Genomic DNA, 288358 nt, shown 5'->3' with positions numbered 1-288358 from the left:
AAAAAGGCAATTTATTCAACATATTCAGTACAACATCCAGAAAGAAAATGTTAGTGGGTATATGCATAGGCAGGAACGCTAAAACATTAACAGTGGCTATATTTAGAAGGAATATAAGAAATTTTAACTTTTCATCTTTATATTTTTCTTTGTATTCCAATTTTTTCATATCTTTCAGGTAGTAATTTTTTTTAGAGCAATGCAAACGAAGATATTTCAGGATATGAAAGAACAATGCCTGCTTAAAGGAAGTGGAAGGAGTTAGTGGGAACTAGTCTTTCAGATTGTCCTGGGCGCTAAATTTAGCACTAGAACTCTAGCAGCTAAGAGAAAAAGCGAAAAACATGTTGGCTGTATAAATTTCATGGTATTTCATTTAGTGTTTTATGAGAGAGCCTCTTAAGTGGTCTTCTGCATTTCTAATTGTTTACTCTTGTGAACCTCAGAGTGTGTGACCCTAAATAGATGTTCCACGCGTATCCCAATTCGGTGTGTTACCAAGCATATTGAACCTGATTGAACTTGTATGCCCTTGTGCCAGGCTGGGGACCAAGTGCAAAATCACCTCTTCCTTGCAACAGAACTCTGATTTGTACCTTCTGCTCACCCCTCGCCTGGAATCCCATCCCATACAAATGAATCTGGTTCTTAAGTCTAGTTCAAGCACAGACACTAGAGTCTCCCCCAGTCCAAGCCAGTCTTCCCCTTTTGAGACACCTATTGCACCACCAGTCCTCAGGGCACACACACATTCCCTCATCTTCTCATAAGAGTTCACTACATCTCTACTATTTAGACCAGACACAGCCTGGGAACATGGGCCCATTTTCTCTTATGTATAGAACCCTCTACAGCATTTTAGAATTTGAGGGGGACACCTGACAGGTAGGAGGACCAATGCATCCTGGTTTGCCTGGATCTTTCCAGGTTTTAGCATGGAAGGTCCCACTTAGTCCTGGCAAGATGGGTAGACCCTTTCTGGGTACTCACTAGTTATTATTTGATTGGTTGGATTGCTTTGTATGGTACAATCCCTACTGGGCACATTCCCATTTTTAGTTATATACTGACAAAATAATAACCCCGATATTAACAAGGGTCTCTCTGCTGTTGTGTTTATATAATCATCAGACAAACTCTAAAAGTAGGAAAAGGCAGGGGTTATTAGTCCAGTTGAGAAAAGTGAGGCTGAGAAGAGTTTTATAAATTTTTCCAGGTAGTTAGTGAATGTCAAAACTATGAATTAGGTCTTTTGATTCCTAATTGCAGTTCCCTGGAATTTGAAAATACCCACTGTAGAGCTTTAACTCATGTTTACCATCATTTAAAATAATTGCACAAGGCTTTTGTGAAGAAAAACAAATTGCAATTTGAGATCTAAAGAGCTTGTATAAATGGAACATGGAATATCATATTGCTTTTTTTAAACTCAGTACTTTATCTGAACATCTTCCTAAATAGGGACGTATTTATTCATCGACTATATCATATTTAATGGCTGTGTGGTGTTCTATTCTATAGCTGTACCATAATCTGTTGAATTAATCTCCTAATTTTAAATATTTAGGAATTTTTTTTCTCTCTCTTTTTGGCCACCCCACAGCATATGGAATTCCCAGGCCAGGGATCAGATTCAAGCCACAGTTACAATCTAAGCCGCAGCAGTGGCAACACCAGATCCTTAACCCACTGTGCCAGGCTGGGGATGGAACCTACATCCCAGTGATCCCAAGACATTGCCGATCCCGTTGAGCCACAGCGAGAACTCCCATCATATTTCTAAATGGAACAATTCATTATTACAAAGATAATTTCCCCCAACTTAGTTAATAAATTGAATGTAGTTTTAACAAAAATTCCAACAAGATTTTTCTTCGAACATGATAAAATTTTTTTTTTTTTTGTCTTTTCTAGGGCTGCACCCTTGGCATATGGAGGTTCCCAGGCTAGGGGTCTAATCGGAGCTATAGCCACTGGCCTGTACCACAGCCACAGCAACACCAGATCCTTAACCCACTGAGCGAGGCCAGGGATCGAACCCACAACCTCATGATTTCTAGTCAGGTTCGTTAACTGCTGAGCCACAACAGGAACTCCATGACAAAATTATTCTTAAGTTCATCTGCTAGAATACCCACTGAAGAAAAAGTTCAAAAAAATTTTGAAAAGAAATAATTGTGAAGGAGGATAATTATACTTCTAGATTTTAAAATTTATTAAACCACAGTGCTTTAAGCAGTGAGGTGTTCAAACAGAATTGATTGATCAATGGAATGAAATAAAAAGTCCAGAAAGAGAACTCAAAGCATATTAGAAATTTGGTATATGGTGCTGGTTTGGGTCAGTGGGAAAGGATTGTTTATTTAGTAAATGATGCTGGGCAAATAGGCTGATTTGGAATGCAAATAAAATTAGGGCTCTATCTCTTCCAAAATGTCAACATAAATTAACTTTTAACATAAAATAATAAAGCTACAAAAGAATCAGAAGAAGAACCATTGAATGTATATGTGATCTTTGGGAGAAAAGAACCTTACTAAATATAACATGAAAGGCAGACATCATAAGAGTGAGAATAGATTAAATTTGACTACATGGAAAATAAATGTTTAATGGTATAATAGAAATGATAATGTGGGAAAAACCTTTGTTCAGTATATGACAGTTTGAAAGGATTCTTACAAATCACTAAGCAAAAGACAAATATATTAATAGAAAAAGGACAAAGTCCACAATTTGCCACAAAAGTACAAATTAGTAAAAGTTCTATCTCCTGGGAGTTCCTGTTGTGGATCAGCGGTAATGAACCCAACTAGTATCCATGAGGATGCGGGTTTGATCCCTGGCCCTGGTTAAGCAAGGATCCAGCATTGCCATGAGCTGTGGCGGAGCCCACAGCTACAACTCCAATTCGACCCCTAGCCTGGGAACCTCCATATGCCGCGGGTGCAGCCCTAAAAAGACAAAAAGACAAAAAAAAAAAAAAAAGAAAAAGAAAAAAGAAAAAAAACCGAAAGGGCTGAGAGAGTTCCCATCGTGGCTCAGGGGAAACAACATGTAGGTGCAGATTGCAGTGAGGCTCAGATTTGGCATTGCTGTGGCTGTGTTGTAGGCTGGTGGCTACTGCTCCGATTAGATGCCAAGCCTGGGAACCTCCGTATGCCGTGAGTGTGGTCCTAAAAAGAAAAAAAAAAAAAAAAAAAAAAAAGAGAGAGAGAGAGAAAAGAAAGGGATGAGGAACAAAGAAGTTCATACTCCTTAATCCAATAATTTCACTTTTAGAAATGTTCTTAACCCTGAATGTGAGCAAATATTTATACAGAGATTACTCATCATAACAGTGTGTATAACAGAAAAAACAAAAACCTGATAACTAACACACAAAAATCATCTAAATGCCTAACAATAGGAGCTAGATAAATAATGACAGGCCCATTAGATGGACCCACAGCAGCATAGTGAAATCAGCATGAATTCAGCCTACCTGGATTCAAATCTCAGTTCGGCCACTTGCTGTCTGACTTTGCCCAAGTTACTTAACCTTTCTGAGTTTCAATTTCCTTGTTAGTAAAATGAGGCTAACAATAGTACCTACATCAGAGTTTGGTTATAAGGATTTTTAAATCCGAGCCCATGCAGGAAACAGATGAGACACTCAAATTAGACAATTTCGGTAGTTTAATAAAGGCAGTCTTTAAAGAGGTGTGGACGGGGGTAGTGAAACCACGAAAGATAGTGCAGTACTCTGGGCTGGTAATAACAGGATGTCATAGGAACAGTTGGGCAGGTATTGGAGCCGAGAGAGAGAGAGAGAGAGAGAGAGAGAGAGAGAGAGAGAGAGATTGATTGAGAGATTGAGAGAGAGAGAGATTGATTGAGAGATTGAGATTGAGATTGAGAGAGAGAGAGAGAGAGAGAGAGAGAGAGAGAGAGAGAGAGTGTGTTCCAGGAGGAGCTGTGCTCTTTGTTGAAAGCCCAGTGACCTCTTATACCTTATCGTCTCTCTCCAGCCTTCTTCTGAGACATCTGTGATTAGTCTGCCACTGCTGCAATAATGGTGCATTTAAACAACCCCCAATCTCCCTGGCTCCAGAGTGCAGACATTTGTTTTTCTCACTCCCAGGTTGACTCAGGCACCTCTGCGTTAGGCTTTGTGTTGGTTGGGTTCAGGTCAGCTTCTTTTGGGATCATCAGCAGAGAGGCCAAACCAAACAGGCATGTCCTTTTCAGGCCTCTGCTTAACCCTGAATCTGCACACATTCCATTGGCCAAAGTATGTCCCATGACTGAGACTAAAGTAAGTAGAGAGATTTATATTCCGTATACTTTACTAGTAGGCAGACTCCCTTGACAAATCCTAACACAGAGAGAAATGATGAGAGTAGAGTTGGAAATGGTAATCCAATGATAACTTGTCATTGGTCAAATTCAAGGGAAATGAGAGGGCACAGAAGCCCAGTCACATAGGCTGTATGGGTAGGACCTTGGGGGCACAGAGCGGGGTGGAAGAGGGTAGAGGTGTCTGGAAAAGCAGACAAAGATACCTGCGTTAATATCTTTAATGAGTTTAGGATGGTGACTGGCATGTAAAAAATACTATATAAGTGTTTGTTAAATGAAATAAAATATGGCTCCATTGAGAATGATGTTTTTTTTTCTTTTTTTTTTTTTTAAGGCCACACCTGGGCATATGGAAGTTCCCAGGCTGAGGGTTGAATTGGAGCTGCGGCTGCTAGCTTAGGTCACAGCCATGGCAATGCCGGATCCAAGTCGCATCTGTGACCTTCTTGCAGCAATGCTGGATCTTTAACACATGGAGCGAGGCCAGGGATGGAACCTGCATCATCATGGACAGTATATCGGGTTCTTAACCCGTTGAGCTACAACAGGAACTCCAAGAATGATGTTTTCAAGAATATTTAATTAAATATTTTAAATGTTTATAATTAATTGTTAAGTTAAAAAGGTTATAGAGCAGGTGTACATTATAATATCATTTAAAAAATAACAGTATACCTAGACGAAAGACTGGGTGGAAACTTAGCAAAATAATAATGTCATTTCTGGGAAGTAGAATCATGGGAAATATTTTCTTTTCTGTGCTCCATGTTCAGAAATAGATTGTCACGTACAATCCCATAGGTTGTGCACTGCACAACTCCAGGTGGCCCACGTGTCCCTCTGCACACCTTCAGTTTATATAACCTCCTTTATTGCCCACAGCTTCTAAAACACACATGTGTTACTCCTGTGTAATCAAATAAATGCAGTAAAAATTGCAACCTTGCTTTTTCTCCCTAAAACTTCAAAGGCAACAGAAATTACCTAGTTTGACATTTTTACTAGAGTGGCAAAGAAATTATCCCGGTAGTTATCCTTCGGTATCCTGGGGGGGTTGGTTTCAAGGACCCCCCACGGATACCAAAAGTCATGGGTGCTCAAGTCTCTTCTATGAAATGGTGTAGTATTTGCATATAACTTTCACAGTGTTCCCTTTAAATCATATTTAGATTACTTATAATACCTAGCCCAATGTAAATGCTATGTAAATAGTTGCCAGTGTGCTGCAAGTTCAAATTTTGCTTTTTTTATCCCCGAATATTTTCGATCTGTTCATTGGTTGAATTTGCAGATGAGGAATCCGCAGATAAAGTCCCAGAGGACAGACTTTACTCTAAGAAGACTGTTAAAAGGCACACTCACCAACGCGTGAGGCAGTTGGGGTTATATAGTCACTGTTGCAGAACTGAAAGGTATTGCTTCATTCATGTAGTGTAAATAAAGGAAACACGTTTGGCCTGAGTGAGTTACTAAAATTTTAAAAAGCCTGTAATGTATTTTGTTCACCAGTGAAATCCAGGACTGCTGGATCAGAAACAATGGCTATAAGAATGGACTATTCCTATTAAGTCCACAGTGAGAAGATTTAAAGTCAAAGGAAGCCTTCTCCCCACCCTCATGCCCAGGATGAAATGAGCCTGGTTCTTAAGGGATTCAGACCAGCCTTGCACTTCTTGTCTTTGTATTGTGTGTTATATAAGTGTCTTTACAACTTGGGCCACTGTATTCTATCACTTGAAGCCTAAAATTATACATATTCTCTTTGACACCCTCCTCCTTTCCCTAGATAAACATTCCTTCTTCTGTGTGCCCACAACCTCTTACATGGACCTCTGTTCTGGAATTTAATATGTAGTCCAGCAGTCATGGACATGACTTGTTTTGAGATCATCCAAAGAATTTGTGGATTTTCTTTCATTTTTGTAATCCTGCCTGGTACCTAACACAGAAGCATGTGTTTAGTAGGTGTCAAGACTTCATATATTCACTCACTGTTCTAGGAGGCCTGGTAAGGGCTCTCTCTTGAGAGTGTGGGAAAGTAGTGGACAGCCCCTGTCCTTGCCTGGGTGAGGCTGTCGGGAAAGCCTGAGTCAGAAATACCCTAGCGAACTTTCAGTCCTGAGCCCCTGACAGTACACTCCTGAAAACTGGGAGATGGAAGTCACTCTAGATGCAGAATGGGGCAATTCTGAAAAGTATGTCTCTTTTTCCATCTGGGTTCTTAGGATTCTTTTTAGATATTGTTTTTATAAAAATATTTTTTGGAGATTAAAATGGTCTTTTCATTTTTTAAAGTTTTATTGAAATGTAGTTGATGTACAAGATTATGATAATTCCTGAAAAATTTTTTTAGATTGAAGTATAGTTGATTTACAATGTTGTGTTAGTATATATGTAAAGAATGGGCGTGTGTGTATGTATATGTATATACGCACACACACACCCACACACACACATATTCTTTTTCAGATTCTTTTCCATGATGATTTATTACAAGATATTAAATATAGTTCCCTGTGCTATACAGAAGGTCCTTGTTTATTTTATATATAGTAGTGTATATATATTAATCCCAAACCCCTTATTTATCCTTCTCCCTCCCTTTCCTCCTTGGTAACCATACGTTTGTTTTCTATGTCTGTGACTCTGTTTCAGTTTTATAAATAAGTTCATTTGGAGGACGAAGTTTCGATCTGTGGCCTCACTCAGTGGGTTAAGGATCCAGCGTTGCTGTGAACTGTGGTGTAAGTCACAGATGCAGCTCTGATCCGGCGTTGCTATGGCTGTAGTGTAGGCTAGCGGTTACAGCTCTGATTGGACCCCTAGCCTGGGAACTTCTATATGCTGCTGTGCAGCCCTAAAAAGACAAAAAAAAAAAATTTTCATTTCTATCATTTTTTTTAGCTTCCACATATAAGTGATATCGAAATGTTGGTTTCATCACAAAGCTAGGTTGGAGGATGTGGCATGGTTGTGAAGTCAAGTTTGCTAATGCTCTCCTATTTTGAACAGACGAAAGGCTGGGACAGAGGCTGGGGGAAGAGACCAGAACACACCTGCACTCCACAGAGCAGGTTCCCAAGTCAGAATGAATTCAGAGAGCCAGGCCTGCCAGGGGAGCCTGTGCAAAGACATGCACTTCTTCCCTGGAGAGCTGGTACTTCGCATTCTTTATCATCTTTCTCGCTTTCATCTCCTGGTGGGGATCATTGAGAGGTCACAGTATTTAAACATTTCCCCCAACCTTGGTTTGGCTTTTGCTTTCTTCCAATATGAAGAATGTACCCTCCAACCAGCTGAGGAATGTGAATGGCAGAGCATGGACTGTTTCTCGTTTGATACCATCGTATTTTGATACTTTTTCCACAAAGTCTCGACGTGATGGCTGGAATGATCGTTAGGAAAGTATGCAGCATTCTTTTTTTTTTTTTTTTTTTTTTTGTCCCTAGGGCCACATCTGTGGCATATGGAAGTTACCAGCCTAGGGGTTGAATTGGAGCAGCAGCTGCCAGCCATAGCCATAGCCACAGCAATACCAGGTCCCAGCCACATCTGCAACCTTCACTGCAGCTCGCAGCAATGCTGGATCCTTAACCCACTGGAGCGAGGCCAGGGATTGAACCCCTGTCCTCATGGATACTAGTTGGGTTCTTAATATGCTGAGTCACAACGGGAACTCCCCCAGAAATATGCAGCATTCTGAATTTGAAAATTTGGGTCCCAGGTTGCAGTAAAAGTAACCATCCAGAGTGCTATTTCCAGAGGTCAAATATTCCAATGGGCAAATTGGATAAAGTCATTTGGAAGGCATTAATGGAAAAGAACAGGTTTGTATGTTAGACCACCCAAACTTCATTTGCCTTTTAGGAGCCACTTTTAATGCCTTGCCTCAAAGGAGGGTATGCCATAGGAATGTTAAACCTTGTGGCATGTCTCTTCAGGGAGCGGGCTTTATCTGGCACCCCTAAGTCATGGCATATAGGAAGCTCCTATTTTTTTCTCCCCCTGCCCTACACATGGCTGTGTAAGATTGTAAGACTGTGGTGGAAAAGAGGGAATTTTCAAGGTTTAATTCATAAGGAGCAAAGCGCAGGTGGCCCCAGAGCAGGGACCCTTCCAGCCCCACCCCATCATGATACACTTTACCAGTTTGGACAGAAACGGGAAGTAGGCGAGGGCAACACAGAGCCCCATGAATTGTGACCAGGCTGCCATTTCTGGGTTCTGTAGAGTAAGTTGACCTGATCAAGCTCTATCCAGCTGGTTTGACACTCAGCCTCTTCTCTCAGCCTCTTCAGCCTGATGCTGCCCTGGGCCCCCAAGGTCCACCTATCCCAGGCCCCACTCCACAGCCAGTCTATGTCACTAATCCTGGCCAGTTGTCAAGTGAATGAATCTCCTGGGTTCTTAGGAGACTGGGCAAGAAAGTGGATGACTCAGTGTGGGCCATCCCCATTATTAGAGAAACAGTTCAAAGCAAATGTTGGTGACAATGAGTTAGTAATGTCAGTTTTACCAGAGACTATTTTCTGGATGGTGCAGCAGTAAATAGCATTTTTTAACCTTTTAAGACTAATTTTTGTGTCATGGGAAAAAGGGGAAGTTAGAGTAAATAGCCTGATACTCACATGATTTATTTCTCAGTTTAGACTTGTGTGTTTCATTCACTTCTGGGACGTTTTCTTCTCGTCTGTCTGCCTTTGGGGCTCGGCATCGAAGGAGGAGTGAGTCACTGTTTGGCCACATCTTTTCTGGGTTTAATCCCTTAATGTAAAGGAGAATTAGGCAAGAGGATTAAGAGAGATTAAACAAGATTCATTATTGAATTATTAAAAATTAAGCTCCAGCTTAAAACTGCCTAGAGGAGATGCAGACAATAATGTCGGGGACCCAAAAACTCCTTATTCAAGCACAAGGGAGGTTACCCATTTGTTTCTTGATAAAAATCAACAAGTAACTCAAAAGATATCATAATATCTTATAATATCTTAATATTATATAACTATAATTATAGTATTATGCTCAAAAGGTATCATCATATCTCTCCATTCATGAAGAGATCCTACCAACCCACCTCTGGGTGGGGATAGACCTGGAAAAATAACCCTAGTCCTGAGATGAGTTAACCTACATCTCGCTTCATCTGGCAGAGGACCAGGTCTTCTTACCCAGGGAGCAGTTGGAGTTTCCAACTAATTTACCATCAAACACTTGGAGGGTTTGTAAACCTACTCCAGGGCAGGGCTTGAGTGGCATATTGAAAATGAACAAGGTTCCCCTTCGTCCTTTTTAATCACAGATTTGGCCTCTAAGCTTAGTTTCTCAATCTCTTCAGGGCCTTCAAGTCTTTATGTGGGAAAACCAAGAGTAAAGATCCAGGGAAAAATTCAGGAAAAAGAAAATTAAGTTTTCCTCAAAGAACTTCTCAAAAAGAGAGAAAATTTTAGGCTATAGAAATATGTATAAAACATTTATGATAAAATGGTCATGGGCTGCGTATTCAGCTTTATTCTTCCCAAGATATTTCTTAAAACCACAAACAACATAAGGAACATTTCTGTAGAGCCCCTTCAGTCTCAGAAGATTGCACTTCCAGACTTCAGAGGCAGACCAAGTCTCTCAAAAGACAAAATGTGTGTGTTTGCCTTCAGAACTGTTGTGATTTTCAAGAGGATTGACTGCGTTCACTTTGTGGGCTTCTGGCCACTATGTTTACTCTAGAGCCAGAGTGTGTAACTCTCTATAAGGACCATGGATGGACAGCTAGGGGTGTGTGAGCCCTGTGAACTTGTAGCAACATTTTCATTATACACATACTGACTGGGGAAATGTGGAGAATCCAAAACTCTCCTTAGAATCTCAGAAAAGTCCACACCCTCATGTGGAAGAGCGTTCCAAGGCTGCTGCACGGATGGAACATCTGCATGCTTTCTGGTTCAGCTGCAGCCCCATACCTGAAAGATAGGTGATATTATTATACACACCTGACACATGAGGAAACAGGCTGACAAAGTTTAAATAACCTGTCCAACATCACACAGATGGTAAGTAGTAAAGCCAGATTATAAACTTAGATCTGTCTGACTTCAGCAACCGAGCCCCTCTCATTAGCAGACAATGCTTTGTCTACATTTAGCAGGTTTAAAAGAATAAGATCTGGGGAGTTTCTGTTGTGGCTTAGCGGGTTGAGAACCTGACATAGTGTCCGTGAGAATGCAGGTTGGATCCCTGGCCTTACTCAGTGGGTTAAGCATCTGGTGTTGCCGTGAGCTGTGCTGTAGGTTGCAGATGCGGCTTGGATCCCGCGTTGCTGTGGCTGTGGTATAGGCCAGCAGCTGCAGCTCCGATTTGCCCTCTAGCCGGGGAACTTCCATATGCTGCAGGTGTGACCTTAAAAAGAAAAAAAAAAAAAAAAAGAAAGAATAAGATCTGGACTGACAAGTGACCCAGTTTTGTCCAAACGCTTTTGGGAATGAGAGCTTCCAACCTCACCAGGGGTCAGCTCCATCGTTGGACTTAATGAGTGTTTTTCAAATATTAAATCCCAATTTACCTTAGGACTGGATGCTGGCAAGGTGCTTTCAAATACTGTGAAATGCAGAATGTCTTCAGGTATCCATGTCCAGGACTGGAGCCTGAAATTCTGCAGCTTGAAAACCTTTGCTTCCCACCCTCTTCAAAGTGGGGCACATGTGGGAAGGTGGCCTTTGTTGGAAAACCCAAGCCTGCACATCAGGAAAAAAATCTATCAGGTGGAATGATGGACAAGGCAATAGTCCAAAAACATCAGAAGAAAGTGTGCTTTAAAAATGAGAATGACCTGACAGTTTCCATACACAGCAAAATCTTTATTAGCCGACATTGGAGGTCTTTTTCCCTCTAGCTTCTTTGTAAGAATGATCCTTTTTGTATCTCCTTTACACTTTAGAGAACAAGAAATCTGGAAGATAGGGGAAAGTGCTTCCTTAGAGTATTGGTGGTTTCTTGTGAGTTCAAGTTCTCTCCTCCTTCTCAAAAGGTCTTCAGTGATAGATGACCTCAGCGCCTTAAAAACTGAAAGCATTGGAGTTTTCTCAGCAGGTTAAGGATCTGATGAGGATCCAGCATTGCTACTGCAGTGGCTTGGGTCACTGCTGTGGGACTGATCCCTGGCCTGCAAACTTCTACATGCCATTGGTGTGGAAAAAAAAAATTAAAAGCATGTAAGAGTAATATTAGTAAATTTGAAAATTATTACTTGAGTAAACTATTTTGGGGTTGCCAGTCTGCACAGATAGTCTCAAAGTGTCCATGCCTCCCAGGACTCATGCCTCAGAATCTAGTCTGGCCCTCTGGAGTGTGGTGGATGTGATGCTGTGCCAGTTCTGGGGCAGTTCAAGTGCCTTAGAAAGGTCTCGAAACTTCCACTTTTGCACTTAGGGAAGCTCTTTGCTGCCATGTGTGAATCCAGTTGCTCTCATGCTGGAGAGGCCATGTAGAGAGAGGCCCCAGGATAATGTGGAAAGAGAGGCTCAACTGCTCAAGTATCCCATGTGACTCCAGCCTTCCAGCCATCCCTGCGAAGGTACCAGAACATGTATCTGAGCGACCTTGGATGTCTGAGAAGTCGAGCTTCCAGGTGCCTGTGGTCCCAGCTGATGTCACTCAGAGCAGAAGAACCACCTAGCTGAGCCTAGCCAACCTACAGATTCATGAGAGATAATAAAGTGGTTGTTACTTTAAGCCCTTAAGTTGTGGGATGGTTTGTTACATAGTAATAGATGACCAAACACTTTCTGCTTTTGTATACCAAAACTGATTATTTTTATGGGTAAACAAAGTTGATAAAAATGCATGTTATAGCAAAGTGATTAACAGCATTCACTTATCTTAAAGAACCCCCATCAGAAATAAACCTTATTAAAGCAGTATTCGAACCACGAGATAGCACCTTATACTCACTAGGATGACTACAATCAAAAAGACAGATAATAGGAGTTCCCTTCGTGGCTCAGCGGTAACGAACTTGCCTAGTGTCCATGAGGACTTGGGTTTGATCCCTGGCCTCTCTCAGTAGGTCAGGGATCCGGCATTGCCATGAGCTTCTGTGTAAGCTGGCAGCTACAGCTCCGATTCGACCCCTAGCCCAGGAACTTCCATATACTATGGCTGTGGCCTTAAAAAAAAAAAAAAAAAAAAAGTCAGTATCAAGTGCTGGCAGGGATGTGGAGAAATTGGAGCCCTTATACACTGCTGATGAGAATGTAAAATGGTACAGCTGCTTTGGAAAACTTTCTGGCAGTTCCTCAAAGTGTTAATTGCAGAGCTGGCGTATGACCTAGCAACTCCACTACTAAATATATACCCAAGAGAAATGAAAACATATGTCCCCACAAAAACTTGTATAAGAACATTCATCTACATTATTCATAATCGCTGAAAAGTAGAAACAACTTAAATGTCCATCAGCTGATGTATGGCTAAATAACATGTGGTATTATCTATACAATGGAGTTGTATATAAAAAGGAATAAAGCACTGGTACATGCTACAGCATGAATGTATCTTGAAAATGTAAAGTGAAATAAGCCAGTCATGGAGATTACATACTATATGATTCTGTTTATATGAAATGTCCACGCAAATCTAGAGAGCAGAGAGCAGATTAGTGGTTTTCTAGCAATGGAGAGTCACTGGTAATGGGTACAGAACTTCTTTTTGGTATAATGAAAATATTCTAAAACTGAGTGGGTTGATGATTTCAACCTCTGTGACTAAAAACATTTAATTGCACATTTTGAATTGTATGGTTATATGAACTGTATCTCAATAAAGTTGTTCCCCCCGCCAAAAAACGGCAATGTCCTATAAGACTGATGTAAAAAAACCTTCTTTTATTACTCAATGAATTTATTACATTTATAGTTATACAATGATCATCATAATCCAGTTTTATATGATTTCCATCCCACACCCCCAGCACATCTCCCCACCCTACAAACTGTCTCCTTTGGCAACCTTAAGTTTTTCAAAGTCTGTGAGTCAGTATCTGTTCTGCAAAGAAGTTCATTGTGTTCTTTTTTCAGATTCCACATGTCAGTGAAAGCATTTGATGTTGGTGTCTCACTGTATGACTGACTTCACTTAACATAATTTCTAGGTCCATCCATGTTGCTAAAAATGCCAGTATTTCATTCCTTTTAATGGCTGAGTGATATTCCATTGTGTCTATGTACCACATCTTCTTGATCCACTCCTCTGTCGATGGACATTTAGGTTGTTTCCATGCCTTGGCTATTGCAGAGAGTGCTGCAATAAACAATGGAGTACATGTGTCTTTTCGACTCATGGTTTTCTCTGGATAGATGCCCAGGAGTGGGAATGCTGGATCAAATGGTCATTCTATTTTTAGTTTTCTGAGGAATCGCCATACTGTTTTCCACAGTGGTTGCACCAGTCTATTTTGTTTTGACTGCTTTGGGCATCAGACTCTTGCATATCATCAGATAAAGGATAAAACATCCCAGATAGCTAACAGCACTTGAATGGGCTTTTACATGGGAGAATTTATAGAAACTACATATGAAATGAGAACTGAATGTCAGTTTATCATTCAGTTAATATAGTGTAATATTACTGTTAATATTCTTAGCTTCCTCTTATCAGTATGGTGCAAGTCAGTACAGAGATTTGGTCTGATGCCTTATATTCTCTGATGGTGAGGTTTGTTAAGTCACCTCTTGGGCCCCACTCAGTTTTAATTATGATGTGATATTAGTTTGTCAGCATGAAGAAAGGGAAGAGGGCAGTGTTACTCCCTCCTCAATTTCCCCAAAAACAAAACAGTGTTCATAACTATATTTGCAAGAACTGTCAAAATCTCTGAATTCATTACTTACATAGTCAGAAAACAGAAGTTCCTGTTCAACTATCCTGCAGCAGCATAATAGTACATTTTTCATTGTCTACTGGTTACTGAATGTTTGACTTTTATCAATGTTTTTGAAAAAAATGTGTATGCTCTATTTATTGAGAGGTGCTGTTCCATACATATCCATGAAATTAAGCTTGTTAATTATGCATTTGTCTTCTATAGTCTTATAATGTTTTACCTACTTCATTTAGGATGATGATAACAAGTATTTACTTCTTGATAAACTAAAATATGTCAAATCCCAGGCCAGGTTCCGAGGATTCAATCCTGCTCGTTACACAGTTCCTGCCCTCATGGAGCTCACATTAGATAACAGCTGTCTCAATAAATGAGAATATAAGACCTACAATGCCAATTTGTATTTATCATGAATGTGTGTGTGTGTGTGTGTATGTAGTTTTGTTTTGCTTGTTTGTTTTTTAGGGTCGTACCGATGGCACATGGAAGTTCACAGGCTAGGGGTCGAATCGGAGCTGCAGCTGGAGCCTACACCACAGCCACAGCAGTGCCTGATCCTAAACCCACTGAGCAACGCCAGGCATCAAACCCACGTCCTCATGCATACTAGTCGGGTTCATTATCACTGAGCCACAACAGAAACTCCTTAATTTATATGTTTTTTAATTTAAAGCTCTGTTTTTTATCTATTATTTTTTGATAAAGCAACATTAAAATCTATGGCCATGAAGTCATCCAATTCTCCTTTAGATCTATTAATTTTTGCTTAATATACCTTTGGAGCTCCTTTGTTAGGTGCACTGGTTTGGGATTGTTACAACATCCCGATGAATTCTCTCTTTTATCTTCTACAATGTCTAATCTGCTGTTCACTAGTGAAACGTTCATTTTCATCTCTAGAGGTTCAATTTGGGTCTTTTTAATGTGTCTGTGTCTACTTAACATGCTCAATTTTTATCTTCTTGAACTTAAAGAATATAGTTATACAATAACTTTTAATGTTCTTATCTACTAATTCTGTCATCTGTGCTATTACTGGATGTGTTTCTATTGATACATTTTTCTCATTGTGGGACATAGTTTCTGGCTTCTTTGCATGTGTGGTCAATTTTGATTGGCTGCCAGACATTGTGTATTTTACCTTGTTAAATGCTGGATGCTTTGTATGCCTGCAAGTATTCTTGAGCTTTGTTCTGAGACATAGTTAAATTACTTGGAAGCAGTTTAATCCTTTTAAGCCTTTTAAAATTCTATTTATTTTTTTTTTTAATTTTATTGGAGTGTAGGTGACTTACAATGTTGTGTTAGTTTCAGGTGTACAGCAAAGTGAATCAGCCGTATATATGCATATGTATCCATTCCTTTTCAGACTCTTTCTCCATATAGGCTAACACAAAGTATTGAATAGATTTCCCCAAGATATATAGTAGGTCCTTGTTACTGATCGATTTTGTATATAGTGTATATATGCCAATCCCACTCTCAGTCCATCCCTCACCACAACGTTTCCCCTTTGGTAACCATAAATTTGGTTTTGAAATCTTGGGGTCTGTTTTTGTTTTGTGAATAAGTTCTTTTGTATCATTTGATTCCACATATTAGTGATTGCATATGATATTTGTTTTACTCTGTCTGACTTAACTTCACTTAGTATGATAAGGTCTAGGTCCATCCATGGTGCTGCAAACAGCATTATTTTGTTCTTTTTTATGGCTGGGTAATATTCCATTAAATATAGGGCTTTTTTATTTTTTAGCTTTGTTAGATGGGACCAGAGTAGTCTTTAGTTTAGGGCTGATTTTTCCCCATGAATGAGGCAGTACCTTTCTGATTACTCAATGCCCCACGAATTACAAGGTTTTCCACTTAATCAGATGAGATCCCAGTTCTTCCTAGTTCTGTGTCATCTCCCTGCTTGCTACTGCTGTTCATTTGGCTCATTCCTTCTGTGGCTTTGGGTAGGTTCCTCACATTCACGGACAGAGGAGCACCCAGCCGAGAGCTCAGGGGGGATCCTGTGCAGATCTCTGGGACTGCCCTTCTTTGTGTGCAGTTTTGCTTCTCCACTACTGTGCTGAAAGTAGTGGAAAACTGAAAACAGTTTTGGCTTCCTCAGACCCCTGGATTTATCTCTTCAACTTGGAGACCCTGGGTCTCTCTGCGCTCCACCTGGAAACTCTGTGCTCTGGCCTGGAAACTCTCCAGGCACGAAACTAGAGTCGAGCTTACCTAACATGTTTCCCCTCTCAGTGTTTACTCTCTGTGCTGTGTGATGTCCAAACTCTGCAAAACCTTTGGTTCAAATATTATGTCCAGTTTCTTAGTTGTTTTGGGTAAAGAGGGTAAATCTTATACCATCTTGGCCCGAAACTGAGGTCTACTTAATTTCTATTAATGCTTTTTTGCCTTAATGTCTATTTTTGTCTGGTATTGCCACACCAGCTTTCCTTCCACAAATATTTGCCTGGTGTTTATACTTCCATGTTTTTACTTTGAACCTTCTATCATCATGTCTCAGGTTTGTCTCTTTAAAAAAAAAATCATGATTGGACTTTACCTCCTAGGCTGAGAAAATTTTGTCTTTCTTTTTTTAGGGCCATACCTGAGGTATATGGAGGTTCCCAGGCTAGGGGTTCAATTGGAGCTATAGCTGCTGGCCTGTGCCACAGCCACAGTAATGCAGGATCCGAGCTGCGACCTATACCACAGCTCACGGCAACACCAGGCCCTTAATCCACTGAGCAAGGCCAGGGATCAAACCTGCATCCTCATGGATCCTAGTTGGGTTCATTAACGGCTGAGCCATGGAGGGAACTCCAGAAATTTTTGTCTTCTAACAGCTGGGTTTAATCATTTAAATTTATTGGAGTTAACAATTTGGATTTATTTCTGTTCCCTTTTTTGTGCTTTCCCTTTATTATGCTTTTTCTTTTTTCTTTTCTTGCTTTCTATTGTATTAACAAAGTTTTTCTGATGCTCCCCCTTTTCATTCCTACAGGATAGGAAGTTACGAATTCTATTTTTTTCTTTTAGGAGTTACACTCAGAATTTTAATATGCATTCTTGACATAATAAAGGACAAAGCTAATTGGTATCACTCTCCTAAAAAAATACAAAGTCTTATAATGATTTAATTCCTCTCTTTCTCTCCCAGTTCCTCATTGCTGTTGCCTCAGATGTATTTCCGTCCTGTTTTTAAACATCCCCACACAAATTAGTAATTTTAATAGTCAGTGTTTATTAGGGTTTATATTACCCATTTGCTTTCCATTGCTTCTTGCATCACAGTTTTTCAACTACCAACTTACTGAAGAATGTCCTTCAGGAATACTTTCCCTGAGGGTTAGGGAAGTATGAAAGCTCTGAGTCTTTTGTTTGTCTGAAAATGTCTTTATTTTATTCTGTGCTCAGAGTAGAAACATGATTTTGCTGAATATAGAATTCCAGGTTGACAATTACTTTCCCTTAATACATTGAAGATATTGTTTCGTTTTCTTCTGGCATTTGTTATTTGATGAGAAGTCTCTTCTCAGTAATTACTGTTCTTTTGTAGACAGTCTGTCTTTCCAATTTGGCTGAATTTATCTCTTCTTTGTCTGTATTGTTCTGCAGGTGTGATGATGTGTCTAGGTGTGGATTTGTATTATTTATTCTGGTCAAGACAAAATGTACTACTTCAACTAGAAAGATTCATTGTGTTCAACACTGTCCTGCACCAGCTGGATCCTTCTTCAGGACCGAAGGACCTAATCCCCCAGATGCTAGGAGCTGGGGGTGCTTTCCAAAGACAATGCTCAGATGTCAGCCTTCTCTGGGAATTGCCCTCAGCTGAACAGTGCTACTTTGCCCATGAAGTCACACCCCTACCTAAAGGCAGCCTGCATCCAGTGATTGGTTGATGCAGGGGTGCAAAGAGCCAGCCCTCTTGTCTCAGCCTGGGACAATTCTAAAGGTCCTTCTTAGTGTTGAGGTCCCTTTGGTAGGATAATCAACTCATCCTGGTTCACCAAGGATTCAAGTCTCTGAAACCCCTTGTTCTTGCATCCTGGGCAAACTGGGACAGTTGGTCACCCTTCCCATGAAGTTAGCTGAAGCCTTTGTTGAGGCTGCTTCACTGTTCACCTTCTCCCTCTACCCAGCCCTGCTTCCATCATTTCTACTGGTATTAGTCTAAGAACTTTCCCTAAGAAGCCTCTTGCACACTAATCTGTGTCTCAGTCTACTTCCAGGGAACCCAACCTGCAACACTAATGTCCTTCTAAATTTATTTATAGAAAATTCTTAGCTATTTCTTTTTAAATAGTGCCTTTTCACATCCTCTGTTCTTTTTTTTTTCAGGGACATCCACTAAATGCATGTTGCATCTCTTCATTCTTTCAATCACTCTTTAAAAAAAATTTCTATCTTTCCATCTCACTCTTTGAATTTGCTGACTTCACCTTCACACAGATCTCATTTGCTATTTAACCCATCTGTTGACTCTTACACCTTTATAACTTCCTTCATTTGGCTTTGAAGACCTATACTCATCTGGTGTTCTTCCTGTATTTCTGGTTGTTTTGTTTCAGTCTTGTTTGCTGGTTCCTCTTCAGTGTCCATCCTCCTAAATGATGAAGTCATGGGACTCAGTTTTTTTGTTTTTTTGTTTTTTTTTTTGCTTTTGCTTTTTTAGGGCCACACTCGTGGCATATGGAGGTTCCCAGGCTAGGAGTCGAATCTGAGCTACAGTTGCCAGCCACAGCCACAGCCACACCAGATCTGACCTGCATCTGCAACCTATACCACAGCTCATGGCAATGCTGGATCCTTAACTCACTGAGTGAGGCCAGGGATTGAACCCACGTCCTCACGGATGCTAGTCAGATTCGCTTCCGCTGTGCCACGACGGGAACTCCAGGGCTCAGTTCTTGAACCTTTTCTTTTTTTCACAGTTTAAATCACTTTCCAGATGAAGTCATTAGTCTTACGACTTCAAATACCATAGATATGGTGATAACTTCCAAACGTATCTCTCTCCAGCTCAGACATCTCCCCTAGACTCCTAGCCCGTATACATCTTATACCCCAGAAATGCTGGATTATGTGCTTTGAAAATTAAATGAGAAAGCACATATGAAAGTATTCCTTGGCACTTAGCAGGCTCACAACAAACAGATGTTGTGAATTGGACACATCTCTACATGGCATCAAAGTCAATTTCTTTTAAAAATGCAAATTAAATTCCCTAATGCATTTGTTTTCAAAGGCTTATACATATTATTGGCCTGCCAGTCTGTGAGTCTGTATTTCCATTTCTCAGACGAAACAGTGTAAGCTCTAGGAAGCCAACAGTGATTCACACTCTAGACTCAGAGTCCTACCCTACCAGAGGACCTTCTGCTCTGCATGGCTTCTCTCGGTACACGTGATGACATTCACGACTGGCCTTGGTGTATGGGAATAAACCTCCAGGGGCCTTGGGGAAATGGAGTTTTTCCCCTTCCCTCCCTCCATGTTACGTATCACAGATAGGCTCATTTAGTTCCATTCTAACTCCCTTGTAACACACCTCACTGAATACTTTAGATAAAAAAGAAAGACTACATATTTCCTAGACTCCTTGATAGCAAGAGTTCTGAGTCCACCAAGGAAACACACCTGGGAATTTGGAAGGTAGAATTAAGGTGGAGACCACACTTCTGCTATTTTCTGTTATTTCTGCTGGCATGTATGCAAATAGAGATGGGTTGGGTTCTTCTGGGACAGCAGTGGCAGGAGTCCCAATGTCTGGTTCTTAGCTTTGTGGGTGGCAGAGGTAACAGCTCCCTTTGTGGGCCACTTCTACCGTCTTGTTCTAAGGGTCATTCTTGGAAGCTCAACCTAGGGTTCTTCCTGTTTACCCTTCAAACAATTTTGTAAGCACACAATTCCCTTATTAAAAGGTTGTTGAAGGCTAAAGTGGTTTCTGCTATTTGCAATGGACCCTGATTGATAGACCCTACAAGTGCCTCTTCCTCTCACATCTACATTCCCTCAAGGATATAGGTGGAAAATGTATTCCCTTTTGCTGTTGTTACTGTTGCCTTTTTAGGGCTGTTCCCAGGCTAGGTGTCAAATCAGAGCTGTAGCTGCCAGCCTACACCGAAGCTCAGAGCAGCTCAGAGCAACACCGGATCCTTAACCCACTGAGAGTGGTCAGGGATCAAACTCTTGCCCTCATGGATACTAGTCAGGTTCGTTAACTCCTATTCCATTTTTTTGAGCCTTGATTCCTATAGGCTTACAAACACGGAAATATATAGTCTATTGTAGGATATTCTCGACCAATTATAAGTCAGAACAATAAAGATTTCTCCTGGTAAAAGATTTCAAATATGTGAAGAAAAAGGAAGGAAGAAAGGAAAGAAGGAAGAAAGAAAGAGAAAGGAAAGGAAGGAGGGAAGGAAGGAAGGAAAGAAAAAAAAGGAGAGAAAAAAGAAAGAAGGAAAGTATACCGGTATATAAGGCAGCTTCAGAATGTTGACACTGAGCAGGGAGAACTAGATGCTGAACCAGGAGATAAATTCTGCCATCTTCACATTTTTACCCCACAGCTTCCCTTGATGATAATGAATTTGGTTTTAGGGCAGAGGGTGACCATCAGGAAAATCAAGTGTCTGGAGAAGTCACCCATCTCAATCACCTCCTGGCCTGGGTCTGCATTCATGATGCAAATTTTCCAAAATGCTCTGTTTAGCAAATAGAGAGTCGGCTGTGGGATCTAAAAAAAACACCCTGATACTATGTTTGTCCTCATCCCAAGTTTTCTTTCAGTAGGAGATTTTTTTAAATTTAAAAGTAAAATGTAGTTATTTTTATTTAAGGCAGTTCCCCATCTTGAACACATTTACATTTTTCTTCCCCCATTTACAGCCTATTTCCTGAAAAATGTTGAGAAGATTTAAGTGTCTAATATTTTCCAAGGCCATCTCATGATTCATCAGTTTATTGTTTGTTAAAATATCAGCCTCAAGAAACTGGCTTAAATGGGAATGTTCATCTGGATTTTCTCTTCTGATTTACTTCATGGATGACATGAGAATGAATTAAAAGATTAAAAAGCCACCCTTGCGCTGAGTCCCTTGAGTAACAAAGAGGCCCTGTAAGAACCAAGTGGGGCTTACAAGGGGCACCCCTCGTCCTATGATACAGAATCATGTGTTAATAGAATTTGTAACTGAGAGGGGCCTTAGACCTGTCACCTTCTTTCACAGAAGAAGAAGCCAGGCCCTAGAGAAATGAAATGACTAACTGAAGATCACACCCTCAGCCAGTGGCAGAGCTAGGACCAGAGTTGTGGTCTCCTGGGATTCGCCCTCCAGTGCTCTCTCTCGTGTATATTCAAGTGTATCATTTTTGCTCATGCTGCCTCTTCCTGCTCTGCCACACTCAAAGTTGGTGAGAGCAATTTCAAAGAAAAGTTTCTAGTGTTCTGGTTGTGGTTCAGTGGTAATGAACCCGACTAGTATCCATGAGGACACAGGTTTGATCCTTGGCCTCACTCAGAGGTTTAAGGATCCAGTGTTGCTGTGGTTGTGGTGTAGGCCGGCAGCTAGAGCTCTGATTCGACCCCTAGCCTGGAACTTCCATGTGCCGCAGGTGCGGCCCTAAAAAGAAAAACAACAACAACAACAACAAAAACAAAAACCCCCACAAAGTTTCCACTTTAGTTGGAGTCAGACACTTTTCTGAGTATCCCTACTTATGAGAAGTCAGAGGTCATTTAAATATCTGAGAATTTCCTTCTTACCTAGCGCTCCATAAAAGTTAGGATCCCTACCCCCATGGTGCAGAGCAGGAAGATAGTTTAAAGAGGAGTTGACTTGTCCCAGACCCCACAGCTAAGGCTCAGACTCAGGCCTCCTAACACCTGAGCCAACGTCCTTCCCAGCATGTTATAATAGATAGCCTGGAACCGTCCTGGGTTTTTTTGTTTGTTTGTTTTTTCTTTTGCTGCACCCACGTATATGGAAGTCCCAGGGCTGAGGATTGAATCTGAGCCATAGCTGTGACCAGGCCAGATCCTGATACACTGTACCACAGTGGGAACTCCATGTGCTTTTGTTTTGAAAAGTAGATAGTAAGCAAAATTTGGTCTAATTAAAGGGCGTCCAGGGGGGATTCATGAAATACAAAGAGGATATCAGTGGAAGGAGCTGTCTTTTACAAGGTGAGCCAATGGCAGTTACCTTTCCCAAATAAATATTAAATAGCAATTCCTGTGTAATTTTCCAATCATTTAACTTCGAGATTTCTGACTATAGAGTATGTGTGGATCTGCATTTCCTTTTATGATGACCTGAATCAAGGGTGACCTAGCAGAAAGCTGCTAAAGGTCAATGATCATGAGCTATTACCTTTCTTCCTGTATAATTATTTACTTAATGAAAGTAATATAAGCACATGACAGATCTTTGGAAAAATTAGGCAAAATATATATACCCATAATTCCACTGTCCATCATGTTATTATTATTCTTTTGCATATTTCCTTTTTGTCTTTTTTTCTAGAAGTGTTTTTCCATAGTTTTGAGTGGGCTTCCTCTCATTTCCATAGCGCACTTACAACCTTGTATTCTGCTCTCCCCTGCGGCATTAGATCATTAATATTTTTCGTGTAATACGTTGGCTTCATAAGTATCCTGTTTAATGGCTACAAAACATTCCATCCCATGAGAGTCCCATAAAGGGTCTCTGATCCTTTGCAAGGTCCATGAATATTCCAGGGAATTCCGGGGAATGTGGAACATTATTCCACATTCAAAGTTGGCGATAGCATCTGTTTAGTTTGTTTCGCTTGATTAGTTACTTAAAACATTTCTCCTTTAAAGACAAACGTGAGGGGACCTCAAGGTATGTGTTGAGTAAGCCGCACAGACAGGATTAGAGGGGATCACATACCGGTCCCTCAGTCGTACCTGCCTCATGACAACACCAGGGGCACTAATACCTAAGGAAACTATTGGACAGCCATAGTCTTTATTCTTTATTGCATTATTTAGTCGGTATGAGTAATGATTTTAGGCCAACAACTAAAGGAATAAGGAATACTGTTATTAAAATATAGAAATTTAATGAGAAGCATTAAAATTATAATTCTCTAATGATGCATGCTGTAACATTGATGAACCTTGAAAACATACTAAATGAAAGAAGTACAAAAGGCTACATATTGTGTGATTTCATTTATATGTCATATCCAGAATAGGCAATTTCATAGAGACAGAAAGCAGATGAGTGGTTGCCAGGGGTTGGGAGATGGGGCAATAGGGAAAGACTGCTTAATGGTTGTGGGGTTTCCCTTTTTTTTTTTTCCTGGCTGTGTTTGAAGCATGTGGAAAGCCAGGGATTGAATCTGTGCCACAGCAGCGACCTGCAGTGACCATGCTGGATCCTTAACCCACTGCACCACAAGGGAAGTCCATATGCGGTTTCCTTTTGGGGTGATGAAAATGTTCTGGAACTAGATAGTAGTGATGTGGTGATGGTTTCACGACATTGTGAATGTGCTTAATGTCACGAATGGTAAATGTTATGCTGTGTGTATTTTACCACAATAAAAATTATAATTCTGAAATTTTTTCTTGAGATAGTCTTTTTTTTTTTTTTTTTTGGTCTTTTTAGCGCAGCACCTGAGGCATATGGAGGTTCCCAGGCTAAGGGTCCAATCGGAGCTTCAGCCGCTGGCCTACACCACAGCCATAGGAACACCAGGTCCAAGTCCTGTCCGTGACCTACACTGCAGCTCACGGCAAGGTCGGATCCCTGACCCACTGAGTGAGGCCAGGGATCGAACCTGCAACCTCATGTCGGATTTCCTCGTCGAATTCGTTTCCTCTGTGCCACAATGGGAACTCCCTTGAGATGGTCTTTAATAGGTATGTAAATAGGATTTGTTTCATGGTTCTAATAACATTAGTTCACACTCAAAATATGTCTGATACTTTAAAATTGTTTTTAAACTGGAGACGAGCAGTCCATTTACTGGGAGTAATGACTATCCATACCCAAATGCCAGTCCCAGATGCACTTAATTGGAGAAGTATTTGAGAATGACAGTCTGAACTCTCTCTCATCTCTTCATATGGAAACAAAAGGTAAAAATTATAAAAATGGAACCACTGATATTTTAAGTTAAAATGCGAGAATTCCAAACATTAGGCAATGAAAACAATGTTTGCCCCTTTTTATCCCATACCATGTAGTTTCTTTCAATCTATCTTAAATATATTTAGTCCCTAAACTAAACATAATAAATGAGGATTTCCCACTGTGGCTCTGTGGAAATGAATCTGACTAGTATCCATGAGGACACAGGTTCCATCCCTGGCCTCACTCAGTGAGTTAAAGGATCCAGCGTTGTGGTGAGCTGTGGTGTAGGTTGTAAAAAAATAAAATATTTTACAAAAAATTAAAACAAGTATCGGGGTTCCCATCATGGCACAGTGGAAACAAATCCAACTAGGAACCATGAGGTTGCAGGTTCGATCCCTGGCCTTGTTCAGTGGGTTAAGGATCCAGCGTTGCCATGAGCTGTGCTGTAGTTTGCAGACGAGTCTAGACCTGGCGTTGCTGTGGCTCTGGTGTAGGCCAGCAGCTGCAGCTCTGATTGGACCCCTAGCCTGGGAACCTCCGTATGCCTCGGGTTCAGCCCTAAAAAGACAAAAGACCAAAAAAAAAAAAAAAAATTGAAACAAGTATCAATGAGTTAATATTTCCAATACAATATTTTAAATATTTTTAATTGCTTAAAACAACCTGACGCATATTAAGCATAATATATATTTATTAAATAAAAATAATGAAAAAAATATAAAATGATTTTTAGAATTCTTTGAATTTTATGAGATTATATATGAGTTGACAAGGGAGACTTGCATAGTAAAAAAATCTATGTATCTGTGTGTACCTATGCAGAGAAAGGCAGATTTATGTAATGATTCTTTTATTGTTGGCTCTTTGAGTTATTGCCAATCTTTTGACTTTTTTTAAAAAAATTGAATTATAGGAGATCCCCTGTGGTGCAGCAGCTTAAGGATCCAGCATTGTCACTGCAGCAGCTCGGGTCACTGCTGTGGCTTGGGTTTGATCCCTGGCCTGGGAACTTTCACATACCCTGAGCTTGACCAAAAAAATTGAATTATAATTGACATACAGTATTATTTTCAGGTGTACAACATAGTGATTCAGTATTTTTATGCATTATGAAACATTACCGCAATAAGGCTAGGAACCATTTGTCACCACGCAGAGTTATTACAATATTATTGACTGTATCATACCCTATGCTATACATTATATCATCAGGACATATATTTAGAGGTTTATACTTCTTAATTGTCTTCACCTTTTTCACCTGTTCCCCAACTCCCTCCTCTGTCTTGCTTTTATAAGGATTACTATTATGGATATTTTTTCAAACATAAAGATGTTTCTATAGTTTGTTATTTTCTTGAGGTATACTCACAGAATTAGGGTTATTGGTCTAAATGTTAGAATAACATGTATTGCTTTTGCTGTATCATCATTGTTAATCTTATCTGTGTGGCACTTGGCATAAGAGAAAATACAATGGCCAACTCAGGCAACCTCTTATACTAACCTTATCTTTTTTGATCCTCATAATGACTCTGCAGGCTAAGGAGTATTAGTGCTTCTGTTTTCTAGATGAGTAAACTGAGACTTGAAGTGTGGAATCATTATGATCTGATATCTAAGAGAACATATTGAGGTTCAGTTGCCAAGAACCAAACAGGAAAGACTGTCTTGTGTGGTAACTTTCCTTCTCTTAGAAAAGGGGAATGGTCAACTTATTATTGTCATCTATAGGGAGATGGAGAGGGATTATATCATGGAACTGACAATATTTCTGTTAAAGACTGGAAAACAGAAAATGGGTTGGAGAGGGATTCAAGGGTCATCAGTAGGGTTTCAGGGTATATTAGTTTCCTAGGGCTCAACAAATGATCACAAACTGGGTGGCTAAAACAATAGAAATTTATTCTCTCACAGTTTTGGAGGCTGGAAATCTGAAATCAAAGTGTCAGCAGGGCCGTGCTCCTGCTGAAGTCCCTAGGAAAGGTGTCCTTCTTTGCCTCTTCTAGTTTCTGATGGTTGCTGGCAATCTTTGGAATTCTTTGGCTTGTAGATACATTGCTCTAATTTTTTTTTTTGGGGGGGGCCATGTCATGCAGAAGTTTCCAGGCCAGGGTTTGAACCCAATCCACAGCAGTGACACTTCCAAACCCTTAACCACCAGGACATGAGAGAACGCCTCATCATTCTAATCTTGGCATCTGTCATCACATGGCCTTCTCCAGGTATTTGTGTCTGTGTCCAAATTTCCTCTTCTTATAAAGACACCAGTCATGTTGGACTTAGGGCCCACCTTAATCCAGCATGGTATCATCTTATATTGTGAACATCTTCAAAGACTCAATTTCCAAATAAAGTCATGTTCACAGGTTCTCGGTGAACATGAATTTTTGGGATGGACACTACTCAACCCAGTACAGTTAGGCAGGAGGATGCTGATAGTTCTGCCCTTCCCTACTTCCCACTTTGTGCCATGCAGTGGTTACCAGAAGTATTTGCCCCTAAACAGCTAAAAGGGAGACCCTTGGACACAAGAGTCAAGACAGCATCGTGCGAAGCTGCTGATACCCAGAAACAGCCTCCCCACAGTCAGAAGGCCAGATAAAAGCCCATCCCTGTCTTTCTTTCCAACAGTTGCTAGAATTAAATTTCAATAACAGCTCTCATATTCAAGGTAATAGAGAATCTCAAAGGAAAAGATGTGCACAGAACTAAGAATGACTAACATATCATAAAAGAGAAGCACAAAATGCAACACAGGACTAACAGCAAAAAACAGTTAATAGAACTCACAGAAGGTGAGCATAATTAAAATCTTCACAGGAATAAGAAAGAAAATTGAATCCTTGAGACAAAAAGGATGTTATGGGAAAGAACCAAGTAGAGATCTTGGAAATGGAAAATATCCAGAAGAAGGGGAAACAGCAGAATGGGCTGAAAAATGAGGGATTCTCCTAGAATGTGGTATAAGAAAGGCAGAATGTATGAAGAAATATTTATAAATATGGAAAACAGAACCACAGTCTCCCAACCTATTCATACACATTCCAGAAGAAAATAAAAGACAGAAATAATAAAAGAAGAAAAATTCAAAATACAATAAAAGAAAAATATCCAAAGCTGAATAAATACACAAATCTTCAAGTTGGGAAATAAGATAATTGTGAGATGACTACACATAAATAAATAAATAAATTTTAAAAAAGAAGAAAGGACTACATCTAGATGTACAGAATGAAATTTTAGAACAATAGGCAATAAATAGTTCTTAAAATCATGCAAAGATTTTTAAAAAATTTTAATTAATTTAACTTAATTTTTTGGCCCTGCCCATGGGCCTGGTATCAACTCCATGCCACAGCAGTGACAATGCAGGATCCTTAACCCACTGAGCCACCAGGGAACGCCCCAAAGATTTTCAAAAACATCTTTACAAAATCTTATATCAGAATTCTTGAGAACATGTTGGATACAAGAGGACAATAAAATTTGTCTTCAAATTTTTGAGAGAAAAATACACCCTCACACCATACAGAAAAATAAATTCAAAATGACTTAAAGACTTAAATGTAAGACAAGATACCTTCAGACTCCTAGAAGAGAATATAGGCAAAACATTCTCTAACATCAACCTTACAACCTTTTCTTAGGTCAGTCTCCTAAGGCAACAGAAATAAAAGCAAAAATAAACCAATGGGACCTAATCAAACTGACAAGGCTTTGCATAGCAAAGGAAACCATAAAACCCCCCAAAAGACAACATATGGAATGGGAGAAAATAGTTTCAAATGACACAGCTACAAAGGCTTAATCTCTAAAATATACAAACAACTTATACAACTCAACAGCAAAAAAACCCAACAACCCAATTGAAAAATGGGCAAAAGTCCTGAATAGACATTTCTCTAAAGAAGATATACAGATGGCCAACAAGCACATGAAAAAATGCTCAACATCACTGATTATTAGAGAAATACAAATCAAAACTACAATGAGGTAACACCTCACACCAGTTAGAATGGCCATCATTGATAAGTCCACAAGTAACAAATGCTGGAAGGGGTGTGGAGAAAAGGGAACCCTCCTACCCTCTTGGTGGGAATGTAAATTGGTACAACCATTATGGAAAACAGTATGGAGGTACCTCAGAAAACTAAATATACAACTACCGTATGACCCAGAAATACCACTCTTGAGCATATATCTGGACAAAACTTTCCTTGAAAAAGACACATGCACCCCTGTGTTCACTGCAACACTGTTCACAATAGCCAAGCCATGGAAGCACCCTAAATGTCCATCTACAGATGAATGTATTAAGAAGATGTGGAATATATACACTACTCAGCCACAAAAAAGAAGAAAATAATGCCATTTGCAGCAACATGGATGGAAGTAGAAACTCTCATGCTAAGTGAAGGAGGTCAGAAAGAGAAAGACAAACACCATATGATATGACTTATATCTGGAATCTAACATACCACACAAATCAACCTTTCCATAGAAAAGAAACTCATGGGGAGTTCCCGTCGTGGCACAGTGGTTAACGAATCCGACTAGGAACCATGAGGTTGCGGGTTCGGTCCCTGCCCTTGCTCAGTGGGTTAAGGATCCGGTGTTGCCGTGAGCTGTGGTGTAGGTCACAGACGCGGCTCGGATCCCGCATTGCTGTGGCTCTGGCATAGGCCGGGGACTACAGCTCCGATTCGACCCCTAGCCTGGGAACCTCCATATGCCGTGGAATTGCCGTGGCCCAAGAAATAGCAAAAAAAAGACCAAAAAAAAAGAAAAGAAACTCATGGACTTGGAGAACAGACTTGTGGTTTCCAAGGTGTGGGGAGAGTGAGATGGACTGGGAATCTGGGGGTAATAGATGCAAACTATTGCCTTTGGAATGGATAAGCAATGAGCTTCTGCTGTATAGCACTGGGGACTATATCTAGTCACTTATGATGGAGCATGATGGAGGATAATGTGAGAAAAAGAATGTATATAAGTATGTGTGACTAGGTCACTTTGCTTGTACAGTAGAAAATTGACAGAACACTGTAAACCAACTATAGTGGAAAAAATAAAAATCTTTTTAAAAAAAGTTTAAAAAAATTTTTGAGAGAAAAATGGTTACAAATCTAAAATTCTATACTCAGCTATTATTCAAGTCTGAATGCAAAATAAATGCACCTGTAGATATTTAAGGATGAAGAACATTTACCACCCACAATAAATTAATAGAAAAGTACTTACCTAGAAAAAAGAAAAAATAGTAATCCTAGAGAGATACATGAAGCAGCATCTTACTAAAGAAATAAGTGAAACTAATTGTAAAATCCGTATAGCGTAACCACTGGAAGAAAAAGCAGATACAAGTTCTAGATTTTAAGAAGGATAAAATGGGACAGAGAAAATTCAATCAATCTTACCAAAGACAAAAAGAAACAGCAAAAATCTGGGATAAGTAGAAAAGGCAAAGTAAAATGGGAGTTCAGATATGTCAGTATCACTTTGAATGTGATTGGGTTCAGTTCATTGATGAAAAGAGAATCTTAAATAGGATTTTTAAAAATATAGGTATTACAAGAGACACATCTAAAAATCATCTGAGAAGACTGAAAATAAAATGATGGAAGAAGTGCTATTCAAATAAAATGAATAAAAAGAAACAGTATATGACTATATTTAAAGTAAAAAGAAAAAAAAATTCAAGGAAGACCTGGAAAATGGATCCAGCCAATAGTAGTGAGCACCCTGGAAACCTAAATAGTGGCCTCTAAACATCATTTCCCGCTAAAAGGAATTGGGGTTCACTTGGGCTGATTCCAGGTCTGGGGCAAGAAAACCTGGAACAAGTTGTCATATTGGAGACAAGAAAGCTGAAGGCCAAAATGTCGAAAAGTGTTTTTGGCTAAAGGCCAAAGTGTCAAAACCACTAAGGAATCAACTTGAAGAGGCTCCTACTGGCTAAAGATGTGACAGTTTTGCATTAACAAAAACAATAACTGTGGGAGTTCCTGTTGTGGCCCAGCAGTTAATGAATCCGACTAGGAACCATGAGGTTGCAGGTTTGATCCCTGGCCTAGCTCAGTGGGTTAAGGATCTGACCTTGCCATGAGCGGTAGTGTAGGTGCAGACTTGGCTTGGATCTGGTGTTGCTGTGGCTGTGGTGTTGGCTGGCAGCTATAGCTCTGATTAGACCCCTAGCCTGAGAACCTCCAGGTGCCATGGGTGTGGCCCTAAAAAAACAAAAACAAAAACAAAAACAATAACTGTGTTGGATTAGAACACTTCAAGTATATGATATGGAATAATTTTTTAAAAAATACTTATTAGCTACTTTCTACAAGGAAAACATTAAACAACACCATGGGAACATAATCAGTAAAGTCCAAATTGTAGGAAATTCTACAGAACAAATGACTCAGTCCTTTCAACAAATAATTCCAAGGAAAAAGAAAGTTGTGTGTGGCGTAGAGGAGTGGGGAGAGCTATAGATTAAAGGACAGCTAAAAGACATATCACCCAATTGCATATATGGGCCTTAACTGGATTTTGATACAAACAAATGCACTATTAAAATATTGATAAGACATGTAGAGAGATTTCAGCACTGACTGGATATTTAAGGATATATTGTGGTAGTGATAAAAAAAGAGTTCTTATATTTCAGAGATTCATGCTGAAATATTTATAGATGAAATGTAATGTCAGGGATTTATTTCAAAATGCTAATTGCTGCGAATTGATCATTTTTGGCTATGCGTTAGTACGGGGAGTTTATTTCATTTTTCTCTGCATTTTCATAAATTTTTTAAAAGTTAAAAAAAAAACCCTAAGCCTAAGAAGTTTTATGAGTAAGTACTAGTAAATTTTCCAAAAAGAGATAATTTCTATGTAATATACATTATTCTAGTTCGGAAATGTATCCAGTTCTTTTTGTGTATCCAGCAAAGCATTGATGCCAAAACTAAGCAAAATTAACCTCATTTGGAACATAGATGCAAAAATCCCATTTAAATTTCAGTAAAGCAAATACAACAGTATACCAAGGGAATATATTATGAAAAAGGGAGGTTAATTACAGAAGCCCAAGAATCTAATTTTAGCTTAGAAATTTATATAAGTCACTACATTTACAGATTAAGGCATCTGATTATATCAATAAAAGCTGAAAAATAACTGGTAAAATTTAACATATATTATTGATTTAAAAAAAACCCCTGCAAACCTCTAAGCAGCGAAAGGAAAGTTCTTATCTTAATAAAGAGACTTACCAAAAACCTACAGTAATTATAATAAATGGGGTAATTGTAGAGGAAATCCTATTAAATCAGAAAACAAGGATGTCTGCTTTCATGTTACTATCCCACATTAAATTGGGAGATCAAGTCAGTGCAATAAAACAAGAAAAATGAATTTAAAGAACCTATAAATGAGGATGTTCACCTACAAATAACATAAAACCTAATATGAAAAACTCATAAATAAGTAAATTTTATTATGTCATGTAATAAGAAATCCTGAGGTAGGAAGTCTCCAGAGATGGTTAATTCAGTAGTTTGCTGACTTCATCAAGGACCCAGGTTCTTTCTATATATATATATATATATATATATATATATATATATATATATTTTTTTTTTTTTTTTTTTTTTTTTGTCTTTTTGCCTTTTCTAGGGCCGCTCCCGTGGCATATGGAGGTTCCCAGGCTAGGGGTCCAATCGGAGCTGTAGCTGCCGGCCTACACCAGAGCCACAGCAACGCCGGCTCCAAGTTGCTTCTTCGACCCACGCTATGGCTTGCGGCAACGCCGGATCGTCAACCCACTGAGCAAGGCCAGGGATCCAACCCGCAACCTCATCGTTCCTAATCGGATTCGTTAACCACTGTGCCATGACGGGAACTCTGGTTCTTTCTATTTTTAACTCTACCATGCCTTGAAGATCAGATCTGCAGATCTCCCAAGCTTGCCTTTTCCAAGGCAACAGGATAGCTCCCGTATTACCAAGCATCCTATGTAAACCTGGGATGTCGTCAGGACACCTGTTCCCGTTTGTCTCTTTTCAAGACGAGGGAAGTATTTCCCTGAAGCACTCCAGGATAGTTTGTCACATCTCATTGGCCAAAACCAGGTTATATGCCCATCCCAGAATTATGGAATAAGCTTCCAGTTTGCCCGTGATGGATGTTTAGTGGGAGAAAGAAAGTCTTTGTGGTTAAGGCCACTGAGACTTTGGTGTATTTGTAACCTCAGCATACCAAGCCTCTCCTGACTTGTTTAACAAAACTTTAATCAACATCTTTTTTCTCCTCTTTGAACAATAGGTCCAGTCACTCCCTTTCTTGCTATGCTACCCCCACTCCTTCCTTCTCTCTGGAGTTAAAACACTTTTATTAATTTCTTTTAAATACTTCCAATATTTCTCTCTGCAGATACAAATTCTTGCACAAAAGACAGAAATTATACATTACTATTCTGCACCTTCCTTTTGTTGCTTAAAATAGCTCCTCGAGCTCTTTCCATATCAGTACATAAAAAGCTTCCTAATTTTTTTAAAGCTATATTGTGTGTGAACAGAGCACAGTTTATTTAACCAGTTCCTTATGGATGGACTTTGGGTTGTTTCTGATCTTTTTCTATTGTAGACAATGATGCAGTGATTAATTACCTTGTTCATACATCATTTTGTCAGCATGGAGGGAAACATAAAATCTCCAAAAGTGAAAATGTCAGGCCAAAGGGTAAATTTATTGTAAATTTGGGAAATGTAACCAATTGCCTTCTATTATGATTGTACATTTTTCACTCCCACTAACAACAATTAAGATTACCTGATTCCTTGAGTTTCCACTGCTGTGCAGTGGGTTAAGGGTTCCAGTGTTGCTGGAGCTGTAGAGTAGGTCACTGCTGTGGCTCAGATTTGATTCCTGGCCTGGAAACCTTCATATGCTGTGGGTGGGCCCTCCCAAAAAAAGAAAAAAAAAAAAAAAAAAAAGATTACCTGCTTCCCCCATGGCTTGGCTAACAGAAACTGCTTCTCAATTTTTGGGTTTTTCCTTATTTAATAGTGATCTCAGTTTTGTTTAAATTTGCTTTTTTCTTATGACTTGAAGAAAATTTACTTTCTTTTTATATGTGTAAGGGCCATTTCTGTCTGTTTTTCTATGAACTTTCAGTTCATGTATTTTGCTTATTTTTCTTTAGAAAGACTGATCATTATTGGTCTTTTTTGTTTTGATTTATTGTAATTCTTATATTTGGATAATTAGCACTTTGTCCAGGATGCAGGTGGCAAATATATTTTCCCAGTTTTTTATTTGTCTTTCAACATTGCTTATTATATATTTTTCTATGTACTTAAAAAAATTTTATGTAGGAGTTCCTGCTGTGGCACAGTGGGTTAAGGGATCTGGGATTGCCACAGCTGCAGCGTAGGTTGCACCTGTGGCTTAGATTCAATCTCTGGTTCAGGAACATACATATGCTATGGGTGGGACCATAAAAAAAAATTTTATGTGGTAAAAATTACTATTTTGTGTGTGCTTTCTACACCGAGTCACAATTAGCTCATAAAGAAGGTACTCGTATCCGTCTGATAGTTTTATTAGTTTCATTTTTTAATATCAAGATTTTAAAGATATTTGCCTTTTCGCTAGTACATGATGAGAGGAATAGCTTCAAATTTATTTTTTCCAGGTGATTACTTAGTTGTCTAAACAATTATTTGAAAATTTTTTCCTGCCACTCTGATTTGAGTTGCCACTTTTTTTATATGCTAAATTTTTATATGTATTTGGTTTTATCTTTGCATTTAAAATCTCCTCCTTTGCCTCTCATGCACAATTATACTCTTTTAATTATTGTAACCTGTTAGTAGTATGTTTTGTTTTGTTTTGTTTTTTTCCTTTTTAGGGCCACACCCGAGGCATGTGGAGGTTCCTAGGCTAGGGATCAAATTGGAGCTACAGCTGCCAGCTGCAGCCGCAGCCACAGCAACGCCAAATCCAAGCCGTGTCTGTGACCTCCACCACAGGTCACAGCAACGCCGGACCCTTAACTCACTGAGCGAGTCCAGGGATCTGAACCTGTATCCTCAGGGATGCTAGACAGATTTGTTTCTGCTGAGCTGCCACAGGAACTCCTATTAGTGTGTTTTAATATCCATTTGGGATAGCTCCATCAGATTGTTCTTCATTTTTCAAGTTTTTCTGGTTACTCTTGCTTATTTATTTTTTTGAATGAACTTAGAAACAACTTATCTATTTCTTGGAAGAACTCTATTGGTAATTTTATTAAGATCAGGTTAAATTTATAAGTTGGCTCCGAGAGAATAGACGTTTTGTCATATTGAATTTTTCCACCAAAGAATATGGTATGTATTTCCATTGTTCTGTTCTACTTTTGTGTCCCACAGTAGTGTTTTGAAATTTTCCTCGTAAGGATGTATATTTCTTGTTAAGTGTATTTGTTATTGCTGGTTTTTTATATGTTTGCATTTGAAGGCCACACATGCAGCATATGGAAGTTCCCAGGCTAGGGGTTGAATTGGAGCTACAGCTGCCAGCCTAGGCCACGGCCATGGCCACAGCAACCCAGGATCTGAGCCTCATTTCAGCTGTCCTGTACCACAGCTCATGGCAATGCCAGGTCCTTAACCCACTGAGCAAGGCAAGGGATTAAACCCACCTCCTCATGGTTACTAGTCAGGTTCATTACCCGCTGAGTCACAGTGGGAATGCCTCTTGTTGTTTTTGTCATTGCAGATGTGTTTTTCTTTTCCATTGTATTTTATTTTTAAAAAATTTTAACTGATTTACAATGTTGTATTCCATTGTATTTTTAAAACTGTTTTTTGTTTGTTTCCTGCTTTTTAGGGCCACGTGTGCAGCCTATGGAAGTTCCCAGGTAAGGGGTTGAATCAGAGCTACAGCTGCTAGCCTATGCCACAGCCACAGCAACACCAGATCCTTAACCCAGTGAGCAAGGCCAGGGTTTGAACCCACATCCTCAGGGATACCCAGTGGGTTCATAGCTCACTGAGCCACAATAGGAATTCCTGCTATTGTTTTACATGAGAATAATATTCCTTGCTATATATTATTTTTATACCCTGCAATTTCCTGGATTCTCTTATTACTTGTAGTAGTTTTTCAGTTGATTTTTTAAAATATAAAATCATATAATTTGAAAATAGTGACAGTTTTACCATATCTTACAAGTCTTATACATTCTCTTGTCTAATTGTATTTCTTTATATCTTTAGGGCAATAATAAATAGCAGAAGTGATAGTGGGTATCTTAGTCTTATTTCTTATCTTAGCATGGATTCTTCCATTATTCTCCATTAAGATTGTTTCTGGAAGGAGTTCCTGTCGTGGCGCAGTGGTTAACGAACCCGACTAGGAACCATGAGGTTGCGGGTTCGGTCCCTGCCCTTGCTCAGTGGGTTAATGATCCGGCGTTGCCGTGAGCTGTGGTGTAGGTTGCAGATGCGGCTCCCGTGTTGCTGTGGCTCTGGTGTAGACCAATGGCTACAGCTCCGATTCGACCCCTAGCTAGGGAACCTCCATATGCCGCGGGAGCGGCCCAAAGAAATAGCAAAAAGACAAAAAAAAAAAAAAAATTGTTTCTGGATTAATAAATCATGTTAATCATGTTAAATAAATCATCTATTTATATTTTGTGGGGTGTTTCTTAAAATCAAGAGTAGATCTTTACTTTTTCCCAAATCCTTATTAGCATCAGTTAATTTTTCTTTTCAGCTGTATTAATACAGAAAGATCCCTGATATTAAACCATCTTTTCATTCACCGAATAAATATAGCTTGATGATTATTTTAAATGCACCCCTTGATTTTGCTTGTTAATATTTTACTTGATGTTTTATATTGATATTTATAAGCAAGATTATAATATCTGTAATTTTCTTTCTTTGTGCAGTCTTTGTCAGGTTTTGGTTATCAGCGTTTTATTTGCTCTGAAACCATTTACAAACAAATGATCAACTGGAGGTTTCTCAGAAAACATAGGCCATGTGAATTTAAGCCACAGACCTACATGAAGCCTAGCTGCAGTTCTGTATTTTCAGAGGATATTTTAATTTTCCTGCCCATCTAACATCAAGATTAAAGCTGGTAAGTTTTCTTACCCTGCTTTTCCATGGGCTGGATTTTTCTAGCTATTTTTTGGTATTTTAGCTTTGTGCATGGGTCTCCTATCCATTGTCCTCACTTTGGAAAGACTTTCATGCTCTAGACATTGGGCAGGTGCCAAAATAGAAGCTTGAGGTCATAAAAGATGATTTGAAGGCATTGGGCATTTGGATTTCTCCTTCCATTCATTTGGCCTATTAACTTTTTGTAACTTCCTTGCTAACTTATTCTTAAAACTGTAAACAAATCCATTTTATCCAGAATTTTTATTTGTCTTGCATAAGGAAGCTGTTAAGGCTATCTGGTCTACTATACTGCTAGAAACAGATATTAGGCCTTGCCTTATCAAATATCAAGATATTTTATAATACTAGAGCAATTAAAATTGTATAGTTTTGGCATAGAAATAAATAGATTAACGAGGCAAAATGGAGACTATAGAAATAAATCTGTTTCTACATAAGAAATCAGTATATGTCCAGGTGTTAAAAATTAAATTCCAGATGTTCCTGCCGGGGTGTAGTGGGTTAAAGAACTGGCATCTCTGTGGAGTGTGGATTTGATCCCTAGCCCAGGAAATTCCATATGCTTCAGGTACAGCCAGAAAAATAAAAAAAAATTAAATTCCAGCTAGATTAAAGGGCCAAACTTAAAAAAAAAAACCCAAAGTTGTGGAAGTGTTAGTTTAAAATACTGACAAATATACATAACTACTGAGAAGGAAAGATCCTCTAAATCAAACACACACAGATGCATACAGGAAAATATAGGAAAATACTTATAACTCATGGGGTAGGGAAAAACTCTCTAAAGCAAGACATACTTATATTTCCACAAAAAGCTTTATAGCAAAAATTGATAAATTTGATTACCTCAAAGTAAAACCTTATCCTAATAAAACACATCAAAACCAAAGTGAAAGAAAAAGCAAGAAGCTGGAAGAAAAGATTTTCATCATATATGTAGTAACAAAAGAGTTCTATCACAAACATGTTAGACAGTAAACAAGAAAAAAAGCATTCAATAGAAAATTTGTCAATGGCTATTAAGAAGCAAAATAAAAAGTCAATGAAGATATTAAAAGATATATCCCTTTTATAGTTAATCAGGGATATGCAAGATGCTATTTCTTTTCTTTTTTTTTTTTTTTTTTTTGGTCTTTTTGCCATTTCTTGGGCTGCACCCCCAGCATATGAAAGTTCCCAGGCTAGGGGTCGAATCGGAGCTATTGCTGCCAGCCTAGGCCAGAGCCACAGCAACACAGGATCCGAGCCGCATCTGCAACCTACACCACAGCTTACGGCAATGCTGGATCCTTAACCCACTGAGCAAGGCCAGGGATTGAACCCGCAACCTCATGGTTCCTAGTCGGATTCGTTAACCACTAAGCCACGATGGGAATTCCAAGACACTATGTCTTAACTATGATGCAGACAAGAATTTCATACTGGTTATATCAAGTGCAGACAAATATGTAGAAAGTCGATATCCTAATTTAAGTTATTGGGAATTTAGATTGATATCATCTTTTTAGAGGATACTTTAGTGATATCAAAATTCTAAAAAATGCATTCCCTTTATGTAATAATGTGTGTGTGTGTGTGTATATATATATATATATATATATATGTAAGAATGTATATACATGTTTGTGTATATATATATATGTAATTGACTATAACTCAGCCATAAAAAAGAATGGAATAATGCCATTTGCAGCAACATGAATATACCTAAAGATTATCATAGTAAATGAAGTAAGTCAGAAAAAGAAAGACAAATACCATATGATATCACTTATATGTGGAATTTAAAATAAGACAGAAATGAACTTATCTATGAAACAGAAACATACACACAGATATAGAGAACACACTTGTGGGGTTGCCAAGGGGGAAAAGGAGTGGGAGTTTGAGATTAATATAACATTGTAAATCAACTATCCTTCAATAAACTAAATTTTAAAAAATTCCAGACCACAAAATAAATTTTAAGTTTTCTCCATTTCATCTTGACCCCAAAGTACATAAATTTTACATAGAGCATGGGAATGGTAAATGGAAAGAAAAAAATACAAACTTGGACGTAAACTTGTTTCTCCTTAAAACGACAAAGTTATGATTTGCCACATTTTCTATACAGCTTTGGAAGAGAATTCATCCTCCATCTATTCCTGAGAATTATTATATTCAGGAGAAAGAGGGAAGAGTGTGTCTTTCTAAATAAAATTTTATTCAAGGTTGACAGCCATCAATAGTCTAGAAAATAATAATGGGGCAGTAATCACTTGTTCTTGCAAAATACTTTTCAATGGAAGAACCTCGAAGAACATTTGGAAATGGTGACCTTTCATCCCAGCCCATTTAGCTGGGGAGAACAGGCACACATGTGACAGTGTTACAGACAGCCAAAGGACTGCAAAAGAAAGCTAAACAATTTGTCAAAGGTCAACTTTTACAGATTCATAGGAACAGTTTGACAATTGTTTAATCACACAGTGACTTAATGTGTTTTTCTTCCAAGAGTAGGGAACAATGTCTTATATCTTTGGAATAAGCATCTTCTTTAAGATATGATTTGTTTGGACTTCCCTGGTGGCTCGGGGGTTGTCTGGAATTATCACTGCTGTGGCTCTGGTTACTGCTGTGGTGAGGGTTCGATCCCTGGCCTGGGAACTTCTGCATGCTGCAGGCATGGCCAAAAATATAATAATTTGTTTCACTTTCTCAGATTATGAAAGTAGTGTGTGATCACAGTGGAAAATTTGGATCATGTAAGATAATAGCAGTAGATATAAGATATATAAATGTCAAAGTTCCTGTCATGGCTCAGCAGAAATGAATCCAACTAGTAACCATGAGGACGCAGGTTTGATCCCTGGCCTTGCTCAGCGGGTTAAGGATCCAGCATTTCCGTTAGCTGTGGTGTAGGTCACAGACGCTGTTCAGATCCCATGTTGCTGCGGCTGTGGTGTAGGCCGGCAGTTACAGCTCCAATTTGACCCCTAGCCTGGGAACCTCCTTATGCCATAGGTGTGGGCCTAAAAAGACAAAAAAAAAAAAAAAAAAAAAAAAAAAGCCTTATTTCTCCTTTGCCTGAAATGGAGCAAAATTAAGCAGATGAAATTAAACCCACTGAAGATGTCTTTTCTATGGGCTTTTCTGGGTCATGGAGTAAACTTCCTTCCTTCAATCTGTCATCTAATAATGGCCTTCTCTCCTTTTTTCCTTGCTAACCTTTCTATTTCTTAAATAATGACTTCATTTGTAAGGATAAAAACTTTATGTAGTGGAAACAATATCAACTTGTGAAATTGGAGCATAAGATCAATGGGTGTGATTTTAAAGAGAGCAATTGTAATATCAATGAGGATGAGAACTCTTACGAGTTAGAGATAAATATTTTCAAGTTTTAACAAATAGCTGTTCAGAATTTGTCATGTACTCTGTCAGGCACTCACTGCTGGTGACGCCAAGATTAAAAAGCTGATGTGCCCTTACAAAGGTGGACTAGAGAAGAAGTGAATTCAACTGTAAGGAACAAAAATGGCTTAAACATAGAAAGATTTATTCTTTTCCAGAAAAGAAGTCTAGAGGAGATAATCCAGGGATGGAATAGAGACTTCACCAAGTCACTGGATATTGGGCTCCTTTGAGCTTTCTGTTCCATCACCTTCAGCTGGTGGCTTCCATCCTGAAGGCCACTGCATGATTGAGATGGCTTTCTTAGAGCTAGCCGTCCCCTCTTCTCCTCAGGCAGCAGGAAGATGGAAGGAGGTAAGGACAAAAGGTCTACCCTTCCATCTGAATATGTTCTCCTTTCACAATCTTCCTCTAAGTTCCAGAAAACTTTGCTTCTTCTATCTCATTGATCAGAATTTCATCACATGACCATACTTGGCAAAGGAGGCTGCAGAGGTAATTTCTACGCAGGCTTATTGTCACCCTCTATGCCTAAAAAGAGGGACAAATGAGTATTGGGTGGCAATTTCCATTTTCTGCTATAGGAAGTTAAAATCTACTTGGGGAAGCAAGAACCTGAAGTCTTAAAGAGGCAATTAATAGTATATTGGGGAGGGGCAAGTGATGGGTTGCTAAAATTTGGAGGAGGCAGTGTAGGTGTCAAGGCACTCCAGGAAAGTGTCTTGGAAGAACTAGGATTTGAAGTCCTTTTTGAGGATGAGAAGGACTCAGGAGACACAAAAGACTGGGGAAGATATCTCAGCAGGAAAGCAATGACCTCAGCAGAAGCCTAGAAGCTGGACAATGCAGATCAGCTCTCGGGGCAGAAGCAACAGAGACCAAATGTTAAGCTGCAGAGTAATGGAGTCTTTGGCTGGAAGGGAAGGAAAACAGACTGATTTTTTTTTGTAATTGTCTAAGGCACTAAGACCACTTGGCCAGGATAAAATGTGAATACTGAACTTCCTTGTTACTGGAATTGACACTCCTGTATTTATACACAACTCACGCCAGTAGAAATGATCGCACTGTTTACTCCAGTAAGTTTCACTCATTTTGGGATTGTCCAAGATAGCACAAAGAGTGTAGCCAGTGACTATATGACAACACTAATCAAAATAAAGACGTGGGATGCCTGAGCCGACAGCCCAAGGCTATAATTCATTAAATGGAGGAAGAAAAAGCCTACAGATAGAGAGTTCTGGGCCCCTCTCCTAAATATTAATTGTTTATTTCATGATTCTTCTCCACTCTAAACAGACCTTAAACTGCCCCTTCTTAATATGCTCCCATAAAGGATTATAAACTAGAAAGGAGGTTGGTTTAAACAAAGTAATCAGAAAGTAAGCAACCTTCTTCTCTTTCTCTCTGGCTGGAAACTTGTTTTGTCTGTTAAGGAACTTTTCTCTTCAGCACACAGACCTCAAGGTCAAACAGAGGTCACTCTTCTGCTTTTTGAGGTATGGGTGCTTTCACGTTATTTGCTCATTTTTATTGCTGAGAATAACCATCCATTTGCCCACATAACCAGGGCCTCCTCAACACAAAGACTTGAGAGTGGGCACTGGCAGGGGGTTAATCCCATTCAACACAAAGCAAACAAGTTCAAATCTCATTAAATGTCGGACTTTGCTGCAAGAATACAAATATTTCCAATTTAGAAAAGGAAGATAGAAATGTGACACAGAAGTATTCTAATCATTTAGTAGAATAAATCGTACCAACATGATCCTAAAACTGTCAACTGGGTGGAAAAAAAGAATAAAACTCCATTAATAATACAACAGTAATGCTTACTTTTTCACATGAGGAAAATTCCATTATAACAAACAGCCCGAGGCTTTCAAATTGCTTTTGTTCTAGATCAGTGGAATATTGTTATAAAGAATATATTACTAGCAATGATAGTTTGGGTCTGAAGATGAAACCTAGCTGATTTTTTATAGTGAACTAACAGAGATGGCAGTGCCATGTGTGAATAACCTCCTTTGTGCAAATTTTTAAAAGGTAGACTTTTCATGTGGGCACACGGCTTGGTGAGGAGAATGCAGGTTGGCATTCAACTCCATTTGCCTCCTCAGTCAGAGCACCTTCTGCAGATGCTCTGGTTGCACAAGATTGTTCTTTTAAGACCTATGTTAAGTTGATTCTCTGAAATTACTTTCCTTGAGTCTATGGGATGAACCTTCTGTATGCCTCCTTTTTAGCTATAAGGTCCTCTGTGATAGAATTTCTCATTCAAAGATGTGGACCAATGTTTTTTCCTTTGGTAAATTCATCCTACAAGGATCTTGCGAGGCCCCTGTATCCCTAACAATGCCATGATCATGGTGCCTCGGGCAAGATACAGGCCAAGGTTGGCCAGAGGCCTTGACCTTACAGGCAGGATCCTCAACTGCCCTGTGATCGCCAAGGGAGCAGTCTTAGCTTGGGCTCCCTTAAGAGCAGATCTTAAGACAAAGATTTGGATATGAATAGTTAACTTTGGAGGTAGTCCCAGGAGGCACAGTGGGTTGAGGAAATGAGACAAGGAAAAGACAACTGGCAATAGAGCTGGCTATGGTTGTGGGTAGCTGGGGTCCCATCCCACTGCAGACCCTGTGAGGGACTTGTGAAACACACCTCAGAATTGTCCCACCAGGAGTTATTGTCATTGCTCAGGGGTTAGCGAACCCAACTAGCATTCATGAGAACGCGGGTTCGATCCCTGGCCTTGCTCAGTAGGTTAAGGATCTGGCATTGCCCTGAGCTGTGGGATAGGTCAAAGACGTGGCTCAGATCCTGCATTGCTGTGGCTCTGGCATAGGCCGGCAGCTGCAGTTCTGATTGGATCCCTAGCCTGGGCATATGCCACATGTGCGGCCCTGAAGACAAAAAAAAAAAAAAAAAAAAAGAATTGTCCCACCTGAAAAAACATTTTAAAGGAATTGTCCCACCGAGGGCAAGGAAGCTGAGGTATTTCTTCACTAACTCTGGCCCTCGTTGATTGAAAACTGCCCCTAGGAGGAGGACTGACATGATACTGGGGCAAGAGAAGACTCACAAGAAGCAGATGCTTGGGATACGAAGCCATTGGTGGGCACAGGAAATTCCACCAGAGCAGGAGGTGGCCTGCTGAGTGGCTGAGGGTTGTGGATGGGATGCTGATGACATCTTCCTCCAAAGCAAATTCTCCTCATGAGATCCTAATACAGCCCTAGTGATCTGCGCCCTCTACCTCCTTAGCTGTGTTAGGTCAGAAGAGACCTGAGAGCCACTTGTGTGCTGACTGGCCCCTTAGACCTCACTCATGCTCTTAGGATACATTTTGCTCCCTTTTTTATTTCTAGATCAGTGCCTTCTGATCTTCTGCATGTAATTGAACATATAGGAAAGATCCTATCTGTACAGTGTATTGATTTACTCAGGGTTTGCTTTGGGGGAGGGAAACAATGAAGGGGCTGCTTCTAGATGGAGTTGCCAGTGAAAGTAAAGAGTTTCCAGCAACCCTAAGGGTCACGGGAGTTCCTATCTCAGCACTTGGCCTGTCCCTGCACACCAGTGTTGGGTAGGGAAGTTCATGGCATTGTTGGGGACAGATAGAGGGGGTCTCAAGATCCCTTTAGGTGGGGTTCCCGTCATGGCTTAGCGGTTAATGATCCTAACCAGGGTCCATGAGGATGCAGGTTTGATCCCTGGCCTCCCTCAGTGGGTAAAGGATCCAGTGTTGCCATGATCTGTGGTGTAGGTCGAAGACACGGCTTTCATCTGGCGTTGCTGTGGCTGCGGCTGTAGCCAACAGCTGTAGCTCTGATTGGACCCCTAGCCTGGGAACCTCCGTATGCTGCAGGTACGGCCCCAAAAAAGCAAAAAAAAAAAAAAATCCTTGTAGGTGAATCTAAAGCTTCCAAAGCCAGAGGAAAAAACATTGTCCTCCTGCTCACCCAGTCCTGCTGATACTCCTTTATACCAATGGTTCTAACTTTTCTGTGGTCAGTGACCTCTTTGAGAATCAAATGAGAACCATGGACTTCCTTCCTAGAATAATGTGTAAATACACACATGTAGATGTGTAATTTGCATACAGTTTTAGGGGATGCATGTAACTCCCCAAGCTCATCCAAGGACAATATAATACTTGAGCAATGGTATTGCTTGGATGTGTCCATTTTCTTCCATTTCTACAGCCCAAATGCTTCCATTGGGTTGCCCAGCTTCCTGACGCTGTCTTTGATATGATACAGTGACGTGATGAAGAGCCGGATATCCAGGGATTGTCTTAGCTGTGCTGCACATTAGCTGTGTGCCTTTAGGCAGGTGCCTTAACTGCTCTGTGCATCAGGTTCCTCACCTGCATAATGAGGGTCATATAGTACCTCCCTTAGAGGGGGTGTTGTGAGGGGCAGAGAGTTAGTAAATGTAAGACATTTAGGAACTGTCTGGCACATAGCAAGTGCTGTGTAAGTGTGAGCTATGTTATTGTTGCTGTTATTTGGATGGAGGCCATTGCTTTGGAAGGCAGAGTGACTTAATGGAAAGAGTCTAGATTTGATGTTAGTCAGCAATGGGTGTAAACCTTTCTTTGCTCACTTACCAACTGTGTCATCTTGGGTAAGTAAGGCTGTTTTTTTTTTTTTTTTTTCCCACTCTCTTTGTCTAGATATCCTTATCAAGGAACTGTAATTCACCGGTCCTCAACGAACATTTTGTAATGTCCTTTTACTATGCCAAAATGAAATTCATAGGTAATATGATCATTCTACATGCAAAATTTAAAAATAATTATTGTAATGCCCACATAAATGAAAAACAAAAGAGTTATTTATCATAAAACCATATATAAAATGCATAGGTCTAATTAGAATAGAAAACATAATGAAGCGGTCAGATGCTTGCACCTGTTTGTGGAATCACCATGAAGGGGGTAATTTCAGCGACAGACTGATACCCCTGTATGGCTGTGTTGGTGACTTAAATGCCATGATCAGTATTGTTGAGGGACAGATTTTTTTTTTTTTTAAATCTTGGTAAAGCTCCAAACAAAATAAAGTTAGACTCTTCTCTCAGTTGAAATAGTAGTTTACATTCCTGGAAAAAAATAGTGTAAACCCATGATAATACACTTTGTGATTATGTGAAAAACAGAAGTAGGTGCTCGGCTTGATCTTTAGAACAGGCTTTTCACCCGCATGAATGGGCTTTTGATTTTTTTTTTTTGTCACTGCTGTGGTTCCGGTCACTGCTATGGCACAGGTTTAATCCCTGGCCTGGGGATTTCTGCATGTTGTGGGCGTGGCCAAAAAAAGAAGAAATAGAGGTGATGTTAGGGATTTATATGTTTGTGTGGATGTGTGTTATATGTTTCTCAAATCCAGATAGTCTATGAGCACAGAAAAAGGTACTCAGCCTCACTAGAAAATAAGGTAGTGAAATATTTATAATAAAAACAAGATACTATTTCTTATTCATCAGACTGACAAAAATGTAAAACTCCAACAATACCAAATGTTGGACAAAAAGTAGAGAAAGTGATACAGGGGAGCAATTTTATTTTATTGATTAAGATTGGAAATACTCCTATGCCTATGTCCCAGGAAGTCGACTCTAGGGTTTAAACTTTGGAGAAGCACTATTTGTCTTTTTTGTTGTTGTTGTTGCTATTTCTTGGGCCGCTCCCGCGGCATATGGAGGTTCCCAGGCTAGGGGTTGAATCGGAGCTGTAGCCACCGGCCCACGCCAGAGCCACAGCAACGCGGGATCCGAGCCGCGTCTGCAACCTACACCACAGCTCACGGCAACGCCGGATCGTTAACCCACTGAGCAAGGGCAGGGACCGAACCCGCAACCTCATGGTTCCTAGTCGGATTCGTTAACCACTGCGCCACGACGGGAACTCCAGAAGCACTATTTGGATGCACCAGAAGATATATACGCTTGTGACAGCATTGCTTTTAAGAGTGAAAAACTAAATCAACTGGAAACATTTGAATGTCATTAATAGAAGATCAGATTCATATATCATTGTCTATTCATACAAGGGAATATTATACAGCAATTACAATGATGAATCACAGCTTTGTGTCTACACAATGATAAATCTTAAAAAATAATGCAGAGAAGCTAATTGCAGGGTATGTAGAGTGTTACACCATTTAAGTAGCGTAAAAACCTGCAAAAACAGTACCATATTTTGTTTATAGATACATGAATATGTAATAAAAGCATAAAACATGTACAAGGATGATTGATGCTTCACAATCTTGGTTATTTCTGAAGAAGGAGAAAGAATGAGATTGGAGAGAGGACACAGAAAACTCTCAGTTGTATCTGCAATGCTTTTGTCCTCCAAAAAATATCTGAAGGAAATGTGGCAAACTGTTAAGATTTAACTTGCTATAGAGAGAGCTGGATATACTAAGTGTTCTTTATATCTTTAATGTATTTCTATGAGAAATATTCCATAATAAAAATAATTTTTAAAGTGATGCATCTCTAAGGGGTATTCGTATGCTTGATTTAGCAAATTCTTTCTGACCTTCAAAGCACCAGATGCTGAGACAGAGAACTCAACAATGGACAATATATAATCCCAGTCTTTGATGGTGGTTCTCAAACCTTGTTATGCGTCAGAATCATCTGAAAGGCTTGTTAAAACATAGACTTCTGGGCCCACCCCTAGCATTTTTGATTCAGTGGATCTAGGATGGGACTTGTGAATTTACATTTCTGACAAGTTCCCAGGTGGTGCTGACATTGCTGGCTTAGGGACCACACTTCTTTTTTTTCTCTTTTCTTTTCCTTCTTTCCTTCCTTCTTTCCTTCTTTCCTTCTTTCCTTCTTTCCTTCTTTCCTTCTTTCCTTCTTTCTTTCTTTCCTCCCTTCCTTCCTTCCTTCCTTCCTTCCTTCCTTCCTTCCTTCCTTCCTTCCTTCCTTCCTTCCTTCCTTCTTTCTTTCTTTCTTTCTTTCTTTCTTTCTTTCTTTCTTTCTTTCTTTCTTTCTTTCTTTCTTTCTTTCTTTCTTTCTTTCCATTTAGGGCTGCACCCGTGGCATATGGAGGTTCCCAGGCTAGGGGTCAAATTGGAGCTGTAGCTGCTGGCCCACACCACAGCCACAGCAACACTGGATCCAAGCCGCGTCTGTGACCTGCATCACAGCTCATGGCAATGCCGGATCCTTAACCCGCTGAGCGAGGCCAGGGATCAAACCTATGTCCTCATGGATGCTGGTTGGGTTTGTTAACCGCTGAGCCATGATGGGAACTCCAGGGACCACACTTCTGATGTTGTTTAAAGGATTTTATTCCTGCTGTAAGAACTCCAGGAACTGATGGGAGAAATATTTTCTGGATGGCATGCTCAGCCAAGTCTCTAAAAACATACTTCTGCTATTCACCCTGGGCCACAAGAAACACATCATCTTCCTGGGTTCTTTTATTATTATTATTATTATTATAGTTGATTTACAATGTTGTGCCAATTTCCGCTGCACAGCAGAGCGACCCAGTCATACATATACACACATTCTTTTTCTCCTATCATCCCCCATCATGTTCTATCCCAAGAGATTGGATGGACACAGTTCCCCATGCTGTGCAGTACGTTTCTTGGCTTCTCAAGAAATGTCACTCTATCCTCTTACCCCTTCTTACTTGTGGTTGTGTATATTTCAATTTATTCCATTAAAATTTTAGCTCGTCTAATCCTATTTGGTGCACACCCTATTGTTATTCTTGGATGTTGGAATTATGGGTAATTTTAAAATCTTTTTGCTTGTTTGCATCATTTAATGTTTTCATAATGAACAATTCCATTATGAACAAGTGTTAATTATATAATAAAGATAGTCCTGTAAAATAAATACATATCAAGTTGTGTTAGGCTGGGTGATGAGGGCGGAGGTGCCAAGAAGTAATACGGATATGTACTTGCCTTTAAGAGGTATATGATCTCATTCATATATACACTGGAAAAATATTTAGTAATAGACAAGGTATTCAGGAAACAGTGTTCACTGAGAACTAAATGTACAGTTGGCAAGTACTTTGGAAGGAAAAAATGATGAGGCTGCATGGTCCTGGGAGGAGCATTTGGGCCCAGCCTTGGATGATAAACCTGCCAGAGCCTAAGCAGAGAGCAAGGGAGGATGCTAGGGTCTCTGCAAAGCCCCGGGGTACATACAGGTGCTCAGTGAATGCTGTGAAGAATTGAACAATTATTGGATGTATATAGAAACTTCACTTGGGCACAAGTACACATGTAGCATCATAGTGGCTCATACCTAAGACATATAAATTAAAACCAAAATTAATTGCATTTGGGTTTATGACAAGTCAAATATGGGAGAAAATGTCATTTTCTCCTTTTATGTGATCTCTACATTGATGACTACATCCCAAAAGTGTATCTGTGCATTTATAAAGAAATTATCTTTGGGTGTGTTCTCCTCTTTTGCCTTTAATTAAGATTGGGGAATTTTGGCATTCCCACTGAGGCTCAGTGGTAATGACTAGTATCCATAAGGATTCAGGTTTGATCCCTAGCCCTACTCAGTGGGTTAAGTATCTGGTGTTGCTGTGAGCTGTGGTGTAGATTTCAGATGTGGCTTGGATCCTACATTGCTGTGACTGTGGTTGTGGCCAGCAGCTGCCAATTCAACACCAAGCCTGGGAACTTGCATATACCACACATGAGGGTCTAAAAAAAAAAAAAAAAAAAAAGTGAAGAAAGAAAAGCAAAAGATTGGGTAATTTTTTTTTTCTGGATTATCAGTCTTCTGGTTTCTCTTTAAAACCATACTGACCAAAAATAAATAAATAAATAAAATGAAAAAGGAATTCCCACTGTGACACAGCAGGTTAAGTATCTGGTATTGTCTCTGTGGCAGCACAGGTTTGATCCCCAGCTAGCACAGTGGGTTAAGGATCTGACTTTGTTGCAGCTCTGGTGTAGGTCACAGCTGTGGCTTGGATTCAGTTGCTGGCCCAGGAACTTCCACATGCTGTGGATGCAGCCAAAAACCAAAACCAAAACCAAACCATACTTATCCTAAGAAAGTATCTCTTCATTTCTTTATGTTTGGACTATTAATATTTTTCTCTATGTTAAAAAGCCTGGAGCCATCTACTTCTTGACAGGATAAAACAACAGGGATCAAATTTATCCTTCTGCCTTAAACAAGCAAATAAGCAGATTAAAATATATGGAAAAAATGAGGGGTTACAAGGAGGGGATGGATGGAGGAATTACAAAGGTGCATGAGGAAACTTTTGAGGGTGACAAATATATTCATTACCTTGATTGTGCTTTCACGGGGATAGACATATTTCAAAACTTAGATTGTATACTTCAAATATGAATAGTTTGGGAGTTCCTGTTGTGGTGCAGTAGAAACGAATTCGACTAGAATCCATGAGGATGCAGGCTTGATCCCTGGCCTTGCTTAGTGGGTTAAGGATCCGGCATTGACATGAACTGTGGTGTAGGTCACAGACTCAGCTTGGATCTGGCGTTGCTGTGGCTGTGGCGTAGGCCAGCAACTGCTGCTCCCATTCAACCCCTAGCCGGGGAACCTCCATATGGGGCTGGTGCAGCCCTAAAAAGAAAAAAAAAAGGTAGTTTATTGAATGTGAATAATAGCTCAATAAACCTGTTTTTAAAGTCCTGGAGAGAGGAAAAAGTAGCCTGGAAACACAGGTACCATTAAAAAAAAGGACTCCTGTGGTATTAGTTGGGTAAACTCCTTTTCTTTTAGCAGATTTTTAAAAATTACTGTTAAGCAGAGGTGAATATACAGTAAAAAAAAATACTCCCGTGCTATTTATTTGGATAGTTATTCTTATTTCTCAGATTTATTATTACTGTAGAGCACTGGGATACTAATGAAGTTAAAGCTTTTGGGTCCTCACTTACAGAGCTCTTTCCAATGTTCTGTAGCTAATTTTCTACATGTAATTGTGTTTCCCTTTTTTTTTTTCTTTTTTTTTTTTGTCTTTTTAGGGCTGCACCTGCGGCATATGGAGGTTCCCAGGCTAGGGGTCTAATCGGAGCTGTGGCCATCGGCCTACACCACAGCCACAGCAACTCAGGATCCGAGCCACGTCTGTGATCTACACCACAGCTCAGGGCAACGCCAGATCCTTAACCCACTGATCGAGGCCAGGGATGGAATCTGAAACCTCATGGTTCCTAGTCGGATTTGTTTCTGCTGCACCACGATGGGAACTCCTGTGTTTCCTTTTTTAAAAAGAGGCCCCAAACTGTATAAGGTTCAGGCTTCACGAAACCTGGATGCATTCCCTGCCTTCCACTGCATTCACGGGATGCAAAAGTTCTCGGAGCCAGGGATCAAACCTGCGCCGAAGCAGCAGTCTGAGCCACAGCCTTGACAATGCCTGATCCTTAACCTGATGAGCCAACTGGGAACTCCCAACTTTTTTTTTTTCTTTTAGAAAGATTGTATTAAAGGTCTTTAAAGAGTTAACATCCAAACTTCAGATCCAGCTGCCAAGGAGACCCTGTTTTGCTGTGGGGGCTGGCTGGCACGGCAGGCAGCTCTGACTTCACTCTCTTTTGTTCGGGGTTGAGGATGGGAATGCTGGGCAGTGTCTCATCTATGGGTTCCACAGTGCTCAGGGGGTCAGGCAGGGGATTCACCCACGGCAGCATGATCTTCACTTTGATGGCCAGCACACCCTGTCTGAGCAGCATAAGGCATGGCAGTATCTGCGTAGGAGTTAACATGGTCCACACGGTGGATCATCAGGCCATCCACAAACTTCATGGACTTAACCCTCTGTCCTCGGACTTCTCAGGCTCCACGACCTAGCAGCCCATGGCCCCACATTCTAGGAGGAGCCACAGCACACCGGAGCAGTCCTTCGGCACAGCAAGCCCTCCCAGGAGCCTATAACACAGAGGTTCTGCCTATGTGATGGCACACAGAGCTCTGCCTTTTCAGCATAAAGCTCTACAGTGCCCCCAGGGGAGCCAAACCTCTTCTGAAGCACAGTGGTCAATTCCTGGATCCACCAGCACTTCTCATCAAGAACATTCTGGGTCCTGGAGACCAAGATAATGACTTCTGTCCCGGTTGGTGTAAGGCAGACTTCAACTCCAGAGTTTCATTTTTGGCTGGTACCCAGGTGAGACACTTGTTCAGTTCAGCTTTGAGGATGCCATCAACACCATCTTGGAAATTGGCACTGCCGTGTGGCTGCCTGGTTTCACCTTAAGGAATGACCCCAATGCTGCTGTAAAATGACCTAAGGAGTAAGATGTAAGCAAAATTTTCCCATTGCTCCTACGGACAGAACACAAACACCCCATGAACTTTAGGACTATGGTTGCCACGCTCAGACTTTAGAGCACCATTCTCTCCTTGAATAAGCCCTGTGGACTTGGTAAAAGCAGCCGAGGAGCTGTGAATAATATTTCAGACTTCCTCGCTTCCTTTCTCATCAACTGCTCTATCTGGAGAGACCTGAGTGTGAAGGAGAAAAATGACCCAATATGTACACTTCATCTTCAGCAGCTCGTGAATGTCCATTTCCTGCCTCCTTCCAAGGCAATCCAGAATTGAGCAGGCAATGTAGGAGAAGAGAGCTTTGCCTCGGGTGCTCTGTGTGACTCAGCATTGGGGAATTTCAGTTCTAACACCTCCAGAGAGTGTGTTTTGAAATGGTCGTGGAAATAGGATTGTTTACTACATTTGGGCCACATTTCACACTGTTCCTGGGTACAGTGTCCTTGCTCTTCCCCTGTGTCCACCAGATCCCACCAGTCCCTCAGTACAAGCTCAGCGCCTTCCTCCTGCAGTTCCCTTCCCAGATCCAGTGAGTGCAGAGTGAAATCTTCCTCCCCCAGTTCGAGCACCTAAGATATGACAATTCTTGAAGGTGTTAGGAGTTTAGACTCTAACTGCTATAACCATGTGATCTTGGGTAAGTGATAACTTTTCTGAGCAGAGAGCCCCCCCGATAGTAATTTATTTTCTACACTAATATGGGTTAATTTTGTAATTAAAATGTTTTATGATGGCAGGAACAATTCCTATTGATGTCATGGAGTTGGCATGAAGCTTAACTAAGAATATACATAAATATCCTTCCTAAACTATAAAATGCTGTACAAATATAAGGTACCAGCGGAGGAGATATTCCAAATATTTAATGACTGGTAGGCACTGGCCTTGACCAATCAAAACAGTCTTCAATCAAGGCACTGGAGCCAGATCTGGTAGGCTCCTGGCTGGGCCAGACATTAACTCTTTAGTTGCTAAATTAAAGGAAAGTTTGGGGTTTCCTGTAAGGAGAAGCTAAGGTAATGGGGGTCTAGTGGAAAGAGACTCAGGGGGCTAGGGCCACAGCTATCAAAAAATATTTTGGAGTTCCCTCTTTGGCACAGTGGGTTAGGGATTCAGTCCCTGGCCAGGGAACTTCCATATGCCACGGGTGTGGCCAAAAATTTTTTTTAACTTGCATATCAGTATAATACATTATAGCTTAAAATAGAAGCAATACTCTTTTATTCATTTGCCAAAAAGCTATAGAGTTCAACATGAACCTTTATGTATATATGCAGTGTTAATTTTTTCAAGACATATGCCTGGAGTTCCCATTGTGGCTCAGCAGAAAGGAATCTGACTGATATCCATGAGGAGGCAGAGTGATCCTTGGCCTCGCTCAATGGGTTAAGGAGCAGTGTTGCCGTGAGTTGTAGTGTAGTTTGCAGATGTGGCTAGGATCTGGTGTTGGCCAGCAGCTACAGCTCTGATTCAACCCCTAACCTGGGAACTTCCATATGCTGCAGGTGCGGCCCTAAAAAGAAAAAAAAAAAAAAAAAAGCCCAAATCTTTTTTATAGTCCAATAGGTTGTAATGACATTATAGAACTCAGGTAAACCTGAAAAACCTACTAATAACTATTAATTTTTGAGGTCTATTGGTTTTACTCTAAAAAAATCCAATATCCAAATATCTTGATTAATTCAAAATTAATTAAAAAACCAGGAAAATCTTAAATAATAAGGGAAGAAGGCAATCAACCAACAACAACCCTGACACGAAGACTTTGAAACAGCTCTTGTAACCACTGAGGGACATAAATAAATGGAGAGACATCCGGGAATCATAGTTAGAAGATTGAATTTAGTTGAACATGTCAAATTTCTCCAAAAAAATCTATAAAGCTAATGCAGTTCAGACCAAAATTCCAATAAGATTTCTGCTGATAGAGACAAGCTGATTTTCCATATGCAAAAGTATGCCACGAAAAGCTAAAGACAAAAAAATCTTGACTTCAATTGCATATTTTATACAAAATTTAACTCAAAGTGGATCATAGATGTAAAACTAGAAAACTTCTAGAAGAAAATATAGTAGAAATGCTCTTAGACTTATCAAAAGTACAACCCATAAAAAAATTGATAAATTGAGCTTTATTAAAATGAAAAACTTTTGCTTTGTGTTATTGAAAAGCACATGAAAGGATGGTCAGTATAATCAGCCACTAGGAAAATGCAAATTAAAACCACGATGAGATACTACACAGCTATTTGGATGAAAGTAAAACAAGTGAACCAACAAAAAAACACAAGAGCCTGACAGCATCAAGTAATGGCAAGGTGTGGAGGAAGTGGAATTGCTGGTGGGAATATAAAATGGTACTCAGGAAAACAATTTGCCTATTTCTTATACAGTTAAACACATATTTACTATACGATATAGTATGATCCCCCTCCTATTTACTTTAGAGAAATCAATTTTATATTCACCCCCAAAACCTGCACATGAATATTTATATCCGCTTTATTTGTAATCATTACTTAACAATGGAGACAACTAAAAATCCTTCAGTAGGTGAGTAGATAAACTGGGTACTTTCATATGCTTTAGCATTAAAATACTATTTATCAGTAAATATTATTGCTAGTAGAGTATGAATACTATTGAGGAATAAAAAGGAATGAACTATTATTACTACAGGCAGCAACATGAATGAGTCTCAGAGACATTATGTGGAGTCAAATAATCCAGTCTCAAAAGGTAATATACCTTCACCCAAAGCCATACAAATAAAACTAAAAATAAACAAATAAGACCTAAACAAACTTACAAGCTTTTGCACAGCAAAGGAAACCTTAAAAAAAAAAAAAAAAAAAAAAAGACAGCCTAAGGAATGAGAAAAATAATTGCAAATGATGCAACCGACAACCGACAAGGGATTAATATCCAGAATATACAAACAACTCATACAACTCAACAACAACAACAACAAACAAACAACCCAATTGAAAAATGGGCAGAAGACCTAAGGAGACATTTCTCCAAAGATATACGAATGGGCCAGTAGGCACATGGAAGGATGCTCAACATCGCTAATTATTAGAGAAATGCAAATCAAAACTACAATGAGGTACTACCTCACACCAGTCAGAATGGCCATCATTACTAAGTCTACAAATAAAAATGCTAGAGAGGAGTTCCCATTGTGGCTCAGCGGAAATGAACCCGACTAGTATCCATAAGAATGTGGGTTCAATCCCTGGCCTCACTCAGTGGGTTGGGGATCTGGCATTGTCTCAAGCTGTGGTGTGGGTTGCAGACTTGGCTTGAATCTGTCACTGCTGTGACTGTGATGTAGGTTGGCAGCTAGCCTGGGAACTTCCACATGCCAAACCTTTGGCCCTAAAAAAAAAAATTCTGGAGAGAGTGTGAAGAAAAGGGAACCCTCCTCCACTGTTGGTGGGAATGTAAGTTGGTACAACCACTATGGAGAACAGTATGGAGATACCTTAGAAAACTAAAAATAGAACTGCCATATGATCCAGCAATCCCATTCCTAGGCATATATCTGGACAAAACTTTCATTCAAAAAGACACAAGCATCCCTATGTTCATTGTAGCGCTATTCACAATAGCCAAGACATGGAAAAAACCTAAATGCCCATCAGCAGATGAATGGATTAAGAAGTGTGGTACATGTATACAATGGAATGCTACTCAGCCATAAAAAGAATGAGATAATGCCATTCACAGCAACATGGATGCAACTAGAGATTCTCATACTAAATGAAGTTAGTCAGAAAGAGGACAAATACCACATGATATCAGATCTAAAATATGGCACAAATGAACCTATGTACAAAACAGAAACAGACTCACAGACATAGAGAACAGACTTATGGTTGCCAAGGGGAGGGGGGAGGGAGTGGGATGGACTGTGAGTTTGGGGTTAGTAGATGCAAACTATTGCATTTAGAAAGGATAAGCCATGAAGTCCTACTGTATAGCACAGGGAACGATATGCAATCTCCTGGGATAGCCCATGTTGGAAAATAATTTTAAAAAGAAGGTATAGGGGTTCCCGTCGTGGCTCAGTGGTTAATGAATCCGACTAGGAACCATGAGGTTGCAGGTTCGATCCCTGGTCTTGCTCAGTGGGTCAAGGATCCGGCATTGCCATGAGCTGTGGTGTAGGTCACAGACTTGGCTGGAATTCTTCGTTGTTGTGGCTGTGGTGTAGGCCGGTGGCTACAGCTCCAATTAGACCCCTAGCCTGGGAACCTCCATATGCCATGGGAGCGGCCCTAGAAAAGGCAAAAAAAAAAAAAAAGGCCAAAAAAAAAAAAAAAGAAGGTGCATATATATATGTGTAGCATCACTTTGCTATACAGCAGAAATTGGCACAACATTGTAAATCAACTATATTTTAATAAAAAATGAAAAATTTTAGAAAGATTGTATACTTTATGTTTCCATTTCTATGACATTCAGGAAAAAGGCCAAATGAAGGAATAATGGAGAACAGGCAAGAGGCTGCCAGAAATTAGGGATGGGGGTGGGCGGTGGGGGGGAGTGTGGCTCTGAAGAGGTAGCATGGGGGATTTTTTAGGGTGTGGGTTATAGAATTGTCTGTATCCTGATTGTCATGATGTTTACCCATAAGACTGTATACAGACACACACACATACATACGTCAATTTTACTACATATTGATTAAAAAAAAAGAAAGCCTGTACCTGGGTAGGAGCTCTGAATCCTCCTGAAAGATACAGTTTGCCAAAATTCTGTGTTCTTCACTTCAGTTTCAAAGTAGAAAACAAAATATTATTGTCAAGTAAATAGATTGTAAAGGAGTTCCCATCATGGCTCAGCAGTTAGCGAACCTCACCGCATCCATGAGCACACGGGTTTCATCCCTGGCCTTGCTTAGTAGATTAAGGATCTGGCGTTGCTGTGAGCTGTGGTAGGTCACAGGGACGGCTCAGATCCTGTGTTGCTATGGCTATGGTGTAGGCCGGTGGCTGCAGCTCCCATTGGACCCCTAGCCTGGGAAGCTCCATATGCCTCAGGTGCAGCCCTAAAAAGACGCGCACACACACACACACACACACGCACACACACACACACATACGTAAAAATATAACCAAAAAAACCAAACCAAAACCATACCTCTTATATGCAGCCTCAGTAACACAATATCCAGAATTGGATTCACTGGGTAATTATCCTTCACAAGCATAGAATCAGGCTTCAGATTATTAGAGCAACAGGTTGAACTGAAAAAACTAGGCAGAGGTGCTTGCCGATGTGAAATTGTTACCATTCAGAGGTTTACTGCGTTGTTTTTCTTCAACTTAATTTCATTTTCTATTTCAGGCCAGATCTATTGATAAGCTCTCTGGGGCTATTTTTATGAAGAAAAAGAAAAGAAAAGAAAAGAAATGAAATGTGTGTGTGTAAGAGTTCACAGTGGGTTACAAATGATCTGTGTTTTCTTTTTGCATCTTAGTATTTTTAAGAAAGCTCTCTACTGAGCGTATGTTTATAAACCAATAACCTAAGTCAGTTATAAGAACTTAAGTCAATTGCTTAACTAGAGGATCTTCCACAGAGAAAAAAGTATGGACTGTGTTTTATCTTGTGTAGGCAAGAATGGGCTTAGTTACTCTAGGTATGATATCTAGTAAATGGGTGCTTCTAAAAGGATTTCAAACAGAGGTCCCTTAAAAGATTGGGTAAACAATTTGGCAGTTCCTCAAAAAGTTAAACATAGAATTACCATATGACCCAGCCATTCCGCTCCTAGGTGTATACTTACAAGAACTGAAAATCGGTATTCAAATAAGTACACGTACACTCACGTTCATAACAGCATTATTTGCAGTTGTCAAAAGCTGGAAACAACCACGTGTCCATCAACTGATGAATGGATAAAGAAAATGTTATATATCTACACAAGGGGATAGTATTCAGCCGTAAAAAGGGATGAAGCGCTGACACAAGCTACAGCAAGGATGAACCTTGAAAATGTTATACTAAGGGAAAGTTGCCAGACAGAAAAGGTCACATATTGTGTGATTCCGTTTATGTGAAATATCCAGAACAGGTAAACCTAATGACAGAAGGCAGACAAATGGTGGGGAAGGGCTGGGGAGGAAGGAAGGGGGAATGATGGTGTCATGGATATGGTGTTTCCCTTTGGGGGAAATAAAAATGTTTTGGAACTCAATAGGTGTGATTATACAACATTGTGAAAGTATAACATACCACTGAATTATGCACTTTAAAATGATTAATTTTGTGTTCTGTGACTTTTACTCAATTTTAAAATATGATGAACTGTGTCCCTGCAATCTTCTTCCAATATGCAGCACAATCTTTGTTTTTCAAGAAAATCATAAGGGATACATTTAGTTTTGCCCATATCTGAATAGTTAAGAACTCTTGAGTGGCATGTGAATTAATCAGCGATATGTATTTTTTCTGAAAGTGATCTGAATATTCTAAAAATATTCAGAGGAATTGAGTAGTCGGAATGGTTACAAATCAGCATAATGAACTCACTTTGTACAAGCTTTTCAATGCTCTTCATGTGTAAAAAGTATCTACAAATATTTAATTATAGCAAAATCATCTGTTGGAATAACATTCTATTTAGCTGCTATTGCCCCAGTGGTCTTTGCAATTCTTGGGATGCTGTGCCTGACAAAGGCACTTCATTGTTGTGATGAGGGTCAGAGAAGTGAGAGTGAGGGCGAGTGGGGTATTACCTACAATATTTGACTCTGGGGCCTGGAATATTTCTAAAAATTTTGAAAACCTCAGGTTTCTCTTTTCACCTAGCAATCGCTCTTCTTTCAAACATCCAATTTTCTTGAAAAATTCTAAGACCATCTCATTTTTCCTTCAAAAGTCTGTAAGACCCTGTGGATGATGCATATACCAAATGACTCGCCTTTAAAAAATCATCACAAAGTCCTTTACCGAAATTCATTATTTGAATTTTCCATTTTATTTGTTTCTAACCACGACTCTGAACATTTCAGGCAAAATTTCTGAGCTGGATAGTCCCTGCCCATTCCAGACTCACTCTTACCTTTTCCTACTGTACCCTAGGCCCTGGCAGGCTGACCTCCATTGATTTCATTAAGAGGCTCCAGACCCTCTGGCTTCCTGAAGGGTTCAGCCAATGGGAGGCACATGCAGGAGGTCAGAGGGCAGGGGCAGAGAGAAACTGGGGTATCTATTCATCCACAGCACTCTCTGCAGCCTGTGGGTTGACCACAGCTGCATTTTGTGTTGTGTTCTTACAGAAGGTTATCACTTGTGCTCTGCGACCCCCTCCTACAGCAATAGTCACAGCCATGGCTTCAACGACAGCTTTCCCTCCATTCCAGATGTTTTTCTTTTCTGCCATTTCTGACTTACGGGTGGTAAAGGCACCACACTGTTTTTCGTACTGTGTTTTGCTAGACCATCCCTGGCTGGTTTCCCCTTGCTCTGCGCAAAGGACTAACTACATAGTTTGTAGGGTCTAGTGCAAAATGAAAATGCAGCACTCTTTGTTTGAAGATCACGATGGATTTCAAGATGGTGTCTGCAAGGCATTAAATAGTGTGGGACCCTTCTAAGTGTGAGGTCCTGTGTAACCACACACGCTCCACATCCAGAAAGCCCGCCCTGCCTCCATACTATTGTAAACAGCACTTACCTTAAAGCTCCTCCGTTACCTGTTGAGCATGCCACTCGTTTCCTGCCAGGATCCTTTCTCATACAAGGTCTTATGGATTCGCACTCCCATTAAAAAAAAAAAAAAAAAAAAAGTTGTGACTCCATTAGGGGTTCTGGAAAAGTAGCCATTATCTATACTTAGATTTTTAACACTGTGCAATCTAAAATTTTTTGATCGATTTGCATCTGCAGTCACTTACTCTCTGTCTTCCTTGTCCTTACAGAGAATAAAGCTATTCATTTGGCTTTGGGAGGCAGTGAGGGCCAGCACAGCCCTTGAACACTACCAATCCTGTGCTGGTACCCTAGCTAAGATGTGTGACTCCCAAAGATGCCTTTTGGGCAGGCATGGCAATTTTTAGCAATGATTTCAACCAATGGGTTGCTTTTTTTTTTTTTTTTTTTTTTTTAAGTATTGGATACAGAATCTACTATATACCCTAGCTTTTCTGCTTCTTTTTCTCTCGGAAATAAGACTTCAACTGAGAACTTTCTCATAGCCTGGAACCTATTTTCTCTGGCTAGAAACTTCCCAGAGATAGCGATCTCTTAGTATTACTTAACAAACACCAGTTAGGCCTCTTGTCTTGAGTAAGGCCTTCTCTCTCAACACCGTCCTTAACAGCCTCGGGGGTTGAGGTGACAAGAAACAAATTAGGTTATCTTGTTGGTTTCAAAATGGGAGTCCCATAAGCCCTTCTGTGCCAGGACTTTTGGCTTTCATTGCTTTGGTTGTTACAGATTCAGGGATGACAAAGAAGATGAGTTTGAGAAATACTCTATAACCATAGCATTTCACTGCTTGAACTTGCCACAGACTTAGGTGCCCTTGACGGCTGAGCCTTCTTCAGCAAGTGCATTTAGTTACGTCCATCACTCATTTCTAAAAGCACTGATTTCTTCTGTCCTCAGGGTCCTTTGATTTGGTCATGTTGCCTCTCAAGAGCCTTGGACAGAGCAGGAAGCAGAGGTGGGATTTTCTTTCCACGCTTTTCTCTCTCTATTTCTCCCTGCCTCCAGTTTTCCCAACTTTCAAGAAGCTCTCCTAAACAGATACATTTAATAGAAAGTATTATACAGAAGGGTTCACTTCTTTGAAGAGTTACCAAATATATTGTCTCATCTTTTCTCTGAAATGCAAATTTTCTCTCAAAGAGGACAAACTTTCATTTCAAAAGGGGGTCATCTGAAAAAAATAATTCCATCTATTTAAATCCAGAGCACAGAAAAATTACTCCTAGAATAAATAATACAGGAATACTCACTGAGCCTAAAACACTTCGTTAGGTTGTGAATTGGCTACATTTCCATTTCTATTCAGTTGTGATCTGTTCTTGGAGAGGCAAATAACCAGCGTGGCCTCTGACAGAACCCTTCTCTTGTGAAAGCCAACAGTCTTGCTTAGATTTCTAGTTTGGATGGCTGGAAGGGGCCAAGGGTCTTGTACTCAAACTAAAATGAGGAAACTCAGTAGCTGTTCTGAACTGGGTAACAGGGCTGGTAAGCACAGAGTTGAGAATTTTGCCCAGTGCATCAGATTCCTAAGCCATGCAATTTTATTTATTTATTTATTTATTTATTTATTTATTTATTTATTTATTTATTTATTTTGGCTGGGGGGGCCCAGCAGGTTCCAGGCTAGGGGTTGAATTGGAGCTGTAGCCATCAGCTTACACTACAGCTCACAACAACGCCGGATCCTCAACCCACTGGGCGGGGCTAGGGATCGAAGCTGCATCCTCATGGATACTAGTTGGAGTTTGTTAACCACTGAGCCACGACGGGAACTCCTAAGCCATGCAATTTTGAAGTGGTTCTGAGGAGATACATTTTTTTTCAGGGAAAATCAGCCACCAGTTTTACTTTGCGTCTTCCTCCATCCCCAGCCCTGCCATTTTCCTTCCTGGGCATTGTCTTCTACGTGGTTGAGAGGGCCCTCAGCAAGTACCTGTCCACCTTGCTCTCTGCAGTATTCATCTCTGCCTTCTCCCTGGATGACCTGCTGGACACAGGTGGTGTTGCTCTGAACGTCTCACAGTAACAAAACTGCCATTTCCACATATCTACTGTAAGTCAGAACTATATTTCAACATTTAAAAAATTTTCATAATTATTATTATTTTTCTTGATTTTCTTTCTTTTTTTTTTCTTTTTATGGCCACACCCGAGGCATATGGAAGTTCCTGGGCTAGGGGCTGAATCAGAGCTGCAGCTGCTGGCCTATGCCAGCCACAACAATGCCTGATCTGAGCCACATCTGCCACCTACACTGCAGCTCACAGCAACGCTGGATCCTTAACCCACTGAGTAAGGCCAGGGATCAAACCTGCATCCTCCCAGACACTAAGTCGGGTCCTTAACCCGCTGAGCCACAACGGGAACTCCAATTTTCATAATTACTGATAACATTTAATACTAATTGAGTAATCCTGGTCATTTTAAATTTCAGGGCTTTTATACATATATTGCTTTTAAAATTATTTCAGACTTATTTGAAACATTTCAGCAGTAGTAGGGAGAAAAGTATAATGGACAGATTCAGCAATTATCCATGCTTTGCTAATCTTGTTTTATTTATCTTTTATTAGGAGAGGGCTGGAGTGTTTGAAAATAAATCCTAAACATACTTTCACCCAAAACTCCTCATTATGCATCTCTAAATAGATAAGAATTTAAGGAAAAAACATAACCATAACACCATTATCACATCTAACGAAATTAATAATTTCTTAACATCAAGTTCACATTTTATTTTCCTGATTGTCTCAACAATGTCTTTTTAACTGGTTTATTCAAATCAGAGCCACGCAATATCTAAACATTGTGCTTGGTTTACTATGCATTTTAAAAGCCATTATTTACATACATTTGAGTTTTACTTCATTTAACCAGTGAAGAAGGTATGGTTCCAGTTTGCAGGTGGGTGAACTGGGACCCAGAGAGGTTAAGAAACCTCCCCAAGTTCTCATTGCTGGTAGCAGGCAGATCCAGAGTTTGAATTAAGGTCTGCCTAAATCCAAAGACTCCATTTTACTTCTTCCCCTTCAGGCCACCGGAATTTTTCCCGTGTTGCAGAGGCAAAGGGCCTAGTGGTTAAGAGAGAGGGTTTGGGCTCAGGTTAGCCTGGATGCAAACTGGAGCAAGTTACATAATCTCTCTGAGCTTCCACTTCTGTCTGCATCTGTAAAATAAGGTTAAGGATGAGGGTTTGGGGCTGATGAAATAGGAGAATGCATGTCTAGTACTTAGCATGTCTAGTACTTAGGCATATAGAAAGCACTCAGTAAAGCTTAGCTATTACTAGTGTAGAGGAGGAGAAAGGATCACAGCATATGTGTTTGTTTTTGTCAATGGCCCAGGAATGGTGGTTCATCATTGTTACTACAACCTGTTTCAGGTTGAGGCTGAAGGGGAGGAGTAGGGTGGTGATTCTGCCTGGATTGGAGAAGGAAGCCCTGAACATAAAGACTTAAATAGGCATCCGAAGAGTTCTCCTGAGCCCTCAGCTGAAAAATAGTTGAATACGTCTTCTGACCCTGCTTATCTCCACTGAGGGAAAACCAGTGGGTAGGAGACATGGTGGGAGGGAGATTATTCAAATTTGGAACCATGTAAATGCAGGAAACCTATTCCAAAAAAAAAAAAAAAGAACTGCATTAAAAAAAAAAAAAACAAAACCAAAAAAACCCACCCTCTTTTACCACGGGGTTAGTGCTGAGAATGGGAAAACTAGGATCTAATGACAATAATAATGATAAAATAATAATAATAAATAATAGTAATAATCCCTTCACATTTTTTTACAGCCCTAGGAGGACTTTGATCATATAAGGCAGGTTTTGCGCTGGGAAGGGACTGTTTTAGCCTGACTCTGATTTCAAACATTCAAGGTAATATTTTAACTTTAGCTATCCTCCCTCTGACACTCATTCTAAGAGTCCAGACTAGTGCTCCCAGACTTGGGGTGGTCTTCAAGAGAATGCATTGTTGAGGGTTGAATCCATCAACTACCTAAGGTCTCTGTATGTATTGTCTGTGCGTTATGGACGCTTCCCAGTTTATTAGACCATAGGTCATTTTTGATGCTTAAATCAGTTAAGACTCTGGGGCCCTTATTAGAGTCCTCGGGAAGGGAGGGGGCACATAACACTGCTCCCTGATAATCAAGAACTTGTTCTAAGGTCTTTACATATATAAACTCATTTAAATCTCCCAGTAACACTACACTGCAGGTACCATTGTTCTGATTTTACAGACAAAGAAACTGACCCAGTGAGGAAGTAACTTGCCTAAGGTCAGAGCCTGCAAGACTAACCATTAGGTTTACTACCTCTCTGTTGGCAGTGAGCCAAGCATATAGGGGTCCTTGGAAGGTGACACAGGCATCCTTGGCTGTGAAGCAACAACTCTTTAGGCCCCAAATCCTTCCTTCTCTTTTGGGGGCAGGAAAGACCAAGGTGTCAGTTTCCTCATTGACCCTGGGCGGGTTACTCCTTTCAAGCCTCGGCTTCCTTATCTGCCCCAGGGAGGAGTTTTAGGTTAAAAGACCTCTCCTGGCATTACAAGTTGTGGGTGTGTGCTGGGGGGCGGGGGTGGGGGGGTTGAGGGGCTGAGGTTTCTGGGCGGCACTGCGCTGCTTTTCCCAGGTCTCTAGAGGAAACACGACGTGTTGAGGTTTTGACCTAGTCACTGCCTCCCAGCAGGTCAGGCGCCCAGGCAGTGATGGCGCTCAAGCTTGGCTCTTCTTCCTCGGCTTGGAAAAGGGCTGCCCCTGCAGCCAGCTCCAGCCACGGCCCGGCTTCCCGGAGTTCGAGGGTGGGTCTTTCTGCACTGAGGGAGTTAGAGATGAGATTGTATTCTTAGGAAGGCTTCTTGGAGGGAGTGATAGTGGAGACGTGTCCTGAAGGTCTAGCAGGAGTTGGTAAGAAGAGATGGAGGGGGAGGGATACCCCCACCCCCCGCCCCCAGCCACAGAACAAAGAAGCACTACCCGGCTTACAGTATAGGAGGAGGAGGAGGAGCTGTGAGAGTGGAGAGGTCTGTAAGGGCGAAATCGCGCGGGGGCTTCAGAGCTTTATTCTAAGAGCAATTGGGAGGGGTTTGAAGGAGTGTCGTCCAGAGTTTTAGAAAGACTCTTCTAGCTGCTCGGGAAGAATGGGTCGGAGGGGGATAGAAGGCTATCACAAAAAGCGTTCGGGATGGAAGATGACCAAGGGCTGAGGAAAGAGGGGATGAGGGGGGTGACCGAGCATCTGAGCCTTTCTCAAACCCCACGACAGTGTGCGCTGCCCCTCTACTTTCTTGCTTATGTGGGAGGGCCACATAAAGGGCAGGGCACCAGCCAAAGGCTCAAAGAGCGAAACAGTGCAGAGCCCCCTCCTCTTTCGGGGGCTCTCTGATCCAGGTGCCCCAGAACTGGTAGTGTTATGCGGGAGAACTTACCACGGCTGAAGATGGAGAACCGTTACCCCTCAAGATACACAAAAACCTCGGCCGCTTTTGGCAGCAGCCTCCTCCGCCCATGACCTCATGCTTTAAGCTCCCATATAGCCTTCCCCCGCCCTGTCCACACCCGGCGCCCGAGCGGGGGGTGGGGTGGACGTTGGCGAAGGTCTTGGTAGCGGGAGCACCTTATTTATCCTGCGCGAAGAATTGGGGGAAGGGGCGCAACGATCTCCCCATACTGAAAAAATTGTGGTTTAACTTTCCTTTAAGCAAAACACTCGCTGTCTGGTGGGCTCTTCACGAGGTAGATGCCCCGCGCCCGGCCCGAGGTGGTCTGTTTAGCCGAACCATTTTTGGTTCATGTTCCTTTGGACCAGAAAAGCCGCCTAGAAGTGCTGGCGTCCGGAGCTGGACGAAGGGGGCCGCGCCTTCGAGGGACCTGGGAGCTGTCCCGCTCTCGCCCCCCTGGCGCTGCCGAGGCTTGAACCCTTGGCTCGCCTTTCAGCCCGCGCCCTGCCCCCTGCTCGCAGCTGCTCTCGGTTTGGGTGCAGCGGTTTCCCCCGCAGAGGAGGAGGAGGAGACAGCGCGAGGAGCGACTCCCGGCTCGGGTTTCCGCACCAATGCCGAGCAGCCCCGGGCGGCCCCCGGCGGCCGGCCCTCCTCCCCGGCACCACGTTCCACAGTCATGGCGCATGAGGAGGGGCGAACGCGCGCCGCGGCGGCACCCGCGCCCCCTCCCCTCCGCCGCCGGGCCCCGGCCCCTCTCCTAGGCAACCTCCCTCCCCCGCCTGCTGCGCCGCGGAGATGGAGACCCCTCCCCAGAGGGCTGCAGTTCCAGCGCTGTTTGCAGCACCTCCTCCCCGCCCCCAACGGGGCGGAGGGATGGAGCCGCGCGCTTCGCGAACCTCCAGCCCCTTCTCGGGAGCCTCAGCCCCTCTCCCCGACCTAGCGAGGCCGGGCTGCAGTAGAGGGTAGGCGCAGACCATCTCCCCTCAGCCCACCCAGACCTTGGCATCTTTGCAACCCCTTGAAAAATAAACAGAAAACCCAAACCCCAGTCATTAGATTGCAAAGCGCATTACAATAACCCGGACGGCTACGCAGGAAACAATCCTGCACTGGTCCGAGTCTAAGGCAGCCCCTTCCCGGCCACGCCGCCTGCTCCTGGGCCTCGATTTTCTGGCTTCGCCGGAGAGTCTGCCACACCCCGGGACTGACAGGTCCAGCGCGGGGCTGCAACTCTGTTCGCGTCCCCCGCCCCATTCTCGTCCAGAGTCTCGCCAGTCTACAAAAGGTGCAACCTCACGCACATGCAGAGCACACAAATAAGGTCGGCAGCGCACTGCCGGGGAGGCTGCGAACAATGCTCCGGCGGCCCGCGCCCGCCGGAGCGCGGCGCCCCGGGGGACAGGGGGCGCGGGCGGGGGCCGCGGCAGTGGACCAGCCGGCCCGGGCGCTGGACACCTTACTTCCTGCTTCCCCGCCCGCGGCCAGACCCAGCTCTGCGGAGGGATATCTCTCCCCTCCTCTGTCCCTCTCTTTCTCTTCCCCCGCCCTCCCCCCTTTTTTTGCTTCTGCTCTTCCCCCCCCCCCGCCTTTCTCCTTTTGCAAGAAAATAATTTGACAGTCGATTTGCTGACAGGGGAGGAATTTGCATCCTGGATTAAAAAAAAAAAAAAGGCCGAGAGGAGCTTGGGAACGGTTGCTAGGGGTGGGTAATGGGTGAAAAAAGGGGGGCGCCAGGGAGCGGATAAGGAGGGTTAAAGGAGGGGGCGAGGGTGGGGAGCAATGCAAAAGGTAAGGCCAGGTTACCGCGACTCGGCCCCGAGTGGGCTGCGGCCGGGGGAGGGGCGAGAGATACATATGTATTTCTGTCTCCCTAGCACACCCCCTTCCCTCTAAGCGATGGCTGAGAGGCGGTGCATGCAGATGGGGAGTAAGTTTCCTGAAGGGGAGGGTGGATGCACGCGCGCAGCCCCGCGCTGCAAATTTCCACCGGGAGGGAGAGTGACTGGATGCGGAGAGTTTGGAGTTGCTTGCGGCGGAGGGCAGGAAGGGGAGCAGGGCCGGGAAACGGGGCTGGCGGGCGCTATATCTGGGAGTAAGTTTCCAGGATCAGGAGAGCCTGCACGCTTGCTCGCTAGTAAGTTTCTGGCCGGGGAGGGCGCCTGGGGAGGAGAAGAGGGAGGGGTGCCTGTATATAGAAGGGGGGGGAGGGGGGAGCAGATTTCCTGCGGGGAGGCTGAATGCTTATGGAGAGTAGATTTCCTGAAGGGAGGGTGGAGGCGTAGACGGACCGAGTAAGTTTCTTGCTAGGGTGGTGGCGGAGGTGGTGGGCTGGTGCTTTGGTAACCCAGAGCTTCCTACCCGGGGTGGGGGAGCACGCTGTTGGGGTGGGGGGGCGAAGGGCCAGGTTCTCTGCTGGGGAGAGGGGCTTGCATCTGGGGAGTATGTTTCCTGGCGGAGCGATATTTGTTTACAGGCTGAGGGCAGTACAGTAAGTGAGTAGCGCTTCGAGAAGGCGGCTCTGACATAAATTAATATTGAAATTACTCCGTCAGGTCTGCTCGTCCCCCATCTCATCCCCCAAGCGGAGACCGGTCTTCTTGTCGGATTGCCCATGCACTTGTTGCAGAAACAGCCAAGGTAGGCAAGAAGCTTATTAAGTTTCATTAAAAAAAATTAGTTGGGGGATGCTCCGTGAGAAGACGGGGGAGGGGAAGCGAAAAGTGGGCGGGGGGGGAACAGAGAGAAAAGTCTCCCTCCACTTTACTTTCAGTACGTTAGCAGGGCCTTCTCTCTGCTTCCCTTCTTCCCTCTTCCCTCTCTGCGATGCACAGCATCCCAGCAAAGGGGGAGGGGTGAGGTGGGCGCTGTAATTGGCAGCCCTGGCTTAAAGGGTGGTGGTAGTAGGGCTTGCAGTTGAAGGTTGTGACGTTATAAAGCCTTCATTCTTCCAGGCAAGAAACCGCAGGACCCTAGGAATGGGTCTTTTGGGGTTTTTGACATGATGCATATGTGTGTGGTTACGCTCCTGTGGGCTCTTTGGGGGCTGGGTACTCCCCAGAAGTTAAAGTGGCCACCGGGATGGGAGAAATGTATAAGAGAGTAAACCTGCCCCTTCACTCCTCAACTTCAGTCCAGGAGACTGGGAAGTTACTGCCGGTGGTCTGAAGAAATAGATATTTAAAACAACACAAAACCACCCATTCACTGGCAGAGGCCGAGAGCACCTGGCGGATAGCCTCTGGCCAGCACTGGGCTGGAGCATGTGCGCCTGCCGTCCTTAGGTTAGAAGAAAATGACTTCTGGTTCCTCCGTGTGCCTCCTTCAACTGGCCTGTTAGAGCCAGCTTTGTGGAAACTCTTTCCTACGCTAGATGCACCTTTGGCAAGTGAACGTGTTGGTGTTGGAAGCGGGTTGCTAGCAGCGTGGCCCGGGCTGTCTTGCAAAGCACATGGAAGTGATGCTTAAGAAGGAAGGATCCAGGGATGTCTGAAGAGTTATTTAAAACAACAACAAAAAATACTGGCTGTTGGCACTTTTTAGCAGGCCAAGGAACAGAGCTTTAAGGAAGGAGTTTTTAAGTTGTCCCAATTGGTATCCTTTTGCATCATTTACTGTTTCAAGAAAGTCGTCTGGTGATGGAAAATGTGGGAATAACAAGCAGGAGTATTTAGTGCTGAACTAGTTAACCAGCCTTTTTTGCTTCTCTGTGCCTCTTTTCCTGGTCCTCAGCCTGCTGGTTTCTGCAGAGTTCTTCTGAGTTGTAGGTCTTGGTTGTCAGGTACCTTTATTATGCTGGAAATTTTATTTCCTTATTTTCTTCTAATTGAACTATAATTGATTTACAGCATTGTATCAGTTTCAGGCATACAGCATAGTGATTTGATATTTTTATGCATTATGAAAGGACCCCCCCACCATAAGTATGCTAGGAATTTTGACTTGGCCAGGATAATTTTAGTACCAGGGATTCAAACCCAGGCGTGTTCAGTAGGGTCAGGGAGTAAACACTAGGCAGTGTGTTAACTAAAGTTGGTTATGCTTTCTGCAGTTCTATAGACAGGCTCAATACTGGCAGGGGAAAAAAGCGGGTTTTAAAAAATGATCTTTTTACATGTTACTGATGAACAGTATTTTTTTTTCTTTCCTTCCTGTCATCAGATTTCCAGGTTGAAAATTTGATATTTGGCAGCTTGAGAGTTGAGTTAGTTGGGAATTAAACATTATTGCCACTTATCAAATGTTCTTAACTAGGCATTAGTTAAACAAATTAGCTATTATTTTTCCCCTGCCGAAAATCAGTCTGGTTGATGTATAAGCTGGGAAGGTAAACAAAATCTCTCTGTGTTTATCCCAGGGTAGTGGAGTTGTTTACATGTGTACCCTCGAAGCCAAGAGCAGTCGCTCAGTTGTTTTTTTTTTTTTTTAAATATATTTATGAGATGTATTTTATTGTCTTGCTTTGGCCATTAATCAAGTCCCAGTAGCTTTTTTTTTTCCCTCTTCTGCAGAGAATGTTCTTGTGGTAATAAAGGTTTGAAGGCCCATGAATCATAATTCGTTCTTTTAAAAATATTGTCAGGATTTGATTTATAGGAATTGATACTGGGAGTGACACACCTCTTTGGGCTCCGCCCTTGTAGGCATGTCCATTTTCGCCAAAGAATTGTTCAAGAAGCCGGCTTGACACCTTAAAAAAAGAGCGTTTCCCTTCTGCTTTATGGGCATTGAGAAGATTAATTTTGCAGGTTCCATAGTAAGCCTGGGTCTTTTCACAGCTTGGTAAGCGGGCTTCCACATAGCAGGCATGTGTTAATATCACATAGCATTTATGTGAGCTTACTGTGAAAACAGTTGTTCTATGAACTGTGCGGAAAGTACTCAATTTTGCCTCCTTTAACCCACTCGGGCCTGTGGTTTTTGTTGAGGTGGGCGCTTTAATTGTAAAAGAGGAGATGGACTGTAAGTGTTCTCTGCTTGCTTATGTAATAAAATGTTTGATCCCAAAAACAAAGCTTATTTAAAATATTCTTTTTCTCCTGCTCTGATGGGTGGGTTGGTCATAATTCAAATGCATCGGGCTTTTTTGGAAAGTATGAGGCTTCTCCATAAAGTTGATTAATCAGAAAACGTTAAAATTGTCTCGTGTTCAGCCATAGGCTCCGTTTACAGGATTTGTAAAGTGACAAAGAACTTTTAGGTGGTTTGAGTCTCAAGGCAGGGGGACAACATCACTGGATGGGAAAGTGGCGAGGGTACCAGGGGCTAGCCCCTTCTGCACTTCAGATTTTTTAATCTTAAAAAAAAAAATGCACATTTGATCTGTGAGTTCCATGTGTGCCTCTGAAATTCTGTGACTCGGTCTTGCGGAGAGAGGTCTCAAGAGATCCCCACAGTCTGTCTCTTCCTGGGCCAACGGCCAAATTGCCTCATGGACTTGGGCGAGTTGATTAACTTCTCTTTTTGTCTTCTCATGGAGAGAGTGGATTTGTACCGTGGTTTTCCACAAAGGATTTTTGAGTGGCCCTGTAATCTTGACTGTCAAACGCAAAGAAATACTTAGGAAAATCTGCCGCCGTCTTGGGGGGAGAAAAACGTGGTTGAGTCCCAATTATACGTGCTAATAGAGAGTGGGGCACATAATCCCTGGCTCCAAAAATAATTTCAGTTCATCTTGGAAGTTTCCCCTCCAGCCAGCTGGTTCACCTGCCTAATTATGCCTGGTCAAGTCTAAGGTTAATTGAGCTGTTATTCCCAGGCAGCAGGAGGAGGGAGTCTCAGGAGGAGTGGGAGACCAGAAAGCCTGGTGTGGCTTTTTTCCTCTTTCTGTGGAGAATTCACACGTGGGTAATTGGGATTTGGTTGTATATTTGTGATAAGGTTCATAATATGATACTGTATTACAGTCACTTCTGGGGTATCATGTATTTCACCATGGGCACTTCTTTGTGGGGGGGGGGAATACTCTTGGTGTTTTTATTAACTTGGAACAATGACATGAAAAGTAGGGATCCAGACAAGTGGTTTAGACCCCAGGCAGTACAGATGGGTGCTGACTGGCCTGCTCTAAAAGCAGTTGAATTCAGCTCAGTTTTATTTCCAGCCTCACAAAATTGTGTGATTTAGGGAGGAGAATCAGCTGGAATCTTGTGGATTAATAACATTTCTGAATTTGGGAGTTCCCATTGTGGCTCAGCAGAAATGAACCTGGCTAGTATCCATGAAGATGCGGGTTTGATCCCTGGCTTTGCTCAGTAGGTTAAGGATCCAGTGTTACTGTGAACTGTGGTATAGGCTGCAGGCTCAGCTTGGATCTGGCGTTGCTGTGGCTGTGATGTAGGCCGGCAGCTGTAGCTCTGATTTGATCCCTAGCCTGGGATCTCCCATAGGCCGAGAGAAAATAAGAAAGCAAAAAAAAAAAAAAAAAAATTTCTGAATTTGCACGTTGGAGGGGATCCAGTGAAATCAAGGGGAAACTAAGACAGTTGTTTTCTTTCATGGGGAGGGGGAGAGACAAGCAGCTGCCAGATGTTGGCACTTTTTTTTTGGTCTTTTTGTCCTTTTAGGGCTGCACCAGTGGCACATGGAGGTTCCCAGGCTAGGGGTCTCATCAGAGCTGTAGCCACTGGCTTACACCAGAGCCACAGCAACGCCAGATCCAAGCCTCGTCTGTGACCTACACCACAGCTCATGGCAAAACCGGATCCTCAGTCCACTGAGTGAGGCCAGGGATCAAACCCACAACCTCATGGTTCCTAGTCGGACTCGTTTCCGATGCACCATGACGGGAACTCCATGGTACTTTTTTTAAAATCAAGAATACTGTGGCATCTTAAGGAATAATGTACTTCTGGTAACATGATTTTGACCCCATGACTCTCTTAACAGACAAAGAAAATACACAACAAAAAGCCTCTGTGATGTTTTCTAAAGATTTTTAAATTCTCAGGGCAACTGCTTGTAGGGTCTTCTGGATCATTTGGGTTTTTTGAAGAAACATGATTTTTTTCCTCATAGGAGACAACAAGCTGGGGATGGCTGGGATATGCTGAGATACTGGGCTGTTGGTTCAGCAGCATTAAAAGAATTTTTTTTTTTTTTTTTTTTTTTTGGGTAGAGCAGAAGGGGAAAAAGAACCCATGTGCCTAAATGGCAATGATAACTCGGGGCTCCATAGGAGGTTGACAGTTATTTTCACGGATCTGGTTTATTCATGTGTACATTTGGCAGCTACTTATTGAGCACCTACTAATTGCTAAGCACTGTGTTGACGATCTAGGTATACACTGATAATAAAAAGATGTAGTCATCGTTCTCTGCCCATCCCCACTCCACCACTGAGCCTCCAGTCCAGAGAGGAGGCAGACATGTCAAGAAATATATATTGCAAAACGGGATAAATGCTCTGATGAAACCACAGGGAGCAGTGACCCGGCCTTAACTTAGTCAAAGGAGCCTAGAGAGGCCTCTCTGAGGATTGGGAGTAGAAGACAGAGATGGAGGAGAGTCTGTGGGGAAGGCCTTTGGCCTTGGGTTGGGGGGACCAAAAAGAGGCACAGGTGGATGAGGGGGGAGTGGGAGAGGGCAGCATGAAAGGATCATGCAGGACTTGGGGCCTTGGAAAAGTTTGGGTGTCATTGGAAGGTAGTGGGAAGCCATTGACAGTTTGCAGTGGGAAGTGACACCCCCTAACTGGTGTTTAAAAGGAACGGGCAAGAGTGGAACTGGAGAGGGCAGTAAAAAGGTGTTTGGAGCAGGCCAGGTGAGGAGGTGACAGGAGGTGAATGGAGGGGGGCAGGTGGGTGTGAGATGCACATAAGAGGTGGCAGGGCTTGCTGATGGATTTGGTGCAGGGTGGGAAGGAGGACTCTAATTACTGACGTTTGGCTGGAGCAGTTGGGCAGACGTGGGTAGTGCCCTTTGCTGAGATGGGGGGAGTGGGAAAGTCTCCGGGAGCAGAGTCGCCATTTTAGTTTGGACACTACGAAGTTTGATGCCTCTTAGAGTCAGGATGGAGATGTCCAGCTTGCAGTTTGATAGTGTCCAGAGATCAAAATGTGTGACCCATCAGCCTAAGCTGTAGTATTGAAACCCAGGAGACTGGATGGGTGCACTAAGGAGTCTGCAGAGAGAAGAAAAGGCTGTGTGTGTGTGTGTGTGTGTGTGTGTGTTAGAATGGAGGCGTGTTAAATGTTTCACGAGGTTAAAGCCAAAAGAGTCACCAGTGGAGTTGGCAAAATGGAAGCCATTGCCGATCTTCAAAGCACAGTTTGAGTGGAGCAGTGGATTGGCCGGGAGCAAGATTGGAGGGGGATTGGAAGTGAAGAACGGTGAACAGCGGTGTATGGACAACTTTTTGGCAAAGTTTGACTGTGACGGGGGTGGGGTGCAGAGAAATGGAGGGGAGCTAGAATGACACGTGTGTAAAGAGAAGGGTTTTTGAGGGGCTGCTGCTGGTGTATTTGTGTGATGATGGGAAAGATCAACGAAGAGGGAGTGTTTTGTCAAGAGCAATGGGTTGAGTCAGCTGAGAAAAGCCCTTGAGAAGGTCTGTGGGGAAGATCTGGCCTTGGCCGGGAGAGTGGATCCCTGGCCGGGAACTCACGCATGTCCATCCGAAAAGAAAAAAAAAAATTATCAAGAAACAGGAAAGGGCAGGTGAGGGAGGGAAAGGTAGGGAGCTGTGCTGCAGCAGCCATGTGCTCTGTCTGTCCACAAAGAGGCCACCCTGTCCTTGGGTAGGGGTTTGGGCTCAGGACTTTACACTAGCCAGAGATGGCAAGGGTTAAGACTGCATCAGAAAATTGTACTGCATTTTTCTGAACATTTGACTGCATTACTGAGCAGTACAAAGGAAAGACAGGATTCTTTTGCTTGGGGAAAGGAGTCTTCGGTTAAAGTGATATGGGCCTCACAGTGTCAGATTTATTTGAAAACTACGATTGGGAAAAGACATCTGTGATTTCCAGCTCTGTGCAGAAGTTGGTGGGCATTGTGTCATAGGTTTTGAGCAGGAAAAAATAAAAGGCGAAAGGACTGCTGCTTCTTCAGGCAGCCTTTCACACAAAAATGTGCCGTAGACTGGCCTGTCCACCCCTGGTGGCCCCGAGGATGGGGTCTGTATGGCAGGTGCCGGGGTGAAGAGAGAGTCTGAAGACCTGGGTTGGGGTCCAGCTCTGTCGTCAGGCTCTGGACAAGTCAGCCTCCGAGTCTGTCTCCGCATCTGTAAGAAAGAAGGTGATACCATCTGTCGCCTCTTCTCTGAGAGTTGTGAGGATGGAATCAGATAATGTAAGCAACGTGCTATGTAAACTGTAAGCGGCGTCGCACACAGGCAGCCGCGAGGTGCAGTGATCTTCAGCCGGATCCTCTTTTCAGATGTGAAACATGACAACCAATGAAAACCTTCCCTCCATTCCCCAAAGCTTCTACGAAAAAGCCGGTTCACCGTGCCCACTCTCACATTTGTTCCCTCCTGGTAGCCACTTTCTGTTTGAGGTTTTCAAGTCCTCTGTGATTTCTTTTAGTGAAACTGCTCTTACTGCCGGAAGGCTGGCATCAGAAAGGCTGGCTGTGAAATGCCAGTCTGTATAGGTTCACGCTCTGATTCCATATATAAAATCTGAGACCTGCCCACCCCAAGGGCCAAATAAACTTGACTTGTGAACTGTGTGCCGTGGGAAGCTTGAACCCACCCAAGAACCCCAACTGTGGTCCAGGGGCGTTAGCAGTGATTCACTTGCCTTCTGAGTTTGTTTTGCAAATGAGGACTGTTCTATAAAGCTGAGTCTACCTAAAAACAGTCCTTAGCCCTTAGTTTTACCGTGTGCGCTGGAGAGTCCTTTCTAGTTTTAAAAAGCATCCAGTGCTTTGTACCAGTCACACTTCTGGCCTCTACCTAGAAGGGTGAGGCGTTATTTATTTCTTTTAAAATGTCTTTTTATTATATAAAAAAAAAAAGCACACAGAGGCAGACAGACTAGTGTAATGAACTCCATTATACCCATCACCTAGATTCAGCAGTTAGTGAGATTTTGCACATCGATGGCTAAAGGGACTTCTTCCTGTATTTGTATAATAAACACAAGTTGCCAGTTTTGAGAGATCAGTGGGACCGATATCAGTTTGGTTTCATAGAGGGGGAAAATAATCAACGAAAAATCAGAGAGGGAGGAAATGGATGACGTCATTGTAATAACTAGTGTTTACCTAGCATTTTATAGGTCCACAGCCTCTTGGGCATGTCTTATTTTAACTGTCTTGCAACAACTATAGGAGGAAGATATTATTTTCACTTTATGGCTAAGGAAAGTGAGGCTCAAGAAGTAAAATTGAAAAAATATAAATAACTGATTAACCTAGAGTCACATGTCCAGCCAGCATTCGGAGCCCTAGTTTAATGCCAGAATTTGAATGGTCTCCAAATGTTGTGCATTCTCCTGCAGATAACGCTGTATAGTCTTAAATGGGAGATGTAGTACCGAATACTTGCAAAGGATCATGGAAACCAAGAAGATGATCTGGGAATCTGGGGCTTAGAATTCCAGTGACCTTAGTTGGAAATACTCAAATGATTTAAGCATGTTTTGGGCATTACACTTTTCAAAAAAACTTGAATTGTCTGGCTCATTCTGGTGCACGCGGCTTTAAGGATGCCTCGTAATTAAACCAAAAACTTGACTTTAACAGATTTAGTGGCTATTCTCCACCAGCCTCCTACCCTACCCTGTCCCTTCTGTGGACCCCTCCGTGATCCTTTCTAGAGTGTGTGGCCTTAGTCTCCAGGCTCTGGCTCTGAACACACTGGGCTCTGACCAGCTTGCTCTCCTAAGAGCCCTGAGAAGCTTCCTGAGGGCCCCTAGGGTTCTTTGTCTGCTCTGAGAGCCTCTCCTCATCTTTGCAAAACTGCCTCCCATCCACCTTCTTTGAAAGATTTTTTTAAAAGGAAAAGGGGGAAAAAATGGAGTCCGATGCCCAAGGAGTTGTAATAGGATTGTTGAGTTCCCTCTGTTGTCATTACAGTGGAAGATACCAAACTCCCTTAAAATTCAACCGAAGGCTGCCTGTAATGAGCTGACTCTCAAGTGCTGGGACTTGTTCACTTCTCTCTTTTAATTGGGTGAACACATGTGAGCTAAGGGGTTTTCGTGGGGAGCCACGGAAGGTAAGGACATTCAGTGGCCTCTTTCCTTTTGAAGAGCTCGAGCTTCGTTAGAGACCAGCGTAGAATTCAAGCGGTTTCACGGTGCAGATGCTCATGCCTGAGGTCTTCCCTGTGGGCTCTGTGTGTCTGGTCGTGGGCCAGACTGTGGGGGTCGGGTGGGGTCCTGCAGCCCTTGGCTTGGAGGGCTGCTGTCATCCTGACCACTGGGCTCTTTCACTCCTAGACTGCCCTGGAGAGGGCAGAACTGGGTCATCCCTCAATTTTGCACCCCCAGCACCTAGCACAGAGCCCGGCGCTGGTTAGTACAGTAGACGTGCTTACTGACATAAGAATCAGCGGCTTTGTTGTTCGGGTTTTGCTTCTCATTCTCTCCCCACTGGTTCTTGTTGGAGGCAGAAATTCAGGCCTCTCGGCCACCAGGGTCAGCTCTTGCAGCCGCTGATGGAGACCAGACTAGAGCAATGTTTCCTTCCCCCTCGCCTTTCTGGCCTGGCAGCCTTTAGCTGGGGTTGGTTGAACTGAGCTCTCAAATGCAAATGTGGCCCCATCCCCCATCTCTTTTAATAAGTGACATTTTGTTAAATCAGTTATTCAAGGCCTTATCTATATTTCTGTCTGTGCTGGCTTAGTCAAAATAGGAAAGAGTGAATATTAGATTTCTCCCCCCCCCTCCCCTTTGAGCAACTCTACGTAAGATTTCTGATAGGGGAGGGTGATGTGTCCTTGAAGAAGTAAATGCTGCCTGCAGAAAAAATGTGGAGGGCTTTGACTTGTAGCGAATGCTGTTTTTCAGCAGCTGTGATTTTTCCATTTTTCTTTTTCTTTCTGTTTTGATTAGTGGAACTCATTGTGCTCCGGGGTTGGGATTGCGTTGGGGGAGGGCGCGGAGGGAACAGCATTTACCAGGAGAGCTGGAGTTGGGGAGGAGGAAGGAGAGAAGGGATTTATTGAAAATATATGTCTACTTCTGCTATGATAAAGCAGCAGGCATGTAAAAATGCAACCGGGAAATCATTATTGTGGTAATATAGGCAGAGCTCGGCTTTCTCATTAACGGAGCTTAGCGCTTAGCCCACGTGGAGGAGGGGGCTGCCGGGCTGCTTTGAGAGTTGGGGTATTCAATAATAGCAGAAACTCAGGGGATTGGCCCCATCCCCCCTCTCCCCCTCCAGCTGCCTTCTCCTTTCTTTCTCCAGTTTGTAACCTTTTCAAAGCTGCTTGTTGGATTTCGTGGTCTCCTTCCTCACCCCTGCCACCCCAAAATGCTGCGGGAATGGTTTCATTTTTCAAGTTAGAGGAAATTCAAATACATTTTCTCTTGGGAACTCGAGATTTCTGGCAACACATTGCAAGATTATACTCCTCGCAACCCAGGGTGCACCACCCAGAGCCAATTTGGGGGACCCTGGCGTTTGCCTGTGCACATAGGGTACCCAGTGAGAGTTCCACATGGCTTTAGGAGCAGCCACTGCGTATAGAGAGCTTACTGTGTGCCTGGCCTCGTGCAGGTGTATTAGTCATTTCATCCCCACAACAGCGGTAGAAGGCAGATGTGATGCCTACTTTACACTTGAGGAAACTGTGGCTCCTGCCATTTCAGCAACTCTTTTAAAGACATTCAGTTGCTGTGTTGCCCAACTGGTCTCCAGACCCAGGACAAACTCCAAAAACTGACTCCTGATAATTAGGCTGTGCTGTCTTTAAAAATTGGCTAGTCACCTTCCTTGTATAGGCCTCTGGAGTCTTGGAACCTGGGGAGAGTAGAACCCCCACAAGACCTGCCGATGACAGTTAAGGGTAGAGTGCTCAGGGCCTTCATGAAAACCCTTCCTGAGCTGCTGGACAGAGCTGTCATTCTAAGGAAGGTCAAGGTTAGAGGCTCACGTCTTTGTTAGAAGAGGTGACTGCCTTGCCCCCCATCCCTGCCAGGCTCTGGTCCTTTTGCCGACAACTTACTTGTTTTTAGCAAGCATTTATCCCGAAGTGCTGGGATTGTACCAGTGGCTGGAAACACGAGGACAAGTAAGAGAAGGCACACAGTCTAGTAGAGGACTGACTGTTATGAGAACATAGCAATACGATATTCAGTCCTTTCTGCCTAGAAAATACAAAACCCTAGAAAAAGTAAGTGATACATGCGTGGGTGGGTTGTATGGGTTGGGGGGTGCTTACAGGTAGACAAGGGGGAGGGCACAGCCAATAGCCTGGTGAGTATAGGAAGCCACCCCCAGTCTGGCCTTACTGAGCACCACTGCAACTTCAAGGCCTACCTGTCTAATTTCATTTTCCATCGCCCTCAGTTGAATGCTCTAGAACGATGCTGTCCAGCATGGTAGCCATGAGCTGTTCATGGGTAGTTAAATTTAAATTAATTTAGAAGTAGGAGTTCCTGTTATGGTTTAGCGGGCTCTCCGACTGAGTGGCTCATCCATTGTTGTCCCTGTGAGGATGTGGGTTTGATCCCTGGCCTCGCTCAGTGGGTTAAGGATCTGGCATTGCCACAAGCTGCCGTGTAGGTCGCAGATGCGGCTTGGATCTGGCGTTGCTGTAGCTGTGGTGTTGGCTGTAGCTGCAGCTCTGATTCAACCCCTAGCTCAGGAACTTCCATATGCCTAAGGTGTGGTCATAAAAAGAAAAAAAGTAAAAGGAAAAAAAAAACACAGGAAAAAAAGTAAATAGAATGAAAAACTCAGTTTCCCAATTGCACTAGCCGTATATCAAGTGCTTAATAGCCACATGTGGCTAGCGGCTGGCATATTGGAGAGTGTATGTGTAGAACATTTCCATTAGTGCAGAAAGTTCTATCAGCGCTACTCATGAACTTTATTCTGAGGTTTCTTCTGCATGGAATGTTCCCTCCATAGCCTGTCCCACTTCCTCCAGAGGCCTTCCCTACACACCCAGGTTCCACTGTCCTTCTGGATTGCATTGCTTCATTTTTGTGTTTGTCTCCACAACAGACTTTCAGCTTCTTTAAGGTGTGAACTGGCTCTTGTTCATCTGTGTCATGTCTTGTTTATCACTGTGTCCTCAGCAACTAGCTGGGCCCCGGCCCTTTGGAAGTTCTCAGTAACAGTTGCAGGCTGGACAAGTAGGCAAGGGATTGGGCAGCGGGGATCCGATTCCACGTTATGGAGCTTGATCTTGACCTGGAGGCAGTGGGGGAGTCACTGAAGGGGTTCGGGTTGAGGAGGGATTTTGAGGGAATGGGGTCAAGTAAGGGTTGTGTCATTAGAAAGATTATTCTGAGGTTATGGAATATGGAGGACAGGCTGGAGAGGCTGAGCCTTCTGGCCGGGAGATCAGTTAGCAAAGTGTTGGAAACACAGGGGCAAGAGGGCTAAGGGTCTGGACTTCGTAGGCGTGGCAGGGATGTTGAAAGAGCTACATCACAGTCTTGCCCAGTCAGGGCCTCCTACCATTGCTCTCTCCGTTTTTAGATGGTCTTTTCCATTTCTAAGGGAAACTACAAAAAGAATTCCCTTTCACTTCTGGGCCCCTCAACCCCTTTCCCCTTGAGACCCTGGGCCGTGTACTCTGAAACCCTCCCAGGTCCACTCTCTGCTTTGTTGGTGGCTGCCCTCTCCCCGCATCACCCTCCCTCCCTATGCTCACCTGTTGGATTCTCTCCTGGGAACCTCTGGCTCTCTGGTGTCCCATGTCTCAACCTTTATGATCAGATCTGAGCAGAAGCGTGGAGCACAGAGGCTGCGGTTTCAGCCTTCTGTCTTTGTAACCCATGCCAGCTTCTTTTCCAAGGACACTTTTAGGGGCTTAAATTTAAGAAGCCTGTAGAGGGTTTTGAAAAGGAGTCTGGGATGCAACTGAGATCAATCCAGTCTGTTTGGGATAGTGAAGAAGAGAAGCATAAGAGGAATCTTTTCTTTAGGAAAGTGAGGCTGTGTACTCCAACCATGGTGAGCAATGACTATGGTGTCATTGGAACCTCCTCATCGGGGTTAGGATGGATGCATTTCAGAGCATAACAGCTACCTAATAAGTGGATGCATGTCGCCGTTGAATCATTACCTCATTTAATCCTCAGAGTGATTCCATGAAGAAGGCAATATTGTCCCCATTACACAGGTAAGGAAGTGGAGGCACCAAGGGATGAAGTGCTTGGGCCCAAATATGCTCTCAGCTCTGCTTTATGTGATGTAGGGGAATGGAACCATTGGTGGCCAGACCTTTGACCAGAGCCGGAGTGGCTTTCATGACCTTGGAAAAGTCACTTCACCTTCTTAAACCTCCATTTCCTAGGGGTAGTCACATCTACTTGGATGGGTCCTTGGGAAGATTAATGGCAGAATGTACATGAAAATCAGCATCTCGTCAGCAGAGGGTAACACGTATTCGTGGAATGGTTGTCCATAGTCTTGTTGAGCAGACTCTTGGCCCATCCCCTTTCCGTGGTCAGAATGTCATGGCTCAGATTTACAAATGTTCTCCTGCTTTTACAGTCTGGAGAAGACATGATTCAAAGCTTCATTGGCGCTAAGACTTTTTCACTGAAATTGTGTTAAGTGGCAAGTGAAAGCAGTTCATAAAACTTTCTTTTGGAGCAGGAGACTACAAATAGTACATGGTGACCATAGGGAATTCAGAAGATATTGACAGATCTAAGGAAGAAAATAAAAATTGTCTTTAATTCCTTCCTGTTAATATTTTAATAATTTCCATCCACCATGTTTTTGAGGCAGTGTGCTCTGGTGATTAAGAGTATAAATTCTAGAGTCAGGCAGCCAGGATCCTTCACTCGCTGGAAATAATAACAACAACTTGTAGGGCTGGGGGAGAGGAAGTGAGATGATACACATAAAACATTTGGGGCTGTGCCTGGCAAATAGTAAATTCTCAAGAAAGATTAGCTATGATATTGTGCTTTAAAAATCGTATTGGGGTTATTTTACATACACTAATAGCTTGCTCATGAAATATTCTTGGGGAACATTTCTTTCTGAAATCGCTGTTTAGTGTCTTCTTATCTAGATTCTATGTTTAATAAATACTTAATGGAGCACCTACTGTGCACCAGGCACTGGGTCCCCTAATTTATTTAACTAGTCCTTAGAGATTGAGCTTGTTTATCGTTTTTGATTATTATAAGTGATGCTTTGATGGACATCCTTGTAGTAAATAGATCTTTGATCTTTGATCACATCTCAGATTATTCTTTATAATTTAGGATAAATTCCTGGAAAGGAGAATTACTATGTTAAAGAGAGTGGGCGTGTTCTTAAGGTTCATGATAGCATTTCCTAATTGTTCTTCACACAGTTTTAAAATTAATTTTCATTTGAACTACCAGCATATGGGAGTACCTACCTCACTCCATCACCCTAATATTGTATTTCAAAAAATGGTCATTCTTGTATAGCATGGATTAGTCTAAACAATATCCGTTACTTCTCCAGGGCTTAGTTTTTTCCTTGCTGCAAAGTGGAGGACAAATGTTTCTTGCTTGATGACTGTTATTTGTTAATTTAGCAAGCTCTTTGGATTTCTGTTGTGGAAAGACCATGCAGATGACCTGAATTACTCTGAGAAGCGATTCTTTCTTCTGAGTTAGTATTTCCTCCTGCTTATCGAGAAAGGAGGCTTTAGGAGTGCTTCCTTTCACCTAAGCTGGCATGAATGAGCAGTCATTCCATGCCCAGGGGCACAGGGTGTGTCAGGTAGCTGGTCTGTAATCAGCAAACAGCATTCTTAGAATAAGTATTGCTAATAATTGATTGCAGAAATACAGAGTCTCAGTCCAATTTTCAAGAATTTATTCTTATTGAAACTTTATGAGAAAATGAAGGCTACTCTCACCTCCTGCAAGTATAGGAAAACACTGTCTAGTGTTATATGAAACCAAATATTGAGAAAAAGAGTTGTCCCACTGAAAATATCAAGTATAAAAAAATGAAAACCAGTCCTCATTCCATGGTCTAGATAGAACCTGTGTTTTATTTATTTATTTATTTTTGCTTTTTAGGGTCACTCCTGTGGCATATGGAGGTTCCCAGGCTAGGAGTCAAATCAGAGCTACAGCTGCTGGCTTTCGCCACAGCCACAACAATGCCAGATCTGAGCCACGTCTGCAACCTACACCACAGCTCACGGCAATACTGGATCCTCAACCCACTTAGAACCCGAAACTTCATGATTCCTAGTTGGATTTGTTTCCTCTGTGCCACGATGGGAACTCCAGAACCTCTGTTTTAAAAAGTGGAGTTTCAGAGTTTCCGTTGTGGCACAGTGGTTAGCGAATCCGACTAGGAACCATGAGGTTGTGGGTTCGATCCCTGCCCTTGCTCAGTGGGTTAACGATCCGGCGTTGCCGTGAGCTGTGGTGTAGGTTGCAGACGCGGCTCGGATCCTGCGTTGCTGTGGCTCTGGCGTAGGCTGGCGGCTACAGCTCCGATTGGACCCCTAGCCTGGGAATCTCCATATGCCGCGGGAGTGGCCCAAAGAAATGGCAAAAAGACAAAAAAAAAGTGGAGTTCTCTCTAGTATTTTTTCAATATATATCTTTGCATAGTTGGATGCTTTGTGTGATTTAGTGGTTTTCTTTTTTTTTTTGTCTTATTACAGCTGTGCCTGTGACATATGGAAGTTTCTGGGCTGGAGCTACAGCTGCCAGCCTATGCCACAGCCTTGGCAACACTGGATCCTAACTGCTTCTGTGACCTACGCAACAGCTTGTGCCAATGCTGCAAGGCCAGGGATCCAACGTGCATCCTCATGGATACTAGTCAGGTTCTTAACCTGCTGAGCCACAATGAGAACTACCCTAAATTAATACTTTAACCATTTCCTGGACAGTTCAAGTTCCTTGAAACACTTAAATTCCTATACCTTCTTTGACCTGCCTTTTGAGGTCTTGTCGTGGTTTAACTCTTCTAAGAATTTTTTTTTTCTTTTTAGGGCTGTGTCTGAGGCACATGGTGGGTCCCAGGCTAGGGGTCTAATCGGAGCTACAGTTGCTGACCTACACCACAGCCACAGCAACACCAGATCTGAGTCATGTCTGCGACCTATACCACAGTGCATGGCAATGCTAGATCCGCAACCAACTGAGCGAGGCCAGGGATCGAACCCGCAACCTCATGCTGCATAGTTGGATTCGTTTCCTTTGCACCACTATGGGAACTCCATCTCCTAAGAATTTTATCTCATAAAATTATCATAAAATTTAATTAAAATATAAAATAACATAAAATATGAAATTATTATAAGAATTTAATCCTATAGGATATTGTTTTAAAAAGTCAATAATAATTTAGATCCACATATTTACTCTTTTTGGTGTTTTTCATTTCTCCCTGTATAACCATGTACATGCTTCCCTCCTGGATTAATTTCCTTTTGTCTGAATAACTCCCCGTGTGTGTGTGTGTGTGTGTGTGTGTGTGTGGAGAGTGTCTGCTGGTGTCGCAATTGTCTCAGTTTTTGTTTGTCTGAAACACCTTTATATTTGGAGGACATTTTTACTGGGTATAGAATTCTAGCTTGTCCTTTTTTTTTTTTTTTTTTAATAGTCCTTTAAAGGTTAATTCCGGAGTTCCCATCGTGGCGCAGTGGTTAATGAATCCAACTAGGAACCATGAGGTTGCAGGTTCGATCCCTGCCCTTGCTCAGTGGGTTAACGATCCGGCGTTGCCGTGAGCTGTGGTGTAGGTCACAGACGCGGCTCGGATCCCGCATTGCTGTGGCTCTGGCGTAGGCTGGCGGCTACAGCTCTGATTAGACCCCTAGCCTGGGAAACTCCATATGCCGCGGGAGCGGCCCAAGAAATGGCAAAAAGACAAAAAAAAAAAAAAAAAAAAGGTTAATTCCTATAATTCCATTGTCTTCTGGCTTCATTTCTGCTAAAATGCCATCCTTTGGTTTTATTGTGATTCCTTTGAAGTTAACATTTTTCCTCCTTTGACTTTGTGTTTTTAGCAGTTTTACTATGATGTGCATAAGTATGGTTCTCTTTGTATGTAACCCCATGGAGTGTGGAGAGGTTCTGGAATTCATGGCTTGCTGGGGTTTTTTGGTCAGTTTTAGAAAATTCTTTGGCAGTTGTCTTCAAATATTGCTTTGTCCCATTATTTCCCACAGCTCCTTAGTTTCCTGCACATGTGTTAGACCCTTTCCTGGTATCCTACATGTCTATGAAGCTTATTTTTGTATTTCCTGTATTTTTTTCCCTACTGACCTATCTTCCAGTTCACCCATTATCTCTACTACTGTTTCTTATTTGTACTTAGCTGTTCACTTCTTAATTTCTTTGTATTTGGGTTTTTTTGGGGGGGGGCTGTACCCATAGCATGTGGAAGTTCTCCAGGTCAGGGATTGAACCTGTGCCACAGCAGCAACCTGAGCCACTGTAGTGACAGTGCTGGATCCTTAACCTGCTGTAACACAAGAGAACTCCTTTCTTTGTTGTTATTTGTAAATATTTTACTTATTATAAAATATTTTTGATTGTTTTTAAATGATTGTATTTTTTTCTTGGTTTGGTCCTTTTCCTGAAAAGCTTGATCATTTTTGTTTGAATGCTGGGCGTTTTACATGGAAAATGTCGAGGCTCAGGGTATTGTTACCACCTTGATTCATTGAAGGCTGGTATTTCTGATTTACCCTTACTTGTAGCGTGGGTATTTATTAGGGTCCTTCATAGGCTCTGATCTCCAAATTTTGTCTTTCTTCTTCTGTGAAACTACTAATGTCTGCGCTTACCTTTTAAGTCTTTTGATAGCTTCTTTCTGCTAGATTCCTAGAGTTGAGCCTTGTACACACATGGGTTAGGTGTCAGCAAATGCCTTGAGGGAAAATTGCTGCAGATTATTGGACTCACTTATGTGTGGTTCCTTTTCTCTGGGATCTTGTCCTCTCAGATCCTGGATATTGTCATAATCTTGAACTCCAGTTTTTGTCTTTTCAGTTCAGAGAAGAAGCTGCTGCAAGTTTTAATTTGCTGCCTTCTTTTTTACCTTCTACCAAATCAGCAGATTCCTGAGGGGAAACATTAGCTCTTGAGTTTCCCTTTCCTCTAAGAGCTTGGCCTCTCAAGTCCTAGCTGCCTTGGTGTACTCCTGTACCTGCAGTAGTTATTATTTTGTATTTTATTTACCTTTTATGGTTGTTCTATACAGGAGGATTAGTAGTTAGGTCATAATAGCCAAACATGAACTCTAATTTTTGTATCCCTTATTATTTGACATTATAAGTATTTTCCAAGTCTTTATTTTTAGTTTAATTTAATTTAATTTAGTTTAATTTAATTTTTAGGGCCGCTTCCATGGCATATGGAGGTTCCCAGGCTAGGGGTTGAATTGGAGCTGTAGCTGCTGCCACAGCAATGCCAGATCCAAGCTGCATCTGCAGCCTACACCACAGCTCACAGCAATGCTGATCCTTAACCCAGAGGCCAGGGATCGAACCTGTGTCTTCATGATTGCTAGTCAGATTTGTTTCCACTGAGCCTCATGGATGGTAATTAGATTCGTTTCCATTAGCCACAATGGGAATTCCAAATTAATTTTTTTTACTTTTTTTTAATTATTCAAATGAATTTATCACATCTGTAGTTGTATAATGATCATAACAATCTGATTTCACAGGATTTCTATCCCACAGCCCAAGCATATCCCCCCACCCCCCAAACTGTCTCCTCTGGAGACCATAAGTTTTTCAGTGTCTGTGAGTCAGCATCTGTTCTGCAAAGAAGTTCAGTCTGTCCTTTTTTCAGATTCCACATGTCAGTGAAAGCATTTGATGTTGGTGTCTCATTGTATGGCTGACTTCACTTAGCATGATAGTTTCTAGGTCCATCCATGTTGCTAAGAATGTGGTATTTCGTTCTTTTTAATGGCTGAGTGATATTCCATTGTGTCTATGTACCACATCTTCTTGATCCACTCCTCTGTTGATGGACATTTAGGTTGTTTCCATGTTTTGGCTATTGTAAATAGTGCTGCAATGAACATCAGAGTACATGTGTCTTTTCGAGTCATGATTTTCTCTGGATAGATGCCCAGGAGTGGGATTGCTGGATCAAAATGGTAGTTCTATTTTTAGTTTTCTGAGGAATCTCCATACTGCTTTCCACAGTGGTTGCACCCAAATTAATTTTAATTAATTTTTCTTCTTTTTATGGCCACTGGGGCACATGGAAGTTCCTGGGCTAGGGGTCAAATCAGAGCTACAGCTAGGACTTAAACCACAGCCACAGCAACACTGATCTGAGCTGCATCTGTGACCTATGCCACAGCTTGCAGTAACACTGGATTCTTAACCCACTGAGCAAGGCCAGGGATCAAACCTACATCAAACCTGATGCTGTGTCAGGTCTTAACCCTCTGAACCACAATGGGAATTCCTGTATTTTCCAAGTCTTTAAAATAAAATAAAAAAAAAAACTTCAGTGGATGATTTCTAGTATCTGAGCAAAAGCCCTTCTTATGGCTTTTATAATCTACTCAACCATTCTGTTGTCATATACTTAGGTTCTGTTCTCTAATATTCTCAGATAAATAATGCTGCAATAAATATCTTGTGTCAAAGTGCTTTATTAATATTGTGAGAGTATAGATAGGAATTATCAGAGTTGAACATATTTATCAGTAGTGATTGTTTTCATGCATATGTGGTGTACAAAAATAAAACTATAGACTTTCTCTCTCAGATATTTCAGAAAGAAGCTTTCCTTTTAAAAAAGAGGTGGTTTTTTTTTTCCGTTTTAAAAAATACTCATATAATGCTTAGCATGTATGTGCCGGTCATTTGTTTACATGCTTTATAGTACTAACTTTAATTTTCCTAATAGCCCTAGGACACAGGTACTAATAATGATGAGGAATCTGGGGCAAGAGAGGGTTGGTAACTTACCCAAGGTCACACAGGAAACTTGTCCAAGGTCGTACACTTTTCAGCAGTATTGCTGAGCCATGCATTGTGGCTCTAGAGCTTGTGCTTTTAGCTGTCACACTAAGCCACGTTGAGCTAATTGTTCTAATTTATTACTGCCTTTCTACCAGTTTTAGCTTATTCTGGGCCTTCCCTAGCTTTTTCTTAATTGAGCATTTATTTATTTTTTTTCCTCTGCAGAGTGGTTGCTGGGGGATGATTGTGAATGTGGGGACAGTTTCGGGGAGGAGGTGTCATGGACGGAAGTTGCTCTCGGCACTGGGGCTGTGTGGGGACAGCTCATGAGGTAGATTGGCCAGGTCAGGTTGCCTGGTGGCTTGTAGTGAATCTGTTGGGGACCTGGTGTGGATTTAATGACAAGGGAATTTCTGCTTCCCCCTGACTGGCTGGTGTTAGCTGGGCCTTTGCAAGAGAGTAAGAGTAAAGGACTCTTTCTCTTCCCTCCTCTCCTCCCTGTCCACTTAACATCAGGCTAGAGAGTAAAGAGGCATAAAGAAACGACTGGCCCACTGACTGGAGTATCAGGGCAGCCACAGGGCAGCAGGGATTGAAAAGTGTCAGCATCAGTGCTCTGGATGGAGTGGATGAGGTTAAGGAACCTCAGGAGCAGTTGCAGTCCTGTTCCTCTGTCTTTCTGCCTCTCTTTAGAGCTTTTTGTACATTCTCCTGTATATCTCCTTGCCTCTCTGTTATTGTATTTTCCTTGTACCCATTCCCCTCTTTCATCTTCCTACCCTCCCTCCCTTTGGGTCTAATACTGATTTGAGGGAGAGGGAGGTGTGGGGCTTGTTGGTTTTCTTAGAGTTGTTTGAGATTTTGGTTTGTTTTGTTTTATCTTATCTTTTATTTTATTTTATTTCATTTCATTTTATTTTATTTTATTTTTTGTCACCGCACCTGTGGCATTTGGAAGTTCCTGGGCTAGGGATGGAATTGGAGCTGCAGCTGCAGACGTACACCGCAGCTACAGCAACACCGTATCTGAACCTCATCTTCGACGTATACCACAGCTTGCAGCAACATTGGATCCTTAACCCACTGAGCAAGACCTGGGATCGAATTCGCATCCTCACGGACACTGTGTTGGGTTCTTAATCCTCAGAGCCACAACCGGAATTCCAGAGTTTGAGTTTGTAACTTGCAATGATGGGTCAGAGAGGGCTTTGTGCGAGAGATGGTCCTGAACCATATGTACTAAAGGTATCAAAAGGAGATCACCAGGAAGAATGACAGAGTGGCAGAGAATTGAAGGGAGATCTGGCCCTCCCCTGCTCACAACCTTTCAGTGGCCCCCATCTCCGTCTGAAGGCCAGAGTCCTTGAGGTGGATTAGTGACACCCTGTCCCCTCCCCTGCCTCGCTTTTGTGACATTATCTTCTACTGTTCTCTGCCTGCTCACTCGCTCCAGCCACAGCGGGCCTCTGAAGTATTCGTTGGACACACCTGCTGTATTTTTGCCTCAGGGCCTTTGCACTGGCTGTTCTCTCTGCTGGGATGGCTCTTCTGTAACCTAAATACCCATCTGCTTTGCTCACTGTTTCCTCCTTCAGGACTTAACTCTCTCTGTTTTTGTTTTTTTGTTTTTTCCTTTTTAGGGCTGCACCCGTGGCACATGGGATTTCCCAGGCCAGGGGTTGAATCGGAGCTACAGCTGCCGGCCTGCACCACAGCCACAGCCACAGCAACACGGGATCCAAGCTGTGTCTGTGACCTACACCACAGCTCTCAGCAACGCTGGATCCTTAACCCACTGAGCGAGGCCAGGGATCGAACCTGCATTCTCATGGATACTAGTCGGGTTTGTTACCCCTAAACCACAACGGGAACTCCTGATGTCTATCTTTCATGAGGCTTTCCTCACTGCTGCATCTAACACCACACCCGGAATCCTCAACCCCTTTACACCTTCTGCCTGAATTCCCCATCTCCTTTCTGTGCTCGACTTTCTTTTTTCCCAAACTCTCTCACCTTCTACATGCCATACAGTTTACTTGCTTGTTATCTTTATTGCCTGTCTCTTCCTTCCTAGAATATGGGCCCAGGGAGCCAGGGATGTTTGTGTGTATGTTCCCGGCGGCATCTAAGCACCCAGGATGGCGCCAGGCACCTAGTAGGCCCTCAGTGGGTGTACATTGAGTGCTGGGTGCTGGGGTCGGGGGCCTCTGTAGGGCCCCCAGTTCAGGAGACTTCCATTTCATCACATCTTAGGATCTGGAAAAATCTCTGCCTGTAGGAATTTTTTTTAATTAAGATTTTTATCATTGTCATCCCCTTCCCCCTTCCAGTTCATTTAAAACTGTTATGAAACAAAACTCATTATGCTTCAAAATCTGACAGAGCTCAGGCCCCGGGGAAAGTGAGAGGCGGTGGCGGCAGCTTCCTCCATTCCGCTCTCTCCTTGGTTTTCTCGTGTGGTTTATTCACTTAGGACGACTTGAGGCCTGTAGAGTGGAGGGGAGCAGGGGTCCCAGACCTCCCAGGGCGTGGCTGAGGGAGGGTCTGTGGTCACCCGGAAAGGAGAACCCTGCCTTCCTGCAGGGAAGGGCCCTCTTCTGTCACCGCTACCCGCTACCCGAGGTGGGAAGAAGAAGAAGACAGGCTGGAGAGGAGAGAGGAGGGGGAGGTGACGTGTGTTTTGTACGGCTCAGTTGGAGGAATAATGTCACAAGGAGGACTTAGGAGTGTGGTCCTCCTCGAGTGTGGCTGTTAGCTTTTCACTTTAGGGGACGAGTGGCTGTCACTCACTTGCTCAGCAGTCGTCACGGCAGGTCTGCTTGGTGCAGATGAGCTAGAAGGGTCTGTGGGCCTGGGCTGGAGTCAGATCTCCCATCACTGCTCAGCTGGCTGCAGGAGGGACGCTACTGGGGGACCTTGGGTGAACCCAGTGGCTCAGAGCCAGTGTGTTGAGCTCCTTCTGGATCTGTGGGTCCCTGGGAAGTGGGAAGGCCCGCTGGCAATAATTAGTGTGTGTGGAAGGCAGGGAGGAGGAGGCAGCGTCGATGAGGAAGTGGCTTCGACTCCTCCCAGCATTCTTTTCTAAACGTTTCTCTAAATGAATCCATCCTCAGTCTTTTTAGAATCAGGGCAGGCCCGTCCTCTGACTTCAGCAGGCCAATGGGGTTTGTTCTGGGCCTCAGAGCTTCAACTCTAAAAATTTTTTCTTAATTTAAAAATTATCTCTATTTTTTAAATTAAAAAAAAATTTTTTTTGGCCATGACATGCTGCAGTTTGAAGTGGGACCTCAGTTCCCAGACCAGGGATTGAACCTCGGCTGCAGTGGTGAAAGTGCCGAGCCCTAACCACTAGACCACCAAGGAACTCCCTCTGAATGTCCTTTTGACTTTTGGTTTTCCCATATGAACAAAGGAAGGGAGCTTAGAGACTAATACTCTTGCATCCCAATAGGGATAGGCCAGTATAATGAAATTGTTGATAGGCTGTCAGTATGCAGTGATGCAAGGTGTGGAGATCTGATAAGGGATGCTTGCGGACAGCCTTTCCAGACCCGGGTTTCACCCTCGGCCACCCTCTCCGCCCCAATCTTAGCATCTCATCTGCTAATAAAGTAGCAACAGCAACTGATTTGAGTTTCACCTCCTTTCATTTCCTCTCTCCTGTCTTCTGGTTCTGGGGCCATAATGAGCTTCAAAAAGCTACCAGCCGAACCATCAGCCTCTGAATAATCAAGCATACCGAACTAAAAATACTCAGTTGCATTATGATGCATGTGTACTGATAAATTAAGGGGGAAATAATTGATTCTGCAGTTGTTTACTGATGTGTTGTCCCAACCAGAAGTTACATAGGAAATCAATGATTTCACCGTAGGTTGGTTCTGGGTCTGGAGCTTGCCTGTTTATCTTTAGAATTTAAGGCTTGGGAGGCCAAAATCCTGCTTTGAGCTCCATTTGGGGGATTATGACAGCATCTTGACTGATTTTCCAGACTTGACACTGTAGCTCTGCTGGGTATACAACGTGTGAGCAGTCCCCAGGAATGAAACTAATCAGGGCATACCTCCTACTGAGGGTGTCAGGAGGCCCTCCCTCCCCTCTTGCCTTTTTTTTTTAATAATATAAAATAACACATTTCCCATTTGCCAGGCATTTTGTGTGCCCTGGGTCAGTGAGGTCTTTACTCTCTTTTTTTTTTTTTTTTTTTTGACTGCACCCGCTGCATGGAAAAAATTCTAGGGCCAGGGATCAAATCTGTATCATAGCGGCAACCTGAGCCACTGCAGTGACAATGCTGGACCCTTAATCCACTGAAGCACAAGGGAACTCCCAGGTCTTCATTCTTTTTTTTCCCCTCTCTTTCTTTTTAGAGCGGTACCTACAGCATATGGAAGTTCCCAGGCTAGGGGTCAAATCAGAGGTGCACCTGCTGGCCTACGTCACAGCCACAGCAATGCCAGATCTGAGCTGCGCCTTCGACCTGCACCGCAGCTCACGGCAATGCCAGATTCTTAACCCACTGAACAGGGACAAAGATAGAACCCACATCTTCATGGGTACTACTTGGGTTCACTATTGCTGAGCCACAATGGGAACTCCTTCCTTCTTATATTAGCTTGACTTAGGCTTATTTAAAATAATGAATTCAATAAATGGTTGAATCCCCACCATATACAGAATACCAGGCTAAGCATTAGACCAAGGATTGGCAAACTTTTTATAAAAGGCCGGAGAGTTCATATTTCAGCTGTGTGCTATGTCTCTGTCCTAAATACTCAGCTCTACCACTGCAGCATAAAATCAGCAAGAGACAACAGGTAAATGGAGGCATGGCTGTGCTCCTATCAAACTGTGTTTACAAAACCACGTGATGAGCTTTAGCAGCAGGCCACAGTTGCTGACCCCCAGCCTGACCCATCTGACCTCTTTGTTAGAGACGCAGCTATGAACAAACCAGACATGATCCTGCCCCTCACAGAGCTTTCATTCCTGCTAGGAATAGTTCTTTGCTGCTGTTGGCAGCATTGCTATGGAACCACACCTGTTATATAGGGCTGACAAGTAGCTTTTGGGGGGTATCGGAAACCTAAGTAACTTTACTGAAGAAAGATTCCACTGAACACTCAGTTCTATTTATATTCTTCTCCCTCCCCCCACCCTTGTCTGGGGGTACGGTGTGTACTTAATTTGGCTTGTAGATGCTATTTTCGAGTTGCTCTTTTTTCCCATCTAGCCGAATTTCACGTGCATATTTCCATGCATTGGCTTGGATTGTATAATTTTAGTGGCTACATAGTATTTCTTGCTGAGTTAAGGCATGTCATGTGCCAGGGTATAGTAGGCACCTGTTAAATGTTTGTTTCCAGTTGCAGTCAAAGCCCTTTCAGAGTTGAAAAGGAGCTGAATTCTGCAGAAGCTCCACTTGTGGGAACTTTTGACTTGGGAGACTCTGGGAGAGCCGGGCCTGGGGGATGTCCACATGCTAGCCTTCTGGGCGATGCACAACCTCTTGCAGCCAGGGACCTCCCAGGTAAGTGGATTGTTGGTACAGACATTTCAGTTACAGATTGCAGGGTGATCTCTGGCTCCCCAAGTGCAGGGAAAGCGTTTGTGGGCTGTGGAGCAAAACTTGGAGCTTTGTGGGCACAAATGGGGAGGAAAAGCAGCCCATGACCAGAAGGCAGAAAGCCCTGGGGAAGGGTTGGCAGCAGGTGTGTGGAAAGTCGATTTGACTCTGACTCTGGGGTTTGTCCCTTATGTGCTGTGACCCGAGACTTCCTTAGCCTCTCTGAGCCTCAGTTTTCTTTGCTGTAGGATGGAGCGGTCGTATTCCGCGGGGACGTTGGGAGGATCAGAAGAATGATCTAGTGAGCACATGATACAGGGCTAGATCAGAATAAGCCGCTGCATATATGATAATTGTTATTTGATGTGAAGTATGTGGCCTGTGCTAGGTCCACACGTCACAACAGTAGATGTTGTTTTCCTATTATTGTTACCGAAGAGGCACTACTGACGTGGGTCGAGACTAGACTTGGCTCTGTCCTCTGGGGACCTTTCCCTCACTTTGGTCCAAGTTCAGAGGTACCACCTCATCACCTCTACCCCACTGGATAACTCAGTTGGGGAGGTCAGACCCCAACTCAGGAGCCCAGGCTTTTAACAAAATCACATCACATTCCCCCAAATGAACGAGATAGACTCACTTACTCAGCTATTCATGCATGCATTCATTCATTCATTCAACACACACACCGTCCCTATTTTGTGACTGTGTGCAGTGCTGAAGAAAATGGGCATGGCCAGGGGCATTAGTCAAAGAATCCCCCAAACATTTAATTATAGGCTGTGATTAGAGCTGGGAAAGAAAAGTGCAGGGCATTTAGGTTGGGAGAGGCTCTCTCTCTCTTTTTATGGGGCACTTAGTTTCATAAGTAATCAGGGAATACACATCTTAATGAGATCCCATTTTATCCCCGTCTGATGGTCAAACATTAAGAAGCTGTGTCGTTGCGAGCATTGGAGAGAATGTGGAATACCATGGCCTCTTATGTGTTGCTGACGGAGGTGTGAAGGGCTGCAGCCCCTTTGGAAAACAATTTGGTATTCATTTCAAAAGATTGTACTGGTGCCTACTGCAGGACCTGGCGATTCTGCTTCTGGGTGTAAGAGAGTCATGAGAAACTCATTCACGTGGGCACCAGATGAAGGGTACTAAGAATGTTCCTTGTGACACTGTTGGTAATAGCAAAAAACTGGAAACCCAAATGCTGTCAGCTGGAGGATGGGTCAGAACATCGTAGTCATGTGATGGGCTGTGATATGGCAGCAACACGAATGCGTGACATCTCCATTCAGTGATATAAGTAAATCTTAGTTATCCCAGGTAGAACTTTTTAACAGGAAGATCATACAGTATGATATCTTTGGAAAAAGTCAACAAAAATTTAAAAATACGTTATTCAGGGATGCAGATATGTATACTAATGCCACAAAGGTTGGGTGGTGGGTTCATGGTTTCCTCCTATGGGAGAGACTCTCTTGAATGTGTTTTTCAACGAGATCCCCCAGTGCAGTGATAGAGATGGGAGCTAGCTCTCATTTTGAAAGCACAGTAGACTGTTTTAGGTTTTGCTTTGGAAACTTTTTAAAACCCCCAGATTACAAAATGTTACCCATCAAAGTAGTGACACTAGGTGCATGTGTGTGCATTTAATTAATTAATTTTTTATCACCACGAATGCATGTTTTTTGATGACCACAAACGCAGATCGGATATGGGAAACTGTGGCTGTATCTGATAATCTATCGTTTCCTGCCCATGCAAGGTGGTGGCTGGGAGATCTCAGCTCTGAAGGGCTGTGTTTGCAGCCAGGTGTGAGATTCCTTGTCGCAGGGCTGCTTTGACCATGAAGGGCCAGATGTGGCTGGGTGATGAAGCCTTCTTGGTTTGGTTCCAGGGTTTGCAGGCAGCGCTAGTTGAGAGATGAGTAAGAAGGGAGTGCTTTCTGCTTGTAGATTTGGGCTTGTATGTGCATATTGAAACTCTTCCTCACTTTCCCTCTTCTTTTTAAAAAATTTTTTATAGTTGATTTCCAGTGTTCTGTCAATTTCTGCAAAGTGACCCAATTACACACACACACACACACAACTTTTCTCATATTATCTTTCATCATGTTCCATCACAAGTGATTAGATATAGTTCCCCATGCTATACAGCAGGAGCTCATTGCTTATCTGCTCCAAATGAAGTAGTTTGCATCTCCTAGCCCCAAACTCCCAGTCCATCCCACTGCCTCCCCTTCCCCTTTGGCAACCACAAGTCTGTCCTTCATATCCCTGAGTTTGTTTCTTTCTACGGCATATGGAGGTCCCCAGGCTGGGGTCAAATTGGAGCTATGGCTGTGGGCCTTCATCACAGCCACAGCAATGCCAGATCCGAGCCGCATCTGCAACCTGCATCACAGCCCACGGCAATGCCAGATCCTTAACCCACTGAGTGAGGCCAGGGATGGAATCTGCAACCTCATGGTTCCTAGTTGGATTAATTTCCACTGCACCAGGATGGGAACTCCCCGCTGTTTGTTTCTTTCCTGTAGACAGTTTCATTTGTGCCATGTATTAGATTCCACATATAAGTGGTATCATATGGTATTTGTCTTTCTCTTTCTGACTGACTTCACTTGGTATGATAATCTCTAGTTCCATCTGTGTTGCTGCAAATGACATTAGTAGTATTCCATTGTATATATGTACCACATCTTCTTAATCCATTCATCTGTGGAATGACATTTAAATTGTTTCCATGTCTTGGCTATTGTGAATACTGCTGCAGTGAACATAGGGGTGCTTGTGTCTTTTTGAATGAAAGTTTTGTCTGGATATATGCCCAGGAGTGGGATTGCTGGATCAAATGGTAGTTCTATATTTAGTTTTCTGAGGTACCTCCATACTGTTTTCCATAGTGGTTGTACCAATTTACATTCCCATCAATAGTGTGGGAGGGTCGCCTTTTCTCTACATCCTCTCCAGCATTTATTTGTAGACTTATTAACCATAGTCATTCTGACTTGTGTGAGGTGGTACCTCATTGTAGTTCTGATTTGCATTTCTTTAGTAATTAGTGATGTTGAGCATTTTTTTCATGCTCCTCTTGGTTATCCGTATGTCTTCTTTGGAGAAATATCTGTTTAGGTTCTTCTGCTCATTTTTCAATTGGGTTGTTTGTTTTTTTGCTGGTGGGTTGTATGAGTTGTTTGTATATTTTGGAGATTAAGCCCTTGTCAGTTGCATGGTTTACAATTATTTTTTTCCCATTCCTTAGGTTGTCTTTTTTTTTTTTTATGGTTTCCTTTGCTATGCAAAAGCTTGTATGTTTGATTAGGTCCCATTGGTTTATTCTTGTTTTTATTTCCATTGCCTTGGGAGACTGACCTAAGAAATCATTTGTATAGTTGATGTCAGAAAATATTTTGCCTGTGTTCTCTTATAGGAGTTTTATGGTGTCTTGTCTTATGTTTAAGTCTTTAAGCCATTTAGAGTTGATTTTTCTGCATGGTGTGAGGGTGTGTTCTAGTTTCATTGATTTACATGCAGCTGTCCAGTTTTCACCACTTGCTGAACAGACTGTCTTTTGCCGATTTTACATTCTTGCCTCCTTTGTCGAAGATTAATTGACCATAGGTGTCTGGGTTTATTTCTGGGTTCTTTTTTCTGTTTCATTGGTCTGTATTTGTTTTTGTACCAGTACCACACTGTCTTGATTAGCTTTGTAATATTGTCTCAAGTCAGTAATACCTGGGAGAGTTATGCCTCCTGCTTGGTTATTGTTCCTCCGGATTGCTCTGGCAATTCTGATTCTTTTGTGGTTCCATGTAAATTTTTAGGTTGTTTGTTCTAGTTCTGTGAAAATGTCATGGGTAATTTGATAGGGATGGCATTAAACCTGTAGATTGCTTTGGGTAGTGTGGCCATTTTAACGATACTAATTCTTCCAGTAGCATGGAATATCTTTCTATTTCCTGGAATCTTCTTTAATTTCCTTGATTAATGTTTTATAGTTTTCAGCGTATAAGTCTTTCACCTCCTTGGTCAGGTTTATTGCTAAGTATTTAATTTTTTGGAGTATAATTTTTATGACATTGTATTTTTATATTCCTTTTCTAACATTTCATTTTTAGTATACAGAAATGCAGCTGATTTCTGAATGTTAATCTTGTATCCTGCTACTTTGCTGAATTCGTTGATCAGTTTGAGTAAGAAACCCTGTAGAGTCCTCAGGGTTTCTTATATATAGTATCATGTCATCTGCGTATAGACACAATTTTACCTCTTCTCTTTCAATTTTGATGCCTTTTTATTTCTTTTGTTTATCTGATTGCTTTGGCTAGGACTTCCAACGCTATGTTGAATAGAAGTGGTGAGAGTGGGCATCCTTGTCTTGTTCCAGATTTTAGTGGGAAGGCTTTCAGTTTTTCTCTGTTGGGTATTATATTGGCTGTGGGTCACTTTTCCTCTGCTTGTTGATGGGCCTTAAGACATCCTAATCTCATTTGGGGAAGGACAGAGTAGGAGGTGGAGGGAATGTCTTTGTGTGAAAGCACCAGCATTCTGAAAGGAGTTGGGGATGGATTGGAGGAGACCAAACTGAGTTCCTTTGGGATGAATTATACATCTGTTGGGAAGGTTTAAAAAGATGCTCTTAACCAGCTGCTTGACCTGAGGTGCCACAGAAGCCACCAGAGGAGCAGAATGGTTGCCAAATGGACATGGCATCCCAGGCAGCTGTAATTGAAAGAGGAAAACTTGCGGAGTCCAGAGGAGGGGATGCAACAAAGAGGGATTGGAGAGTCAGATCACACGCCATGATTACTTGAGAGAGCAGGGAGTGTTCTGTTAGTCACAAGCTTGAACACTGAACATACAGAAAATAGAGCAGAGCTGTCCTTTATGGTTCCAGAAGGTAAAGTTAGAATTGAAAGGTGGAAACTATCAGAGGAGGTATTTGGTTGTAGTGTACGTCAGTGTCTTTCATACTGCAACTTGCATTCAGTTGCAGTGAAGTGGGTGTGCAGTCAGTTTAGTTATAAACCAACAATTTCTAAAAAATGGGATGGAATAGGGAAAAAAAACAACTCTTGAGGGGATCAGATGCGTATGGGCCAGAGTTGTTTCTTGAAAATATTTGTCCAGTATGTATATGTAGATATTTATACTGATTCATGGTATAATATCTTACTAGGGGTAAGGTGGAGATTTGAAGGCCATCGTTATGAACTACCATTTAATATTAATACTTACCGTTTATTAAGCACTTACGCTGTGTGAGGCACTTTGCAAAGTACTTTATATACATTGTCTCATTTAAGTTTTACAGTGACCCTTTAAGAGGATATTATTGTTCCCATCTCAGAGATGAGGAAGTTCAAGTTCACAGAGGCTAAGTGACTTTCCCAGTGTCAAGGAGCATATGAGAGTCTGAGCCTGTAATTGAACCCATAATTAGGTCTCTTAAAAGTCTGTGCGTATAATTATGACCACCCTCCTGTGCAAGAAGAACCATTGGAGCTTCCCTCAAATGCCCAGACTGCCTGGAGGTCCAAAAAGTAAGAATGTTTGGAGCAGAGGCTAGGTGGCCACCTGTCAATTCTAACCCTTAGGTTTCTTTGATTATCAGTTGGAATGTGATTGGATTAATTAATAGACTTAGATTTGTTAGGTGGCATTGTCTTTTTTTTTTTTTTTTTTTTTTTGTCTTTTTGCTGTTTCTTTGGGCCGCTCCATATGGAGGTTCCCAGTCTAGGGGTCTAATTGGAGCTGTAGCCTCCAGCCTACGCCAGAGCCACAGCAGCGCGGGATCCAAGCCGGGTCTGCAACCTACACCACAGCTCACGGCAACGCCGGATCGTTAACCCACTGAGCGAGGCCAGGGACGGAACCCGCAACCTCATGGTTCCTAGTCGGATTCGTTAACCACTGCGCCACGACAGGAACTCCGGCATTGTCTTTTAATAAGTTTTCTCACTTTTCTGTAATGAATGTACATTTATTTTATGATTTTAAAAAGTTATTAAAGATGAAATGTTCTTGGTTTTGTGGAGTCAACACAAATCAATTTTGTGATTTTAAAAAGTCATGGAAGAGAAAATTCTGCAGTGCAACAGAAAACTTTTAAGATTTCTTGCTGGCAATTTTGTGAAGACAGCTGGGAGCTTACCACTCCTCCTCTGGTGTGGGCAGGGAAAGCTGTGTGTGGACCACAGGAGGCCACTGGTGGACAGGTTCTCCATGAACTGCAGCTTCTCATCAGTTGTCTGGACCAGGTATCCTCCCTGCACAGAGCAGGATGACACAGGGACCACGGCTTGAGGGAGCCCCTTTTCCTTCCCAGCTGCAAAATGAAGCTTCCATCGATTCTTTTAAAAAGCTGGAAAGGATCTTAGAAGTCATCTCCACTAACACCTTTGTTCTAGAGAAGAGAAAACTAAGTCTTAAGGAGGGGATGTGACTTTGCTTTGCCCTTGACTCATCTCCATTTTATGGGGATCAAAACCAGACAAGCTCTTGGGTGGATTAGATTATGTTGTTTCCTCAAGAGAAAGGGGATCATAAAAGTTGGTTGAGCTTATGGTGGAATAAAGAACAAAGAAGTGGCAAACCTTCTAATTTCATAGAGGAGTTCCATTAATTCAGTGAATTGGCTGTCTGAAGTGTGTAGATCCCAGCACCTTACCACAGGTGAGAGGAGTGTGCTTTAGTTGGAAGAAACTCAATCTGGGTGTCGAGGGACCCAAGTTCTGCTCCCAGCATTAAAACTCACTGTGTAATCTTGGGTGAATCACTTACTAACCATTGGAGGACAGATTAATTCTTGTTCCTCACATATTGCTTAGTCAGCACTTGGCAAGAGTACTCACCCCCAGCAGAGGATGTCCTTAGGCTTATTTCCCTCCAGAACTGATGGCCTAATCTTTACAGAGGAGTTGCCATTAGCCACGTTCTATGGAACTTTAGGCCACACATACAAGAAAGTCTCCAGATTGGTGGGAAGTTCCCAGCTATCAGGAAACTTAGAGTATGGTTGCTGCCTGAGCATGAGGTGTGATCTCAGCTCTTGGACCAACTCCTCAAATTCAGGGATTGTCTTTTCTGCATCCTCACAGTGTATGGTAAGGTGCTGGGATCTACACACTTCAGACAGCCAATTCACTGAATTAATGGTATGTACATATGTGTTGTGTGAGTAGTTTGTTGGTCACGTGGAAGTGAGGTCCAGGTCTACATTCAGTATGTATGATTGTTGCTCTGTTGATGGACCACCCATGTGAAGCTTAAACACGGGCTGTCTCATTTCAGAATCAAGCCATGTAGAGGAGCTCTGTGGTTTGTGATGGGGTTGATTTGAAGTGGGTCACTCTGTGCCTAAGTGGATGACCCACGAAAGGGTTACTCAGGAGAAGGGGTGTGGAGAGGCAGAAGTTTCTTCTAGGCTTCCAAGTTAGCCAAGGGGATGGGCACAGTAAGAGTCACTAGGATTGTGGCAGATTGATCAGTTTCTAGAGTCCTCTCAGATGGATCATAAAAGAGCTGATAAATTTCTCTTGGGTGGCCCATCCTGGATATGAGACTGTCACTTGTTCCCTTGGCCTGGGATGTGATACACACGTTATTGAACATATTACTATGCCTGATGGGCTCAGCTAGGAGGGAGGGAAGGCAAATGAAATTGTTGATGGGGTTTGTTTTACACTCCGTTATCAAAGCTAATAATAGGACACTTTAAGGCTTTATGACTTGATTACTGACACCAGCACTTGAAAGAGCTGGCTTAGGGCTTCAGTTAAAGGTTACCGGAGAGTAATTAAATGGTAGTTGTGAAATGCAGGGGTGGTTTCTGTTTACCAATGGCTTTTAGGAGCCCTGCCAATTAGTGAACCCCCATGGTGAATTTTTTTGAATTGAAAATGCATTGGTTAGTTTAGGTGCTCTGCTCTTGACCCCAGACAACCCTCGGTTTTTTCTCTGCCTGTGGTTAATGCCGATAATCTATTGCCTGGGAGCCCTCAGTATCATCTAGTCCTTTGCCACTCAAAGCCTAGCCCTGGACCAGTGGTATCTGGCATCACTTGAGAGCTTCTTAAAAATAAATGCAGAACCTGTGGTTGCAGAATCAGGATCTGCATTAAGATCCCCAGGTGATTTGGGTGCTCTTTATGTTTGAGAAGCACTGGGCTAGTATAGATACCCCCTGAGGTTAGAGATTTGTGGCAATGTGGTTTTTATTGTGTAGCGCAATAAACTACCTAAACCCTAGTGCAGCGCTATGATTCCCAGTCTGTGTCTTTAATTAGAGCCTGGACTTGTGTGTGTGTGTGTGTGTGTGTGTGTGTGTGTGTCCATTGTCACTTGTGGCATCAGCATAGGGTTGTGGTTTACAGTCCCCCCACAGCTCACCAAGTTCTTGGCACAGCTAGTCATTTCTTTGAATGCAAGTCTGGCATCCTAGAATGTGGGGGTTGTGACCAAAACACCACTATCTTCCTGTTACTCCCCTGCACAGGAGCCCACAACAGCTCCCATTGCCTGCTGTGTCATGTCCAAACTTCTCACTGGGGCTCCCAGGCTTATCTGCCTGCTTTTCTATACCATTAACCACCTGGGATCGAGCCTCCCCCAGCCTGGCTTTGGTCCCTTGCTTGAAGTGTCTTTCCCATCACCTTTCTGCTGGTCAGTGATCTCTGGTCTCTGCCTTCCTGATTTGCTGTGCTGTACTATTGAGTCCCTGGTTCTGGGGCTGCTTATTGAGGCCTTGTTACTTGTGGGCAGGTCTTAACCTCCCACTCAGGTAACACACTTTTGTTATTTTTTTCTTCCAGTTGTATTGAGATGTAATTGACATACAGCAGTGTGTAAGTTCAAAGTGTACGGCATAATGATTTTACTTACCTACATCATGAAATGATTACTGCAGTAAGTTGAGTGAACTTCCACCATCTCATATAGATAACAAGAGAAAAGAAAAAGAAAAATTTTTCTTGTGAAGAGAACTCTTAGGATTCCTGATTTTCAAAGGCAAGAAGACCCTTGTATGCCAGGGACCCCAGGCATCTGACAGGTGCCTGGGGAGTGAACACCTGTGAATTCCTTGATGCCAGCCATCAGGAGGCTGAGGATTTTGGGTGAGTGGGATGAGGTGGGCTGCTGACTTCAAAGATGGGGTAGGGGCCGGTGAGGGCTTGGAAAAGATGCCCAGAGGAGATTGGAAGGGACTCCACTGAGGGGAGGTGGAGGGAATTGGGCTGTTCACTGCTGGTCCTTCCCTGATGGTGCTAGAAATGGAGGAGGAGAGCCGGCGTATTTCTGGTTTATTGCAAACCTGCCCGTTCTCATTTTATGTGAATCTGGTGGTGAGAGAAGAGGAGTGCGGTGGAGGGGGGGGGTAACAGAAATCAGGAACCAGGCCGTTTGGGCGTTGTCCTGGTAGGGTTTGGGGTAGAGCCTATATTTACTGCTTATAGTGATGCTGGTAGGATCTTTTTCTATGTTTAGAAATAGTTTATGTAATATGAGAGTATGTGTTCTTTTTTTTAAAAAAAAAAAAAAACCCTGAAACTAGAATAGAATAAAATTTAAACAGACCAATTACCATACAAGAAATTGAGAAACTTAACAAAGAGCTGTTCCTTAAAATAGTCATAGGACCAGACAATTTCACAAGTAAATTTTTTCAAATATTGAAGGTGCAGGTGATTCTAATCCTATTTAAATTGAAGGAAAGAATGCTTAAGTAAGGAATAAGGAATGCTTAAATTCTTTTTATGAAGCTATTATAACAAAATGTGACAAAAATGTATGGGCACACAAAACTACAAAGTGGTCTTAGTTTTGAATATCGATGGGAAATCCTAATAACATAATAAGCATATAGAATCCGGCAGTCTATTGAAAGAACTCCATGGGCATGTGGGTTTTCAGAACAGGAATGCAAGGATAGGTTAATTTTAGGATTTCTATTAATAAATTCACCATATTAAAGGATCCAAGGAGAAAATAATACGCTGAAAGGTTTATGAAAAATTAAGCAGCCGTTTCTAATAAAAACTCATAATATAGAAATAATTAGATACCTCCTCATCGTGAGAAAATATATCTTTATCAAGCTGGTAGCCAAATTTTGCTTAGTACTGAAATGGTGAATACTAGATGCATTCCAATTAAAATCATGATTAAGTACCATAATTATATAATTGTTTTGGAGGGATAAGATGGTATATATAGATAAGAGAAAGAAGTAAGAGGTATAAAAACTAAAAGGGCGGAGGCAAAACTAAAAAAACAATAAGAGAATTAGTAAGGTAGTTGAGTGTATGATAGATGCACAAAAAACGCCATAGCTCTCCCACATAAACAGTGGAAGAAAAAAGCTAGGAAACAATGGAAGAAAAAAAAATACATTTATGTAAGCAACAGAAGTGGTAAAATATCTAGTTATAATGTTAACAAAAATTATATGTAATTTTAATGCTATGAAGGGGCATAAAAGGCTTAAACAGGAAGATAATATAACCCCGGCCAGAAAGAGTCAGCATTATAAAAATCCCATACATTTAATATGTGATCACAATGCAGTTACAAATAGGATTATTTTGGTAGTAGAAAACTGATTTGAAGTTTATATGAGAAAATTAGCATACATGAAAAAATGTAAAAAAGAAAAAGAGAAGAGGATCTAGCCTCACAGATTATTAACTATTTTAAAAGCTACAGTGATTGGGATAATTTGGTGCTAAATAGATTGAACAAGTGATGAAACAGAATAGAGGACCCTGAAATAAATAGGAGTGGTGTGTGTGTGTGTGATTTGTGATAAAGGCAGTATTTCAAATTTATAGTGAAAGTAACTTCATAGCAGATTACTGCCCCAGAAGAAGTATGTTAGGTAGGATCCCTACTTTGTGTCTTAGAGCAACATAAGTCTATCAAAGATAGATCAAAGATTGAAGTGAAGAACGAAAGTATAAAAGTGCTAGAAGAATTTTTCTACAGTCTTGGAGTAGAGAGACATTTCTAAGTTTGACGCAAATCTCAGAAGACATGAAGTAAAAGATTGATAAATTTGATGACGTAGAAATGGTAACTTCTGCAAGAAAAGAAAAACAGCATCAACAAAGTCAAATGATATGTGATACTCTGAGGAAAAAATATTTGCAACACGTGATAAAATTTTCTTAATATACAAAGAGCTCTGACAAATAAATAAAGAATGATCATTAACTTAATTGAAGAATGGGCAAAAGATAAGGACAAATTCACAGGAAGAGAAGGGTAAAAGAATCTTGAAAAGATGGCAACTCTCTTAAAGAGCATGCAACTTAGACCACAGTCAGATGGCATTTGTAACCGAGCTGACTAGAAAAGATCAAGACTTTTGATAATATATTAGTTGGTGAGGGTGTGAAAAAAAGATACTTTTGTACATTGCTGATGAGAGTAAATGGACACAGCTGCTTTGGCAGGCAATTTGTGATATTTATCTAAATTATGAACACCCTGTCTTAGGATCCAGCGGTTCTCCTGTAGGTCTCGCTCTCGAGAACCATTCGAGCGAGTACATGCACCATGTTCATTGAATATTGTAATAGTGGAAAATTGGAGACAGCAATGTCAATTATCCATCAATAGGATAAATAAATAGGAAAACAGACTGTTCAGACCATTAGTGGGTCAATAAATCAACTTAGTGGGTTGTGACACAGTGTGAAACAAAGACTAGAAAATAACAGTGCCTTGCACAGAGTGAGTAAATATTTGGTGAGATTTTTGTGTCAGTTTTGCATATTCACGGTGCGAACTGGATCACACTATGAAGTATGTTTCTTACTATGGGACTCCATCAGAAATGTTGGAAAAACACTGCTAGAGTAGTTGAAAGGAATATATTGGGTTGATGCCTTATGGAAAGATCTCAGAAATGTAATGTCGAGTAAAAAAAGCATGTTGCTGCACAGTGTGATGCCATTTTTGAAAAAGTATATTTTTGGTGGAATCATGTATTCCTACAAAACAGGCCTGAAAGATGCATCAGCCCCTGCCTTTCCCTTTGTTGTTTTGCATTTTTCTAATGCATCTTCTTTTACCCATCAGTTTAAGTGCCTTTCCTTAAGCTTTAATTTGAGTGTCTTATAAATTTGTCTCAGTTTGTTAACTGCTTTTCAGCTGTTATTTAAGATTGCACATGACAGTCCTTAAACAGTGGGTCAGAGGCTCATTTACTTTGTATGACTTTTCTAACTTTTCCAGCTTATTCTTTTGAAATTAATTGGGCCCAGGGTTTTGTCATCTCAGATATTTTTCTAAGAGCCAGCTTTGGCTTTCGTCCCTTTCCCTGACAGTGGCGCGTATTCATACTTGTTAATTCTGTTTTCACTTTTCCTTTTTCTCATCCTTTTTTTTTTTTTTTTTTCCTCCACAAATTTCCATCAACATAAGCAGTGCTTCTCACACAATCACCTGGGGCCTGGAGCCCCTGTTCAATGCAGATCCTGATCTGGCAGCCTGGGAGTGAGGCCCCAGACTTGGGGTTTTGAAGCAGCTCCAGGCAGGGCTGACCCCTGAGGAACAGGAAAACAGAGGCAGTGGCACCTGCTTCTCCTCCGACCTGAGGGCCCCATGTATCCAAGTGTCCAGTACCAAGCGAACCCACCCACTGTGTTAAAGATGGTGTTTCTAAGTATGCCAGAAAATTTGTTCTGTTCTCCCTTAAAGCGTGAAGTTGGGGTGCCCCGACTCACCCAGTCACTCTCTCTGGCTTCACGAGTGACCAACCACACTTTCCAGGTGACCTGAGAGGACAGAAGAGAGTTAATGGCTGCAGAAGTTCTCAGGGCGTGTTTGGTTGGTTGAGCTGATGGCCATGGTGCGGCACAGCTGTCTAGACTCTGCTGTTGAGCTGCCTTTTCAGGTACCTTTGGATCAGTTGTGCTGGAGCCTTTTGGTGGGCATGGGCCTTTGTGGGAATGTGATGGAGCTATGGGCTTCCTCCCGAGAAATCCGCCACCCCCGATCATGCACACTGACACCCCCAGGTTTTCTTTCACTTGTATGGGATTCGAGCAGCCAGAAGCCTGGTTATAAACCAGAGGACCCCACATGTAAACGGTGCTCTTGAAGGGAAGACTCCCCAGGTGAGGAACACGAGCCACAGCGCCCGTGTTCCCTGTGGCAGTGAGGCCTGCTTGGCTGGATGCTGCTTCCCCTTGTGGTCCCTTGAGCTGAGTGGGGCAGACCCACCCAGACTCAGCCTGTGTGGTCTCGCTGAGGGCAGCCCCTCGCGTTACTTCCTGCCGCTCGGCCTTGCTCTCCCCTCAGAGAGTCCCCTCTGGCCTGAGGAAGCGGAGGCTCCGATCCCTTCCGGCCAGGATTCTGGGCTCAGACACTGTTCTGGCTTTGACATGGCAGGGCCTCCCGCCTTGTTCCTGTGTCCCGTTTCCTTCTCTGAGTCTCAGTTCTTGTAAGAGGCTTCTGTGTTGGTTCCCGTTCTGCTAATATGCCTGATATCCAGGTCCTGTGCTGGGACCAAGACCCTGTCCTGGGCTTCGCTAGAGATGGCAAAGTGATGGCAGTGTCAGTCTGAACCCCGGCTCAGCCACTTACTGGCCGGGTGGCTCTGGGTATATTATGTACATGACTGGCCTCAGTTTCCTTGTGTGCGGGAGGAGCTATAGAATGCACTTTTATAGAGGGCTTGGAAGAATAACTGTGTGTGGTGTCTGGTGCTAGTATGTGTTGCTAACTAGGAACTAGTATAACTAGTACCAGCTGGGGCCTTGGTGATATTCACAGTTGTCCTGACGCATGCGTTGCTGAGGCTCATCTGCCCTGGCCTCCCATCCCCTCTCCCCCTATGACAGGGCCTTGCCAACTTGTTGGGACAGTTAAAAACTTCATCTTCTGGGAGTTCCCGCTATGGTGCAGCAGGTTAAGGATCTGATGTTTGATCCCTGGTCGGGTGCAGAGGGTTGAGGATCTGGCGTTGCCACACCTGTGGCATAGGTCACAGCTGTGGCTTGGATTTGATCCCCGGGTGCGGCCATAAAAAAACAAACAAACAAAATAAACCTTCATCTTGTTCTGTGCCCTTCCCCAAAGTTACTGTAAGCCCAATCTCTAGCTGAACTTCTCTACCGTCTCCTTAGACAGAAGGCCTGCCCAGCAGATCACAGGTCCTCTGTGTGTGCATGGAATTGGGCTAGCTTGGCCATGCCCTGCTGATCCCAAGAAGGAAATGACAGATCAATTTTGCTTAAAAAAATACAGCTGCAGAAATCAGCTGTGAAATAAATTGATAGATGAACAGCCTGACTACTTTGGGAAATAATTCTTTTGTAGCTCCCATCCGCTGGTCATGGCGCTTCGCCGTGGTGGTATACCTGTGCTTCTGTCCTCAGTGCTGGGATGGAGTCCTGAGGTCCTGGCGGTTGAGGGAGGGATAGAACACACATGTGGACATTGAATTGCATTATAGTCCCTGTGGTTAATGTGGTAGTGGACGGAGGGAAGACTTTGGGAGCCCAGAGGAAGGAGCCAGGAAACCCTGTTTCCAAAAAAGTGAGGGTTGGGAAGGCTTTACTGAGTAGGTGACATTTGTCCTGGTACTTGGAGGTTGATATCTCAATAATCTTGTCTCTTAATTTTTCCAGATACATTTTATAGTCACATAAAGGGCTCTTGAAAAATGAGTCTTGAAAAACTACCAAGCAGGGCTCATCCCAGGCATATATGTCTGGTTCAGTACAAAGAGACTCATATTAATAGAAATAAACCGTAAAAATCAGAACACCCAGTATTTAGCAAGTGCCTTGGATATAATCGATGCTCAACAAATACTTGATGAATGAATTAATTTGGTCTCAGTAGATGCAGAAATACTGAAAATAATTACATGTGCATTATAAAGCGTCATAAAACTAAAAATAGGTGTGTGAGAGGATTTACTTCTAAATATGATAAAGAGCCTGCCAGGATATAATCATGTACCAAGCTTTTCATGGGGGCTGCAGGTGCCGAGTGGAGAAAGTCTCTAAATGTGCTCTGAAAAAACAGGAACTAAACCAAAATGTCCCTTATCGCTACTCTTATTTAACATAGTTTAACAGATGCTTGTCATAACAATATAGGAACAAAAAGAAACCAGAGGGATTGGTATAGGGAAGGAAGAGATAAAAATATCGCTGTTTGCAAATGACACAATTTCTATTCAAAGAAAATTACAAAATCCTACATGGCTAGTTCTGATCAGAAGTTACAGTATTGAAAGGTCAGTATCCCCAGGTTTTTGCCTAGATTCCCTGTCCTGGCATTTAAAATTCTAATGAAATACTTTGTAAAGCATGAAAAGCAATAATAATAAACAGGAAAAATTGGCGGACAAACAAACTAAAGGATGTTTTGAAAATCTTTTAGCAGCAGGCTTCTCTGAGCAAAATAGGCAGATAAGCAGTAGACGTTAAAACTGTACAGGGAGTTCCCTGGTGGCCCCCCAGGTTGAGGATCAGGCATTGTCACTGCTGTGGCTTGGGTTGATGCGGTGGCTCGGGTTTGACCCCTGGTCCGGGAAGTTCTCTGTGTCGAGGGTATGGCCAAAGAAATAAAACAAAACTGTACAGTCTCGGGATAAGACGGGAAACTCAGAGATGGGTACAACAAAATAGATCTAAATAAATAGAAGTCCTTTCTATGTGGCACATTTGGAAAGGCAGACAATAGTGAAAGAAATTATTTTAAGGTCAATGGTTCTAGATAACATCATGGAGAAAATGAACTCAGATAACGTGTCTCATATCATAGTTTTAAATTCTAGATGTATTTAAAACTTAGTTTTAAAAACTCTTTAAAACACAGAGAAAGCAGATGGAGTATTTATCCTCGCTACGGGGAGCAAATGCGTCTGTGAAAATTCCATAAAAACGATCATTGACGAAATGGGGTGTGTTCAGCTATGAAGGAATACATTCTATAAAGTAAAAATAATAACCATACATCCAGTCATTTCATTATGGACTGTGTGGCCTGGGGATAGGGTGGGGATTTCACGGTGGCCTGTTTACAGCTGGGGTGACTCAGTAAAGTGGATTTTTTTTTTTCCAAAAAAATAAAACAACAAACCTCATCCTAATTCCCTTGTGCTAAAGGGGAAGGTGTAGGGGTACAGAAACAATTGTGATAAACTTTTAGCAGCATGATGGATAGGAACATCTTGTTGAAAGGATGCATGAAACTGATCAGGATCTTGAAGGCAGATATTCAGACTGTCTTGGTAAAATAACCAAGACGTAGGAACAGATCATTTCCTGTGAGGCCCAGATAATAAAATAAGATGTGGAAGATGTTCTACTTCCTAATAAACACAAAAGATATGTAAATTAGGACAGCTCCGAGGTCATCCTCCAGTTCACATAATATGTCACATAATAGTAGTGACAAATTGATCGAAGTTGTAAAAACCCACTGTTGAGGCCCTTGGGAAAGAAAACAGGGTACCACCATCATGAATGAAAAGGGGAGCATGGCGACTTTGGACTACAAGAGCTGTGACACTGTTTATACCTTTTGACCAGTATGTTTACTTCTGGGAATGCGTCCCAAAGAAGTAATTCCAAAGGGGCAGAAAACTGACTTGTCCGAAGATGGAAAAACATTGGGAATCATCCAAATGTAGGTAATTCAGGAATGGTTCCGTAAACTCTGTGACAGCAGTGCAGTGGAACACTCATCCACGTGGAGACGGAAGAATCCGAAACCGCACGGGATTGCTCACCTGTGGTCGTGGCAAGCAGGTGAAGATCTATGCACACACATTGAAAAGAATTTGGAAAAGGGCAGAGTTTTATTTGATGTGTCTTCAATCAGGTCCCCCCCCCCCATTGTTAATATGTAATGCAGGTCTTTAAAAGAAGAAAGGACGGGGGGAAATTCTGGTACTAAAAAGGGGAAACGTGGGCAGCCTATGGTGGAGAGACGGCTCTGGGCAGGGCGTCCACGTGGGCTGGATTTGAGTCACTGCGTTGCCATGTGGTTTGGGGCAAGTCACACATCTTCCCTTGTCTCCAGCTTCCCTTGTCTCCACCCTTAGAGAAGGTAATGGTGACGCCCGCAAATGAGATCCTGGGAATTCTTGTTTTTGCCTTCTGAGTACACTTTTTTTTTTTTTTTTTTTTTTTTTAATGGCCACCCCTGTAGCATATGGAAGTTCCCAGGCTTTGGTGTCTGTACCAGGGATCGAACCTGCGCCTCCACAGCGACCTGAGCCACTGTAGTCAGAGTCTTAACCCACTGTATCACAGCGGGAATTCCCTCCACACTCTTTCATTAAACAGCTTTGCAGAGTGCTGGAGACCCTGGCTGCTGTCCTTTGTTCTGTCCCCCTCTCTGCAGAAATGTCTAGTTCTGAGCAGATCCCCTCCCCGCAGCAGAGAGCGGGAAGCAGAGAGGCACATCCCAGAACTAGGCAGGCACCAGAGGTGTTGTTGCAAATAGCCCTGAGAAAGTACTGCAGCCCCCAGGAAACATTAAACAAAGACACAGGGGCCCCTTCTGTTTCAGAACAGGTGATGAGGAAAAGACAGAGCCTTCAAAGAGAATGTTCTGGTGAGCACATTCAGATTTACCACGCTGTTGAGCTTATTTTTAGAAGCCTCACCATGGACAAGGCAAGAAGGGAAGGAGGCTGGTCACTTATCTGGTGTGTTTGGGACACTTTAGAGCCTAACGAATAAATTCTAGTGTCTCTGCTTGGGAGCTGGGTGACCTTGAACGTTGTGACCCCAAGCCCCAGTCTCTTCATTGTGAAAAATGAGAATAACCTCTCCCAAATTTGTTGTGAGGATGACTTAGGATATCGTGCCTAAGTGTCCTCTGTGCTTTCAGCTACTATTTGTCAAGGTTTTCCCTGGATGCGTGCCTGAAATGGCACGATGCTGGCCCCCACAGGGAACACACAGCTGTCTGAGTTATGGCCCCGGCCTTTGGGGAGCTTGCATAGCCCGGGGCAGCGGGAGGCGATTACATGAACTCCCACAGAAGTATGTCATGAGAAGGCAGCAAGGTCAGGGATGGCTTTTTTAGGAGGAGAGAGATTGGGCTGGGGTGAGGGATTAGGTAAGAGGCAGAGTGTAGGGCTGCCCAAGAGAGGTGGTATTTGGTGGGGGAAGGTTCCAGAAGGCCTGGATTTAACAGCCCTGTAGGATAGACTAAACACATGCATGGCTGTTATCTCGTGGGGGCCTTAAAGCAACCAGTGAGGTAAGGCCACTGTGACGTTTGCAGGGACAAAGGGATCCTTTCTGGGCTGGCTGGACCAGGACAGAATCTTCTCGCCCACTGATCTGAGCTCCTGAATCTGAACCACGCACCCTCTCAAGAAGAGCAGTCTTGGAGTTCCCCTTGTGGCTCAGTGGGTTGAGAACCCAAATAGTGTCTGTGAGGATGCAGGTTCAATCCTGGCCTCACTCAGTGGGTTAAGGATTGGCATTGCAGTGAGCTGTGGCGTAGGTCGCAGGTGCAGCTCAGATCTGGTGATGCTGTGGCTGTGGTGTAGGCTGGCAGCTGCAGCTCCAAATTGCCCCCTAGCCTGGGAACCTCCATATGCTGCAAGTGCAGCCCTAAAAACCAAAAAAAAAAAAAAAAAAAAAGGAACAAAAAAAGCAGTCCTGGGCACTTCTCCTTGGAGCAAGGAGAGGGGCCAAGGAGAGGATACAGGGGGCAGGAGATTTTGGAGGTAGAGGAGAAGGCGAAGGTTGTCTGACCGATTTTCTGGAGGCAGTGATGAGGATTTTCTGGAGTCAGTCATTGGAGGGTCAGTCCAGCTTTCCAGCTGTGACCAAATAAATCCACCCTCTGAGCCTCAGTAGCTCCCTTTGTAAAATGGGTCCATCAGCTCTCCTCCTGGGGATGAGGGAGGACTAACTCATTTAGAGTTATGTGCAGAAAGTATTTGGCACTATGCAGTAGCTGCCATTTTATTATTATTATTATTGTGTGTGTGTATGTGTGTGATCATGAAGAATTGGCACCTCTTGGAAATGACTGTTTCTGTGTCATGACTTTGCTGCTGCATGGGTCAAAGTGACACTTTTTTTTAATTAAAATTTTTTAAAATTGTAGTTGATTTACAATGTTCTGTCAATTTCACTGTACATATGTCCATGCATATACACATATATATATATATATATATATATATATATATATACACATACACATATTCTTTTTCTCGTGTTATTTTCTGTCATGTTCTATCATGAGCAATTGTATAGAGTTCCCTGTGCTGTACAGCAGGACCTCTTTGCTTATCTATTCTAAACGTAATATTTGCATCTGCTAACCCCAGACTGGTCAGGAGCACTGGTCAGTTCTTTTCACGTGGGCAGGTAGATGCTTCTCCCTCTCTGCATGCCTCTTTGCCTCTGTCTGTTTTCAGGTTAAAGGAGCTAACCTCTAGGAAGCACCTTCTATGTGTCGGGTATTTTGTTCTGTAGTTTTACATACTATTTAAATACTATCTCATTTAAATCCTCCCAATAACTCTTTGGGGGTGGGTACGTATGCTTCTTTTTCAGATAAAGAAATGGAAGCTTAGGAATCCAAACTCTGTCTCAGTCTCTGAGCAAACATATAACGGGCACTCTGTGCCAGACCTAGTGTCTTCGGGTGCCCGTGAGCCACATGCCCGGCCCCTTCCAGTCAGTGAGCTGGAACAAAGCAGAGTGGGGGTGGGGACAATGACATTTTTTATGGCTGCCTTTCCCCCTTCTTATTCTAAGGCTTTGAGTCGAGGTACTTAACCGCTTAGGGCTCACTCTTCTCTGGTTACTTGGCAGTGATAACAGCTATTAATTGGAGGGTTATTGTAAAATTCAGTAAGATAATAGCCCAAGCCCTAGAGCACAGCTGCAAGTGGTGGCTGCCGTCAGCCCTGTCTGTAGCCCCAGACTCTCTCCAGCCGCCTGGGAAAGGGGCCTATTTGCCGGCTTTAGCCTGGGGAATGGGTCTGTTAGCCTGGACTAAATATGTGAATGCTTTAGGGACCCTCCCAAGCTCCATGTTTGTATCCTCAGGCAAGAGGAGTTCCCTGAGCCTTGCAGGTATGAATTTAACTCCACTCTGGGTGAATCCAAAGCAAACTCAGTGTGAGTTTCCTAGTAAGAGAAAGCAGGCCGTCCCTAGGGTCTTGACTTCTTGGGGCCTTTGATGCTGTGGTTGCTCAGCTAGGACAGGAAGGAGGAATTGGCAGGGAGAGCAGTTGGAGGGTAGGATCAAGAGGAGGGAGGATCGGGAAATGAGGCTGGGTGGGGCCCCTGGCCGAGTACAGGCTTGTGGATCAGCCAGAGGCCTCCGGGGCTGGGTGCAGGGGGGCCGGAGGTCAGGTGTTTGGAGAGCTGGGCTTCTCGGCATTAGGCTTGGCTGTGGATTTCGGGACAGCTGGATTGGGGTGGAGGGTGGAGAGGACAGGGGCCTCCGGCTAGAGGGCTAGAAACCCATACTGCAGCTACAGGAGGGAGAGGAGGGGGCTGCTGCTCCAGTCATGGGGCAGGATGGGGCAAAGTGGGCGTGGGGTAGATAGCCAGTTGATGATTCCCTGGCTGGTGAGCAGAAGTCTGGGTCCATGATGGAGAGGAACCCAGAAGAAGCAAAGTGAAAGGGAAGGACTCTGCTGATGGGGGACGTGTTGAGCCTGAGGACCCGTGAGAACGGCAGGTGGAGGCGTCTGGTCAGAACAGTGTCCTGGCTGAAGGCAAGCGCTATCTGCAAACAGATCTGGTCCTTGACGCCATGGGTGTGGATGGGACTTGCATGCAGCATGCGGGCCGATGGACGGTGAGGTCCCGGAGGACACTGACAGGTATAGGACCAGAGGCCGAAGACTTGAAGGGCCTGGTATCACCTTCTAGGGCTGACGATGGACCACAAGTAGGGTGACTTAAAACCCCAGAAATGTATTCCATGGAGCGCTGGAGGCTAGAAGTTCAAAATCAAGGTGTCAGCAGGGTTGGTTCCCACCAGAGGTTCTGAGGGAGAATCTGTTCCACGCCGCCCTCCTAGCTCATGGCAACCCTTGACATTCCTTGACTTATAAGCACCTCACTCCAGCCCCTGTGTCTGTCATCACGTGGCCCCGGGTGCGTCTGTGTCTCTGCTTTCTCGCCTTATAAGGGCACCAGTCATTGGATTAGGGTGGGTTTAAGATGACTCTGATCTCAACAATTATGTCTGCAGAGACCTTGCTTCCTAACCAGATCACATTCTGAGGTTCCCGGTGGTCATGAATTTGGGGAGGGGGACCCTATTCAACACAGTAATAGGTCTCATCTCCCCCCACCCAGCTGCTTTTTTGGTTCCTACCTCCCCCACCATGACCTCCTTAGGGGAAGATGTCCAGAACCGACCCTGGCTAAGGTGCATTGTCTCCGTCATGTGAGCTCCCCCTGTGAGCACCCCAACACTCCTTTTGTTGCCCATGCCCTCCGCCACCTTGAGCTCCTTGAGACAGGGGACCGGATCTTACTCGTCCTCCCTCCTCACTGCAAGGTAAGTTGGCGTTGGAGAGCCCAGTTCCAGAGCACCAGAAAAGTGGATTTGAATCCTGTCTCTCCACTTAATAAACCATGGGACCCCACTCCAACCCCTCAGCCTCTGTTTCTCCCTCTGTAAGATGGAGCTCTTCAATGAGAATTTAATACATTAAGTGAGAAGAAGCATGAAAAGCAGCTGGTGGGGGGCTCAGGGTCTCCTTGGTGGGGGCCGCCATGGTTTTTTGTTCACCTTTGTGTAGCTGGCCCTTGGCCCAGTGTCTGACATGGCAGGTGCACTAGAAATAGTTGTTGAATAAGTGATCACGTAGAGGAGACTTCACTTGATGAGAAGGGACACTGCTGTGTTGATGGATGTGACCCTTCCTTAGAACCACCCCCCTTCTCCTGCCCCCGGTCCCCAAAAACTGGGTAATTACAGTTTGAGTTTCAGCTAAATGCTGACGAGGGGCGGTGAGCAGGGATCACAGTTTGAGTCAGGCTCACAGCCCCATACCCGACGTTTCTCTTTCATGTGGATGGAACAAACTTTGGCTTTTTACATTAGTAGTACCTGTGGTGGCTGCAATAGATGAGTCACCATTTACTGTAAGGCTTTCAGATGCCCGGCAGACACATGCCAGTCTGGAGTGACAGGGCCTTCTGTGATCAGGCACCCCAGCCATGAATGTCTGGAAAAGAAGATAAAATAATTCTTGTGATCCTAAGTAGCAGGAAGGTCTTGAGTGAGGAGCCATAGTCTTAGCTTTCTCCTTCCCACATTTCCTACTGGAGTTTTATTTGGATCTGAGGGCATATCTTGAAGTCAATGAAATAAGTCTGTGCAAATTTGTGTCTGCTTGGTTCTAAGCTCGAGGTTTACGCTTCTGTCTGGTTTTGGTTTTACGTGGAATGTTAATGCTTTTTTAAAGAGACCTACTCCTGTTTCTTGATTATTGGCCATTAAGAGCAGTGCTTCAGAGCCTGAGACCTTTTTTTTTTTTTTTTTTTTTTTTTTTTTCTTCTCTCTTTTAAGTGGAATTGTCTTTGGCTCCTCTTTGCCTGCAGGTGATGGTTTTCTTTTCCTTTCAAGAAATGAACCTGTGAAATTCCATCTGGTCTCCAGTGTAGACAGGGTTGGGGCATTTCAGTCTGAGGATGAACTTAGTTGTGAAGAGCTGAAAAGACTCACAGGCGCAGCGAGTTCCCTCTTGCAGGTGTGGCTGGGTGGGGCAGGGTGTGGAGAGTGGTGCGTGGCTGGAGAGGCACCCTCGGAGTGCCCTGTACGTGCCTGGCTCCGTGCTGGGAACCAGCTTTCCTGCAGGCGGGTTATGTGGCGGGGCCTGGGGCTCTCATGGAATTTCAAATCTGATGATACAGATTAAAAACCTTCCTGTACATGTCTGTGTGCAGATCTGGGTCATGGGGCCTTGGGTAAGTTATGTAACTTCTCAGCCTCAGTTTCCTCCTCTGCGAAATGGGCATACCAACACTTTTCTCAATCAGTGCCTTTAAGGATTCAATGAGGTGTTAAGGCACTGAGTACAGGCCTGGCACATAGTAGGGCTCAAAAAATGGTTGTTGTGGCGTTCCCATGGTGGTTCAGGGAGTGGATTAAGAATCCAACCTGTATCCATGAGGATGTGGGTTTGATCGCTGGCCTCACTCAGCGGGTTCAGGATTCGGTGTTGCCGCAAGCTGTGGCATAGGTCAAGGATGCAGCTCGGATCTGGCATTGCTATGGCTGTGGTGTGGGCCGGCAGCTGCAGCGTAGGCCGGCAGCTGCAGCTCTGACTTGACCTCTAGCCCAGGAACTTACACAGACTGTGGGTGCAGCCATTTTAAAAAACAGTCATTGTAATTACAAGAAATACTGTGAATCTCTTATTTTGAGAGTGTGGATGGTGGAAGGAGCCTTTTAGGGAGAAAAAGGGAGTTAAGGCTTTCCTTCTAGGTAATCATCAGTGGTCAGCTCCCCGGTTTGGGGTGGTGATTAATTCAGTGTCTTAGGTTGGCCTCTGTGTTCATTTGACCGGTTTCTGTCTCCACCTTGGATTTGCTGTTGGCCGGTATTGTATTGTTGCCCTTTCCCCAGGGCCTGTCCCTCTTGGGCTTCTCCTGTGATTGGCCAGACCATGCTTTCCCCATGTACTTGGAGGATGGCCATGAGCCCCTGCAGTGTAGCTCCCACCCTCCTGCCTTGCTCTGGCCAGTCAGGCAGAGGAGGTGGTCCCTGGTCCCGAGGCCTCAGTCAGACCCCGAGGTCCCCCAGAGATTTTTCTGCCTCCTCCAGGAGCAATCTCTGGGATGAGCCAAGGTGGATGCGGACGGTGGTGACAGATTGCTTGCAGTCGGAGCTTCTGGGCATTCAGGATACTGGCGGCCTTAGCTGTGGCGAAGGACCCCAGGTTAAAGGGAACATCCTTGGCTTCTGCCTCCTTCCTCATTGTTGGTGTCTCCTGAGTTCCTCCTTTCTCCCATTCTCAGCTTCTGGAGATGAAGGTTGTTTGGCAAGAGCGGAGCATGCTTGCTCTTTGAATGTGCCAGTCCCACCGCCGTGTGGTTGCCTCTTTCAGCCCATTGTCTGCTGCCCTCCGCTAGGGTATGGTCCTTGCGGGGGTGAGGGGGTTTTGTGCTTGTGTGTGGTGGCGTCCCCATGCCATCCCCCAGTAAGCCAGCGCTGGGAGAGGGAGTGCATGAATGAAGGGCCAGCTGAAAGCCCCTGCAATGAAAAAAAACTCAGACAGGGTGAGATTCCTGTCCCCACCGCTACAGGAAGAGGCTGGCTGTAATTTGCTTTTCTTTCTTCTGTGTGTGTCTTTCGTGTGCTGCGTTGTATAGCCATCATTTGAGTTGAAATACGTTGATCCCTCCTTTGCTTAGTCATCCCTGGTGTGGTGATAATGTAGCATCTCCAGGGTGGCCGGCCGGGATGAGGGGGACAGTCCGTGCCTGGGATCAGGCATATTCTTCTCTGTGCAGAAGATGCAGGCCCTGTGAGCTCTGTTTCGTCGCGTAGCAGGATCCCGTAGGAGGAGGGAAATTCACTCATGTCAGGTGGACCAGAGAGGTTGCATGACCTCTCATACATCCTCCTCAGGATCCTAATGTCATTCTGAGTTCAAAGATAATGTTCCTTCTGCACCATCACCCTGACTCCTGGAACACTAGAAGGCTCGAATACCGGAATTCCAATCCACCCCGGGTCCTGTGGGACCTGCCTGGAGAACTGAAAGTGTGATAAACGGTGGTCACCAAGGGCGGCTTTCTCCTTGCACTGCCACACTCTGGAGGATCCGCCCAGGAGGGACGGCAGTTGGAATTAGGACACAGAAGCTGGCCGCTGTTTCTGTTGCCTTCAGGTCTCCCCAGCATGTTTGGAACCCCATAGCTCTGGTCTCAGCAAGCCCTGGCACTCTTCTCTCCCCCCATGCCCCCTTCAACTCCATCGTCAATTTCTGGGTACCTCAAATCGTTATCAGGCCTGGCACTGTCTACAGCAATGCACATGACTTTTCTAAAACCTTCAGGCTGGAAGAAGTCTCTCCCCAGCGTGTTTAGTATAATTACAGCAGGATTGCGTTTGCTGGGCACGCAGCACTGGGACCCTTAGAGGGTGGGGGTCCTTTTCTGGTTAAGCGTTGACGGGTGGGCATCGGCTTCCATTCCACAGTGCCTGTCCTCTTTTTTGTGCCTCTCCCCTTTTTTTCATGCAGGCAGGGATCCGAGGAGACTCAGGGTCCCCGCTTGGTAATGGGAAAGGTAAGACCTGGCTGTCAGGGGAGCTCTGGGGGTGGAATCTAGTCGCGGTGGGGCCTGTACTTTCTCTTTGATCGTTTTAGGTTTACTAGGCCCTCTCGTCTGTAATGGAAACCATAACATAAGCTGATTACTAAAATTTGACTATTGGTTTAATGAGAAACCTGTGAGAGGGACCCACTTCCTCTTGATTGTTGTTTTATTTTTAAAAAAATTCTGTACATGCTGTTTCATTTCTCTTCCTCCGGACTTTTCTTTTAGAAAAGTCACAAACAACGTACTATAAAAACCAAAACCATTTAGAAAATAAAACTAGCCCCTGGGGAATACACAGCGCTTTTCCTCCAAAGCATCTTCCTTGCCACCGTCTGGTTGAGTCTCTCCATGTGGCTGATGGGGGAGCAGGTAGTAGTTGACAGGCAGAAACTCGGGCCTCCAGAGGGGATGAGAGTGGGTTGAAATCTACACTGGGTAGGACCAGAATCAGGTCTGTACTGCTTAGGTTCCAGGCCAGCGCTTCTGCTTCTCCCCAGAGCACCAATGTTAGATGTGGGATGTTCTCCTTGGCCGTGCACATCCTCAGCCCTTCCTCCTTGTGGTTTCCCTGGCTTATTGAGCATGAGCCCTCACTGAAGAGCTGTTAGGATCATGCATTTATGTGGTATCAGGACCACATAATGAATGAATGCTTATCCATCCATCCATCCATCCATCCAAAAATTTCTTGACCTGCTCTGCACAAGGCAATGTGCCAGGCCTGGAAGGTTGGAGGATTGAGCATCAAAACCCCACTTCAGAAGAGTCTTCTCTTTGCAGTTGGGGCACAGAACCATAACACAACTGGACTATCAGACAGAACAGAGTAAGTACTGTGACAAGCATCAGGTCAAATGGAGCCGTGGAGAGGGGTTAATTTTTGCTGAGAGATGCACTGATGGCATTGGAGTAGATTTTTGAAGGACAAATAGACCTCAGGTGCCAGGCAGACAATGAAAAGACACTTGGAGAAGTAAGGCCCAAGGTCATGATGGTACGGCCACACTCTCATATCCTTAATACCAGGCTGCACAAACGCTGAGGTGGTCCCATCCTGGGTTTAAGTGGTACTTGCCCAGTATCGGTTTTGCAGAATTGCTTGGACCATCTTCACTTGAAAGTTAGGGTTGGAGGTGGAAGACTGGCTTTAGGGGAGGGCTGGTCTTTATGGAGTGTTTTACTCATGTATATCCAGTTGACACCCATCATCTCACGAGGGGGACAGAACTAGCAAAAGCATTGGAGCTGGGACTTGAACTCAGAACGCTCTGACTTGAGGATCCCAGCTCTTCCCATACCACTGCGCTATCACCATCTCCTGGGAGGTCACTGATGCTGACAGTCATTCCCAAACAGTGGTATTCAGGTTGCAAGTAGAGCGGATGGGTGGGAATGCTTGGGACTGCTTACTTTGTCGTCTTCACACATGTCATGCAAACTTCCCGTGGCCCGTGGGAGGAATATTGCCATTTCGGTCATGCTTTCTGGAGGATGCTCCGCGATGCCTCTCTTTTGTAATTAATGCTGCTCTTCAACTGGGTTTTCAGGCCACTGCCATTTACGTTACTTTCTGAAGAGCAGATACCTTCTGGTCTATGATCTGCCCAACCTGGCAGGTCACATTCTGTGCCTGAAAGCGTTGTTAATGCCTTTCTAATGGAGACAAGCTTTTGAGCTGGCAGCATTGGACCGATATCCTTCTGTTTGGCAGGGTGAGGTTTTTGGTGGACAAGCAGTGCTGTCCCCTGACATCTAGGAGAGAAACAGCAGAGTGAGTGGGGTGAGGAGCAGTAAGTAAGTAGGAGGTGGACTTGCTGGGGCAGAGGCAGGAGACTGGGCACTGCACCCACTCGGACCCATTTTCCCAAGGGATGTCTCAAGATTGGGGGGGGGGCGTCCTGTAAGGTGGGTGATCGTCATCAGGGGGTAAGGTGGGTGTTTGAATCTTAGTAAATATTTGGCAGTTATGAAAAAATATTGTAATTCTAGAGTCTGACTTGATGGTGCCTCTCTCGTGACCTCTCTCACAAGGGGTTTGTGCAGCCAGTATGTCAGGGAGGTGCCTGAGGCTGTCGGTTTTGTCCCAGAAGGGAGGTGCTGTCCCCACAAGGTCCCCATCCTGTTACACAGCTAACTTGCCACCACTCTCCTCCGATGACTCCCTCTGCCTCCTCCTTCTCTTTCCTTCCCACCGTCTCCATTTCAGGGTAGTTTTAGTTTGCGAGCTTCCGGGGCTGCAGATCAGTGAATCTTAGAATCCATTTCTCCAAGCACGTCCTGCCTTCTATCTCTGTTCTCTCTATTGGGGTCTGGGATTCTGCTGATAAAAAAAAAAAAAAAGTTTGAAAACCAGATGGCTAGGACATTGCTGCAGTGCCTGTTGCCTGAGGGGGTCTGAGAGTGGGGGCCACACCTCCTGCTGTGTGTATCTGGGCAGGCAGGGGCGGGGACTAGTGTGCTCATTGTTCTGACTCTGCTTCTGGAGTCTAGGTCCTTCTGGTTCTTCCGGGACTCATGATTCTCCTGCTTTCATCCCGGTGTGCAGAGGAAAACAACTTGAGTGTGCATGAATACATTCCAAGTTATACATACTTTCCCCTATATTCATTTCACAGACTAGGAAGCTTAGAGGAATTGAGTACGTTACTTGAGGCCACACCACTGATAAATGAAATGGCCTAGATTTGAATCCAGATCTGATTCCTAGAGTTCATAATTTTTACTACAGTATGCATCAGCCACGCTTTTCCCTACCACCAAAACTATGTATTATTCTGTATCATCTCTCCCTCTTCGGGAGGTGGGCTGGGTACATTTAGCCCTAAGTAAAGGAGTGAATGTATATTATCTCAGTTTGATTCACCTTGGATGTACTGCTTTTGGATGGTCAGGCATTCTGGCTGAGGTGCAAGAGTTGAGGGGGAGGCAGGCCTGAGGTCCTCGATTCCATCAAGGTGTGAGAGGCTTGTCTCCCAGTTCCTGAAGCTGGATTGTAAAGCCACCATCTGAGAGTCTCCAAGCACTGAGGCCGCCCGTTGCCCTCCTCTTTCTCTAAATCATTCTTCGATGCTCTCTGGTCTTCTGCTGGATTTCTCATGGAGTCCTTAGAGTATGGCTCAGTGGATGAGGAACTGGGAACAGCCTGCATGAAAGGTTCCAGGCTTGAAGGGGGGCAGGGCTTGAGGAGGACTGGACTTGAGTGTGTGTGTGAGACCGCTGACCAGCTCTGGATTGCTGGTCCACTGGCTGCAGAGATTGGAGTCCCAGGTTGGTGAAAGAGCACAGCCAGTCCCTGGTTCCAGGGAGCACATATCATTTAGTGGTGTCTTCACTATGGAGCTGAGTTAATGCTTTTTGTTAAGGCCATGCTTCTCCTCAAGTTGTGAATGTTAATTTTACTGTCTTTTTCCAGGATGCCCCATCCCTCCCCTTGAGGGACTGGGTACAGGCGTACTCTAAGGGCTTAGATGCACTCATGAAAACTCTGGAAGGAAACCTTGAAAAGAAACCCAAGGGCTAGGTTGCTGGAAGAAAGATCCATCTAAGCTTGTTGGCCTCCAGGTTCATCCAGAAAACCAGGGAGTTTTTCCCCTTCCTCTGGCTCCATCCCATTTAAGTAGGGGAATAGAAATCAGGGACTCAAGTTTGCTGAGTCTTGGGGGGTGGAATCCCGCCCTGTGTTGCCTGGACAGGACCAGAGGGTGACCAGCAGCAGAGCCATCCTGGAGCTCAACCCTCTCTCTCCCTCCTGCTGCCAAACATTTACTGAGACCTGACTACTCCAGAGATGGAGCTTAGGAGCTACAGCGGCTCCAGGACTAGCCAACTCATTTCACCCCGATCAGCCACACCTTGGGTTGCCTGGGTGTTGGGGCTGCAGTGGTGAGTCCCGACCTTGCTCAGCATACTGCCCTCAGCACTCAGGGTCTCGGGAATGGTGGAGCTGCATTGAGATGGGCCTTCGAGATCCCTTTGTCCTGCCACCCCTGACTTTCTAGAGGGACGGCTAAGAGGAGAAGCAGCTGCCACAAGGCCCCACAGCCCCATGAGGACACCAGGTCACAGAACCTCTCTTTGCAAAGGGGTCTTCCTCCCCCGAGATGCCGGCCCCATGTGCCCTGCCCTGTTCTCCTTGGAACAAGGGCTGGTGTTTCGGATGGGGGCTTTCTGACTTCATCTCAGATAATGCAGTTGGGTACAGTTTGCCTGGCGGTTGCCTAAATTTAAACGAAGTAGGCTGGGGTGGGTGGTAGTGAAGAAGATTGGCTTGGTGCTTTCATTAAAGCACAATGTGTTGGGGGAAGGTTCGATTTTTATTTTTACTTCACTGAATGAGGGATGAGCACAGAGCTGAGAGGCTTTTCTCCCCCCCGCCCCTTTTCTTTTCTTTCTTTCTTTTTAAAATTATTAAATGTCTGTAGCCTCAAATCGGGACTGGTAGTTTATCTCACTTTCAGCCTGAGTATAAATTCAAGTTGGTTGAACTGGAATATTATTAGCTTGCATTTCATGATGATCAGGTACAGCTCTTGGACAAACTTCTGAAACATCTATGGATTTTCATAGATTTCGTTTCATTCCCGATTCTGGGCACTCGGTGGTTGCATGATCCCAGATGTAGTTTCTGAACTTGACTTTCCTCTTGGTAAAATGTCGGCCTCAGTACCTATGTTTTCCAATTGCTGTGCATCTGAGTGCGTGTCTTGGAAGGTGCTGGTGTGCTGTGTGGCCCATGAAGGGTTCGCATGCATTCTTACTGCTCATCCATCCTCCTCTGTGCCTTCCATGCCTGGCCCCCAACCAAGGTGGGAATGTTCAGGGGATGAGGTTGAGAGGCTGGCCTCCTGAAGCAGGGGGAGGGGATGGTGTGGAGGCAGGTGCTGGACTGTGTGTGTGTGGGGGGGGAGTTGGAGTTTGGGGGGAACCTGCCTTGTCTTCGAGGGTGTGTTCAGCAGCGTCTGAGTATCTGGACCTTTACCCTGTATCATATCCCTGGGGGTTGCCTCACTGAATCTTTGCAGTTAGTCTCGTCAGCCTTTGGAAAATCCGTATTTAAAAATATGGTCTAGGAGTTCCCACTGTGGTGCAGTGAGTCAGGGATCCAGCATTGTTGCTGCAGTGGCTGCTGTGGTACAAGTTTGATCCCTGGCCTGGGAACTTCCCTATGCCAAGGATACACCCAAATACATATATATACATATACGTATATTTGTATTTTATATACATACATATGTATATATGTATTTATCTTATATACATATACACACACATACATACATGGTTCACTTATTGTTCCTCTGGTTATAAAAACAACATGTTACAGAAAAGCAGGAACAGATGGAAAATCCTAGAGAAGAAAACAAAAATCATCCATAATCCTACCCTTCTGGGAGAAACCAGTGTGTGAGGATTTTGATGTCTGTGCCTCTAGGTTTTTTCTGTGCCTGTATGCATAGGGTGTGTTTCGTGCTAGTTCATTTTGACTAAACTGGACTCATATTGCACGTATGGTTATGTAACATGCTCTTAAAACAATATTCTGTGAGCGTTTCCTAGTTGTAAACTGTTCTTTTAAAACATGGCTTTGGGTGGTGGCATGGCATTCCGTTATGTGGCTCTTCCATAACTTATTCAACCAGCCCCCCTGTTGTTCATCATTTAAATTGCTTTCTGTTTCTTTTGCTCCTTCACCTCATGCTGCAGTGAATTGGAGAATGCAGATTTTAATAGCTGGGATCCCTGTTTTAGGAAAGCAAGCCTCTGGCAAAGCACGCTGCACAAAGAAGCCGTTTCATTCGTTTCAAGTTTGTTTGTTTGTTTTCACGCCTCACGTGCTGCCTAGATCTTTGGGCTTTGTCAGCAAATTCACCCTCCAGGTCAGCACAGTACCTCTCCTGCATTTCCACCTGGTCCTCCGCATCCTGCTCACCCTTCAACCACTTCTCCTCTGGTTCCCAGGGGCAGCGGGAACAATGAGAGAACAATCATTGCCCCAGAAGATCCTAATTCAAGCCCTGGCTATATTATTTGCCAGCAGAATGCCCTGGAACAATGTGGACGCTTTTTAACCCTCTGTTTCTGTATGTGCAAAACGAGGGTGATAATATCTTTCTGACCAGAGCACGAGGGTGAAATACAGTCATGGCCCCAGATGTGCTTTGTAACTTGAAGTATCCTAAACGTGTTGGTGGTTAGTAGCCATCACTTGGTCCATGGCCCTTGACCTTGAGGAATAACCCCAGGGCCTGGTCCAGGGGTGCTGCTGCTGGCTCACACCAGCTCTTGAGAGTTGATTGTGAACATTTCTTTCTGACTCCATGTCAGCTTGTCAGCTGTGATTGGCCATACTGAGAGTATTTACACCACAGAAATTGACACATGCTACAATCAAGGCTTTTTTTTTCCTCTTTTTTTTGGAGGGCTGATTGCTAAGCATTTACCATCACTTCACAGCCTCGGTGTTCACTGTGATTATTTGCCATTTGACAGGCATCCTTTTGAATTTGTAGTTTTTTCATATATTATTGTCTCATTTTCCCCAGCTGGACTCTTGAGGGCAGGAATTATATATCTTAAGACTTTAATGAGAGGGCCTAAAAGCAGCATTTGCACAAATAAGCTCATGAGTTAAAGTACTTGCAGAAATTTTACACAAAGACTTAATAATCTGTGGGATCCATAGCAGCGATGCAGACCCATGGCCCAGTCCTCTTTTAATGACCCTTTGCAGATGGGTCTTACATACACAGAATTTTAGTTATTTAGCCTAAGAATTGCCCAGGGTATAATAAAGAGGCTTTATTTCCCTGTGTTTCCATCAGCGATGTTAATAATAATGGTTAGCAAGTAATAGCGACCGTTTATTGATTGTTTGCTGTGGGCCAGGTAAATCCTAAATGCTTTGACAGTCATTTTCTTGTTTAATCCTCACTCTAGTCATTTAAGGAATACATTAATATGATCCTTTGTAACTTAGAGACGTGAAGTAACTTGGTTATAATTGAGGAAGATCCTTCTTTCAATATCCAAGCCCTGTCACGTGCCAAGTGTGGCCTGGCTGCCTGGATGAACACAGCCAACCCCCTGCCCTCATGCAGCAGTCCTTCCGGCGAGCAAGACCGATCATAAATAAACATGCAAACATATACCACAACATCAGTTGTTGCAGAGGGCTATGAAGAAGGCCGGTCAGGGCACAGAGAATAGACTTGTGGTTGCCGAGGGGGAGGGGGGAAAGAGTGGGATGGACTGGGATTAGTAGACATAAACCATGACTTTTTTTGAAGGGATAAGCAACGAGGTCCTACTGTACAGCACAAGGAACTACATCCAGTCTCTTGGGACAGGCCATCGTGGAAGGTAATATGAGAAAAGGAATGTGTGTGTGTGTGTGTGTGTGTGTGTGTGTGTTTGGGTCACTGTGCTGTATAGCAGAAATCAGCACAACACTGTAAATCAACGGTAACAAATAAATAAGAGTAAAACATTTTTTAAAAACTTGGTCAGGGGAAGGAGGTCAAGGCGGATGGGGCAGGGCTGGGGGAGGTCTGTCTCACTGCCCTTGAAACACCGCCCACCGTGTAGCTAGCCCAGCACCCTGTAGCTCCACATCACACTGGTGTTGGTTGGCTGGTTGGGACAAAGGCTTACTCTGTGGGGAAGGTACAGGAAGGCACACGGAGAGCTCAGGGTAAGCACAAAAGCAAATCGGGTACCCGCGCACGCACACTGGACCCTCCAGGGTACTGACCTTTGTTCTCAGGGCTCCCAGGACGTGCTGGGTAGGGGGGATGGAAGGCTGAGCCGTGAATGCAGGGGGAGGAGAGCCTGGGGACTGGGGCTGGTGGTGGGAGGGTGGGAGAGGATATGCAGATTTAGAATCAAAGGCCCACAGGGGTAGCAGCCTCTTAGAGGCCAGCGTTCTCATGGGTACACACCGCCCCAGGAAGGCGCAGTGGGCAGGAGGGCTCCCCCGAGGCCAAGCCTGAGTTTACCAAGGGGAGAAACCTGGTGTTGCCTTCTCAGTCCCCTGCCTTGTGCAACATCACTGTCTCCCAGATTTGATTTGATTTTTTAAAATTCCTGCCTAGGAAATAATAGCAGATGGATGTAGGCAGCTAGTTTAGGGACCTGCTGAAGGGCGACCCCTAACCCCAGGCATTCAAGAGCCTGAGCGGGTTAGGAGGACTGGCTGCTCTGCCTTCCAAAACCTGCTTATAGAAAATTGGCCCTCCTGGTGTGTAAGAGACAAAAAGTATTTTAGGCTGCCTTTCCCACCGCACCCCCCCCCATGCTTTATGGACCAGCCAGTGCCCTGTGTGGCTGAGCCAACCCTTATTCACTGTCTGCTCCATGTTCACATGATACAAGATATTGAAAATCCAAGCCCTGGGAGATGGAGACCTGGGACCCAGGACCCGCTCTGCTATTGGGAAGTCAGCTGTGTGCGACAGGCCTTGGTCCGATTTCCTCTGTCACAGGAGAGGTCTGGCCAAAGGGTTTGATGTCTTCTTGGGAATGGGGCGGTGGCTGGTACTCTGACCTTTTTTTCTAAGCTGGAGCTTAGACCGGGGTCCCACTTCCAATGCATTTAAATCTTCCAAGTTCCTTTTCCAGGGCTCCCTGGTGAGCAGGAGTCGGGGGAGGATTTCAGAGCTGGCTTGGGCCCCTCCCGGGCATTTCTTTGTCTTTGGGTGCCCAGTGTTTTCCCCCCGTGGTTCCGAAGTCTAAGCCACCTGGTATTCATTCACTGGTGGTTAGGTGGCCAATGCCCGCCCAGAACGTTCCCCACGAAGACAAACTCGCCCACAGGCGCTTTCCTCGCCGTGGATGTGCTGCTGGCGGGCGGGCGGGGGTGAGAAGTCGGGTGTACTTTCCTGATGGTCGGGTGGTTGGGATTTCGTGTCTCAGAACTGTACAGTCCTCATGCTGGTCCCGCTGGTGGCCTCCCACCGAAACTTTACAGTGACACCAGGGCAAACACAGACGCTTCAAAACTGAAATGTGACGAGGTGAGGCAGCAACAGGAAGTGGGGAAGTGAGCAGAACAAAGCTGGCGACGTGTGCTCAGAACGCTGTTGACCTTTTTTTCCTCCCTCTCTCTTAAAATTCATATAGTTTTCTTAAATGGTTGAAGTAGATGGTCTCATTTGTTTTCAAAGATTCGGCCTCTTGAGAGGCCCAAGGAGAGAGCTCGGGGCGGGGGTAAAACAAGTTTAGGGACCAGGCAAAGCGCCCTCCTCCGTGTTTGGCAAAAGGTATGCAAATTCATGTCAGGTTGGGGTTTGATCCTTTCGCTCCACTTTTCTTTACTAAGGGCTGGGGAAAGTTATTCAAATTGCTCCTCTTTTAGAGCTGCCTTTGGAGGACTCTGCACGTACAAGAGACGGTGGGGGAAAGTGGAATTCTGCCCCCACGCTTTTTCTTTTTCTGCCTCTCCCTCAGTTTCTTATTTTCTGCCAAAGACTGAAAAAAGAGAGAAAGCAGATTGAATAATTCATTTCCGGGGTATCGGGAGGGCCCCGTCGTCTGTTGACTTTAACTAGACCCTGTCACTCCCCAGGTTGCCTCCCACCAGAGAGGGCACACTTCACACATGCGGGAACAAATGGCTGGCTGGCCAGATGGAGAGAGGGAGTGTTAGCTTAGACAAATAGCTTTTCATTTGAGGAGCAGATACCGTCCTGAGGATTGAAGCTACCGGTAGGCGTTCCCTCTTTGGCTGTTGGAGCCCAATTAGCTGAGGTTGGATTAGCTACATAGGGGCTTTGAGTGAGGTGCAGCCAAAAGTAACGGGGCCGAGTGAGTGACAAGAGCTGTGTGTTTGTAGAAGCCTCACCTGCCTTTCTGCTGTTTACTCTCCCACCAAGCCTAGGAAGTTGGAGGGAAGGTAACTATAGGTGCCCAAGGATGGCTTAGATAACATTAATAATGAAATAATGAAACAAGAATGCTAAGCCAGCACTCAATGGGCACATTTTTGGATCCTAGGTTGTAGGTATCATCTTATTTAATGCTGAGGGAACTCCATGGTGCAAATGGGACTGGAGTCTGGAATGGTAAACTCAGTAATTATCTGTAATGATCAAGCAGATGTGCAGTCCTGAAGTTCACTTGGTGACACAGCTTGTGTCCCCTATGTCACCCTCATTGTTCCCTGGCATGGGTTTCTGAGATGGCTGGGTTTAGGGTGTGGTCTGTGGCCTGGCCATAGAATGTCTCTTTGGGGGAAGATTGCTGGTCCAGGGGACGTCCTGACCCTGAGTCCACACTTTGCTGACGGAGAGGCAGCCTTGGCATGGACACAGGTGCACCTCGCTACCCTCTATAGCCTTGCGGATTTATGCGTCATCAGTAGTCCATTGGAAATCCACTTTGGTGAAGGTTATTCCAAAGAAAAATTATTATTTTCTTTTTAAGTCACCCCTCTCCCCAGTTCTGTTTAATGTCTATGGCATTTTGGCTTTGTCACTCTAAGAATTAGTAAGGTCAGCTCTGAGCGTTTGAGTTCAAGTCTTGGTGGAAGGGTTGTATGGTGCAGGTTCTTTTCGTATGATTTGGGCACCTCCCCTCTTTCCTGGGACTTCATTTTTGTTTTGTTTTTCAATCTTGTCAGAGTAGAGGAATGGAGGACTTAGTGAGCTGGAGCGTCACCTAATTCAGAGAACTTGTACACAATGAGTGTAATGAATAGAGCATGGGGCTGAAACAGTTGAAGGAAAATTATTTTAATTGAAGAGTGATTCAGTTGTACATGTATATATTCTTTTTCATATTCTTTTCATATATATGTATTCTTTTCATATATCTATGTATATGTATTCTTTTCATATATATATGTATATGTATTCTTTTTCATATTCTTTTCCATTATGGTTTATTACAGGATGTTAAATATAGTTCCTTGGGCTCTCTTGTTGTTTATCTATTTTATATACAGTAGTTTGTATCTGCTAATCCACTTTTCCCTTCCCTAGCCCCTTTCCCCTTCAGTAACCATAATTTGTTTCCTGTGTCTGTGAGTCTGTTTCTGTTTTGTAAATAAGTTCATTTGTATTTTTTTTTTTTGAGATTCCACCTAATAAGTGATATCCTACAGTATTTGTCTTTCTCTTTCTGACTTACTTCACTTAGAATAGTAACCTCTAGGTCCACCCATGTTGCTGCTAATGGCGTTATTTCATTCGTTTTGTGGCTGAGTGGTATTCCATTGTACTTATGTACACATCTTCTTTATCCATTCATCTTGAAACAGCTTTTTAAAACCCTGAACAGGATTGCCTCCAGCAGAAGTTTGGCATTCATTGGCTAGTTTTGGGAGTCCTAAACAACTTGCTAGCTGGAGTTCCCATCGTGGCTCAGCGGTAATGAACCTGACTAGTATCCATGAGGATGTAGGTTTGATTCCTGGCCTCGCTCAGTAGGTTAAGGATCTAGTGTTGCTGTGAGTTGTGGTGTAAGTCGCAGACTTGACTCGGATCTGGAGTTGCTGTGGCTGTGGTGTAGGCTGGCAGCTATAGCTCTGATTCGACCCCTCGCCTGGGAACCTCTATATGCCTTGGTTGTGGCCCTAAAAAGCCAAAAGCCAAAAACAACAACAACAAAAAAACCCAACTTGCTAGCGTATCCCCACCATCTGACAAGCCCAGGCCTATGGTATCTCCTACTCTGGTGATGCCACCAAGCTTGTAGAGGCGTGCTAGGCTGGGTGGTGATAGCTGGTATTTTTCAAGTGGATGAGACTTGGGGGAGGAAGGTAGAGCTTGCAGGCAGTCTGGTTTTCAGTTTTTCATGAATCAGACAGGCAGAAAGGTTGGTTTGCATGGTTGGAAGAAGCATGGCTGTGGTCAGTGGAGGCCATGTAGGTGAGCCCTGCTCATGTCTCTCCCGTTCTTCTGCCACTGGGGGCTGGGCACCATCTAACTGAGAGAAGAATATCAACAAATGAAAAATCATTCTAAACTTCCAGCCTGGTTTCATCTTAATGTTTCCGATCCTATTCTAATACTACCTTAATAACATTAACTTAAAAAAAAAAAGACAACTCCATGATGAAATCAAAGCTGAATCTTTCAACAACATTTATTTGAGTTCAGCTCGTGTTCTGTTATCTCCCAGTTGGTTTTAATACCCTAAGAGCCAGGCAGCTCCCCGGATGGAGTCTTGCAAATTAAATGTAGCATCTCAGTCTGTTGATTGTAAAATTCTTGTGGGAAATATGGCCTGGAATGTGAACATGGGAACTTGGCTTTTTTTTTTTTTTTTTAATTAAAAAGTGGTTCTCTATCTTTGATTATTTGTTTAAGTTCTGTAAGGAGTTCAGTGTTCAGCACTGGGGAGGGATTGCCTCCCCCGCTCGCCTGTGAAGAGGGAGAATGAATTTGAACAGTTCAGAATTAATCGTGTTTGTGGTTTAGAAACCCACCTTTTCTGTCATTAACCACCAGCGAATGCCAGCCTGAAACATGTTCTTGTGCCAGAGTAAACCGCAAGGTTGTGGAAAAACGTAAAGGAAATGGGGGGGGAAGTTCGTAGTAAAAGGTGAAGGCTGGTTGGCGGGGGCGGGGGGGGGTATACATGGGAGGGGGCTGCAGAATTGAGGGAGGAGAAAGGAAAGCAGGCTGGTGGGATACTTGGCCTTAGGGCAGACTTGAACTTGGCTGGTGACTGAAGGTTTACAGTATGTGAATTAAATATTGGTGTTTGGCCGTCTGCATTTCCTTCGATTTGCATTTTAAAACTTTACGCAGGAGTTCCCATTGTGGCGCAGCAGAAACGAATCCAACTAGGAACCATGAGGTTGCAGGTTCTATCCCTGGCCTTGCTCAGTGGGTTAAGGATCCGGCATTGCCGTGGGCTGTGGTGTAGGTTGCAGACTCTGCTCAGATCTGCCATTGCTGTGGCTCTGGAGTAGGCCGGTGACTACAGCTCCAGTTCGACCCCTAGCCTGGAAACTTCCATATGCTGCAGGTGCGGCTCTAAAACAAACAAACAAAAAAACCCAAAAAAAACTTTACAGAAAAAGCAGCACAAAGGACACAGATTATGGTTGTTGGAGCGGATCGGGTTTATCTCTACCAGCCCACCTCTGTCAAGTTGAACTCGTCGCAGACATGGAGAACAGACTTGTGGTTGCCAAGGAAGAGGGCTGAGAGGGAGAGGGATGGACTGGGTATGTGGGGCAGTAGATACAAACTATTACACTAGAATGGATAGACAGGAGGTCCTACTGTATAGCCCAGGGAACCATATCCAGTCTCCTGGGATAAACCATAATGGAAAGGAATGTATTTTTAAAAAAGAACGTGGGAGCTCCCATCGTGGCGCAGTGGGAACAAATCTGACTAGGAACCATGAGGTTTCAGGTTCAATCCCTGGCCTCGCTCAGTGGCTTAAGGATCCGGCATTGCCGTGGGCTGTGGTGTAGGTTGTAGATGTGGCTCAGATCTGGCATTGCTGTGGCTCTGGTGTAGGCCGGTGGCTTCAGCTCCGATTTGACCCCTAGCCTGGGAACCTCCATATGCCTCAGGTTCAGCCCTAAAAATACAAAAAAAAAATAAAATAAAAAAATAAAAAAGAATGTATATATGTATATAACTAAGTCACTTTGCTGTACAACAGAAATTAGCACATTGTAAATCAGCTGTCCTTTTTAAAATAAATAAAACATAATTAAAAGGAAAAAAGTTAGACTGGATTCATCTAGGACTCTGGTTATCAGCTGGGGATGATATTGCCCCCAGGGGACATCTGGCAATATCTGGAGACTTTTTGGTGTGGCATCTGTTTGGTGGGGGGGTGTTACCAGAAGCTACTGATGGAGGCCTGGGAGCTGCTAAACATCCTACGATGCACAGGACAGCCTCTGCACAAAGAAGGATCAGCCCAAAGTGTTAGTGGTGCCGAGGTTGAGAAGTCTTAATCTCGGGGCTTATTTGGTGTTCATTCATCCTTCAACAGAGCTGTGTCTTGGCTCCGGGCTGTGAGAAGTACATACTTCTACTGAAGTGGAACTGCCAGGTCCGGAAAGCTCACTGCTCCAAAAGTCTGAAAAGGACCCAAGAATTGGCATCTTGGCCCAGCTGTGTAATGATTTTGCAGCTTGGAGTTATTTTCCCCCCACACTTTTCTTCCAACAATTCTCCATCTTATCTTCCTGTTGCATGAACCTGTTCCCCAACGTTAATTCTCTGACAGTGCGTTTTGCCTCACCCCATACACATTGCCATAATTTGAATTTTCTTGCTTTTCTGTCTATACCACCCATCTTAAAGCTGTATCGGATGGGTCCTTTGTCCTCTTTGGGGGAATCTGCCTTTCTCTACCATAAACAGGTTAATGAATCTCCAAATTGCTGTCCTGCTTAAGATGTGTCCTGAGTGCCATCCTCCCCCATATAGTGAATTAAAAATATCAACTAGTTAATAAACTATAGACTTATACTGCCAGTCAGCTGTAAAACACATACCTCTTTCAAGCCCCTTCTTGACAAGTTTCAGGTAAGAATGATAGCATATTAAATTATTAGGCAGTTTTATGACTGTTCAGGGAAGATTTATCCTTCGATGAATAAATATTGCCGGAGCCCAATTTAGAACTTGACAAATGCTGATTTATGGCTTAAAATATATGTAAGGGTTATTTTATGATGAAGTGGTAGTGTGGTGGGATAGGGTTAAAGTGATGGCTGTGGCGCCTTTGAGTAATATGCCATTAAAACACTGCCGCAGGCAGAGCTCCTGGGAGGATTCTCCGTGGCTTCTGGGGGTTCCTGCCACTCCCAGTAAGTGTCAGGGTCCGATCCACATTGTAATGCACAGTCCCAGCTGATCACACTTTGAAGCACTATTGAAAGTGTGGGTGCCCCCCCCCCACATTCCTAGCAGTTGATGCTGCAGTGCATCTTCTGAAGGATTCCACTTACCTGCAAATGGAACTTCAGGGTAGCGGGGGTCAACAACTGTACGTCTTTCAGATACAGAAGGTAGTGATGAAGATGAATGCTTTCAAAACCTAATTGAGGAGGGAAGCCAGTTTCAAATTCTGGTTGTGGTGATCATCCTACTTTTTAATTTATTTGTTTTTGCTTTTTAGGGCTGCACTCATGGCATATGAAAGTTCTCAGGCTAGGGAGTGAATCGGAGCTACAACTGCCGGCCTACACCACAGCCACAGCAATGTGGGATCCAAGCTGCGTCTATAACTCACAGCAACACTGGATCCCTGACGCACTGATCGAGGCCAGGGATTGGACCCGCATCCTCATGAATACTAGTTGGATTCGTTTCTGCTGCGCCACAGTGGGAACTTCCCTACTTTTTTTTTTTTTTTTTTTGGTCTTTTGTCTTTTTTTTGTTGTTGTTGTTGTTGTTGCTATTTCTTAGGCCGCTCCCGCGGCATATGGAGGTTCCCAGGCTAGGGGTTGAATTGGAGCTGTAGCCACCGGCCTACGCCAGAGCCACAGCAACGCAGGATCCGAGCCGTGTCTGCAACCTACACCACAGCTCACGGCAACGCCGGATCGTTAACCCACTGAGCAAGGGCAGGGACCGAACCCACAACCTCATGGTTCCTAGTCGGATTCGTTAACCACTGCGCCACGACGGGAACTCCTACTTTTTTTTTTTAATTTTATTTTATTGAAGTGTAGTTGAGTTACAGTGTTGTGTTGATTTCACTGTATAGCAGAGCTGTTCAGTTATATATTCAGTGTATATTCATTCTTTCTCATATTCTTTTTCCTTATGATTTATCACAGGATATTGAATATAGTTCCCTGCACTATACAGTAGGACTTTGTTGTTGATCAGATCATTATCCTACTTTTGAATCAAAAAACCCTGGGACATGTGAACTGACAAATATGGATGCATAGAAAGATAGAGACTTTAGCCTTGAAACTGACCTGTAGTACGTACATCGTAATGGTAGAGCTTGACCAGTTGCTCACAATCTTTCCCCATTTATTTGTTTATTGGACAGTGTGTCCATAGGGATAAAAGCTGGAGGTTACAAAGAGTCTAAAGTGGTTTTATATTGAGAGTTCCCACTGTGGTGCAGTGGCTTAAACGAGCCAGTGTTGCTACAGCTGTGGCATAGGTCACAGCTGCATGAATTGGATCCTTGGCCGGGGAACTTCCATGGGCCAAATAAATAAATAAATAAATAAAGTGGTGTATAGTAATCCTTCCTCTCCTTCCTGCCCCTGCCTCCCAGTTCCCCTCTGTAGCAGTAACTACTGTTGTTAGCTTTGGGGTTATCCTTCTCAAAGAAAAATCTATGCATAGAAATGCATATATGAGTACGTAGTATTTTTGAACAACGACTGGAATACTATTCATGTATTCTGTGCCTTCCTTGTCTAACAGTATGCATGGTAAACCATTCCATATCATGACATACAGAATGCCCTTGCTGGTTTTTGTTTTTGTTGTTGCTTTTTAACAGCTGCATAGCATTCCATTTAATGGATGAACCCTAAGTTGTTAAAGCAATCCCCTGACAATGGATACTGAGACTGTTCCCCGTCCTTTGTCTTATAAATCACACTGCAGTAAGTATCCTTGTACACACACCATTTTGCATGTGTAGGCGTATGTCTGCAGGATAAATTCTTAGAAGTGGAATTGCTGGTAAAAACACATACACGTCAGTGATATTGGTAGACATTGCAAGTATCCTTTCAAGGAGGTTGTAGTGATTTACACCCTCAATGAATGAGACATCCTCGCCAACACAGTGAGTTATCAAACTTTTTGATCTTTGCCAGTCTGATAGATGAAAATTGGTATCTCAGCTCATTTTAATTTGCATTTCTTTTATGAGTGCGGTTGAGCCTTTTTTCACAAGGTTAAGATCCATTCGTATTTCCTTTTTCTTGCAAACCATATCATTTGCCCATTTTTCTATCAGGTTGGTCTTTCACAAGTCTTGTAGCTTCAGTAGCTCTTGACCCATTTCTGGATTTGGCACAGCTCACTCCTGGGGGCTGAGGCACACCGTGCATTCAGATGAGGCTTTGGAGATGGATGATGAAATAGGTCCATTTTATTGGGTGTGGCCATTGCTGCCTCTGAGGTGCTGGAGTCCCTGAGCCTAGTGGTTTCTGGTTTCAACCCTGCTCTACTCCTTCCGAGCTGGCAGTGGTCTGACTTAGGCAGACAGTGAGTGCCTGCTGGTGTGTGGAACACGTGAGGATGGATTGGTTTGGGTGAGACGTGCATGAGATTAGAGTAGCTGAGATTGGGAGGAGGAACAGGGCAAGGGGATCCTGGACACTGAGTATTTGCATTTAGCAGGTTCACAGGAATGAAGAACAGCAGCCTCACTAAAAAAAATTTCAAATACACGGTGTCTGAGAAATTGGGAAAAATAGGGTACATTTTTTCAACCTTCGGTTACCTTTTCAGTTGACGTTTATCGAACATAAAAAGTATTGTTCTTAACTAAGAGTGATCCCCGCCCCCACCCCACCCCAGCCCAGGGCACTTGTCAATGTCTGGAGACATTTTGGTTGTTACAGTCACAGGGGAGGGGCAGGAGGAAGCCACTGGCATCTGGTGGTTAGAGCCCAGAGTGCTGCTGACATCGTACAATGCACGGGATGGTCCCACTACCAGGAGTTTTCAGCCTGAAATGCCAATAGCATCCATACACGAAAAGCCGTTATGTAGAGCAATGGGGTCAATTGTTTATCTGAAGAAGAGGAAGTACTCTGGAGCCACTGTTTCCTTCAGTTTCAGTCATTTTGGACACTCTGTGGTGTCACAATTGGACTCACTGATTTATTACATTTAGATGAACTTCATCTGAAAAGGTATGGAGATTGAAGGAAAACATAGAGAATTTTATTTGAAAATGTAACATTCACATTGTCGAAAAAGAAGCCTAGCCTATGTTGGCAGAGTTTGAGGGACACCCTGTGGGCCTCCGGTGGGAGCGAGGACCTGTCACTGTCCTTGCCTCTCCTATTGCGTTCGCTCTTTTACCCTGTGCACAGTCTGGATACAGAAAGGGTAGGGTTTTTCTTTTTCTTTTCTTTTTTCTTTTTTGGCTGCCTGGTTGGGTATGGAGGTCCCGGGCCAGGGATCAGATCTGAGCCACAGCTGCCGCAGCATCGGATCCTTTGATCCCACTGTGCCGGGCTGGGGATCGAACCTGCACCCTGATGCCGCAGAGACACCTCTGATCCTGTTGTACCACAGCGGGAACTCCATGGTTGGATTTCCTTAACCTGAGACTCCTGAAAGGAGAGAATCATCAGTGCCCCGCAGGGTGCCGCTTTCTGGGTATCCAAGGCTCTGAACACAGTGGGCAGCTGGTGCTGGGACCCGCTGAGCTCTGAGTCTCCAGCATCCCTGTCTCCTGAGCCAGCAGGATACCTGCTGGGGGTTTCCTGGAATCCCAGAGGTGCAGAGGGACCAGCAGTAATACCTTTGGATTTCCCCCCTCCTTTTGTGCTTTCAGAGAGGGAGGTGGCTGAGAGCGCAGGGTGGGAGCCAGACTAGCTGAAACCTTTATTCCTCACCTATGCACAACTTTTTTTTTTTTTTTTTTTTTTTTTTCATTTTTGGTTGCCCTGCAGCATATGGAACTCCCAGGCCAGGGATCAGAGCTGAGCTGCAGTCGCGATCTAGGTCAAAGCTGCAGCAACACCAGATCCTTAACCGCTGTGCCGGGCCAGGAATCAAACCCTCGTCCCAGTGCTTCCAGGACACTGCTGATCCTATTGTACCACAGTGGAAGTCCCATCAACTATGCATAACTTTGAACAGGCCTCGGTCACTTCCTCTGTAAGAGGGGAGTAATATTAGCATGGTTAAGAAGGTGAACTCAGTGTATGGAAAGCACTTAGCACAGTGCCTGTAAGTGCTAGCTGTTATTGTTGTTATTATTATTATTGGTTTCAGTCTTTGGAAGTTCCAACCTTCGCGCCCCTCCTCTGCAGTTCTGTGGAAACCATTTACCACAACGACCCAGCATCCTGGATTTCAGGGGAACCGGGGGTGGCTTCCCTGAGCTCCCGTGTACACCAATGCCCCTTCTTGAGTCTGGGGTGAGCTCTGCTTCCTGTAGGAGGCACCAGCCCGGTGCTCTCAGTCCCCAGCTCTGCCCAGCCCGCCCAACCTCCTCCATCCCCTGAGCTCTGAGCTCTCTGAGATGTGTCTCCTGAGTTCATCTCCCTGTTCCCACCACATTGTTTGGTGTGGCTGCCTTGGAGGCTGAGAGGACAGTCATACCTGGGCCGTGGGCTCTCTTCCCAGGTAGGACATGGCTTCCGTCAGGCCTGGGTGGGCAGGCTCCCTGCCCTTGGCCTTCAAGGTGCATTTCAGCGTGGCCTCCACCACCATCACCAGAGAGGGTTATTTATAACATGGGGACACCTTTGGCCGGAACCTGTAAACAGTCTGCCCAGAAGTTGCTGGGCCCAGCCAACTTTTAATTTTGTTTTCTTTTCATTCATCTGGGGGGTTTGTATTCAGAGAGTTTTCATGTAGGGATCAGTTAATGGCTGGTGATCATAGGGGCCTTGGGCCTGGGTGGGTGGTTTAACCTGAGTGCTTTAGTCATTAAATTGTTTTAAGATATCACTAAACATACCTACAGGAGCCTTATGGAGAGCAGTGAGGGAAAGGCACAGATAAACCCTGTCCCCAAGGAACTTCCATCCGATGGGTGACAAAGCCCCTAACATCAGATGCTTGCGATCTTTTGTGGGAGATAGAGCCTCAGCTCTCATGGAACCTCCAGTCTGATGGAGGAGGCATAGGATGAATTCACAGTCTGATGAGTGAAATTGTTCATATTTTTGAGGAACTCTTCTGATGTGGGAGAGAGAAACCCTGCTAATCCAGTCCCAAGGAGGAGACCTGAGTCTTGCTTTCAAGACTTTTAGTCTTAAGATGTGAGACCCAGACAGAACCTTCCTGGGAAATGGATGGGATGGAGCCATCCATAACCCTATAACTTTCTCTCTCAGGCCATGAGAGAAGTAGGGGAGAGAGGGGAGCCTGGCAGCCCAGGAAGAAGCGGATTCAGCAGCGCCTTTTGATTTGGCTGCAGCAGCTGCCTCCGCTGGCCGAGCCCCACCCTCAAACCCTGTGTGGGGGCTGTGCTATCTTTAGTGGTCACCCTTTGTAATCTTTAGAGGACGTTGCTGACGTGGCTGCTTCCTGGGCTGGACCTTTCTCCCTAGAGAGCCGTACCTTCTGCAGGGTGAGAACTTGGTTTGGGGCAGGGGAGGCAGTGGGGAGGGGCTGGGGACTTCTACAACCGACCCGCTGTTCTTTGCCTTCTCCAGAGTCAGATGGCGAGATTTTAGATCCTTTGAGCAATCTGTCTTAGGGCCAAAAAATCAGAATATTGTAGAAAGAAATGTCATTAGACGTCATCACATCTCATGCTCCCCTCCCTTGCCTCTCTAACCTGCCACTGTCTTCCTCACTCATGCCACACTAGACTGCTCGTTATTCCTTGAATGCCCTAGGACAGTGCCACCTCAGGGCCTTTGCACCTGCTGATCCTTTGGCCTGGAATATCTTACCCCAGATGTCTGTATGGCTCACACCTTCACTTCTTTCAGAGAGTCCTTCCTTAGCTGGCCTTTCTAGATAAAAATGCTCTCCTTCTCTGCCCTTCTCTATCCTTCTTATCCTGCTTTATGTTTTCTCCAGAGCAGTCGTCCTCATCGTACATGGGATACATTCATTTATTTACTTACTCTTCCTCATTTCTTTCTTTTAGAATGTAAACACCAAAACATGGTCTGTTTTGTTTGCTGCTGTGTCTTCAGCAACCAGAAGGTGCCTGGCACATAGGGAGCACTCAGTATCTGTTCAAGGAAAGAAAAGAAGAAGAAGGGAGGGAGGAAGGATGAAACATGAATTGAAATCCAGGCACTTGGTGTTAAGGATGGTTCAATTGAGTTAGTCTGTGGTTTAGAAAAAGGACCAAAGAGAAAAAGGACAACACGCGATGGGGTGGCAGAGCTCCGTCATTTGCCAGTGGACCTTTCTCTTTGGTGTGGTGAGCCGGCAGCTTTTCCTGTCAGCCTCTGAGCTCCAGCCACTGTGCGTGGTCTTTGTATCTGTCACTGGGGAAAAAAAAAACAAAAACAAAAACCAACCCCCCCCCCAAAAAAAACCTAGGTTAAACTTGGCTCGTCCCAGAAAAAAAAAAAAAAAGAGTGCTTTATAAATGCCACATCCCTGGATGTGGAGAGGCTCTGAATCCTGCATTGGAGTTCTCCGGCCCTTCTCCAAATGACAGAAAGGTGAGGGCACTGGTGGAAGAAAGCTGCACCTTCCTCCCTAGCGTGTATAAAGCTTACGTTTATCTAGGAGTTTCTGTCATGGGCCAGCGGAAATGAATCTGACTGATAACCATGAGGATGCGGGTTCGATCCCTGGCCTCACTCAGTGGGTTATGGATCTGGCGTTGCGTGAGCTGTGGTATACGTCGCAGATGTGGCTTGGGTCCCGTGTTGCTGTGGCTGTGGGCGTAGGCTGGCAACTGCAGCTCTGATGGGACCCCTAGCCTGGGAACTTCCACATGCCAAAGGTGCGGCATAAGAAAGTTTATCTGTACAACCAGACTCCCTCTTCCAAGGGACAGAGACAAGAACTGAAAGATTTGAGTTGAGGATCCAAGAGAAAATTGGGTGTGTTGGGGGGGAGGCAAGTATACCCAGCATATGAATTTTGCTGGGACTCGAAATTGGGAGGTCGGAAGGGGAAGCAGCAAGCTCCCGGGTCTGGTCCTGCCCCTTTTTGTGGGTGGCTTTGGTGGGTTACTTCCCCTCTCACAGCCCAGCTTCCTCATCTGTAAAATGAGAATTGGACGGACCCTGGACAGGGGGCCTGGGGTCAAGGCTTCTGGGGATTCACGTGGATGTTATCCCCGAGGTCCCTTCTAGTTACTGACGTCAGTATCAATGGCTGCATGTAAATTCACTGCTCTCTTTGGACTGAACATTAGGTTTTTGGTGAAACCATGGCTTCCTTGATATGCTGGAATAAAGGTGATCATTTTTTAAAAAGAGAACAAATGTTTAAAAATTTTCTCAGTGCCAGTTACTTTAGTAAGTGTGGGTTTTTTGTTGTTTTTTTTTTTTTCTTTTTTCTTTTTTCTTCTTCTTGGCCTTAACCTGTAAGCGATTACAAGATCAAACAAGTTTCAGTTTGAGTCCCCCCCCCCATCTCCCCGGCTTTTACAGTCTGAGCCTGTGTTGACTTATCACATTTACTTTCAACTAGTCTGGCTGTTCCGGGGAGGCCTTATCAGCCAACTGTTCAGGCCTCAGGGTAGGAAGACGTGGTTTCGGGCAGTTTGGAAGCTGGGTTTTCAGCGTCGGTCTGGCTCCTCTCCCCCACTTAGCTGCAGATACGCCCCCAGCCCCTCTCCCCTGCCCAACAGCCAGGACTCAGTGAGCTGTTTGTTATGCACCAGTTTGCTCAGGAAGATTGTCTAACTTTTAAATCCTTCCCAGACCCTTAGCTCTTGCCCAGGACCAGCTGCTTAATTTGCTGGGCCCAGGGCAAAATGAAAATGAGGGCCCGCCTGTTTAAAAATGTTAAGAATTTCAAGACAGGGACAGTAGAGCATGAAACCAAGTGCAGGGCCCTGGGAACCTGAGAAGCCAACTCTGCTCTCCCATCTTTTATTACCAGGACCATGGAGATTTAGAAAACACATTTTGAGAGTCATTATAAATTCCCTCAGAGGGAATTTGAGTTGTTCCTGTCCTGGCCTGTGTGATTCAGGGCTGCTGTCCTGAGCCACTGTGGGTTTGGAAAATCATGCCAGCCCCGGTAGGGAGGATTTGGACCGTGTCTGTGGGTGCTGATGGGACACACAGGGAAGGTTGGTTTACAGATAGTCACATTGCTCAAGCAGCCCCAAAGCTACGAGGGCCGGCCTGGGGTGTGGGGCTCCTTTCTGCAGGAACATCATTTATTTGTCTTTTAAAAAGTCTTGATGGATAAACAAAATGTGGTTTATCTATACAATGGAATAGTATTCAGCCATCAAAAGGAGTGAAATGCTGTTATGCTACAACCTGGATAGACTTTGAAAACATTATGTAAAGTGAAAGAAGCCAGACACAAAAGGCCACATACTGCCTGGTTCTGTTTATATGAAATGTCCAGAATGGGCACGTGCATAAGATTGAAAGTGGTTGCCAGGGGGAGGGGGCAGGAGGAATGACTGCTGATGGGTATTGGTTTCTTGGGGGAGGGGAGGGGGATGAAAATATTCTGCAATGAGGTGGTAGTGATGGTAATACAACCTTGTAAATATGCTAAAAATTGGACAGTTTACAGGGTACATTTTATGGGTTGTGAACTGTAGCTCAGTTTTAAAAAATCAGTAGGAAAAAAAAAGGTCCTTTGAGAGGTCAGCATTTAACTCTCTACCTCTCTGCCCTTGGTGGATGTGGCTGGTTCATTGCCATTGCGGGAGCGGTGCTCTCTCCTTCCACAAACCCCAGCCCTCTTCTTTCTGCCCCCCCCCCTCGGTCACAGATAATCTCTCGAGCGTCCCTCCTGCAAAGCCGTTTTCCAGGGAAGATCTTTGGGAAGTATTCATGCTAAGTGGATCTGTGACTGCTAAGACTCAGCCTCTCCCAAGGCATTTGCATATTAGCTTCTAAAGGGAGAAAGCTTTTAGGTGAGAGGAACGAATGTTTAATTTTAGAATTCCAAGTAAGAGCAGGCGGGTGTGGAAGGTTATTATTTTTCACTGGTGGAGTGCTCTCTGTGGCTCTGAAGCTTGGCGGTGGCAGATCCCCTTGCCAGCCACAATCTGGCTGACCCCAGGGCAGGACCAGGTGGGTGGTGAGTGGCGGGCTGAGAGAGAACATCCCTTCAGGATGAGCATCTTTGTCCCAGACCCACCCAGCTTCCTCTGACATTTTCCAAAGAAGTGGGCATTTTGACTTTGGCGGCTGCTGGGAGGAAACACCCTTCTGGTCAGGTTTCATTTCTGCTCTGTGGATGTACTTGGTTCTTGAATCAGGTGGGACCAGTTTGAGACAAACCCCTTGCCTGGCCCTCTTCTGCTCTTGTCCCTGTCAATTCAGGGCTGCCTGTCCTTGCCCCGTGCTCCTCCACCCCCACAGCCCTCTTCCCATCTCTGCTGCCTTCCCCCACCTTCCCCACTGTCACAGCCCCATCCTTCAAGACCTGTTGTGGTCTGAGCTTTACCTCTTTGAGACTCCCCTTTAGTCAGTGTGAAGCCCTCTTCCTTTGTATTTTCTGCCCTTGGATCCTGAGACCTTTATCTTCATCATCTTTGGATCTTCAGTGCCTGACACGGTGCTTGCACCCAGTAAGCACTTAATAAATGCTGAACCAAGGCTGCGTATGGCCCTGTGAGGAAGTGGGGAACAATGAAATCTTCAAGGGGGATGCTGAGGAAATGGTGAGTCTTAGGAATGACTTGATTAGAGAAAAGAAAACAGCATTTGTGACGTGAAGGGCTGGAGTCTGAAAGCCTGCTGGCTGGAGATGGAGATACCTCAGCTTCACGTCGCATGGAATGATGAGCACAGGGCATCTCAGGAGCCATCCCTTGGAGTCGTTACTTCCGTGGAGGGTCCTTTCCTAAAAGCTCTCTTGGATTTCAGGCTTCCGTCCTTAGCCAGAAGGACCTGCGTGAACAAATACTCATTGTGTTTCCTGTGTGCTGGGCACTGAGCTGGATTTTGTGACTTGGTTGGAGCACTGTTGTGAGGCGATTTGGAGGAGCACAGAGTCTTTGCGTTTGCACTGCCCGGGCTGGGAGAATTGCTTTTCCCTGAGCTGCTCGGGTTTTCTCCAGATTCCTAGGAATGTTATAGTCTCATGGGAAAAATGCATTGATGCTTATGTCTTAAACACCGCCTTTCACAGCCTGCCTCTGAGGGGAGGAAGGGAGTAAGTAAGACAGGGCTGCCCTTCCTCTCTGTGCATCTGCTGGATGGAATCGGGTCTGTCGGGGTTCCAGCATGAGACGGCTGGCAGGTGCAGGGGGTGTACTAGAGAGACTTTAGTGAGGGGGAGTATTTAGAGAAGCGTGGTTAGGGTTAGGGAAGCCAGAGGAGAGTGAGCCACCCCTGGGCTTGGCAATAATAGGAAGCTGTTAACCTCTCCTTGGCCAGAAGGAGGGAGCGCCAGAGTTGGGGAGCTGGGCCCCCAACAACAGCCATGATGCTGAAGGGACACAACCCCTGCCAAAATGGTGAAGCAGGAGGGAGAGGGCAAGAGGCAAGAGATGCTTTCCCTTTGACCCAATCCAGCTGGAGCTCAGCTGATGCAGTAGGTAATCCATAAGGGCAGAGGACCGAGCATGTGCCTGCATACATGTGGTTGAGAATACCCATTGCCCCCTGACTGTCTGGTCATTCCAGTGCCCAGCTGGTTCTTAGATTTCTTGGGTCATTGAGGATGCGACCAGTCATCCAGTGTCCCCTTCCTTCCAGCATCATGACTAATAAAGAAGAGAGTATCCTGTCTGAATCAGCAGGATGAGCACTGGGTAGTTTTGGTTGTAGCAAGAAAAACATTTCATTGACAGCAGGCACTGAGCATCCTAAGCATTTTCCAGGCATCCTTTCATTCCATCTTTACAATAACCCCAGCTGGTAGGTAGCATTATTGTCCTCATCCTCACTCTGAGACTGAGAGTTAGTAAGTTGCCCCATCGCACAGCTAAGGAGAAGCAGATTCTGACTCCTACATGCATCCACCTACCCCACTGCCTCCTGGCCTCTGTCCTTCCAGGCGGGGCCCGACCTACCCCGTGGTCAGTGCCGCGCCGGTAGTGGTTCCACTGCCTGGATTGATCTTCCCACTTCCTCTCCACTTGACCCAGTTGAACCCATTTTCGAGACCCAACTCAGATCTCACTTCCTCCACGAGCCCCCACACCTCCCCGTCTCAGGCTGTGGCAGGGAACTGTCCACCGTCCCCTCGGGGTGTGTTACCAGCTGTGTGGAGTGCCTGCCTCTTCCCAATCTCCAAGACTCCAGCTGTCTTTGGTACAGATCTTAGGTCCTGAGTTTTCTTGGAACTCCCTGCTGGCTCAAAAGGTTTAATTGAGGAGATGTCAGTCACTCCTGCTAGAGGTCTTGGGTTGAGGGAACCAATAGCTGTGGTTGGTCTGGTGCCCGTGGATCAACAACACGGGGGAGACTCTGTTACCACGTCAAAGCCCAAGGGGACCTCAGAGGGAGCTACTGTGGAGCCCTTGGGGGCTGCAGCCCTGGGAGAGGAGCCATGTGATAGGAGCTGGAGGATTTGAGGGTTGGTTTCCTGCTTGGTTAGTAAATGCCCACTGAGAGCCAACAGGGAGGGTTTTTGGTTTTTGTAATTTTTTGGCTTTGCCTTCGGCACGTGGAAGTTCCTAGACGGGGGATCCAACCCATGCCCACAGCAGTGACCCGAGCTGCTGCAGTGACAATGCCAGATCCTTAACCCACTGAGCCTCTGGAGAACTCCAAGGGAGGCTTTCGTTTTTTAAAATTTTTTAGGGTTTTTTGTTTTGTTTGCTTTTTATGGCACCATGGCACCAATCTGAGCCTCGTCTGTAACCTACACCATAGGTCACAGCAATGCCAGATCCTTAACCACACTGAGTGAGGCCAGGGATCGAACCCGCGTCCTCATGGATAATAGTTGGATTTGTAACCCACTGAGCCTCAATGGGAACTCCGGTTTTTTGTTTTTTTTTTTAAAGGAAGGAAACACAGTAAATCAGCTATAATAAAAAATAAGAATGGGAGTTCCCGTCGTGGCGCAGTGGTTAACGAATCCGACTAGGAACCATGAGGTTGCGGGTTCAGTCCCTGCCTTTGCTCAGTGGGTTAACGATCCGGCGTTGCCGTGAGCTGTGGTGTAGGTTGCAGACGCGGCTCGGATCCCGCGTTGCTGTGGCTCTGGCGTAGGCCGGTGGCTACAGCTCCGATTGGACCCCTAGCCTGGGAACCTCCATATGCCGAGGGAGCGGCCCAAGAGATAGCAACAACAACAAAAGACAACAAAAGACAAAAAGACCAAAAAAAAAAAAAAAAAAAAGAATGAATGAATGAATAAACAAATGGGAGTTCCCATCGTGGTTCAGGAGAGATGACAGACACGTAGTCCTCCCTAAAAGAGCATGGTGCTGTGGCAGAGCTGCATGTCCCCCAGGACAGATGCATGTGCCATCAGCCAGGTGGTGGGAGTGGACATGTGAGGAGCCAGAATTGTCAAAGGCTTCCTTCTCACGGGAGAGGAGGTGGTACTAGCCCAGTGACCTCCACGAGGCTTTCCCGAAAGGCCTCACATGGGCCACAGAGGCATCTTGATGGAGCATGGCCAGTCTGTGCTTTGTCAGTTCTGAAGTCCCACGGTTCTTTTGAAATGTCTCTGGAGAGTCCCGGAAGTCTGGATAATTGGCAGATGTCGTCCTTGACCTTTGGGGCTTACATCAAGGTGGGGGCTTAAGCGCCATGTCCCCCATCCCTTCAAGCATCACCCAGGGCCACTTAGGAAAACTTGATGTTGCAGGGGGAGGACCTCAGCCTGCCTCAGTGTGCAATGGTTCTTAATCTCATTTCTTTTTGGCCTATTCCTATTTTTCCACCCCCTCCTATTGGCCTAGACCCAACTAGATACTGGAAGGGCAGAGAGAATCGTGGGGAAGCAGTTGAGTTGGAAGGATGAGCAGCAGATGAAAGGTTAAAACCTTTCGCTTGGGCTTCTCCTTGCTGGCACTTGTGAGTTTTGCCAGGTGTCTTTGGGTTTTTGTTTTGGCTGAGCCGTGGATGTGCCAGGAGAGGCTCCAGACATCTCGGCTGCCTTTTCCTGCTCTGAACACATCATACACTCTCCGAGCTCCAGGCCTTTGAGCTTGTGGTTCTTCCTGCCCGGTGAATGTTCTCACTCCTCTGCCCTGCCTTTTTAGACATTAGGGAGCACTGGGGACTGTGGAGAATTCCACAGTTTCCACTCCATTGTGAGAATTTCTGGGCTCCTGATCTTCATGTGGTGGGTTTGAGGGTTACGTGGAGTAGGTGAGGCTGTTTGCTTTGGCGAAGACTCAGGAAGGAAACAAGAAGGGGTGGGTGACACAGCCTGGGTAGAAATTTAGAGCCAGGGACCAGAGGAGACCCTCAGGAGAGGACAGCTGTTCCATGTGGCTGAAACTCAGGGAACAGGGGGAGATGAAGGAGGTCAGGCGGGTCCCAGAAGGGACTTGACCGCTATGCTAGGGCATCTTTTCTTCAGAACCACCAGGGCCTGAGTGTGGTTCAGGGTCAGTGGTAGTGGTAGACTTGGCCCTGGGCAGGATGCAGAAGCCAGGGCCTGACTGGGAAGAGATCTTTCATTTTACAAAAACGGAGCTGTTGCTACACATCAGCCTGGATCCTGCCATGGGGCCTTGGCTTCTTGATACTGTGTAGGTGTCAGAGATCAGATAATGCTTTGGTTCAAGTTTGAAACTTTCATTATTCCTTTATTACATAAATAAAACATAATAAAGATAAGCAGAGAGGAAAGGGAAGTGAAATTAACGTCACCCAGAATCTCACCACCTAGATGTCATTTACGTCGAAAACTTGGGTATGGAGGCTTCCTTGATAATTTGATGTATTTACAAAGCAGAAGGAAACCATGGCTGCATTTTGTATCCTACTTTATTTTATCATGTTTGTCTGTATATGTTATTTTCGTCTCACTTAAGACAACACATGCTTTAAAAAAGACTGAAATTTTGCCATTTGCAGCAACCCAGATGGACTCGGGAGGGCATCATGCTTAGTGAAATAAGTCAGACTGAGAAAGACACTGGTTCTCAGCTGGGAAAGATATCGCCCCCAGGGGACATTTAGCAATATCTGGAAACTTTTTGGTGTGGCAGCTGTTTGGTGGGGGGGTGCTACCAGAAGCTACTGATGGAGGCCTGGGAGCTGCTAAACATCCTACGATGCACAGGACAGCCTCTGCACAAAGAATGATCAGCCCAAAGTGTCAGTGATGCTTTTACGAGTGGAATCTTAAAAAAAAAATACAACAAACTAGTGATTATAACATAAAAGAAGAACACTGACAGATACAGAGAACAAACGTGATAACGGGGGAGGGGGGTAGAACAAGGGTGGACAGTGAGAAGTACACACCACTGGGTGTAAGATAGGCTCCGGGATATATTGTACGATGCGGGGAATATAGCCAGTATTTCATAATAACTGGAAATGGAGTTTAACCTTTAAAAATTGTGAATAACTTTACTGTATACCTGTAACTTATAGAATATTGGACAGCAACTATGGTTCAACCTTTTTTTAAAGTTTCCAGTGCATTCTTTTTTTTCTCCAATACGATATGTGTACTTTAAAAAAAAATTATTATAGTTGATTTATAATGGTCTGTCAATTTCTGCTGTATAGCACAGTGACCCAGTCTAGTATATTCTTGACGAGGGAGAAATTTAGACAAGATAATGTGTGTGGAAGAACAAACTGTGGATATTGGGATGCTGTGACTTGTACAAATATTAGCTGTCTCTCGTTGGTCAGAAAAAAGGCCAGGGGTGGGTTTGGAGGGACCGGGAAGTCATCTGTGGTCAGGAGCGGTCTTATGGAGTCTGAGGGCAAAGGGGACGATGGAGAAGTTTGGAGGCCTGAGTTTGTTTGGCTCTGCCCTATGGAGGTTGGTGAAGGGCAGGCTATGTAGCAGTGAGTGAGGCTGCGGGCACAGGCCAGATTTTGTTCTGTCTTACCTCCTGGGTGGAGATCGAGGTGGAGAGGGTGGCCAGTATGTAAATGAGTATGAGATTGTCAGAAAAAGCTGTAAGAGTAATTGGTAGATACTTATAAAAATACCCTTCCTTAGAGCAGCACTCCTGGGTTCCCTTACCCTGCAGCTCTTTGCCCAGACACCCCTTTCCATTAAAGTCTTGCTTTGTCAGGGAAAAAAAAAAAATACCCTTGCTTGACAAAACAAAACCTTGGCCATTCTGTGTTAGTCCCCCAAATTTAAAACAAAAAAACCCCAAGGGGTTATTTCTGTGAATACTGAAGTTCTGAACAAGACTGCAGAACTGGAAGGGAAGTTGTAAATGTCAGATTTGGTTCTTGTTTTGTGTCTGGCTATGTAGTCTTAGACTGCACCTTAATTTCTTTGATCTCCATTTTCTTTTCTGCAGTAGACCAATGATTCTCAGCCCTGGATGCATGTTAAAATCACCAGGAAGGGAGTTCTCTGATGGCTTAGCAGGTGGAGGATCCTCATTCTCACTGTTGTGGCTCTGGTTGCTGCTGTGTGGTGTAGGTTCGATCCCTGGCCCAGGAATTCCCTCATACTGCCTGTGTAGCAAAAAAGGGAAAAAAAAAAAAAAAAAAAAGAAAAAGAAAATACAACCCCCGCCCCCCAGAGAGAACCGGAAATAAACGATGCAGCTTTCATTTAAAAAACAAACAACAACAACAACAACAAAAAAACAGGAAACTTGAGGGAAAAAACAACCAATGCCAGAGCCCCACCACAGTCCAGATGTACCCAAATCTCTAGGGATGGGGCCTAGAAGTTTTTAAATGAAGCCAATGTGGAGAATCCCTGGATTAGGATCACCTGAATTGCACATTTTATGTTATGAGTCTATTATATTACACAGTTTTGTTCCTTTCAAATACTGTGCGCAAAATGTCAACTTCTTACATATCAAGAAGTCTTACTTTTTGTTAAAAACAAAACAAAACAAAAACCAACTCCCCATAGTTCTCATTAGGCCAATGATATAAAGTCCACATCCTTTGTCCAGTAAGTCAGAATCGTAAACGTAGTAAAACATCTAATAATTAATTTTTGACCCAGGAGTTGAAAGCATGGACTTTAATTTCTCATTCCCACATTTTAAAAGAGGTACTAAATTGGCACAATATTCTAAGTCAACTATAATTAAAAAAAAAAAAAGGTAATATTAGAGTCCGAAGGCCACCTTCATTCTTAAAGAAGACCCTGAAAAGTCCAGAGAGAAGACATGACTGGAAGTGTTTTTTGCTAGAAATATTGTGTATGCCGTAAGTTACAAACTAGGAGGTCCAGTGGGGGGAGTCTTTATCGGATCTAAATTCTGCATGGAGTAGGAGGTGTTTAAAGAGACTGGGTGCTGTTTTATCTTCACCATTGAAGTTTTTGGTTTTGTCTCTTCCTAAATGAGTCATTTTTTTTAAAAAAAAGAACCTAACTTGGGGAGGTGGGGAAACCACTGCCAAAGGTGCCGAGGGAAGGGGCGGGTGCTAAGGCTGCCAATCAGGGGAACTGAGTTTACCATTGGCGGTTCACCTGGAGGGGTGGAACCAGGGACCCCTGAGCGAGGGTGGATCAGGACTAATGGGACCATCTGGTGGGGGGGAGGGGAGAGGGGAGCAAAATGGTATTGATGTTGTTTATTAATTAATTTAAAGTATTTTGTGGAGCACACTCACCAGACAAACGGCCTAGTGTGAAGGCTAAGTCCACAGGGGCTGGGAGATTGAGAACAAAGGGGAGGGAACTTTGCAGTGTCACTCCATTTGGGGAAATGGGACATAAGCCAGAGAGGTTAGGTGGGTCCATATTTCCATGCCTCTACAAGCAGGGGAACCGACATTACAGTGCCCCATACCACTGAGAACAGTACAACTGCAAATGCTGGTCCCAGATAGGAGTGCAGCGGAGAAAACATGGCAGCCTGGAGACCCCATTGTGGGGCCAGGGCTGTGGATGAGACATGCACTGGGGTCGGGAGCCCTGTGGGACCTCCCCATATTACTTCCTCTTTCTGTACTAAGTTCTAATCGCTGAAAAATGATCTCACACACCTGAGTCCCCCAGGCCCCCAGAGTGCTGTTCAGAGTGTCCGCTGCCCTTGATGCCTGGGGAGGAAGGGGAGGGTCAGGGAGTGGGGAGGTGTGGACAGGTCCCATGTGGAAACCATAAAACCAGGGCAACTGCACGGGATGGGGCCCCCATTTGGGGCGAGGACAGGAGCACAGGGCAGAGGCTCCCTGACATGGGGAGGAGCTGTGTGTGTTTGGGACGTCGGCCAGGCACGCTCCTTTTATTCCACACAGACACACACCCCACCTTCCCCAGAAGTGTTCATTTTCATCTTTTCTGAGTGGTGTCAGCCTCCTGCCGTTGTGCCTGCATGTTTTCTAAGTTTGTCACAAACTTCCTGTTTGTATCTGGTCTGAGGCTCAAAGTTTTGTGTGTTTTGAAAGTGTCATCCACAAGGGCCCAGTGCTTCTCTCTTCCTGGCAATGGGGGGGCCCTTTTGTCCGCCTCCCTTTTGCAGACTCCGCCCACCCTCCTTTGCAGACCTTCTCCCTGGGAAGGGCTCAGTAGCTTCTGCACTTGTTCTCTTAGTGAGGGTTGTTTGCGGTGAGTTCTGAAGGCTGGAAGGAGGGAGGGGGCCACACTTATTGGGCTCCTTATGTAATGCCAGACCATGCGCTAGATGTTTTCCTGCAGTTCTGGTTTTATTTAAGCCTCGCATTAGCTCATGCAGAAGCAGGCTCAGAGAGCCGAAGTGACCAGCCTGTGTTTGGACCGTCAATGGGGGGACTATCCCAGGCTTGACTCCAGAGCTCCCACTATTGCCACTGTGTCATGAGGCCCACCCTGGTGCCTTTAGTTCTGCTGCTTTGGAGACGTCTTGATTTCTTCTTGGGCATCTAGCAGACAGTGTCACCTCCACCTCCACAATCCTCCCAGGCCTTGGTTATCCAGGCGCTGCCCATTCTATCTGCATAGGGTGTGATTTGATGGCCCTTGAGTGCCTTGCTGACTTTCACCTTTCCCAGCCACCCTTCTCCTAGAATCCCAGAATTGTTGTATGGTCCCCGGCTGGCAGTCAAAGTGGGTTAGGGCCAACTCCCAATGCCCCAGAAATGGTGTGTCCTTTTTCCTACTTCTGCCATTCTGCTGTCACCATGAACTCCTCTCAGCCAGATTTGGATTTCTCACCCTTCAATCTCTTCCCTCGAAGAGGGAGGAGGATAGGGTATCTGTGTATATGAAAGCAGGTGAAGGGTTGCTAAGGACATATTCCAAGACCTTGAGTGTGGAGGAGGTGGGGAGCTATATCTAGCCACCCCCTTTCTTGTTAGGGTGGCTCTTACAGGGTGTCAGACTCTGGGTGCTCCTGCAAAGGAAGAATAGGTGTTTCCAGAACTTCAAGAAGGCCCCACGTCCCTTCCCTTACCTCTTCCAGTTCTCTTTTGTGTTTTCTGAAAAACTTTAGGAGTACATCATCTGTACTTCATCAGAATCATTCTGTAGGAGTTCCCATCATGGCGCAGTGGAAATGAATCCAACTAGGAACCATGAGGTTGTGGGTTCAATCCCTGGCCTTGCTTAGTGGGTTAAGGATCTGGCATTGCTGTGACCTGTGGTATGGGTTGCAGACGTGGCTCGGATCCCCACGTTGCTGTGGCTGTGGTGTAGGCTAGCAGCTGTAGCTCTGATTGGACCCCTAGCCTGGGAACCTCCATATGCCACGGGTGCGGCCCTAAAAAAAGCCAAAAAAAAAAAAGTATCGTTCTGTAGATCACATAACATTCGCTATTATTATAGACTTGTGTTGAGCAGTAGGCAATTTCAAGAGTTCACCTTGTGTGTTATTTACCTTCAAGGGGTGTGGCATCTACATGGAAACTTGGCAAATGGAACATTTTCCAAGAGAAGCTAAATGCAGTGAGTTCTGAAGAGTGGGGATTGCCCAGCTAGCTGGGGTGAGAGCAAGCCACTTAGAGGGGTGGAGCTGTGGGAGTGGAGGGGGATGTCCCACACTGGGGCCTTGAGGGGAGCATGGAAAGGGGAGGAGCATCCTGGATGAGGTGGAGCAGAGCATGTGTGTGGAAAACAAAACTAAAGAAGGGGATGTACCTCATTCTTGAAGGATTTGAAGGGATGGCTGCAGAGTTTGGAATTTTCCTAAACTGGGGAACCACTGAAGCCAATTGCATAGTAAAGGGGTAGGTAAACACAGTGCTGTAAGCCATTATAAATACACTGCACATTTCAATAAGGGGAGAAAAACAAGATCGTAAAAGAGGAGAGAAGTAGAAGATATAAAAATGACTCCAGTGGAACTTTTAGAGCTGAAAAGTGCAACATTCAAAATAACATACTGGATAAGATGAAAGCAAATTAGACACCAACTTGAAGAAATGGCAGTAGAAACTATCCAAAAGGAATCAGAGATACTTAAAGAAAAACATAGCATCAACAACTTGTGGGACAATATTAAACGGTCTAATATATGTGTAATTGGAATCCCAATGGGAGAGGAAGGGAAGAGGGGGAAATGTTTGAACAAATAAGGAACAAAAATCTTCATAATTCCATGAAGACTGTAAATCAGTGGTTGGAAGGCGATGACTCATAGGCCAACTATGGCCTGGTGCCTATTTTTGTAAATAAAGTTTTGCTGAAACAAACAAAAAAATCCAGAAGAGTGCAGGTAGAAGTTTCCTCCAGATGAGTGCACTATAACTGGGGAATGCTGGGAGGTGCGTTAGAAGGCGTTTATCACATTGAATTTTAGGGATGAAATGTTGAGGCCTTGGACTAGGGTGGTGACATGAATACGGACAAGAAGAAAGAGAGATGGAAGGTTTCAAACCCCAGCTCTGCCACTTGCTGCCTGGTGCCCTTGAGCAGGCTACCTCATCCCTTAAACCTCAGTTTCATCATCCGTCAATAGAAGCTCAGAACACTTCATGGGACTAGTATATACAGGTTTTAACTTGGGTCCCCCACAGCACCCAAGTGTCATAGGCAGGATTCGTGGTTGACAGGGAGGAATTAGGGGAGTGGAGAATGAAGACCTAAAGGGACCCCAAAAGGTTGAATCTGGGGACCTGGGAGAATGATGCATCCCTGACAGAACTGGATGGAGCTGTTCGGGGTCCTGGAATTCTTCACTTAGAGGAAGACCCTTCTAAATCCAGGCTGAAGAAGGCCTGTCCCAGAAACCCATCGTCACGTGCACTGTGTCTGTCTGAGTCCACGTGGCCTCAGTGATGCAGGCCTGCAGCCAGCTCTCTCTCCGAGCAAGGTGAATGGGACACCTGAGGTGCAGAATTTAAGGCGGTACTCGGTTGCAGGGCTGACACTGTAGGATGCTCCCCACTGTCCCCACCTCCATCAGTCCTCTGGTGGTCTGCCTTCCTCACGAGGAGACAACCTACCTTCACTGAGTCACTGACAAGGTTGCATCACTCAGCAGCAAGCCACTCAGGTTCTCACCTCCCCCTCATGCAGTTATGCCCATCTGGGCTCATCCCAACTTGATTTCCTTCCACTTGGAGAAGGACACGTCCCTCCCCCTCCTCCTGAGCAGAGAGAACCTCCTTGCTGCACTTGGCTGCCCCATCTCCTGCAGCTCCTGGGGCCTCACCCCTTCCGGTTGTTCTGCTGCAGTCCTTCCTCAAACCTTTACCCCCTCTTGCTCTCATTCCCTTTTCTCCTTCCCTCAAAAGACGTCTGGAAGGATCTGCCCTTGGGTTTTGCTTCTGTGCTGAGGCACCCGCTCGGGCTGGCTTCTGCCTTGGTAGTTGGGTTAGCTGCGTGTGGCTCTTGCCTTCTGCGGGAACTGCCCTCTCTCAGGTCACCTGTGGCCTCCATGTTACCACACCCAACGGACACTTTGGTCCTTATCTTTCTGGACCCTTAGCTATTTTTGACACTGTGGACAACTTCCTCCTTCTTGCAACTCTCCTTTCTCTTGGCTTCTTTCATTCTGCAACTAAATCTCACAACCAGTGTTACTTGAGCATTTACTGTGTGCTGGACTCTGGGGCATACCATAATACCATGTCCCTGCTTTCAGGGAGTTTCTAGTCTAGTGTGAGGGAAGAGGGTAAAAATATGAACAAATGTTAGGTGGTGAGAAGCACTACAAAGGAAAATACAACAGGGAGAGGGGATAGAAAGGGTGCTGGGGTTGTCAGGTTGAGAGGGTTACATTATCACAGAAAACTGAAGGAAATAAAGGATGCCTGCGGGATGAGTGTTCTGGGCAGAGGGAAGAGCAAGTGCAAAGGCCCTGAAGCAGGAGCCTGCTTGGGATGTTTGAGGAAGCTGTTGTGGCTGTAGGAAATTGAAGGAGGCACCGGGCCATGTGGGCCTTGTAGGACGTTTCAAGGACTTTGCCTTTTACTTTGGGAGAGATGAGACGCTATAGGACTGTTTTGAGCAGAAAAGCAACTTTTAGGCTGCTGTGGGGAGCATGGTGTGTTAGTCTGCTAGGGCTGCCATGACAAAGTACCACAAACTGGTTGGCTTAAACAATAGAAGTTTATCGTCTCACAATTTTAGAGGCCAGAAGTCCAAGGTCAAGGTGTCCGAAAGACCACGCTCCCTCTGAAGACACTAGGGATGGATCTGATCCAGATCTCCCTCCTAGCCAGTGTGCCTTGGCTGGTGGCAGCGTAATTCCAGTCTTCACATGATGCGCACCTGCTGGGTGTCTGTGTCCATATCTCACCTTTGTATAAGGACACCAGTCCTAATGGATTAGGGACCCACTCTACGCAAAGTATGACGTATGACTTCATCTCAATAGCTAATTACATCAGCCACAACCCTATTTCCAAATAAGGTCATATTCTGAGGTACTGGAGGTTAGGATTCAACACAGGAATGGTGGGGAGACGCAGTTCAACCCATGACACAATTCAACTCATGTAATACATGGATTTTAGAAAGGCAGGGGTGGAAGTAGGGGGACCAGTTAGGAGGTTATCTCAATATTCTAATGGGAGAGCCTGCTTGGACCAAAGTGGTAGAAATGAAGCTGGTAAGAGATGGTGAGAGTCTGGATGTGTTTTAAAGACACAGCTGACAGGAGTTCCCTTTATGGCTCAGCAGTTAATGAACCCAGTGAACCCGACTAGGATCCATGAAGATGTGGGTTCGATCCCTGGCCTTGCTCAGTGGATTAAGGATCCGACATTCTCTGAGCTATGGTGTAGGTCACAGATGCTGCTTGAATCCCACGTTGCTGTGGTTGTGGTATAGGCCAGTGGCTACAGCTCCGATTTTTCCCCTAGCTTGGGAACTTCCATGTGCCACAGGTGTGGCCCTAAAAGAGCAGGGGGAAAAAAGAAAAGATGTAGCCAACATCATTTGCTTGATGGGTTGGATGTGGGGTGTGAGGGAAAGAGGGGAGCACAGGGATTCCTGTGTTTGGGGCCTGAGTAAAGGAATAGAATTGAGGGTCCTTCTCCCCTAAATCCTCTCCACCCTCAGGGACCTTGCAGGGCCCTCCTCCTGGGCAGGTCCATCCATTGCCCTGGGCCGCTTCTCTGGTCCCCCCGTGATTGATAGGATCTGTTCCCATGTTGAAGCCAGATATCCTGAATGTGCTTTCTGCGTCACCTCTGCAGGCCCTGGGCTCTGGAGGATGCTAAAGGAGGAAGACACGGAAGCAGAATGACCCTGAGAGATTAAGCCTCTTAATCTCGAAACAGGTAGCTTCTCTGACATTCTGGGTGTTTGAATACTTTATGATGGAGTCCTCAGATTGTTCCTTTGATCTCTGTGGTGTGGGAAATGCCCCATGAAGGGGAGGGTGGCTGCTCTGGGCCTGAACACCCAGGCATGTCTGGGAAACTTTCCCTGGGAAATGCCTGGAGATTCATGTACTGGAATTCAGCATCACGTGGAATGGGGTGGAGAATTTGACTCTTGTTGGTGTGCTCGGGGTTTTTTTTCTTGACAAGTTCCATACTTTTTGTGTCTCTTATGTGAGGCTCACAGTTGTTTGTTTCTGTTTCTTTTTTATTGTGCCTGATTTTTTTTTAGCATGTATAATTTTTAATTGAAGTATAGTTGATTTGTTGTGCCAGTTTCTGCTGTACAGCAAAATAACTCAGTCATATATATATATATTGTATATTAAATATTATCAATTAAATATTATATATATATACACACACACACACATTCTTTTTTTATATTCTTTTCCATCATGCTCTATTCCAGGAGACTGAATACAGTTCCCTGTGCTATCCAGTAGGACCTTGTTGATCCGTTGTAAATATATAGTTTGCATCTACTGACCTCAAGCTCCCCGTCCATCCCACTCCCTCCCCCTCCACCCTTGGCAACCACAAGTCTGTTCTCTATGTCTGTGAGTTAGTTTCTGTTTTGTTGATAGGTTCATTTGTGCCATATTTTAGATTCCACATGTAAGTGATATCATGGTATTCGTCCTTCGCTTTCTGACATACTTCGCTTAGTATGATAATCTCTCATCACATCCAAGTTGTTGCAAATGGCGTTATTTCATTCTTTATGACTGAGTAGTGTTCCATTGTGTTATATGTACCATACCTTCTTAATCCATTCATCTGTCACTGGACATTTAGGTTGTTCTATGTCTTGGCTATTGTGAATAGCCCACTGCAGTGAACATAGAGGTGCGTGTATCTTTTTGAATTATAATTTTGTCTGGGTATATGCCTAGAAATAGGATTTCTGGATAATATGGTAACCCTATCCTTAGTTTTCTGAGGAACCTCCATACTGTTTTCCATAGTGGTTGTGGGAATTTTATTGTGCCTGATTTCGATTTCATATTTAAGCCACTGCACCCTGGGGTTCCAGTAGGAAACAGATGGTTCATTCAAATGGAGTAGTCCAAGAGTCCCTGCTGAAGTAACTTTACAGCGGTATCAGCAGGGTTAAGAGAAACCAGCTTGGGGTGTTGAAGGATCCCACGGTTAGTAATGTCAGGGAGTGCTTCCCGTGCCTAGGTCTGGAAGGAAGAGGGAGGGCTCGGTTACCAGAACTGGGAAGAGAAGCTGTAGAGAAAGGCTATCTCTGGTCGAAGGGGGCAGTCCACCTACTGCAGCACGGCTGGGAAAGAGCCAGGAGAATAGACTTCCTCTTCAAGGTCGCCATCAGTTCTCCCATCTCCTGATGGTGCCTCCCACCAGGCATACTCAGCCAGAAGCCAGAAGGCAGGGAGCATGTTGATACCCTCCAGAGAGTGGAACCTCTAAGGCTGCAGAGCTGATGGAGACAGGTCAGGGGTGGAGATAGAGGTGCGAATGGAAAATACCCAATAGGCCAAGAGATGCAGACTGCTTGGGTTATACAAAAAGGGATATTTCAGGAATTCCTGTTGTGGCGCGGTGGAAATGAATCCACCTAGGATCCATGAGGATGTGGGTTTGTTCCTGGGCCTTGCTCAGTGGGTTAAAGATCCAGCATTGCTGTGAGCTGTGGTATAGGTCGCGGATGCTCCTCAGATCCTGCGTTGCTCTGGCTGTGGTGTAAGCTGGCAGCTGTAGCTCTGATTCGACCCCTAGCCTGGGAACTTCAATGTGGCACGGTGCAGCCCAAATAAATAAATAACAGAATTAAAAGGGACATTTCTACTTTAGAACCAAAAGAGAGGTTTTGTTATTTGTTTGATTGAATGAAACATTGCATTATTGGTCAGTCCCTATACTGGGGAGTGTGTGTCCTTTCCCCAGAGCACCAGGGTCCTGGAGGGAGGATGGAAGAAGCAGAGCTCTGGGTACCATTGGGAGAGGAGGGGAATGGATGCTGGGAGAGTGACAGCTGACATCCACCATATCATCTATAGAAACCTTACTAATTCAGACTCCTTGGGGATAAGAGTGAGAGAAAACCCACTCTTAACTAGTAAAAGTCTGAATTTGAAAGTGCTTTGACACAGCCTAGTTTCAGGCAGAACCTTCTTCCCAAACAGTTCCTGTTGGAAGGCTTGCAATTAGCCTCTGCTTTTCAGTACATCTTAAAACATAGAACGTTCTAGGAGGTTGACTATGCCTTCTACAATGCTCTTTCATTTCGGATTATGCTTCTTCAACCTTTTTATAGCCAGAGTAAAACACTGCACTCAAATTCTGGGTTCGTGGAGATTAAATTACAGTAATGAAGTTCCTCATTTGTAACCTCATCTATAAAATGGGCATAAGAACAGCACCCACTTTATAGGTTCCGTGTAAGGATTAACTGAGATAATCCCAGTAAAGTGCCTGTGGCCCAGGGGCTGGCCCAGGAAATGTTACCTTTAGTAGCTTTATATAACTCCAAATATTGTCACGTTTATGTGCATGTTTAAGCTAGGAATTTAACCCTCTTCCTAACAATATATGTCACTGATGAGCTCAGTTAGACCCAAGGTAAATAAAAGGTATTAAAATATTTAGTGTTTATGGGGTTTTTTGAAAAAAAAAACTGGAGTGTGTTTTAAAATTTTTTTTAATGATTTTTATTTTTTCCGTTATAGTTGATTTACAGTGTTCTGTTGGAATGGTTTTTTTTTTAATTTATTTTGAGGAAAACCTAAATAAAGAAAAATTTAAGTAGCACACAGCTAAATTAGGTAGGTATAATCCCTAGTCAACAGGGAATCTTAACTTTACAATAATATATTGATGTATTCTCTTTTTTGTTGTTTTTTTGTTTGTTTGTTTTTTAGGGCTGCACCTGCAGCATATGGAGGTTGCCAGGCTAGGGGTCGAATTGGAGCTACAGCTGCCGGCCTACACCACAGACACAGCAATGCCAGATCTGAGCCGTGTCTGTGACCTACACCATAGCTCATGGCAATCCTTAACCGGATCTTTAACCCACTGAGCAAGGAACAGGGGTCAAACCTTCAACTTCATGGTTCCTAGTCAGATTTATTTCTGCTGTGCCACGGTGGGGACTGCTATATTGATGTATTCTTGGTTGATAAAGTCTTGTAAATAGTCGAAGGCCTGTTGTGATGGATTTCAGCTGATTTTCTTGCCATTGCTTAGCTCAGTTTGGAGGCTCTGGAGGGGCGGATGACCTCCTCTGCTTCGCCTTCCCAAACCAGCCACACAGTCAGGCTTTTCTGGGTGGATGGATTTAGGATCACCTGGATTGGGTGCAGTAGTGACAAGCTCGTCTTGGGCATTTATTTCAGTGGAATTGTAGCTGATAAAATGTTGCATATCCTTCTCTAAAGCCTTAGGTGCCAAAAGGCTGAGCTCTCAGAATCCCAGGAGACTGAAGTGTCTTGGTTTGGGGTTCCCAGATTAGTGGTGCAAAGAGCACAGGTTGGCACAGCAACCTGAAGCTCTGTCACCTGATTTTGAAACTGGGAGGTGGAGTTCCCATTGTGGTTCAGCAGTAACGAACCCAACTAGTATCTGTGAGGATGCAGGTTTGATCCCTGGCCTCGCATGGTGGGTTAAGGATCCAGCGTTGCCACGAGCTGTGCTGTAGGTGGCAGACGCAGCTCGGATCTGGGCATAGGCTGGCAGCTGCAGCTCTGCTTCGACCCCCAGCCTGGGAACCTCCATATGCTGCAGGTGTGGCCCTAAATAGACAAAAATTAATTAAGTAATTAAATAAAACTGGGAGGCGATAACTTCGAGAATAATTGGGTGGATAGGGTGCAGCGAGGGGCCTGTGGCTGGAGGAAGATGTTCCAGAGTGACCAGGAACTTACAGACCTCTACTGTATAGACCATAACATTTTGTATCTCCTTGTCCCCTGAATATTGACTGAAATTAGACTTCAGTTTTCTGTAGGTTGTTTGTTGCCCCCAAGGCTGTCTGGTCACCATTGTGATAAGAAATGAGGGCTAGTGATAACTGGACAACTGACCCTAAAGTCCCTGATACAGAGGGTGCTGTAGACAAGTGGTGCTCAAATGTAGATCACCTGGACCAAAAAAACTACCCCCCAAAATTTGGAGAATAGGCTTAGTGCTACCATTTTTTTTTTTTTTTTACTTTGCCAAGAAAGGATGTTTTTAAAAACCTAACATTGGTCACTACAATTTTTATAACATGATGGACCATCTTCATGCTGAAATAGTAGAAAGAAGATAAGCAGGGCATAAAATCTTTACCTTGAAAACACTCAGCTTTAGGATTAATTTATTGCACTCTTATTTTTCTGACATCACCTGTGAAACCTACATTAAGAGAGTGGATGTGTCCTTGAATCTATGCTTAACAGGTGGTGAGGAGATGTGGCGTTATCTACTTAATGTACACCTGTAAGGGGGGAAAATCATACTTAAAATTTTTTTTTATTAAAGTGTGGTTGATTTACAGTGTTGTGTCAATTTCTGCTGTACAACAAAGTGACCCAGTCATTCATACATACATACATATATTTTTTTCTCATGTTATCTTCCATCATGTTTTATCACAAGGGGTTGGATATAGTTTCTAGTGCTGTACAGTAGGACCTCATTGCTTATCTATTCTAAATGGCACTAACCCCAAGCTCCCAGTCCATCCCACAAATCATACTTTTTTGAAGCGTCTCATGGAGCCTAGGAATTCTCTCAGGTCATGTCTTGATTTGATTTAAAGTAACAGGGGAAATTCACGTAAACCAAAGTCTTGATAAACCCAATTCATGTTATAAAAGAAGGAACTGTTTACTCTCAAGTCCTTAAGAATTGTTAGTTTTCCATGGGTAGGAAGAAAATGTTGCAATAACTAAATAGATATGAAAAGGCATGACAATATTTCTCCCTTCTCCACGCTTTAACCCTAAAAATGGTAAATTGTTCAACTTAATTTGGTTTTCAATTGTGTGGTAGTGTCCCTGTGTGTGTGTGGGCACCCACACATATACATAAGAAAATTTAGTTTGGTCTGAAAAGCCCCAGAAAGGAAAGAGTACTTTTGAGAAAAGCAGCATGTACATCAGTCAGTTGCTGGCAAGTGTTAGTACTTGTAGCTGCAACTGCATCTTGAAGCTGCCAAAAGAGTATGACTTTGTTAGATGCCTTTTGAAGTCATTACCAAAAAAACCCCCAAACATACACCCCAGCATCCAAAACAGCAATAAAATGTTTCTCATTCTGCTTCGCTTCACTTGCCTGCTTGGCTTTAGCACAAACATACTTTGCCCTCCAACCAGGGATTAGGCTTCTCTATGAGGCCATGACGGGTGTGAAAGCAACTTCTCTGCCCTTGTTGAGGGGGGAATGGACTGCTTGCTCTGCTCGGGTGTAATTCTAAGTGGAATCATGGCATCCTAGCACTAAAAAGTGTTTTGAGGTCCCTGTCCTCCTGCCAGGCGCTCCTAGCCTCATCACTTTGACTGGTGAAAGGTCACCTAATCCTAACATCTCCTCCATCTCTAATGTTTCATGGATCCTCTGTGAACATGGACATGAACTAAGGTGTGTCTTCCTCAAGAAAAATGCAGACCATTCTATGGCCCACTCACATCTGCAGTCACTGCCCTGTTCACAGGCTTCATTCTTGGGCATAGTGACACTGTTGGAGTTTGTTTGTTTGTTTGTTTTGTTTTTTAAATGCGCCTGGGGCATATGGAAGTTCCCAGGCCAGGGACTGAATCCAAGACGCAACTGCAACCTTTGCTGCAGCAAAGCCGATCCTTTAACCCACTGGGCCACAGAGGGAACTCTTTAAGTCCTGTTTGAATTCTCACATATGCTCCTCGCATGTTCTAGTAGACACTCCATCTTAATCCATTCAGGCTCCGTACCACTTATTTCTCCCAAGGTGACTCTCTCTGCAGCAGACTGAGCTCTGTATCGCTGCAGCTCACCATTCTTTGGGTCAGACATTACCACCACCCTCCTGTTTTGGCTCAGGCTGCCACAACAAAATGCCATAACTGGGTGGCTTAAACAATAGAAGTTTATATCACACAGTTCTGGAAGTTGAGGAGTTTAAGATCAAGGTGCCGGGCAAGGTGGGTTTCATTCTGAGACCTCTTCTTTTGGCTGCTAGGCAGCCTCTCTTGTATGCTTACACGACTTCTTTAGAGAGAGAGGAAGCGCAGGTGTCTCTTCTTATTCTAAGAAAAGGACATGAAGCCCATCATGGGGGCTCTACTCCAATGACTCCTTTTTACCTAATTGACTCCCAAAGGACTCACCTCCTAATACTATCAGATTGGAGGCTAGAGCTTCAACATATGAATTTGGGGGGTGAGGACAAACATTCAGCCCATAGCAGTGCTAAATCTTTCTTTTATAAAAATTATTATTTTTTAATAGTTATGTCACCAATACAGTTTTTTTTCTAGTGTACAGCATGGTGACCCAGTTACACATACATGTACACATTCTATTTTCGCATATTATCATGCTCCGTCATAAGTGACTAGACATAGTTCCCAGCAGGATCTCATTGCTAATCCATTCCAAAGGCAATAGTTTATATCTTTTAACCCCAAGTTCCCCAACCACCCTACTCCCCTTCCTCCCCTTCCCCCTCGGCAACCACAAGTCTATTTTGCAAGTCCATGATTTCCTTTTCTGTGGAAAGGTTCATTTGTGCCTTATATTAGATTCCAGATATAAGTGATATCATATGGTGTTTGTCTTTCTCTTTCTGACTTACTTCACTCAGGATGAGAGTCTCTAGTTCCATCCATGTTGCTGCAAATGGCATTATTTCGTTCTTTTTTATGGTCGAGTAGTATTCCACTGTGTATATATACCACGTCTTCCTAATCCAGTCATCTATCCATGGACATTTGGGTTGTTTTCATGTCTTGGCTGTTGTGAATAGAGCTGCAATGAACATGGGGGTGCATGTGTCTTTTTAAAGGAAAGTTTTGTCTGAATATATGCCCAAGAATGGGATTGCTGGGTCGTATGGTAGTTCTATGTATAGATTTCTGAGGTATCTCCATACTGATATCCATAGTGGTTGTACCAGCTTACATTCCCACCAGCAGTGCAGGAGGGTTCCCTTTTCTTCACACCCCTTCCAGCATTTTTTATTTGTGGACTTATTAATGATGGCCATTCTGACTGGTGGCTAAATCTTTCTTTATGGCCACTGGCAAGTACTTGTAAGGCCTTTGGTCCAGGAGCCCTTCAGCAAGCAAAGAAAGCCTTAGAGTTACACAGTTTTATTGTGGTTAGAAGAGGTGCACTGCTCTGCAGCCGGAGCCAGTGTTCTGTGGGCTAGAAAGTTGGGAGACCTTTACCTCAGAACTAGAGGTGACCTGGGATAGACCAGGTGATCTCCTTTTCTCTTCGGATCTTAGGTTTCTTAGTTCCATATGTCAGTGGTTAAGTCGGTTCCCAAACTCGATCAGCCTCATTGAAATTTAGAGGGTTCAGCATCCGGGATTCCCTCACTACCTGCTCTAGCCTCCTTGATGGGCCTCTAGAAAGGATTGCTCTTGGAACCGATGCCTGGAAAAGGGGGTTATTTCTTAGCACTTCAACATCTTGGGCATTTACTCCCTTTTCATGGTGGGAAAAGGCAGTAAATGACAATAAAACGATTCCCTGTTCCATTAGAGATCAATCACTTACAGTGTCATTTTAAATGTATACAAACACGGTAATGTCCACAGACACAGCTGCGTGCGCGCACGCACACACACACACACAGAGGAATTATGATAATTATTATTAATTAATCATAATAATTAATTATTCTTTTTAAGAATAAAATAATCATTAACTATAGATCGCCAGGTGAAATATTTTTAAATATAAAAAAGCCTTTGAAAATTCCTTTAAACTTTCAAAGAACCGATTATTCCTGTGTTATATAAAGTGTTCCAGGATTTACAAAAAAGATGGAAAACTTCCAGATCCTCCTTTCAAGCAAACACGATTCTGATAACAAATCTGGCAAGTCCCCAAAGGGAAGCTCTATACCAATCTCGCTTAAGAATGTAAAAATATTAGATAAAATTCTAATGAGTAGATTTCAACAATAGAGTCTGTGAATGTTCCACCATACCCAAGGGGGTTATATTCCTGGAATGTAGGAATGGCTTCATGTACATATATTTCAATTTGATTCACATAAATTGTTTAAGTAAAAAATACATAATAATCTCATTAATTTCAGAAGTGCCTTCAATTAGTTCTTCTGCTTTTCACAGACCACGTAAAAAGGAATATATAAAATAACCATTCCTTAATCTGATAAGGAAAATTGAGTTCCTACATCAACTGGCTTTATACTTTACTGGGTCCCCCATCAATGATAAGGCATCATTCGATATGATTGAGATCAAAACAAAAAGCTAGTGCAAAAAGTTATAAAAATAGTTAACTTTTAGAGAATAAATACTGTAAAGAAAAGAATAAAATAATCATTAACTACAGATTGCTTAGTTGTAAACCCAGAAGAGTTAAAGAGATTAGCTAAAAACCTTATTTCTAAATGGTGAGATCAAAGTTAAGGATTTGGATACTTCTGGAATTAGTTCATGAGCCCTAATGCCATTCCTCTCAAAGTCCCATCAGGATTTTAAAAAATTTCACCAGATGGTTCTCAGTCTATTTGGAAAAATAAGTAGATGAGAACCTCAAGGGGAATTATGAAAATGGTTTTCGGGGAAGGGAGTCAGATCTATTGGATATTAAAATATATAGCACTACCAGATATTAAAATGCATTATGAAGCCTTTGTAATTAAAACACTGTGATGCTGGCATAAGAGAAGGAAGTAGATAAGTGAACTAGGATAGTTTAGAAATAGACTCTTGCAGAAGTAATTTAATAAATCGTAGAGAAGTCATTGCAAATCAATGGGGAAGGGAGAATTATTCAATAAATAATTTTGATGCCTAGTTAGTAATTTGGAGAAAATCATTTTGACTTCATCAAAATGAATTACAGATGGATTAAACAATTAAATGCAAAACGTAGATGCATAGGAAACCAATAGAATTGACTATTGCTTAGAAACAAAAGAAAAACATTGGAAAAGGAAAAGAATAGTCAGTCCATCAAGCTACAGGATATTCAAAGACTTCTTCATGTAAAAAAACCAATGGGGAAACAATAGCCTGGGAAAAGATTTGCAGTAATGTGACAGAATTAATATCTTTATTATGTAAAATGCTCCACAAATTAAAAAGAAAGGTACAAAAAACCTTGGTAGAGCACTTGAATAACTAACTACAACCCTAAACAAGTATATGGAAAATGTTCAATTTTGTAATATGTAGTTAAAATAGCAGTAAAGTATTTTTTAATATATTAGCCAAAAAAAAAAAAAAAAAAAAAGTAAAACAAACCAAACCCATTTTCAAGATAATCCCCAATTTTGGTGTTACTACAATATTATCAAGCAGTTTTACAGTGTATTAAAAGAGCCGTATTGTTCATTCACACATTTAATCCAGTAATACCGCTTCTGTGGACCATCTTCCCACATCCGCCCCCATTAAGGAAATGATACAAAATATTTAATATGCTGCTTAGACAATGATGCTCCCTAATGCGTTATTTACAAAGCAGACACACACACACATACAATTAATGTCCAACTGTGGGGTAGCTGTAAAATAAAATAGTTCTCTCAGCATAATACTCTATTATAATGAATAATTATTTCGAAGATATGTAGCATTGTGACAGAATATTTACAATACAATTTTGGGTGCAGAAATTGCAGTATAAACTATGGCATAGTCTTACTGTGGAATCTATCTGTATTAGCTGTGCTGTTAAAATGAATGAGCCATAGCTGCTGTGAGAGCACAGAAAGATCTCAGGAATATAACGTTAAGTGAAAAAACAAGTTGCAGAATATCTGCGATGTGATTCCAATTACATAAGGCTCAGATGCATGCAAAACCAGTTATACGGTGTTTAGACAGCCACACACATGAGGCACGGCCTATAATACCAAGTGAACATAGACAAAGAATCAGGATAGTGATGGGAGGAGGGGATGGGATGAGGGAGCAGTTTATAGGGGCTGTCTAGGGGATTGGGAAAGTTCTCTTTCTCAGGCTGAGCTAAGACCACATCTGTATTTTTGCTTTTTTTTTTTTTTGGCCACACCTGAAACATATGGAAGTTCCGGACCAAGGATCAAATCTGAGCTGCAGCTGTGACCTACACCACAGCTGTGGCAATGCTGGATCCTTGATGTGCCTGCACCACACTGGGAACTCCTATTTTTGCTATTTCTTATACCCTTAACATAACCTACAGGTATTTTTAATGTATTTGATATTAACTAAAGGAATATTAAAATCAGTATTCACTGACTATAATTAGGTACAGAATGTATATCCCTAATAAAGATGGTACTGAGTATATAGGTAACAGTGACTCTGTTCAAGGTATGAAATTACGAGCGGTTCCTCCTTTCATTTTCTGTCATTTCCAAATTTTCAGTTGTGTCCTTATATTACTTTTTAAAAAAAGGAATAAGGGAAAAATGAAGATAATTGCAATTATAGGATGACGTGAGCTTCTGGTGGAGGGTGTGCCATTGCTCAGAGGGTGATGGACTTCGGCGTTGAGGAAGAAGGGGAGATGGATTTATATCATAAAAAGAGTGTCTTTGGGAAATAAGTCAGTCCATCAGTAGTCATTGAGTAGCCTTCCTGTGCGAGAAACCATTGGCTTGGCCTGCCTTCCAAAAAAACTTTTGGACACCGAGTTTTAATAAATTGCTGAAATAGATGAATTAGACTGGTGTTTCTTAGGTTCCTTCAAAACATTTTCTTTAGCTATACTGTTTTGTCTGGTTATAAAAAATAATACAGGAGTTCCCGTCGTAGCTCAGTGGTTAACAAATCCGATTGGGAACCATGAAGCTGCGGGTTCAATCCCTGGCCTTGCTCAAGTGTGTGAGGGATCTGGCATTGCCATGAGCTGTGGTGTAGGTTGCGGGCGCGGCTCGGATCCCGCGTTGCTGTGGCTCTGGCCTAGGCCGGCGGCTACAGCTCCGATTCGACCCCTAGCCTGGGAACCTCCATATGCCGCGGGAGCGGCCCTAGAAATGGCCAAAAAAAAAAAATAATAATAATAATAATAATACAATTGACTTGAAATAGTCTTACAAAAAATGTTAAAGAATGTGAAGTTGATCAGACACTAAAACTAAATCTCATTTAAAATGAAACATAGGGAATGGAGAAGCCTGTTAAAAGACACCACAGAGATGCAGTCAGGAAGTTCTTAGGACCTACGACCCATATGTTTCTCAGTAAATAAAATAGCGTGGGAAAGGATTGGTGGGGGCCAGGGGGGTACTAGTTAATACATTTTAAAAGACTCAAAAGACATATCAACCAGATGCAAATGTAAATCTTGTTTGGATCCTGTTTTACGTAAATCAACTGTAAAAAGGCATTTATGTGATAATTGAGGAAATTGGGATGCTGGATGTTTGATACTAAGAAATTATTAATTTTTAGGTATGATTGTTATTACGGTTATATTTTAAACCAATACCTGCTAAAGTGTTTATGTACAAATAAAGTATCAGGTATTTGCTTTAAGATAATACAGTGGAGAGTTAAGAGTATATTAACTATGAAAAGCCCTATGTCTCATATATATATGTGACATATCCAGGATTTATATTAAAATAATCCAGGGCTGGGGGCAGACAGGAGTATGGATGGAATAAAGTCAGCATGTATGATCATAGAAGTTGGGCAGTAGATATATTCTAGCTACTCTGCGTATGTTTATTATTTTTCATAATAAAACTAGTGAATATATTCATAGTTGAAAATATATAAAGTACAGAAGAGTATGAAGAAGGAAATGAAAGTCACCATAATCCCATTCCCCTGGTGAGAACAACATTTTGATAAAATTCCTTCCGCTCCTTTTCCGTATGTACTTCCAACATAAGTTTTTATACATATGCACTTTTTTTTTTTTCTTTTGTCTTTTTGCCATTTCTTGGGCCACTCCTGCGGCATATGGAGGTTCCCAGGCTAGGGGTCGAATCGGAGCCGTAGCCGCTGGCCTACACCAGAGCCACAGCAACGTGGGATCCAAGCTGCGCCCGGGACCTACACCACAGCTCACGGCAACGCCGGATCCTCAACTCACTGAGCAAGGCCAGGGATCGAACCTGCAACCTCATGGTTCCTAGTCGGATTCTTTAACCACTGAGCCACGATGGGAATTCCCATATACACTTCTAAACAATTATGAAAGTATACTTTCTATATTTTTTTAATATTGTGGGCACTGTTGTGCTTTGGTACATTTAGATCTTCATAATTTGATTATGATTGTATATTATTCTAATATGTGACTACATAAACACATACCACAGTTTATTTATCTGATAAGTGCCTCACACATGGGTATGTAAGTTGTTTCTTTTTTCCCTAGTCAAACAATTCTGCATACTTTTTTATTTCTTTTGACAAATATCTAGAAGGTCAAAGGGCTTCAGAGGTTTTTTTTTTCCCTATCTTGCCAAACTCCTTGCTGAAAATGTGATACCGTCATTCTCGTCGTGGCACAGCAGAAATGAATCCGACTAGGAACCATGAGGTTTCGGGTTTGATCCCTGGCCTTTCTCAGTGGGTTAAGGATCTGGCATTGCCATGAGCTGTGGTGTAGGCCAGCAGCTGTAGCTCCCATTAGACTCCCAGCCTGGGAGCCTCCATATGCTGCAGGTGCGGCCTTAAAAAGAAAAAAAAAATTTTTTTCAAACTACCCCCATGTCATCATAATCTCCAGCCACACTGGGTGCTGTATTTGCAATATTTTAAATGTTTGCCAGTCTGATATAACGATAAGTATTATCTTATTTTAATTTATATTTGGTTGTTAATGATTTTGAAAGTCTTTTCATAAGTGTGAGTATTTATTTAGTGGCTAGGTGTTTATATCTTTTCCCCATTATTGTATTTATCCCCCACTTACTGATTCATAAGTGCTGTTTACATATTAAAGGATACTACTATTTCAAGTGCTGCATAGATTACAGTGTTTCCTAGTTTGTTGTCATTTTAAGTTTGGGTCATTGTTGAATAGTCCTTTGTCTGGAATTGTTTTAGTAAATTGTTAAAGGTTATAAATCTTGATTTTTTTTTTCTTTGAGTCTAATTTTGTACATTTTTACTTTTATAACCTTATTCAGTATTTTACTAGGAGATTTCATTATGTAACATTGCCCTCTTGAGTTTGCTTTTTATTTTAATATCTTTGTTGGTTATCAAATAAGATATGTTCGTGGTGGGAAGAATACATTTTTGAGAATTTACCTTATATACCATATAGTTCATCATATAAAATTTGATAGTTTACTTTTCAGTAATTTTTCTATATGTGTGTGTTAGAGCAACACTTGCTAAAGAAACAAGTAAAACCCCCAATTATAACTTAACACAGTAGAGGCTTATTTCTTAATCCATCATAGGTGTTCCTGATTGATGGTTAGCCCTGCAGTGAGCAATTCAGGGGCCCAGGCTCCTTCCATCTCATGGCTCTCTCATACCGAAGGGCTTTGGGGGTCTCCATCAGATGGCGGAAGAAAGCAGGGAGAAGGCAGCCCACTTTCTAACCACCTCAGCCTAGAAATGCCTCACATCACTTCTGACTATATTCCATTGGTGGGAATAGTCACCTGGTGCATCCTAGATACAAAGGATGCTGGGAAATGAAGTTCCTGGCTGGGCAGCTGCTTTTCCAGTGAAAATCACACATTCTGGAAAGAGAAACGTGAATATTCATTGACTCTTTAGCTGAATCTGTGGCCACTTATTGCATTTATGGTGCAATAGATATTACATTTATAATGCATATAAGTTTATATATCATACATATAAATATATATTGTACACATAAAATATATTTTTTCTTTATAAAATGGAATTATCCTATTGAGTTGTGAATTTTAGTATCATTTTGTGAGCATTTCCCTGTGTCTTTAAATCTTTTTCAAAAACATGAGTTTTAGTGTCTACATATTATTCCTTGTATTGATATATTCATTTTACCATTTTTCTATTATGGTACAGTTAGGTTTTTCTAGATTTTTATCATTATGAATAGTGCTGCTATATCTGTCCTTGTGCATAAATCTTTGAGTATTCCTCTGATCATTTATTTCCTCAGGGAAAATCCTGGCTTAGTGTTATGACTGGTGAAACATATTACCAGCTGGCCCTTCAGAAATGTGGACTAATTTGCACTCTGATCAGTGGTGTTTGCAGATTCTTATTTCAGAGCCCTTGACTGTCCTGGGCACTATAGTTGTTTCAGTTTTTGCCAGTTTGTGGAAAATGGTATTGCATTGTTTTAATTTGAAAGCTTTGCGTAGTAATGGGTTGGAACATTTTTTTGTGAGGCCATCAGTAATCTTTTTGGTATGTGTGTGAATTGCCTCTTTGCGTCCCTTCTCATTTTTATTTTGCAGTGTTCCATCCTTTTTCAATCATTTATAAGAGATTTTTATGCAGTATGTGTATTAACTTGTCATATGTTACAAATATTTTTATCTAACTTCTCCTTGCCTTGATTTTGCTTCATAACCTATTTTTTTTTAGATTAAACGCTACAGTTGGAACCCTGATGTGTCTGCCTGGTTAGCAGTACTCCTGAGATTAAAACCATTTTAAAAAGCAATGCAGAAACTTTTTTTTTTTTCTGACCCATCGTATGGTTTAAATGTTCTTAATGTGATTTTTAGTTATCTGGAAGCAAGGGGGTTTAAAGTAGTTGTCAAGAAAAGGGACTTGACAAGAAGGATTTGGGGTATGGTCTAAGTCACCCATGGAGATGGTGAGATGTATTTTTTTATGTTCCCAGGATACTTAGGGAGGCAGGGAAGCTGGCAAGGAGACGGGTATCTGATGACTCTGTGGTTTTAGCTAAGTGAGTAGCAGCAGAGTCTGGCTCTCTGGCTGTTTTTCATGTTAGATCTTAATTTTCTTTTTTTGGCCGCACTCACAGCATACAGAATTTCCCGGGCCAGGCATTAAACCCATGTCACAGCAGTGACCTGAGCCACAGCAGTGACAATGCCAGATCCTTAACCCACTGAGCCACCAGGTGACTCCCATGTTAAGTCTTATTAAAAACACATGTAGGGAAGTTCCCGTTGTGGCTCAGTGGGTTAAGAAGTGCAGCGGGTTCTCCCCGAGGAACCGGATTCAATCCGTGGCCTTGCTCAGTGGGTTAAGGATCTGGCACTGCCACAAACTATAGCGTAGGTTGCAGATGCAGCCAGGATCCTGTGTTGCTGTGGCTGCGATGTAGGCTGGCAACTGCAGCTCCTATTGGACCCCTGGCCTGGGAACTTCCATGTGCCACAGATATGGCCCTAAAAAGACAAAGCGAAAACAAAAAAAACACAACCCAAACACAAGTCTGGAGTGTCAGGGACCCAAACTAGGAGTCAGGGAGGGCTGAGTTGTAGCCCCAGCTCTGCCACTCACTGACTGTGACCCTGAGCAAGTCTCTTGTCCGATCAGTGTCTCAGTTTACTCCTCTGCAAAATGCAAGGGGTTGTGGTAGGTGGTGTTTAGAGCACGTGAATTCCAGAGAAGTGCAGCGGGTTCTCCACGACGCCTCTTTTACATATGCCACCTGCTCTGACCTGTGGCAGGTGGGTGGGCGGGGAGTGGGGAGAAGGTTAGTCTCTTTGGTCTCCTGAGTGATTTATGAAAGAAATCAATCCGTTATATATCTCTTCCAGATATAATGTGATCTGAATGTGATATTCACCTAATAAGATTAGATGACTCTAATATGGTTTTCCTCTAAAACACAAATACTGCGCCACTTTTAATTGTAGTAGCCAAATCAAATTACTCATCCCAAATTAGATTTCCAGCAAACTTAATTTGAACATGAGCTCAGTACTACAGACCCTGAGTAATTTTTTTAAGATGTAAAATCAATCAGTGGGATACCCGTACCGTTCCTCTGGGCTCCTCAGTGGTTACCATAAAAGAGAATAAGCAAACATCTGGAGGAAACCTGCAGAAATAGAGCTGAGACAGAAACTCTAATTCTTCAGCTTATTATTCAGAATGTTTCCCCCTTCCATCGCTAGGACGCTGGGTGGTCTCAGAGGACAAGCAAATAAAGGCAGGCCCACTAATCACTGAAGACTCATGACTGCCTTTCTTCTTCTTGTTCCTTGAATCACCTCCCCCTCAGGAGGACCCTGGGTAGGAAGTGGCTCCCTGGGTATTTTCTGGAGCCATAAGGATTTGGTGAGGGACTAGAGAGGTCTATAGCATTGATTAGCCATATTTTCTCTCATTTTATGTCAGGTGACAGATTACCTGAAAAACAACCCAAACGGTTTAAGCAAAAACAGAAAATGCAGGAGTTCCCTGGTGGCTCAGCAGGTTAAGGATCTGGTGTTGTCACTGCTGTGGCTCTGGTTATAGTGGTGGCTAGAGTTCCATCGCTGGCTGGGGAACTTATGCTGCATGCTGCTGGTATGTCTTAAAAAAAGGAAAATGCGTGGACTTAGGCGATGAAGCAATCCAGGAGTAGATCCTGGCATCAGGTGAGGCTTTATCAAGGGCTCAAATGAGGTGCCTAAGACCCAGTGTTTCTTAGACCTCTCCTTCTGGCCCCAAGATGGCAGCCTGAGCTCCTGTTTCTTTGTTCTTATCCAATGGGAGAAAAAGATGGCTTCTTCGATGGGTCAGCTGAAGGCTTGTGATTGAATCTGGTGGCCCCTGGTTGGCTGCACTTAGATCCTATGCTTTCCTGAAGCAGTTCTATGTGGAGGGGATGGGATGGATTGACTCTCTTGGGGATTCCGGGCACTGTTGGGAAAGTAGATAGGGCAGCGAGGCTGGGGAGGCACCTCTAAACTCCTGGCCTTACATTTTCCACTTGAGTAAATGACCCTGAGAAGTAGTAGGAAGTGATGTTCACGGTGCCATCGACTCACTCAAGGCCTGTCAGTGGTGGAGCTGGGACCAGGTTCCGTGTTCCGACTTCCATTTTTCTTCACAGTATCCTGCCTTCTTTCTGCCAATGCCTCCCACAGGCTCCTCCTTTTCACTCTCAACACCAGCACCCAGTTCTTCATTAAATAGACAGTCAGTCAATAGTCGTTAACTTCTTATTGACGGACCAGTGTATCATCAGACCACACGTGGCTTTTCTGCTCATATTTTGTGAATATCATTACAGCAAAATCCAATGTGGTCGATTCCCAGGTATTATTTTGTAGATTGTCCTTAAGAATTCAGTTTTCCCTTTCCCTGAATTACGAAGTTCTTCTCACAGAAGGATGGGGTTTGGGTCACTTGAGGGTGGACATAGAGAGGGGGCTAAGGACGCAAGTTGTGTGTGTGTGTGTGTGTGTGTGTGTGTGCAGGAGCATCCAGATGGATCTGCATTACGAAATTAAGTATGTTTCTAGACAACAGACTTGTGGTTTGCAAAGGAATGGGGCAGGGGGTGGGATGGACTGGGAGTCTGGGATTGGTAGATGCAAACAGTTACAATGGATGAGCAATGAGACTCTGCTAAATAGTACAGGGAACTATATCTAGTCTCTTGGGATAGACCATGATGGAAGATAATGTAAGAAAGGGAATGTATATATGTGTATGAGTGGGTCACTTTGCTGTACAGTAGAAATTGGCACAACATTGTGAATCAGCTATACTTTAATAAAGAAAAGAAGAAACAAAGTTAAGTTTTTTGAAAAGGCATGTTTCAAGTCCCTGCCTCCTTAGGGTGGATGGCTGAAATTCGAACTTAGGCCTGACCGTCCACTTCAATGTAAGGTACACTTTTGAAAGTCACCATTGGCAAGGTCCCCACCTGCTCAAACCGGACTTATGAGTACATGTGCCATTTTGAAACATCTTGAGTAATGACTATATACTTGCTTTTCATTGTTGCCGGGCAGGGGGCGGTGGCAGGGAGGGGGCGGTAATCACAAGGGCCTGTGGTCTTCTCCCTGCCTGGAAAACCCTCCCCTATCAGTATTTCATCTCAGATTTTAGTTCCACTTCTGCTAGGAGGCTCTAGACGTTCTCCAGCTCTGCTTCTCTGTGTGCTGGAGGGCTGCATCCCACAGTTAGCACTTCACCCTGTTTCCTGTGGCGTGCTGATTGTTTCTTATCGTGTGAGTTTAAGCTCCTGGATAATTTGCTTAACTCTTTGGTCAGTGCTTGGCCTTTCTTTCTTCCCTTTCTTTTCCTTCTTCCTCCTTCCCTCCCTCTCCACCCTCCCTCTTTCTTTCTCTTTCTTTCTCTTCCTTCCTTCTTTCATCTCTCTCTCTTTCCTCCCTCTCCCTCCCTCTTTCCTTCTTTTCTTTCCTTCCTTCCTTCCTTCTTTCTTTCTTTCTTTCTTTCTTTCTTTCTTTCTTTCTTTCTTTCTTTCTTTCTTTCTTTCTTTCTTTCTTTCTTTCTTTCTTTTCTTTCTTTCTTTCCTTCTTCCTTCCTTCCTTCCTTCCTTCCTTCCTTTTTGTCTTTCTTTCTTTCTCTCTCTCCCTCCCTCTCTTCCTCCCTCCTCCATAGCACTTATCTGAGGCTAAAGTGAGGTGGTTTGGAATTTGGTTCAGTCACTGGAGGGGGTAGGTCCCTGACCCCATCACCCTCATCACATTTACAGTAGTTTTGCAGTTGTCCGGTTACTTGTCTCTATTCTTTCAGTACAGTGCTTGGCATCTATTAAGGGCAGTGTGATTAAGTGTTGACTAATTGAATGACTCTCACCTTCTCTTTACCAGCCCCACCCTGCCCCCCTCCCTGCCCCTGCCCCTGCCTCCCACCACTGAACCATAACTTCTTTGTGTTCTCCACTGTCCCTAGCAGTGTCTCCTGCACAGCAAAGGCTCACTAAGTCCTTGTTGAATGAATGGATTTTTGCCCTCGCAGGAGCTGCCATGGGAAAAGGCAGATGGAAATGAAGCTCTGAGAGGGCAGAGTGGGAGGGAGGGAGACTGGCCAGGGATGGGCTCAAGAGCTGGGTGTGCCAACCCTCCTGCTGCTTCTGATTTCCTAGTATGGATTGGGCACTCCCCTAAGGGAAGTCCTCTCGGGCGGGTGAGCTGGATGCCTGAGAAATGGTTGAGGAAAGGATAGTGGCTGTGATTCTAGGCTTTGTTTTAACAACAACAAAAGGTTTTCTCTGCTGCTTGAACCCCTTCAGACATCTACATGGTTGAGATGAGATCACTAAAGGCAAAGGAGGGGCACCCGGTTGCCTCCCTGTGTTGATCCTGGGGGTGCCAGTGGGCAGGGACAGATCTGCGAAGGAGGAAGGGCGAGCACCACGGGGTCAGAACCCCTTAGCATCCCCGAGTGGCACCAGCCCATCCCTTCGATGCCACTTGCAGCTCCTTAGATGCCACTTGCTCCCATCCCTGCCCTGGCTGGCTCTCTCGATTTCCTTGCCCTCTGCCAAGTCCTTGATTTGGCCTTCTTTCTCCTCTCCTTTTGCCACCTCCCCTAGTTCTGCCCCAGTTCTTCCAAACTGAGCCCTGAGCCTTGCCTGCATCTCTACATTGAGAGACCTTTCAAACCGTTTGCCGAAGAGCTGGGGGTGGACCAGATTTCCTGGAGCTGGATGCAGTCATGGACGCTGCCTTTCCTTCTCTCTGGCTCCACTTGGCCCCACTTGGCCCCCCGGGATCAAGCGAGCGGTGAAAGCTTCTGTGGCTTAGAGTTAGAACCCTCTGGCTGAGGGAGTGTGCCCTCTTTGGGGGAGGCTCTGCCTGCACATGGGGCGTTCTGCACAGGGGGTAGGGCAGGGAGGCAGCAGGGCTGTGGGGTGGGCACCAAGGCCCACCCACCTGGACCCAGCCTCAGCCCTCAGTCCCTCGCCTGCGGGCGCACCATGGGCCTGGCTCTTGGGGAGGCCTGAGTGCAGCTGGCCCTCTTCCCCAAGCCTCCTTGCCAACACGTAACCTCTCTGTTCTCAGAACTCTTACTGCGCAGATAAGTGCGGCTCCCGTAATTGTGGCTGCTTTCCTCTGTCGTTATCGTGTGGTAGCCCTTCTGTGAAGGCAGACTTCTTCTTCTTCCTCCTTCTTTCTTCTTTCTTCTTCTTTTTAATTTTTTGCAGGCAGACTTCTTATCTTAGGCTTCCTTTCCTTCCACCTCACAGCACCTGGTCTTCTGCTGGGCCCACAGCTGGCCCTCACTTGGCACGTGTTGTTGTTGATGGAGCCTCGTGCAAGTCAGTGGGTCACTTCCCTTTGAGCCCCTGTGTGGAGAACGTGTCTGCGGGCAGCAGGGAGGAGGAGGGCAGGATGGAGGCTGCTGCTGAGCTGGGCCCAAAATCTTTTTTTTTTAACTGCGAAATGAGTTTTTAGGTGCAGAATGCTTCACTTGATGTTTTTGATTTTGCTTTACATTTTCTGGAAGATGCGAATGTCATTTACAAATAATCACAAGATTAAATAATTCTGAGACTGCTCTGGAGAGGCAGGAAAGAAGCTCCTGGGCAAGGGGTGGAATCTGAGCTGCAGTTGCAACCTATGCCACAGATGCGGCAATGCCAGATCCTCAACCCAATGCGCTGGGCCCAGGATCGAACCCATGCCTTGGCAGTGACTCGGGTCACTGCAGAGACAATACCAGCTCCTTAACCCACTGCAGTGCAGTGAGAACTTAAGTTTTCCTTTGTTGGGTCACTCCTTTTTAGGAAGAGTTCTGAGGGAGGGGCTGCTGGGTCCTGGACTCTATAGACCTAATCCTGTGATTTCTCTCTCGTGTAGCTGATCCTTGAGTGGGGATTCTCTGTGCCCATCTTCGGGGGTGGGCGTTCTGCCCTGTCACCAGTCCTAACCTGCTGCTTCGGTCCCCAGTAACCAGCTGCCTGCTTCTGCTGTGTGTCTGCCCACGAGTGTGCACAAGTGTGTTTGTTTTCAACTATAAATAGCTTTTTCGAAATGTATAGGAAAAATGCACGCTCTTTATAAAACATTTGGAAGTTCAAACTGTTTTTACTCCTACTCCTTAGAAACAACCACAATGAACATTTTCATGTGTATCTTCCTAGATTTTTTTTCTGTGCCCTCGTAGATGTACTCACACACATACACACATAATATATTTACAAAAGGGATCATTTTATATAAAATTAAGGAGCCTACCCTCTTTTGCTTAACAATTTGTTACAGACATTTTTTCTATGTCAGTGCAGATTGGCTTGTCATTCACTCAGCAAATACTACCAGTGCTTTAGCGCTGTTCTGGGTGCTGGGGTATATGGAGGTATAGCATTGAAAAAAAGAGATCAAATTCCTTGCCCTCATGGAACCTAAGGTCTAGTTGGGGTGACTGGCAATAAATCAATGAGATATGTAGTAGGAGCTTGGGGCAGGGCCCACCAGAGCACCCACATGATAGGAAATCCAGAGGTAAGCATTCAGGTGTGGTCCCAGGTCGGTCATTAACCATAAGAATGACCACTGTTTATGCAAATTATACAGTTCCCAAAGCAGCCTTATTTATTTATTTATTTATTTATTTATTTATTTATTTATTTATTTATTTGCTTTTGAGGGCTAAACCTGCAGCGTGTGGAGGTTCCCAGGCTAGGGGTCGAATCAGTGCTTCAGCTGCCGGCCTACACCACAGCCACAGCAGGCAGCAGATCAGAGCCTCATCTTCGACCCATACCACTGCTCATGGCAATGCCGGATCCTTAACCCACTGAGTGAGGCTAGGGATCAAACCTGCATCCTCCTGGATACTAGTCAGGTTCGTTTCCGCTGAGCCACAGAGGGAACTCCCCAAAGCAGCTTTTTATTTGCTGTCCTGGCCCTGCTGCTTATTAGCTGCACAATTTGGAGCAAATAACCCACCCTCTCTGGGCCTCGGTTTCCTCCTTTATGAAATAATAGGGCTCTTGTACACTTTGAATGAGTTCATCCAAGCGCATATAGAACAGTGCTGGTAATAGCTCTTACCAAAGAGTTCTACTGTCATCATCACATTGTCATCGTCATCACCTTTCCTTATTACTTACAATAGTCTTTCGCGGATGATGTTGTACCCAGTTTAGAGATGCAGATGCTGAGGCTGCAGGAGGTTGGCAGCCCGAGTTAACAGTTCAAGGCTATCGTGTGGGTGGTGGGGTCTCTGACTCCAGGCCCAGCTCGTCCATGAAAGCACCTGCCTTCCTGCAGGTGGGAGAGGCTGCTCCTGCTTCAGGCGGTGCCCGAGAGATGTGGCTGCAAACTCCCTTCAGTAGCTTCCCCCAGGAGAGAACCAGCTCTCAGTGGGAGGTTGGGGGCCGGAGTGGTGTGGTTGCTTGAGGTGGAAAGAAGGAAGGGTATGGAGCTTCAGCAGGGAAGAACTGAGACTCAGTATTGGCATCTGCACCTCTGTCCATTTGGGGTCAGCGAGTCTTCTTCTCCCTCCCCTCCAGTCGCCATAGACACCAGCTTGTATTGATTCCTCTTAAGGACTCAGAGCAGAACATGATAATCAGGGTCTTTTCTAGTTTTAAGTTCCTGACTTTGAGGAGTTCCCGTTATGGCTTAGTGGGTTAAGAACCCAACATAGTCTCCATGAGGAAGAATTCATGGGTTTGAATGGAGTTGGGGGACTAGAATCTAGGGTCATTCTCCTCTGAGGTCAGCAACCCCGCCCCCGCCCCCCACAGGAACAACCCAGAGTAAATGCAGCATTAGGTTTACCTCGAGTCTAGTTTGTGAAATGGAACACAGAGCCTGTGTTACTGTGGAAACCACAATATAAATGGCGGCTACATGTAGTTAAAATAGCATGGTTAGTTTTATGCTGCAGGTACATTATGAGTTCAGAAGGCTTTTGTGGGCTGGCCTGGGAATCTAACCATCATTTAAAATATAGCTTCTGTGGCTCATGCTGTCGAGAATCTGAAAAAATTACTTTTAAACAGACCTTTAGAGTAAGTGGTTTGTAACAGAGACATTGGCAGGAGATAATTTACATTATATTTTCTTACCGTCTCATGGGATGTCTTGTATCCCGGGACTCCAGATGGAGTGTGAGCTCTTGGGAAGTTCTGTGGCAGATGGATGGAGTCGTGGCTCAACAGTAGCACATTCAGAAACAGCGTCAGGGTGTCGGTATGAGTTGGTGCCTGGGGGAGCTGCCAGGTGCTGTAGCAGAGTAGAGAATCCGCCAGGAGCAAGGTAACTGGCGTGGGGGGCATACCTGGGTAGCGCCTCCCAAGAGGGGCTTAGATGGGATGTTATAAGACTAGGATAGCACTCCCACTTTAAACCAAGTCATGTGAGTAACATGAAGAAATTGGGCCTGGAAAAGAGAAGAATTGGGAGGAATTTAATAACTCTGTTTCATTATTTAAAGCACCATCATGTAGTCTCCAGAAAGAAACAGATGAAGACATTTTAGTAATTTAAGGAAGGAATTTTTTTTTTTTTTTGGTCTTTTGTCCTTTTTAGGGCTGCACCCGTGGCATATGGAGGTTCCCAGGCTAGGGGTCTACTTGGAGCTCTAGCTGCCAGCCTACACCAGAGCCACAGCAATGCCAGGTCCGAGCCATGTCTGTGACCTACACCACGGCTCATGGCAACGCTGGATCCTTAACCCACTGAGTGGGGCCAGGGATCAAACCCACAACCTCATGGTTCTTAGTTGGATTTGTTTCCACTATGCCATGACAGAAACTCCTAAGGAAGGAATTTAACAGCCAAAACTATTGAAGGTAGGGAGAGTGCTTTGAGAGGTAGTGAGTTCCCCATCATTAGAGGTATGTAAGGAGAAGCTGGCTGGTGGCTTGTGGAGGATACTATAGCAGGGATTTAAGCTCTGGATGAGTGATTAGACTAGACTTTGAAGGTCTTTGCTAGCCTAGAACTTCTATGATTCTAGAGCATAGATGGAAAACTGATTTTCTGAACCTCCCATTCAGAGTGATTAATAGTGGCTGCCCTGGAGCAAAGAAGAGAAGGCTTTGGAGCTGGCTTAGTCTGGGCTAAGCAAGTAGGAGCTCCTTGATCGATTAGCAATGTCTGCCATGTTGCAGGATGCCCAGCATTAGCTATGTCCTTTCAATGGTGTGTGTCTAGTGGTGAACTTGGACTCAGGTCAAGCAGAAGCAGGATGATAAGCCATCCTGGTTTGCTCAGGATCAAGAGGGTTCTCCTGCCCTGGACTTTGACTCCAAGACAATCCCAGAAAAACCAAGATGAATCGGTCATCCTCAGCAGAAGGGATGGTCATCCACAACTGTGCATATTGGGTTCCATTTCTACCCGTGGTGTGCCAGGAGCATCTTCATCTTCCCAGAGTATGAGCATGGAGCTCTGCCCTCAGTAGGAGCCCAGAAGACACATGCAGAATAAATGAATTGGATGCAGTTCCTGGGAAACGGTTGCAGTATTCTTGCAATTAATTAATTTGTTTAATTAATTAAAATGACTTCACTAATTATATGTACAGGAGATTGCACATTTCATTAGGCTGAGCAGATGGCTCCACTAATAATTACCAAAGCCTGGGGTTGCGAGAAAGGCGGGGGGCGGGGGGGAGGGTTGTTGGTATATGAATTGATATTGAACATTTAAATGCCATTCTTCCTACAAATAAAGTTGAAAGGCTTATCTCCATTGTGTCCAAACGGATTGAGGAACAGATCTTTCGTTTTCTTCTGGCAGCACCAACAGCTTGTGGTAACTTGCTCTTTGTGACGGGTGATCATTTCCTTCATGCAACACCTGGCCGTAAAAGGGGTGTGGGGCCCATGGCTTTGGAAAGAGGGAGCCATGTCAGGTCAGACCTGGGGCCTCTGTGTCATTCAGACAGCTAGCTAACTCTGAAGCGTGGTGGTAAGCCAGGTCTCGCAGAAAAATAGCAGGCACCTCATCTCCAAAGGGAACGTGCCGTCTTCTGCTACATCATTCAAACCTTGACCACCCTTGCCCCATCCCATCCCTGGGGCCTTAGAGTACATAGATGTGCTGTAGAATGAAAACCCTGACCAGCTGCACATAGAGACCAGGTCCTACCTGTACTTAAGTGATTCTGCATCGCATAGGTGAGTGAATGTGTTTCTGGAGTGTTCTCACTACGTTGATAAGGATGACAGTTATTGGCAATTTACAAGTATGGAGCATCCCCTCTGGGCCAGAAATTCCCCACAGTCTTTGTAATCCTTGAAGCCACCCTGCAGGGCAGGTGTTGACTTACAGATGAGAAAATGAGGCTTGGAGAAGTAAAATGACCAGGGTCACATAAAGCTGAGTTCAGACCTACAACTTTCCGTCTGTAAAGCTTCTTGTTCGCTCCACCCCCTGCTCTGCTGGTAAATGATTTGGGGTCATGAAAGTCCCATACCCAAATCTGGAAGGATGTGAGGGGAAGCCACCAGACTGGGCTCACTCCTTCACACAGGCGGGGCCCTCGGCACCTGAGAACCAGGGGGGGCCCTGGAGCAACTGGTTCTGAACATTTTCCCAGCACCCACAGTCAAAGGCTCAGTGCATAAAGGTTATTGTTTAAAAAACATTCATCTGACTGAGTTATGGAGGAATAAGGTACTGGTCAGAGAAAGTTCCAGAAAGAAATTGATCATTTCAGGAGATTCTGCAGAATGTTAACCTAACGTGATCTGATAAGAGAGTTTTCTTTTTTGCTCATTTTCATGGTTGGGGACAGGGTGACCCTTCTGAAGCAGCATATGTGGTATGTGAAGAAGACACAAAGCTAAGAAGGGCGGGGGGTGGGGGCAGTACCACTTGTAAAGGAACCGCTAGATCAGCCCATGTGCTGATGAATAGATGTTGAGCATGGCAGCAAGATTCTGGTTTGGGCAAATCGAGTGTTGCAATGGAAGAACATGCTCAACCTTCTAGGATGGTCCTGGTGAGCCCCCAATCCCTCACTGAGCCCCAGGGAACTCTTGGGGTTCCTGTCCATCCCTGAAGCTTTCACTCCACACTCCTTATGAACTAGAGCAGGAATGGGATGGTGAGTCTAAGTCACCACAGATTGTGAGTCATTCTTGAAATGAGGGAGCCCTGAAAATGTGACTAATTCCTGTAGCACGTACAGGTAAGAAATGGCTGTTTGGTTGTGACTGGCAACTGCTGTGTAATTTCTGATTTTGACTTGCTTGCTGTTGTTTTCGGGGATGGGATCAGACCTGGCCCTGGGGTGGATGCTGTGTGGAAGGATGCAGTGCCATTTGGACCCCATTCCTGCCTTTCAGCGCTTCACCACCTGAAGGAGGCCGAGGCATGTCTATAGTTGCAGAAAACATGTCGGCGTGAATGTACGTTACGTGGATAATCAAAAGATGAAAATCTTAAGCTTAATCAAGATTAAAATATGTTTATCCTAATCACATATCCAGTTAAGTGCTGGAAGGAGGCTCTAGGGCCCAGCCAGGTAACATCCAGATCACAGTTTACGTTAGGCAGAGCACTGGGCTAAATGCAAAAATGGTGTTCCTATTTACACATGTCCTCTCAGGAGTAGTTCCTTATTCAAAGCCTTCTGTCTTGGTTCATGTGTCTGCCCGGCTGATCTGGCTGAGTCTGGATACCTGCTATGAAGTTCAAGATTTATCCAGTATAAATGCACTTGAGGTGTATATCCTTATGTACTTTTATTAGCTCATAACAGTTACTCAAGAAATAAAGAAACATAATAGTGCGATTTACTCATTGTTCCTACAGCTTTGGGTAAAATTTGTAGCTACGCTGAAAGTTTCCAGAAATCAGAAGAGGTTGCTGCATGAGGACCAGTGATTGGACATTCAGACCTGACCTTTCAAAAATGGGGGTTGGGCATCTGACCCTGCTGTGATATTATGGGCTGGGAGTGGAGGGTGTGACTAGGATAAGGGGGAAATGGAGAGGGTCTGGAGGCTGGTGCAGAAGCTAGATGGAGAGAATAAGCAGGCAGGGGCCCAGCAAATGGAAGGAGAGGAATCGGGGTAGGAGAAGACAGTAGGCATGCTTTCAGCTATAAGTAGCAGAAAAGCAAACGAGTAGTGGCCTGAGTAATAGATCCTCTAGTAAAACAAAAAGTTGGGCTGAAGACAGTGGTTGTCTGGTGTTGATCTGGCCATTCAGCAGTACTGTTCAGGATAGGAGCTTTTTTCAGTCTCTCTGCTTTGCCTTCCTTAGTGGTTTGGCTTCTTGTCTTGTTAGTTCTGGGCATATAATGCAGTCACTCCTAGCTGCAAGGGAGGCTGGTGAAGGGATGGGAAGCTTTTCCAGCCTTGGTAGTGGAGGTGGGCAAGAGGGGCTGGGAATGGCTAGAGGACTGTCCAGCCGACTGTTGGGCATAGACCAGTTGGGGGGGAGTGGGGATAAAAATATGTTGCGTCACCACCACAAAAAACCAGATGCTCCTGGGAGTTTCCTACATGTGGGCTGTGAGTGGAGTTCGGGGGCATGTGTGTTATGGTGCAGAGAGGCATCTTTTAGGTGCCATTCTAGCAGCGTGGCTGATTACTACCGAGGTCTGTGTGTGACGCTGCTGACCAAATTCAGGGAACACCACCTGAAATCCTGCTCGGCAGGAATGGTTCCTTAGGAAGGGAGGAGGCCAGGTAGCAGCATCGTGGATCTACTTTTGCACCAGTTTCCAGCCAATGATTCTCCGAAGCAAGACAGCTGCTTTTCAGAAGTTAATAGTGGGGAGTTCCCGTCGTGGCTCAGTGGTTAACGAATCCAACTAGGAACCATGAGGTTGCGGGTTCGATCCCCGGCCTTGCTCAGTGGGTTAAGGATCCGGCGTTGCCATGAGCTGTGATGTAGGTTGTAGATGCAGCTTGGATCCTGTGTTGCTGTGGCTGTGGCATAGGCCGGCAGCTACAGCTCCAAATAGACCCCTAGCCTGGGAGCCTCCATATGCTGTGGGAGCAGCCCTAGAAAAGGCAAAAAGAAAAAAAAAAAAGTTAAGAGTGGAGCTTGTTAATTTCTGTGTCCATTCCATTTTAATGAACAGATGCATTTAATTTAGGATGCTGAGCTTCTGGTGGTAGCTTAGAGTCAGATACCTTCTCAGTGCCATTTTGAATTTCACACCTCTGTGCATGTGTGTGCACGTGTGCATGTGTGTGTGCCTGGGTGCACCCTCTGTTCACACCCCTGTGGCCCAGGTCAGTTTTTCTTCTCATTGCCTCACAAAATCCCAGTCTTGTCAGAACACTGGTTCCCCTGCCCCCATTGTCTTCCCTCTTTCCCGTACCTGTGTCATACGGTGACCCTCCTTCCCCCACGGTGCACAGTGGAGGCCGGGTCTCTAATACATGGTCATTTTGTTATCATTTTGGGACCTGCTGCTCACCCGTAACAGCGAGCCAGATGCCTTTGACCAAAAAAATGGAAGCCGATGGAGTTCCCGTTGTCCACAGCGGAATGAATTAACTAGCATCCATGAGGATTCTCAGGTTTGATTCCTGGCCTCACTTATTGGGTCAGGGATCCTACGTTGCTGTGGCTGTGGTGAAGGCCAGCAGCTGCAACTCTGATTCAACTTCTAGCCTAGGAACTTCCATATGCCACAGGTGCAGCCCTAAAAAACAAAATAAAACAAAAAAATGGAAGCTGCTTATTTAAATGCATCTCCCTGATCTCCCTCTAATACTCTGGAACAGGGCCTGTCAACCTTTAGTGTCACATGAATCACCTGGGGACCTTGTTAAAATGCAGACGCTGATTCAGGAGGGCTGGGGTGGGCAGGGCCTGAGGCTCTGTACTTTATAACTGCCAGGGATGGTGATGCTGTTGGTCCCACTAGCAGGGATCTCAGCCCTCAACCCTGGGGAGCTGTTAATAAATGCCATTGTTGGGACCCAACCCCAGATCAGTTATATCAGAATCTTGGGTTGGCAGGGTCTGGGCATCAGTCTGTTTGAAGAGCCCCTGGGGTGATTTTAACAGGCAGTGGGTTGAGAACCAGTGATCTGGGGCTTTCCCACCGCCGTGCCTTTGCACATGTGGTCCCTCCTACGTACACCTTTCCCGTCTCCAGCTGTGAGGTTTCTGTGGGTCCCTCTAGGTTCAGCTGTCTCCGAGAAGCGGCTCTGGAGCCCTACAGAGATGTCACCCTCCCTCTCCCCTGCACCCTCACATCCCCCGTATGCCTGTTCTTGCATGTTCTGCCTCCCAATTAGGCGGGCTGGGCACGGCAGCCTCTCCCCAGTAGATGAGGCCGTCCTTGAGGGTGGGAACCATGCCTCTTCATTCTACAAGTGAGGACTCAGTAAATGAATCAAATTATTCCTGAGCCCGGAGTCTGCACCCAGGAGACGACCCAGAGACCTGCTGCAGCTGATTTCTTGGGCATCTCCTTGAGGAGCAGGAGTAGAACCTGAACTTGAACCCAGCTTCTCCAAGAGGAAGAGGCTCAGTGGGAAGAGGTGCTCCGAATGTGGGGGAAAGTCAAAGACATTACGGTTCTTGCTCCTCTGTCCTTGGGACTCTCGGCGATGTGCCCAGTCCCCTTCTCTGACCAGCTGCCCTCCCCCACCCCCACTGGGCTTGGGCAGCACCCCTGGGGAAAGCGAGGACAGCGCCCTCCCTGGATCCTGAGTGCTCACACTTCCTGAGCAGTAGCTGGAGTCTCCCTGGTATCCCCCTCCCTCTTGTCTGGTCCCCTTTCCAGATGCTCACTCCCCCACCCCCCAGGACCCTGTTGCCCCCAGCTGCCTTCCGCAAACAAAGAAGAGCATCATGGATCTTTCTTCTTTTGGCACTTGCGAGAGCCCATCCTCCACCATACCCCCAGTGCCCCCGCACTGCCTGGATGCAGCTTAATAAATACGAGCTGCACCAGCATTGAGCACCAGCTCCAAGATGGGCCTTCACTAGGCTGCGTGTGTGCGAGTGGCAGAGCTGGAGTTTGACTCCAGGCTGCGCAGAGACCAACCAGCCTGGGGTGCTGTGAATTTGCCCTGAGGTCCGAGGGTATCTGTTTCCTCAGGTCACACTTCTCAGCTAGGTATGTGGGCAAGGGTCTGATAGGATGACCTTCATTTGTCCTGCTCAGTTATGTGCAGGTGTAGTGGGGACCTCAAAAGGGCAAAGGAGGCGCAGAGCTTGAGGGGGGCGTGATCCCTCCTCTGGGATCATCTTTCTAAGCGCATCTCCAGTGGGTAGAATAAGGCAGCCTGCAGAAGACACGCTTCCAGCAAAGGGTGGGGAGGAATGGAAATGGGCACTTAAGGCTCCACCCTTTCCTGGACCTCAGAGGCTATGGAAAGAGGAGCAGGGAGCTGCTCTGAGGAGCCTCTCAAGACCCAGGGATGGGGCGTGATGGTCAGGGATGGTGGCAGGTTAGCGGGACATCACGGAGAGAATCGGGAAGCAGGTGCCTCCCTGGGTCCTGCTTCTTGCTTCCTCATCAGCCTCCATCTCCTGTGTTTTTGCATTCATTCCTTTGTTTATTCCTCATTCATTCATTTAAACGTTTGTTGCATCCTGACTCTTCACCTCTGGGGATATTACTGGGAACTTCCATTTGCTGCCTGTGTGGCCACAGAAAGAAAAAAGAAAGAAGACGACCTCGTGGAGGGAGGCTTGCCAGTGAATAACCCAGTGGAGAGGGAGCCAGAGTTTGGAAGAGGTGATGGTTGAGTTGGAGTTGGACCAGATGCTGAGCGGGTGGCCAGGAAGGTGGGGAGGAGAGAGAATCCTAGAGTTCCTGCATGTGACAATGCCTCGAGGTCGTGCTCGATGGTGTTTGATAAATGGCATTCCCTATGCCCGTCCCTGTTGACTATTTCATCCAGACCTGTGTGGAAGCACAGGCCTGGCTCTCCCTGGAGACACATATCCTGGGTTCAGATCTGCTCAACTCTTAGTGCCTTCATTTCCCCATCTATAAAATAGGCAAAATTATACATCCACAGTAGAGCCGTGGTGAGAACTGAGTTAATACCCGTAAAGCACCCAGCCGTGCCTGGCACACTGTAAGTGTTAAGTGTTATTATTGTTCCCAGTGCCCCTGACTTAGCAGGGAACCACCCTACCTCAAGCTCCTATAGAATCAAGACGTGCCTACCCACTGCCAGCCCCCAGCCCTTGGAGCAGGGCTTCTGAGTCTGGGCTCCCGCTGCCAGGTGAGCCAAGAGTTCTGGCTCCTGGCGTCCCCTTCCTCCCCTGCCCAAGCCTGTCCTCTCTGCTTTTAATCCTCCCACCCGACCCTGTAAATACTTGTTTTGTGTAGAAATCACAGCAGTTGTCGTTTCTGTGGCACGTGTGCCTTGTAGCCTAATAACACATCAGCAAGGTCAGTCCTGACACTGACATGTTAGATTTACATCACTGTGAAGGTTGGGACTCCAGTGGTGGAAGCATCTCACCAACTTCCATCAGACCAGAACCCGGTGCCATTCCTGTCCCTGTCAGTACATCATTCAGACACACATAGGGCATCTTGCTGATGTTCTGCTACCATGGCCAGATCCGTCACTCACAGCTTTGAAATATCAGAGGGAACACCCCCTCCCATTTTCCCTTTTGGGTTCCAGTGCCCCTGGGCCTGTGGCGTGTGGTGGCCCTTTCCTGGGTGGGGCCTTAGAGCTTAATCCCTTTTCCCATTAGGGAGTTGAGGCCATAGGCAGAGCCGTAATCTTCTTCACTGGTCCCCCTCTCAGGCCTGTTCTGCTGCCAGCTCAGAACCAGTGATTTTCAGCACCAAGAGTGACCCCTCTAGATGGTCAGGCCCAGGTAGAGGATTCATTGCACAGGATTTGTCCCCAGAGAGGCTTTTTTCTAACCAAATCAAGACATCACTGCGACTTGGCCCATCCAAGCAATTCTTTCTGGTAATGAGATCTGATGCCTGAGATTGGCCTGCATAATTTCGTTAGGCCATATAATTGTTGAGAGTATGAGAGTTGGGACTTGAGTTGCTTTAAAATTTGCAAGAGGGTAATAATGGTGCCAGTTTCTGAGGAACCCGAGATCACTGTTCTGGAAGGATGAGTGTGTCCGTGGTTGCTGCAGGCAGATCTCATGGGCTCTGTGTCTGAGGCCTGCCATGACCCCCACGACTCAACGACCTTCATATCATGGGGTTCCTCTCGCCTTCCCGAACTTTTCTTTGTTTTATTTTTATATTTCCACATTTACGTCTTCAGGGTGTCTTGGCATGTGTATTACACACACATTCATATATATGTATTTATATGTACCCTTTGAGCGCACACGCATGCACACATGTGCTTGCGCACACACACACACACACACATCCCTTTAAGCTACATGTGTCTGTGGAGTTGTTTTGTTTTGCTTGTCTTTTTAGTGGCCCCGCTCGAAAGCCCATCCAGGGCTGCCATCCTAAAAGAGAAAATCTCTCTGCTGATTCCTTGAAATTTTCCATTCCTTTATGGCCGGGAGGTGGTCGGATGTGGCCGTTGGGATTCGTCACTGCCCTTGGCCTCGGCGTCTCGGTGTCCGTTGGTGGGTGTTTGTGGGGCAATTTCCTCTTTACGTTAAGTAAGCACAGGAGGGGCCCCTGTGGCCCTTGGAGGCTCCTATATTTTCCTCCCATGGAGGCTGAGGTCGGTAGAGGGGCCCTTTTAGATCTTATGCCCCTCCTCGTGCCAGGTGGAATGGGGGGTCCTTCTTACTTAACAGTGGTGGGAGCTCTCTCCTCACTTAGGGACCCAGGTCCATTCTCAGGCGAGAAGAATCTATTTCCAGCTCCACAGGGTGGAGGCAGCCGGCTCTGATGTGGCCGCTGCAGGTGTGTGTCAGGCCACGTGAGCCAGCGGGAAAGGAGCCCAGTGCCAGATAGAATCACATCATAGGACCTTTGGAAAACGTCTCCTCCAACACCCCACTCACTTCTCACGAGGAGGGTGGAAACTTGCTCCCGTACGTCCTTAAGCATTGACTGCAGCCGTGAGCGCCCCAAAGCATTGCCTGAACCCAGTGCCCCAGTTTATGTGGAAGCCAAGAACAATAAAAGCAAAAGGTGAAATAAGCTCGTGAAAATTAAGACACATTTTCCTTTACTGATGATTGGAATCTGGACCCTTCTGAGTTAAACACCAGCCAGCGTAGGATTGGTCACCGTTAAGAAACAAGCCCGAGCATATGAGGGTGTGCTTCTGCGCTGGGCTGTGGAAAGTGGTTCATTCTGCCAGCTCCCACACCCAACTTTCGTGTTAACCTCCAACCCTGTCTCTTACCAGCATCTTCTTGGGGGCAAAAATGAGTTCGTTTGCCTCCTACGTCCCCTAGGTGCTCTGTTTCTCTCTGTGTGTATACTTTTGTTGGAAACAAAACTGAGGTCCAGGTCCATAAGAGCAGACCCATTTCCTGTCCTTTGCTCTTAGCTTGTCACATGATGTGGCATTACTGAGCCAGGCGCTCTGGGGAAGATCCTCCTCTTACCCACCTTGAAACATGTCCCCTTCATGATCCGGATCTTAAAGGCCAAAACACAGCCTCCTGGCTTTCTTAGAAAGTAAACATTGTGGCAGGAAAATAAATATTGACTGTCTTTAAGAAGTCAGTGGTGGAGGTCCCGCTGTGGCTCAGTGGGTTAAGGACTCAACATTGTCTCTGTGGGGGTGCGGGTTCGATCCCTGGCTTTGCTCAGTGGGTTAAGGATCCAGTGTTGCCACAAGCTGCAGATGTGGCTTGGATTCAGTGTTGCTATGGCCGTGGCATAGGCTGGCAGCTGCAGCTCTGATTCACTTCCTAGCCTGGGAACTTCCATATGCCAAGGGTGTGGCCATAAAAAAAAAGAAGAAGAAGCCAGTGGAAGAAGACTTCCTCAGATAGTCCCTAAGTAATTGTGAGAGCCCTCTGAGCACATTTACAGAGGTCAGGTTCATGGTTTTGGGGAGGGAGGCCCAGAAAAAGAGCGAGAGCTGTTTCCTTGCCTTTAGATGGGACTGCCCCACTGGTCGGTGGGTTGGGACTGCCCCCACCCCGCCCACGTGAGGTCTTGCTCCCTTTCAGTATCACCTGCACCCCAAGGAGTTAAGGTGGTTCTGCCATGAGCCTCACCTTGACCTTCCGAGGGAATCTAGTCACGAATAGTCTCTTTTCTGAACCACTGTTCTTTCTCTATGGAGATCTGAGGAAAATTCGGAGTGGGCAAAGCTTCCTGGGCTCTACTCACACCCTACACCTCCCCCGGCACTTTACTGGGCCTGTTCTTTGCCAGGATGTCACCCGTGGTATAGACCAGCTCTGGAGGTCTCAAGAAAAGAATGGGCAAGTGGGGGAGTTCCCGTCGTGGCGCAGTGGTTAACGAATCCGACTAAGAACCATGAGGTTGCGGGTTCGATCCCTGGCCTTGCTCAGTGGGTTAACGATCCGGCGTTGCCGTGAGCTGTGGTGTAGGTTGCAGACGCGGCTCGGATCCTGCGTTGCTGTGCCACTGGCATAGGCTGGTGGCTACAGCTCCGAAATGCCTGGGAACCTCCATATGCCGCGGGAGCGGCCCAAGAAATAGCAACAACAACAACAACAACAACAACAACAAAAAGACAAAAAAAAGACAAAAGACAAAAAAAAAAAAAAAAAAAAAAAAAAGAATAGGCAAGTGACACATACTTCACTCCTTTGGAGACAAATTCTCCATTCCCAGCTCTTTGGCAGAGCCCAAGGGGAGGGGGAAGGCTGAAGGCGGAAGGGGTGTCCACAGGGCCTGTGTGGACTGGGCATGCACATGCCACTGGTGGCCCTGCTCGCTCGGCTTTACCCTGGACTCACAGTGGCCCTGCATGTCAGCACCCAGTTAGTGCTCCTCTCTGAGGAGCACTGACTCCCTAAGGAGGTCAGACCCTGCCCTGGGCTCTGAGGCCCTCCCCCCACCCCCAGCCTGACCCCGCTCAGGGATCTGCAGCACCAGTGGCCCTCCATTCTGCATCTGTGCCTTTGCTGCGTCCGGCTTAGCGCTTAGCAGCTGGGGAGCCAGTCACTAGTTGGGGTGACCATTTGTCATTCGGTTCATTTGAAAGAGGAACCTCCAGTCTCCTACCTGCAAGGTGCGTACTTGTGGGAGGGAGGGAATGAGGGTCTGTGTAGGTGTCAGTCTTCTCTTTTCTGACTTCCAGTTAGCCCCTCTTTTCAGCCCACTCCCCACCCTTCCCCACTCCCAGCATCCTTGCTTCTCTCACCCTCTGGAGGTTACAGAGCAGATCACACCCTGACGTTTCTGATGCATATTGCTGAATTTCTCTTCATAAATATGACACTGATTTGCATTCCCTCTGGCCATATCTGAATGTGCCTGGTCTCCAAATTCTTGTCCCTACTGAGTATCGTTGAGCATGTATGTTTGGGTTATAATGAGAACATTCTGCCCAGTAAATTCCTGCCTCAAAGTGCCTGCACATCAAAGTTTGGATAGACATTGATCAACTTGCCATCATTGTATAAGCATGGTTGTTCCCTCCACAGTCTTGCCAACAATGCACTAGAATATAAAAATCTTTTCCATATTGGTGGGCTATTTTAATCTGCATTTTGTTGATTTATCCCGAGGTTGACAATTTTTAGTGCATCTGTGCCATTTGTGTTTCTTCCTTCATGGATTTCCTGTAACCCATTGTTTTCTTCATTGTTTATTGTTTTCTTATTGGTTTTAAGCTCTCTTTATATATTAAAGATAAACATGCATGTGGCAAAACATATGGCAAATTTTTAAAAATTTTGTTGGCCTTCATTTTGTTTGCCCTTTTCTGTTTGTTTACACAGCCAGGTGACAAGTTTTAAACAGTAAAGCATATCAGTCTTTTGCCTTTGTGGTGTGCTTCCAGATGACTGAACTTTGAGCTTTCCGGGGTAAAGGAAAGGCAGAGAATTGGCCACTGCTCACCTTTGTCCTGGTGGTACTAAGTCCTTATCAAATTCCACCCCCTTCTTTTACTTGTAGGAGTTCTATGATTCTTAAATGTCTCAAAGAGTCTAGCTAGAATCTCAAAATCAGTTCTTGGTCCATTGGTGTAAGAGATGCCATACTTACACAACTGGTCAATCGGATCGTGGTATTTAGGGCAGCTGTCCCATCTGATTGCAAGTAGAGAGTTTTATAGTCCAGGGTCCCCAAATCCCTTGCCTAGTGATGGTACTTTTTGAAGGAAGTTGTTCTTATTTGTCAGTAGGCTACCAGCCTGGCTGTTTAATTCAAACAGCTGGTGTTATTCTGGAACCTAATGCAAGAGCACTGTTTTGCTTTCTGTGGTTTTTGCCAAGACCATTAGTTAAAAACAAGCCCGTGGTAATAGATGGGATGTTGGTGTGTGATGGGGAAACAGCCCTGTGGAAAGGGATTCTTGCTCCTTGTCACCCTCTTGAGTTGGACTTTAAAGAATGGAATGACCGAACTTTTAAAGTGAAGCAGGCTGACATGTCTGACCCCATCCTCCTAATGTGAGAGGGCGCTTTGGTCGCTGGCTCTTGCCCTGGGCCCCACCCGCCTTCCTATCATCTACGGTTTGTTTCCTGTGCCTAATTTGTTGCACGATCTGTTAATAACCAAACATGCCCTCACAAGCTGGAGAATATTTGCAGAGTGATAAAGCAGTTATGTTAGAATCTCCCACTTTCCCAAAGAGATGGGCATCAGGCCTGCACACTCTGGGAAGCATCCAGGTGCCAGATCCTATTCGGTTCTTTCATTCAGTACTGTTGCTATCCTACTGCAGGCCCCTGTCACCCCATTCATCCCCCATCCATCCACCCACCATCCACCATCCCTCGTCCATCCATCATCCCCCATCTCCCACCCATCCATCCCCCATCCCCCATCTATCCATCCATCCACCCAACATCCCCATCCCCATCCATCCATCCATCCATCTGTTCATCCATCCATCCATCCAGGCAACCCACCATCCACCCAGTGGCGCACTTAGTTTTGAGCACTTGTTATGGGTCAGGCCCAGAGCAAGGACCTGGGGGTATAGAGATGAACAGGTCACCATCCTTGCAGTCAAGGAATTCATACAGTAATTGCAGGAAACATGAGTTCAGTGACATGTTCCAGGCTTAGGCAGTTGGGGCTTAATATTCCTACTACCAAGGAGAGGCAGGGTTGGGTCAAGAAAAATTTAAAGGACAAGCTGGGTGCTTACCCACATAAATCCTCTCTCCTTCCATCCCTCCGGGCCTCTCATTCTTCCACAGATGTATACACTTACTAGGAGTAGTCCCTTCCTTGTATGTGTCCCCACCTTCTCTCACTTTGGCACTGGTTCTTTCCCCACCCATGTAATTCCCTTACTGCTTCAGGCACATCCCCTGATCTGCAGTTTTTGGCAACATCCTGTTCCAAAGGTTCCAGCTCCTGGAATTCCCATCGTGGCTCAGCAGGTTGAGGACCCAGTGTCATCTCTGTGAGGATGCAGGTTCGATCCCTGGCCTCACTGAGTGGGTTAAGGATCTGACATTGCCACAAGCTGCGGTATAGGTTGCAGATGTGGCTCAGATCTGGTATTGCTGTGGCTGTGGTATAGACTGCAGCTGCCACTCTGATTCTACCCCAGCCCAGAAACTTGCATATGCTGCAGGCTTGGCCTTAGAAAGAAAAAAAAAAGTTCCAGCTCCTGAGCCCGGCATTTGGATCCCTCCACTATGCTGCTCCAGCCTGATGACCAGCCTCTCTCTCCTTCCTCCTGCGACAGGCAGACCTACTCACTGCCCCCAAACATGTCCCATCTCCCTTCTAATTCCACTCAACATCAGGGGCCAACCAAGAAAAGCCTGGGAAGGCATGTTGCCTCATGGTTTGGGGTCTGGAGGCAGGTGTGGCTGCCTTTCTAGGTAGGTCCGCCTCACTCTGCTCTTGTCACGTGAATGGGATTCTTGCCTCATATATCTTGTTGGTTCTCCTCTGTAACTAAACACCAGCCCTTCCTATGGAAGTCATCCATCTCTGTTTGCTAATGCAAATCGGGGGAACTTACACAACTTTTATCACCTCTTCCCAGCAGTCCCTTAGTTCTGCTGCTGAACTGGACAAGGTCGAAATTGCCACAGTGGGACCAATGTGTGGTTTATCTAATCTGTTACCACTCAGATAGGTAATGGAGAGTGTGAGAATATGTGCTGCTTATTCTCCATCTGGCCCCTCCTCCCAGATCCATTTCTGCCCTGCTGGGTCCTCAGAGGCTGGGCCCCTGTGCATTATATCAGCTGGGCTACTTTATTTCAGCCTCTGGATTTGGGCAATAGGAGATGCCAGTGGGAGATCCAGGAACAGGAGGAGAGAGAGGTTGGATTCTTAATCCCCCTGTTCTCCGGCTGCTCTGTCTGATTTCTGGCAATGGCTTCTTTTCCACCTTCACCCCCTCTTCCCCAGCTCTAAAATCACTGAGCTCCAGAACCGTTGCTCTCTCCCCTTGCCCTTCTAAGGGGCAGTCAAGGCTTCTTGCTGCTTTCAGTCTCTAGATGCTCCGCCATATGTGGTTGATCCCCTTAAACCTCCCCAAGCCGCTGTAACTGGTCCATTCGTTAAGTTGTATTCTTTTTAAACCTTATCGAGTGCCATCTATAGCATTACCGAGCATTGACCTTGCAGGCTTAGTTATCTGGCCCAGCTCTCAACCCATGAATTGAGCTGTTTCATTTTCTTACAAGTTTTTTGGGGTTTTTTTTGACGGGGGCGGTGGGGGGAGTACACGTTCAGAAGAATCTACAATAAAAATAACAGTCTCCTGGCCCCTTCCCTCCCCAACTTGTCCCTCTCCCTTGGGCCACCTCTTTGACCTCTTTCAGTTATTTTTTTTTTTTTTCTGGCATTTACCTCCATATTTTAAAATAATGTGCTTTTATTTTACTCCTATTTTAGAAATTATCTGCTTACTTCCTGTTATGATAGATGACGATTTAGCGCACTTATACCACCCTGCGACCTCCCCTCCCCACATCCTCACAACAAATAGTCGCATCGTTATTTATAGTTCCTCTATTTGGTGAGCTTTATAAGTAGTATTTTTACTGTCCTATTTCTTGCTCATTAACAACAGTATCTCTTGATTCCCTTGATCAGTAAGATGAAGATCTAATGTCTTTACCCCAGCTGCCTTTTACTTTCCAATTTCTAGCATCTCTATTTTTACTTTTACATTGTTCAGGGTGCTAACACTTCCATTTTTATTTTGTAACTGCCAGTAAAAACTGCTCTATCGGTAGGTTGATCCCAAAGACTGAAGAATCAGCAGATAGGGTTTATGTTATTAGGAAGGTGGAACGAGCTGTGCGTTGCCAGTCCACCATAGGACATATTCCTTAGGTTTGCCTAGTGATTAAAAAAAAAAAAAAATTCAGCCAACATTTTTAAATAAGGGGAGTTTTCATAAAAGATTTAGAGTTTGGGAGATTGTTTTAAAGGTTGTAGGTCTGGTCTGAATTCCCATATGGCAGCCCTCTGCTGGGGACTGCCTCCTTTAGAATGGGCTTGCCTGCTCCCTCCTACTCATGCAGTGCATGCATCTGCTCAGACACCAAGCCGGCTGTGTTCTTATTTGCCTGACCCTGAACGCATTGAAGTGTGTGACCCTGATGCCTGATCTGGTCTCCTCTTTGGAGTCAATATTATGAATTCCCTTTATATAGATGGCTTTATATTTTTCCAAGAGTATGTCATCGCCTTCCTTTTTTCCCCACCACTTGCTATTATCATAGCCTCCCTTTTTGTCCTCTCAAAATCTCTAACCAGTTGGGTATTTTTTGTAGTCTCCCTCCTCCGAGAGTTCTCTTTCCTCCTCAAGTTTGACCTGGTTGCTGTCTAGGCCTGCAATACAGCTGTCATCTGGGTTTTCCTATGCTATTAAGCTAGGTTAGTTCTGCTGCTTCCTGGATCTCAACAACTTTTCTTTGAGTCCATTCAGTTTCTTTAGAGATGGAAATTCCACTCCCCCCCCCTTTTTTTGTCTGAGACAGGAGGTACCAAGTTGCCCCCTGAGTACTAATGGCTCAACTATTCTGACTTCAAATTTTATATAATCTCAACTCCCCCATCCCCCACTCTCCATCTTTTCAGCCTCACATTTGATTCTTGTCCTCCATTGCCCTGGCATCTCTGAGTCATGACCTCTTGGCCGTTCTGCCAGGCTGATGGATTCTTGTAGTATCTGAGCCCACTCCAGGGTCAGGCTCCCTGTGGCTGCTGCATCATCAGTTTCTAATCCTTCATATTCTGTCTCTCTTCTCCACAAAGTTGTCCCAGTCTCTTCTCCAGGAGCCTGTACTTATTCCTTTGGTGTTTGAAATGATAACTTAAAAAGAACTATTTCGCTCTCATCTTTGTGTTGATGTGTCTAGATGGAGAAGATATAAATGAAGGCAGTTAATGTGTTGTCCACCAGCTAAAGTAGGTATTTTTAATCCTAAATGTACCTCTTTTAGGATTTAGAAGTTCTTTGTATTATAAATATGTCTATCTGGAGTTCCCGTTGTGGCTCAGCAGTAACGAACCCGACTAGAATCCTTGAGGATGAAGGTTCAGTCCCTGGCTTTGCTCAGTGGGTTAAGGATCAGGCATTGCCAGGATCTGTGGTATAGGTCACAGACGTGGCTAGGATCTAGCATTGCTGTGGCTGTGGTGTAGGCTGACAGCTGTAGCTCTCTGATTCGACCTCTAGCCTGGGAAGCCTCCATATGCCATGTGCGCAGCCCTAAAAAAAAAAAAAAAAAAAAAAAAAAGACAACCTGCCACAAAACATGCCTATCAAATTCATACTTTTAACTATCAAATTTAGATCTTGTGTTAACATTATTAAGGCAGCGTTAGCTGCCATAATCTCTCCCAGCTTTCTGGGGCTTAACATGATTGAAGTTATTTCTTGCCGCTATAACAGTCAAATGCAGGTGTTCTGGCATGACTGGCATTCTTCCACAAATTCAGGAATCCAGGCACCTTCTATCTTGTGACTCTGCTGCACCTTAGAGAATACATTCTCAACTGGAGCAGTATGACACACAAGGGGTAAAATTAGTCCTTGGGGCCAAAAAAAAAATCTCTTTTTTTTTTATACATAAATCACAGATATGCATATGGTACATAAACAGATATATAGTGTATCAAAATTTCATGGAGGAAGGCAGCTAGGAAAATAATGTCTGAACACGCTCCTTCCAGGGGCAACAATGATGGGAAAAAAGATAGCTGAACACTGCTCTAGGGCTTAGGATCACCCTGTGTCCAGGTGAAAGGGAGAAAAGAAGGTGATGAAGGCTCACCCACTTCTTAACCTTCATGGTCCCCAAATTACAGATACCTCCTAGCCCACATTTCATTGGTGAGAACTGGTCACAGGGGCCCGCCTTGCTGCTGGAGCTGGGAGGTGTAATTTCTGGTGGGGCAGCTGGCTCTCCATGACAACTCTCAGTGAAATAAGGGGGTTGCAGGGGTTTTGGAGGATGGCTGGCTTCCAAATACAGGTTTTGGCAAACTTTGTCTTAAAGAACCAAGTAGTACATCTTTTAGACTTTGTGGGCCAGGTGGTCTCTGTCACAACTACTCAATTCTGCTTATTGTGGCCAAAAGCAGCCATAGACGCTATTGAAGTGAATAGATGTGGCAGTATTTCAGTAAAGCTTTATTTACATAAACAGGTGGTTGGCCGGCCTGCTGGCCATGGTTGACCAGCCCCTGCCCACTTCTACACCTGATGACTACTCCAGAGCTTTTCCACTGTCCACTTTTCTGTGCTTCTTAGGACCTAACTCATGTTTTCTCCATTCCCTGTGCCTGTGTGGGACCTGCAGCTGCCCTTCAACTGAGTGAGGAGGTTGAGTCCCTGGTTTTTCTGTGAGAAGAGAGGGATACGGCATAACCCTCAAGCTAATGAAGTGTAGAGGTCCCAAGTCTGGAGAAAAGGAATGTATTTGCTTGTGACATGATGATATTAAGCCATCTCCATGGCTAAACTCCACTGCCTGACATGGTAGGAAGCACAGGGCCCAGTCCACATGGTAAATGCTCAGAATATGGGGGCCATGCCTAAGTATTAGGTGCTTAGGGGTCCCTGAAAAGTACCTGCATTAACTGTTACATTTAGAACAGACAGGTCCTGCTGTACAGCACAGGGAACTGTGCCCAGTCTCTTGGGTTAGAACATGATGGAAGGGAAAAAAAAAAAAAAAAAGAATGCCAAGGGAGAGGGGGAGGGAGTGGGGTAGACTGGGAATTTGGAGTTAATAGATGCAAACTATTCCCTTTGGAATGGATAAGCAATGAGATCCTGCTGTATAGCACGGGGAACTATATATCTAGTCACTTATGGTGGTGCATGATAATGTGAGAAAAAAGAATGCATGCATGTTTGTGTGACTGGGTCCCCTTGCTGTACAGTAGAAAATTGACAGAACACTGTAAACCAGCTATAATGGAAAAAAAAAATCATTAAATAAAAAAAATGTTTCCCAGTAATTTTCAAATTAAAAAAAAAAAAGAATGTATGTGTGTGTGTGGCTGGGTTGCTTTGCTGTACAGCAGAAATTGAGGGAACAGTGTAAATCAACTCTAATAGTAATAAAAAAAAAAGTAACTGCATTAGATGAAATAAGTCCTCAGAGGATCTGGTCCTCTGCTTCTCGTGACATTAGAGAATATACTGTGTTTTCAATGGATTATTTCAATGATTAAGGTTAATATTTTAATAATTTCTAACATAGGCCTATGTTAGAAACAGAATACAAAATTATATATAGGCAATATGATCTCAACCAAAGCGAATTAAAACTTTGGTCCAAAAAGTGAAAATCTTCTCACAAAATGACTGGATTATGAGAGGCTTTTCTTTTTCCTTTGTATATGTTGAAAACTTTTAGGAAGTTCCCATTGTGGCTCAGTGGGTTAAGAATCTGACTAGTATCCATGAGGATGCAGGTTCGATCCCTGGCCCTGTTCAGTGAGTTAAGGATCTGGCGTTGCCATGAGCTGTGGTGTAGGTCGAAGATGCTGCTCAGATCCCAAACTGCGGTGGCTGTGGCGTAGGCCAGCAGTTACAGCTCCGATTCAGCCCTTTAGTCTGGGAACTTCCATATGCTTCGGGTGTAGCCCTAAAAAAAAACCAGAAACTTTTACAGTGAGCTTGCGGTATAGGTGGAGAGGAATAAATGTGAATTTAAAGCTATAGGGAGGAGTTCCGCTGTGGCTCAGCAGTAATGAACCCTGACTGGTGTCCATGAGAATGCAGGTTCGATCTCTGGCCTTGCTCAGTGGGTTAAGGATCCCGTGTTGCTGTGGCTGTGGTGTAGGCCGGCAGCTGCTGCAGCTCTGATTCGACCCCTAGCCAGGGAGCTTTCATATGCCACCGGTGCAGCCCTAAAAAGACAAAAAAAGAAAAAAAAGTCTTTAGGAAAGGGAGTTAGCCCTGAGTGAGTGGTGACAAGGCTATCTACCTGCTTGTGCACCCAGACACCTGTGATCGCCACCAGAAATTCTGTCAGAACAAGTCCCTAGGAGGCAGCCCATCCCATTCACCCTCCCCCAAGTTAGAAGGGCTCCTATACAGAGCGACCGTGGAAGGGTCCCAGCCTGCTTCTGCACTGAGAAATTCTCGTGATTTCTAAGAGGTGACAGCCTCATCTAGAGTCTCTTCCACTGAGGGGGGACCAGCCTCTCGGGACGACTCCTCCTCATCATGGAGTTAATCAGGAGCGGGGAGGAGGGCGTGCCTGGGGTTGACTGCATGTCGGAGGCATTGGTCATCTCGGCCACTCCCCCCGCCTCCCCCATCCGGGCCTGTGGGCTGACTTGACTTTGGGGAGAAGCGAAATCTCTTGTGCCCTAAAATGCCATCTGTGTTGACCACCAAACCTGGTGACCTGACCTCCAGGTGCCCCCGCCCCCGTGGAGCAGACTCCGTAGTAACCAAATTCAAGATCATTCTGAAAGGCACCTGGTTTTCCAGGCCCCTCTGAGTTCCTCATTTGCCTCTTCCAGGTATCTCATGGTTGGGTTTGGGGGAACCCTCCCCCTGCCCCCCTTGCCATGCCCACCTGAGTCCCTTCTCTCCATGGCTGTTTCTTTTGGTGATTTTGTTGTGAAATTCTAGGCTGTCTACACACTGGCTCAGCCTGTGGCCTGTGCGCTGTGCCCGCATCCAGCCCTTGGCCTCATCATTGGTAGCTCCTCTCCTCTCACCCAGGGCCCTGCCCTGACTCCTCAGGGACATCAACTGCTTGAAAACAGCTCTCCATGGCATCTGTCTGCCTGCATTCAGTCTCCTTTGTCTTTGCTCTAGGACCTCTCTCCTAGCTCCAGATTAGGTTGGAGTAACTATTAATTTTTTGAGGAGTTCCCACTCTGGCTCAACAGTAACAAACCCAGCTAGTATCCATGAGGATGCAGGTTCCATCCCTGGCCTTGCTCAGTGGGTTAAGGATCCGGCATTGCCATGCCATTGCCATGGTGTAGGTTGCAGATGTGGCTCAGATCCCGAGCTCCTGTGGCTGTGGTGTAGGCCGGCAGCTGCAGCTCCTGTTCAACCCCTGGCCTGGGAACTTCCATATGCCACAGGTTCGGCCCTAAAAAGTCAAAAAAAGTTTTTTTGTTTTGAGGGTCTGGCAGCACCCCTGGTCTCTGCCCATTCAACGCCAAAGCACTTTCCCAGTTGTGACAACTAAATATGTCTCTGGACATTGTCAGACATCCTCTGGAGGATGAAATGCCTGCAGGTTGAGAACTACTACCCACGTGACAAGAACCCTTCTCCCACCATTCCTTTGCCCCGCCCCACCCCCAACCCCTGCACCTGCTGTGGGCTCTCATCCCTCTTTGGGGCCATTGCTCCAGCTGTCCCTGTTGAATATCCAACGTCGTCTTCTCAAATTCTCTGGGCCTCAGCTCAGCTGACAGCCTCTTACCAAGGCCTTTCCTGAGTGCCCTAGGTGAGCAAGCTCGTGGCTCTATCATGTTTGGTTTTGGTTTTGGTTGTTTGTTTGTTTGCTTTTTAGGGCAGCACCTGAGACATATGGAGGTTCGCAGGCTAGAGATCTAATCGGAGCTACAGCTGCAGGTACAGCAATGCGGGATCTGAGCCACATCTACAACCTACACCATAGCTCACGGCAACGCTGGGTTCTTAACCCACTAAGCAAGGCCAGGCATCGAACCCACAACCTCGTGGTTCCTAGTCGGATTCATTTCCGATGTGCCATGAAAGGAACTCCTCTATCGTGTTTATAGTTCTGTTTTGTGTTTAAATCCTCCTTAGATTCTCCCTGACCTCATTCCATCGATCCCCCCGTTCCAGCCGTGCCATCTGTCTCCTCGTTCTTCCTCAGTCACATCAGCCGTGTGCCCATCCCAGGGCCTTTGCCCTCGCTGACCCCTGTGCCTGGCACACCCTTTCCCCCAGACACACCCACGGGTCGCTCACCTCCCTCGGGTCTTTTTTCAGATGTCACCATCTCAGAGAGGCTTTCTTTTTGACTGCTTCCCATTTCATGCATCTATAACTGTCTAATATGCTGTGTATTTTAATTGTTTCATTTTCTGTTTCCTCTTCTTAAAATGAAAGCTCCACGAGGGTAGGGAGTTTTATCTTTCTTGCTCACCATTGTATGCCAGTCACCTAGAACAATGCCTAGCATCTAACGGGCACTCCAGAAATTGGTTTTGGATACGTGAGCTTTATTTTGCAAGGCCGGTTGTGGTCTCTGCCCTAACGTCACTGTGGACATGTGAGACAAAGCATTGGGTGAGCTTGGATTCTTGTGAAGCCAGAAGCATAGGTTGATGAAGAGTCTGCAGACAAGGTAGAGTCATCCACTAAAGCATGTTTGCATGTGACTAGGGGTACTTGCCATGCACAAGTGAGGGATTTGCCCACACTTCTTCTTTTACTGGTATTGGACAGAGTACCGACTTTTGCTGTGAATTGTATTGACCACGCTGTGACTGAGGTTTTATTTCTTACTGTGTACATGTGCTTGTCTAGAAATAGTTCTCAGTTCGTTCTTGATTATAAGCCACGGGAGGTTGGGACCACCACTATGATGGCTCCGTGTCTAATAAGTGCTAAATCAAAGCTCTGTGGCCACACCGCTGCCTGTCCCCTCCTACCAAGGATCTTTCATTTCTCGTCTCTCCCTACTTCTGTCTGGTTCCTTTGCTTTTTCTTTTACTGGGCTCTCTTCTTCATCTCAAAATCGCCATCCCTCCCCCTATGGCCCCTAAAGACCACATCTTCAGAAAGCTGAGCGGAAATGAGTCAACAGCCCCCTTCCTTGTCAGAGCCCAGGAAGCCTTGCAGATGACCAGGGTCGTTCTCCAGGCCACACGGCCTGGGTACCCTAACATTTTGGAATTCAAAGTCTTCCAGGAAAGCCCTGCCATGCGCACCATCGGGGATCTGGCCAATGCTGCTGGTCTTCCCCAGGTTCTCCCCCACATGGTCATGGTCACGGTGCCCCTGGGCTTCAGTGGAGGCTCCTGGGGCTTCAAGGGAGCTGGCTGTTTCAGGGCAGACATCCAGGAGTGGGTACAGCTGAGCCCCTCCTTGAATTCTGGGGGGGGTTTCCACGAAGGCTCGGGTCTGGAGGTGAGCAGTGAAGAGGGGTGGGGTCAGAGTCAGAAGGTTGCAAAGAAGCCCCTTCCTCCAGCTTATGTAATCGATCTGCGGAGAGCAGGAGCCATGGGGCTCCACAAGTGAGTTCCCGGCTGCTTGTCATGTGGAGAAAACTGATGTGAAGGACACTTTTCCTCCTCTGCTTCCTGCCCTGCTTTTTTGTTCTTTGTGTCGTGAATAATGTGAATACAGCAGGAGCCTCTTACTTGGAGTTATTTTTACAAGGTCTCCTCTCTGCTGCAGATGACTCAGAGCTGGGGGCCTTCTCTTAAAGATTTTCCTTGGGAAACGCCAGAGATGCTGCGCCTGGGTCGAGCTAGGGGTCAGAGAGGGTGTCCTGGCCCCTGACCCATCTGGAGCTGTGCGCTCTGGAAGGAGGAGTGGGGGCTGGAAGGAAGGCCCCACTGAAGGCCAGCACTTCTCCTGGCTTCCCTCTGCCCTGTCAGCCCTACCTTTCCCTTTCCGTCCTTTTCTGCTCCAGCAGAAAAGACCAGTCCTGCTTGTAGGTCTGGAGAGGGGAGAGAGCCCTGCCCGCAAGGTTGGGTAAACAGGAGGGTTTGCAGGCTCCAGAAGCTGGTGGCCCACGTCTAAAAACTAGGACCAGTGGTCACCAGGCTCTGAAGGAAAAGGAAAATTAGAGGAACGTGTTTGCATGTCTCCAGCCGCCCCCCTCCCAACCCCACCCAAGTTGTTGGGAAGTAGAGGCTGCATCTTTCTCTCTGTCTCTTCTCAACACCATGCCCAGCACTAAGACCCAGTGAATGTGTGTGGAGTAAAGGAATTAATGAAAGCTGAACTTTTTCGTGTGTAAAGCTGAACTTCTCGGGCATGTGCACAGCGCGGTGGAGAATGGTAGGCTTTGCACCCCCGGAAGATACGCATGCGCAGACCTCCGCACGTTGACCGGAAGTTGTCATCCCTTTCAGTGCAAACCTCATCTGACTTGACCACTCATAGCCGCTCTGAGAGGCAGGGGTGCTGTTGCCTTTTGTAAAGGGTCAGGGAGATGGACGGCACACCCTGTGCTGTGCAGTTAGGAAGAGGTACAGCTCGGTTCTTCTGCCCTAAATCTGCCGACTCTGCCCATTTCCCTGCCCCTGCGATGCCCTGGAACCTTAGAAACCCCGAAAGGCCCCCTGCTTTTGCAAGAGACTCCACAGCCTCCTTTGTTGACAGCTGAATGGCTCTCCTTCTGTGAGGACCAGTCCTTTTTCCCTTCTGCTCTGCCTGTAGCAGAAGAGCTGGTTCTCACCCATCCACTGCCCAGCGACCCTTAATTACAGTGGGAAGGCCCCTCTCAGATGCCTCTTCTCCGATGGCTCTGGAGAAAGGGGATGGTTGGGGAATCCACCCTTTTCCTCCTGCTCATGTGCCCTCCCCCCCAACTCCCTTTCTTGCTGTCTTCTCCCAGATGACACAGTCCCCAGCTTAACACCCAGGTGGATGGAAAAGGTTTCAAGTTGATCATTTGGAACTCAGGATGCATTTCCCCATAGAAGTAGCTTGAACATGATGCTGGGCCTACCCGTGATATATCTGAGGTAGACTATTAATAGCATTGGCCAAGTAGAGAGCTAGTATGAATATTAATGATTCCACTCATTAATTAACGAATAATAAGCCATCACCATCTCCTCCCTGGAAGACAGTAGCAGCCTTGTCATGGGTCTGTTCTTTTCCACTCTTCACCTCCTTTAGTTTGTTCTCTGTGTGAAAAGTTGATCAAGCCCCGTCTCTCCTGCTCAGAGCCTTCCTGTCCCCACCACCTGGCCTCTGCCTGCCTCGTTGATCTCACCTGCCATCCTTTTCCAGCTCTGGCAAGCTGGTTTCTCCAAAGGCTCAGCAGCTGCTGTTCCCTCTGCCTAGAACTCTTGTCCCTCCTCGAATTACCTGGTTCCATCTCAGTTCATTCAAGTCTGTGCCAGATGTCACCTTCTCAGGTACCCCAGGACACTTCAGGTGACCTCATATACCCATCTGCCAATCACTCCTCTGTCGCCTGATCCTGCTTATTTTCCTTCGTAGCACTGATCAAACTCTCCATTTCACGGCTGGTGTATTTGTTCACTTGGGTCCTATTGGTCTCTGCTAGAACGCCAGCCCCACAAGGGCGGAGCCCTGGTTTGTTTTGACTACTCTATTCCCTACAGAGTAGTACCCGACACGATAGGTACTTTTAAGTGATACATCCTTTTAAGTGATTACTTGCATGAACAAAGGAATGAGGAAGTTCCCTGGTGGCCTCATGGTTAAGGACTCAGCTTGTCACTGCTGTGGCACAGGTTTAATCCCTGGCCCTCAAATTTTTGCATGCCGCAGGCGCAGCCTAAAAAACCCAAAAGCACATGAACGAATGATCTGTCTACACCTGACCAACAAGCAGATTGTGGTTTCTTGTGGAATTTATCACACATTCCAAACATCAGAAATGAATTTCTTCCTTTCCCAGCCCTGGGGATTTGAGGCATAGGGACTTTATTTTAGTAATGAGTTCGTTGATTATTCTGGAAACCAGGACTTTTTTATTCCGCATTATGAAGGAAATAGTTACTTTTCTCCGGTTCTGCATTTGGCAGAGGAGGGGGGCGGCACTTGGGTGTCCTGTGTCCCCTGCCTCCAGTTGTACTGAGAATGGCCGTGTATCTTTGATTATCCTAAAGTGGGGTTTCCCACCTCGGCACTGCTGACATTTTGGACCAGGTATTTCTTTGCTGTGCTCTGCTGGGCACTGCAGGATGTTTAGCAGCATCCCTGGCCTCTGACCATTAGATGCCAGGAGAACCCGCCTCCCAGCTCTAACAACCAAAAAATATTGAAGACACTGCCATTCTCTTGAGGGGCAGAATCAGCCCAGGTTGCAAATGACAGCTCTACCATGTGCTGGAAAGGCCCCCCCCTCCCCAAACAAAGCATTATCCAGCCCCAGATGTCAGTGGCATCAAGTTCAAGAGACCCTGCTCCAGCACAGCACTGCTGAAGCTGCTCTGTTCTGTGTTGCTCTGCGGTAGCCGCTGGTCACATGTGGCTGTGAAGCACTTAAAATGTGGCTTGTACAACTGAAGAACTGAGTTTTTAAGTTTATTTCATTGTAATTAATGTGAATTAAAATCGCCACTTGAATAGGCTGGTGGCTACCACACTGGACAGCACAGCTCTAGAGAAACCAGTGCTGCTCCCCCTTCAGTGTCCCAGGAATCATCTGAGGAGAGCCGAGTCTGGTTCAGCAACCCAAGGGTGAGGACCGAGACGCTGCACTTCTCGGAACTTCCCAGGGGATACCAAGGACCACAGTTTTAGAAAGTGACCGATGTCTCTCATCTCAAGAGCATATAAACATAAAAATGACATTGCTGCTGCCTGGAACGGCTTGCGAAAGGACACAGTGGTGTGGTGTTAGGGCGACCGGGAAAACACAGTCTGTGGAGTCAGATTCTACTGTTATTGAGCCGGGTGTCCAGGGCAACTTAATCTTTCTGAGCCTCAGTTTCCTCATCGATAAAAACAGGACAGTGATCCTCCGTAGCAGTGTGTTTCTGAGATGCTGTATCTGAAAGCACCAAGCCCGGTGCCTGCCTGGCCACTGCCTGGCACTCGGGAAATTTTGGCAGGTGTTAATTGATTCACCTAAAGGAAAGGCATCATTTACACACATCAGCCCTGATGTTGAGGAACATGCCTGAGACCCCCCCATGTCAGAATCACCCCGGGGTTCTTTTGAAAAGCAGCTCCCTGGGTCCAGCCCCTACCGACTGAGTCAGAGCCTCCCACAGTAGGACCCTGGAAGCTTTGTTTTTTGTTATTTTTAATTGAGGTAGAGTTCATAGAACATAAAGTTAACCACTGACCATTTTAAAGGGTAGAGGTCCGTGGCATTTGGTGAATTCTGTGTTGTGCAGCCAACATCTCCGCCTAGTTCCAAGGCATTTTCATCACTCCCAAGAGGAGACCCCATACCTGTTAAGCAACCACTCCTCATTCTCTTCCCAGCTCTAGGCCCCTGGCAACCCCTGGGCTGCTTTCTGTCTCCATGCACTTACCTATTCCGGGTATTTCAGATAAAAAGAATCATTCTGTGCGACCTTTCATGTCTGACTCTTTTTTACTTAATGTTTTCCATGGTCTCCTATGTTGCAGCATGTATCAGAGCTTCATTCTTTTGTATGGCTGAGTGATATTCCATTATATGTAAATACGAGATTTGTTTATCTGTTAGTCTGTTGATGGATATTTGGTTGGTCCCCACTTTGTTGGCTGTTGTGACTAGAGCTCCTTTTTGCTTGAGTACCTGTTTTCAGTTCTTTGGGATTTATTCTTAGGAATAAGGATGATTAGGTCATTGGTAATTCTATGTTTAAAGTTTTGAGAAACTGCCACACACTTTTCTAAAGCAGCTGCGTGATTTTTCATTCCTGCCAGCAATGCAAAAGCATTCCAGTTTCTCCACATCCTCACCAACACTTGCTAATGTTGTTGTTTTGTTATTATTATTTTATTTTATTACTATTATTATTATTGCCAACCTAATGGGTGCAAAGTGAAGCTTTACTCTTTACTTCCCCAGGTGGTCCCTGTAGGTGCTAGAGCTGTACTTGGAGAGCTCGCCCTGCAGTGGGTTAAGTGACAGTCTGTTCACAGGGCCACAGGACTTTTGGGACTTGGTCAGACACTGCTTCTTTGGGGCTGGTGAAACCCATCAGAGAATTGGAGTTGTTACAGTGTGTATATGTTTAAGAGGTTGAATTTTTTTCACACGTCTTACCATCTTAGTCCATTCAGGCTGCTGTAAATGAAATAGCACAGAGGGTGGCTTGTAAATGACAGAAATTTATTTCACCCAGTTCTGGAGGACGGAGGTCCAAGATCAAGGTGCCTGCACGGGTCGCATTCCCTGAGAGCCCCCTTCCCATGCTTTGCCCGTGCTTTCTCCCTGTGTCCCCATGTGGCAGAAGGGGTGAGGGAATTGTGGAATCTTTACACTAAGGGCACTAATCCCATTCATGAGACCTCCACCCTCATGACTTAAGTACCTCCCAGAGCCCCCACCTACTCATAGCATCACTTCTGAAGGTTAGGATTTCAACATGTGAATTTGGGGGGACACAGCATTTAGCACAGAGCACTTGCCCCTCCCCAGGGAGCTGAGTGGACAGGGATGGCTTGCTCTCTGCTTGCCCCAGAAAGGTCAGATCAGCGCAAGTGACCTGTGCCCCCTGGGTGACGGCCCCCTACCCCGCCACCCCAAGGCCCCATGGGCCAGTTTCTGCAGAGCACCTCCACCAGCAGCTTGGAGCTGGCCTGGAGGGGCAGTCCTGGCACGAATTGGCTTTGAACTCTCCAATTTTAATAAAATTTAATGTGACGTTTTGCATTCTGTTGCGTACTGGAGCTGGGCCTGGTTTAATTATTTTAAATTAGGGGCTGTCTCCCCAAACATTTCAGCGTATTTCAGGAACACGTCCATTTAATCTTGTGGCTCTGAGGATAAAGGTGATAAAGCAGGGTCATTGGGCAGAGGAGTGTCCGGGAAGGGGCTGCAGCGGGAGCGCTTAATGAAAGGAATAGTATTCCTCTCTAACAATGAGGATTTTGTTTCCCTCTTCCGGAATTTCCTCAGATTTAATCTCTGGGGTGGAAAACAGCATTTAAAGGATACATTGTACCCACAAGCAGAGGGATTAAGGTCCTACTGTAACTCCCTGGGTGCCTTTGAGATTGCTGTAGGACATAAGCCCAGCACCCACAGCCTCCTTCCGTCAGCAGTTCTTAGCCTTGACCACCTGGCAACCTGTAAGCACTATTGTCAAATGGGTGTTGGTGAAACCCAGGCACCCATGTTTTTAAAAGCTCCCAGGTGATTTTGATGTGCAGACAGGACTGAGAACTGCTGTGCTAGCCCTTGGTACATGATGGGTCGAAAAAACTTGCCCATGCCCTGGAGAGCCTACAGTCTGATTGGGGAGGCCCCCTCATTAATCACATAATTAATTGATTCCAACTCTGTTAAGTGCTATTGCATGTTTGTGTTTCTGGAGGATCAAAGAAATCTCCCTGAAGCTGTAATGTGAAAGCTAACTGGCTGTTAATGAGGGGGCAGCTAGGAGAAGAGCAGCCTAGTCAGAGGGCCCAGCATGGGCAAAGGCCCTGGGGTGGGAAAGAGCTTGACATCACCTGAAAGACAAGCCAGCTGGAACCATGAGCAAGGCGAGGGGAGGCCTAAAGAGGCTGGAGAGTGGATAGTGGCCCTCGATCCGTTGTCAGCCTATCATGGGCCCGCGTGATATGCTCTCCAAGTTTGAGCTGCTGTGATACTGTTGCAAATGGTCCCGTCTCTGTTCTGGAGTAACCTGGTCCCCGAAGCCTTGACAAAATGGCCCATCTAAATCGCATAATGGCCTGGGCAGGAACTTCCTACTCTGGTGCCTATAAATTATCCTCTTCTCAACCTCCTTGGAGGTAAGAGCGGGGCATCGCAGAAGAGGAGAGGTGTTTGGAGAGAGATCGGGCATTTTCAGTACATCCGGCCACCCCACCCCACCCACGCCCAGGCTGTGGATTGAAAATTAGATCTTCCTCCGTGTCACCATCATCTCTACTCATTTGACAGAAGGGGTGGCCCCCAAGTGACTGGAGTCTGAGATTTCTCATTGCATTGATTACTCTCCGCCCTGTTTCTTAGATTAAATCTACAGATGTAATTCTTCCTCCTCCTCCTTGATTTCTGTCTCCAACCCCCCTCCTGCTTCCCCTTCTTTTTAAAACCTGTGCCAATGTCTAATTTATTGTGGGTGGCACGGAGGGAACTCTTCCCACCTCAGTCGGTCCTGTTTCCCATTTGAGAAGCGCCATAGTTTCTCTCCAGTGTCCCCTCCCCTCCCCGGGCTGCACGCTGCTCTGAGCCTGGTGGGACCTGAGCTCATTTCATTTCAACTGCTTTGTGGCTGAAGGAACCTCCCCCTTTGGTTTGAGCCTCTCAATACCCATTTTAAGTGTTCATGTCTTTATATTAATTTTTTCCCCTCCTGAGACTCTTAAATCGTCATTCTCCCCTCAACTCTGACAACGTGTGGTCTGTAAGGCGGTCATTGCCAAGTGCAGAGGAAGACGGAGGCTCAGATAGCCGTGTGGCAGGGGGAAGAATCTGGCTTTGCTTGGTGGATTGCTGCCTGCGGGTCCCTGGAAAGTCACACTGCCGTTCCAGGTTGTGTCCTCATCGATGGTGTGGGAAAGAGCCAAGTAAGGAAGGTTTCCATCCCTGTAAGGCAGTGAGGTGACAGGAAGGGCTTCTGGGCTTCCTGTTCTGGATCCCCCACTCGGTTTCATGGATGCGTTATTGGACCTCAATTTCCCCCTCTTGTAACCTGGTGATACCAGCCGTGACTCTGCAGGAGTGTTGTAAACATTTGGGGCACTGCCTGGGAAGGCCCAGCAGCAGGATGTGGTAGCTGTTCTGACTCGTCTACCTTCTAGAACTCGGCTGTGGAGCTTGAACTGGAACCCAGGTCTGCTGGCTGCTGGCCCAGAGCTCCCGAGCAGAGCTCTGAAAGTCCCAGAGTGGCGTCTGGAGAGGGTGGGCCTGGGGCCAAGGAGGTGAAGCTCTGCGGCAGAGGGGGACTTCCCCAGGGCAACTCTTAGCACAGAGGCAGGGGACCCTTGAGGGCACACACCAAGGAACTGAGTCAGCGGGCCCCCTGCGCCCTTGCAAAGCTGCCAGTCCTGGCTGAGGATTGTTTCTTGGATTCCTGTTGCTTTCCGCATGGAGGGAGGGTCTCGGGCTGTCCCTACGCATGGTGCGTGATAGGAATCCTGCCCCTTATCCAGGGCCTGTTGGGAGCCAGGAAATGCGCTGAGGTTGGGCCCACGAGCTTGCTGATCTCCCAGCAAGGAAGGCACTGCTAACCCTGTTTTATGGAAGAGCAGGCCCAAGTGGCCAGTTGGGTTCAAGGTTGGGGTGAGGGGGGCAGATCTGAACCCCGGTCTGCTTGGTCCCAAAGCTCATGTTCTGTGTATGGAGTTATATGACCTTCCGTAAAACAGCATTCACTGTGAGGCTTCTCCAGCGATCATTTTAATAACAGACAACACCCGTTCACCTCCCCAAACCCACCCCCACTGTCAGTCTGTGTCCGCATCGAGGACCTGGTTTTCACCACTGGACACATTGGATTTGACCAAGTTACTACTGTTAAAGAGAAAAATAGATCATGAGTCCTAGAACTTTCTATAAAATGGGAGGAGGGAAGGCATCCTAGATAGGATTCCTCGTGCCAGCTTCTGCAGAGGGAGAGTTAGCAGACGTGCACCTTTTATTTTCCTGGCTTGCCCTAGAGACCTTCTTGGGCACTTTTGGAATAATCTGCACATCTCTAACGCAAGCACAGTGATGTAAGCGTGGTATGAGGTCAAGACCGATTGGATCCTTTTTAGGAGCCTCCTTTCGTAACTAGAAGGTCGCAGGACCTTTGCACGGGCTATTCAGTATGCCAGCAGCACCTTTTCTTCCTAGCTTTTCCTTCCTGCTTGCCCTGTTTTCCTTCACTAATTTATTCTTAGGGCTCAGATTAAAGACTAATTCTTTCTTTTTCTTTTTTTTTTTTTTTTCCATATACCCATGGCATTTGTTTTTTTCTTTTTTCTTTTTTGTCTTTTTGCTATTTCTTGGGCCGCTCCCACGGCATATGGAGGTTCCCAGGCTGGGGGTCTAATCGGAGCTGTAGCCACCTGCCTACGCCAGAGCCACAGCAACGCGGGATCCAAGCCGCGTCTGCAACCTACAGTGTAGCTCACGGCAACGCCGGATTGTTAACCCACTGAGCAAGGGCAGGAACTGAACCCGCAACCTCATGGTTCCTAGTCGGATTCGTTAACCATTGCGCCACGACGGGAACTCCTACCCATGGCATTTGTAAGTTCCAGACCAGGGATCAAATCCGAGCCACAGCTGCAACTCCAGCCACTGCAGAGACAATGCCAGATCCTTAACCTGCTGCATCACGGCGAGAACTCCTAAAAACTAACTCTGACCCTCTCCTCTGCTAGATCTAGCCCCTGTCAGATGCTGTTATAGCAATAAATATACTTCTTCAGAGCACCTTGCTATTACAGTTATTTCTGAGGCATTAATGCTGGTTTCCCCCACCAGATCATAAGCTCTGTGAAGGCAGAGACCACACGGGTCTCAACTGTCACATGCCTAGTACTTTGCGCTTGCCTGGGACATGGTAGGCACTCAGTCGGCAATGAATGGAGTGGCATTCCACTGTGGTGCAATGGGTTAAAAATCCATCTACCGCGGCTCAGGTTGCTGCAGAGGTGTGGATTTGATTCCCAGCCTGTCGCATTGGGTTAAAGGATTGGGCATGGCCACAGCTGAGGCATAGGTCTCAGTTGCAGCTTGGATTCAATCCCTGACGCTGGGAACTCCCATATACTGCAGGTGCAGCCATAAAATAAAAAAATAAATAAATAAAATAAGAAAAAAAAATTTTTTTAAACCCCTCAGTGAATGAACTGATGAATGTTTGGCTAGAGGGACTGAGCTGGTTAATTTCATTTCCTTTACCTCAAGTCCAGCCAGCATACTCTTTGTGCAGGGAAAGAGATTGTAATTACTAGTTTATGTGTCTCCCTTGGGCCTTTTTGAAGAAAAACCATCTTGAGAACTCTGGACTCTAGCCCAGCACCTGGTACATAGTAGATGGCCAATAAAAGTCGACGGTGTGGTTGTCGAAGCTTAATCTCCCATGAGTCTAGTCCCAAGGACTCATGCTCCTGTTGCTGGGCTTAGAGAGTTAATTTTCCATGTTGAGAATAAGGATGGCACAGCAGTTCATGCAAACGGAAGGAAGTACCTTCCTGCTTCCCACCTCGTGCCGTGGTTTAGCTTCTTGGTAGGATCTGCTTTTGTGGTTGCCAGTTACTTTCTTGACTTATTTATACATAAATAGTTATTCCCATAACCTTATCTTCGCCAACTTTCAGAGATAATGATATACAATCTTTATAACATCACAGACATTGCTTCAAAAGCATTCTCTTGCTATAGGAATGTTTATGATGTGCTTATCTCCAGAATTTCATGAGCAGCAAACTCCCAAATTGCAGATGATTTAGCATTGGAAGCAGGGAGTGAGAGTCTGCGTGTGTATGCATTTAAAAAAAGAGAGAGAGAGACTTTGAAAAGGGAAGTTTTTCTTCTGCAGATTTATCTTCTAAAGTTTAGAGTAAGAACTTAAAAGCTGAGAGTTTAGAGGAATGAGCACTTTCTCTTAAACATTCAAATGGGGGGAAATGACTTGTAATCTCTCCCTCAAGTATTAAGGCAATAGGCATTTAAAGGCTTTTTTTGGGAGCTGGCTGTCACAGACAAAAGACTTCTCAATTTGAAAAAAATCATTTTTATAGCATTAAATAGTAGGAATGAACACTAGCCCTGTCGACATTTTGGAAATGATTTCTTTGCTGAAACGTCCCAGTCTGTTTTAGTAGATGACGTTGTTCTTCCCATTCAGGGCCGTAGCGTCTGCTGCAGTTGCCATGGTTACGAGTGGAGCAAGCCGAGGGCTCCGGGCACAACTTCTGACCAGGTTCCCGTGAACTCAGGGACTTGGTGTCCCACCTCTGCCCAGGCAATACTTCAAAGTCACACTTTTGCAAAGCCCCTGCTATGACTCTCCTTCTTGGGAAGAGACTCTCAACAAGCTGACCTGTAGTCCAAAAGGTGGATTGCACATCATTTTTGTTTCTAGCCACCCCCTCTGAACCAGGAGCTCAGCCAGACCCCTCAGGAAAGCTCCACTTCGTACAGACGTTTACTACAGTGATGCGTCTTGGCTGTGGCTCATGGAAGGTGCTGGTCTACCAGCTGTTTACCGCTCCATGAGATCAGTACAGAAACTGAGAGTAAGCACTCAGAAACTCATGCCGATTTGACAGTAAGCAGTTGAACCATTAAAAAGTAGGCTCGGAGGTCCTGCTGGGGCTCACTGGGTTAAGAACCTTGACATAGTATCCTAAGGATGCGGGTTTGATCCCTGGCCTCACTCAGTGGGTTAAGGATCTGGTGTTGCCGTGAGCTGTAGTGAAGATTGAAGATGTGCCTTGGATCTGGTGTTGCCGTGGCCATGGTGTAGGCCGGCAGCTGCAGCTTCACTTAGACCTCTGGCCTGGGAACCTCCGTATGCCACAGAAACGGCCATAAAACTGAAAAAAAAGAATAATTTTTTTGAAAGTAGGCTTGCACCTTATGTGACTCTGTCATTTCATTTTTCTTCTGGTTACTTTTCTTATATTTTATAAACGTGTTCATCCGTGATGGATTGGACACTAAAACAAAAACTAAGACCTGATCATTCATCACAGATAGCTTGCGAAGTCCTGTGCTGCTGCACTCGGAAGCTGCCTCTGCTCCCTGTGGAACGGGCAGGCAGTTGAATGAATTTGAGGAAATCGCAGCACTTACCAAATTATCTTATAATGAAACATGCGTACATCTCTCTCGCGTGCGTGCTAGGCTGTTGCTCAAAAGCAGGGACTGCGTCTAATTCATCGTTGTAGCCTTGTTCCTGGGAGCCCCGCCTGGCACGTTGGAGGGCGTGGGAAAATTTCGTCCAGTGCATGTCTGCTCAGCAATGACAAGAGGGTGGGTGAGGACAGCCTAGCACGCTCCAGCGGCTTCTGGATAGTGTCCTCAGCAGGCTGGTGATGGAGAGCTGGGAGCTCGTGGTGAAGAAGTGACCGTTCCTTCTCTTTTTCCCACAGAACCAGGCCTCCTCTTCCCACCTGCTCAGCAGCATGAGAGCAGCATGACTGGCCGGCCGCAGGAGAAGCCCCCAGAGCCAGGCCCCCAACGCACCCATCTGCTGCAGAGGTCAAGGTGAGCCGGCTTCCCTTCTCCTGGAAGGTTTAGGTATTTTCATTTTTTGCTTTTGTAATCCCTCACCGTGGACTGGAAAAAATGGAGATTACTGGGACATGGGTAGACTTAAAAGTGCATGTCAGCCCATTGGGGCAAATCATGCTCATTTTGGTTAATGGCGAGGTCGATGGTGGAGCAGAAAGATGCTGCATTGAGTTTCCGGGGACAGAAGTGCTTGTTGTTCCTCCACCACCTCTTGAATCTGAGATCCTGGGCAGACTGAGTAGCCAGGACACTGGAAGTGAAGGAATCTCGAGAATAGGATAGAATTGGAAAGGTGGGCCATTCGTGGTGTGGGGCTCCCAGGACAGCCTGGACCAGACTCCTGTCCCACACAGGGTCAGAAGGGGCCTTAGAGGATCAACTAGGCCAGTTCCCAGCCAGTGTTGAACAGTGAATTGTCAGAAAATTCTTCCTGGAGTTCCCGTCGTGGTGCAGTGGTTAACGAATCCGACTAGGAACCATGAGGTTGCGGGTTCGATCCCTGGCCTTGCTCAGTGGGCTAAGGATCCAGCGTTGCCGTGAGTTGTGGTATAGGTTGCAGACGCGGCTCGGATCCTCTGTTGCTGTGGCTCTGGTGTAGGCCAGTGGCTACAGCTCTGATTAGACCCCTGGCCTGGGAATCTCCATATGCCGGGGGAGCGGCCCTAGAAAAGGCAAAAAGAAAAAAAAGAAAATTCTTCCTAACGTCAGGACAAATCCTTGTTGTCTGCTCTCCTGTGCACTGCCATGGGGAGCCACAAAGACTGGGCTTTCAGGGAGTTCTGGTTGTGGCTCAGCAGGAACGAACCCAGCTAGTGACCTTGAGGACTCAGGTTCGATCCCTGGCCTTGCGTAGTGGGTTAAGGATCTGGTGTTGCCGTGAGCTGTGGTGTAGGTCGCAGATGCGGCTCAGATCCTGCTTTGCTGTGGCTGTGGTGTAGGCCTGCAGCTGCAGCTCCAATTCAGCCCCTTGACTGGAAACTTCCATGTGCCGTAGGTGTGGCCCTAAAAAGAAAAAAAAGAAAAATTTAAAAAGACAGCTTTCAGAGACTCTCCCACGTGACTCTCTCTTTGGATTTGAAGGTGGCTGTCGTGACTCTGCTTTTCTGTGTGAGTTCTCCCCGGAGTCTGGTGCCACTCATCCTGTCCTCTGGTTCCAGCTGGTTCCCCTCCAAGTTAGAAAAGGCTTCATCACCTCCAGTGTTGGTCCTGCCAGTTAATCCCTCAACCTGCACCATTCTCAACAGAAATTGCTTCATTTACCCTTCATTCTTCAGGTTCTTTTAAGAGCCTCCTTGGTGACAGTCAGTGTGCTAGATGTGAGACACATCAGTGCACAAGGAAGACGGAGGCTTTATCTTTTTTAAGACAAAATAGGTTTGGATTCTTAGAGAGGGTTTGAAACAGGCATTGAACCCTTTCTGTGTGCTCCTTTTAAATCTTTTCTCTTTTTCAAATATTTCATGAGTGCTTGACAAAATGTGCTCTTTCTAATTATTAGGTATATAGTAGTTTTCTATATGTGATCATCAAAATATCTTATTTCATTGTGCTGTTCATAGCACCTGTAATGTGTCCATTTCTGTTTTCATCTGAAGAATCTTTCAATTATTGAGAGAAATGCGTTAAAAATATCTCCCACTGGAAGTTCCCACCATGGCGCAGGGGGCTAAGGATCAAGTGTTGTCCCTGTGGCAACATGGGTTTGATCCTCAGCGCAGCACAGTGGGTTAAAGATGGGGCCTTGCTGCAGCTGTGGCTTAGGTCACAGCTGCAGCTCGGATTTGATCCCTGGCCTGGGAACTTCCATATGCCATGGAGCGGCCAAAAAAAAAATCTCCCACTGGGAATTTGTCCATTTCTTCTTGTAGTGCCAGACATTTTGCTTTATACATTATAAGGCAATGCTGTTCAGTATGTAGATGTTTAGGTTAGGTAATCTCCCTGATATATTGGGATTTGTTTCTACCATCGCCATATACTTGCAGTTTTTTCTGCTCTTTCTTTTTGGTTGAGACGTTTCCCCCCTCATTCCATCTTCCATCTTCTTTGGAAGTTGTGTGCTCTGTATCTGTTCTTTCGATGTTGACCCCATCTATTTTAACAGACATACTTAACAAAGTCTAAAATTAATCAGCATCTTTACCTTCCTCCCAAATAACACATGAACCATAAACTGGTTTAATTCTAACCACGGCCTCTCGTAATTTATGTACGGTTGTTATCCTGTGTTTTCATTCTACCTGCTTTTACCCCTACAAGTTATACATCATTGTTTAATACAGTAGGTGTTTGTTTAGATGTATCCACATTCTTACCAGTATCTTTTCTCAACATCCTTTCATGAATCTGAAATCATTTTCCTTCTGCCTAAAATAAAACCTTCAGCGTTTTCCTTCAGTGAGAGTCTGTCAGTGGTCAACTCTCAAGTTTTTGTTTTTGTTTGGTTTCAGGGTTTTGTTGGCTCGAAACTGTCTTTGTTTTGCTCTCAGTTTTGAGAGTAAGCTTTACTGGATATAATCTCTTCAGTCACTAAAGCCATTATTCCACTACCCCTGGCTCTGAATGCTGCTCTTGAGAAGTTGGCTGTTGGTCTGATTACTGTTCCTTTATAAGTGACCTGACGCTTCTCTCTGGCTGTGTTAAAGATGTTGTTTTCTTTGGTGTTCTGCCACTTCATTATCATGTAACCAGGTGTAAATTTCTCTGTCTTCATTCTGCTTGGGTTTGGGATTCTTAGAGCCAAAGATGGATGGCTTTCAACAATTCTGAAAATTCTCATCCTTTATTTTTTGAATATTGCCTCTTTCCCATTCTTTCAAATATCTCCTTTTGGAGCTCCAGTTAGACGTATGGTGGACCTTGTCATTCTGGTCTCTGTATATCTTTGTCTCTGTTCTGTATTTTTCACCTCTTTATCCCTCTGTGCTGAACTCTGGAAAAGGTCTTCATTTAATATATTCTGTGTCTCTGGAAAAGGTCTTCCATTTAATATATTCTGTGTCTCGAATGCTGTTTAATCCATCCATTGAATTTTTTTTCAGTTCCTTTATTTATCATTTGTAGAAGTTCTGGCCCATTATGTTTAAAATCTGCTTGGTTATTTTCTCACCACTTATTTCCTGCTAATATTTGCCAAATTCCTTCCTTCCTCCTTTCTTTCTTTCTTTCTTTCTTTCTTTCTTTCTTTCTTTCTTTCTTTCTTTCTTTCTTTCTTTCTTTCTTTCTTTTTCTTTCTGTCTGTCTGTCTTTCTTTTTCATATGTGGAAGTAGCTATTTAGAAATGGTAGGGGTTCATGTCTGGCGATTGCAGAATCTGAACCCTTTGCAGGTCTGATTCTACTGTCTGTTGCTTGTGCTGGATAGTACTCACAGTGCCTTATTTCCTTGCTGTTGTCATTTTTGTGTGTGTGAGCTGCTCATTTTCCTTGGAACTTTATCTTTGGGAATTGTTTGAGGTATGGGTTGAAGCTGATTTTTCCAGAGATACTTTGCATTAACTTCTGCTAATTGTCTGGGGACATTCCCAACCAAAAATCATTTTATTTATTTACTTATTTTATCTTTTGTCTTTTTAGGGCCACACCCACGACATGTGGAGGTTCCCAGGCTAGGGGTCATATCGGAGCTGTTCCTGCTGACTTACGCCAGAGCCACAGCAACACCAGCTCTGAGCCGCATTTGCGACCTACACCACAGCTCATGGCAACGCCAGATCCTTAACCCACTGAGTGAGGCCAGGGATCGAACCTGCAACCTCATAGGCCCTAGTCAGATTCAATTCCACTGTACCACGACAGGAACTCCCAAAAATCGTTTTTAATTCATTTTCTACCTAAAGCTTTTCTGGCTACATGAAATAACATGAGTTCAAAATTGCAAATCTGTGTGGGGTCTAGCTTCTGAGTTCAGATTTCTACCCATCCCAAGGTCAGGTTTCCTTGTAGTCCCTTTTTATCTTTGGCTCTGTTTCTCATTCATTGAGGGTGGAGCCTTTTGGAGTCCCAAATTTATGAAGGAACTAAGCATTTTCTCCTGTTTCCTGAACCCTCTGCAGCTCTCAGGGGAAACTTAGAATCCGTATTGTTTGGCAGGAACCCTCAGGGCAAAAGCCAGCTTTGCTGCTAGCTTGCATTCCAGGATTCTTGCTTTTGGTTTTGGTTTTGGTTTTTGAGAAATCCTTCCATTTATATCATTTCTACAGTGCATGTACAATTTTTACATTTAAAATTTTAAACAGCATGTTTGGAGTTTGCATGGTGGCTCTGCAGAAACAAAACCAACTAATATCCAAAAGACGTGGGTTTGATCCCTGTCCTCACTCAGTGGGTTAAGGATCTGCCATTGCCATGAGTTGTAGAGTAGGTTGCAGACACGGCTCAAATCCTGCATTGCTGTGGCTGTGGCATAGGTGGCAGCTGTAGCTCCAGTTCAGCCCCTAGCCTGGGAACTTCCATTTGCTGTGGTTGTGGTCCTAAAAAGAAAAAAAAAAAAATTTAAACAGCATGTTAGTCATTGCAATTGGGAAGGTCAAGTTGGGTATCTGGTCTGCCATATTGCCAAAAAGTCTGTCTTCTTTCTTTTCCACCATAGCCCTGTGGGGCAGGAATGACTATTTCTTGTTCACCGAAGAGTGAATCAAGGCCCAGAAAGGACACGTTACTGGCTGCAGTCACAGGGCTGGCAGGTGACAGACAAGCAAGGGGTATATCCCTCTCCAGTCACCTTATCCCAGCTCTGCTCTCCTTAAAGTAGCTGCTGATCCTTTTTTGGGGGGATTAACTTTATGCTCACAGAGAATATAAGTTCCTATTGGAATGCTTTAAATAGCTGGACAGCTTTGCAAAATTTGTTTATGAATCTATTGTTTATCTTCCTCAAGAGAGGAAATGGCTTCTGCATATTTTGTGGCTGGCTTCTCCCGTGGTCACCAGCAACTTTGCCAGTTTGCTCCCACTTGGCAAAGGCCTCCTGGATGGGCACCCAGCGCCCATGTGTACCTCGTCCAGACCCCAACTTCCTCTTGTCCTCATGCTCTCTCTCCTTCTTCTCACCGTCTTCCCTTCCTTTTTTCCACACACCCACAACCCCATCCTTCCTGCTGTTGGTTTTCCGTCTCCTGCTGCTGTGCCTTTTGTGGGGGGATGGGGGAGGCCACAGAGCATGGTGGTTAGACTTTGGGGTTTGGGAGCAAAAGAAAGAGCTGAGTTTGAATCTAGCTCTGCCCCTCACCAGCTTCATCTCTCTGAAGTTCAGGTTCTCCACCTTCAACATGGGGACCACAGCTCTGTTCAAGGACTGACTGAGAGACAGTGTACGTATACGGAGCTCGAGCTTGGAGCATCGCGAGCACTCAGTCCATGTAGTCAGTATCATTGTAGCCAAGAACAGACCCCTTCAAGCCTCAGTGATTTTTTTTTTTTTTTTTGTCATTTTAGGGCTGAAGCTGCGGCATATGGAAGTTCCCAGGGCAGGGGCCAAGTCAGAGCTGCAGCACAGCAGCAACCTCAGATCCAAGAGACGTCTGCAACCTGTGCCACAGCTCACAGCAATACCAGATCCTTAACTCACTGAGCAAGGCCAGGATCAAACCCGCATCCTTAGGGATACTAGTTAGGTTCTTAAGCCTCTGAGCCACAATGGGAACTCCTCACTGGGTGTTTTTAAAAATAATCTGAGAGAAGACAGAACACACTGTTCTGGACAGTGTTAGCATAGGCTATAAACCATGGGTTCTAGAAATGTATATTTCTAGAAATGGAACACTTCAGAATGTTAGCCCTCCCTTGAAGCTGTTCCCTCTGTCGTGGAACCATGGGGGGGCTGGAGCTTCATGATACAACTCTCTGGAGCGTTTTCCCCTGTGGAGCCCCCAGTCAATGGATAGCACACCCATTCTACTGGACACACATCCACAAGGGATGGGATGGGTGGTCTTCACTGTCCATTTTACTTCTATTCTTACAGCTGACATTCCTGCTTTTAACTTCATACACTCCCTTCTCATAAGTACGTAGCTTTATATTACACTCAGATTTGTGTCACTTCCTGATTTGATATCTATCAGGCAACAACTTTTTCAGTACCTGCTATTTGTAGTGACTCAGGGCAAGTGTTATAAAAAATGCGTACAGTTGCTATGACCCTAAAACTACTCTGAAAATAGTCTATTCATTTTAGAAAGCCTTTATGACCAAAAAATGCGTAAAGGATAAATACCTTCATAAGATCAAGTGCCAGGAATTTCAGAGTAGGTTTCCAAGGGGGGGTGGGGGGACAGCACTGTGCCCTTGAGTGGCTGGGGAAGGCTTCCTGGGGCAGCTGGAGGAAGAAGATTGGAGCTGGCCCCATGGGGCAGGAAGCCAGAAAAGAATCCTTGTACATTGTGGGTGCAGAACTGGTGTGAACTGAGGTTTAGAGACAGGCATTCTCTTGAGCCAGTGAGTCCCAGTACAGTGCTTCTAAGCCCCACAGATGGCCCCTGTGGCTCCTCTTGGAGAACCACCTCTGTTAGCATTTCAAGCGCCCTGATAGGTCCTGCAGTTAATGTTTGACTGTGCTTTACCAGGTTTCCCAACTGTGTTTGATCCCTCACAGCCAGTAAATGCTGTGGTCTTGAATGGATTTGCATTTGCCTTTTTGTCTCTCTGACAAAAGCTACCAACTCACTTTTATAAAAGTCTTTGACGACTTTCTTTAAAAATCCACTCTGTGGAGCATTCCCGTTGTGGCACAGCAGAAGTGAATCCAACTAGTACCCATGAGGATGCAGGTTCAATCCCTGGCCTTGCTCAGTGGGTAGGGGATCTGGCATTGCTGTGGCTGTGATATAGGCCTACAGCTATAGCTCTGATTCAACCCCTAGCCGGGGAGCTTCCACATACCACAGTGGGCACAACCCAAGAAAGACAAAAAAAAGAACAAAACAAAAAAATTCATTCTGTGAAGATCAAGAACTTATTCAGTCAAGTGATTATGAGTCAACCCCTTGTCTTCTTTTTCCAAGTGTGGCTCAAGTATCTGGAAGGGTGGGGGTTTCTAGGGACCTGAGCATTGATGTTGCTGTGCTAGGGAGGGGATTGACCCTCCCAAAGTGATGTTGGCCTAGCTGAGGGGCCTGGCCCAATCCTACCCCATCTGCACCCTTGCCTGCAAACCTCAAAGTCTATTAACAGACTCTCCCCAGATAATGATTCATGCTTCCTGTCCCTCCTCCATTCTAGTTACTCAGAGCTGTGAGCCAAGATCGATTACTTACACCATCCAACTGGCTTTGCCCATGGGGAGCTCAACTGGTAGATTAAACATTCTTCATAGGGTGACGCCCCAGGTTGAGTTCTCCTTGTCGGCTGAGTCCTGCACAATGAAACCAGGGGTTGTCCCAGGTGCAGATGTGGAAACCAGTTCCAGAACCAGGAAGTCAGGACACATCATGTTCGGGGGTATGTGAGGAGTTTGGGGAGCTGGGGTTATTGTGACTGGAGAGACAGGGAGGCGCCCCGGGCAGGGGACTCATGTGCTTCCACGGACACATAAAAGCCAATGGAAATTGGTTCTAAACTGAGTCTTTCTTTAAGTGCATCTCTGAAGCCTGACCTTCAGGTGCTTCTTGCTGCTGGGTGGTCCTGGTGCTAAAAATATTCAATGCTTTTTATTATATTAGTCATATAGATGATGCTATTTTTAAAATCTTTTATTTATTAAAGTGTAGTTGATTTACAGTATTGTGCCAGTTTCTGCTGTGCAGCAAGCAACCCAGTCATACATATATTTACATTCCTTTTCTTATATTATCTTACATCATGGTCTATCCCAAGAGACTGGATGCAGTTCCCTTGCTACACAGGACTTCATTGCTTATCCCTTCTAAATGTAATAGTATGCATCTACTAACCCCAAACTCCCAGGCCATCCCACTCCTTCCCCCACCCCCTTGGCAACCACAAGTCTGTTCTCCACATCTGTGACTCTTGTTGCTGTTTTATAGATAGGTTCATTTGTGGATTATTCTATTTTTTAAAAACTAAAACACTCTAGCTGGAGCTTAAGTCTCTTCTGATAACCTCCCCGCCGCCCCCCCCGCCCACCTCACTTTCCTTTTCCAAAATTCAGCTGAGCTAAGACTGACATCCCGGTGTCCCGACCCCCAAGAGGTCCTTAGGGGTCTGGTGTCAGTTGTGGAAAACCCTATTGCCTCCATATCCTGCCTCCAGATTGCTGGGTGTCCTCGAGACAGGGAGGATCTGGGGGTTCTTCCAGCTGAGGGCTTACAGGTCAGATCCAGCGGGACCTCCTTACAACCCATCAGGTCCAGCCTCCTCCTTCTGCAGAAGCTGAGTCTGAGATGCAGGGAGGGGAAGTCATTTGCCCAACAAGGTCACAGGGCCGGTCTCCTTTTCTGTTTAGTCCGGGTTATCTTTGTATTGGGTTTGCATTTCCTGAACACACAGCTGCTGGGTAGGGGGTGGGGTGGAGGGCAGGGGAAGTGGGCTTCGAAGAACCCCGACTGAGAAGATTTAAATTTCCTGTGAGTGTCCCCTGAAGAGGGAGATGATCCGTGTGCCCAGGATCAAGGGGAGAGGGGGAGGCTTGGTGTGGGTCCAGAAGACCAGGTGTAGGTCCAGGGACAAAGGACACTGACAGGAGAGGCCATGATCTTTTCATCGGTGGAGTAGAAATAAATAGGAGTTGGTTTATTTGCATTTCCATGACATCTTCGTGTTGGTACCTTTAGAGGACACGCAAGTGACCCATCTCCCTCAGGTTGGACTCTTCCCTGCGCGTGATCCTTTGGAAACCTCTTCCTCCCTCGGAGCTTGCACGGCTTAGCTCAGGGCGGGAGTGTGGCCTTCTGCTCAGGCTGCCTTGTGGAAAAACAGTGGGTGTCTTAGTGTCATCCAGATGTCGAGGGTTCGCTGCATCTTCCCCCCTAACTTCTCTGAGGCTGGCACAGGCTCTCCAGAAATAGGCACTTCCACTGGGAAGTGTCTCATTTGCCCATGGGTCGGGTGGCAGAAGTGGGCCCCCAAGGCCACCCCAGGCCTGCTTCCCTGCGCCCGCCCTGCCAGACAGCACGTCCCAAGCTCCTTAGAGGGGGCCGTTGTGTGAGCAGACCAGGAGGCTGTAACTGAAATTAAGGAAACAGCAGATACAGACTGAGTTACTGCCAACTTCCTGGAATCCGAGAGCTGGGGGCCTCTCAAAAGAGGAAAGGAAGTGAACTATCTCCTTATCGCCGAGGGAATGAAATGTCTCTTTCCGAGTAACTGGGGCGCACCCCTTTCAACTTCTTGCTTTCATGATCACTGATGTCCCAAAGCTTTTGACAGCTACCAAAGAATTAACTTCTCTTTCCACCTCCTGGGGTTTGGGGCAGCTTGAAAACCAGACCCCCCAGAGCAGAAGGGCCCCTTCGTTACCAGTAACCCCGGCCACGCTGAGTCCCAGGGCTCACTGAACATGGAGAACCGTAGGCCTGTCTCTCAGGGGCCAACCTGCCCCAGAAAGCGCCCTTCAACCATGAGCAGTCACACAGGGGTCCGCGTGCTTCCTCCTCTGCAGTGCTCAGCACACTCAGTGTCCTGCAGCCTTTCCACGATGGCTCCGGACCCTCGTTAAGGACAAGGGTGCATGTGCCGTGATGCAGTGGGGCTCCCCGGGCGGGGGGTGGGGGGGTGTCAGGGTGAATACACCGGAGGGCCCACCTGGCTGTGGTTTTTCTTTCCTTCCTGGGTCCACTTCTAGCCGTTCCTCCTGCTCCCTGAAACAAAGGGAGGGTTGAAGGTTGCCCAGGAAACAAATAACCAAACCTACTCAATCATGACTGAGTCATGAAGCCTGACCTAAACTGTACCCAAGTCAAAACAAAACAACTTAGAAACCCCACCCGGGGGTAGGGGGGAGACTTTGTGAGGCTTCCCTGGGCACCACGCATGTCCTGAACATTCTCCTGCTTCTCTTCACAAACCTGAAACAGTCAGGTGTTGGCATTCCTCATTGACAGATGGGAAACGGAGGCTCCCCCCAAAGCAAAAAAGATTAGATCGGCCAGCCCGGCTCTCACTTTCTGGGTGGAATGCTACGATGTGAACTCTGGTCTTCTGACTCCAGAACCCAGAGCTTTGGGGTATTTCTGGTTTTCTGAGGAAATCATCTGGCATGTAATCCATCTGTTTCTCTCCCATGGAAAGTTCCTGATGAGTTAGGAAAAAAAAAAAAAAAGTTTCCAGATAGCTGGAGCTAGCCCTTTAAACTTAGAGTATAAAGTGTTTGTTTTTGGTATAAAGTGCATGATTCTTTATCATACTGCCAAGTTCATGGCTATTTGCTAGAGGGTTGAAGGCTGCCAGGAGCTGATGGCCAGGTTCCCGGGGCGTGTCCAGCTCTCCTTGACCCTTCAGAACATGACAGATGCAGGGACCTAACCAGAGGGAAGTAGGTTTGTGCTGCTCAAAACTGCGACGGGCAAACGAGGGACACGACACAGTATCAGGAAGCTTTGTCCTGGCATCGGAGGGCTGGAGGCCTAGCCCTTTGTCACAATTCTGTGGCCTTGGGCGCACCATCCCCTGCATGCGAATTTCCTCATCTCCAAAGTAGAGAAAACAATTATGACCTTTGTGGATGGTAGTGCTTTGTTCAGTGCTTTCCGGAATGTTTCTGTTGGCCTACGAGGACAAGCACCCCCTCCCACAGACTCCTCAGTGTCCCCACCAGAGACCCCACACTGGCCCAGGGGATTCTGTGAACAGGTCCGCTCTGGGCTCCACTGATGTCAGCCAGACACACCCCACAGCCACCGGGGCAGGTAAGTCTCCATGTCAGCACGGACCTCCTCGTCCCAGGGTTGTTGGAAAGATGGAGCCAGGAGCTTTTCACTCTTCTATTTGGAAAAAGGAAAGAAAGGGTGGAAAAAGAAAAATTGATTTCCTTTAACCTGTGCCTTTTCCCCCCTCTCTTCCTTCCTTGCTGTAAGTGGGATTGCCACTTAATTTTTTTTAATTAAAAAAAAGCTGACATACTGGGTGATGGAACATGATATTTAGGCATGTTGAACTGACAGCTGATGGGCGTGTTGTCAATACATTATCACCACAAATCATGTTGCAGGAGTTGGTGGGGAGGAGATTTGTGTGTCCATGTGTGTTCACGTGCACACTTGAATGATTTTGAGTGATTGGAGAGGGTCTCGCGACCCTTGTGGAAAGCAGCTCCCGTGGTGAGACGGTCGGTGGTCAGGGCAGAAGTGGGACGTGGGCTTCCATTGTGAATTGAGGGGGGGTCTTCTCCATGTGAGCCAGTGGGAGCAAAAGACCTCCCCTTCCTCTCTCATTCCCTCCCTCTCTTGTGTCCTTAGCGCCCAGTGGGTGCCCTGTATTATGCTGACCCCAGTAGATGGAGTTGACCAGGTCCTCCGTAGAAGAGGTCCCCGTCTGATGGTGGAGGCAGATAAACCAGCTGGGACCCATGTGCCAAGTGGTGTGATAAAGGCATGTGTGCATCTACCAACCCAAACTCCCTGTCCATCCCACTCTCTCCCCCTTCCCCCTTGACAGCTATTTAGAATGGATAAGCAGTGAGGTCCTGCTGGAAGACAGTGTGAGAAAAAGAATGCATATATATATATGTATGACTGGGTCACTATGCTGTACAGCAGAAATTGGTACAATATTGTAACTCAACTGTACTTTAATTTTTTAAAATAATAATAATAGTAAAAAGAAAAAGAAAAAAAAAAAAAAAAGGCATGCATCCTGAATCCTGCCGCCCTCTGTTGCCCTGCAGGCATTCTTCTTCCTGTCCCTGCCTTCACTTACTGGCTATTGTCAGGGGACTACAAGCCCCTCTGAGCCTTAGAGCCCTCAGCCTAGCTGCTGCTGTGACAGCTCCTGTTGTAGGTCTCAAAGTGAACCTGAATTTTCAAGGTGCTCCCTGTCCTCACAGGTGCAAATCTAGGCACCGTCTGGGCACTCGCCCCCACCACCCTCAGGGCCCATCTCATCACTGAGTCCAATCAGATTCACCCCCAGATGCCCCTCCATCACCACCCACATCCTCGCTGCCCTGCCTGGGCCATCTTGAAGCTGAGTCCCCCCCATATCCTCACTGACCCTCCTCCAGTCCATTGTTCTGACCAGGGGGCAAATTTAGCCACTGCCTTATTTTGTACAACCTATGAGCTAAAATGGTTTGTGTATACAAACATTTGATGATACAGGGCACAGACTTGGAATGCAATTAAGCAAAATGTTATCCCTCCAACAAGTTATTCCAAGGAGTTCCCATTGTGGCTCAGCAGTAATGAACCCGACTAGTATCCATGAGGACAAAGGCTCAAGCCCTGGTCTTGTTCAGTGGGTTAAGGATCCAGCATTACCATGAGCTGTGGTGTAGGTTGCAAATGCAGCTTGGTTAGATCTGGCATGGCTGTGGCTGTGGTGTAGGCCGGCAGCTGCAGCTCCAATTCGACCCCTAGCCTGGGAACTTCCGTATTTTAGGGGATGATCGGCCCTAAAAAGCAAAAAAAAAAAAAAAAAAAAGTTGTTCCATTCTTCTCATTAGTAGGTCTATGTTATAGAAATTGTACTCAATTACTATTTTGTGTTTCCTTTAAAAGTTTGTAGAAATTAATTTTTGCTCTTTATGTAAGTGTCTACATCATAGCCTCAAGGTTGCCTCCTGGCTGTGAAACCTTAAATACATACTATCTGGCCCATTACAGAAAAAGGTTGCTGACCTCTATTCTACCCTGGGGCCTTTTAAAAATGGAAATCTGGGAGTTTCTGTCATGGCACATTGGAAACAAATCCGACAAGGAACCATGAGGTTTTGGGTTTGATCCCTGGCCTTGCTCAGTGGGTTAAGGATCTGGCGTTGCCATAAGCTGTGGTATAGGCCATGGACGCAGCTCGGATCTGGCTGTGGCGTAGACCAGCAGCTGTAGCTCTGATTAGACCCCTAGCCTGGGAACCTCCATATGCCACCAGTGTGGCCCTAAAAAGCAAAAAAAAAAAAGAAAATCTGACCAGTCACACAACTTGTACACACATACATGCATATACACATACTGCTCAAAACACTTTAATGGTTCCCCGTCACTCCAAATATTAAACTCCTGACCTTTAGGAACCTGGAGTGATCTGGTGCCTGCCCCCTGTCCAGTTTCATCCCCACCCTCTTCGACCCTCTATTCTGGCCACTCTGGCCTTTTAGTCCATGTGTCCACCGTGTTCCCACCTGCCACAGGGCCTTTGCCCGTGCCATACTTGACTGTCCGGTAGGCCGCTTTCCCCACTCCATTTTCCTATTCAAGTCCTTTCATCTGCAGATGGCAGAATCACCGTGACTTCCTCAGAGGATCCATCCCTGCTCTCTCTGCTCAGGTGACACCCCTCTGTCAGAACATACAGTCATAGACAGATTTGTCATTGTCTGACAGTCCCCCCGCCCCAGACAGCAAGCGCTTGACAGCATGCGAGCTGATGTCATGTCGTGTACCCACCCTCATCCTTCTACTGTGCCTGGTACATAGTGGGCACCCGGTAAATACTTCATTACAGTGAATGGCTGAGAATCAGAGAAGGCTTCGTAAAAGATGCTAAGGTTGAGCAGGAACTTGTCGGTTGAAAAGGTAGAGAGTGGGAGAGAGAGATTTCAGGCAGCGGGACCCTGTTCTGGAGACTCTATGTGGCTTCATGGGTCAGGGGCTCAGGACGTGTATAGCTGAATGGTTGGGTAAATCACTGGGAAGGGAGGTGAGGGGCACCCTGGCCAGGCTGAGCTCTTTGAGTGCTTGTCCTTTGGGCAGAAGGCAGTATGAAGCCAAGGGGTGGTGTGGACAGAGCTGCTGGGTGGACAATAGATCAGAAGGGGCAGGGCTGGAGGGGGCAAGACCAGCAATTAAGAGACTGTTGGAGTTCCTGTTGTGGCTCAGCAGTAAACCCGACTAGTATCCACAAGGACTTGGGTTCGATCCCTAGCCTCACTCAGTGGATTAAGGATCCCGTGTTGCCACGAGCTGCGGCATAGGTTGCAAATGCAGCTCCCATTCAGCTCCTGGCCCAGTAACTTCCATATGCCACAGGTGTGGCCATATAAAAAAGAAAAAGAAAAAAAGAATTTATAAAAGTAAATCTGCTGCCAAGTTAGGTGTGAGCAAGATGATGGAATACAGGCCCTGGCGGGGAGTGAGAAGGTGAGTCTGTCACACAATTCTGCACTATAATCCCTCCGCCAGGGTCCTTGACCTCTGGCTCCTTTTTACAGGAACAGATCTGGAAAATGAGAGCTTGTACATTGTGTGATGGTTTGTTCATGAGGACAAACACATAGTCCTGAGCAGTTCTGTGAGCAAAGCAAAGCCCTGGACCCTGCCTCAAAAGAGTAGTAAGAGGAGTTCCTGTCATGGCTCAGCGGAAATGAATCCGACTAGGAACCACGAGGATGCGGGTTCAATCCATGGCCTCAATCAGTGGGTTAAAGATCCTGCGTTGCCGTGAGCTGTGGTGTAAGTCACAGACTTCGGCTTGGATCTGATGTTGCTGTGGCCGTGGTGTAGGCCAGCAGCTGTGGCTCCCATTCAAGCCCTAACCTGGGAACCTCCATGTGCCACAGGGGCGGCCCTAAAAAACAAGAACAAGCAAAAACCGAAAGCATAGTAAGATATTAGGGTTTTAAGTTAAAATAAAATTTTAAAGCATGCATATATGGCTTTTAGGTGTTCATGCAGGTTTTTTCACTGTTTTATTACATCTGCTTGTGTTTTTAAGAAATAATAGATCTCTATGGTTCAGTCATTAGGAAAATATAAAAAGCCACAAAATAAAATATCTTCCTACTCTTCTTCTTGTTCAGCCCAGAGACACCCCATCCCCACAGACAACTATTACTTGTTTGTTTCTCTGGAGCCTTCGAGATTTTCTGCATGCATGTACATGCAACTATGAATATACAGTTGGCCTCATGGGGAGCCGTATTTGCAAATTCTCCTGCTTTCTAAAATTTATGTGTAACCCAGAATCAGTCCTCGCGGGGCTTTTTGAGTCATTGGTGAACAGGCGCAGAGCAAAGTTTTGGTTTCCCGGTACGCGTTCCTGATGAGGCTGATCAGAGCCTGTTTCAGCTTTCACACTGTAAACAGGGGTCCTCTCATGGTCTAGTTAGTGCCACCCCTTTCACACTTCTGTGCTTTTGTTGATAATTTTGCTGTTTAAATCACCCCTCAGCCCCCATGTTGTGCTGAAGTCTGGTGTCACTGAGTGTACACAAGCTATGATGTGCCTTACAGAGGAGATACGAGTGTCAGATGAGCTTCATTCAGACACGAGTTACAGAGCTGTTGGCCATGAGTTTAGTGTTAGTGAATCCAGCGTATCCTTAAACAGAAGCACAATGAAAAGAGGTTATGTCATTGATGAAAGTTATGATTGGAGGCTTTCAGGAAACTAACCCTGTACTTCCCCCTCAAAGCAAAGGTTCAGTGTTCACTGATTCGGTGTTTATGGTGACTTTATAGAACATAACTACTGTGATTAATGAGAATCAATCAACTATGTATAGAGACATAGTCTGTTTTAACCTTGGAGATCTTTTTTTTTTTTTTTTTTTTTTTTTTGCTTTTTAGGGCCGCACTCGCGGCATAGGGAGGTTCCCAGGCTAGGGGTCGAATCGGAGCTAGAGCTGCTGGCCTACACCACAGCCACAGCAACATGGGATCCAAGCCACATCTGCGACCTACCACCACAGCTCATGGCAACAACGGGTCCTTAACCCACTGAGCAAGGCCAGGGATAGAACCCGCAACCTCATGGTTACTAGTCGGATTCTTTTCTGCTCAGCCACAACAGGAACTCCCATTTTATTTTTTTATTGAAGTATAATTGATTTACAATGGTATGTTAGTTTCTGGGGTACAGCTGAGTGATGCAGTTATACATACCTACTTATATATTCTTTTTCATGTTCTTTTCTATTATGGTTTATTACAGAATATTGAATATAGTTCCCTGTGCTATACAGTAGAGCCTTATTGTTTATCTCTTTTATATATAATAGTTTATATCTGCTAATCCCAAACTTTAGCCTTAGAGATTTTTAAATATCAGTTCATAGTTTCTGTTTCTTTTTAACAGCTGCATAGTGCTCCACTCTATGGTTATTCCATCATTCTCTTTAACCAATCCCTCATTGATAGGCATTTGGGATGTTTTCAGTCTTTGGTTATTCCAACCATACTGCAGTGTCTGTAAGTCATTTGTGTCCTTTTTTTTTTATTTTTATGAAACTCTGCTGTAATCATCTTACTAGTAAGGGAATCCTGAACTCCTGTATCTGTATCCTAAAGGAATTCTCTCAGAGGTTCATAACGGGATACATCTGGGCATGTCCCATCACACAGTGTGTCATTGGGATGTTGGCAAGGTAGAAAAGTTGATGGATGCAAGTTCCCATTGGTGTGGTGGTTGTGAGGGCGTGTGAAGGGCTTGGCCTGGGGTTTGCACCCACCACTTCCCAACACTTCCCATCCCAGCACCCAGCACTTGCCTGTTTCCTCCCCATTTGCTCCGCACCATCTTAGGACAGCTCATCAGACTTCTGTGTGGGTGTCTTTCCTGCTGCTCTCCTGACTACAACCCGCCCACCTGCAGTCAGTCTACAGGGCCCGAGGATCCCTGGGAGCCATTGGGGATGTTCTTAAGCTGGCATCCCAGGCTTAACGCTGGACCACATTGGCTTCTTCAGAAGGGGATTGTCTTTCTTATGCCAGGTGCTCAGGGGTGATGTTTGACGAATTTGCCCCATTCTGTAAACATTGAGTGGATCTGCTTTGGGTCAAACACTGCTTATGGCAGAAGGGAGGGAGAGGTATAAGAGCAGAGGTATTAAGACACAGGTCTGCTCCTCTAGAACTTAAAATCTAGTGTTGGTTGAAAAATAGAACACCTCAGGAGTTCCCATCTGGTGCAATGGGTTAAGAATCCAACTGCAGGTTAAGAATCTGCTGCAGAGGTGCAGGTTCGATCCCTGGCTTGGTGCAGTGGGTTAAAGGATCCCACATGGCTGCAGCTGTGGTGTGGGTCGAAGCTTTGGCTCAGATTCGGTCCCTGGCCTGGGAACTTCCCTGTGCTGCAGGTGCGGCCATAAATATAGAAAACAGTCACCCTAAGGATTACCAGCAGAGGGAGCAAACACAGAAAGGGGCAGGATACCCTCTTGATTCCGAGGCCTCCCAGTAGCTGTTTCATAGACAGAAGTCAACCCCTTGGGCCTCTTGTCATCCACACACAGTGTCAACTGTGGGACCCTTGGGTAAGTGTCCAGTCCAACTTTATTCTGTGACGCTTGAGTTCCTAGAAGCATCTGTGAATGGAAGCATGCAGTTTTTCTCCACGGGGGTGTGCTTTCACTGGAAACCAGACCCTCCTGACGAAACTGGTCTCTGCAGCTCCCGGGGGCATGTCTCCTGCAGACCCTCCTCCTGCTTCCATCCTCAGTCTGTTAGCCTTTGCTTCCCCTCCCTCGGCAGCTCCCCTCAGGCCCTGGGAGCCTGTTCAGGGTGCCCTCTCACCAAGGGGCAGTTGAGAAGGCTGGTGGCTCTCGGCACAGGGACAAAGGAGGCCTTGCCAGGGGTGGCCCAGCCACTGAGTCAGACCTCAGTCCAGGGGCTCCAGGGCGACTGGAAGTGGGAAGTGAGCCACGAAACCCTCTGTCTGGCTCCGCACAGCAAATGCCTGCCCAGTGCAGTACCAGGCATGAGGCAGGGGCTGGGTCCCAGAGATGGGCCAGAGGGACCTCCAGCTGCCTTTGGAAAGTTCACACCCACCAGGCAGGGGTGGGGGCGGGGCGAGGAGGATCAGCCAGAACCCAGTCCACTGGGGCCCGGAGTGGGGAGCGACCCAGGAAGTGCCGATGGGAAGGCCTCCAGCCCCGGACACCAGAGGTTCTCTGGCTTGTTACTTCACTCCTAGAACTGCCCGCAGAGTCTTAAAACTCTGAGCCAGAAGGGCTGTGCTTGTCCAAGGCCCCTTATCTTCCAAGCGGAGAGCCTGGGGGGCCCGTGACATTGCCCAAGGATGGGGCCTTTTGTTGACAGGATGCCGAGTGTGGCACTGACGTCACAACCTGGGGTACCTCCTGTCTGAAATGTGGACAGAAGGACCAAGAGAAACAGACAGAAACGTGGCCACAAGGACGCTTGTGCAGTCACTTCACATGCAAGGGAGCTGTTTTCCAGAAAGAAGGGGGGTGCTTTTCCCCAAGACACACACTCCTTCTCTGGGCCTGTGTGTCCAGGGGCATTTGTTTTTTATATAGTCTCATGTCTTCACAATTACAGACCAGTAGTTACCGTTGTGGCTCAACAGGTTAGGAACCCGACTAGTATCCATGAGGACGCGGGTTCGATCCCTGGCCTCGCTCAGTGGGTTAAGGATCCGACATTGCCATGAGCTGTGGTGTAGGCTACAGACACAGCTCAGATCTGGCATGGCCGTGGCTGTGGCTGTGGTGTAGGCTGGCAGCTATAGCTCCAATTCCACCCCTAGCCCAGGAACTTCTATATGTCAAGGGCACAGCCCTAAAAAGAAGAAAAAAAAAAAAAAATCACAGCCCAAAATGAAGCCAGCTGCTCTATTTGGGAACTGAACCCCTAACCGCGCGGCCTGCCTGGAAGCCTAGGGCACGAAGGTCTGCGGGCCTGGTGAAGCCCTAGGGGACAGTGTCAGCCCCTCCCCTCCTGTCCCCTGCAGAGGAAGCAGGTCTGTGCCATTGTCCTGCTGGAGGCCCCTCGGCAGCTCGGCCAGGGTGCTGGGCGTGGGGCTTGAGTGATAGGAACGGAGCCCTCCGATGCTTGACTTGTGTTTTCTTAGGTTTATAATTTGCTCTGAGGCTGGGGTGGAGCCAATGAGGCCAGATCTCCCCACCAGTCACCCCCTTCCCCCCCGTCGTCACCCCACGCTCCCTGGGGCTGCGTCAGAGGGCCGCCTCCCTACCTCCCTGCCCTGCCCTGCCCTGCCCAGGACAGCTGCGGGGACGGGGATCTTTCCTTGGCTGCCGTCCCAGGAGCTGACTCACCAGTCCTGAGCCTCAGGTCCTCGGGGGTGGGAGTGGATGGACCCTCCCTGCAGCCCTGGCCCACACCCCTCCAGCCGGCCACCCTGCTGAGACCCTCCTTGAGTCCCCAGCAGCAAGGTCTGCCCAGGGGGCCTCCTGGGCCCTGGCTGGAGTGACCTTTCTCCCCCACCCCCACCCTCTCCAGGCCTTTCTCTGCCTCCTCTGCCTCCTCCTTGCAAAATTTCTTGGATCTTTAGGAAGTTCGGTACCTCCCCCCACCCCAGAGATGATGGGCTTTAAAGGACACAGGTTTGAGGGTTTTTAATCTCTCCTCGTGGCATCCTGGTGCAGTAGGTTCTCCATCCGAGTTTGTAGGAAAGAATATAAAGGACAAAACTGGTCACAGATGCCAGCCTCCCGGTGGCAAGGCCGGTGGTCATGGCCAAGTCAGATCTCCTGGCAAAATATGATCACCGATTGCTCCTGGACTTCAAGCCGCAACTCCTTGGGAGAAACACGAGATTGTGAAGCAGTCGACCTTCAGGTCACCCAGGGACTCGTGTGCATTGCTCTGCTGTCTCCCCTGCCTTCTCTCTGCAGATCTCATCAACCCCCAACTCGTCCCATATCCCTAGTCTCCCCACCCAGTCCTAGCCATTTGTCCAGGGGGCTGGTTTAAAAAACTGTTTCCCAGGAGTATATGAACAAGGCGGGTTCGAACCATGGCTGCCTCCTCCGGGAAGCCACCCTAGATGCCTGCAGTCCCCCCTTTCTTCCCCGTGTCCTCAGCATCCTCACCATGCCATGCCAGCTAGAGAGGGGAAGAAGGAAGTGGTGTGTGGCAGTCATCCGGGGAGGGACGATAGTCATTCCTTGGTGGGGAACCACTGCTGGCCTAGAGGAGAGGGTGCTGCTGCCCATGAGGACCCACACACCAGAAAGCAAAGTGGCTCCAGTCCCCATTTCCCGGGGGAGAGCTGTCCCCGGGAAGCCAAGTTCACACTCTCCACGCGAAGGTTCCTGGGCTGTGAGTCAGGCATCTTCCTAGTCCTGGGGACTTGGAGGAAGTGATCGATGCCTGAGTGAGAGTCAGAGATGGAGAAGTACATGCCTCTTGGGGTCCAGAGGAAGCCTGGAAAATCCTTCCAGAGCTGAGAGTCAGCGTGAGCCCCGGGCAGGGAGCCGGGGTGCCCTGAAGGAGCGGGGGGCAGGGGGGTGGTCACTCCGTGAGGAGGAAGATTTCCGTGCTAATCGCCCGCATTGGCACAACTCGTCCACGATAATGAGGTTACTGGATTCTAAAACACCCACTGGCTTTATTTAGAAGACCAGTCAGAAAGCATTTAGAACAACATTGTTGTTCTAAAGGAGACCAGGAGCCACAAGCCCACGACTTGGAGAACTGCCCTTGGCTTCTGCCTCCTTTTGGGAGCAGAATCCCAGGAGGATCCAAGTTAAGCTCTTTTGACAGACCTCAGAGGAAGTCTTGACTAAAGCTGAAGCCAAGTCACTTGGGGAATCGTGTAGACAGTCTCTGAAGGCAGGCCTGGTGTTGGAAAAAGGAAAATCTTTTGGGGTTTTTCTTCCTCAAACAAGCGATGGTGGTCTGGCGGGAGCAGGGTGTTACCCCTTCCGAATTGTAAGCAAACAAGTCTCGCTGAGCCCTTGGCCAAAGTCAACTTCCTCTCACCCTCTCTCCTCTCTCCGGTTCAAAGGATGGTCCTTTTGGACAGACATCTTCTTTGCAGACTGTGCTCCGTCTCCTGGTGCCCTGGGGGTGGGGAGAGAGGGGAGAGGGCCTTTGATGCATTAGAACAGGGGTCAGCCAAGTCCAGCCCCCTCCACCCAGTCTGTTCTTGTATGACATGTGAGCCAGAAAGAGTTTTATTTAACATGTTTAAATGCTCAGGGAGCTCCTACTGTGGCTCAGCGAGTTATAAATCTGATTAGTATCCATGCAGGCACGGGTTCGATCCCTGGCCTTGCTCAGTGGGTTAAGGATCCTGCGTTGCCGTGAACTGTGGTGTAGGTGGCAGACTTGACTTGGATCCCATGTTACTTGCCATGGCTGTGGCTGTGGCGTAGGCCAGCAGCTATAGCTACTATTCCACTCCTAGCCTGGGAACTTCCATAGGTGCGGCCCTAAAAATCAAAATAAATAAATAAATAGTAAATAAATAAATGCTTGAAGAAAAATCAAAGGAAGAACACTATTTCTTCACATGTGAAAATTATATCAAATTCAGGTTTCAGAGTCCATAAATCAAGTAGCATGAGAACACAACCACACCCATTTGTATATTGCTGATGGCTGCTTTCATGCTGCAACTGCAGAGTTACAACAGGAATCATATGGCCCCAAAGCTGAAAGTGTTTACCAGCTGGCCCTGTACAGAAAACCCCTGTGCTAAAACATCTCTGTAGAGCCTTTTTAATATGTCCAGCATTCCATGGCTGTGTGCCCTGAAGAGAAAATAGTGAATTCTGGCCCGGGGTCCATGTCAGAAGCATGGAAACTCGAGGGTGAAACTCTCTGCGTCTTCTCTGTTTGGCTCGGCGTTTCAGCGCAGGGAGTGTTTATTGAGCATCTGCTGTGTCCCAAGCCCTGGAGACCCAGGACAGGTAGGATGCTGTTCCTGCCTTGGAGTGTTCAGACAGCCCGTGGGGAGATGGGCTCAGAAGGTCCTTCGCTGATAGTGTTTCATGGGGAACAGAGAGCATCTCAGGGTCTGAGCAGATGGGGTTTTTTGGTCAGACTGAATCTGAAATCCCAGAGTAAGGAGGGATTTGACCAAGAAATGTGAAAGCAGTCATTTTATTAATTTGGTTATGAATGGAAAAGCTCCTCGTGTCAGTTGCCTAATAGGAAGTGTCGTGTGTCATGAGCAAAGCCATTACCCTATTAGAAAAATAATAAAGACTTAAATCTTGAGTTGGTGTTATAACAGTTCTGTGGGATGGACTAATCCATAAAGAACAGTTTCCAGGTTTTAAATGATTTGTTTAAGATAGCCTTTGGGGGAGTTCCCTGGTGACCTAGCGGGTTAAGGATCCAGCATTATCACTGCTGTGGCTCAGGTCACTGATGTGGCACAGATTCGATTCCTGGCCCGGGAACTTCCACATTCCTGGCCCGGGAACTTCCAAAAATAAAAAACATAAGGTAGGCTTTTGATAAGATATGCTAAGCTGTGGGCCTGGCTTGCTACTGGCTGTGCAAAGGGGTGGGGGTGGGGGGGTGTAAAAGCATTTATGCGTGAGCAACATGTCTCTAGAATATAGAGGAACCTGAGTGATTGTTCCAGGAGGGGTGCTGGGTGTCTGAGGGCAGGGGTGGGAGGAAGACCTTCGGCAGATACCCTTTAAATTTTTTTTTTTTTTGCTCTAACTTTTCATTTTATTTTCAAGCATTTATTTGGCATAATTTTCACTCTTTCATATGCTCTGTTTTTATCTTTTCAATTTTGAACTCTGTGAATATAGTACCTATGCAAAAAAAATACATAAATTGGAGTTCCCACTATGGTGCCGTGGGTCAATGATCCGGCTTGTCTCTGTGGTGTTCCAGGTTCAATCCCCAGCCTGGCACAGTGGGTTAAGGATCTGGCTGGCATTGCTGCAGCTGTGGCCTAGGTACAGCTGCGGCTCGGATTCGATCCCTAGCCCAGGAACTTACATATGCTGCGGGTGCGGCCAAAAAAGAAATGTGTGTGTGTGTGTGTGTGTGTGTGTGTGTGTGTGTGTGTGTAAATGCAATGTAAAATAAGTGGCATCCTGTTTCTCTGTTACCGCCTTATGTCCTTTTCCCTAAGTCATTTTCCCTCTCTTTCCCGTAATAGAAGATTCTTGATTGCCTACTGCTGTAAGTCAGGTACTGTTGTAGGTCTGGCAGTTACACCTCTGGGCCTCAGCTTCTTCTTCTGAATGTGGGGAGACTGGTTAACCTTATCCAAGTCGGCCTCCAACTTGAGAGGGTGTCAGACTCAACGGGGGGGGAAGGGGGGCTCATTAAAACACAGGCTGCTGGTGGAGTTCCCCTTGTGGCTCAGCAGTCATGAACCTGACTAGTATCCATGAGGATGTGGCTTCAACCTCTGGCCTCATTCACTGGGTTAAGGATCCAGTGTTGCTGTGAGCTGTGGTGCAGGTTGCAGACTTGACTTGTATCTGGCATTGCTGTGGCTGTGGTATAGGCTGGCAGCTGCAGCTCTGATTCAACCCCTAGCCTGGGAACCTCCATATGGTGCAGGTGTAGCCCTAAAGAGACCAAAAAAAAAAAAAAGAAGAAGAAGAAGAAGGCTGTGGGAAAAGTGCAGAAGATAGATACCGAGTCTTGGATTAGGATGATAGACAGGCACGGGAGAAACATGGGTGGAGTTAGGAAAAATAACTAGGAGGTAAATTAATAGGTTGTGGTGATTGGTTAAGGGCTAGTGGGGAGTCAAGGGCAAGACTTCGGAGGAGTGTCCATTTTGGGGGTGAGGATGTTGGGTTTGCTCTGAACTTGGCAGCGGGCCTGTGAAGTAGCCAGGAGCTCAGACCCTCTGAGCTGGTCTTGGTCACTGGGAGTCCTCCTGGCTGGAGAACTTCACCTTCAGGACCTGCTCTGGGCATCTCTGGCCAACCTTTTCCTCCCCTTGCTTCCCTCTTCCACCCACCACTCCCCCGAAGCAGACCTCTCACCCTGAAGTTGTCCATCTCTTTCTTTTGTCATTCAGAAAGGGACAGAGAGCAGCTCTGGCTGGCTCCCAGTTGAAGGGGGCCTGCTCCAGTGGTCTTCACACTTTCTGCTTCAGAGTCCCCACAAATGAACTTTGCAAAACCACGTGCCCCCTCGCACATTTTTAAGTTTACATCTATATTTTTTTTATCATACTCTTGCAGGAGATGCAATTTCCAGTACACTGTAAACATTGATATTTTTAAGTAAAACTATTACATCACTGTTTTCAGTTTATCCAATGGAATCTAAACACCATAGGAATTTGATACCCACCATCATCCAATGCACACACGCGTCTGTTAACTGTCAGTGTTCCTTTTTCTCCTTGATTTTTTTTTTTCTTTTGTCTTTTCTACAGCCACACCTGCAGCATATGGAGGTTCCCAGGCTAGGGGTCTAGCTGGCGCTGTAGCTGCCAGCCTACACCACAGCCATGGCAACGCCAGATCCTTAACCCACTGAGCAAGGCCAGGGATCGAACTGGCAACCTCATGGTTCCTCGTCGGATTCATTAACCACTGAGTCACGACAGGAACTCCTCTCCTTGAAATTTTATTTCCGTTTCCCTTCCCCCATGGAATTTCATCCCAGTGTAATATATGTAGTATGTTTTTGTGCAAAAGTCTTTCATTTACTTCCTTATCATATTTCTCTGTAACTATTTTGTATGGTTAAAACTTTTTAGTTTCCTGAAATCATAAAGCTTTAAGTATTAAAATTTTCATTTTGTCTGAATTATCATTATGATTAGTAATAGTATGCCATTGATCAAAAAAAGTCAAATGTATTCAAATTTGGATAAATAATTAATAAACATAAAAACTAAAATTATGTGGAAGATACTCCTCTTAGATGGTGATGCTGGATGACTTTTGAAGATAATTTTTTTATGGATGGATAATACACACGTGTGTGTGTGTGTGATGGGGTCAGGGTGTACAGCTCAGGTTTTCACTGAGCTCACACACCATGCAGTTCTCCCCCAGGTCCAGAGAGAGCTGGTGCTGGGTTATTTCTTCTGTGTTTTAATTCATCCATGGAAGAATGCTATTTGTTGCATGAGCTATGAGATAAGCTTCAGCACTGACTATAATTCCATATTTCATTTTCTGTAGATACAAACACTCAAAACCCTCATTGGCAAAAACTAACAGATGCAAGTACAAGTCCAAAAATCACATAGTGATCTATCACTAACAATTATAGTTTAATTACTTCTATTAGGTTTCCTAATGGGAAAAAAAAAAAAAGAATTGGAAACCACCCAGCTTACTTGCAAAGATTTACTTACTTCTTTAATAGAGTTGCTTGCTTTCTCAGTGTTCTGTTCCCCTTGTGTGGCAGCTGGGGGAGTTACCCCTGGGGCATAAGCCTAGTTAAGATTTGGGCTGGAATGACTAAGAGGTTTGTCTTTCTTTCCTAAAGGAAGAGGGCTGATGTGAAAGAGCAGGTATAATAAAAGGACATCTTGCACATCTGTAGCTGGTTAGCAGGCATTTAATCCATCCAGAACCATTTGGCATGGACCAAATATGCTTTATGAACGTTTTCTCTCTCTCTCTCTTTTTTTTTTTTTTTTTTTTTTTTTTTTTTTTTTAGGGCTGAACCCACAGCATATGGAAGTTCCCAGGCTAGGGGTCAAATCGGAGCTGCAGCTGCTCGCCTACGCCACAGCAACAGCAACGCCAGATCCCAACCGCCCAGAGCTCAGGGCAATGCCAGATCCCTAACCCCACTGAGCAACCCCATCCTCATGGACAGTAGTCGGGTTCATTGCCACTGAGCCACGACAGGGAACTCCAGCTTTATGGGGGTTTTGAATGAGACCAGATTTCAAGGACCTTTTGACATGGGCCAAATGTCTTATGGACCCAGTGTCTTACAGGCATTTTGGACAGAACCAAATGTCCCGCAGGACTGTCTCTCTTTAGTCCTAGAAAAGGGTTTTTATGGAAGTTGAGGAACTGGACACTGATTCTCTTATAACTTCGCATGTGTGGGTAGTGCTTGGAAAGTCTTAGTGTACTCCCAGGGGTTTACACACCCCCATTTGAAGTTCATGAAAGAGGAATTCCCGTCATGGCTCAGCAGAAACAAATCTGACTAGTATCCATGAGGCCACAGGGTCGATCCCTGGCCTCGCTTAGTGGGTTAGGATCCAGTGTTGCTGTGGCTGTGGTGTAGGCGGCAGGTGTAGCTCTGATTCAATCCCTGGCCTGGGAACCTCCATATGCCATGGGTGTGACCCTAAAAGACAAAAAAAAAAGTGAAGTTCATGAAAGAACCTGTGTGACTTGGAATCAGACTCAACCACTCTCTCAAAATGTCCTAGTTCATGTTTCTAAGAGGGGGAATCTGAATGGCCCAGCCTATTTTTTGGAGTCAAGCACACCATTGGCTTCCAGCCAGGTGGTTAGCACTGTACACAGATGTTTCCCTGAGCAGGGACCCCAAGGAAGCAGGGACCCCAAGGAAGCAGGGAGCTATGGACTGACATGTGCATACTCTTCCTTGAAACTTTCTCCAAGTCTCTTCTTCTGCTGGAAACACAGTCCACAGTCTGTGAGCTCCTTATCTCTTATTTTTAGCTTTTTATTATGTGCATCTCTTTCCACCTTATACTGAAGTTATCATGTGACCAACTAATTTTTCTAACCATAAGTGCCTTGAGAACTGACCCGTGTCTTATTTCCTAGCATTGTACCTTATACTTAGTAGATGTCTGTGTCTAATAAATAAATATTTGTTGACCAGATGAATTGATTGATGAAGGTCTAAAATTTTTTCATATCCCCTACAGGTCCTAGGATAGTGCTGGGCTTTCTGTAGCAGGGTCTCAGAAGAATGGATGGATTAATCAGTGAGCAAAACATTGAATTAACGAGCCATTGTGCAATGGCTTGAAAGTAGAGAATTCACTTCTCACATGGGGGTCAAGATCTACAGAATCAGTGTAAAAGTGCAGCATGTATGAAACCGGCTATGTCTTTTTTTTTTTTTTTTTAAACTACAGGTGATTTACAGTGTTCTGCCCATTTCTGCTCTGCAGCAAAGGGACCCAGTCATATGTATGTGTATGTTCTTTTTCTCATATTATCTTCCACCATATTCTATCACAAGTGATTGGATATAGTTCCCTGTGCTATATAGCAGGACCTCATTGTTTATCTAGTCTAAGTGTAATAGACACTCATGATGGAGTGTGATAATGTGAGAAAAAAGAATGTATGTATGCGTGACTGGGTCACCTTGCTGTACAGTAGAAAATTGATAGAACACTACAAACCAGCTATAATGGAAAAAAAACATCATTAATTAAAAAAATAGAAAAAAAAAATTTTTTTTTTGCCTTTTTGCCATTTCTTGGGCCACTCTCGCGGCATATGGAGGTTCCCAGGCTAGGGGTTGAATCGGAGCTGTAGCCGCTGGCCTACACCACAGCCACAGCAACATGGGATCCGAGCCTCGTCTGTGACCTACACCACAGCCCACGGCAACGCCGGATCCTTAACCCACTGAGCAAGGTCAGGGATTGAACCCGCAACCTCATGATTCCTAGTCGGATTCGTTAACCACCGTGCCAGGACGGGAACTCCCCTGTGTCGTATTTATTTCTATAATGGGTTGTGGTAGATAAACTTGCTCACTTCAGAGTATCAGGTAAATCCCTTCCTGTCCTCTGCATCTTGTCTTGCAGGTGTGAGCGGCACCTCTTCACCACGGTGGCGTTTGGTCCCTACCTCAGCCCGGGTGAGGATGTAAACCCCCCCGCTCTGCACATGTGTGGTACAGGCCAACAGGAACACCTGGCTCCAGCCACGGGCACGGACATGTCAGCCGTGGAGTAGTGTGGACGCTCTCTCTCTGCTTCTCAGGGTTTCAGTCCTTTCGGGTTTGTGTCATTGACCTGTTTTTTATGGTTTTGTGGCTGGACGTTCACGACCAAGGCAGGCACCATGGGGGATCAGCAACTGTACAAGACCAACCACGTGGCCCATGGTGGTGAGAACCTTTTCTACCAACAGCCACCTCTTGGCGTCCACGGCGGGCTGAACCACAGCTATGGGAATACGGTCCCTGGCGCTGCCATGGATGCTCCTCAGGCATCACCCATCTCCCCCCACTTCCCTCAAGATCCTCGGGACGGTCTAGGCTTGCCTGTTGGCTCCAAAAACCTTGGCCAAGTGGATACCTCAAGGCAGGGAGGGTGGGGAGGGCCCGCAGGGCCTGGAAACCACGTCCAGCTACGCAGCAACCTGACCAACTCAAACATGATGTGGGGGGCACCAGCCCAGGCGGAGCCCGCCGATGGCTTCCAGTACACCTACTCCCAGGCCAGCGAGATCCGGACCCAGAAGCTCACCAGCGGTGTCCTGCACAAGCTAGACTCTTTCACCCAGGTGTTTGCCAACCAAAACCTGCGGATTCAGGTCAACAATATGGCCCAGGTGCTGCACACCCAGTCGTCAGTGATGGACGGAGCCCCGGACAGTGCCCTCCGCCAGTTGCTGTCCCAGAAGCCCATGGAACCCCCAGCACCGGCCGTCCCCTCCCGCTACCAGCAGGTGCCCCAGCAGCCTCACCCTGGTTTCACAGGTGGGCTGTCCAAACCAGCTCTTCAGGTTGGGCAGCACCCAAGCCAAGGGCACCTGTATTATGACTACCAGCAGCCCCTGGCACAGATGCCAGTGCAAGGAGGACAGTCCCTGCAGGCCCCCCAGATGCTGTCCCCGCACATGCAGCAGATACAGCAGCACCAGTATTACCCGCAGCAGCAGCCCCAGCCGCAGCAGCAGCAAACTGGGCAGCAGCGTATGTCGATGCAAGAAATGCAGCCGCCCCTGCAGCCGCTTCGCCCGTCACAGCCCCAGCAGCAACAGCAGCAGCAACAGCAGCAGCTGCAGCAGCGGCAGGCTTCGATGCAGATACCTCAGTATTTTCAGTCCCAACCCGTGATGCAGCATTTGCAAGAGCCGCAGCAGCCACAGATGCACTTGCAGCCCCCTTCTTACCACAGGGACCCCCACCAGTACACCCCGGAGCAGGCGCACGCTGTCCAGCTGATTCAGCTGGGCTCCATGCCCCAGTACTACTACCAGGAGCCTCAGCAGCCCTACGGCCACCCTCTGTACCAGCAGAGCCACCTGCCCCAGCACCAGCAGCATGAGGACAGTCAGCCCAAGACTTATCCAAGTGACCGGCAGGCCCAGGCCATGCTGAGCTCCCACGGGGACCTGGGGCCTCCAGATACAGGAATGGGAGACCCGGCAAGCTCGGACCTGAACCGGGTCAGCAGTGCCCTCCCGCACCGGCCGCTCCTGTCCCCCAGTGGCATCCACCTCAACAACATGGGGCCTCAGCACCAGCAGTTGTCTCCCAGTGCCATGTGGCCCCAGGTACTCCCACCGTGGATGTTGCCCTTGGTATCGGGGTGTGCTCCTGGGCCAGCCAGCTGAGTCTGTGCAGTGCCAGGTCCTCCCTCCCAACCCCTGCAGCACTTCCGTTCTTGCCTTATTCCACAAACATTGACCAGACGCTGTCTACGCCAAGCCATTGGAATTCAGAGTCCATTTTGACTCAGGGCTTCACCCCTAGAGCTTAGAATCTCACTAAGGAGAGGGCCAAAATACCATAGCAGGTCCCGAACGATGCATGTCATGGTCAAGGTCTGATCAGGTGCTCGGGGACCAGGACCAGCTAATAACGGTGTCTAGCCCCCTTAGAACTATATCCTTAGGGAATGTCCTGGGCACCTGTTCCCCCTTTGCGAGGGAGACCTCGTCATGACAGCATTTCTCAAAGGACGTTGCTCCAAATAAGAGTTCCATAGAGGAGTTCCCTTCGTGACTCAGCAGTTAACGAACCCGACTAGGATCCATGAGGATGCGGGTTCCATCGTTGGCCTCGGCTCAGTGGGTTAAGGATCCAGCATTGCCATGAGCCTTGGTGTAGGTCAGATCTGGGGTTGCTGTGGCTGTGGTGTAGGCTGGCAGCTACAACTCCAATTTGATCCCTAGCCTGGGAACTTATCCTATGCTGCAGGTGTGGCTCTAAAAAGCAAAAAAAAAAAAGAGTTCATAGAATGTTTAGTGGATATTGCTGGGGAAGAGGAATGGGTTCTCTGGATGGAGGGTTTCTTAAAGTAAAAGAGGGTGCTGTGTTGCTGGGCTTCTCAGGGTCTTTAACATGCTCATGTGCACCGTGAGCATCCCCAAGGGGAGACCTCATATAGTTGCAGAGATGAAAAACCTTCGCTGCCCTCAGGATCCAGGCAGGTGAAGTCAATAAGCCACACGGCCTGGTAGGAGATGATAAGGTCTGCAGTAGATAGGAGACCCGATGCCCCATCTCATGATGCTCCTAGTCAGGATATTTAAAAACAGTCTAGCCAGGCAAACCGTGTCTGTAGGCCAGATTCAGCTTGCAGGTGACCCTTGCTAACCCTTGATTGTTCCCCAGATGTATTTGGTCACAAAACCACCCTGCGGTGTGCTGGGCACCATTCATGCCTTGGCGTGTTGCAGGTGCTACACTCATGTGACAACAGGGTCTGGGGGTGGGGGAGGTCACCTTGAATAGGACCAGGATAGAGAGGAGGGGGGCTGTGAGGAGGGGTGAAGGCCAGAGATGAACTCCCCATGACCTTGTTGTGTTTAGGACTTGGGCCAGTGGTAACGGAGAGCCTTTGTGATTATGAAAATAAGAGGACAGGGCTGGGAAGGAATTCCAGCAGGAAGTCGCCCAGCTTGATGCTGTCTCTCAAGGGAATGGAGCCTGTCTGTGCACAGAGTGGGTGGACGGGAGAGCAGGAAGGAAGGAGGTGGGGAATGAGTCCTAGCGGGCTTGTGGCCGGTGGGGCCCCCTGAGAGGGCGGGGCCCCAGACCCGGGACCGTCAAGGGCAAGAAGTCTGGAAGCCTCAGGTGTGGAAGAATAAGGTCAGGAGTGGCCGTGAGCCCAGTGGGCGTGAGGGGGAGAGCGGGGAAGAACCCTAGAAGTGCAGGCCCTGGGGGTTCCTGCTGCTCAAGGACCCCTCCCATCAGAAACACATGGTTTTTTTTCTTTTTTTTCTTTCTTTCTTCTTTCTTCCGGTGCCCTGCATGGCTCAAATTAGATGCACGTACCTGATGGCAGAGCCCAGCCGGGGTCCCCTGAGTCAAGGTATGTTGGATGCATGGAGGCTCGTTGGCATTTGGGGAGACTGGGAGATTTCCCTGGATTGTCTCATGATTCATTTCCAAAGCCATTCCTCAAAGAAATGTATAAGAATAATAATAGCAGTTACTGTGTTTGAGCGCTTACTGTTACTCTCTCTTGTGTGTAATAAGGTAACTGAGCAAGAGTGGGTGTGATTTCCATGTGCCCACTACAAAGTGAGCACTCAACCATTGTTGGCTATAATTACTATTATTTTACGCACGAGAAAACTGAGGCTCAGAGAGCTTAAAGTAGCACATCGAGGAAGTAGGGATGCTGGGGTGGACTCCAGAGCCCATGTTCTATCCCCTATGCATTCAGTATTTATTGAGTACCTACTGTGTGCCAGGCATAGCGCTAAGCTTTGCGGATGCCACAGTGGATCATAGCACGGTCTTGTTTTCTCGCCTGGTGGCCGTGGTAAATAAAAACTTAGCCAGAACCTGATAAACTGCTAAGGCGTGTGATCTGGAGGTTGAACCAGAAGACTTAAACACAGGTCTCTAAAGGAAGCCTTCTGGAAGAGACCCAAGCTGACCCTAGATGGATAATAAGCATGGGGGCAGGGGAATGGGGCCAAGCCCCTGAAAGCCTAGAATGAAGGAAGACATTTGGTTCAACTCTTGCAGGATCTTGAGGATCTTAGTTACAGATGAACTAAGTCCATCTGTAAATTGGACTTAGTTCTCAGAAAGCAACTGGGGCGCTACAAGTGGGACTGTGGCCCTGGGTGCTCTGGATGAATGAAATGGGTTCATTGTGGGGTGTGAGGTCTTGTGATAAGTCACTGTTCCCCTTTATCACTGTGCGTGTCCTCTCTGCTTGGCCCTCCCCTTGAGCAGTGGCCAGCCAAAAGGAGTGTTTGGGGAGCAGTTTGATGCCAAGAACAAGCTGACGTGCTCCATCTGCCTGAAGGAGTTCAAGAGCCTGCCTGCCCTGAACGGGCACATGCGGTCCCACGGGGGGATGAGGGCCTCGCCCAGCCTCAAACAGGTGAGTCGGCATCAGCCCTGCTCCTTCCCAGGCCATGTGCTGCTTGCTTTGCTTTGCTGCCGTCAGACAGAGTGACGTGAGCCCCCATGTCACTGAGAGGCGTAGTCCTTCCTTAACAGAAGTGCTTCAGCTTTGCTGCTGGGAGCCAGCCAGGTCACACGGTCCCCACTGCCACCGGCTTTGTGAACAAGAGTCCAGAACAGAGGTGGTAGAAATCCTTTAAGGGGATCCCAGCCTACATACCTCTTGGAGAAGACAGCAAGAAAACATGGAGATGTATTATTTTTTTAACTCCTGCTGCTTGACAGTCAAGACTGGGGTCCCTTGGGCCTTCCAGATCCGTCAGTGATGGCCAGGGGAGGCTACTGTTGACTGTCAGGCTCCAGCCAGCCTTTTCTGTTCACCAGGGCACTAGTGTTAGACTCTAGCATCTGAAGACCTTTAAATGCCCTCAGGATTATCCAGGTAGGATATCCACGTGGTGAACTAGCCACACAGGGTGAATTTTTTTATAAAGATTTTTATTTTTTCTATCATAGTTGATTTACAATTTTGTGTCAATTTCTGCCATACAGCAAAGTGACCCGGTCATACATATACATATACATATATATATATACATACATACATACATATATATACACACATATATACACACACACATATATATACATATACATATATATACATATATATATACACACATATATATGGACATACATATACACACACACACACATATATATATACACATTCTTTTTCTCACATTATCCTCCATCATGGTCCATCACAAGTGATGAGACATAGCTCCCTGTGCTATCCAGCAGGATCTCATTGCTTATCCACTCCAGATGCAACAGTTGGCATCTACTAACCCCACACTCCCAGCCCATCCCAACCCCTCCCTGTCCATGCAGGTTTAGTGTTAGATTAAAATTCAAAGAATTTTTCTCAACTCTTTGAATATCGTTGCCATGGGATTAACTCTCTTCACCAAAACCTTTGCTGTGACCCAGGTCACTGCGTCTCCTGATCATGCCAGTTAAAAGAGCTTTGTCTTCCTTTTGACAGATGAGCAAACTGAGGCCCAGTGAATTAAAAGGTCCTCCACAAGACTTTAATTTGGGGGGTTTTGCTGTTGTGTTGTTTTGCCTGATTATGAGTCCATATCGTTTTTTCTTTGAAAGCAGTGACACCCACACAAAATTTTTCTTGACCGTTTGTTTTAATGTACAAGTGATACAAAGTCACAATTTTTTTAATGTAGAGAACAGAGGGCCTTATTCGTTGCCCACGGGCATCCCTGCCGCCGAGGGACGCGGGGCGGCAGGAAGGAAACCACCCTGCCCTGGTTCCCTGTCACCCACGCGGGATGCCCAGGAACCTTCCAGGTTCAGGAAGGGCACAGGGCACCCCCCTTGGGAGAGCTGCTCTCGGCCCAGGATCAAAGCCTTTATTGTCTGTGTAGGAGGAAGGAGAGAAGGCCCCGCCGCCTCCGCCTCAGCCGCAGCCGCCACTGCCGCCTCCGCCTCCGCCTCCGCCGCAGCTCCCTGCCGAGGCGGAAGGCCTCACGCCTATGGTCATGCCCGTGTCTGTCCCTGTCAAGCTTCTGCCGCCCAAGCCCAGCTCTCAGGGCTTCGCCAACAGCGTCGCTGCCGCCCCCTCGGCCAGAGACAAGCCAGCCAGCTCGGTGTCGGACGACGAGATGCCCGTGCTCGTGAGGATGACCCTCTCCCCCCCGCACTCCCCCCAAGGGGCTGCCCCCCGCCCGCCTGCTGTGAGTCGCTGCTCTGCCCCGCCTGCCTGGGGTGGGGACCTCCCTTTGCTTTCTCGGAGACGGGGGACAGCTGTGCCAGGGCCCCCGACCTGGGCTCAGGCATGGCTTGGCCCCGATGGCTGCCTTGGAGTTTCCCACCCGTGTCCACAGTGCCTGCTACCCAGTAAACACCTGCCACTCTACCGGGCTGACGGTCTGGGTTAGATTCTGAGAGACCAGAACCGAAGAGGTAATCACAGTTAATAAAAAATGCAAGACCTGTCCAAGACACTAAATAGCTCCTGCCCAGGGCCCAGGCCCCTCCGCCGGGACCTCCTCAGATCTGGCAGCCAAAGATGTCACCCCTAGTGTATGGGGCCCTCCAAGCAGTAGCCCTGACATCCATTCTGATGGCCAGTCAGTCTTACCAGACTTGATATTTGCAGTATCATCTCTGCGTCAGTACCCTCCGAGGACCTGATTCATGAAGGCTCCCAAAGTAATTCCACTGAGCCACCCACCCCCAATCTCGAGAAAGCAAAGAGACTTGTGTTTCTCACTCACCGTTGAGTTCTTTTTTCTCAAGTTTCAAGTGCTTCAGCCAAGCAGCTTAGCTCGGGTCTGGGACAGGGACCTATCCCCCCGCTCCCTCCCTCCCACCCCTGGCGAGTCTGTAATCCCTGTGGTTGACCACCTCAGATTTGTCCCCTCCCCACAAGTGGTATGCCGGGTCGTATTTGTCCTTGGAGAGTAGGTGGCTGCTGGGAATCCAGGAGGTGGGAGAGTGGGCTTGGGCCAGAATAGGGATCAGAAAGATAATTAAGAGAACTAGAAAAGTCCAGGAAGAGCCTTTGGGGTTCTCTATGTAATATTGAAGCTCAGAAGAGGAGAGATGGATGGAGACCCTCTGGGGGGGGGGGGCGGATTCTCATCAGCTGGCAGGTCTTGTGGGCCAGCAACAGGCAGAGATGAAATGACACAACCGGGCTCCCGCTTTGCCCGACGAAGTTCCCGATGTGGCGGGAGAGGTAGCGTTTCTACCCTTGGGGAGCTCCCAGCCTCACTGGAGACAGTGAGGTTCCTAGTCACACAGGGGTCAGAACCCCAGGCAGCAGCCCTCCCATACACACACACACACACAGAAGACAGTGAGAGGATGAGCAGGGCAGGCGAGAAAGAGTCATACCCTCCGGGTGGCTGCTGGGGACACACCTGCGTTGCTGAGGTAATTAGGGCCCGGGACGAAGGGCCCTATTACAGGGGAAGTTTGGTGCAAATTCCCTTAGAAGAGCATCGTGGAGTTCCTGTCGTGGCGCAGTGGTTAACGAATCCGACTAGGAACTATGATGTTGCGGGTTCGGTCCCTGCCCTCACTCAGTGGGTTAACGATCCAGCGTTGCCGTGAGCTGTGGTGTAGGTTGCAGACGCGGCTCGGATCCCGCGTTGCTGTGGCTCTGGCGTAGGCCGGTGGCTACAGCTCCGATTCAACCCCTAGCCTGGGAACCTCCATATGCCGCGGGAGCGGCCCAAGAAATAGCAACAACAACAACAACAACAAAAAAGACAAAAAGACAAAAAAAAAAAAAAAAAAAAGAAGAGCATCGTGAGGGGAGTTCCGAGCAGGGCCTTGAAGGCAGAGCTGAACTCGGTTCTGTGGGAAGGGTGAGAGAGATACTGTGAGGAACTAAACCGAAGTGGAAGCACATAGGTAGGACTGTGTAAATGTGAGCAAGGTCCTGACACTTAACAGAAAGACATTAAAAAGTCCAGTTCTTATCCCCACTCTGCTCCTGGCCGCTGGGATGCAGACAGCTGCAACCCTTCCCCTCTCAGCACCTTGGTTTCTCCCCTGACCTTGAGAGGGCGGGGTCGGACCCATCAGGGACCGTCATCCCTCTGGGGAGCTTTGTAAACGTCTCTGCTCTTGGCCCTGCCTCCAGAGTCTGATTAGCTTGGCTGGAACTCTGTAAGTGCCTCCTCTCAAGTGACATCCAGGTCTGACATTCTGGTGCCTTCCCTGGCTCAGGGTCCTCAGAATCTTGCCTGGAGGATCAGAAAGCTCCAGTTTAAAGCTAGAGCAACAGAACCAGAGGTGCACATAGGGAGAGCCCAGCAGAGACCTTTCGCCCTGTGGTCAGAGGTCTAGATTCCAGTGCAGGATGGAAATCACCTCATCAGCTACCCGGGAACAGGGTGTAAAGGGTTGGGATTGCTCCCCAAGTTTGGGGGCTCAGGCATCCTCTCCCCATTCCTCAGCCCCCCTCTCCTCCTCAGCCCCCTCTCTCCTCAGCCTCAGGCGATGAGGAGCCCTCTGGTGGGGACAGGAAGCAGGTTGCAGCTCCCTGGCCTAAGGAGAGCCTCCTGAGGGTGAGATGGGAGTCTGGGGCCCCTCTGCCCCTTCTCCTTTCCCCACCTCTCTGCTTCCCTAGGCTCCCCGCCAAGGGGCTGGGACGGCACCCTAGCAGATGGTGAAGCTGAGGCAGAGACAGGAGGGGCAGCCTGAAGTGCTGAAGGCAGCAGAAGGGGCCCTGAGGAAGAGGAGCCCAGAGCTGAGGGGTGACTGAGGCAGGTCACATGGCCTGGAGGAGCCTGGTCACATGACCAGGGCCAGCCTTCCCATCATCCCCTGTGGCCTCCTGCTCAGGCGCCACCCTGGGCAGAGGGATTGCCAGGGACCATAGCTGGCTCTGAGGGGCCTGGGAGGGTACCACAGACCGCCCAGAACTTTTCTGCAGGTATGCCCACCACTCCCCCAACCATACCACTGCCTCTCCAGCCACACCCAGCTCTGGGGTTTTCTGGGCTGATGCTGGCACACGACCAAGTCTGTTTGTGTTTGGCTTTGGCATACCCTGCTTATCTCTTTCCGTGCATGTGTTTACTTATTAGTATGTATGTACCTGTGTGGCCGATCTTCCTCCCAGGCTATGCTTGGTTCTGCCAGTATGAAACAAACTAACACGGCTGACAGGAAACCAACCTAGGAGAAGGGCTTGCCGCAGAGGAGAATGCTGGGAGCAGTGGGCAGGGGTGGTGAGGGGGGAGGGTCACCACATCCATTTCCAGGCGCACAGGAGGGGGCCCTCAAAGGTCCTGGACGGCTCGCCTCAGCCCTGATGTGACCTGGAAGGAGAACCCACTGGGTCACTGGCCCTGGGAGCCTCCCCTAGGCCTGACCCCCCTCTTCCTGTCCCGCAGCCTCTGCCCAGCTTCCCTGTATAGATTTATTTTGTCCCTTCTCAGAACATATGTTATCTGTCCCTGAAGTCTGTCCCCGGGGGAGAGGTGGGGAATTAAAGGGCCCCCTCGGCTGGATTCCACTCACCAGATGGGAATGCAGTGATAAGCACTGAAGAATGAGAATTTATTCTTTCTTGCCCACCCACTATTCCCTGCCACCCCCATCCCTCTCCAGACATTAGGCATTTCCTCCAGAACCAAAGTTTTCGCCCTAATGGAGCCACCAGATCGCGCCTTGTGTGAAATGGATGCGACGGTTTCTTAAGGCAGAGGAGGCTGCGGTCTGGGGAGGAGGAGGCGAAGGCGGTGGAAGGGAGGAGTCGCCTTTCCAACAGAAGCCCCGCTTCCCTCAGCCTGTGGAAATGGCCTGTGGGAAAAGCCCAAGCATCTGAATTGGAAGTATCTGAATTGGATCGTTCTTCCCGTTGTAGGAAATTCCCAAGAAGCATCAGGCCGGTGCGGCCAAAGCCGAGGACCCGGTCAAAGCCGTGCCCGAGAAGAAGAAGTTCCGGCACCGGCCCGAGCCGCTCTTCATCCCGCCGCCGCCCTCCTACCACCCCAACCCCGGCGCCTCGCACTCGGGCGCCACCCTGTACCAGAGCCAGCTGCGCTCCCCGCGCATCCTGGGCGACCACCTGCTCCTGGACCCCGCCCTCGAGCTGCCCCCCTACACGCCCCCGCCCATGCTGAGCCCGGTGCGCCAGGGCTCGGGGCTCTTCAGCAACGTGCTCATCTCCGGCCACGGCCACGGCCCCGGCGCCCACCCGCAGCTGCCCCTCACGCCCCTGACGCCCACGCCGCGCGTGCTGCTCTGCCGCTCCAGTGAGTCGGCCCGTCGCGGCTCCCTCTCGTTTACGCCGCAGAGCTTGGTGGGGGATCTGCTCTGCATACCAGGCCCCGTGCTAGGAGCTGGAAGTCCTCAGAATCAGAATACCTAGTCTCAAGGGCATCAGTGTAGCTGATAATGACAGTCTCTCTGGGATAAGGAAAAGCAGTTGAAGTGTGCTGTGGATAACCATGTGAGATGCCCCCAATAAATATGCTAAGTAGGAGTTCCCGCTGTAGTGAAGCGGGTTAGGAATCCCGCTGCAGTAGCTCGGGTCATTGTGGAGGTACAGGTTCGATCCCTGGCCTGGGAACTTCCATATGCCTTGGGTGCGGCCATTGAAAAAATAAGTAAAAGAAGTGCCCGCTGTGGCATCAGTGGTCTCTTGGGAGCCCTGGGTTGCAGGTTCGATCCTTGCCAGCACTGCAGGTTAAGGATCCGGTGTTGCCACAGCTGGGGCTTAGGTCGAAACTGCAGCTAGGATCTGTTCCCTGGCCCAGAAACTCCATATGCCACAGGGTGGCCCAAACAAGATAAATAAATATGTAAATAAATAATGCTGAGTGGGTGTACAAATAGGATGATATGCAAGACCACACGTCTGCATTTTAGCCTGCTGTATGAATGTCAAGCAGGAGAGACCTGTGGCCAAGATCTCTTTCTGGAGCAAGAATAGTTTCATAGAAAAAAGATAGCTTAGCAGACGGGGGTAGGGCAGCTGGCATCTCCTTATCCTGTGCGAAGTAGGGATCCCTAAGCCGTGTATCCCCACACTCCATCCAGCTCCTGGAAGACTCCTGGGGTAACTGGGAAGGAGAGGAGCACTTTTATGACAATTTAAGTAACTGCTCATTTTGTTTCTTCAGTACCCTTCCCTGTTGACCCCGTGACCTCTGTTTTTTTGTGCTTCAGACAGCATCGATGGCAGCAACGTGACAGTCACCCCGGGGCCTGGAGAGCAGACTGTTGATGTCGAACCGTAAGGAAAAGCCAAGTACCCTCTAGAACAGCAGGCTCAGCTGAGGATGAAGAGCTGTGGGAAGGGTAGTTAGTACTTCGGGAGTCAGTGTGGCTGCTGGACAGGAAACTGGAGAAAGCGTAGGACCGTAGTATTTCTCAAGTGCTGTTTGTTTCCCTGTAATGGCGAGTGTTTCAAGACCTTTCTAAAGACTAAGTGCTTTGAAAGCATGGAGCCTTGTATTTGGCAAACCTAGCATCCCTGTCTCCGGCTCCAAGGGCCAGTTTGGTTGGGGCTACATGCGTTCACATCCCAAGTGATGCTGAGACATCTCTGTTGGGGTGCCCAGCTCTCCACATGCTGCATCCAAATGCCATGCTCTCCTTGTCCTCTTCCAAAGATTCTTGGCCAGTCCTCCAAGAGACCGGGCTTGAATACTTGAGCTTGGTCGGGGGTGTGGGTATAATGGAAGAGAAAGGTGGTTAATTTCATGGGTAAGCACAGAAAAGGCCAGATGGTAGAGTGCTGAATAGATGAGTCAGGAATCAGAAAACCTGGTTCCAGCACATTTCGTTACTTGCTGTTGATCAAGGTAACCTTTCTAGGCTTTAGTTAACTCATCTATTAAATAGGAATCATTTTCACTGCCTTGGTTATTACATCATGGGTCTTTGTGGAGTTCAGATGGGACCATGTATATGGAGTGGTCTGGAAGGGATAAAAAATGAAATAAGAACTTTGTATTTGTCTCTGTGGGTTAAGTGGTACCATCAGCCATGCTCCGGGCAGCCTTGTTCCCTGGGAATTAGCACCTTCCCCAGCCAGCTCTAAGGTTCCTTGAAGCCCCTTCTCCCTTGCTCCCTGCAGCATCTCTCCCCAATCTTAAAGCCGTTCCTTATCCCGGTGAGAAGGCCATGCCCAGACTTTTAGGATCACACTGTGAGGAAATGCCCCTGCCTCTTGTTCTTGGAGAAGGAACGGGTTTCCTTCTTTTTCAAGTCCCTGACAGTTGCCCTTGGCCTCAAGTTGAAGACCGCACTGTTGTTTTTCTTCTTGTCATTAAAGGCGCATCAACATTGGCTTGAGATTCCAAGCGGAAATCCCAGAACTCCAGGATGTCTCTGCCCTGGCCCAGGACACACACAAGGCCACCCTGGTATGGAAGCCCTGGCCGGAGCTGGAAAACCATGACCTCCAGCAAAGAGGTACTAGAACCCAGGGAAGAACCGGGCGGGAAAGGCTGGATTCTCTTCCTCCCGGGGAACCCTGGCTCCAGGATTGGTGTGTTTTTCCGCGACCCTGAGCCCTCTCTGATGCAGTGACCTCTCATTGTTCCTAACAGTGGAGACTCTCCTGAATTTGTGCTGTTCAAGTGCATTGCCAGGTGGCGGGACCAATTCTGAATTTGCTTTGCACTCTCTCTTCGAGGCCAAAGGTGATGTCATGGTAAGGAACCACGAAGAGCAGGCTTCCAGGCTCATATTCATCATGTCCGAATTCTGAAAAGCACTTTCCCAAGATGCTGCATTGTTTTGTATCATACAGCCAGTTCATAAGATGATGTCCAGCCAACGTGCCTGCCATGGTCCTTATCTCAATGAGGAGGTCAGGATTTAAGAGCCTGTATGGGAGTTCCCATCATAGCTCAGTGGTTAACTAATCTGACCAGGATCCATGAGGACGTGGGTTTGATCCCTGGCCTCATTCAGTGGGTTAATGATCCAGCATTGCCATGAGCTGTGGTGTAGGTCACAGATGCTGCTCGGATCTGGGGTTGCTGTGGCTGTGGTGTAGGCCGGCAGCTGCAGCTTCAGTTCAACTCCTGCCTGGGAGCTTCCATGTGCTTAGGGTGCAACCCTCAAAAGACAAAAAAAAAAAAAAAAAAAAAAAGCCTGTAGGAAAACCTCCATTTGAACTTTTGTTTACACATCTGTTCCTAAGTAATAATGATAGGAACATCTGTCTTGGGAAGCTCAGCTTTCTTTTCAGCAGTCTTGTAATTCCCATCAGGAGACAGGTCTGCGGTAATGGAGGCAGAAGGTCCTCCTGAAGCCAGACTTGGCCTGAAGGAGTCTGTCATACTCCACTAAAGGTTCTTTCCTATGGAGATCAGCCAAAGGATGACATTCAGAGAACCGTTTTCTCCCCTAACCAGAGTGCAGTGTTGCTGTGCACCACCTGGTGGCATCCTTCCAATTTTTACTTTTTATTTTTTCTTATTTGTCGGCCACCCTTGCAGCATATGGAAGTTCCCTGGCCAGGGGTGGAATCCGAGCCAGAGCTGTGACCTACGCCACAGCTGCAGCAACATCGGATTCTTTACCCACTGCACTGGACTAGGGATCGATCTGGTGCTACTAGAGACAAGCAGGATCGTTAACCCACTGCGCCACAGCAGGAACTCCTCACTCTTGCACTTTTGACACAGTTCTTTGGCATCTCCTAAACCAGAACGTTGGTGCCCTTTTCCCAGAATCAGAGCTGCTCAGCTGGGACTCCAGCCCAGAGCAGTTTGTTACCAACTCTTACTTCCCCTTTATGACTACGAGTCTTAGACCAGAGCTGGCCTCCTGCTTTCTGATTTAATGAAAATGTGAAAATAAACAAATGTCCCAATATTATCTTTTCATGAGATTATTGATACTCTTCAAGCATCCTATAGAACGTTGGAGAACTCTGCTTGACCTTTGAACATCAGTGCTGCAGATGGATGCTTCTCAAACTTTTAACGTGCACCCAGATCACCTGGGGAATCTTGCTAAAATGCAGGTTTTTCAGTGATTCCAGAAGTGGGGCCCAAGGTACTGCCTTTTGAACCTGCTCCCAGAGGATGCCTGTGCTGCTGGTCTGTGGGCCACACTTGGAGCAGCCAAATTCTAGACCTTGCTCTGCCCCTAAACCATTGATCTGTACCACTTTTTTTAAAGGCCAGCGAGGCTGAAGTTCCCATTGTGGCTCAGTGGAAACAAATCTGACTAGGAACCATGAGGATGCAGGTTCGATCCCTGGCCTTGCTCAGTGGGTTAAGGATCCAGCATTCCATGAGCTGTGGTGTAGGTCTCAGGCACTGCTCGGATTCTGTGTTGCTGTGGCTGTGGGGTAGGCCGGCAGCTACAGCTCCAATTCGACCCCTACCTGGGAACTTCCAAATGCTGTGGGTGCGGCCCTAAAAAGATTTAAAAAAAAAAAAAAAAGCCAGCAAGGCCGAAGGAGGCAGATATGACAGGGTCGTTTAGCAAGGCTCCCTGGAAGGACAGCGTGCAGTACAGTTATTGCTAACACAGCTGTTTATGTTCAGTTGTGATGAAACATGACTTTTCTGCAAAAGCAGTTCCAGATCACCCACTCATTTCCTCGGAATCCTTCCCCCGTGACTCAGTCTCCATTCAGAGGAGGCCCCACCATATCTCTGAAGGTGGGCCCTCACCAAGGAAGGAGTTGGGTTTTGGCTGCCACTTGTGTTTTTGTGACATGACCAGCTGGCTGCAGGCCTGGGTGGGGCAGGTTTTAGAACGAGAGTCCCACAGGGTGCTGACCAGAAGGCAGACGCCAGTTAGGGGAGTGTCCTCTGGTTGTCCTGCCAGCCCCCCAGCCCCAGGCCCTGCAGTGCTGGCTCGTCTTCCCAGTGAGTCGGACGGTCTTCCGAGGACACATGCCGCCTTACTGACTCTCACCTTTTCTCTCCCCTGTGGGTCTGCAGGCTGCTCTGGAAATGCTGCTGCTGCGGAAGCCGCTCAGGTTAAAATGTCATCCTTTAGCAAATTACCACTATGCCGGTAGGTTGCCAGGAGCCCTGCGCCCCGTTGCCTTCTGAGAGCGGGCTGTTTGTATGCTGATTGTGTCGCCTTTTAATAGTTGATAGCACCCCTTCTATCCTCCACTTGTCATCCCAATGCCCCTGGGAAGTAGCTTGTCGGAGCAGCCGTGTCCACTGGCTGGTCGCTGTTGGCTGTGCCCTGAGCTGGGCGCGAGTGGGCGGCTGCAGCAGTGAGGTCGGTGTCTCGGGGCAGGAGCCTCGGAGGGTAGAGCACAGAGGCAGCAACACTCAGCAGCCCCTCGGCTTTGAGATCATTAGACCTGGGTTCACATCTTGCCTGGACTTGTCGCCTTGTGCAGCCTTGGTTTCCCCACCTGTAAAATAGGCCTCGTATTCCACCCCTTGCAGCATTTTGTGAAGATGGGAGAGAGTATATGGAGGCCAATGCCTGGCACATTCTAGTAGCTTTATTATTCACTTGTTGAATGGTTAGCGAGCACTTACTGTGTACAGGAAACTACTAAGCAGAAGAATGAGGAGGTGACTGTGACAGGTGTAGACAGAATCCTGCCTCATGCAGTTCAGAGTCTGAGGAGGAGGAAGTTATTAAACACAGATCACACGGATGGCGGGAGAAAGACACGTACATGCATGCAGATGTACACATACATCTACACATGAGTGTGGCTTAGGAGGGGATGGATCAACAGTGGTCCCTCCAGGAGTTCCTGTTGCGGCGCAGCGGAAACAAATCTAACTAGGAACCATGAGGTTGCAGGTTCGATCCCTGGCCTCGCTCAGTGGGTTAAGGATCCGTCATTGGCCATGAGCTGTGGTGTAGGTCACAGATGCAGCTTGGATCTGATGTTGCTATGGCTGTGGTATAGAGCCATAGCTCTGATTGGACCCCTGTCCTGGTAACCTCCATGTGCTTCGGGTGTGGCCCTAAAAAGAAAAAAAAAATGTCCCCTCCAGCAAGCGGGAAGGAGGAAACTCTTGGAGAGCTGAATGTCATGAGAATCATGAAGATAGAAGGCAAAGGTTGGGGAGCCTGCAGTGACAAAGGAAGTTGAAGTCCACGCTGGATTTCCAGTGACTAGTAAACCCATCCATTCCGACAGTCTCCACGACCCTGCCTGGGCCTCTATGTTTCAGAGGGAGCTGGATCCTCCGACGCGCCCCCCCTGGTTGCTAATCGTTTTTTTTTTTAATCATTTTAGGACCACACCTGCAGACTATGGAAGTTCCCAGGCTAGAGGTCAGCTGCGAGCTGCAGCTGCCAGCCTATGCCACAACCACAGCCACGCCAGATCTGAGCCGTGTCTGCAACCTACACCACAGCTCACAGCAACACCAGATCCTTAGCCCACTGAATGAGGCCAGGGATAGAACCTGCGTCCTCATGGATACTAGTCAGGTTCGTTACCACTGAGCCACGATGGGAACTCCATGGTTGCTAATCTTTTGAAGGTGCCTTTGGTGCCTGGGGCAGAGCCCGAGGAGGTACTTCAGCGGCCTCGGGGACCCAGTAGTTCCTCTCCCAGCCCTTGGTCTGGGCAGCCAGTGTGGCCCAAGGTGAGGGCTGCTCTGCAGGTACTGGAACGTTCTCAGGGCTCCCTGTCCCCGCCACCCTCTGCTTCACCGAACACGCTCCTGGCATGAGTCGGCCCTCCCACCTGCCATCATGGGGTGGAAAGGCCTCAGAAGCCACTGGTCTGAGCACAGCAAGCCCAGGCTGCCGGCCTGTACTCAAGCCACTCCTGGAAGTGGGCAAGCACGGCAGAGACTCATGGGAGAAGAAATCCATCATTTGACCCATTGGCCTAAGGGAGCCAGTTTGTTAATGTCGTCTGCATCATTTCCTGCTTGGTGTCTGCCCCGAGGGTGGGCAGGAGGTGTGGGCGTTCTCCCTCGTCTGCCCTGGAAACAGTTCAGTCCTCCCTTAATCCCCAGTGTCATCTGCTGCCCATTAAACCCTGACAGGCTGTCCAGCCTCCTGGAGACTGTGTCAGGCTTCTCTGCTTAGTGGGTGAGACCTCCCAACCATTGCTGTGGCCATTCTCAGCCCCCTGGGGGTGACCAGGGTGATCGGGCTGGCTGCCACCTCTGGGCTGGTCGGCTCCAGCTGTGAGCAACCTCGTCTGGGACCCAGATCCCCTCCAATTCTTCCCAGCGGCCAAGCAAGCATTGGGGTTTTTTTGTTTATTTTTCATGTGTGTCATGACAGAAAAAAGATGGAAACCACCCCCACCCCCAAATGAAACAAAAACACTAAATAACTAAAAACTTTGAAACTACAAGGCCCTGAACTCTAAAAAAATTCATTGACCTGTGGGGATTTTAGGTTCCTGGCAAGTCCCTTGCCTGTTCCCTGCTCCCTTTCCCCACAGGCCAGAGAGCCCTCTCGCTGCTTCCAGAATCATTTTGACCATAGGACTGTGAGATGTGAAGGGTTGGTGTCCCGCCAGCTGTGTGTCCCCAAGAAATGGGTGCTCATCTAAGTCTGCCATTTGTCATTTGTCTTCTCCATGAAGTGATCACAGACTAGGCCTCAGAGAATCTTCTAGAATTATGAGCAGAAAGGGCAGGGGGAGTTCCTCTTGTGGTTCAGGGGTAACAAACCCGACTAGTGTCCATGAGGTTGCAGGTTCGATCCCTGGCCTTGCTCAGTGGGTTAAGGATCTGGTGTTGCCGCGAGCTGAGGTGTATGTAGCCCAAAGACGCAGCTCGGACCCCGAGTTTTGTGGCTGTGGCGTAGGCCGGCAGCTGCAGCTCCAGTTGGACCCCTAGTCTGGGAACTTCCATGTACTGTGGGTAGGGCCCTAAAATGCAAAAAAATAAAAGGGGTCAGGGGTCACAGGCCTCTGAGGTCTGACCTGATTCCATCCCCCTTGGAAGGTCCCTTCCAGGGCACAGAGGAGGCCGCAGAGTCTACCCCCATCACTTGCCCCAGCTACCAGCCGTGACCTCCCTCACCCTTCTCACCTCCCTGCCCCACCCTCGATTGGTTCTGGTTGTCAGTGAATCCCATCCCCGTGGCCCCATCCTGCCTTGGCCTTTGTGCCAAGCCCCGTTGGTTGCTCTCCGGTAGGATTGCCTGTCAGCTCAAGTCCAGCCTTGCTGGGACACCACCTTCGGGATCCTTTTTGTGTCCGGCTCTGTGGCTGTGGCCAGTGTCACTCCAGCTCACCTCCAGCCCTGGAATTGCCCCCCAGGCTCCCAGTTGTCCACAGAGGAGATCAGGCCTCAGCGGGCCTATCTGTGACCTGGAGGGGTGGCGGAAAGGTTGGGTTTGTGGGGTGGGGGGAGGCTATGAGATTGGAGGAGACAGAGACAGGGACCTGTGAAAAGTCACTTCCCTAACGTTACTCCTGACCTGCCTTCCACCGCATCCCATTCCAGGCGATTCACTAAGAAAAGGAAACATGACCGGTGCGGGAGCCCAGGAGGGACACCAGTGTGGGTGGGCTGCTCGCCCAGATCTGCGGGCCTCGTGGCAAGCCCAGAGGAGCCCTGTTAAGGTCCTCAGAGGGGAGTTCCTGTTGTGGCTCATCAGGTTAAGAACCCAACTAGTATCCATGAGGATGCGGATTTGATCAGTGGGTTAAGGATCCAGCATTGCCTTGGTCAGTGGGTTAAGGATCCAGCATTGCCCTGAGCTGTGGTGTAGGTCGCAGACACAGCTCAGATCTGGCGTTGCTGTGGCTGTGGCGGAGCCCGGCAGCTATAACTCTGATTGAACTCTTAGCATGGGAACCTCCATATGCCACAGGTGCAACCTTAAAAAAGTGGAAAAATAAAAAGAGAGAACCCCAGAGGAAGGTGCCAATGCAGCAGCTCGCGGGCTCGTTCACACCAAGGTGCCCGGTCCAGCCCTTGCTCTGCACCTCCACCCATGTGTGGGCAGCTGGCGTTTGCAGTGGCTCCCAGTCAGTGGCTGGATTGGGTGGGGAAGGGTTGAGCGTGGGGGAGTCAGGGTTGTCATTAGCAGGCTTCCAGCATCCTTGGTTTTTCCATTGAACTGTCATTCCTGCAGGTGGGCGGGGCGTGGAGGGGGTGTCAGAACTGGCCCAGGGAGTCTTGGCCAGGGTTCAGCAGAGGCTGCTGTGGGCCCCCACCACAGCCCAAGCGCTCACTGGGTCCTGAACCCTGACCTGACTCCGGAGATGGGAGAGACCTGGAGGAAATACCCAGTTCGGCCGGAGGAGGCCTGTCTTGTCTTGGAAGCTGCCCCAGTTTGGTGAGGGGACAGAACTACATTCTCAAGAGAATACTTTGCAAGAAGCACAGCTATGATGTCATCTTGCAGGCATTCTTAGCCCATGGCTGGAGCTGGATAGTGGTCCTCTGAAGAGCAGGCTCTGTGTTAGTACTTGCTCTGCTGCTTTGCCTGACACGGTACTTGCAGAGAAACCGGCTGCTGGATAAGCTCAGGTCCTGGATTCAGATCAAGGCCTCCCTTCCTTTTGCTTCTAGAAGGAACTTTGGTATCACCTGGTTTACCTGCATCCCTGAAAAATTACTCTGCCTTCACCCACCATGGAAAACCTTTCACGGAAATGAAGGTCTGGTGTAAAAAAGTCTTTCCTTCTTCCGCACAGCCAGCGTGTCTTTGTTGTGTAACTGCTGTAACAACAGCATCAATAACGGTTTTTAAAAGCTGGAAAGAAAGACAGAAAGGCCCTCTTTAGAAGATGCTGTGAAAAGGAGATCATCCAACCAAAAAAAGAAAGGAACAAAGGAGAAACATAGAACCCACTGGAAAACAAGCTTTAAAATGGTGATACATACGTATTTATCATTAATTATCTTAAATGTCAATGGATTGAATGCTCCAATCAAAAGACATAGAGTGGCAGATTGGATAAAGAAGCAAGAGCCTAAAAGATACTGTGCCCCAACTTTTCCTCACCCCTCCATGTCTCTCTCTAACTGCCTGCATTCGCTGTAGATCATCCCAAATTTCACCACTATCCAGAGCCTGTTTCCCAGCAACCGAAGCTCAGAACATTTTTCCTCTGGATACTGTTCCAGTACCAGTTCCCTCCAGTTAATTAGGCTCTTTGTAATTAGCCTTAATCGTCTTGTTAGGGACCCCTGCTGATAATAACCCACTAGCCGGGAATCCCCAGGGAAAATGAGTGAACGCTGGGGGGCGGGGGTGGGGGTGGGCAAGTCAGCCTGCCGACCCCTGGGACATGCTGCATGGACAGCAGGGATCTCAGAGACGGAGGCCAGGCGAGGAGTTGGGGCAGCCCCTTGCCTCGGTTTTGCATTTTATCCTGGACTTTGTCCAAGGCCCAGAATCCAAGAAAAGCTGGCTGAGAAAACCTTCTCCAAGGATGAGGAAAATGCTTCTGCCAGACAGATTCCAGGGGCAGAGACGCTGAGCCTTGCCTTGACCGGATTAGTGAAGGATTCCTGCAGGGAGGAGACTGCGAGTTACAGGCAGCAAGGCTGTGGGTGTGCACATGGGACAGGGACCACTGGCAAGGATGGCAGGCTTCATGAGCACTGCCAGCACACCTCTGCAGGGGACAGCATGTGTCCCATGGCCGCAGGCTGGTTTAGAATCTCCTCTCTGAATGGCTGGATCTAAAACATTCAGCATTCAAGAGTTCCTGTGTGTGTGGCTCAGCGGTTAACAAACCCGACCAGCATCCATGAAGAATGGGGTTCGATCCCTGGCCTCGCTCAGTGGGTTAAGGATCCGGTGTTGCCATGAGCTGTGGTAGAGGTCACAGATGCGGCTCAGGTCTGGCATTGCTGTGGCTGTGGTATAGGCTGGCAGCTTAGCTCTGATTCGACCCCTAGCCTGGAAACTTCTATATGCTGCAGGTGCAACCCTAAAAGAAAATAAATAAAACATTCGCCGCGCACCTACCTAGGACCAGTGCTGTCAGTCACAGGCTGACTGTCACAACCCCCAAGTCACAAAAAGGAAACAGACTCGGAGAAGTAAAATTGCATAGATCCCAGGAGGAGTAAGTGACAGAACGAAGTTGCAGCCTGCGGTCACCCCTCTTTTATCACAGCACAGTGACCTTATCTGGGGTGAGCGCATTCAGATGTTATTTCTATATACTGGGCTTTGGCCTGGGAATTCAAGCCCAGAGTGGATCCTCAGTCCGGTGGGCGATCCTGTCATCAGGATGCAGAGAAGATGGAGCGCATGCCAGTGTGACCATGAGAACGGATGAGCTTGTCTGGCCCCGCCTCTGCCTCTCACTTCGCAGACACCCGTTTTGGACAGACGTGCACACAGCACTGTCCTGAGCACTAGAGCGCAGCCCCTGGACTGCTCAGAGGCCCCTCCTACACTCTCTGGGCATGTGACCCTTCCCCAGTCTTCAGAGGGGCTGTGCGACACAGAGCAATGCTGGAGGGTCCAGCCCACTTCCGATCTGGACGGCAGTGTGAAATGAACACTTCAGGAGTGGGAAGATTGAAGACTGTCACAGAGCAGCAGCCCTAAAAACCACTGAGGCGTTGATGGGAAGAAGGCCTCCTTCCCCCGTGAAGCTTGGGGATCCCCTATGACAGATGGTCCAGGAAGTGACTCCCCCCACCCCCTTTTTTTTTCTTTTTTGCTGACCCACAGCCTATGGAGCTCTGGGGCCAGGGATCAGATCCGAGCTGCAGCTGTGGCAACGCCGGATCCCTAACCCACTGTGCTGTGCCGGGGATCAAACCCATATCCCAGCGCTCCCAAGATGCTGCTGATCCCCTTGCACCACAGGGGGAACTCTGTGACTTCCCCTTCTTGGTTACAGCTGGCAAGCCGTCTGGGGACATGAAGAGACATGCTTCTTGCTGGTAGACAGACCCGGGAATTTAACACTGCTGGAAGGAAGTGCCCACCGTCGAGGCTGGGTGCTGAGAAGGTTGCGCGGCCATGTGAGTGTCTCACAGGATCTAAGGGCCGCACCCTAACTCAGGAAACTGATCTCTGATCTGCTCGAGGAAGGAATGGATTCTCATTCATCTAATTGGGGGTTTCCAACAGCAACATGTCCCCTGGCTTCCTATCTGAGATGCAGCCCGGAGCTGCAGAGACTGGACCTGCAAGGCAGCTGGTCACCCTCCCTGTAAGCCCGTCCAGGGACTCAGCTGCTGTGACATGTCACCATCACAGTCTTCTTAGACCATGGCCTCTCTGATTCCTCTTTTGCTGCTTTGGTGGATTTCTCAAAGGAACCCTGACTCCTCTTTGGTCCTACAGTTGCTGGTTAATCCTGTCTTGCTCTTTCTCTCTGCCCCGGGCAAGGGGAGCATGTGGGAGCTGGGAGCCCAAGCTCTTGAATGTTGGATAGAATTTGAGGAATGGTGATGGAACCGCTCCAGAGCCCCAAATCCCGCCAACCTCCTCTGTGCACCTCGACCCCAGCAGAGCTCCTCTGAACCCCCGGCCCCACTTGTCCTCCTTGCCTGCCTGCCTGCCAGGCCTGGTTTCTCCTGATTGACTGGCTTAGCCTGAACCTTCCCAGGGAAGAAGCAATTCAGGTTCCCTGTGCCTCGGCCCCATCAGTCAAACAGAGCAAAATGGGAAATCTTGAACTTGTTCTGGTTGGAAGGAAAAATACTATAATTTGGGGGATTACAGCTTTGAAAAGTAGAGGCTTGTCAAAGGCCCAGCCATGTACCATCCAAAGAGTCAAGACACAGGGAATTCAAATATTACAATGAGGGAGTTTCTACTACAGTGTGGCAAGGATCCAGCATTTTCTCTGTAGCACCTCAGGTTGCTGCTGAGGCTCAGGTTTGATCACCAGCCCAGCGCAGTGGGTTAAGGATCTGGTGTTGCTGCAACTGTGGCATAAGTCGCAGCTGTGGCTCAGATTCAATCCCTGGCCTGGGAACTTGCCACGGGTGCAGCAAACAAACAATGGAATGAGGCTGAGTTTTCTGCAAACCAGCCACAGTGATTGCATCTTCCCTATAGCCCCCAGAAATACGCCTCCTCTTAGAAATCAGCCTCTGTCTCGCCCCAAACAGACCAGAACCAGTCTCTGTGATCATCTTCCTATCCTGCTTTGATGTGACTATCAAGTTTAGCCAGCATGGTGGCCCTGCCAGCCTGGCGCTGCCAGGCCCTTTTCCTCACTGGTCTGCAGATCTGTCAGGAGCTGGTCCTACTCACCTCCCAGCCTCTCATCTGCTTAAACCTCTGCTGAAACCCTATAGCTGAGCCATACTGGATTCCTGCTTATTCCTTGAACACCTTCACACCCTCGTCTATAAAATGGGTAGCAGTAATTCCAGTCTGACTGGGTTTTCGGTAGAACCAAATGACTAATACCGATGCAGTCCTTCAAACTTGGCATGTAGTAATAAGCACTTGTAAATATGAGCTTTTTGTCCCCTAGTGACTTGCATGTAAACACCTAATACCTATCTGCTGAATGGATGGTTGACTGACTGAAGTGTATCCCTCCCTGCTTGTCTCTGACTTTGCACGTGCTACTCTCTCTCCCCAGAATTCCCTTCCATTTCCTTCTTGCCTGACTTGGCTTCTTCGTCTTTTTAAATTCTGCTCAAGTCTTTTGTCCACCAGAAAGCCTTGCCAGCAGCCCTGACCTGAGTGTGGCGTTCGTCCCCCGTGCCCGGTTGGCACCCAGCCCCTCCCTTCGTCCTTGCAGTCATCACCTTGAATGCAAAGCCTCCTGGCTTTCTCCCCCGACGAGCTTGGGAACACCTTGAGGGTGGAGACAGCTGAATCCATCCCATCCCAAGGGACATGTGCTACCTGTCTACTTGCTCTCATCATAGTTAGATAACAACTAGCGAAATTCTGTTGAGCGCTGACAACTTTCCAGTTGCTGAGCTAGACACGTTTTGTGTGTGATCTTAAACCTTCACAAAAATCCTACGAGCTGGAGACAATTAGAATTATCCCCGTCATAGGTAACAAAACTGAGTATTCGGGAGTTCCCGTCATGGCGCAGTGGTTAATGAATCCAACTAGGAACCATGAGGTTGCGGGTTCAATCCCTGCCCTTGCTCAGTGGGTTAATGATCTGGCGTTGCTGTGGCTGTGGTGTAGGCTGGAAGCTACCGCTCTGATTAGACTCCTAGCCTGGGAACCTCCATATGCCGCAGGAGCGGTCCAAAAAATGGCAAAAAGACAAAAAAAAAAAAAAAAACCTGAGTCTTCAGTTCAGTAACTCGCCAAGGTCAAGGCCACAGGGGGGGATTTGAACCCAGGTGTCAAGGCTGCTAACCATTACATGACACTGGTTTTTGGTTCAAAAACATGTGATACTTACAATATTACATGCTGAACAGTTGTAGTTTTGTAACTTAGCTAAGTGAACCAACAACTAAAAGTGAGAAGAACCAAGAGCTGTTTTTGTTTATAAAGTCTGTGTTTTGTTACAGGTTCGGACAAGTGGACCTCCCTAGAAAGAAAACTGTTTAACAAAGCACTAGCCACTTACAGCAAAGACTTTATTTTTGTACAGAAGATGGTAAGCCTGTTTTTTCCCAATGCTCCTTTGAAACCGAATTTGGGAAGTTGTACACCTAAAGATATATAGAAATATTAGATTACTGGTTTAAGACTCACCAAAAGGATGTCTTCTATCTCTTGCTGGTTAAGAATGGTCTGTGTGGCGTTCCCGTTGTGGAGCAGTGGAAACAAATCCAACTAGGAACCACGAGGTTGCAGGTTTGATCCTTGGCCTCGCTCATTGGGTTAAAGATCTGGCGTTGCTGTGGTGTAGGCTGGCAGCTGTAGCTCAGATTAGACCCCTAGCCTGAGAACCTCCATGTGCCAAGGGTGCAGCCCTAAAAAAGACAAAAGACCAAAAAAAAAAAATGGTCTTTGTTGTAGGTGGCATGGCCTTGCTGTTTGGGATGTGGTGGGGGAGAAGGACATAGATTATTTGGATGTGGCAGTGGTGGGGGATTGTTTTTATCTTAATAAAGTGTAATTTAGGAGTTCCCTGGTGGCCTAGAGGCTAAGGATCCAGAGTCGTCACTGCTGTGGCTCAGGTCCCTGCTGTGGCTCAGGTTCCATCCCTGGGCCAGGGAATTTCCGCCTGCCATAGGCGCAGCCAAGAAAAGAAAAGAGAAAGATGCTTAGGTCCACAGAGAACAGGATCTCGGGTGACCGCTGCCTCTGGCTCTGTCCTGAGTTCATCTCCTGTCCTTAATCCTGAGCTTTGACTGGATGAGAATCAGGATAGGTGGATTTTTTTTCTCTAATTGGCTCCATCTTCAGATCTGAATTCACGCCTGCCTTGGAGGCCACCACAGTCTTTGCTGCCCCATTTGCCCAGCAGCTCCCAGGCTCCTGTCCCTCCTGAGTCACCTTCCCCAGGACTGGCCTGTCCTAGGCCTTGTTCCTTAAAGGCCCCGCCCCATGTTGACTGGTGGTAGATTCATGGGTGGTGCTTGCCAGGCAGTGCAGGATTTTAAACAAGAATTCCCTGGGATCCTGTCTCCCTCCCTGGGTGATTCTTAACGTAGAAACTCAGGATACCTGGTGGCTATGAAGGGAGCAGCTGTGAGGAGACCAGTCTTCAGAGGGTGCCGTCCTTGTCTCACCATGCAGCTGCCCAAGGGGACAGCCTACCTTCTTATCTGCCTCCAGAAAACCCACATGACTGAACCCCATTTTGAGCTTAGAGAACTATGAACTAAATAAAGGCATTTTTTTTTCTCTTTAAAACACATTTACCTTTGCCCCTTCGGGGGAAAACAGGGCAAGCCTTGTTTTCTGTAAAAACTAAGCTCTTGGCATCATAACTTCTGCCTTATATTCCTGTTCCATTCCTAAGGAACATTTTTCATAAATAGATTTTGAAGGTCAACCAGTCGGAGAGCCAAACACATTGAAGCATTTGGAAAAAAAAGCAAAACAAAACAAAACATGCTGCTTTATAGATTAAATAAGGGGAGTGAGCTCTCTGGATGGCGTGAAAAAAATCTCCAAGCTCTTCTTTTGAAGAAAGACAAGATGCAAAACAGTGCCTCTAGCACGCTACCTTTTGTGAGGCAGAATGGCAGGGAGGGATGTATTTCTGTGTTTGTTTGTGTATCTGTAAAGGAATTCTGGAAAGATACCCAAGATAGGAACAAGGGGAGCGAGCCATGTTGCAAGGCTGGGGAGGAAGCAGATGGACGGATGGATGGAGAACAGGTGTGGAAAGGAGGTTTTCCGCTATGTATATGTTTGTATTCAGCTGCATAAACCTGCTTACCTGGGACGAACTGAACATTTCACAAAAGCTTGCTGCCTTGCCCACCGCCCTGAAGCTGATCTGATCTCTCTTTTTTTTAATTATTGGAGTATGGTTGACTTACAATGTTAATGTTAATTTCAAGTGTACAGCAAAGTGAATCGGTTTATACGTATAAATATATATATATATATATATACACACACATATACACATGTCTATATATATATATCTCCATTCTTTTTTCCCATATAGGTTATTACACTCTACTCTATAAAACAGATAATTAGGAGTTCCCACTGTGGCGCAGTGGGTTCATGATCTGGCTTGTCTCTGTGACATTGCTGGTTCGATCCCCGGCCCAGCACAGGGGGTTACGGTTCTGGTGTTGCTGCAGCTGCAGTGCAGGTCGCAGCTCCAGCTCGGATTCAGTTCCTGTTCCAGGAACTTCCATATGCCATGGGTGCGGTAGAAAAAGGAAAAAAATAAAATGAAATAATTAACAAGAACCGACTGTATAGCACAGGGAAATCTGCTCAGTGGTTTGTCATAACCTATATGAAGCTGATCTTGAGCTGACTGTCCCCGCAGGTGAAGTCCAAGACGGTGGCTCAGTGTGTGGAGTACTACTACACATGGAAAAAAATCATGCGGCTGGGCCGGAAACACCGGACACGCCTCTCTGAAATCATCGAGGACTGTGTGGTGAGTGAGGCCGAGGCTGCCCCCAGCGCCGCTTCCGCGGGCCCCATTCCGCGGGCCCCACCCCCGCCCCGCCCCCAGGTTTGTAAGTGGCTGGCCGGTGACTTGGCTTTGCTGCCCGATGGCCGGTGGCCGTGGCGAGTGACTGATTGATTTCCTGGCCTTGCTTTCCTGGGATAACTAGGCAGAGGGAAGTCAGCTTTGGGTTTGACCTGTAGACCAGAGATCAGGGAAGAAGCTGAGGACTGGCCTGCATTCCAAAGTGGGTAGGAGCCAGAGGACTTGAACCCTGGTGGCCCCAGCCTTGACCTGGTTGGTTTATAAGAGGCGCATTGATGCCCTGGGATATCCCTTCCTGATCCTTCTATGACACAGACGCTCCTGATCAGAGAGCATAACATGCTTTAAAAAGATCAAGGCAGGAGTTCCCCTGTGGCACAGTGGAAACAAATCCTACTGGGAACCATGAGGTTGCAGGTTCCATTCCTGGCCTTACTTAGTGGGTTAAGGATCTAGCGTTGCCATGAGCTGTGGTGTAGGTCGCAGATGTGGCTTGGATCCCACGTTGCTGTGGCTGTGGTATAGGCTGGCAGCTACAGGTCCGATGAGACCCCATCCTGGGAACCTCCATATGCCTCAGGTTCGGCCCTAAAAAAAAAGAAGAAAGACCAAGACCAAGGCATCCTCGGATTTAACAGAGCTTCTCCAAAGCACATGCAAGAAGCTGCTTTGACCTCTAGATGGCGCCAGGAACTCTCCATTATCCAGGAACTGGTTAGCAGTGTGTAGGTCATTCTGACCCTCACATCCCTGACATTGAGTTCCTTCATTAGCAGACAATCCAGAGTTGTCCGCTTATTAGGTTGAGGTACCTACTGGAGCTCCCACTGTGGCACAAAGAGATTGGCAGCATCGGTGCGGCACCAGGATGCAGGTTCGATCCCTAGTCCAACCCAGTGGGTTAAAGGATCCAACATTGCCACAGCCTTAGCCTAGGTCGCAACTTTGTCTTGGATCTGATCCCCAGCCCAGGAATTCTATATGCCTCCAGGTAGAAAAAAAAGAAAAGAAAAAAAGAAAAAGAAAAAAATTTAAAAGATAAGGTACCTAGTAAAGACATGAGATCAAAATCTTCTCCGAACCCCTTGCATGGCTTCTGTGATTACTACCACTTTTGTCCTTGTGGTTAACTTCCTTCTCTGCATCCATAGCCGAGGGAAATCTCTCATGTTGTGGAAAACATTACCTCCCATGTGTGGATGTAGAAATCGCAAGTCTTAACGCAGATCACTAAAGTCCAGTCTGTCACTTTCCAGGGAAAATGTTTGACATTCATGAATGATGTGAATGTTTGTCATTATACTTTCATTCTGGATTGTGCCCCAGTTGTAAGTGTTATTAGCAAATATGTGGTTTAGTTTCTTTTCTTTCCTTTTCTTTTCCTTTTTTTTTTTTTTTTTTTTTTTTTTTTGGTCTTTTTGCCATTTCTTGGGCTGCTCCCGCGGCATTTGGAGGTTCCCTGGCTAGGGGTTCAGTCAGAGCTGTAGCCGCCGGCCTACGCCAGAGCCACAGCAACACGGGATCCGAGCCGCGTCTTCGACCTACACCACAGCTCATGGCAATGCCGGATCCTTAACCCACTGAGCAAGGCCAGGGATTGAACCCGCAACCTCATGGTTCCTTGTTGGATTCATGAACCACTGAGCCACGACGGGAACTCCCCGGTTTGGTTTCTTTCATCGACACATACACAGCACTTCCTGTGTTCCAGGCTTTGTACCAGGAGACACTTTACACATATTGACTCATTTACTCCTTGTCCGAATTCTTTGAGGTAGGAAACAGAGGCAGAGAGCCTCGGTAACTTAGCTAGGGTCAAAGGGCTGATGAGTATGTTGTCTGAGCCTTATTCCCGTGTGTGTAATACTTTAGAGCAATCAAATGCATATGCCCTTAGAGAAATGTAAAAACACTTGGACTCATTAACATTTCAAAGCCCAAGTTCCTAACTAAGAATTGATCCTAGCTGTGAAATATACAAACATATATAAATTTATATTTGGACCCAAATATCAAAAAAAAAAAAATGGAATATAATGGTCTTGCCGTTCTTTTGATCGGAGATGGCAGTGTTCTCTATTCAGGGTTTCCTGTGATCAGGACTTTTGTTTGACCAGCTTAACTACTGATGTCTTATGTCTGAGTAACCTTTTTCTCATCTGTGCCTGAAGGTTTTAAAAAAGCAATGTAAGGGAGTTCCCATGGGGGCTCAGCGGTAACCAACCCAACTAGTAGCCATAAGGACATGGGTTCAATCCCTGGCCTCACTCAGTGGGTTAAGGATTCAGTGTTGCCGTGAGCTTTGGTGTAGGTTGCAGTCCCAGCTTGTGCCCTGTGTTGCTGTGGCTGTGGTGTAGGCCGGCAGCTGTAGCTCTAATTCAATTCGTAGCTTGGGAACTGCCACATGCCTCAGGTACAGCCCTAAAAAGATAAAAAAAAACCCCAAAAACCCCAAAACAAATAAAACCAAAAACCAATATGGCCTCTTCTGGTTCAGTCAGCTAGGAGCAATTGAGTTCCCCCTATGTCTGTAGCGCTATGGGTGACCCAGGGATGTTGCTGGCCTCTGCTCCCTGCCCCATGAGCATATATTGTAGTTGGGAAGATATGGCACACAGAAAGAGAATGTTTACTGTGAACCCCAAGAGTGTTTCAAAGCAACATGAGATGACCAGAAAGTCTCTCTATGGCCTTAGAGACTTTCTCTCATCCAGCTCCTTCATTCCACAGGCAGAAGGTTGAGGCCCAGAGAGGGGAGGGCACTTTCCCAAGGTCACACAGAGCATTCCTTTCTCAGTGAGTGGAATAGACAGCAAACAAGGAAGCACAAAGAATCCCGGGAGACCTCGGGCCTGGCCCCTCAGCTTACCGACCTATTAAAGGGGGCTGAGGGTGCAGGTGATTTGGAAAGTCCCTTCCAATTCTGGAATGTTCTGGGCTCTGTCAGAGTCATGTTGTGGAAGAGGGCAGAATCAGAGGCTTTGGTTTCCTAAGGCAAAGTGATGTCTCTCCGGCTTGTGTGTTACAGGACAGCGCCTGGCATGATGTCAGTAACTGTTTGTTGAATGAACGAGTGAGCATTCTTCCCATGGAGGAGTCACTCTGGGTCCTGGCAACAAGCCCTCCATGAGCTCACTGGAAAGAGATGGGCTGAGCCAGGGGCTTCTGAGCAGAGGAGGGCTGCTGGGGAAGGTGTTACTGCAGGCGGCAGAGGTTCATCTCAGGGATGGCAAGGCCCAAGGCAGCGTGTAGCCTCCGACTGAGGAGGAAGGGTCAAGGTGGCACCCCAGGTACCACCCCTTCTTGGGTCTGTTTGCCAGGAGCCAGGCGTTGCCTGAGTCAGGTGCATCCACACCTTGTGACCTGTGAGCACAAAAACCTATGTGCAGAAATGGCTCAGATACGCCCCACAACAAGAAACTCTTGATTCAAGGAGACCATGTGGTAGCTCCCAGCTCCCCTGAGGGCTCTGTGAAGGCGCGGGTCAACCTTCTGAGGGTGGGTTGCCAAGTGGAGGTGAAAAGCTGGGACCATGCAGGACTGGGGAGGCTGCAGAAGGCGCAGTGCTGGGAGGCGTCCTCCTCGTCCTCCAGACCTGCCTGGGACACCTGGGTAGCAGTCTGACCACAGTCCTCAGTCTTTCACTAGAGGGCCGGGTGGGACATGGTCCAGTAGCTCAGGGACTTGTGGGAGAGGAAAAAGAGAGTGGGCAATGCCTGTTCCTTAGGGAGCCAGAAGGTCAACACAGCACAATCACAGGTGATTCGACATCTGGCCAGAGACCATCTCAGGCCCTTCCACTCTTATGGGCAGAAGAAGGGGCCAAGGTGGGCTCTGCTGAGGAGGTGGGAGGGCAGCGTGCTGGCCACACCTTCCTGAACCTTCCCCAGGCCCCCACTCCCATGCAGGGCAAATCTGTGGGTCTGGCTGCGGCCACAATTCAGCACGATTCAAGAAACCAGCTGAGACGCTTAACTGACTTTAGAAGACAGCAGTCAGGGCTCCAAGGGCGCAGCCCCGCAGGGTGCCAGACCCAAGGCACCTACAGTGCAGTCCATTGACAGGGGCCTGGGAAACAGCCTCCTTCCCCTTGACGCCTAAGGGCAGCTGGTTCCAGTGGTTTTGAGAGGTTCAGGGGATCCGTACTGGAGCTGGAAACCCAAGCCACGTCCAGATGGGCAGATGGGCACCTGTGGACACATGCATCGGCCGAGGAGTGAAGGCCAGGGTTTTAGAATCGGGTGGTACAGGTCTTAACATTTCAGCTCAACTTCTTTACCAGCTCTGTGGTCTTGGGAAAATTAGTTCTCTGGCCCATTTCTTTTCTTTCTTCTTCTTCTTCTTCTTTTTTTTTTTTTTTTTTTTTTTTTTTTTTGTCTTTTTAGGGCCACACCCACGGCATATGAAGTTTCCCAGGCTAGGGATCGAATCGGAGCTGTAGCCACTGGCCTACGCCACAGCCACAGTAGCACCAAACCCGAGCCACGTCTGCAACCTACACCAAGTTCACGGCAACGGCAACGCTGGATCCTTAATCCAGTGAGCGAGGCCAGGGATCAAACCTGGGTCCTCATAGATCCAAGTCAGATTGCTTTCTGCTGAGCCTATTTATTTATTTAAGAAATAAAATTTTGAGGAGTTCCCGTCTTGGCTCAGAGGGTTAAGAACCTACCTATGTCCCTAAGGATGCGGGTTTAATCCCTGGCCTTGCTCAGTGGGTTAAGAATCATGTGACTCGGATCCCACATTGCTGCGGCTGTGGTGTAGGCTGGCAGCTGCAGCTCCAATTCAAAGCCCAGGAACTTCCATATGCTGCAGGTGCGGCCCTCAAAAGAAAGAAATAATTTGTATGGGGTTTTTGTGAGAACTAGAAGACAGAGAGAGTGTGTGTGTGTGTGTATGTGTGTGTAGTGCCTGATTCATAGCAAATCCTCAGTATATTGTCATCACCATCTTCATTCATCACTGACTGTAACACTCAAATTTGTCATTGAATAAATTTGGGTGGTTGAGCATTTGTGTTTTAGCTTGTAACTTTCTCATAATACAAATGCCATTTGCAGGCCGGAGAAATAAAAATCTCCTCAAAAAACTCTTATTTGACTCTCGAGTACTCTTGGAGTACCTTGTTAAGTATATAGTCATATCCCTGCCCTATATTTGCCTGCTTTTCTACTGATTTGGGAATATTACCAAAAGTTTCATTTCACAACACATCATAAAATGGCCAACTTGTCGATACATTGTCCTACATTTTAGGGGTTTTGTCCCCTGTCTTGGCATCTCTCAGTCACACTCATGAGCCATTTGGCCTCATGATAAATCATTTTGGGAACCTGCCACTTTGATTTTGCCACTTGAAGTAAACCCTGCTTAAATTCCTGAGACACACATAATCACAGTACAGTAGCATTTAATCTGTAATTTAATTGCTCTATGGAACTTCTCCCCTAAAAGCTTTTAAGCCAAATAATGGCATGGTAAGAAAACTGTAATTCTAGCAACTGCCGAGAAATGAGTGCCATTGTCATTGAAAGCTACTATGTAATTTACTTTAAATGGCAAACCCTAGGCCTCGGTCTGCTTAATAATCTGATACCTGAGACCACAAGTTCCTTTTGTGAAGGAATGGCATGAACCCTTGGAATCTGACATCACGTGGTCTTACCTGAAACTCTTTGAGATTGGAAGATGGAGGATTCATAGGAGAATAAAGCCATTTAAGTGAAATCAGCCTGTAAATTCTATACTAGTAAGGGACCTATAAGCTTAAATCACAAATTGCTCTGTCAAGTGTATTAAGCCTACATCTGTATTCATTGAAGTCTTTCAGCAAAGGTCATCATTAGTGATTAATCTGGATTAATCCACTGGAAACCGGGGCCATTTTTAAAGTTCACCCTATTAATACATTGTCTCAGACGTGCATGTATTCCATACTAAGGACAGTACCGAGGAAGTGAGGAGAATGTTAAATGCCCATATTTACTGGGATTATCTTTTCTCCCACCCCCGATGCAGCCTGGAGAGAGAAAGCTTGTGGTTTCTAGGCCCTAGGTTATAGATCCCAGAAATCTTTATTCTGGAGTCCCCCACCTGGTGCACAGGGTTAAAGGATCTGGTGTGGTGCTGGCGTAGGTCGCAGCAGTGGCTTGGATTCCGTCCCTGGCCCTGGAACTTCCACATGCCATGGATGCTGCCATGAAAGAAAGGGAGGGAGGGAAGGAATCTTTATTCTTCTTGCTTCCTGGTTCTGGGAATCGTAGGCTCACGCAGAGTGACATCGCTGTCTGGGGTAAACCCGCCTGGAGCCCACGTGCTTTAAGCAGTGGGTTTGCAGAAGGCCTGGCAGAGACGAATGACCCATCTGGGCAGGAGGCAGCTGGACATCCCTTTTGTTTTCTTGTATGTAAAATAGGAGGACTGTTTACTGCCCAGTCCGTGACACAGCAAATAAAGCACTTTGTATGCTGCGAAGTGCTGTAAAAGAGGCGGAAGTGAGGCCGATGTGACACCAAATCCCCTTTCCCTGGTCCTCCGTCTGTCGGCTTAATTCTCCCAACTCATCGCTGTTCTCAAGTAGAGGGAGGGGACACAGTCACAGGAAGGATACTTATTTGTAGGAAGTATTTTTCTTGTCCTTTTTCATAGGATGCCTCTGAAAGGCATTTCTCCAAGAGCCAGTGATCAGCAACAACCCCCCACCCCCCAAAAAACACATAGTAAATGAGAGGGACTAGTCCCTTCCATTGCCTCTCCTTGTCAGAGTCATTGTGATTCACTCCGATTCTGTTTTCTGACAAGAACAGAGCAGGACTATATCTAATCACTTGTGATGAAACAAGATGCAGAATAATGTGAGAAAAAGAATATATATATATATATATATATATATATATACATACATATACATATATATAAAACATTGGGTCACTTTACTGTACTGCAGAAATTGACAGAACATTGCAAATCAATTACAATAATAATCATTTAAAAAAAGAACCGAGCAAAAGTACATCAGCAGGACTTTGCACAAGTCAAATCCACAGCTCCGGCTTTGTACATGGAAGGGTGTTTGAAGGCCTGTGAAAACAAAGCACAATAGCTCTTTAGTCTCTGTCCAGAGAGATCCCACAGTGTCATTAATGCTTAGAAACCTTCCTAAATGCTCTGGGGAGAGAGACCTGCTACAAGTGGGGCAACCTGCCCGGGTTTTAGTCAGTGTCAAGGTCGGCCAGTCTCAGACAAGGAGGAGACACCACACGCAGAAATCTCTCGTCCCTGACTTAGCATACTTTCTTATAAGTGATAAGGAGACCCAGGTGGGGCCGCAGGGACTTCCTTGCTCTCAGAACTCCAGGTGTCCAGTGGCCGGTCTTGTAGAGACCATATCATCCCCAGAGGCCTCCACCAGCCATTCCTTCTGCAGAAAGAGCCCCCCACCCCCACCCCCCGCAGTGTCCAGCCCGGCCCGCTCTGCTCTCCGGGCCCCTGGGTTCTGTTCATCACTGAAAATGCCATTTGGGGGTTTCCCCTTTTTGCTTTTCTTGCCTTACCACCAGACAAGTGAAGAAGAGGAAGAGGTGGAGGAGGAGGAGGAGGACCCAGAAGAGGACAGGAAATCCACAAGAGAAGAGGAGAGCGAATTGCCCAAGTCCCCAGAGCCGCCGCCGGGCCCGGTGCTGGCTCACGCCGAGGGGCCGCCGCTGCCGGCCGTGGGCCAGCCCTCTGGCTCCTTCATCTGTGAAATGCCCAACTGCGGGGCTGTAAGTGTCTCTGCGTCCTCCTGGGGTCTGGGATTCAGGGGATCCAGGACGGATGGCAGCTGTGCTCAGCTTTAAGGGACAATACAGTTCCCAAAGGGTACGCTCTGCTCTCCGCCCTGAAGACCAGGCCGAGGGAAGTCCACGTAGCCGGGATTGTCTTCCTATCATCCATTTACCTATGCATTCGGCCTGCAGATATTTCTGGAGTGGGTGCCTGGTGCTCAGAGGACCAAAGGCCATCCCCGCCCTCAGGAAGCGTGTGGTTCTGCCTCTGCAGTGAGCTCTGGGCTTCACGGTCCTTGGTGCCTGTCCACTCCTCTGGGCTGTGTGACACCAGGTCACGCCCTGTAAACGTGCATTTTAAATGCAGTGAGAGGAATTCCTGCTGTGGCTCTGCAGTAACCAACCCGGCTAAGTTATCCATAAGGATGCGGGTTTGCTCCCCAGCCTTGCTCGGTGGTGTAAGAATCCGGCATGGCTGTGGCTGTGGTGTAGGCTGGCGGCTACAGCTCCAATTTGACCCCTCGTCTGGGAACCTCCATATGCCTCGGGCATGGCCCTAAAAGGCCAAAATTAAATAAATAAATGCAGTGAGAGAGCCCACAGAGAAAGAGTATCCTTTTATGGCATAATTACCAAGATCTAGCTAACATTTGTCTTTGTACCCTTTGGGGGAGACAAAAAAAATTTACTAAGCAAATTATTCATGTAAACAGGCTAAAAGGGTGTCTGTGTAATTACTTAACCCAGTACTTTTCAAGTACATTAGAATCATCATTTAGTTGAAATAAAACCAGTTCACCATTTGATCGTTCTTAGCGCTAAAGGATGGCTTCCCAGGATCTCTGCCGGCTTGATCTAAGGTTCCCTGTGTATTTTAAAGGATATGTTTTGTTAATTGTTAATTTTAGACTCTCAGTCCTCTCTGGTCCCCAAGTCATCTTAATGGTTGAGTTTTTCCCAAATCAGGTTCCTTAAATCTGGGCACCCCTGGGCAGGCAAGTTCTAGAGGTATTATTGCCAAAAATTCAAAGAATGTTGCTTCTTTCATGAGAAGGCCTATTTTCCCCAAGTTCGTGCTTATCTTTGCTTGTGAGTTACATAGGATAATCCTGTTTTCTAGAGTGTACTGAATGCTACTTATTGAGTCTGTCACTTCGATGAAGAAAGCAACAGTCTTTAAATATTTAGATCCTAGAGTTCCCGTGGTGGCTCAGCACTAACGAGCCCATCTAGTATCCATGAGGACTCGGGGTTCAACCCCTGGACTCACTCAGTCGGTTCAAGATCCAGCCTGGGGATCCGGCCTTACCAAGAGCTGTGGTGTAGGTTGCAGACACCGCTCGGATCCCAAGTTACTGTGGCTGTGGTGTAGGCCAGCAGCTGCTGCTCCAGTTCAACCCCTAGCCTAGGAACTTCCATATGCCACAGGTTTGGCCCTAAAAAGAAAAAAAAAAAAAAATTAGAGTAAAGTATTTGGATCCTAAAGCAGAAATTCACTTGATTTACATTTAAGAAACGAGGAGTTCCCACTGTGGCACAGTGGGTTAAGAATCCAACTGCAGCGCACCAGGTCGCTGTGGAGGCATGGGTTCGATCTCCTGCAGTGGGTTAAGAATCCAGCATGGGTCACAGCTGCATCTGGGATTCAGTCCCTGGCCCAGGAACTTCCATAAGCTATGGGTGGGGCCATAGAAATTTTTCAAAAGAAAAGAAAGTTAAATGATTTATACATTTTGCATTAGCTCTAGAGAACATGAGCAATTGCTAGCTGGTTTCTGTCTTTGATGTTTAATGGCCCCAACGCTTCACGCCATCACTGCCGTATCATATAGAGCACCCGTTCAGGGATGATTAAGATGTTGACTCTAAATGACAGTACCCGTGGTGAATTTGTTTAGAAATTGGAAGTTCCCATCGTGGCTCAGTGGTTAACTGACTAGGAACCAAGAGGATGCGGGTTCGATCCCTGGCCTTGCTCAGTGGGTCAAGGATCCGGCGTTGCCGTGAGCTGTGGTGTAGGTCACAGACATGGCTCAGATCCTGCATTGCTGTGGCTGTGGTGTAGGCCGGCGGCTACATCTCCAATTTGTCCTCTAGCCTGGGAACCTCTCTCTATGCTAGAAAAGGCAAAAAGACAAAAAAAAAGAAAAAAAGAAAAAAAGAAAAAAAGAAATTGGATGCTTCCTCAATTCATAGTTTGGGTGTACAGAAAATTCTTTACTGAGCAGGAAATCAGCTTTTACTTTACCCAATCAAAACTGCTTGGCAAGATGGTTATTTTTTCATGACTTTAAAAAAGTAACAGGGGAAAGTATGTTTTATTCATTGCCTAAACATGGAGGTTTTAGTTGCTACATCAAGATTTTTTCTTTTCTGGGAGTTCCCATCATGGCTCAGCAGAAACAAACCCAACTAGTATACATGAGGATGCAGGTTCGATCCCTGGCCTCACTCAGTGGGTTAAGGATCCGGCATTGCCATGAGCTGTGGTGCAGGCTAGAGATGCGGCTTGGGTCCAGGGTTTCTATGGCTGTGATGTAGGCCAGCAGCTGCAGCTCCGATTTAGCCCCTAGGCTGGGAACTTCCATGTGCCATATGTGCAGCCCTAAAAAGATTTTTTTTTTCCCTACAAGACTATGCACAGAACTCACGGACTTAACACAGAGCAACCATCTGTGGCTGGACAGTTCAGTGGGTCCTCCCATTATCTGATGCATTTAACAATCTGGAAGGCAGGGCTCTTGGAATTCAAGGGTGTGGATTACCTCCCTTATGGCAGTGACTCTCAAGTGGGCCACTTTTTGTCCCCCATGAACATTTGGCAACATCCAGAGACATTTTTGTCACATCTGAGGAGGTGCTGCTGGCAACTAGTGGGCAGAAGCCAGGGATGCTGATAAGCCTTCTGAAATGCTCAGGACTATGCCCACAACAGAGGATCATCCAGCCCCAAATGTCAGTAATACTGAGGCTGGGAGACTGTGCTTTATGATGAGCCTCAAAAGACCAGGTTGTCCCCCTTTCTAACATCCTGCAATAAATGTGGGGGTCTGAAGCTTTGCTTCAATGCTGGCTGATTGGAGCTGAGACGTAACCTACCGAATATATCAGAGCCGCTAATGAGTGTCTTTCAAGCTGTGCCTCTTGAGGTATTAGGCTCCCCGGAGGAGGGATACAGCTGAGCAAATAGACTCGATTCTGGGATGCTGTCTATTTCAGCTAGAGCACCTCTGCTTTGAACTTGGAATAAGGTCTGATTTTTTTTTTAAGTGAAGAACAGAAGCGAAGGGAAGGGCAAAAGAAAGAAAAAGGGGGAAGAAGGTAGTACCTGGCTAAAAAAAGTTTGAAAGCTGGTCCAAACCTCTTCATTTTTCAGATGGAAAAAATAAGATGTACGGAGGGAAAGTGGCCCGTGGGCCTCCCTGTGAGACAGAGGGGCCCAGGTTGAGCCCCCAGTTTTTGATTATAACAACAATGTGCGTTTCACTTGGCGCAGAAGTTGTGGTTGTGGGAGTTCCCTTTGTGGCTCAGGGGTTAACTAACCTGACTAGGATCCATGAGGATATAGGTTCGATCCTTGGCCTCACTCAGTGGGTTAAGGATCTGGCGTTGCTGTGGCTGTGGTGTAGGCTGGCAGCTGCAGCTCAGATTTGACCCGTAGCCTGGGAACCTCCATATGCCTTGGGTACAGCCCTTAAAAAAAAAAAAAAAAAAAATGTGGTTGTGGTATTTGATCTCTACTTTCTGTGGCATTTGCCCAGAGTTTGCTTATGTAAAACCTGTGCCCTGTCATTAGACACTGTTTCAAATATCCCATGTTCTGCCAATGAGTGACTAATAACCCTAATTTCCTTTTCAGGACTGTAGATGTCATGTCACTCCCTTTCTTCCCCAGGTGTTCAGCTCCCGACAGGCACTGAATGGCCACGCTCGCATCCACGGTGGCACCAACCAGGTGACCAAAGCTCGGGGTGCTGTCCCCTCTGGGAAGCAGAAGCCTGGCAGTGCCCAGAGCGGGTACTGCTCAGTGAAGAGCTCGCCCTCCCACAGCACCACCAGTGGCGAGACAGACCCCACCACCATCTTCCCCTGCAAGGAGTGTGGCAAGTGAGTAGAACTGGACCAGAGACTGAGTCTAAGTGTGTGATGAATAATGGCTCTGTGGGTGCTGGACCGAAATGTGCTGAGGTGTCACCAGGGTAAAAAAGAACCCAGGGAGTTTCCGTTGTGGCTCGGTGGTTTAAGAACCCGACTAGTACCCATGAGGATGCGGGTTGATCCCTGGCCTCCCTCAGTGGGTTAAGATTCCGGCATTGCTGTGAGCAGTGGTGTAGGTCAGCAGCTGCAGCTCTGACTCAGTCCCTAGCCTGGGAACTTCCATATGGAGCAAGTGCATCCCTAAAAGACAAGGGAAAAAAAAAAAGACTCTCCAGATTTTTCCATATACCATCCTTGGGAGTCTACATATCGCCTCATGGTAGGTGGACCTTGCCTTTGACTCAGAGTACAGTTATTCTGATGTCCTGAAGCTTCGTAAGGATGGACATCGTCAGAGAGCAAATCTCTACTGACACAATGACACCCTTTTCCAGAAATGGTAGATGGGACTCTGACTCCCATTTCTTCCTTCACACCCAAACCATAGTCACTAGTGCTGCTGTCTTTGCATCCCTGCTGAGTGATTGGCTCTAAAGCACTTAATCAGGAGCTCTCTGTGGCAGAAATGGCTTTCTTAGCAATACTGCTCATTCCTGCACCCAGGGCAGGCATTACCAATCAATTGCTACACTCTTTGCTCTCACATTAAGATGAGACTCAAATCCTTTCCAAGCCATCAAATCCTAATGCTTCAAGCTGGCACAACCAACTGATCAGAGTTGACTTGCGAGATAAAAGCTATTGGTCATCTCTGCCCATTTAAGTATAATATAAAGCAACAAAAAGAGGAAAACTGTCAGTAGGTAGTAATAAAAATACCTCATGCTGACGTTTACTGAGCACTTAATTTTATTCCATGCTTTATGCACATGAGCCCCTCTCAGAATCCACACACAGAAACTGCATGGGATGCAGATGCTGCTTTATCCTTGTTTTACAAATAAGGATTAAACATTAGGTAAAATGACTTGCCCCAGGTCATACCCCCAGTAAGAGCAGAGCTGAGGTTTGAACCTATGTGTGTTGAGAAACAGAGCCTGGGCTTCTGACCACTGTTCCATCCTGTTGGTTTGCTTTGTTTATTTTATCAGTGATGGTCGGTTGCCCACAGATCCCTCCCACAGCATCCTGTGTAGAATTCCAGTTTCCTTCTCAGTGAGTGTGCCGCCTAGAGAGGCTGTCATCGGTGACTTCCTTTGGGAGCCTTTTGCTCCGTTTCTCCTCCCATAATGGCCAGTGCCGTAAACGTGCAGTGTTCACCTGAGAGATACCCCCGGGTAGCTGCTGAAACTCGACCAAGAGAACATTCTTGGCTGTAAGAATGCGGCCACCTTGGACCTCCGTTTATAATATTCATTCTAATGGAACAGTTCAGGCACTTTTGAGGCGTTTTGATAGTTGCTGCCTTTTATCAGTTCCTCAGTATTTGCCTGGCACGGTTTTAAAGGCTATCACGTGGGGAGTTCCTGTTGTGGTGCAGCGGAAACGAATGTGACTAATATTCTTGAGGTTGCGGGTCCTATCCCTGGCCTCGCTCTGGGTCAGGGATCCGGCGTCACTGTGAACTGCGATGTAGGTCGCAGACGCGGATCGGATCCCACATGGCTGTGGCTGTGGTGTAGGCCAGCAGCTGCAGCTCTGACTTGACCCCTAGCCTGGGAACCTCCATCTGCTGTGGGTGATATTTCATGTATTGATGAATTTGACAGGCCCCAAGAGGTCGGTACTCTTATTAGCCTTAGGTCGGTGGCACCTGCCACAGTGAATTGAAACTAGCAGCTCTCCTTCCCTCTGTGAAACAGAGATGGGGAGACTGACTTAAGTGTGGGCCCCCTCCTCTGAGCTCTGACGTCCTTCAGACCCACATGTCCTCTTCATGTCACCGAGAAATAAGTGAGCCCCCGGATTGCTCATGAGGCTTATTTCCTAGAAATAATGCAACTCCCTCAGGCTGACTCCATCTGTTTGCCCTGGGGTAGAAGAGCTGGGGGCCTGGAGTCTCCCCAGTTTCTTCTGGGAGGAAAGAAACCTTCCACCCCCTCACCTCTAATAGGCTACAACTCCTTCCTCCACTAGGTGGCAACAAAGAACATTTTGACAACTGAAAAACATAGGTTATTTCCAGCTCTCAGGCTCTCCATTAAATGTTTTTCTTGTCTTATTTTTATGTTGCTTAGGACCTTTTTCTCCCATAACTCCAGTTAAGATTTTATGGAAAATAGGAATGCTTTCTCTGGTTTTCCAGACTCGGAATAACACTAGGCAGATGTTTGCAGAATGCTTCTTTTAGCTGCTGAAATCGTGTTCATTCCAGTTAACAGTTTTCAGTTATGTCCAGGGGTGACGCATCAACTCTAAGACATGGGTCTTAGAAACGGGTTTTTGTTTTTTTTTTTTCTCCTTTGTGAGCTCAGGAATGATGAATTATGTCACCCTCCCTCTCCAAAAGCAGGCAGTCTCACAGCTGGACAAACTTTCTCTGAAAAAGGTCCAGATCAAAATATTTTAGGTTTTGCATGTCTGTCTCTGTCACAGCTATTTTAATTTTGCTATTTTAATGCAGAAGCAGCCGCAGATGATCCAGAAACAAATAGACATGGCTGTGTTCTGGTAGGACTTTATTTACAAAGAAGAGGCAGGGGTATTTACAAAGAAGAAGCAGGGGGCTGGATTGGGCCCAATGACCATGGTCAGCAGGCTCCTCATCCCCGGGTTTCTCAGCCTCGGAACTGACATTTCGGGGGCTGTTGATTCCTTGTTTGGGGAGGAGGGCCTGCCTCCTGTGTTTTAGGGTGTTTCACAGCATCCCTGGCATCTACCTGCTCGATGCCAGAAGCACCACCCCCATCCCTAGATGTTGCCAGCTATTCCCTGGGAGACAGAGTCACCCCCAGCTGAGAACCACCGTTTCCTTCAAAAGCAAACAGGAGGAGGAGTTCCCGACGTGGCTCAGTTGTTAACGAGCCCAACTAGTGTCCATGTATCCATGAGTACACGGGTTCGATCCCTGGCCTTGCTCAGCGGGTTATGGATCCAGCGTTGCCGTGAGCTGTGCTGTAGGTCACAGATGCAGCTTGGATCCCACGTTGCTGTGGCTGTGGTGTAGGCTGGCGGCTACAGCTCCGATTTGACCCCTAGCCTGGGAACCTCCATATGCTGTGGGTATGGGCCCAAAAAGACAAAAAAGAAAAAAAAAAAGGAAATTACGATATAGCATGGCCAAGACAAGAAGAGGGTCTTGGGGGGAAGAGGAGTGGTGGATGCAGCTCAGAAGTCAAGTACTGCCTAGACAGAGGAGGGCCACTGGACTTGGCCTCACGGTTCCTAGCGCTCTTGAGCGCTTGGGCTGAAGCAGAGGGTGGACAGTCCAGTTGGAGCGGGTGGAGGAAAGAGGAGCTGTGCCGAGTGTGTGTAGGCAGATCCTCAAGAATTTTGATTGGAAGAACAGGGACAGGAGGCCAGAGGCTGCAGGGGAGTTGTTTTATGATGGAAACCACCAGAGTTCGGCAGCATGATTTGACGATGCTAGGGAAGGTCAAGAGGAGAGAGAAAGGGGGACGATAAGGAGAAAGGTGTGCCCCAGGCCCCAGAGGGACAGGAGGCTTTGAGAATTCATCCTCTGTGGGCACAGGGAGAAAGCCTGCCACACCATAGTTGGGGTCCTGTCCTCATCCCCTTTCCTTGCAATGCTTGAAGGGACGTGCCAGGTCGCAGGGGGAGGAGGTCTTATGGGCTCAGAAGATGAGGACCCTGTCAGAGCCACCCCAAACCAGACATCAGATCATGTACCCGCTACTCCCCTATAGGACACACGGGTTTCCAAGAACTCAGATCCTGAGTTTCCTGGCTCAGTGGACACAAATCCAGCTAGGATCCATGAGGACTGGGGTTCAGTCCCTGGCCTCATTCAGTGGGTTAAGGATCCAGTGTTGCCGTGAGCTGTGGTGTAGTTTACAGACGCAGCTCAGATCTCATGTTGCTGTGGTTGTGGCTGTGGTGCAGGCCGGCAGCTGCAGCACAGATTCGACCCCTAGCCTGAGAACCTCCATAAGCTGCAGGTGCAGCCCTAAAAAGAAAACAAAACAAACAAAAAAAAAAAACCCTCAGGTCCTCTTAAATTTCACATGCTGCTGCTTTTCGTTTTTAGAGTCTTCTTCAAGATCAAAAGCCGAAATGCGCACATGAAAACGCACAGGCAGCAGGAGGAACAGCAGAGGCAGAAGGCCCAGAAGGCGGCCTTTGCGGCCGAGATGGCAGCCACGATAGAGAGAACTACGGGGCCGGTGGGGCCGCCGGGGCTGCTGCCCCTGGACCAGCTGAGTCTGATCAAACCCATCAAGGACGTGGACATCCTCGATGACGACGTCGTCCAGCAGTTAGGGGGCGTCATGGAAGAGGCCGAGGTTGTGGACACCGGCCTCCTCTTGGACGATCAAGATTCAGTGTTGCTTCAGGGCGACACGGAACTCTAAAGCCCCGTGTGTCGCCTAGAGACCGAGAAAACCCCCGGCCTCCATCTTCATTCGTCAGGAAACCGGACTGCCTGCTCCGTTTTGTACCCATCTTAAACTACCTGTTTAAAAAGTGGTCGTGCTTTTCAGGTTTAGGGGGAAAAAATCATTTATTTAAAAAAATTGTTTTGGGGGTTGGGGGGAATAAATAATTGGCACAATTCTACTTTAAGAGGTGTTTCATCTGGGCTGCATTCCCATGAACTCATTCTTGGCTGGGAATGAACCTGACACTCAAGTTCTTTTGCTTTCAGTGATCAACCGTCCTGGTTGTCTTTTATCCCAAAGCTTGCGGTGAGTGAGTGAGTGAATATGTGTGTGTGTGTGTGTGTGTGTGCGTGTGTGCGCCCTCCCACCCGTGTGTGTAAAGCAGGCTACCCTCTTCGAGCTGGGGTCTTGGGCCATCCTTTCCCACCGAGAGTCATTTTTTGTTCTAACCTCATTTCCGCAGTTTGCAATGAACTTGGCGTCTTTGCCAGGAGACCACGCTAGCACGTAGCTATCCAGTGAGCAAAGCCAGCCCTCGTGTCCCACGACTTTTCTGCTAGCACACACGTCATTGGAAGAGTTGACCAAATGTGAAAATAATTTTGCTCCCTGCCTTGCCTGTCACTCAGCCTGTTTCTAAAAACTGAGTCCTGTATCTTTTCAGGCTTTCACTCCCTGGCAGTGATTTACTAAGAAGGAGGTTCGTGGAGCAAGTATGCCCTCTGCCCTGGTCCCTGAGGACTGGTTGACTGCTTCGTGGGTTGTTTTGGCCTGAGCCGACTGGAAATCCATCTGGAGGAAAATAACCCCAACTATCAAGTTGCCAGGGCTGTTTTTAGGGAGGATGGTCGAGGGGCACAGATTGAAGTACTTAGAGTGCCAAGAAGTCTTCTTTTGCCCCAAAACTAGATCAGAGGAACTGATTCTTTTTTTGCCACGCTGTTGTGGTCAGTGGAATTCTGAAATTACTCTGTGCCACTTGCAAGTACTGTGAAACGTCACTCACTGGGATTTTGCTATCATTCACCTGTGCGAAGTTTACCTTGACGCTGACTCTGAGGAGAAGGGTTTTCTAACAAATCCGATGACAGATGCAAGGGAAATAGCATTAAAGGCCAGCAAAAAAACGGTTTCAGATACCACCGTAGATCCAAGGTCTGATTCAAACAATGAATGTATTCATTAACGTCATGTACCAAAGCACTTCTAGAATCTTCCAAGCTACGTAAGTCTGCTCTGCCTCCTCCTGTCTCTGCAGGCAGGGTTGCTGTTTGTACTTGAAGGTGATAAACTTGTAATCCTTCCAGAAGGGCTTTCAGCTCCGGCTTTGGGGCGGTTAGACAGCTCCACAGCCACGCTTAGGGCAAACCAGCGTGCTCCTTCAGGCCAGGGTGCAGCCCCAGCTCAGAGCCCACGCTGCTGGCTGGTGGCTTCCGGAACTGGGGGCTTTCAGGCCTGCCCCTGCCCTGGGGAGGCTGATGCTGATGTAGTGTGGCCGTTCTGCCAGGGCACTTTGCTGGCACGTGAATAGCTTGACGTTAGGATGTCAGCGGAAGCATGAGCATAGGACCCAAGTATCCTTTAAGTTATCCCTGCAAATGCATTTAGTGCACATGCTCCAGCCACAGTGGCCCCAGGCAGGCAGTTTCCTCTGAATCTCAGGAAAGCCACGGACAGAAGATAAATATCAAGGTTCTTTCCCATTCCATCATTCTGTCTTTCAGAAACGAGGTCGTGAAGGTATCCTTTGTCTTTTTTTTTTTTTTTTTTTTTTTTTTTTTTAAGGGGAAAAACATACTGTTCCACTTGCTGCCGTTTCTGATGCGTTATCCCAGCCTATGTTTTGAGCTCAGAACCGTCTGAGCAGGGCATCAGCTTTGCCGCAGAGCCGTTCCAGAACCATTCCAAGTAATACCGGCTGATCCTCTCTGTCCCAGTGGACCTCCTCCCCCGCTTGTGGGTGCCTGAGAATGATTCTGGAATGGTTCTGTTCTTGGGTCTGTGAAAGCTTATCTAGCAGAGGAGCGAACACCCAGAAAAATGTTTATAAAGCACATGTACTCGTTCTGTTTGGAGACTTGCCCGGCTGTTCCAGTTGAAAACATGAAAAATAAACTGAGTTGCCAAGCAAAAATATAATGCACAATGTAATTCTGATTTTCCGTGCAGTATAGCGTTAAGCTTTTTTTTTACTTGAAATAACCAAAGAACTCCTCCTTGATGAGACAGTTCGCTTTCCTGAATTAGTATTTCTTCACAATATCAACTGAAAGAATTGACTTCATAGTAAAATATTGCACTTATTTTTTTCCTGAAATAATTCTGCCTGCATGTATGTGTTGTGTTTTAGTGTTCCCTCATTTCTCCCCACCCCAAAGAACTTTTCTTCCCAATGGTTTATGTCTTCAACATGGTAACTGTTTATCAGATGGTTTTTCATTAGTGAATTTAGACCTCTTTGAGAAAGCTTGTATATAAAAAGTTAACAGATATATTTTATGGAAAAACCCATCTTATTTTCAAATATATTTAACTGCTGTTCTATTTTATTAGAGGAAGGTTGTAAATATTTTCTAGGAGTTCTATTGTAAAGAAAAGTATTTTTGAAAAAAATTAATGTAATAAAAACGAAAACCTTTTTAAATAGTGGTTGTGATTGCTTCCTGTTCTGGCTTCATTGTGTTCTATTTGCAGGAAATGACTTGCATGCCTTCCCATTTTAGGATGTAATTTATTCCGGTTTGCACTATTTTAAGTTGACATCATAATATCTAATGTGCTTCACTGTATTTTCCCCGGAATGCAGGTCCCTCTGTCCGTATCAAAAGCACTATGTATAGCATATTCATAACTTTTTCTTTTGTAATGTGTGTATTTTTAATAAGGATTTTATGTAACATTTTGGCAAAAAGAGGACAGTATTTTCTAGTGAATTTTATAACACATTTTGCTAAAAATGTTTCTTCCTAGGTCAGTTTTTGTTAAGGCCAACCAAGAGTCTTATTTTACCAGAGGTTTAAAAAAAAAGTTTGAAGCTTGAAAGCAACGTTATATTTAAACATCATATGTAACAAATAAATAAAGATGTTTTATAGACTTGTCCTAAAAAGGTGCATTCCTTAAAAACAAAAACAGCTGGGGCATTCTAGGTCAGTTTTCCCCCTGAGTGATAAGCATTTTTTAAAATTACCACAATGCTTTTTTTTTTCCCCCAGAAAGAAAGCCAGGAGAATATTACTTAAAAGTTTCCAGTCCTTAGCCTTCTCAGAAATTTATTATAGTTCTCATAGATAGGCATTCATCAAAAAAGAGATGTGACGTTCCATTGTGGCACAGCGGAAACGAATCCAACTAGTATCCACGAGGATGGGGGTTCAATCCCTGGCCTTGCTCTGTGGGCTGGGGATCCGGCGTTTCATGAGCTGTGGTGTAGGTCACAGGCATGGCTCGGCTCTCCAGTTGCTTGGCTGTGGTGTAGGCCAGCGGCTACAGCTCTGATTCGACCCCTAGCCTGGGAACTTGCATATGCCACCAAGTGCAGCCCTAAAAAGCAAAAAATAAATTGTAAAAAGAGAGAGAGATGTAACCAAACCAAGATTGTCATATTTATTTGTGAAAACCTGATTAAATATTGCATCAGCTGCTCTGAAAATAAAATGTTATCTTTTTGAGTTTCATTTGGCTTAAACATTCCTTCTTTCTAGCCACTGAAAGGACTTCTCAATGCTAATTTACTCTTAGTGGGTTTCTGTAGACCAGTTTAGAAGTCTGCCGACCACATCTAATGCTCAGTCAAGTTCCCCCTTTTACCCTGGGGGCACGGGTGAACATTTCTGCTTCTCAGGCCGTGGATGAGCCACTTGAAGGGTTGATGATCTCTACACCATTGCACTCACACCGAAGCTCAGTATCGCAGACTGCTATCTCACGGCGAATCCCCCACAAAATCCAGTCTACCCTGGTTCATAGGTATTGCTAACCTGAATTTCCAGGTTCTTAAAAGTGTGTTTAGGAGTTCCTGTCATGGTACAGGGGAAACTAATCTGACTAGGACCCATGAGGTTGCAGGTTCCATCCCTGGCCTCACTCAGTGGGTTAAGGATCTGGCGTTGCCGTGAGCTGTGGTCTAGGTCGCAGCCGAAGCTCAGATCTGGTGATGCTGTGGCTGTGGTGTCG

The 288358-nt window shown here is 45.9% G+C and overlaps 1 protein-coding gene and 1 pseudogene across 26 annotated transcripts; one reads left to right on the top strand and one right to left on the bottom strand.

Moving 5' to 3' along the window:
• LOC100155543 lies at window positions 50090–51455 on the bottom strand (annotated as a pseudogene).
• On the top strand, window positions 65939–287859 carry TRERF1 (transcriptional regulating factor 1). Of its 26 annotated transcripts, none has more exons than XM_013977938.2 (18): window positions 65939–66078; window positions 66929–67013; window positions 154657–154740; window positions 213175–213289; window positions 240784–242482; window positions 244199–244245; window positions 245124–245274; window positions 246743–247051; window positions 250702–251092; window positions 252009–252075; window positions 253120–253259; window positions 253397–253500; window positions 255755–255830; window positions 265190–265278; window positions 267586–267699; window positions 275319–275522; window positions 279385–279632; window positions 283831–287859. In XM_013977938.2, exons 5-18 carry the CDS (start codon window positions 241043–241045, stop codon window positions 284153–284155), a joined length of 3705 nt encoding a protein of 1234 aa, XP_013833392.1. In that variant the 5' UTR covers window positions 65939–66078; window positions 66929–67013; window positions 154657–154740; window positions 213175–213289; window positions 240784–241042; the 3' UTR covers window positions 284156–287859. The 26 variants fall into 26 exon arrangements, with proteins under 26 accessions (XP_013833392.1, XP_020954371.1, XP_013833396.1 ...); XM_013977942.2 differs by lacking the exon at window positions 65939–66078 and adding an exon at window positions 66111–66164; XM_013977940.2 differs by lacking the exon at window positions 65939–66078 and adding an exon at window positions 66171–66303.

This window comes from Sus scrofa, chromosome 7, assembly GCF_000003025.6.
Source record: "Sus scrofa isolate TJ Tabasco breed Duroc chromosome 7, Sscrofa11.1, whole genome shotgun sequence".
Lineage (NCBI taxonomy): Eukaryota > Metazoa > Chordata > Mammalia > Artiodactyla > Suidae > Sus > Sus scrofa.
Note: the sequence above shows the minus strand (reverse complement) of the source record. Positions and strands in the feature narration are given on the sequence as shown.

Bases quoted from the DNA above. Each gene is read 5' to 3' on its own strand.
- TRERF1 (XM_013977938.2), top strand. From the start codon at position 241,043: ATGGGGGATCAGCAACTGTACAAGACCAACCACGTGGCCCATGGTGGT. The intron at 267,700-275,318 runs GTGAGTGAGGCC...CCTTACCACCAG, and splicing joins AAATCATCGAGGACTGTGTG to ACAAGTGAAGAAGAGGAAGA. The intron at 279,633-283,830 runs GTGAGTAGAACT...TTTCGTTTTTAG, and splicing joins CCCTGCAAGGAGTGTGGCAA to AGTCTTCTTCAAGATCAAAA.